The sequence below is a fragment of the Tubulanus polymorphus genome, chromosome 2 (genome assembly GCF_964204645.1).
Source record: "Tubulanus polymorphus chromosome 2, tnTubPoly1.2, whole genome shotgun sequence".
In the NCBI taxonomy this organism is placed as follows: Eukaryota; Metazoa; Nemertea; class Palaeonemertea; order Tubulaniformes; family Tubulanidae; genus Tubulanus; species Tubulanus polymorphus.
The window spans coordinates 13,050,862-13,339,219 of NC_134026.1; the positions used below are offsets into that span (position 1 = coordinate 13,050,862).

Genomic DNA, 288,358 nt, shown 5'->3' on the forward strand with positions numbered 1-288,358 from the left:
TCCTATGCGTTCTGTATATGTGAATGTTGATTTCTAACTGCCAACGTGGCGCACGTTCGACCAAACTGATTATTTCTGTACGTTAACCTGGATGGTAACAGGCGTTCTTTTATGATGAAGTTAACTAATTCCTTACAAATGAAAACAATCATGCGACAGATGTTTTTGTAATCAACTATATACATACAGGGCTCAAATAGAGTTGCCGGTTTTCTAACCACTGATTAAAACCTCAGAATGCGGTTGATTCTGCGAACTACTATTCCATAATTCAACAAATGTCTTTGCTTTATCTAATTGCTCCAAATATAACTGTAAATATAGTTCGTTTTTTTCCTAATATTTTCTACTTTTTCTAAAGGTCTTAAATTTCTCCAATTCCAGATTAGCTTCTGATTGTGTTCATCATTCATGTTGAATTTCGATATTGGTAAAACATGGTCTATTTGAAAGTATTCGCCATAATTGTTGATATTCATTTCATCATTAAACTGATATACAATCCATGATTTTAAGAATTCATCTGAACAACCCAACAAATTAGATAGTGTTGCTGAATGCGTTTCTTTGTTGAATAATTGTGTTAATGTAGACCGTAAACATTGTTTCATTTTAAAATTAAGATCTGTTTTATATCTTTCTCTCATATATTCTGTCATATAATCATTATAATGTTTTCTATTATCTGCCCGATATTGCTTAGTATATAGTTTAATACAAGTTTTGCAGCAATATTGAAAACTATCTTTGCTAATCTTACGCATACTAAATTCTGTTATAGCTAATTTATCTAATTCACATTTAGAACATTTCTTGTAGTATATATTTATAACACCAGTGTTATTTGTAATATTGATAGTTTGTGATTGTTCTGGCTCCATTTTAATATCAAATATTTGTTACTAAATTGATTTTAGAAGTTATTCATTTATATGTTATTCATATATATGAACATTATTAGGAGTAATAGGGAATATGTTGTTTCATACCAAAGGTTGAAGGGGCGAGTGAGTAAAAAATGAAAAATAAATTCGAGCGTGCGAGAATTTATTTTTCATTTTTTATGAGCTCGACCCTTCGACCTTTGGTATGAAACAACATATTCCCTATTACTTCAAATAAAAAGACAGTTTGTGGACCAATTTTTATAGTTGATTTTTGTATCAAATATCTACCGACATTATCTACAACATAATGATTACCATGACCGGTTACTTCTATATCAGCTGATAAATAAATACTATTTGGCACATGAAAAGTATTTTGTGTTAATCTCGGAATTCTAACATATAAAGTTTCATTTAGATTAATATTACTCGGGTTATGAGTAATTATATGATGGGATGTGTCTGCATTAGATATTCTAGAATTCTTAGAAGGATTTATATAACATCCACTCATTTAAGAAAAAAAAGTAATTATTTATTTTACTAGTCCAAATATAATTGCACTTACAACTGTAATTAAAAATGATATTACATGTTATGCAGCAAAACTAATAATATTACCAGCAGATATAAATATAAAACTAACAATTGATGCTATAAACTCCAGGTAAAGCTGCAGCAGATTTTATAGATAGCTCCTATAAATATTTTGTTAATTTTGTTAATACATCTTTAACTTTATCTTGTATAAAATTATCATAATTTGGTGGTTAATCTGGTTTATTAGGACTTGGTGTAGATTTTAATGAATTTGATATAGCTAAACCAATTGGAGTAAATATCATAGTTACAGCAGTTAAAATTAAAAGAATTGTTATACCTTCTAATTTAAATAATATTCTTATCCTATATTTGAATGATATTTCAGAATTTGGTTATATTAATAAATCTTTATGATTTTTAAAAAGATTTAAAGTTTTTCTTAATCATATGATTTTAATAATAAATCTTCTTCTTTCTGTAAATCTTATCTTAAATCATCAATTTCTTTTTCTAAACGTTTTTTGTATATATTCCATTTCATCAATTACTTCACAAGATTTTAATTGTTCTAATCCTTTATTTGATTTAGATGATTCATCTTCTAAATTTTTTGATTTCTAATAATTTTATTGTGTGCAATTTTATCAGCTAATTATTGTATACCTTTAATTTCTCTACGTTCTTTTTCAGGAAATATTTCTAAATCGTCATCATTAAAATCAATTAATCCTTTTTTCTTATAAAAGTTGCCTTTGATTTGTTCCAGTTTCAGTATTATCTAAAACACTATGTATCTCTTCTTCAAATGAAGTAACTGTTTATATCATTCTATTTTCTGTTAATTCTATTTGTTGAATACCTTTTTTTCGATTTTTCTAGTGTTGAAGATCTTAATTTATCTAATCTATCTGCAATCTCTTTTTCATTTTCTAGATAAACAAAAGTAGGATTTAAATGGTGAATATTCAATACTCTGTTTTTCATTATCAATTGGTCTATATTCTTTTTTTTTCGATTTTATCAACTGCAATAATTCTGATAAATTCTGCACCACCTCTTGATTTTTCAACTGTAGATCTTGCTAAAATCCCAGGTTTATACAAATTTTCTCTTCCCATTTTAGATATTTCTAATGATACTTTTTTATTATTCAATTCAATTTTATAATACCATGCATCTTTTTTTATTCTAAATTATCCATTAAAATGGATCATCTCTTTGAATTTGGTTTTGCATATTTCCTGATCAATTGAAAATAATGAATTTTTTGGTAGAATTTCTTCAATAGATTCATGTAATGCAATATCTTTCAAATGATTTATGATGTTTCTTAATCTTGTTCATAATCACTATCATTATCGCCATCACTAAAAGCAACTTCATCATCACAATCGTCATCACTGAAATTAGAATTATATGATGTTTCATTATCATTATTAAAATCGGTTTCAATAAATCGGGTTGTTGTTCATCAGTTATACCAGTATCCATACCGATATCCTCTCCACCTTCTGCATCCATTTATAGAATATAATTGTCCACCTATTTAATTCCAATACGTTAAAGCTAATTTAATATTTTCATGTGATTTATTATCACTATTATCTTTAATTATTTCATGTTGAATATTATCAGTTTTATATTTTCTGTTGTATTATAATCTTTCAATTCAGAATTATCATATAATTTAATATTTTAGTTTTAATATCTGTTTATTGCATATGTTTTTTTATTTTTATCACCTTCCAATTATTTTGGAGCAGTAATAATCTTTTTATTAATATCATTAAAACCAAATGAATTATTTATTCCAGCAGTTTAATAGGATTATTAAAGCCAATTAAATGTCCCATTTTTGATATTGAGTCATTAGAAATAATTAAAAAATTTGGTCCAATACAATAATTTAATACAAGAGATCTACGGATCTTAATATCTCCGGCGCAGAATGTTATCTTTGTAATGTATAGGCGCCATCTGATTGATGCATCTTAAGGGTTTTCCTTGAACACTTCATGGATGTGTAAAATCTGATGATTTCAGTGAACAACATCATCGAAATCTAATCAGCAATCATCGCGAGGTTTGGGCCTATTCGATTGTGCGTGCATAATCTTCCGTGAAGTAGCTTATCGATTGAATCTTCGGTTATTTGCATAATGAAATAGATATGGGGAGACAAAATCGATACTACGGCTATCAAATTAAAAATAAACATATAAGACTCTCCCATGACTGGGAAATGAGAAACTAGAACCGAGCAGATTAATAGATGAGAAGATTAAAAGACCGGTTTGTCTGCATCAATCGAATATGCCCGTTTACATTGATTGACAGCGGGAGCTCAGCCAACCGCAGGGTGCAGTTATTTAACTTCAATGTAACGTTGTACATCGGCCTTCTAGCCGTTTTATGAAACAAAATGCTCCTTGAAATTTCTTTAAAAATCGCCACAAATTCGTCGATTTCTCTTAAATGAACGCAATATTCAAAATTCCATTTCCAACAGATTTTAGCCGCATGATGAAGCTACATTTTGCACATAAACATAGTAGATTGCATGACTTCGTGTCAAAGTTATAACCTCATTTGTTAGCAAATATTCGATTTTTGGACCCATTACAACATCTCGGGCAAATAACGTGAGATTTATCTAAATACTTTTGATATCTTAAGATATTTTCTGGAATTGATCTATTTTTATCATTAAGAATTGAATCTTCAAATAAAACTTTAAATTTTTTTTGTGCATCAAATTATGTATTTAAATTTCCAATTATTGGTGATCTTGTTTCAACTTGTGCGCCTAAAATACAAATTAAATAAACTCTAATAGATTGATTTATTCTTTGTATACCAGATTTTGTAAAACGTCCGCTATTTTCTAAAATAGATAAATCAATCCATTATTATTTTCTTGTTGTACATTATTATAATATTTTGGTAATTCATTCCAATTAAATGTTCTTAAATCTGTATTTTCTATTATCTTACCAAATTCTTTAGTATATAATATTCCATCAGGTTCGAGGGACTAGAAAATGTCAACAAAACGAACTAACTGTAAGATATAAGAGCAATGAGCTGGATGTCAAGCTGAAGTCTATATTTTAACTGAATAGCATTTATAAAATTACATGGGCTTATATAGTAAGATAGGTTGAAAAGAATAAGGTTTACTATAGAAAAATAGTGCCAGACACTGATTTTGCACAACACCTTGGACCTCGGTGAACTAATTACAAATACTTGTGGAGTACATGCAACCATAAACTTACTGGGAATAAATACGGTGGACAGATTGAAAGATCAATATAAAATAAATGACCATAAAACAGGCATAATAATGTGATAAATCTGAAACACCTGTCTTATCTTCAAGGTCAAATGCCCTCTATTTCGTACTTTTTGAGATCTATTTTCTAAATGGTACTTTGATATGTAAATGACGACCTGGGATCGACCTTATGGAAAAAGATTTACTTATTTGTCTTAAATCAGTAAAATTAGATAACTGGTTCATTGACCTATATATCCTATGCAGCTGAATGCGAGCGCTGCGAACATGAGTCATCTTTGCCAAACAGACATACGTATATGAACTCATGTATAGCCTTTATATAAAATATATAGAACAACATCACTCCTTCGCTATATTCACAGCTCTACTGTTAACTGGCTATCCATTGTATGTTTATTGTGTCATGTATAACGGTAGCACACTATAAACCAGAAAGAATTGAGGAATCTCAAACAACTCCTAAAAGGATTAAATACGCTATGGACGTTGGTTGCGATGCAAGATTACAGACAGTAACTCATTAGATTACCGGTATTTCAGACTTTCAGTGCTTATTTCAGTGCTTTCAAGAAAATGTACTAAAATCAAAATTAGTAACAAACTTTCAAACCCAGTAATAACCATTTATACACGTATCACATTCAAAAATTAGATTTTACACAATGTTCTATTTAGAGGGCATTTGACCATTAATAAATCGTAATGTACAAATGTTAACGATAGGTGGCATATCTATCGCTCTCTTGGAAAGAATCCTTTGTTCTGGTGAGTTGTAACGTATCCTTTCATCGGTTCAAGACTTCTATAATCCCCTATTCAAGCGGCAACTCGCACTGATTTTAGATAATCATACATTCAAACGTCAATTGTTACAGTTGGTTCCAAGGTTGGAACATGGTTCCATGGCAGCTTGTTACAGGAAACTATAAATCGTTATTCAGGGGTATAGTTGTGGGGTTGGCACGTGAGTTCCCACCTCATTCTCCTGACCTAACACACCTTTATTTCTTTCATGGGATATGTTAAATCTCTTGTGTATGTTCCATATGGAGGTCGTCTGAAGGATAAATCCAAATTCAATCTTGGGTACGTTCAGTCAAAAATCCATAGTAGCAAGAACAGTACAAATCAAATTTTCTAATGAGTACATATATTTATTGTAGAGAACTTTTTCGTGAATTATATAATCCCCTTTTTCAGGCATAGTGCAAGTGACATTTTTAAGTGTCATACTGGTATTTATACAGAATAAGACAAGAGACAATTACAAACAATATTAAACTAGTATGTGACTATGCCACGTATGTCTTCCAGGGTTAAGCAAACAGTAAAATGGAAAGAAATTAGAAAATTCAAAATGGTCGATGACCACCATTCTTTGACATAACTATTAAGTGATACATAACGAGAATAAAGAGTAATTAGTTTTCATACAATCCAAATTACGGAGTGACCTGAGTGACTTTTAACTACATGAAAATAAAACCTGATCCATGTTCATATGATTGTTGATCGAGGGAGGGCTGTTGTTTTTTTAAATTGTTAATCCAAGCGTTAGCAGAAAACGACTACCAATTTAAGTAGTGTTGATGTCACATAAACGAACATATTTGTAGACAATAGCTTTGAAGGATTTTGGGGTGGGGTATTTCAGCGAGAATAAATTATTGATTTTAGTGGTTGCAAACGAGCATTGCAGGTCTATTTGGAAATTGATTTGAATAGATTTGTGAACTTTTGAGAATAGAAGGGAAACCCATATCCGGTAGAGACATGAATAGAAATACTATCTAGGGATATTTTATTACATTCCTTAACTATAGATGGCACCTGTGGCTGGTAGTTGGCGACGTAAGTTGGCTAAGGAAATTGTCAAACAAAAACAATAAGTTTGATCAAATTGTTTCTGGAAAGCATGTGTTTGTTGCAAAAACTATTGCAATGAATAGTTCTTTGCGGTTTTAGTGATATCATTGTAATTATCATCCAAACTGTAACATTTATTGTAAATGAATGGAAGCATTTCAAATAAAACGATAGAAAATTTACCAAACCACCATGGCCATTCCCCCACTCGATCCTGCCCCATAGGCTGTGAAGACTGCAGACCCGAAAATTGCAGTCATATTCATGTTAGAATATCATAATCTTCGATAATAAATTGCCCATGGACAAAGTGTGGTTTACCTTGAAAATAGAGGTTGTTTGGAGTAAGGGCATTGCTTGAAAAATCTTTTTAATTCGTGACTTCAAAATTTCTAGAAGTTTATATTGTATTTCATCTTTCTTAAAGAATTATTTTGTAGTCAAATAAGACCAAAGATAAACATTTGTTTATGGTCTACGTCCAAAAATTCGTAGGGTACAGGTAGGCGCGGCGGGGAAACTATTTTATATTTTCAAAAAAATATTTTTCACAATATGAAAAAAATATTCAAATAAAATTCATATGATGTCACATGTCACAGGGTGGCTGAATATGAGTCTTGGGAAAGAAACCTATTCCAATGTATGGCTAAAACACCGGGCATAGTATTAGATCGTTTTAAATCCTGGAAGCTACCGCTACAATATTCAGACCTCGACCTATACCTATAGTCTGCTGCTTAGTATTTTCAGGTCACAAGAAATTACAATTTATTACAAATTCTATCAAACAGAAAACACAGCGCTCATCCTCTGCTACGACAATTATTCAGCCTGTTATCATACCAAATGTGCACGCGCCAAGCAGCGTTACAACATCACCAAATAGTAGTCTAGTAAGACCGTCTGTTTGTGTGTACAACAGTCTATTGTTTAGCACTCCAGTCCCGTGCACGTGGAGGCCTTGTGAAGTAAACATTCGCTTCACTTCAATCTCAATCAACACAATCACCGGGTATTAAAATGAAACAATACCTATGGCGATATGTGAAATAATTATATTCTCACCAGCAATGAGCATTTAAAATTCGCACACACCTAGTCCAATGAAACGTTCGCCATAAATGGCTTCCCCCATAATTATTTTAGTACCTCCGGAATTCCCCGTATATCCCGAAAAACAGCCAATCACATTCGCTCGTAGAGACGACGCCCCCAATTGAGGTCATTGCAATTTTATACGCAAGAGCTAAGAATTTTCCCGCCAAAAACAGTTTTTCGTCAAATTTAAAAAAAGTTGACCATGTCATCGACGGAGGGTCGTCATGTCTTCAATCGCATCGATTATACATCGTTTAACCCAAAAACCAATGAAAAAAATGCTCACATAAAAGACATACCGCGATTTTACAAGAATTGGCTCAATGCCAACCTCATACTGCTGACAAAGGTAAACCAAAAATGTAAATAGTCACACTTCAAAACAATTAGAAAACTATTGATCTCTTTTGGAAAATACGGTACGCACGGGGTGCTGCAATCGCAGTGAAAGGGTTTAAGAAGAATCAAGTCAAATTGTCAGCGCACCTCTAAATTGGAATAACATGAACATGCATTAAAAATAACATGATACATTATACATATTTTAAAATATAAATCTCACTTTTTTCTCTACGCTTCAAGACGTTGAGTTTCCCACTTGTTGCATCATTCTACCATATGAATCATCATGCGTAGATATCATCCGATGATAATGTAATTGTCCAAAGCTTTTTCACTAGTCAGATTTCATGCCTGAAAAGAAAACGCCATGAATAAAATATCGGTGGTTCTAAATACCGACCAAAACCGTCCAATACTGACTAAAACCGTCTGATACTGACCAAAAGCCGTCAAATACCGACCAAAAGTAAAATTACCGACCAAAATTGAAACAACCACAAAAATACTATGATGCCGACCAAAAGTAACTTTATTACCGACCAAAAGTAAAATAATACCAACCACCAAGAGTAAAATTAGATACCGACCTAAAACTGGCCAGCACCCTCGCCTTATGAAAATGGTACACGTGTAATTGTAAATGAAAATAAACGTGTATTTCAAGTACACGTGTAAAATTGGCCCAATTTTACACGTGTACTTTATCCCAATTACACGTGTACTTCATCCAAATTACACGTGTACTTCATCCAAATTACACGTGTACTTCATCCAAATTATACGTGTATTACACGTGTACTTCATCCTTATTACACGTGTTTTTCATCATGTATTACACGTGTACTTTATCCTAATTACATGTGTATTTCATCCAATATTACACGTGTCTTACACGTGTACTTCATGCTAAATACATGTGTCTTCAATTGCCATTTTTTGTTGAATTCAAATCAAACCACCATGTGAGGACCATCTCCTTAATCCATGTGCTGTTTAGAATGAACGTACTCAAGAGATTCACATTTTCCATACTAACTGATTTATTCATCTTCATAAATTTTATAAATCTTTGAGTAATGGCATGTCTTATGTTGGCCTCTTTCGCACCCTTCTCCTTTCGACATTGTTCTGAAATGATAACCATTTGAAAAAAATTAAGCAAAAGTATAAACTGATTTCTTTACCCGGATAAATAATTCAACTTCAGCTGCTTGGGATGATGATTGAATTCTGTAGCTTTTTCTAAGAGTCTTCTGCATTTAACAGTTAACAGTTTTTGCACTCTTCAATGACTTGATTTTAAGCCATATGGTGAAATGCTTGACAATCTGGAAATTTCAATGTTCAACGCCACCTGATGAAAAACAAGGGGTCTAGGGACACCATGCCCATATGGTTTCGAATGCAAACCAATCAACATAATAAAATAGAAACAGGACATTGAAACTCACCACTATCATAGAACATGTCACAAGCTACAATTTTATAATTGATCGAGGTTATAAAGTATTCATAGGTACCAAAATAAATTAGACAAATTGTATATAATTCAATATTCAACTCCCCCTGGTGGTGAGAACAAAAACCTGGGTAACCCCAATTCCACATCGAGATGAATACCACAACAGTGGTAACAATTATCAAATATCAAGACTATAAGTCAAAACCTGTCGATATTTTCCTTCAAAAACCTTTTTCTATCTACAATAAGAACTGATGACACTAAGATGGCTGCCAAATGTGTCACGCTTGACTGATCGAAAAATCTGTCTCGTATGTTTTAGATTGTTAAGAATGTACACCCATTACAAATTTCAAAGAAAAATTGCAAACCATTAGGCAGCTACAAGGCAAAAATGACCTTTTTGGGTACAAAAAAGGTCACATGATGGCCATCTTGTGTCAAGATTGAAGCATCTTCAAAATTCCCCTTGAAAACTTCAAAAAATTGCGTAAGTGATGATTTTGGGGAACGAAAATGGCCATTGCAGTTGGCCATCTTGATTCGGACCAGTTTTGGGCTGGAGACATGGCTAGGATAGATATATGTATAACTTAAATATCAAGAGTATTAAAACTTCCTAAAATACTGGATTCCAACAACAGACGAACGAAGGGTGAATGCAATAGCCCGCTTGGACTAAAGTCTCAAATGGACTAAAGCTGGGGACACATTAGGCAATTTCGTCGAGCACTTATGTTGTGCAACGAAATCGTCGGTAAAATCACCTTATTTGTCAGGGTCTGCGCCAACTGAATCGCCCGAATCCAACACGTCCTACGACAGAATCACCCAACGCATCAGGACACGGTGATTGTTCGCCTCGAGCGCCATATTAAACGTTAAACCCTCCCCTTTTCTGACCAAGTGCCCTTTTGAATCACAGGTGAAAAATTCCACCCTATGATCGAAGTGCACAAACCCCATACTACCATTTCACACCGTGAGACCTGTATTGACTAGTGCCCTTTTCATAAGAGCTGAACCCTCGTTCTTCCAGCTTGGATCCGCCCCTGTAAATCAACAACAAATGAACGCTAGCCATTATATATTGAATTCATGTACTTACGTATTATTTAGCTGACCCGGTTTGGGTCCAACTTTTTTCCTCATGGAAGACTTTCATTGCGTCGCATCCAGTCCAATGCCTTGACAATTAGTTCTTCTTTTAAATGAGTGGACGACAGCATGCATGCACCCAACAGTATTAGGTTTTCCCACTAATCAGCGTATTGCAGCAGCTGTTGTATCATCCAATAGTGAGTAGGCATCCTAAAATGAGAAGAATTTACAATGCTCACGCTGTAATCTATACTAAAACCATTTCGACGCTCATATAATCTATTATGTAAATACCTGATTTTCATCACACTGTCATTGTTGAGAAATCAGTGGAGAATTGAAGGCTCTCTCGCACCAACATCGTTTTCCAACAATCCCCTGGTGGACACATTTTTAAGCCAAAAAATGGGAATTCCAATTTTATAGTGTCGGTCTGGATCAATTATTATTGGTGTAGACCCTATAAAGTTTGAAAAAAAATGGTCAAGAATTGATTGCACTAACGTCGTTTTTGCCGACAATCGAAACTCCGACATCGACCTAATTTCATGTCCTGCATACAAATTTAATGGCGATGATGGGCGCACAACAAAATCAAAATGATCCTGCGGTTTTTAGATTGGATGAATAAACACCAAAGAAACTCCATTTTTATCCCTCACGATTGGAATGATCACTCACAATTTTTTCACTGGACATTCAATCATTTAAGGCCTACTAATAACTATAACTAATTCAAATTCAATTCAATACTAAAAATAAAGATTCTAGGCCTACAATATTTACTTAGTCATGTTAGTTTTCATTCCAATAAGCATATTCTTTTAGTGACCTTGTGGTGGCCTGAAGCCCAACACAATAAACGTTTACTTTACTACATGTACATAACAATAATCATACCTGAACAATCCACAACACGTCCTAAATGCGGGATAATAAATGGCCTTCGACTTTTTCTGTTCCACTTCCATTCGAATCCACTCTTCTAATGAATCTAATCTGATTAAATCCAGGTCCGATCTGGTACGTTATGCATGTTCTTTGCAACAAAAGGCTACGAAATCGCTAGCTGGAAACCAACCTACGTATAGGCTTACTGTAGCCTTAAGTTCTATATGCTTGGGAATAATTTATTCTCAAATTACTTCTTGTTTTGTAGATTGTAATATGTTGCTAAATGATGGACATTTCGATTTTTCAAGAAGTCGATTTTGAGAATCTGGAAGATTTAAGGATTGAAAATGGCCACACCAATAATGCAGACAATGGTTGTGACGACGTAAGTTAGTAATACAGTGCCTTATGTCTAAAGTGAATGCAATCTTAAATGCCAATCTACTCATCCGATATGAACTTGACCAATCACCAAAATGTTTAATCTGTTTTGCAGCCACAGCTCATTGATGGAAATAGATGATCCTCTCCACACAAATGCTGAGGTGACCCTTCGTGGGGCTGTTACTACTATTATGACGTTCTCCCTCAAAGCTGGATCCACATCAACTGTTTTGACTGGATTGTTGGATCGGTTGAATTTACTGTTACTGAGAAGCGGTTCTACGCAGTTCTAAATGCCTATTTTGAAAAGATTTTCTCTATGTGTGGAGGTGAACAAATATTACTGCGCTGTATATAAGACATTATTCAAAAAACTTCAGGTATGATACAAATGTTCATTATGTGATATACAGTATGATAAGGCAACATTAGAGGAAAAAGGACATTTTTTGTGTATGGGCTTACAAGGAAAGCAGAACACTTGGAGCTGGTGACAGCAATATATTCAACATTTTTCATAAATAACATTGTAATTCGGGGCTTGGGCAGTCCCCTAAGCCTCTAGTTATCTTGATAATAAATGAAATATCCAAAATTTTTTGTTCAGATCATGATTTTTGTGAAACAGTTTTTGGATTTATTCAGAGGGCAACAAAGACATGTGCTTCATTCATACAGGATCCAATCTAGTCAATACAGGACAAACAACATGATTTTTTTGACACGGCATCCTAGAAAAAACTACTAAATGAGGATCAAACAATTAAAAAGCCAGGAGATTCCTTCAATTCTCCGAACATTACATGCAAAATCTTACTTTTTATGAAATCATGTGAAGCTAAATGATGTAATTACAAATTTTATTGCAGTTTACAAAAGTGACCAATTATGAGAAACAAGGTACATGTATAATTTTTTAGCCTAGTACATGCATCCAGATTGCACATGTATTTCAGAAGCCACACATGAATTTACACGTGTTTTTAAAATACACGTCCTAAGTTACACGTGTATTTCAAAATACACATCTTCAGTACATGTGTAATTCAAAATACATGTCCAAACTACACGTGTATTTTAGAAATACACGTGTTTTACGCATGTACTTCAAAATACACGTCAAAAGTACACGTGTAATATTCATATTACACGTGTATTTAGCTAAATACACGTGTACCATTTTCATCTGATACCGACCAAAAGTAAAATTAATACCGACCAAAATTGTAACAACCACAAAAATACTATGATGCCGACCAAAAGTAACTTTATTACCGACCAAAAGTAAAATAATACCAACCACCAAGAGTAAAATTAGATACCGACCTAAAACTGGCAGGCACGCTCGGGGTCTGACTGACGAAATGTAATATAATCCCACAGATAATATCAAATAATTTCCCATCTCTCTTCGATCGATCGACGAAGGATCGATCAATTTTATTTGTGAGAGAATTGACAATATTCTCAAAACAATCCCCGGCCCCAATTGCCGTACCAGTGTAAGTATTCGACTCACTTTGATCAGCGACCATCAGTTCAAATTTGAGGTAATTTCAGCTTTATTAGCCTAAAGTAATTATTTGAAATCTTTCACTAATTGAAAACTGTAACTTGATCATAATTGGAAGGAATCACTCACACCCGTAATTGGGCATGAGCAAAAACGCAACTGAGACTAATTTTTCATTTTGAATAACAGAGTTAAAGGTCCAATGACCTCTGATTTGGAATTTCTCATTTTTTGGTTTCGATAAACTAATTAGATACCTCTTTACAACTCAGTGTCACTATTTTTTGGTTTTCGCGAACATATTCGGAAAAGTCGGGTCTTAAAATACTTCATCGAACATATCCATGAAAGGTAGTTAATTTTTTGGCCACAACTAACGGTGTGGCGCTTTTATTTTGTGACGTAGTTTCCGACAAACTTGATTCAGACTTTCGCGGATGGGAATGAATCGCCTCTACCTGGAAGTGTTTATAGTCGGTTCTCCCGCATTTTACGGATTTAGGTCTGCCTGCAGAGTTTCCAGAACCTGTCATGTCAGGGCCCAAGACCTGACAGGTTGATTCCCTAAAATGAAAATCGTTATGAGTGAACCGATGATAGGCGATTAGAAGACATGATAGGCGCGGATTTAGAACACATGATAGCAGATGAGAACACAAAGAACATATTGTAGTACTTTCTGAATATATTCAAAAACAAAAAACAAACTATGATGTGTTATGAATTAATTAGGGTTTCTGCTGCTTTCGCAGAAACCCTCTTGTAATTCTGTTGATTATTATTATTATTATTATTATTATTATTATTATTAATTTTCCCCTTTCCAGCCAAAAATTTTTCATAAAATGTAACTCCTCTCAGATTCGACTACTAGCAGCTTATAAACCTAATTTTCAATTATGAAAGAAATATAACTCAGCGCCTGACCATTTCCAATTTGCGTATTATAATTGATTATGAATTAATCCCGCGTAATTATTTGGTCTAAACAGGAAATAAGAATGTCGCAAGAATCATCATCCATTGATAAATGTACATCGTGAAAAGCCTGCAAATTACCCGACGACCTTGAGCTTCAAAATAAATCACGGATTCGGATTTATAAATCGGGGTTCGACCTACGACATCCATTCAATGTTTTCAGATTTCGTGCGCATGCGTCAATTTAGCTCGGACGCCATTTTCTTTATTTTACAACGTGCGACGCCACTCTACGTTACTTGCATTTTTACGACTTTGTTGTGTGTTTCTGTGACCAATCTTCAGAGAGGTATGTATATATAACGGTTAGGCCTAATATGATGTATTTTTCCACGTAATCTGACGACTGGTATTAAAAGCCGACCGGAATTCGTCTTGATCCGCGCGTTGTGGTAGCAGTCGGGTCTGGTTGGTGTGAGATCGATATCGAATCCCGCATGACTTACGCATAGAAGTAGCTTTTAAAAGGCCAAATTTGGGCTAGGTGTTAAGGTTGACCCAATGCGTATGATTTAATAATAGTGTTTGTGGTATGGGTAGAAAATATTTAGGCCTATATAGACAGCAGCTTAAATATTGAATAATGGGATTTGAACTGCACTAGTGTGTGTGTGTCTGTGTGCGAGAGCAGGGAGCACTCCATCTCCCTGACCCTGTGACTTATGATTAAGCCACCCGATTCTGCTGAATGCGAACAAGTCATCAGGTTTTCGTGAATGTGAATAAATACTATAAGAAGGGACTGCCAATTTTAATGAACACAGAAATATCTTAATTGAAATCGTATGTCAGCTAATTTCAAATTGAAGGCCTATTATACATAAATTACAGTACACTCCGCCCACTCATGTCAGACCATTTGGGAGTGTAAAAATGTATCCTGCTTTCTGGATCTGATTCAAGCTTAAGTCTACTGTTTGTATATTCAATCTACCTAGGCCCATAGGCCTAATTGTGCCTGCCTAATTATTGGGGAAATCGACAATGTCAGGTTCTTGAATTTCTCGACTGATGGCGCTAGTTAGAACTGGATATTGGTACCTAAATCTGCCATGTTCTAGTTTATTTGCAATAAAAATCTGGCCTCTCAATTTTTTAGTAGGCAGTAGTTATTTTACTGGATCTGGTCACTGACTTCTGAACGCTATTTTGCAAAATATTGTCTCTAAATTGGCTGATTTACTACGCACATGCGCAAAGAGGTGCGCGGCTTAGATAATTGGAAGGAAGTGTGGAGAACAGAGTTTACCCGGACCAGTGAATTACTAGCCTAGTGTCTTCCTATTAGATCACAGAGCTCATTGAAAACCATCCGAATGTTTTAGCTACATTTAGCCTCACCTAACCCTAACCCTATCCCTACTTGTGAAATCGAACCCTGTGGACCCTCTTCTCACCCTCTTGACACTAACCCTATCCAAACCCTTACCCTAAACCCAATAAAATGATTTAATTGTTACATAATAAATGGATTTGGCAAAATAGCGTTCAGAAGTCGGTGACCGGATCCAGGTTAAATATGCACTTCCTTTTTAGTAAGTGTATTTTACGTACATACATCATCACGTTTAATCCTTTAAGTATGATATCCTGGAAATCTGTTAGATTGGACAAAACGTCAAAAATTTTCCAAAAATCACAAATTTAGTGAAAAAAAATGCTCATTAAAAACTTGAAGCGAGAGATCTTTATTGCAAATCAACAAAACAAGGTGGATTTAGGTTCCAATTTCCGGTTCTGACTAGTGCCATCATACGAGTAATTCCAGAACTTGAATTTGTTGATATTTGTATTGGCATCATTCCTTTTCTAAAACGGAACCTGACGACCAATTATTCAATTTCCTATTTATTTATTTTTTTAAACAAGACTCATCATGCAGGTATTCCCCGCAACAACAGGTTTCAGAGGGAAGACCACCCTTTTATTTTTGTTTCAACCCATCTTAAAATGAGCCACCAATCGGTAATCGGGCGAACCATAATAGTGTTCACTGCCTGTTTTAATACTCGTCGTTGCACATTTGTTCAGGATACTACGTCTAGCCTATGTGGGTTATAGGGTTTATTCCAAAAGTTTGCAAACAAAATCCAGTTAATTTGTTTAGTTTTGGAGACATTTTTGATGCATTGTTTTCAACACATTTTATTCAATTTTCTTCCAATCTTGCCATCAACCAAACCCAGCGGAGCTATCACAGCTGACAGGCTGCTTGTTCAACACACCATACCTATTTGTAGCAGGTGTCACCTATTGTTTCGAAATTTTAGAGAAAGTTCCTACAGGCTGATTAATAATGCTGTGATAATGTTTCTTTTGTGATAGGTCACATACTTGATACTTGTTGATACTTGAAATAGGATATTGATCAGTACATTACTCATCATGCCTAAAAGGAAAAGAAGAGCTGGTAGCTTTCAGCCGAAGAAGGTAAGACCCTCTTTTCATAGGCAAATGTTAATCTTCTAGTAAGAAGTATGTAGGCCTTTTTTCCGAGTAAAAAATTCATTAAGCTGTTCATCACATGTGTTAGCTGCGCAATATTTTGGTGCCTGATTTTGGTATTTTATCAGAAAAAACCATATCAGTAAATCATAAACCAGTTGCTTAGAGGGTGTGTAACTGACCAGTGTCGTATCATCCCTGGTTCTTGTTGAGATAATTATAAGCTATTGAATTGAATTGAACTCATTAGAAAATTCTACGAACGTATAGTGAATGAATTTTTTTTCTATTTTCAGAAGGTGGAGGTGGTTGGAGTTCCCTCAGCCCTAACTGGACAAAACAGAGAGATGAAAAAAGGATCAATGGAAAAAAATTATGAAAAATCTCAAGATGAAGACTACAGAAGAGTTGAAAATGAAATCTTAAATGAAAACCTAAAAAACGCTCAAAATGAAAACTTTAACGAAACGCAAAAAGAAAACTCTGATAACAATCAAAACAAGAAGTATGAAGTGAAAATCAATGAAAACTTTGAACCAAAAACTAATGAGAACTATGAATTGAATGCAAATGAAAAAGATGAAATGAAAATGACTGAAAAACATGGAATGAAAATGAATGAAAAATATGAAATGCATATGAATGGAAACTATGATTTGAAAACAAATGAAAAAGATGAAATGAAAATGACTGAAAAACATGAAATGAATATTAATGAGATCTATGATCAGACTATGAATCAAAATTGTGGAACTAATTCGAATGAAGATATGACAAAAAACAAAGTTGAGACAATTGAAGTGAAATCAGTTTTTTGTGACTTCAATCATGACAACTGTGATACGATTATGCATGACAACTATGATAAGACTAAACAAGGCAACTATGATAAGGCTATATATGGAATCTGTGAAAAGATTACACTTGACAACTGTGATAAGATTCAACATGATAACGCTGGTCACAATATACATGAAACCTCATCGAAAATGAAAGCTGACTCATCTATTCAACCAATTTCGAGTATGATTTCGTGTAGAGATTGTGATGGCAATTTTGGTAACAGTGAGTCATGTTTAAGTGCTGAGAATATGAGATGTTCATCAATTCATGGAAATTTCCACCAGGGTCATCCAAAATACGATATTCATTCAGGTAAGCAATGTAACAAATGCATTAGCTGCAATGATTCATGCATCAAATAAAGCTGTAATAAACTGGATGCCTCATGATATTGATTCAGTATTGAATATTGGAAATGATTTATACGCAACATTGACTAATATGAATACAATAACAAATATGTATTTATTGATCAGTGAGCTACCAACTGCTGTTGAGATTGGAAATTCCATTTATAATGTGACTGTTGGATCCCCTCAAGTTGCTATATCTGAATTATCTGATGAAATGAGAGCTGGAAATTTTGGAATTATCAGTGAACTACATGAATGTTTGCACAATAATCTGCTTAATTACGACACATGCTTTATAACATTTGCTGGAAATACATTTTGTGTTTTAAAACAGGATGACATGTACTGGGTATTTGATTCACATTCGAGAGATGCATCAGGAATGATGACCGCTGATGGACATGCTGTATTAGTAAGGTACTCTTGTGTTAATTGTATTGTCAAACATTGTCAGAATCTTGCAGCTTCAATGAATCAGAGGCAACCAATACAGTATGAAATTACAGTGGCTTCTATCAACCATGAAATTGAAACTACTGTAGAGAATAGCATTATCGAAACAACGACTACATACTCTCCAAACTACCAACAAACAAGTAGTGAAGATGAACTGCCCTATACAAACCCAAAAGTAGATGAATGCGATGTAATTGTTACTAGTGAATCCGTGCAGCATGATGATTTAATTTACAACCCACTAGAAAAAGGTCAGTGCAAAACATTATGCTCTATTCTAGGTATTCATTGTCGACCCTCAACTCTCGGATATGAATGTATGCCCAAATATGATGGACAACTCTACTCTCCATGTAATACGCAGAAAATTAAAGGCGATGGAAGCTGTTTTTTTCGGGCAATTTCATATTCAATCTGTGGAACTGAGCAATATCATCGGGCTATACGCACCGAAGTTTTAAAGCACATGCGGCAGAATTCCGACAAATTCCAACCACATCTGAGAAATCCACAACTTACTATAAATGAGTATATTGATGAATCCCGTATGAAATATACAGGTACTTGGGTGACAGAGGTTGAAATTCTTGCAACAGCTGATTTACTGCATGCTGATATATATACATTTGTAGGCAATGGTTGGTTACGATTCGCTGGTTCTACTTTCAGTGCACCAAATCGTGTGTGTGAATTAATTGGCAACATTTATTTGAAAAATTGCAGAGGTGTACACTATGAAGTTGTGTCATGTGTGAAACAATCTGAGGAATGTATTTGCTCTTGGTGTGGCAAGCGACAAAATACTGAAAAAACTAATGAGTAAATACAGTTTATAAACTGTATTTACTCATTAGAAAATGAGGTTTTTAATGTTATCGCTTTTATGGTTATTCAGGCAGATTTGTTTATAGGGGAGTTGTGTGCTGGTGCAAATGTAGTAAATGTTTCGATTATCAGAGTCTCCTATTTGGATGGGTTTTGTAATGTTATAATATGATAATGTCACAAGTTGGTAATAGGTTTATGTTGTTTAATTCTGTCCACTTGTACACATTTGAATTTCGATGTTGTTTGCTTATCATGACACATGTGTAGGAGGTTATGGTACTGGGTTGTGTAAATGTGTATGGGAGGTTATAATATTTCGTTCTGTAGAGTCTCCTCTGCGAATATATGTCAGAGGGTGACGCGTATTAATGAAGCAGGGTGTTGTGAAGTGGTGTGTATGAAGTGTATGTTTTGATTTCGATATGTGGAAACATCTATGTGGATGTATATAGGAGGGTCAGGTGTGTTACAATAGTGGGGTTTTGTATATACAGGCATGTGTAGTTATGATTTTAATTTTATGTGACCTTTATGTGAATTCATTTATGAGTGACAGGGTTTATATTTTAGTGTTTTTGAAGATTGTGTGACAATAGTAAATGGGTAAATTGATGTACCTAGTTTCTAGGGAATGAAACAGTGTGTATTTGGAATTGATATGTTGTTAAGTAACAGTGGTATAAGCTGGGGAAAGTATGTAGATAGTTGTAATGGGGCATGAATGATATTTGACATTGTGATTGATATGTAGCAATGTAACAGTAAGATATGGTGGTGGATGTATATATCTAGCTGTCATGGGGATGAAGCAGTCACTGTGTGGAATGGATGTGTTGGAATGTAACAGCTATGTACAGTGTACAAAATGAGTATTATTTCATGCTGGGGGATATTGATGCGTTGTTGCCATAGGTTTTGATGTGATAACACTGTACATATATTACCACCATTAATATTACTAAACACATATGTACAGTCTTATGAATGATTATGTATGGAACTGTATGAAGGATTGTATTGAATATATAGGAAATGGTAATTGATCATGTAGCAATCATTTGTGGCGATGTATGTATTTTGTATTGTGCAGTGAGATAGTATTCAGAAATGTTTGTAATCAATGTTGTGGGATGAAATATAAATAAAAGGTGGATGGTATGATGATATGTGTTGTGTATAATTATTGTTTCCAAATTTGGTGCTTATCCCCATATGCTTGGCCAAGTTCTGATGTCATTTACTACATTGTCCCTGGCAAGGATTTGAGCTTGATGGCATGGCGACTGCCACAGTACAATGGGGTTCCTGCAGTGCTGCTGTGGCAATTGAGGATTCCACTCATAGCTAGTGACAATCCGCCAGGTTGCTAGTAAGTAGTTCGTCATTCGCCAGTGCGACATATGAAAGTTAGGCAGAAACCCGTTATCGCTGCTATGCAGCTATATTTTAAGAATTTATATTTGTCCGTTTATAAAAAGTTGTTGAACTATATCGCCTTGTATATATAATAATAAAGATGCAATGATTGTGACTTATGTGAGAACATTGAAAGAATTCTTTACAATTAATATATTTTTACGTAACAACACATAAAAATATCAAGATCAGGCAATGATACCAGTAGTGCCTTACGTAATTATAATCAGTATTAATAACAATCATTATACTCATTATGATTAGGCCCTATATAATTATATATTATTATTAATTACTCGCAATATAATTAATTCACCAAGTGCACATACAATTTAAAAACATTTCAGTCCAAGCTTATAAGTGGACATAGATAAATTAGACATATCGTAGTTGCGATAACACATTAGTGAGACCTCACACGGCGGCTCGCGCCATTTTGCAGAGCTTCTCGGGACCTGTGGTGACAGGTCTGCATTAAAACTGATGAAATGAAGGAAAACTTTAATTTTTATGGTCTCTTCATAGTAATGAGTATAATATCAATTGATAACCATGAATAGAGTTAATGTTAAGTTACTATAAAACAATGAAGCGAGACCTCACACTGCAACGCGTGCCATTTTGCAGAGCTTCTCAGGACCTGTGGTGACAGGTCTGCATCAAAACTGATGGAATGAAGAAAAACTTTAATTTTTTATGGTCTCTATATAGTAATGAGTATAATATCAATTGCCGACCATAGGTAGATTAAATCTTAAGTTACTATAAAACAATAATTATGATGCGAGACCTCACACGGCAGCTCGCGCCATTTTGCAGAGCTTCTCAGGACCTGTGGTGATAGGTCTGCATTAAAACTGGTGAAATGGAAAAAACTTCACTTTTTATGGTATCTTTATAGTAATGAATATAATATAGATTGGGGAAAAATGGTGTACTGCTCAGCTTTTAACTGCAATAGCGGAACGTCAAACGGGACTGTGTTAGGACCAAATTGTTTTCACAAGTTTCCGTTAAGGAAAAAAGCTGTGCCAGCAATGGGTAAACGCGTGAGGGAAAAAAATATTTTCGACCGACAGTGCACTCAAATTTAGGCCGTGCTCACTTTACCGAAGATTGTTTCGTGATACCACCATCAGTTGCCCTGTCAATTGGCTATTCCCCGGCACGATTCTACTTGAAAAAAGGTGCAATATACCAACAATTTTTGATTTGCCAACAAGAAAACAGTCCGAAAAGCGGAACAGCTCAGCAGTTCAAACTAGGGGTCCAGGGACACCATGCCCACTTGGGAAGTGATTTCCAATGCTCAACAATCTAACAATTTCGATATTCAATGCCCCCTGGTGACCATATACAAAAACCAATGACCTTGAAACTCACTACAATCATAGAACATGTCAGCAGCTACAATTTTGTAATTGATCGTGATAACAAAATATGCCTTGTTACCAATTTGATAAGGAAATACTAAGTAATTCTACTATTCAATGCCCCCTGGTGACCATATGCAAAACCCAATGACCTTGAAACTCACCGCAATCATAGAACATGTCATAAACTACTACTTTGCAATTGATCATGGTAACAAAATATGCCTAGGTACCAATCTAATAAGGAAATACCAAGTTATTTTACTAATGTCCTTAAAACTCACCACTATCATAGACAATGTCATGAGCTACAACTTTGCAATTGATTGTGGTAACAAAATATGCTTAGGTATCAATATAATGTCGAAATAGCTTTTTCCCACCTACAAATGAGTACTGATGATACCAAAATGGCCGCCAATTGCGTCATAATTGGCCGATCATAAATACCTGGCTCAGGTATAAAACATCCCTTTCCAAAGAATACCCTTCACAAATTGCAATGAGAAATGGCAAACCAGTAGGAAGCTACAGGACTCAGAATTTGGGCCAAAATTGACATTTTTGGGCACTAAAAAGGACGGCCATCTTGAGTCCGATCGACCCAATTTTTCTTATGGTGATGGGCCCTTGGGAGATTCAATTATAAACGAAAGATCAAGGTAATTGATTTAAGCGTCTTCAAAATTTCCCTCAAAAAGTGTAAAAAGTGCTGATTTTGACGAACAACAATGGCTGCCAGTCGGCTATCTTGATTCTGACAGGGCCAGTTTTTGGGCTGAAGATGTGTCTAGGGTAGATACATGTATAAACCAATATCAAGACATTACCTTGAAGCGTCTTCAAAACTTCCCAAAATAACTGGATTCCATCTACGGACGGACAGATGGACGGACGAATAGTGAACGGAATAGCCCGCTGGGACTTAAGTCCCAAGTGGGCTAAAAAGAGATCATATAAAGGTAAGCTTATAATAATTTGTCAGGCTAAAAATGATACCTTGTTTCTCGTAATAGGCCCGGCCACTTTAGTGAACTCCAATAAAATTTGTTGTCAGTTCATTTCTATGGCCTGTTTGGTCTGTTATTGTTAGCCTGATTATAACTTTCAAAAAATACGTACAGGGGCTGGCCGGGTCAACTTTTAAGCTCAGCAGAAATGAGAAACAAGGAATCAATTTTCTAAACATTATGTGTTATAGGTAAATGAGGTGGAAACACACTTTATGGCTACGAGGCCTATCCTATCTCGATTCATTGATTTAATTTTTCATTACGGATAATGAAAGAATTGTTTCCAACTACACAGAGCACAATTACGTTAACTATGGAGGAACAGGACACCGGGTCTCGTGTTGATGACAATGACGATATATTAATACCATTCTCAAGTCCTGTTACACCACCTGCTATCACCAAACCTAAAGCAATCTTCAACCCTGACGATTATGCCCTACCAATCCATGCTGTTGGAACACAGACACACATTGTAAGTTTTTATCAAGTTTTTGTAACAGTCGTAGAAATTCAGTTTTCCTTTCATTTAAAATCAATGAAAAATAATCTTTATAGGAACGTCGTCATACTGGAGTACAGTATGATGCGAGTTATTTTAGAGCTGAAGATGCTACCCAAACAGAGAGTAAGCCTACCAGTACAACATCTGCTATCCAGTGCAAGCTCCTATGTGATCATAATGTATCGGAGGAATCGGACATAGAATGTGAGGATGATGAGGAAGAATATTTGGGTCTAACCTGGAATCCTCATGATTTTAAGTAAGTATACGAGGCTATCCTATCTCGATTCATTGATTTAACTTTTCATTACAGATAATGAAAGAATTGTTTCCAACTATGCAGAGCATTACTATGGGGGAAAAGGACACCGTGTCCTTAATTAGTTAAGATTAAATCTTAATAAAGTAAGATTAAGATTAAAATTAATTGAGACAAAGCTATCATAGACAAATATGTTAGCAAAAGATGCAAAGGACGTCTGTACTGCTGCTTTGTGGACTTAAAGGCTGCATTCGACTCAGTCCACCGGAAAGCCCTTCTATATAAACTACTGAGGCTTGGAGTCTGCGGCAACTTTCTATCAGTACTTGAAAAGCTATACTCTAATGTCTACTATTCCATAAAAAATAGCAATCTCTTCCAAAGTCGGTGTTAAACAAGGCTGCGTTCTCAGTCTCCTTCTTTTCAACCTCTTTATACATGATCTACCAGAAGCTTTAGCAAATTGTGACCCAATATCTCTATTTGATGTCGATATCAATTGCCTTTTATATGCTGATGACCTCAGCATAATTTTGAAATCTGCCTCGGGCCTCCAGGCGGCCACCTCAAAACTTCACTCCTACTGCCTCGAATGGGGTCTTGCTATCAATTTAAACAAGACCATATTCAACAAAAGCGGCCGTCTTTTAAAAAACCAAACATTTCACCTCAATAACGTACCTATTGAAAATGTGAACTCGTATTGGTATTGTATTTAGTATATCTGGCAAGTTCAAGAACGCCTGCGACAGACTTGTCGAGCTCGCAATTAAGGCCCTATTCAGTGTCAAATCCTTAAAGACTTGTGATAATATCACAACTTCTCTCAAGCTCTTCAACATGTTGGTATTACCTATCCTCACCTATGGTTGCAAAGTGAAGTATGGGGTCATTCTTTCTTTCTAAAATTGACAAAAATAACTTTCTCGCTATATGTCACTCTTTTCCTGCAGAAAAAACAGCCCTGAACTTCTACAAATTCATTCTAGGTGTAAACAGAAAAACCTCAAACCCGGCAACCAGGGGGGACTTGGCCGGTTTCCCATTCTCCTCTGTCTATCATCCCCCAGCTTATTAATTATTGGTTCCGTATATGTAATCTCAGCCCCTCCACTCTTATTAGGAAAGCCTATATTGACTGCCTCAGTAACCCAAATGTCACCGGGTGCTCGGGCATCAAGACTATATACTTGACTGCCTCAATCTTGGTAGTGCCTGGTTGAACCAAGGTTTCAGCCTCCGGCCTAGCACTATAAGAGCTCAATGGCTCCAATTCATCAACGATCCCTCCAATTCTAAAGTTATAAACCTTTCAAAACCGCTTTCTACACAGAGAATTACATCATGTGTCCCAACCCCTTAACATTAGACGACATTTCACAAAACTTAGAGTTTCCAACCACTCACTTCACATAGAAACTGGTCGCCACATCCGTCCAATTACCCCCATTGAGAACTGGACCTGTAAGCTCTGCATTTTAAATCAAATTGAGGACGAAAAGCACTTCCTTCTGGGTTGCACTACACTCTCAATAATCCGCACTGAACATCTCGCCAACATCACTAATACAATCCCTTCTTTCCCAACACTTAATCCTGATTAATCCAATTCGCTCTCCTCTTTTCTAATTGTAATAACGATTCTGAAATAGGCAAAGTCATATGCAACCTGGTAAATGATCTAGCTAGCCTCCGTCAAAACTTTAATTAAACTAGATACGGATACCGCTTTATTCTGGGTTGAGTAGATTACTCTCTGTACATTTTTTCCATATGTATAAGTGCATATACATGTATGTATGTATATACGTGTTTATATTCATTGTAAGTTCATATATAGGCTGTAATTAATCAAAATTTCTGTTTTGAGTCAGCAGTGTTATCTCTGCTGACCATCTGTACGACCTGCCTGTCACCATGTCAAGTAACCAAACGTTAAGTATCTGGATCAGCCATGAAGTACCAGGCTGTCTGTAGTGGACCGGATTCGCATGTTAGGGAATGGTCTTCACAGCCAGAACATCAACGGATGGCACTAGGAAATTTACTTGCTGGGTCAGGTGTGTTCTTCAGTGCGCTGAGCTCAAGTAAGTTCTTCACCATGTGCCAGAGTCTCAACATCAAGATGATAGACTTGCGCCATTTCTTCAGACTGCAACGGAGTTACCCGAGTTTGGCTATCTAAAATGTTTGGACTCAGAATCAGAAAGTAATAGTGATGGAACTACAAAAGTGAATCAAAAAGACGAAAAACAAGCTATCGCTTGGTAGAGATGGGCGCTGCTGTTCACCGGGCCATACAGCTAAGTATGGTTCATGCTAAATCATTGATATAGAGACCCAAAAGATTCTGGACTTTCAACTCACACAGGTAAGTCATTAGGTTTTCTCAGCTATGTGAAACTCTAAGAAGATGTACAGGTAATTTTTAAAAATTCGAAAGGTTATACCTGATTTTTATTCATTGTTTATTTTGCAGAGCAACGAAGTAAAAAGTTCAAATTCAATTGAGTTGGAGGGATTCAAACGATGTATGGCATTTATGAAAGCAAATAAACTGGATGTGAAAGACATTACCACCGATCGTCATGGTCAAATCAACAAGTTTTTACGGCAGAAGATGAAAAATTTTATCCACTTCATTGATCCATGGCAAATATCAAAAGATATTCAATTTGCAGATATAATAATTATTAATGAGTCGAGAAGATTCACAATATCCGTGTAAGATGAATAACGATAATTAGCCATCATCAGTACACCCGATGATGGCTAATAGTTATTAGGGATCATTCATTCATCACGTACGCAAAAAATTTGAATTTTTCAACCCCCCTCCCCCATGTATGCAAAAGAGGCCGTTTTTTTCATATACATTAAGCATTACAGTACGCATGTCATGACTGATATGCTCTATTCCACATTTCAATACATTATAAGTTTACTGTCTATGGTTTTGTATACAGTATTCTCAAAGTTGGTATCCAGTCATATCACAATCTATTCTCAATAAACTGTTAAATGTTAAGCGACCATATAATATAATATATATACATGTACGCTATATATATACAGTCACCTAAATAAAGCGGTTAGGCATTCGAGTTCACATTACTACACCGTGTTGGTCGTTTCTTACTTTGGGTCTGCCGCATTCCTGACATTTGGTCCCTCGGGCCTCTGCTAGTGATTTAGAAATTGAGAAATGGAGAAACTCAAAGCGTCTTGTGCAGCCAGCCGAGGATAATTTACTAAGCTGAAGGAAAAATCGAGTAGAAGGTACGTCATTTTTTAAAAATATGAATTCAAAATTGGAACTCATTGAAAGTTTGGACTGTCGAATTGTAGAAGCTGATATGTCTACACATCTTATACAGACTTAGTTATCGAATTTGACGAGTACATTTGTGAACGGAAGCTTGAGGTGGACACATTAGAAATGGCTTTCAGTGAGCTGGCATTAGGATGAAAGCTTCGACCACCAATTCACAAATTTTGAGGAACGCTAATACTAAATAGTCAGTCGATTAACTTACCGAGTCTAAGAATTCCTGTATTAAGTGGTCAGTTGTTGGAGTGGCAATCCTTCTGGGATCTGTTTATCGTGACAGTGGATAATCAGACCAGATTATCAGATATTGAAAAATTCAGCCACCGTTTGCGTTATTTAAACGGTCAGGCAAAGACTACAGTAATAGGGTTATCGTTATCGGCAGCGAATTATGAGTCGGCAAAGAAATTACTTCTTGCACGTTATGGTCAACCGCACAAAATTGCGGAGGCGCACTTGTTAGCGTTAACAGATTTGCACCGTCTGTCATCTGATAAGAAGTCACTTCGTTCGTTTCATGACAGTATAATCATGTTCGCTCGTTAGAATCGTTAGGGCGACATAAAAATTCTTACGAGACATTACTAGTACCATTGATCTAATTGAAATTGCCAAATGTTATCAAAGCCAATCTGACTCGAATGAATGTAAAAAATGAATAATTATTGGATGATTTATTGCAAGCATTGTCAACTGAATTTCGTTTTTAGGACGTTCGATAGACGAACGTCCTTATGTGATCGGTTTGCCGGTTGATGACGCACTTCCGATTTGGTTGACAGACGTTTAAGGTCGTTTTAAAGCCAGTTAGTTAGAGATTTCCTCAAATTCCGCATCAGAAATGGTGTTTTCAAGTTGGGATTGAATTTGGTTAAAAATAGTTGGTTAGTTTTTGCTGTGCCTTCTTGAAAAAATGCTCTTCACGCCGTTTATGTGACATCACACATCACGTGTTGCTTATGACGTAGTGATCGACAGAAGTGCCATTTTTAAAATCGTTGTATCGTGGATGTTAACTTTAGAGGACCTTACGAAGTCTCTTTAAAGATGAGTGTCAAAATATAGGCCCTATGGTGACTTAACTTAATTCCTTGTGAGCGCACAGAGGCCCTGTGAGAATCTAGAGACGTTCGCAGCATTGAAAATTACGCAATGGTCTGCTCGACACACACACATGCTGACAGTTTGACCTACGTGACTAAATACAGCCGCCATGAATCAGAAGCAATCCACTTCAAATTTTATGAAGTGAATATCATAATTATTATTTATCCGATATACACCAAAAAACCTTTAAGAGAAAGGTATTTGGCGTCGGATTCTGTACCGAAAATCCCGGATTGTTACACTGCATAGTTTTTTTAGTAGGGCTCTTTTAACATTTTGCCTATAAGCCATTTGATTGACACGTGGGGCGGGGCTTGCAATCTGCCGATGACGTCAGATGTAAACAATTATATAACCACGTGCATCGCGCACATGTGTAAACAAACCTGGCAACAAATTAGATTTTTTGGCGCCAAAACTTTTTTGATTTTTTCTTTTGTCCAATGATTTTTCAACTGGAGCCAACTGCTATGCCATTAGATTGTACAATCAAGTATTCACGTTTTATAGACTCTCTCTGAAATAATTCTTGTCCAGGGGACATGTATTGAAATATCTATTGTCGTTGTTTTTGTTTTTTTTTTATTTTTAGGATATAAACAGCCTAGAAGAAACATCATCTGGCAGACACACATTTGACTACAGATCATATCCTGTTATAAAATGTGTTTAATAAATATTTTACTCAAGTTTTCTTGCCATTAATACTTCCTGACTACTTTTATTTTATGGTTATCTATGTGCAAGGCAGACATTGGTGGGGTTCCTTTGGCCCTCCGTATATGTAGGACCGAAAGGGGTATCTTATGCCATTTGGATTTATTTTTGCTTAGAAAATTTATTCAAATACTTCTTGGCGGACACATTCAAATTCTGAAGGGTAGGACTAGTCCAACCCCTAAATCCACTTGCATTCAGTCTCAACGTTAAAACCTTCACCGGCCTCCTACTCAATTTTTTGAATAAATGTAAAACTTATGGCAGAATTTATGGTTGATTCCTTGATTTTTGAATCCCAAAGAATAATTTTTGAATTACGCAGTAGGATGACACTTGAATAGCCGGTATTCAAATTTTCCAATCAATGTGGGAGGTGTCAAGGTCTATATGCGTTTCACAAACGAACGTCCACTTTTAAAGTTTCTTTCTAGTTGGAGTCTTGCAGCGATTCACCCGTTCCAGAAGAACGTGGGCACTACACTTCTACACTTCACACCGATACAACTCGAGATGGTAGGAGATACAGCTGTCTATACTGTGGTGGTAACCATACCCCCACTCTCAGTGATAAGGTCATGGATGTCCACAAAAGATTTGAAAAGTTTGTGAATCTAATTTGTGTTTTAATAAAGAAGTTTCCAGTTTCTAGGCGCCGCCATTTTGTGGCGGTCCCTCGACATTTAACACATATCCCTCTCTGGTAATCCCTCATTCAGGGATCATACGATGAATTTACTGAATCTCAACCTTCTTGCTGGAAAACTTCGACCCCTTTTGCGCGTAATCTCAAACTCAAGCAGGTACAGATCAGTCGTCAGGAAAGATATTCAAAAGATTTCAACGCAGGCTTAAACTGCAAATAACCCACTTTAACCTCTCTGAAAAAAGGAAATATAGCTTCAAGGGATACTTAGATATTTCAAAATTTATAAATATATCGATTTGTTTTACGCACGGTTAAGATATGCGGTCCTTGGTTTCACATCGTCACTGTTCTCAATTGTTGCGTTCAAAGATTCCAAGAATCGCCAGCAAACATCTGCATTTCATTTCCTTTAAAATGCTGTATAGCTTAAGTTCATCGAGCAAGGGGCTGCAGAACTATATGATATTCAATCTAAACTTATGTTTTAAAAATGAATGCAAATCATTGCAACAATGGGGACAAATGTATTTTTTGACATTAGCGAGTTTTAACAAGATAACTTGAAAAGTTTTCATCCAATTCGTCTCAAATTTTGCAGGCATACGGCAGGAATGCGTGTTTAGCCCTATTACTTTTATCCAACTTCATTTGAAGTTGACAAATTTATGCAGCTTCCAAGAATTAATAAATTTTCAAAATATTTAAAAAATCACAAAATCAAGGATAAAATATTTGAATTTTGGGTTACATCTCCAAAAGTGGTAGGCTCCTGCGCATTAGTATTCTAAACATTATGAAAAAAGCTCCATCTTATTATTATGAACCATTCATGAGATATCCTGTAAATAAAAACCCCTAAAAATGGTAAAAATTGGGTTGCCATGTGGCAACGACAAATACTATTTTTTTTCATAATTTTTTTTTCAACTGCTTTGGGTATTTTAAGACGAGGGCTTACATGTATTAGAAAAGTATGAGCCTCAATCAAAAAATAAAGAAAACAGTTGAGTTACCTCGAAGCCCCCTATTAAAGCACTTAACTATAACTTTACTTAACTACTACGTATCCGTTCTAAGGCCACAGCTTTAGCCTTTCTCATTGGCCAATTAATTTGTTGTTCGTTACAATAATTTGATCTTTCTTGCCTATTATCATCAAACACTCCCAATGGATACAATTTCGATACTGGTCTATTCGTGTAACCGTTTGCCGTTTTGAGAGAAACTGATCGTACAATGTTATCATTCCCTTCATGAAGTTCAGTAATTTTACCTAATTTCCATTTAAGACTAGGTTTTGATTCTCCTTGCTCTTTTTCTAATTCAATTTGTTTTAGAATTAGAATATAAATGCGATTCCCTTAAATTCACTAGGTATTCATGTTTCCACCTTGACCAAAATCAGTTTACCAAGATGAACAAATCGTCTGATTCAGATTGTGAAGAGTTGGAATCTGGATCAGTTTCCTCCATAGGATATGGCAACTCAGTAACACGTCTACCATATATTAAATGGGAAAGGGTTAACGCTGTTAGAATTGACATACATCAACGGGCGATCATTTAGTACCGATTCAATTTCTGTAATAATTACACATAACTCATCAAAGGTGACAGCTGAATTACCAAGTGTTTTCTTCAGGGCATTCTTTGTTAAACCAATTAACCTTTTGTAGAACCCCCTTCTCAGGGGGCCCGTTTAGTTATAAATTTCCATTCAAGGTTGCAATTAGAAATATGATTTTTAACGTTAGGCGACTCAAATAAACTCTTCAATTCAGAATTAGCACCTCAAAAAGTTGAAGCATTATCTGAAATCAAGAGCCCTGGCAAGGAACGTCTGGCACAAAATTTTGTATAAGCCCGAAGAAGATTCTCAGTAGTATTACTACCAACCAATTCTAAATGTAGGGCACGAGTGACGCAACATGTGAACAAAGCAATGTAACATTTCTTGCCATATTAAGTCAACGAGGTGCCCATGGGCATGGTTAGATTCAGCGCAGATGTTAGTGAATTGAAGGAGTTAATCATATCCACCATACTAGACCATACATTGGTTTAGTAAGGTGCTCTATCAGCTTATACTTGACACAAAAGAAGGTGCATGTTATAAAAGTATAAGGTAATTAAATTTTAAATGACAAACAGTTGTTTATACAAGGAAAGAAGGTAAATACATAACACATTTAAAGTAGGCCTAAAATATATTGAAATGAAATACGTACATAAAAATCATTATAGATTATAAGCCTCCTAATGAATTATAAGGTTTCGTTAAATCAAAAGAATCTCAGATGTCACATTTATATTTTAGTTGCTGAAGCTGAAATCAAATCTAGCTGTATCGGGAGAGGAGGTATTCTTTAACGAACTCTGTCCGGATTTTCAGGATTCAAAGCAAAGACCTAAGGCTAAAAATTGATACCTTGTCCCTCCACTCATTGCTGATCTTAAAAGTTGACACAGCTGGCCACCCATCTAACCTGTACATTTCATTTTAAACCATGAACTGATAAATATTATAACATTTTACAACTAAACAGATTATTTCTGTGTGTTCGGGTAAGTAACAAGTTCAACATTCTAATAAATTGTTTATCTTATCTCACACCAGTGGGACATGAGCTGTGTACGTGTGAGCGGTATCTATTCGCCGGATAGAGACGACAGTCGACGTTCCCTCGTAGTATCATTCTACAGGAGATGCACCGTAAACAACGCCATATGAGTAAGCGCGCGAATCGCGACTACCCTACTAAAGTCTGTGTCAGCCCAGTTTGCCACGGCATTTGTTAGGCAAAGGATATCAAATGTACACATTTTAATTGGTACTGACAGCTGAAGTGGTTGGACCTCGCGCAAAGATTCAATGAGTCAGCAAAATCAGCGGACTGTTGCTATAGTAACGGCAAAGAGTGGGTAACAGGAGCAAGTCTCCAAACGAATCCAGTTATGCTTTACTACCTTGTTGCATGTCAGCTATATTTTAGAATGACTTTATGAATTTTTAATTCTTGGAGTATCCAAGAGTGCATAACTTTTATACACAGTTTTCATGTTTGTTTTGAAGTTGTCAGGAGTGTTTTGATGGACCAATTTCCTGGAATCTGTTAAGATTTAGAACATACAACACAGCTGGAGAGGCAAATAAATGAGTAAAATATAAAAATATCACTCCTGGAGACACACGATATTTGTTATTTATTCAATACAAATAAATTAATCCACCAGAGATCCAATTCCAAGCGCATTGATGTCATAATCATAGTCCATCTCCCAGGATTCACCCTAATCACTGTCGTATGATTTCGATTGATCTGAGTAATCACTATCGTCTCCAAGGTTGATAACAATTTGTTCGATGACATAGTCCATGATGCCCTCTATCTCGATCATTTTATCCTCCACTTTTATGACATGGGCTATATAGTTATTCCAATGATCGGCGGTGACACGAGGCGTGGCATCAATTAAAAGTAAGTTTACATCATCCAGCTTAAAGGTTTTATTGTTCGCAGCTGCGTATCCTTTGATGTTGGCCCATACATCTCAATCGGATTCAGTTCACAATGGTATGGGGGCAACCTCAAAACTGAATGGCCATTTTCTTCCGCCAAAACATCCACTTTGTACGAAAGATAACGCGGTTTGTGCTGAAGAATTAAACTATATAGCACCGGTTTCGGCATGTCAGGTGACCAAAATATGCTTTTCTGGCTCAACCAGACCTGCATATCCTATTTCAGTGAATTTGAAGTTGGAATGCTTTCCATTCTCACGGAGTGGTAACTCGCATTGTCCATGAAGATCACTGAATTAGGTGGCAACTTAGTTAAAAGTGTCTCTTTGAACGACTTTTCAAAGTTTTCTGCGTTAATATCATCGTGGTAATCGGCATTTTTCCCTCCTGATTAAAAAACGAGTTCGCCACCTTCCAAAAGGGTTAGTTCTAAACCCGGCATGTCATGGCATTTGGCATATGGCATGGCATTTGGAATTTTTTCTTTGTTTTTCAGAATCAACTTATTATACAGAGTTATAGATAACCAGTGTATTGATAAGTTAGATAACCATTTCGAAAATGAAATAAAGAATTTGAATTGAATTGAATCAGAGGCGCCACAACTACAGGTGGCGCTACAAGACGAATTCTCTAGTTTGCCTGGCCACGTGCTTCATCAACGACATTGTCGGTTGTAGACTACAAAAACTTGATAATATCATGGTAAGTGTACGACCGGCGTGGGCATAAGTAGCTTGGATTTATCACATCCCCCGTCACAGTCCAGGCCCTTTCTTGAGATTAGAAGTAAATCCAAAAACATGCAACCCCCCAAAAAACTAGCCTGCTGGGTGCTGTGCTGAGCCCTGGCCAGTGGCAGAGCCTTGTAAGTGTAGCTATGTCTGGACCTGGCTTTGCAAGGCCTCAATTTAAAATAGACTGAATTATCAAAGAAATTAAATTGATTTAAGATTTAAACCTACATACAGGTCCAGCCCGGTTTCACAAAAAAGTTGAACTCTTAAATCGATTTAATTTCTTTTTTGATAATTCAGTTTATCTTAAATCGATTTAAGCCTTCCTTTCGTGAAACTGTGTGAGAGGGCATTAGAGAATGAAGTGAGAAATTATAAATCATTCACACTCCTTGCCCTTAGGCTATAATTCTTCGAATTGCTGGTTACTTTCACTTGCAGATTTTTCATAAACCACAAACCCATCAAACCACATTGATTTACATTAGAAAACCTATGATTAGGAAACAAACTAGGCGTATGATCGAACAAAAATGTTGAAGGAGTCTTTGTTGATTAAGCATGCCTGCCTTGTTGTTAGGACAGGCTTAGCGTATCAAAGGCCTAAAGAATGCTCTAAATTAAGGCCTCTTCATAAGTTGCACTCGGACAAACAATTTTCAAATTTCTCACTTCCAGCTTTTTTCTTCACAATTTAAGTGAATAAATATGAAGAAATTCCAACTACAAAAATGGAGAAACAAAGAAGATGAGAGGTATCTTCCAAATTCCATGATCTAAATGAAATATTTCAAGCTTACCGGTACCCCTCTGTAGTTCAGTAGGCATTAGGCCTATTGAAATGTAACTCAACTCAAGTAAACCTAGTTTAAACTCAATAAATTAATTAAGGTTCATTGGCTTTGATGAATTATTAAAGCTAGTTATAATTACCATAATTGTATTGAATTCGCTTAGCTTTTCTGCTAACTTTTACAGGAATATGGAGGGTGACAGCTATCAAACTGTTGATCATGTGAGTATAGATTGCTTTCTGATTTTCTTTCCCCCTTCCCCATAGATCCCCTCACTAAAACTGAATTGAGGCAACAACAACTGTACATACCAGTCTCAGATACACAATTCTCTGCCAACTTTCCAATTTAAAGACTCTCACTGACTTTCCCGGCATAAAAAAGGAATTTAAGACCGCTAAGGTATTAACCCTTGGTGCAAGGTGCCCATTCAAGCCAAGTGATGTAGTCATCCGTACACTAATTCACTTTGTAAAATAGATTTATCTGAACGAATTAGCGTATTTAACCCCATTTATCAGATCTTGCGTTATTTAAATGACTGAAAAATTGGTGCGCTTTGGTTCTCGGTAAACACGTCCTTAATAGCTCTCTCACTCGTTGAGAGCTAAAAATATGCAGGATATCGAATCGTTTTCGTGAAAATCTAGTGAGAATCATGCGTTCGAAAACTAGAAATGCTTGACAGAGTTCCGTGTTGATACGTGAAAACACCTGTTTCTACAATTGTTGGAACAAGTGAAATTTCCGTGTTTTGTTGTTCTGTTTTCAGCGTGTTGAGGACAAAGTAAAAACTCAGAAAAACACGTTTAAAACCACCTAAAATACCAAACGTTTTTTAGCTAATTTTTACTTTTTCGAGCTAATCTCTTTCAATTTCAGAAGTTCTAAGTCTATTTAGGGGATGAAGACAGAGGTCCAGACTAATCATTACTATAGGTCCAGGGATAATAATCACTTGAGCGTATCATTAGTCTCAATGATCATTAACTAATCCTTATATTGTAGTCCACACAATCATTATTCAATCAATCTTCGCCTTTGCAGCGATTCTCAATAGAAATGATACTTACATAAGTGCATAAGTGTAAGGATACTTCAAACGAAGCATTTCAGTTACACGACCATTCTTTAGTTCCTGTTCAATTCTTCTGGTCAGTTTTGGACTAACTGGACGATAGTTTAATCGCCGAAGATATGTTGGATCTTGAGTTTTCAGTGTTAATGGTGGGATGTAAATATCTAATTCCGAACCTTGAAAGAGAATTTTTTTTGTATAAGATTCATATTTTCTACCAAGTACTCACCTCTAATATGCTTTCAGCGGAAGACCTAATCCACCAGATACTTGATCATACATTTTTTCTAAACAGCCATAAACTGTGAGCTAGGCCCGGCGTTCTTGTATTATTTGATTCTGAAGCACATGATGAAGTTTTCTGCGTTTTGACGTTGTTACAGTTGACGAGATCGTACTTTTTTGTTTTTCACGTTTCTTACAAGGAACTATATTAGCGTTGCGCACTTGGCGAGGCATTCTCAATCAATGATCTTGAAGCGAGCGCGACAGTGGCGGCGCGAACCGAATACGGACCGGAGCAAATTCAATTATATTTTATTTTGTGAACCGATCGGGCGGCACCCACAGACATTTTTGAACTAATTGTTTGCTCGAACTACTGATATCTTGGCCGAGTGTGACTGCAGAATTTAATAAGTCACTCGGCAGAGTAGATTGGTGAATTCTATCGTTTACTCGGCCGAGTAAAGAACTTAACTTTTACTGAGCTCGGCCGAGTGGATTGTCGAATTCGAACAATCACTCGGCCGAGTAAACAACTTTCTGACATAATGCTCGGCCGAGCAAATGCCCGAGTAACTTGGATAAATTCAAGAATAGGGGACTAGTGGTTAGGTTTGGGGTTAGGGTTAGGTTTAGTTCCCTAATCTTCATTAATTACTATATATATTACTATCATTATATATCATCATTATCAATTACTATTATTATCACTAATTTGATTACTATCACTACATGTATAGTGCTATAGTCCCCTATTCTTGAATCGCTCCGTAACTTGTCAATTGGGACCGTATTTTATAGCTCATTCAATAGGAAAATCCCTACCATTCCTGTCCATATTACGTTGATTTGAGCCAGAAATCTTCACGAAATGTAGCCAACGTAAATTTATTCACTAATAGAATTAATCAATATACTCATTTTAGGGATCATAGTTCATTAAAGTCCTAAAACTCGCCATAAATTTGTGATAAATTTAAGCTGAAAATGATTTCAACCATCCACCATGTTGGCTGCATATTGTTCGCAGTAAATGACGGATCCTAGACTGGTTACCGGTCTCTATCTTCAATTAGAGACCGGTTGTGCCCATCCTCCATTTTACATTTTCGATGCATGTCAAATAAGGTCAAACATGTAAAGTAGAAAGTTACTTCCTGGTTAAGATGGCGTCATTTTGAATCTGCTTAGCTTCGAGCGATATCAAAATTGCCCTTTACAATGGATGGAAAGACATTAATTGCTGTAACTATCTGATAAATCCGCTGATAATTTACCTGGTACTCGGAATACAAACTAACAAGGATTGAAATCTAATGCGAGGTGAGCTCTGCCGCGACCGTCACTGACTACAGAACATTCTGAAGGAACAGGGGACATCCTTTCTATATCTACCTTTCTATATCTATCGTTCGTGAGATGTATTTAGTGAATTGATGTTTTAATATAGTGTTGTAAAATGACTATATTTAGTATCTGAATAAGTTTACAATTGTTGAAGTCCTTAGTGCTTTGTGAGATCAGCTATTTGGATCCACCTCAGCCAACTGATTTCTTGATACAGACAGCAAGTTGGGACAGTCAAATTAAGAGACTTGGTCAAGACATGTTAATCAGACCACACTGGAAATTTGCAATATCCTCTCTCCTCATGGACCACACAATGTCAATGTTGACTTTGCTAGAAATCGATTACAAAATTCATCACGACCAATTCTTCTTCACTGAATTCAATATCTATTTTTCACTTCTGGTACAAAATCTTGTTCAGCCCCTGATAAGCAATGACACTACGTATTTCATGACATAGAACAGCATTTCTTTTTTTCATCGACAAATTGGGCCGATCCTGATATCCCTGATTTGAATGATAGTGTCTTTAGAATCATAAAGACCATGTCTTGACCAGACAGATAATCCAATCACAATTCAAATTGAAGGCTCGCTAGTGCAGTTATTCACTCTTGCTCTTTAAACCTCATCAGTTTATCAGATTGTGAGCAGTGGAGAAATAAAGTACACAACATCTTGGCGCAGTGGCGCTTGCTGATGTAACTGATGATGATGGTGAGTTTATCAGAATCAAGGAATTTCACCGCCTGTTATTTGGAATCTCATTTCATGACAGCTAGTGCTGATTCTTTATTCTCTTTGATTACTCCATGATGTTATCATTCTGAAATTAAAATATATATCACACTTACAATTAAACCTGGATTGAATTTACAATTAATGGTTCAGAATCCATTTTTCATACTTACCTTGATGCATTGCAATCTATTCTTTTCATGTTGAGCTAATTTGATACGCATTATTTCAATTTCTTAAAACATCCTCCGAGTTGTGACTCACATAATCATCACTAATACCCAATGAATACCCATATTTTCGGTACCACACGCTTAACAAGTGCCTGCAGAAGCGTAACCTAGCAGTTTTAATGGAATTTCCTTCTTCATTGATATGAAAAATGACTTTAAAGAGGTCCATGGAACGTAAATCGAGACACTGTGTAGGCGGCCATGTTACATTGTTCACGTGATGAAATACTAAAATCTGATTGGATCCGTAAATTCCGCGGAAGATAGCGGACAGGCAAAACCTGTCCCATATCGAATGGGACAGGCGGCTAGTCTATGACGGATCCGGACTAATAGTAAGTCTGAATTCGCGATTTACGGTTGAGTTTGACGCCCGAGGTCGTCCGGTAATTTGTAGGCTTTTCGGGATGTACTTTTATCAATGGATGACAATGCTTTGTGTTATTCTAGTCGCTGTTTAGACCCGGTAATTATGCGGGATTAATTCATAATAGATTACTATACGCAAATTCAAAACGGTCAGGCGCTGAGTTATATTTCTGACAGAATTTAAAATTACGTTTATAAGCTGTTGGTAGTCGAATCTGAGAGGAGTTACATTTTATGAAAAATTTTTGGCTGGAAAGTGGACAATTTATAATAATAATAATAATAATAATCAACAGAAATACAAGAGGGTTTCTGCGAAAGCAGCAGAAACCCTAATAATCAGTACAATTACTATAGGGTTTCTGCAAAGGCAGCAGAAACCCTAATAATAATAATAATCGGCACAATTACAATAGGGTTTCTGCGAAAGCAGCAGAAATCCTAATAATAATCATCATCAACAGAATAACAATAGGGTTTCTAATGTGAAGCGTCGGGGGCCCGGCTTCTACTACACATTTCGATCCATTTTACTAGCATTGGTATGACATCACAGAGGTCAACCAATGTAAACACATAGATATATAAGATATAGATAAGCAAACTATGAGAAAAATGAATGGCTAGGAAACATAGTAATACATCTCATCGATATGTGAATAGTACTTTGTAATCAATCAAGGTTTAGCCAAGATTATTTTAGGAGTTTTCCATTTTAGGAGTCAGTTCAAAGAATTATCATTGGTGGTTAGACGATGCAAAATAAGTCAACCAAGTGATAACCACTGGGAAACTCGAGTAAAGCGCAAAAAGATTTATTAAATAAATCAAATGTTGCTACGTGAAATGATTGATAATCAATGATCAGTGTTGTGACGATAATATAACGAGATTCCACGATAATGATGAAAAAGTCCGAAAATGTTTCCTTGAGCTGTAGAGGTTTATTCCAAAGTTTCAACTCTATACTATTAGCCATATTCAGCAATAATGAGTTACATCAGAAAATCATAAAATATCGACCCAGAAGGTGTGATCAGTCATGAAATGTATCTACCAAATGTTTCTTTAACCCTTACAATACCACTACCGTATGGCATATGGTACAAACTGAAGCTAGCATACCCGCACCGTGATACGGTATCGCTTAACCCTTCTTCTAGAAAGGCATATCTATCAGTATCAGCTGTTGCTGCCATCTGCATAAAATCCAATATGGCAACAGCCAGGAAAATACAATTTGGCTGGATGAAACGGTTCAGCAGCTCGTATAAGATGCTGACAGTGATGCTGGTGACCTGGAATTTGGTAGTGAACAAATTGAGAGTGACAACGAATATGACAGCAGCAGTTCAGATGATGAGACTTAGTCAGAAAATAGGTTTATAGTGCCGGCAATGATTTTGATGATGAAAATGAAATCAGTGACAATTTTTTAGACCCTGTTGATACGATTGTCATGGCAACAGACACCAATAACAATTATGAAGAACAAGAAACCGTCCCTCCTCAAGGTCACATATATCCAAATTATTTGTCTTATTTGTAAGCCCAAAGGTTATCAACACCATGGTTTACAATGTATCAGTGTCAAATACATAGGTATCAATTTTCTGAGGCCTGAAATTATACCCCAATGAAACCCCTTACATCCTGCCTTCCGTCATATCGGTGGAAAAGGGGTAAATCAGTGGAAAAATAAATCTTTTAGTTGTGCTATTGCTTTGAAATTTTTACTACATAAAGTAAGGATATATGGCATACAATTTCAGTTGGAATTGAAAAGATCAGTGCATTTTGCTGGGAGACAGAGCAGTTTATCTGAAACTTTTTAGTGAATTTTTTTCATGGCGGCCATCTTGGAGTATGTGACCTTGACCTCAAGTTCACTTATACCCACATTATTTATGTCTACTTTGTTGGCCCAAAAGTTATCAACAACATGCTATATAATTTTTCTGTGTCAGATACCTTGGTAATTTGGTTTCCATAGACAAGTGGCAGTCCAATATCAATAGTCGACAAAAACCCACGATAAAAAATAAAAAAAAATAAATATGAGTCAGCTTTTATTCTAAAAAACTCTGACTTCAAAGACAATTCCAATTTAGGTTTCTGCCCCCCAAAATAAACTCCTTAGTCTCTATATACTAACAGCTATAGGGATCACTTAGTTACCTTGTTGCTAAATTTTATATTGTTATAACTGTACAATAAATCAGTTTTTGAAAATGGCTCATAGATTAGAGTCGAAACGTCAAACTACCAGATAGTTTTTCTTTTTATTGTGGGTTTTTGTCGACCTTGGTACTTATTCCATGAAGCCTCAAATATACCCCTATAAACCCCTAAATTTCCTCCGGTACAGCAGCGGAGACACTATGTGGTATTGAAAGGGTTAAAGCTGTTCATATCCTAAAATAAAGAAAAATCTAATATCAATATTATGAGCAGAATGTCAAAGGTCGGCAGAAATTGCTTGAGACGTTGTTGAATAAAATGTGGAGACTATTGAATTATTCCATCCACTAGCTGGCTTAAGTTAAAAATACTCAATCAAAAGTCAAAGGAATCTCTGTTACGCCTATTCAAATACATGTATGTATTAAGATATTTTTTTTCTTGTTTGTCTGCTTGCATTGCGGACGTATACGTCTAATCACACAATTTAGAGGCATTCATGAGGATTAAACTATACACACCAATCGCTGACACTCACCTTAGACCATACAGATACAATAACGAAGAGTAATGCACGTCACTAACGATCGACGCAGTACAACATGGCGCGGCTTACTTGTCATTAAGAAACTTCTTTTGTACATTTATTCAACAGAATGATAGATTTTAACTGGTATCATTGATGTATATAGCTGATGAATTGCAGAACTATTCAACCGAATCACAACTTAATGTTTTGTTTTCTCCGATGCCATTTTGAACGAACCTCTTTCGTCGATACGATAACTATGGTTCGAAGTTGTTTTACAACTTCAAACCAAAAACTAGAAAATCAGGTGGTATTAACATAAAAGGTTCCCCGACCTTTTTGCCACGTATGAGAAGCTGGCTCATCATAAATATGTCGCTTAATGTAAGTATTGATACAATACTCATTGCTTATCGTTATTACCTACGACCGCATAGCAGACAACTCAGTTGAGATTCTTTCTGAAAGACACTTTTGCCAGTTGGTTTGAGTCATTGGACATTTGGTGATGGGCACAGGATGGGCATTATGCAGACTCAATTTGGTTATGGTAGGAATTTATGAATTATATCTCCAACTATATTTGTAGACAAAACATCATAATCAAAAACGGCCAATTAAAAGGAAATGATTTTTGGAATGTTTTATTTGTTTTGATATTTTGGCTTGAGGGCCCAGCACACAAGTCCAATTACATTTGCAGTGAAAAGGGTTGCTTAATAATGACGATAATATATTAAATTCTGTTGATTTGAATTTTTCTTAAATTCAGTTTTTAAATGTTTAGTATTTACACATTTTCTTTTTGATATAGAACTTACCATCTGAAATATTTACTATTTTTGGTTGAAAATCTTCTGTTGTTTTACGAAAAACCTATAAATATAAATAGACCTACTTGAAAAACATTGTTGAATAGGTAACAATTACTTCAGAGCTGTCTTTATACAAGGACAAAATTAGGGAAACAAACAAGAGGCCCATGGGCCTCGAAGCATTGGTAGATTATATTGTGGTAAGGTATTAAGTGGTAAATGTATTATTACATCTGCCGGCAAATGTTCTATGACGATGTTGATTGGGAGGACCTAACTTAAGGTCAATTTGAGTTTTTGTTGATACTGAAAATGAATTTCATTTTTCTGCCGAACAATGTAGCCTAGGCTATTTGTATTGTTAAACCTCATTAATGCTATTCTGTGAAAAAGACAAAACTAGTTTATTCTGATGTTTTCCATCATGCCCCAGCTAAAAAATTAGCATCAATCAAGATTTGGATACAAAAACCCATCTAAAACAACATTTTGGCACTTTCGTCTGTACAGCCTGCAGTTTTCCCATGTCCCTGAGAAAATTGTTGCTAGGTATGAGAATTGAACATAAGCTCAATGATAATTCTAGACATTGTGTCAATAGATAGGTAGGCTAATATTCCTCAGTGCCGTATGTAGATTATAAATACCCGTAAATTTTTTCACTATCATGCATGATTTTTAACCAATTTTTTAGTCAAAATCTCGAACTGTCAGCAAATAAACTAAGATATTGTATCAATTGTGGCATTTATTATCATAGTTCCACTAGCTTCATGCACACCATTAAGCAGAGTTTTGATTAAAATATTTTTCAATTTATTAATTAATTCTTGGTTGAAATTTTAATGGAATCAATGACCCTTTGAATCATATACCACTGTAAATTTGTCATAAACTGCATACCAAGTCCTCTGAAAATATAAAACAGATATCTCATAAAGTTATGATAATAAGACTAAGAATTGCCTTTCATTCACAGAAAGGGAAGCAGATATGTACAGGCACGTATAAGTGGGAATCGTGAGACAATTACAATCATGGCTTGCGGTAATGCGGCAGGGCAGATGTTAGCGCCGAATGTCATCTTCAAAGGGAAAACTGCAGCATCCCTGCAGTGTGTTGATTCCAACCGAGCACCTCCCGGAACCACAGTGTCTGTATCTGAAAGTGGATGGACAAAGCAGGTTACAAATAATAGGCCTATACATAACCAGGAATCAACAACTTACTTTTAATCTATCTGACTGTTCATAATTTGTATCATAATAGGGAATCGCAACACTGTGGTTTAAAAAGAGCTTTTTGCCAGCAATTGGCCGAGTTCGTCCGCAAGTTCTGATTTCAGATGGCCACAACAGCCATAATTTCTTAGAATTGGTGGAACTGGCTCGCGAAAATAACATCAAATTAGTTGAATTACCAGAGCACACATCACACTGGCTACAGCCTCTAGATCGGTAGGTCTTCTTGCCCTTATTGATGTATACAATGTTATTTGATGTTTAAGTGTTCTTTTTTTTTAGAATGTGTTTTAAAATGTTGAAGTCCTTATGGAATGGCCTCTGTCAAAACTTCTCAAATCAAGATCCAGGACAAATCATCAATAAGAGTTGCTTTTTTGAGATTTTTACACCAACCTGACAAAGCATCTCACCTGAGTACTTGATTAATGGATTCAGGTCGTATGGAATTTATCCATTCGATCCATCGATAATTCCACCAGAGGCATTTCTACCATCCACCACTACAGTTGCAACAGTCATCGCTGATGTAGTGAGTTATTTTCTATCCGTGTCATATGATCTTACCAAGTTGAATGAGAATACAATGATGCGTATTGGTATTTTAGATCGCCGATCGTACACCATCTAGTGATGTTCTGTTGTTGGGATCAAATAAGGTATGACTTTTTACACTAAAACATATAAAACATAAATATAGTCAAAAATCATTTAAAATATTTTGCAATGACCTGTAACCTTAATTACTATATAGAATCAATTAACGAGTGAAAATCCATCTCAGGTGTGAAACAAAAAAATCTTTATCAATTAGGTTCATTGTTTGTTAATTAGTTGAAAAACCATTTCATGAGGTGTGAATAGTGATTTAATTTCACTTCAACTTTTTTATGATTTATTTAATTTGTTAGACTAATGACCTGTTCGAGTATTGTTCGAGTATTGCCTTAAAGGCAATGGAATCAGCCATTTCATCGGAAATGAAGAAAAAATTTGAAGAACGTTACACCGAAGGCTGTGACTTTACTAATGATGCACTGTATTGAGCATGGAAAATTTTGAAAACTAAATCATCAGCTGAAGTTATCGGTAGCTTCCCGATCGAAAAAAACTCATTCCCACGTAAGAGTTAAGATCATTTTTAAAACAATGATAATACTTATTCGCCATGTAAATATGCAGTATGAATAATATATAATTACAAACAAGTTGCATATACTTACTGATTAATTTTTATGTACTTAGCTGATCCGGACTATGATGTGCTGGATTATCCCGTACTGCGATGCCAACTGAAAAGAAAAGAAAACGCGATGATAAGCGTTATTTCATTCTAACTGCGGATGATGCATACACAAGTGCGGTTTCAAAACAGAAGTTGAAAGAACAAAAAGAAAAGGAAAAAGTGGAAAGAAGGAAAAAGAAATGTTTCACAACAGTAAGTTAAAGAACAGTTCTACGATTCATATCAAACGGTGAAAAACACACATCATAAAGAAATTAATTCAATAATTAATAAAAACTCTTGCAGGCTTCAACAAGACCAGAAAATAGAACTTGCTCCATTAATCCTGTAAGTTGAAAAAGATCTCTTGAAATGAGCTAATTTAATGAAAATTATATTCATACTTTGTATTCCTTTATTGTACAGGCTCTATCAAGACCAGACGAGGAACCATCATTCGTAGCTCACGTAAGTAAAAGAAGATCCAAAATCATACGCTCAGGGCTGTAGTTAACACTTTTCACATAAAAAAGGGTAGGCTAAAAAGATAAAAAAAAGTTTATCAAACAGTGATTAGGCACGACGATTTTACGTGAAATCAAGAATGGGTATAATGTGTAATTTTGAATATCTTTCAGGATCCTGAGTCAGAGACGAGTGGTTTGAATATGGTTCATGAGATCAACATAAGATAAATTGCTTGCTGGGCTTGGAGATATAAAATATAGATAAATGGTCAATAGTAATAAGTAATTCATCTGTACCAGGGTACTTTGTTTGTAGTGAAGGTTCATATGTTGCTCTGTATCAGGAAGGTCAGAAGGGAAGGAAACACCTTTACTTCGGAGTGGTATGTATAAATCGGCTGAATTTTATCTGAAAGGAAAAATACAATTCATTTGATTGTTAAATTTTACTACTTGCAGATTCTAGAAATAGTGGATTATGGAGAATCGATGTCAGTTCAATTTCTCGAACAATATTGCCAAAAGAATCTATTCGTTTGGCCTAATGTGGAACTAATTGAAGAGCATCCAGTTATGAAAGTCTTGAATAACTTGGAACCACCAGAGGTTGTCAACACGAGGATGCAGATGGCGTTCAAAGCTGCAGAATTTTCGAAAACTTGCGATTTGTTTGTGTGTATCTAATTCTATATTTTGTTACGATAGGCCTTCAGTTGTTTTGTTATTATTATATAGGTATCTATGTGTAAGTATGTAGATGTTATATGTATACATTAATGTTAAAATATTTGTATGTATGTGATAATGTTTGTATGTATAATGTATGTTGTATATATGTATGTATGTTAATATGTATGTATGTATTTATGTTAGTATGTATGTTTATATGTATGTATGTATGATATTCAGCCTATGTTACAAGTATCTATGTTGTTTGTTACTCTTATTGTTACTCTCTAGTCTGTTTAATATTTTTAAATATTTGTGCAATAAAAATTTATGACTTTCTGTCAGGCCTTTTAGGCCCACATGTTATAGTTATTTAGTTTATTTACGTGTACCTTCTTGACGGCTTGCTGCACTTTCAAAGGTCTTCCTTTTATCCTGATGAACACTAACGGACAAAATTTTTTCATAATATATCAACCATCTAGTAAGTTGTAGAGATTTTTCCGCTCCATTGAAAAATAATTATTTATGGGATTCGAACCCAAATGATGTGTTTATCCATAGAAGTATCCGATCTAACCAGTTATTACTCAATAATGCTACCACCCCCGTAGAAGCGATAAGTATAACCCAACTACGTTCTTATAGCCTAGTTTCATAGAGTACAGGCACAAAAGTAACAAATATTTGAATTTCCGAATTTATGTTGTGTCTGTAAATGTCTCCAACTGGTAAGTAATTTTATTAAATATGTTTCAAATCGATTCTGGAGTAATAAATAGAAGTAGAAATATCTGGCTGTTAAAATATCCGCCTCTCGGCGCATTTGCTCATGCCGAAAAATCATCCGTCAAAACAGCGCATCCGAAAATTACGTGGACTTACCCTAGGTAAACCAAACTAGGGGTCCAGGGACACCATGCCCACTTGGGAAGTGGTTTCAAATGCTCAACAATCTAACAATTTCAATATTCGACGCCCCCGGGTGACCATATACAAAAACCAATGACCTTGAAACTCACCACAATCATAGAACATGTCAGCAGCTACGATTTTGTAATTGATTGTGATAACAAAATATGCGTCGTTACCAATTTAATATGGAAATACTAAGTTATTCTACTATTCAACGCCCCCTGGTGACCATATTCAAAACCCAATAACCTTGTCACTCACCACAATCCTAGAACATGTCATGAACTTTGCAATTGATCATGGTAACAAAATATGCCTAGGTACCAATATGATAAGGAAATACAAGGTTATTCTACTATTCAACGCCCCCTGGTGACCATATCGAAAACTTATTTCCTTAAAACTCACCACAATCATAGACGATGTCATGAGCTACAACTTTGCAATTTATTGTGGTGACAAAATATGTATTGGTACAAATATAATATAGAAATACTAAGATATTATTCAATGCCCCTGGTGGCAATATACAAAAACCAATGAACTTGAAACTCACCACAATCATAGAACACGTTATATGCTACAACTTTCTAATTGTTCCATTGTCGTAACAAAATATGCTTAGGTATCAATATAATGTCGAAAAACTTTTTCCCACATACGATGAGTACTGGTGACACCAAGATGGCCGCCAATTGCGTCGTAATTGGCTGATCAAAAATACAGGTCTCAGGTATAAAACATCCCTTTCCAAAGAATACCCATCACAAATCGCAATGAGAAATGGCAAACCAGTAGCAAGCTACAGGACTCAGAATTCGGGCCAAAATTGACATTTTTGGGCACTTAAAAGATCCTAGGACGACCATCTTGAGTCCGATCAACCCGATTTTTCTTATGCTGATGGGTCCTGGGAGAGTTCAAACGTACAAAAAAGATCAAAGTAATTGATCGAGTCTTCTTCAATATTTCCCTCAAAAAATTCAAAAACGTGTAAAAAGTGATGATTTTGGCGAACAACAATGGCTGCCAGTTGACCATCTTAATTCTGACAGGGCCAGTTGAAGATGTGTCTAGGGTAGATACATGTATAACCCAAATATCAAGACAAGAAGCGTCTTCAAAACTTCCCAAAATAACTGGATTCCGTCTACGGACGGACTGACGGACGAAAAATGAACGCAATAGCCTGCTGGGACTAAAGTCCCCAAGTGGGCAAAAAATTACGGAAAATATTATTTATATTTAGCAGTGGCATATTAATTGGGTGCTCTTCGATTAACGGAAATATTCACCCGCATATTCTTTATTGCGACAAGTCTGGGGCACAAACACGGCACTTTACTATGAATTACAGAAACATGAAAAAGGGCAAGCAAGAAGTCTATACGGGGTACCAGTAGGATATTAAGCGTGAAGCCGTCTAAACCCTTTAATAGTGTCAGTGGTGATAGTTTGAGGCCTCTGTTAATATTCTCGCTATATAAGAATTCTTTTTTTGTCAATATATCGTCTAGTACTAAATTCTCGCCACAGTTATGATATAGATCTTTTGCACTGGTAATAACCATGCCTCCCGCTATTGCCCGCAGTTCCATTCCCCTTGTGTTAAGGGAATCGTTTAACGTATTCAGATGTGTTAGCTGCATGATAATCATGTTTAGGCCCTTTTTTATAATAAGTTGGATTACAGATTTGACGGGGAAAAAAATGAAAACAAAGAAAATATTGTTTTCTCAAAACATTGAATTTATTACTAATTTAGTGATTGGGGGCGGGATTTGCAAAAAAAACAAGAAATTCTAAAAATGGGCTTGCTGACATGTTCGTACTAAGAGCTTGGTGGTTTTGTATTTCTGTTGTAGAATTAATCGAACTGATAACTTTTTAAAGAGCTAAGAAATCGGTGTTGTCTTACATTCATGTTACATGAAATATCATACACCCGCACACCGGGAATCGGAATGGTTTTATTGTAGACATGGACCAAGTTAGTGCAAGCTTTTAGATGGTTGTTATATGATGGTTGCCGAATATTGCGGTTTCTTTTCGGAATGTATCATATGTTGATAATTGCTAGAATACTAACGAGGACTGCGCTGAAATAATTTTGCATGCTGCATAGACAAATTTACAGCTCAAAGAGAAAAGGGGACTAACTCGAGTGACTTCAGGTGAAGAAGCGAACACGAAAACAGACAGGAGCCACAATTATTTTTTCTTATTAAATGATAAAGACATAAAGCAAGAATAAGTTGCATTTCCTTCAAATGAAAATCCACTATGATCATCCGATAAAGTTAAAAGCCACCACAAACTATCGCCCCCTGGCTCTGTGGGACTAGGAATTCTGGCCAAAATTGACATTTTTGGGTACAAAAAGGTCATAGGACGGCCACCTTGAGTCTGATCGACCCAATTTTCCTAAAGGCTCATGTATCCTTGTGGGATTCAAATATATAGGAAAGACCAAGGTAATTGATCAAAGTATCTTCAAAATTTCCCTCAAAAACTTCAAAAATGTGTAAAAAGAACTGATTTTGGCGAACAACAATGGCTGCAAGTCGGCCATCTTGATTCTGACAGGGCCAGTTTTTCAGCTTGAAGATGTGTCTAGGGTAGATACATGTATAACCCAAACATCAAGAAATAACATTGAAGCGTCTTTAAGACTTCCCAAATAACTGGATTCCATCTACAGACCGACAAACGGACGGACGAAGGACGAAAAGTGAACACAATAGCCCACTGGGACTTAAGTCCCAAGTGGGCTAAAAAGGCATAAAAAAGGTCACATTGAGGGCCATCTTGTGTCTCGATGGCACAATTTTTCTCATGCTGATGCATCATGGGGGAAAAATTCTGAAAGATCAAGATAATTGATCAAAGTGTGCTCAAAATTTCCAAAATTTAAAATCTTCAAAATTTCATAAATATGCAAAAGTGCTTATTTTGACAAAAAACAATGGCAGCCATCTTAATTCTGATCGGGCAAGTTTTCAGTCAGCAGATGTATCGAGGGTAGATACATGTATAAACCAAAGAGAATAATCTATTGAAGCAACTCCTAAGTTTCCCAATATAACTGGATTCCGTCTCAGACAAACAGATGGACTAACGGACAGACGAAAAGTGAACGCAATAGCCAGATGGGACAAAACGTCCTAAGTGGCCTAAAAATGTGATAGGACCTAAGTTAAAACATATGGCCAGAATGATCTACAACCGATCTGACCCTTAAGCGACCAACTGTTTTGTTTCGACCTTTCATTTATCCTGTGTATTTCTCCCTGAATTTTAGTTGGACCCATTTCAATACCGCTATTAAATCAAACATGCTGGATTACCTGTGGAAAATAGGTCTTGTGACATTTATCAGAATGTGGAAGGCAGCTGTCATTTCTATAAACACCATACAAACCAGCTGTAATAAAAGATATATACGCTTGAAATTAAAGTATAATACTAGACCTAGTACAATATTAACCATTTTCTACAACTAAAGGTTCGATCAGGGGCCTCGCTTAGTTATTAGCGCATTTTAGTCACAATAATCAATGAGGCCTCATGATAATATTTGAAAACAGCATCCAAAAATTTTTCGCCTTTTCAGCATTTCGAGGATAACCAATTACTTATTTTTCTAATAAATAAATGTGCTTTCCTTTCAAATAGAAATACATTAAGTAGTCCTTATAAGAATGAAACCACAAAAAGGCTAGGTGAATTGCCAGTGAATTGTTCCAAAGTTTAAGTTGACACTGACTTAGGCTAGATAAAAATGTCATCTCATTCTGGTGAGTTGATGCACTAAACAAATATACAAATGAACGAGATAACAAGGTAGGTAGAGAGAGGTATCGTTGAAAAATGCGAGCGCACCCCGGCTTCGATCCAGAAACCTACTACACCACACACGAGCACATCATCATACTTGTTCGATAAGCAATTAGACGTAGCTTAAATATCAAAATCACCCCTACATACATTCTTGTTCACTCATCTGACGCGGTAAAGTTCTTTTACGTGAGATTAATTCATGATACATGACTACATGCACAGTTGGAATGGGGCAATGGGAGATTACATATCTGTCTGAATTTAACAATACCTTTGCTGTTACTTATTGAATCTGAGGCTGCTAATATCACTTAGCAGCGTATTCAGACTTGAGTAAATCTATATACTAATCTCATCATAAGTTAACCTGGGGGTGGGGGCATGGGCATTCATGTCCAGAAATTACACAGAACAGAAAGTAATAACTTCCCGAGGATTTTTCTCCGGAATTGTGCCCGAAATTATCGGATGATTTATTTCCAGAATATTTCTGGCCAGAGGTCAGATTTCCGGAGGATTTTTTTCCGGCATATTTCTGGCCGGGATGAGGGGTGGGCAGAATTCCGGAGGATTTCTTTCCAGAGGGGTTTTGATGTTTAGAAGTGTGAGGGTGTAGGGGTTAGGGTTTCGATGTGTTAGGGTTTAGGGAGTCTGCATTTGATGCGTTAGGGTTTACTGGGTTAGGGTTAAGGTAGGAGCACACGAGCGTTTTTGTTTCACCTGATCGCGGCAAATTTAAATCGCCCGAAAAATTCGCTCATGCTGCCACTCATGGCGACGATTTTGTCAGCCGACTCGATTGCCTGGCGAATCTCCCGTATCAAACATGTTTGATATTTTCAGCTGATTATTTATGCCCGCTCGTATCGGGCGTACGAATTCGCAGGCGAATTTAATCGTCGCAATCAGGCGAAAAAAGGAACTTTCCGGAATTTTGCGGAAAATTCTGTTATGTGTAATTTCTGAACTTAACTGGGCACGGCAATCTAACAGGGCATGAAATAGGTGCAAGATTGCATTAAGCATACCCTGGACTGTGAAAATTGATGCAATCGGATAAAAGAAACTATAAGATATATTTAAAATACCTCTCATGATTCTGTCTTGGGATGGACTTATTGAATGCGATGAAGCATTCACACTGCAAGAACGTTTGTTCTTTTTTTTCCTACATCTTCTTTGTTTGGGAGCAGGCATACCAGATACTCGACCAATAAGACTTTCATCAACCTGTAGGAAAAAGGGCTCAAATTCATATAATCTGACCTTGCGAACACATGCATATCCCAGCTCCCAAACTCAGGTCCAGCATCAACCTTGCATTTTATTGAAAATTGCAATGTAGTTATTTGGCATGTAATCCGTTATTCCCCAAAAAATTATTAATTGATAAGATACCATTGCCATATATGACATCAATTAACAGATATAGGACAAAATGTAAATCTGTGGAATCAAAAATCGCTTGCAATCTTGGATGACACAATGACCTAGAATCATGTTATGGTAGTCATCTAACATTCTTGAGTGAAATATCAATGCTCTACATGAGGCCAAGTAAAAAAGATGCCTTCCTTTTCAGCAACATGTAGATATCAGACGAGAGCAGGAGTCTTTTATCTTTATTTTAGCCTGGATTAGGGTATCAACTAAGTCACAGATATCGTCCATGTAGGTATTACTTAACAGCACCTCTGCAGCTATCGGATATTGCTCTTTGGCTTCTATGGCCATTTTACGGAACGTGGTCTTGGGCATCGCTACGGCTGGTTTGTCTCCGAATGGGACGACTGACATCACATAAACGTCTTGCTCCTTTTCCGCGTCAAACTGTCCCCATCAGAAGCGATGAACATGTTGATCTACCTCGAGTATCAACACTCCATTATACATCTTCGATATATCAGCCACAAGCGCAATTAACTTCTCGCAAAATCTCAAAACTATTCCCAACAGGTTGTTGAGCAAATCAGGGCCCTTCATCCAATAGTCATTCAACAAACCTTGAAATGACACAGATGTATTGAAAACAATTCTCAGTACTAGATTTGTCCGGTCTCATAACTTCTCGATGACATATGTAATGATTAGGACCCGTGTATTTAAAAACCGCCGAATCGGTCAGCTTTCTAGCGAATTTTTCTTTTACCATCATTTCCATTTGGTCATTGTAGGGGCGAGCATGTTCTAGAGTTCTTAAGAGCCTTTCTTCTGGGGACTTAAGTTTCCGTTCAACTTGTTTTCTATTATTCTGTAAGGACGACGGATCTCTAAGCCAAAGCATCAGGATCATCCACTGATTTCCGACCTTCTGACAAGACTGTTCGATCAGTTTAGCCTCTTCTCGTTTGACAGGGCTATTTTTATCAGGTTTCCATGTACAATTCTTCATGGTGACTCCCATCGATTCGGTGGTCGAGAAGTTCCGCAAATCAACTGGTCTATCAGCGTTTAAGTCTACGTGGAGTATTCCCATCGGACGAGCTTCCCTACTTAGCGGGTTTCTCCTCCGTGCATTTTGGCATGGTCGATCCCGATAAGGATGTTAACGGATCCAGTTCCACGGTATAAACAATTGCGTTTTGATTTAAAACATCCCTCTAAATCTGGGAGATTGACCCTTGACACTTCTTCGGTAATACAAGGAATGCCAATTACTGGTACAGCGTGAACATAATCGCTCCCTGTTGAAGGCACATGCCTCGTTGACCATGGGCAGTGTCATTCACGGTCCTGATCACCGTGATCTGATTTTACAATAAGTTTGTACCTGCTGCCCTTAAGGCTTTCAGTGCCTGTCCAGTAATCCGGCACTATTTAAACAATAGAAACTTGTATGTGTAACCTGAACCTGGCTATATAAACCCTGTATACTATGTCACCTCACTTCACTTATTTGGTAGCAATACATAATGCTAGATGTACATTAAAAGTTTGGTTGTTTTTTGCTCATGTTTGTTCCTGGCTGATGCTGCATTCTACTTCGTCAATATTCGCTGTTTGCTGTCTACAATCGCAAAAGTGTGGCTTGACCGCCAACATTTATTGGTCCCTCGAGCCGGATGTCCGTACCTACTGATTTGAACCAAAGGCAGCAACAACCACGATTTCCACGATGGCAGAAGGCGGAAGCAGCAAGCCCATAGATGTTCTAAAAGCCTTGGAACGAGAGCGAGGATCCCACAAATCTGTTTTCACGAGAAGATGCAACACTGCTGATGATATCGTTCATGTGAAAGGAAGCCGACGTGAGCTGCGTGAGTTACTGTTGCAGATTGATAAGAATGAAGAAAAAATCCACGCAATCAATGAGAGATATGTCGCGATGTTGACTACTGACCAGGAGGTTGCTGAAGCAGATAGTTATATGGCTGAAGTTGAAACCCGTCATTGTCTTGTTTCTAAAACCATCAAAACTTCAAAGCTTCAAAACTGAATGATGGTACATCAAGTATCTCAAAGGCAAATTCTACAACCTCCACGTGCTCTAAGACCGTTGATGTTAAAGCCAAGCTGAAAGTTCTGCAGCTTACTCAACTGAAAAACAGATTGGAACAGGAGAAAAAAGAGCAAGAACTCCGTCGACGTCGCCTGCTCCAAGAAGCCGAAGATGCAGCTGAAGTTGCAGCACTTGAAGCAAGTTTGATGAGAAGTGGAATTACTCTGCTAGAGGAAGAGCGTATGCATGACTGTGATGATGTTGAAGAAGCTGATTCCACTCATGACCCGCCGCTAGCTACTGAAACTATGAGACTGCTCCAGCCTCGAGATGTTGACAACAGCTCCAGAAATTGCCATGGAAATGACCGAAACGTTGATGATACCCGAAATCGAGACGACCAAGACTTTTGACGCCATCAAAGCGATGACCGAAATAATGATGACACCCGCAACCGCCTACTAGACTACCGAGATGATGACGATGACCGCCGTTTTGCTCGACGAAATCTGCCGTAGAGAGCAGTACAAACATCGCCATTTTCAAAGTCGCTGCCGATTCAGCTGAATGGCTACGATGGAATTTTCTCTTCCGAGCCTTGATTCATGACCAGCCAAAACTGACGGATGTTGAAAAGATGACCCACTTACAATCAAGTGTTGGTGGTACTGCCCTTCAACTGATCTCTGGTATGCTTTATGATGGACGACAGTACAACGATGCGATAAGAGCACTTCAAGACGGATTCGGGAAGGAAGAAGACATCGTTCATGCCTGCTTACGAAACGTGTTTGACCATCCACCAGTCAAGTTTCATGACACGACGTCCCTAGAGAGATTTCAAGGCATGGTGCACGCAGCTGTAACGACGTTAGATACGCTTGGATACATTGGTGACATGACGAGTGCCGAAAATCTGAGAAGAATGATTCAGAAATTACCAATAGAATTGAAGAGAGATTGGGGTAAAGAAGCTGTGGCGTTAGAGGTCAACGGAGGACGTCCAAACCTCCGACGGCTGGATGAATGGCTGTCGCTACAAGTATGCATAAGTCTCAGCTATGCAGAAACAATTCCTGTGAAAACACTTGATGTCACTTCGAAGTTACCTCGGCAGAAATATGGTTTTTCTAGAACAGTGAACCTCACTGGTGTGGAGCAAGAGCCATCCAACACTGAAAAAAAATCCGATGTCTGCCCCTGTTGGAGGACTGCCCAAGTTTCAAGAGGAAGACTGCGAATGAGAGAGCCATTTACAACGGTGAAAATGGTCGATGCTTTGCTTGTCTCCGACAAGGTCACAGATCAAGACGATGCAAGTACCGGAAGCCATGTGGTATCACAGATTGCAAGTACAGACACCATCCATTACCACTACACCACTGGAAATGATAAAATCCAACAGTAAACCTGTAACTTCGTCGGCACCTGGAAATACAGCGGTCGGTGATAGTCATGCTGTCTCAACTCAGTCCGGTGGTGTAACCTTGTTACAGATCGTTCCTGTAAGAATTCATGGTAATGATGTTTCCTGTGATACATTTGCTCTCCTCGACCCTGGTTCGCAGACGTCGTTATGTACCGACAACCTCACAGAAAGGCTTAAATTAACTGGTGAAAGAAAACTCCTACGTCTTGGTATACTGAATCAAGTGGTAATCCGAAATATACGCTGAAGCTGAAGCTCTACCCGACTCCGCTGGCAGATGGTGCAGCTGATTAGAAGATTCAAGTAGACGAAGTATGGTCAATCCCGCGTCTGAACATTTCCATGCCACAGGTTCGAGGCAAGAACAAGCCAAGATGGCTCCACCTAGAAGATATTTCCATTCCTGATGTCGATCATGGCCAAGTGGAGGTTTTACTTGGGGCCAATGTGATCGAAGCTGTGATACAACATTACATCCGAATTGGTAGCCCTGGTCAGCCTATTGCCATTAAGACTGATTTTGGTTGGGCTATAACGGGTCCTACAAGAATGGTTACAGAAGCTAATCGAAATGTCCAGTATCTAAAGTCCATGTCCCTGAAGTCGATGTCCGACGAATATGAATTTGACGAGATAATCCAGGAATGGTGCACTACCGAAGCCTTTGGTACAAAATACAACAAGCCGATAGCTGCATCCAAAGAAGACACCCGTGCATTGAGTATCCTGAAGTCTAGGCCAAAAAAGATTGATGGTCAAGACCGCTACGAGACAGCTTTACTCATGAAGAAAGATGATACGTCACTGCCAAACAATAGATTGATGGCTATGAAGCGCTTGGTATCTACAGAGCAAAACTTGCATCGACATCCTGACAGAATTGAAGCATACGACAACACTTTCAAAGATTATGTCGCCAGAGGGTTTGCACGAAAGCTGAGTCCAGAAGAAGCTGCCAAACCTAACCCGAAACGCTGGTTTTTGCCTCACCGTGCAGTTGTGAATCCGAATAAAGTCAAGCTCAGAGTTGTGTTTGATGCTGGAGCCACGTGCCAAGGGAAGTCGCTGAATAGTGAATGTTAAACGGTCCGGATTTGCTTCAGAATCTGAGCGGTGTGTTGATACGTTTCCTAAAGGCCCTGTAGCGATTATGGCTGATGTAGAGAAAATGTATCACCAGGTGAAAGTTGTGGAAGAAGATCAAGTCACACTGAGTTTTCTTTGGTGTAATATGAACACTGACCGTGAACCTGACGCCTACCAAATGCTGGTCACTATTTTTGGCGCAAAGTGCTCCTCGGCGATGGAAAACTATGCTCTGGGAAAAGCTGCTGAAGAAAACTGCAAAGAAGATGATCCCCTATCCGTAGCTGTGGCCAATGCTGTGATGTCCAATTTCTACATGTATGATTTTCCGATCTGAGTTTGACATTCACCAAGGCAAACAGATGCAAGCCATGGTTACAGAACTGGTGGCCAGAGGTGGTTTTCGTCTGACGGAACGGCAGAGGTGGTTTTCGTCTGACGGAATGGCAAAGTAATTCCAGGGAACTGTCAACGAAAGTCGACGTTTACATTCGTTCATTGCTAATAGAGTTGCTGAAATTTGTGATGAATCAACTCCAGACCAATTGTCCCATGTTCCAGGTGTACTGAACCCTGCTGATGTCTGCTCTCGAGGTGTGTCTACCTCTGAACTGGCTACTGATAAAAGATGGCTGAGCGGTCCAGAATTTTTGTTGGATCCAAAGGATTGGCTAGACCAAGACGAAGATGCGACTCCACTCCGATGCTCGATGATGATGGTCTACTCCGTGCAAGAGGGTGCTTAACCAATGCTCCGGTGAATTTTGATGTTAAACATCCGATAATCCTGCACACAAAACACGATGTCACTAGGTTGGTCCCTTTGAATCAGCACTACAAACTATCTCACACCGGTGTTGAGCATACGCTTAATGAGATACAACAGCTGTATTGGATACCCAAGGCCGGATCAAGAATCTGGAAGCTGATTTATGACTGCAAGCTGTGCAAGAAAAGACGAATAAAGCCAAATCCGCCGTTGATGGCTGATCTTCCGGCCACAAGAAGTCATCCCTTCTGTTGTACTGGTATCGACTACTTCGGACCTTTCAGTGTCAGAAAGTTCCGTACGGTGTCTTGATAACTTGTTTGACCACCAGGGCTGTCCACCTAGAAGTTGCTGATACCCTTGATACTGACAGTTTCCTGTTAGCGCTCAGACGTTTTATTGCAAGAAGAGGAAATCCGATTATCATCTACTCAGACAATGGTACAAACTTCAGAGGAGGCGAGCGAGAGCTTCGAGATTCCTTAACCGAATGGAACCAAGAGCAGTTCACCGATGAGTTAATTCAACGTGGTGTCCAGTGGCGTTTCAAGACAGGTCTAGAGAACAGGACCCTGACTGGAACCAGCCAAGAGTTGATGAGAACAAACTTCAAAATAAAGGTTAATCATCCGATTCATGGATTTGCTTCAGTGACTAAAGCTCAGAGCAAAAGGCTCCAGATCTATTAAGTACTCTGTTGTTGGCGACGAAACAGAAAATGACGCCGAGTTAATTCCAACTGATTTTGAAGGTAAACACTGATTTTTCAGAGAACGCTTCATGGCTGGTTTTTGGATAATACCAAAAAAGGGCCGTAATCAATATGAAATATTCAACATTTCAGACCAGCGTTAAAGGCCCTTCTTAAGGTCGCGTTGTAATCATGTTCAGAAAAGGCACGGATGATCATTTCCAGATTTGAACAACTCAATTATTCTTCCTGGGACGGAAGATGGAGAGCCCAGCCAAAAGCGATGAAAATGAGAGAAAAACAAAACAAGAAGATTACAAGGAAAACAATCAGAAGCCGGGTCAGAGATGCTGATGGCAAAAATATCATGAAGCCTCCATGCCTCATTGGTCCAAGATGTACATCTCAACTTTGCAAGAAAAGGAAGAATAGTCGCTTTTGTGATTCGTTCTCGAAGGAAAATTTGTTGGCAATGTTTCATCACTTTTGGACAAAACTTAATTGGGATGGTCGAAAGGCCTATTTACGTGGTCTCGTGGATAAGATTATCGATAGCTTACTACCCTACACACAGTTGACAAAAAGTGTTAGGCCTGTGCCGGTTGGTGCGTACTACTGAGACTAATATATACTGGTTGAGTTGGTTCAGTTGTGAAGTGTGGAAGCTAAGAAAGCCTACCGGTATTTATAGGTCTAGGCCTATTGTAGTAGCCAATATCATTTTAAGTACGAAGTTGTTACCCGAAAGTGACGGTACGGTGATCTCCACAGGTTAACCGTACGTGAGTTCCCTACAAAAGCCGTACGTGAGTTCCTATAATCTAAGTACGCGCATGTGTGAAAGAATAGGGTTCGGGTTAGGTGAGGCTATACGTAAATCAACTTTTATCAACCCTGCAGCTATGTTGTGGCTCACTGGACTACTACTGGAATTTTTTTTTCATTTGGTTTCGAATCCCAATATTGCAAGTCAGAGCGTCAACGTACTCACATACGGCTAACCTGTGGAATTCACCATACAGTCATGTATGGGTAACAACAGCGTTTCAAGTATTAGGTGAGTAAGATAAGCCTACGATGCCTACGTACTACAAACACAGGTTTTTCCCTCTCGTCGGCCCTGCACTAATGTTACTATACTGGTGCCATTATCACATCGATAGGATTTGGTCAGGACTAGCCTTAAGTCTAATTCAGTTTATGCACTATTTACACAATATTATTAAAACAATACGGTGAAGTATTCACACGCAGAAAGGCTAGGCCTAATTGATTAGAGCCATGCGATTAAATTTTTCGCTGGCCTTGTCTGACCTGATGACATTTAGTCAAACCTAGATCCAAAACGTTCATGTGGTCACGGTTTGTATACCAGAAATCATTATGTAGGCCTGTACATTTTGCTGTACGTAGGTTTGGTATACCGATTTCTCCAGTCTCGACTGATAAGTGTATGGCACAGCTGTACGCAGTATACCAATGGTAATAGGGCCTATTGATTGGGCTTATTGTTGGAAAGGGGGTAGAACCATGGAATGAGACGAAAGACAGAGTACTCTATATGATGTATAACTAGCAACTAAAGTTTATTATGGACCATCTGCCATTAGTGTAATGAATTTCTATAACCAAATGAACATTATTTTTCTAATGACTAGGAGTGACTGAAATGGTTTGATATTTACACACATGTTGCACGTATAAATTGTTTATCAGTATAGAATTTGTTATCCATGAAAGCCGGAATCAACATCGGCCTGATCACCCACACCAAATCAATTCATAATGAATTGGTTGCATTTACACTACAGTATATGTATTTTATTCAAATATTTCAATAAAAAGATAAATTCCTTAAATCTATTCCAAATCCTAATACGTTCTTATCTGTAAATTTACTCAACCTATCGACTCAGCAGATTATTAAGATGAGTTCTTAATAAAACAGATCCATTTTTTAAGCGTGGTGATAATACAGTATCATTAAGTTTGAATGTCATAATAAATGCCTGTTCAAATCAATTCATTTTTATTGATTGAACATCCGCTTAAGTTTGGTTTCCAAGCTGAATCACATTGGACGTTAACACAGAACATTAACACTTTGCAGAAAACCCGTTATCGCTGCTTTGCAGCTATATTTTCATTAGTTACTGTATCATATTATAAACATACATTTGATAATCTATAACCCATATGTTTAATTACCCTCAATGAAACTATTTCTTTACAGGTGCAAAAGTTATTTCGAATATTAAAATATCGAATATCGGCCAACATTATCTACAACATAATTATTATTATCACCAGATAATTCTATATCAGCTGATAAATAAATACTATTCGGAACATTAAAAGTATTTAGTGTTAATCTCAGAATTCTAACATATAAAGTTTTATTTGGATTAACATTACTAGGATCACGAGTAATTATATGATGACATCTTTCTGCTTTAATTGCACAACATATTCTAGAATTTTTTGAAGGATCTATATATTTTCCATCCACCATTTATTAAGAAAAAAAATTACTGATTTTTTTACTATGTTTACTAATCCAAAATTGATAGCACTTACAACTGAGATTAAAAATAAAATTATATGTTCAACAGTGAATCTAGTACAGTATCCCAATCACATAAATATGCCTTTCAGTTATCTGTCTTTTCAGGTAAAATCTTGATTCAGCACCTAACACAGTAAAAGCTAATGGAAGTTATTGCCTTACGAGCAAGTTATCATTCCCTTTGATGGCAAGATGGGCTTGCAAGTTTATCAAAATACAATACATGTAATAGGTCATGAAGGCGTTCTTCATTCTCTTCACTCTACCTACTCCTTACCCAACTTACCAGTTTACCTACTACCCTACCTATATTGCAGGATGCATTAGATGCAAGTACATGTACCTTTTTAATGACAAATGGAGGTCTTAGGCCATCTACATCAGGTGAAAATTTAGAGGCAAGGTCACTATCACTTGTAGAAAGGTCACTGAGGTAGATGATCGGTGACTGTGACCTGAGGATGAAACTCCATGTTAATGATTATGACACATAAAGTATCTAAGTAATAGCTTTGAATATTGACTCACTGAGTTCAAAATGTTTTCAATTACAATCCAATTACAGTAATATATACCTAGTTCGATCCTTCATCCTCCTAAAACATGACATTCGCACATGTACATCATCCTTTAAGTAAAATAATTCACAAAGATTAAGACTTACACTTGATCAAAATTTCAATATGCAATCCCTCAAAACATGACCATTACCTCACAATAAAATGTCTGGAAATTTTTCTTTCAATGACATAATATACTGTAGGGTTTGCCATTTATGCATGAACACGTGAAGTCTGAAGGGAACACCCCCTGCTGCAAGTGCGGTCCTTTTTCAAATTTAGCTCTGCTCTAAGGTTCTTTTTAACAAAACTAGAGGACCAAAGGTCCCGAGGCTCGAGATATGTAAGCTCGATCAACAAAATCGTTGTTGGTATGGATTTATATTTGCCTTAGATACGATAACAGGGGTGGAGAAATGAAGGTATCGTTTTAACCATGGAGCATGTTTAATCCATATACTATCAAGTTATACTTACTACCATGACCACAGGATACAGTTTGCTTTCGGCACAATCGCCAAGAACCCATGACATAGGTCAATGACCATCCAGTCCATGGGGTACAAGCTTAACGTCCATGTGTTAACATGGTTGTTTTGAAGCTGTTCACTGACTAAACCAAAGGCCAACTACTAGTTGTACCCTTAGGGCCAGGAGCTAGTCTAACGATCGACCAAGTGGAACAGAATGAATATTTCACCAGCAGTCTCATTAGAATTCTTGAATGATATCTAATCCGAACGTGAAACTAAACAGGCCACAGTCGAGGTTAAAACTACTTAATGGCGAAATTAAGTCTACACACCTTTTTTGTTTTTAATGGTTTCACAATAGAATAATTTAGTAAAAGTAGTAAAAATCGTGAATAATATTTCTTCACTGACTCAAGACCTTTTTGACAAAACGAGCATGTGGATTGTAGCCTATGCGGGACCCGCACTGTAACGCGCATTATCATTATTGATACATACACGGTGAATGCCCTGTGTATAAGGCAATATTGCTGATGGGACATCCTCCCTTGGCAGGGATTCAAGCCTGATGGCATCGCTACACTCAGCCACAGCACGTCCAGTGGCAATCTTGATGCCATCAGGTGTGAAATGTTATGCCATCAATGTTATATATGCGCACTCTCATCATCACTGTGCCGCAAACTAAATACACATGGCATATTTCATTATATGATGTATCGATTCCGTCACGCATGTCTATGGTGAAAAATGTACATATAATGTATAATATATTCTCAATGCATGTCTTATAGATTGTTATATACCGGTATGTCATTTTCATGAATGAATTTTATTTAAAATTCGTGCGGACGCAATTTTTTGACGGAAAATTTTACTGCACTATGTGGACTTGCATTGTTTTTGATAAAATCACCCATGTTTGACATACAATTACTCCATTGAGAACGTTCTTTAAAAACAATATAAAAAAAAACTAATCAAATTTGGTAACAAGGAGCCTATCGGCTTATATAGCTCCGCTGTGTGATTTGAAGAAATGCAAGCGACAAGACACTACTCATCCCTGTGTGTTCTATTAACGACTTCATGGGAGCACCACATCCAAACGCCATAGCATCAGCGTAATTTCTTCAGATACAAATCATGATTTTCATGCTGTAAATTATTATTTCCACTAAGCTTATGCCTTCTTGACCGCAACTACCGAATTTGAATTCGAAAAGATTTTGATTTTTTCGGATGGCTGTTCATCCCAGTTTAAAGGTAAAGATGCCTTTGGTGACCTAGCTCTTTCTGGTCTCTTATCAGACGCCATTATTACATGTCTTAACATGGAAAAGGAGAAGGTGACAGTGAAATTGGTGTCATGAATAATTGCTTAGATCGAGCTATCGCGTTAGTAATAGGAAATGTGTTGTTTCATACCGGAGGTCGAAGGTCGAGACACCACTCATCACCAAGTAATTTTTTCCCTAATAAATGGGAGATAGAAAAGCATTCTTAGCAACAATAAATAACAGAATAAAACCAGCAAAAAAACAATTTGAAATAAAAAAGTTAATTGATGTTACAAAAGAAATTGAACATAAAATATTAAAATTAGAAAAGATAAAAACTAAATATGGAGAGAAAGTATCAGCGAATTTAAGCTACTGTAATGTTAGTACATCGCGAGAATTTACAGTGTGTTTACCTGATAAATGGGTTTCATTGAGTACAGAGGAATTAAAAGATTTAGAAGGATTTAAAATAATGAAGACGGAAAAAATGAAGACGGTCATCATGATTTAGAAATTGTTGATTAAATAAAAAATAAAAATAATGAATATCTAGAATCCAAAATGACCTTAGTCGTTTTACGAACAACTATAATCATGCTAGCCAAACATCTGTTACATGTTATTATAAGAGAGTACTTCATTTGAATATTGATCGATCAAACAGGTGTTGCAATTCAACGTTGTTGTTATATTGGATAGCTAGCAGTTATATAATAAGCGCGCAGTACATACAACACACACAGGATACATTCTCTCTCTTGTGATTAAAAGGAATATTTCAGTGTTTTTAAGGTAAGTTTTAGCAAAATTGCCCTATCCTCGACCTACAGAGTTTTCAGGGGATAAGCATCCCATTATTGAAAGGCGCCACGGGACGCTTATCCCCAGTCATTTCTACACCCCCGCGACCCACGTCATCCGGGATCTCCTTCAATGATCAGCAGAAATCACATTAAAGGCGCCTAATGTAATTTCTACCAATCTCGAAATTCGAAACCGACGGAGAAACCCGGAGAGTGGACGAAGGTGCATTTTCAAAATGCCTCTGCTGGCCAGAGCTACTCCAGTGCTCGAATGAATTGCCTTATATACTTAGCTAAAACACCTAAGTAAATGTTGTTGGTGTTTACTAAAGAAATATATGAAATTTGAAATTATAAATTATTCCGAATGAAAAGAATATAGGAATGAAAACTGATAAATGAATTATGGATTTTTAACTTAATTAAGATATAATTTTTAATCAAATTAGTAATCAATTATCCATGTTAATTGATTAACAAATTCAAATTCAAATATTCATTTTAGCATCACACCCAGTGCTGCCATCTTTCAATTTAAGAATAAACTAATAATAAGAAACGACTGTAATACAATATTCAAGTAAAAACTTCAAATTAAAATTAAAATAAATTAATAAAAATAAAGAATATAGGAATGAAAACTGATAAATGAATTATGGATTTTTAACTCAATTAAGATATAATTTTTAATCAAATAAGTAATCAATTATCCATGTTAATTGATTAACAAATTCAAATTCAAATATTCATTTTAGCATCACACCCAGTGCTGCCATCTTTCAATTTAAGAATAAACTAATAATAAGAAACGACTGTAATACAATATTCAAGTAAAAACTTCAAATTAAAATTAAAATAAATTAATAAAAATAATGAATATCTAGAATCCGAAATGACTTATCTGGACAATTTAATTGCTCCGCATAGATAGACAAAAGTAGTGTCAATTAAATTTAAAAAATTATTTTTTTGCTTTTTTTCTAAAATATTAATCCATTTTTTTATTATCAATTTTGGAATTTCAGAAGTATTTTCATTTTTGATAGCAGTTGTTTCAGAATTATAAATATCATGAATTTTATTTGATTTCTTATACCAATTACACCCAATAAAAATGAATACAATTACAAATCCAACCGTAAAATATAGACATTTATCAAATATTCTATCATTAGAAGGAGTAGAAATAACAATATTTTCACTATTTTTATTAACATTTTTATTACTTATTTTTTCTTTTACAGCTTTTTTATATTCTTGTGATTTAATTCCTAATTGCCGAGACCATTCAATTTGTTTCTGTGATCTCGGTTTTTTCTTTACAGTTAATTCCTTCACTTCTTCCACCTTGTTCATTTATTATAGAAATATTTTTACTTTCAATATTTGAAAATGTTATAACTCCAGTTGATAATAATGTCATAAATCCACCTAATTGAAATGATAAATATCCAATCCATTTATTTAATTCAGTCATGACTAAATAATCATTTTTTAAATCAGCATATAATCTATTTTCATCTTGAATTGGTAGTATTTAATTACATAATTTACTATAACCTTTTACTACATTTTCTGATATCGCGTCATTAATTCTAGCTGTTCTCGCGGCTTCATAAATCTTAAATAATCTAATAATTTCATCTGAGTTCATTGTATCTAATTCATTATGTTAAATTTTTACCGATAAAATTTTTACATTTTCCAGATGCTATTAATATTTCTAATTGATGTTTACAAAAAAGATAATATTCATAATTATTATTTGTTGTAACATTATTTAAAGCACCATCATCTGGAGTTAATTTTGTTTCTGTTATTCCTAAATCATCTAAAGTTTTTTCAATTGGAACATCACTTTTTTTAGATTTTATTTTCTTTTCACCTCCCATTTATATAACAAACAAATTAGTTGTGTTGTTGCAACTAGAATTCAACTAGAATGTAACTAGAATTCAACTAAATTAACAAGCTAGTTGAAATATTGATGTTTTTATTTATTTCTTGTTAAATCTAGTTGATTTTTGTTCCAACTACTAATAACTAGAATTCAACTAGAATGTAACTAAAAATATACTAGATTAACAAGCTAGTTGAATTTAAATAAATTCATATTTAAATGGGTGTTGTAATCTAAATAGTAATTTTGATCTTTTAATATTTTTCAACTTATGCATATATTCATTATGTAAATCATGTGGAATAATATCATTTTCTTCAAGCGCATTTTTCATCGATTTTCTGTCTTTATTGTAGAATAAAACTAGAAATCTAATGTTTTCTCTAAAGTCTTTAACAATTGAATCATATTTTTGATTTAAAACACAAGTTGTTATCCTAAAATGTCTGCCAGAAAAAGCTAAATAACATAACTCACTCTCTCTAATTTTTGAATCATGTAAATTTGCACAATCATCTATAATGAATAATGTATTTGATCCTTTATAAATATCTATTGCTATTTTAATACAATTATCTAAATTTTCTTTTACTGTTTTAGGATCTAATATAATAAATTTATTATTTCTAGTAATATTTCTATCATAAGGTTGATTAAATTCATATGTTGGACAAAATAATACTATATTATCAAAATAGTTTTTATAAACAGTTTCTAATAAATTTAATATAAAATAAGTTTTTCCACAATTTGTAACGCCAGAAATTAACATATTATGAGGCTCAAATATAAATAATTCCTTATTCATTTATAAATTTTTAATTTTACTTGATAATATCCATTCATTGAATTATCTGGCCATCCAACCCATTTTACTAAAGAATATTTTTTTCTTTTAATAGTTTTTGTTTTTAATACTTTTTCAATTTTATATTCTTGTTCTAGATTTTCAGTAGTTAAACTCAATTCTTCTTCATAAAAATACCCATCAACTTCTTCACTATCTAAATCTTCTAATTTATAGACATATGGTTTTGTTGTTATTACCTTTTTTATTTTATATATTTCTCTAGTAAAATTTCGATCGTATCCTTTATCAAATATCTTTTTATACTTAGAAATTCTAACATTTTGACCAACTTTAGATTTAGGTTCACCAAAATCATCTACAAGAAATGCTCCATATAAATTATTCCAAACAATTTCAGCATTTTCAGGTTTTCTAGCATCAATAGGTTTCATTCCAATAGAAGAATGATAAGAATTATTATAACCTTCTATCAATTTTGGTAAAACATCAATCCATTTAAAAGTATTATTTGCTGTAAAATATTTCCACATTCTTGTTCTTAATGTTCTATTAAATCGTTCAACAACTGCTGCTTTTTTGTCCGATTTTGTTGAAAAATATTTAATATTATGATTGTCTAAGAGTTCATGAACAAGTGAATTATCAAATTCTTTTCCATCATCAAATTGTATTTTTTTCTGGTTTTAGTTTATCATCCGAAAGAAATTTTCTTAAAACATTTGATGTTTGTACAGCATCTTTTCTATAAAGTGGGAAGCTCCATACATAACGACTAAAAATATCAATTATATTCAATATCCACCAATAATCATCATTATCTTTCTTAACATTTTTCATATCAATTAAATCTCCTTGCCACTGTTGATCTACATAACTTACCATAGTTTTACGAATTTTATATTTTCTAACAATTTTTTTATGTGTTGTATATGTTGGTTGTTCTAACATAAATTCATTTATATCTTTATATCTAACTAAATTTTGTGGGATTATCTTATCTAATTTATCTTGTTTTACATGACGCCATATATTTTTGTTAGAAGAATAAGCAACCGAACTCTCAGGGTTGTAATATAAATTTCTTAAATATTGTTCTTTAGTATTAGAAGTTTTTTTTACCGTCCATTTATATATCCTTAATTTTAACTTTATATTTCTAATATTGAATACTATCTAATTGTGAATTTACAATATTTAATTGTGCGTCAGATATAATATAAATGTGCATTTTAAAATTTAAGCTTCCTTTTTTCTTTTTCATGAATAATTGTATTCCATCTTTAGTGTTCTGTAATTTTTTCCCAGAACCATGTAATGAATTATCCTCTGTTGTTCTAAAATCTAACCATAATGCATATCTATTACCGGTATAATAATCAATTTGATTAATATCACAATTTTCAGATGATTTCACTTTTTCATTCATAAAATGTTTTCTAATTTCTTGCCATTGATCTATCATTCTCATTCCTTGACAAAATATTTTATTTGCTATTCCTTCGATAGCTATTTCTACTTTTGTTATTTCAGGATTATAATAATTATCTACCTTTATTGCACCATTAGAATATGTTGCAATGGTAAAAAATATTAATATACCTTTAATAGATCTTCTTGGGAAGTTAATATTCTCATTAATTATTTCATCATTTGCATTAATAGTTACACTTTTAAATTTATCAATATAATCATATAATAATGAAAATCCTTGATTGTATTGTGTTTGAATTGTGTTAGCAATATTTTCATTAGTTACTGTATTATATTCTAAACATATATTCGATAATTTATAACCCATATCTTTAGCAACGCTAGATAATACAATTTCATTTACAGGAGCAAATGTTATCTCAAATATAATATCTTCTTGAATTACATATTTATATAAAGGTGCATTATTATTTGTCAATTCAAAATCTAATGGAATTTTATATTTGCTTCCATAAATCTTTTTAATCAAATTATCTACGTCATTAGTTACTACTGCATTATTGGCTTCAGATCTTAATTTATTTTGGTTTTCTTATTGGATACCTTGAAATATCATATTATTTCTATTTTCTTTAGTTAACCATAAATCTTTATAACGCGCAAATAAATTATAATCATCTAATGAGAAAACTGTTTCTGGTCCAATCTTTATAGTTAATTTTTTAATCAAATATCTTCCAACATTACCGACAACATAATTATTATTATTACCAGTTACTTTTATATCGGCTGATAAATAAATACTATTTGGAACATAAAAAGTATTTTGTGTTAATCTAGGAATTCTAACATATAAAGTTTCATCGGGATTAATATTTGAAGGATTATGAGTAATTATATTATGTGATCATTCTGCTTTAATAGCATTAGATATTCTAGAAATCTTAGAAGGACTTATATAACTCGCACTCATTCATTTGACAAAAAAATTAATTATTTATTTTTTATTATTTTTTCTTGATATCTTTTTGATATCATATTCACTAACCCAAAAATAATAGCACTTACAACTGTAATTAAAAATAAAATAATATGTTCAGCAGCAAAGTTAATAATGTTTCCTGCAGATTTCAATATAAAACCAACAATTGATGCAATAACTCCGGGCAATGCTGCAGCAGATTTTTTAGATATTTGCCATAAATATTTTGCAAATTTCTTTAAACCATCCTTAACTTTATCTTGTATAGAATTATTATCATTCGGGGATTTATCCGGTTTATTGGGAGTAGGAGTAGATAACAAAGAATTTGATATTGCTAAACCAATTGTTGTAAATAACATAGTTACAGCTGTTAGAATTGAAAGAATTGTGATTCCTTCTAATTTACATAATAATTTTATTCTATCTTTCAATGATATTTCAGAATTTGGTTTTATCAACAAATCTTTAAAAATAACTTTTAATCTATTAATATTATAATCATATGATTTTAATAATGATTTAATTTCTTCTTTTTGTAATTCTAAACTATCTTTTAAATTATTAATTTCTTTTTCTAAACGTAATTCTTTTTGCCTATATTCCATTTCATCAATTACTTGACGATCAAGATCAGACTTTAATTGTTCTATTTCTTTATTTTTATCGGTTAATTCATTTTTCTAAAGTTCTAATTTTAATATCTCTTATACTTTTATTATGTGCAATTTTATCAGCTTCATTTCTTATACTAATAATTTCTCTAATTGCTTCATCAGAAAATATATTTAAATCTTCTAATTGTTGATCTGTTGCATCAATTAATCCATTCGGTAAAAGTTTTTCAATTGGAACCTTATTTGATTCAAGTTTACTAGTTTTGGAAGTTATATTCTGTTCAGAAGTAGTTTCTGTTTCTGTTTTCTTTTTGATTATTTCAAATAATTCATTCTTTGTTTAAATACGTCTATATCATTATCAGTTAATTCTTGTTTTATAACATCAGTTATTACATTACTATTACTAATTCTTTTAATTCTATCTGGATCTAAAATACTCAAAGTTGATTTTGTTAATATTTTATTTTTATTATTTTTATAAGTGATATCAATATAATAATCACCTTTCAAATGATAATACCATTTACCATTATTTAAAAATTTTAATTGATCTGCTAAAGGTCCAAAGTCTTCATCATTTATATTAAGTTTAGAATTTTCAATTAAATGTTCTAATTTAGGTATTTTGTTTAAATTATCTAAACCTTGTTTTACTAAATCTGGGTCTAAATTTTCAGGATTTAATTGTGATTCTGCATTTTTAATATAATCAGGTATATTTAAATTATTATTATGTCCTGGCTCATTACTGTCATAAAAACTTTTTTCACTAAAATCAGATTGTTGTTCATCAGTTATGCCAGGTTCATCAAAATTATCCATTCCAATATCTTCACCTTCTACATCCATTTATATAATAAAAAAATTAAAATTAAAAATATAATATTCCTCCTATAACAATTCCTATACAAGTTAAAGCTAATTTAGTATTTTCATGGAATTTATTATCATTATCAGTTTTAATTATTTCATGTTGAATATTATCAGTTTCAATATTTTCTGATGTATTATAATCCGGTTTAGAATCATTATTTAATTTAATATTCTTAGTTTTAGTTTCTGTTGATTGAATGATATTAAATGAAAAAAAAATTAATCCAAATGAATTATTTATTGTTGCAGTTTTAATTAGATTATTATAACCAATTCTAATTCCCATCTTTAATACTAAATCATTAGAAATAATTAATAGATTAGGGCCTATACAATAATTTAGTCTTACATGAGATTTATCTAAATAATTTTGATATCTTACAATGTTTTCTAGAATAGATCTATTTTTATCATTATGAATTGAATCTTCAAATAATACTTTGAACTGTTTCTGCGCATCGAATGAAGTGTTATCATTTCCAACTATTGGTGATCTTGTTTCAACTTGCGCACCTAAAATACATATCAAATAAGTTCTAATAGATTGATTTATTCTTTGTACACCTGATTTTGTAAAACCTTCACTATTTTCTAAAATGAAATTAACCCAACCATAATTGTTTTGTTGTTGTATATTATTATAATATTTTGGTAATTCATTCCAATTTAGTGTTCTTATATCTGAATTTGTTATTATTTTTCCAAATTCTTTAGTATATAATATTCCTAATCCGCCCATTGTACCAATTTTTGCTCTAAAATCTTTATTTGAATTAATATTAAATTCATTACATATTTTATAAAACTTAGAAAAATTAATATTATTATTCAATTCTTTAAAATATTTTGAACCTGGAAAAGGACATTCTAATTCATCTAATATTAATTTGATTTGAAAGTATGTATGAAATCTAAAAAGTGATAACATCAATGGTAAACTTGGTTTATTCAAATGATCATTCGAACTTATTCCACATCCTGTTGTTGCGCAATAAACAGCAAAATTTAATTGGTTCTGCCAATACTTCATATTAGATTTTAATAACCATTGTTTTGCCTCATTTAAATTTTTAAAATTAATTGTATACACATGAAATATATTTTCCATCTTAACATGAAAATTATTACTTTCAGTAACATAAATAAATAAATCAATTAATGAATTTAAAACTTCATTTCTATATGTAATATCTTTATTAAAATCTATTGCTGGAATATTATATTTAATTGATTTATTATATTGGAAAGCTTTTGGAAAACTATCTACCATTTATATAATAAAAAAATTAATAATCTATTAATTCTTTTAATAATTTATCTTGTTCTTCAACTGTTATACGGCCATTTAAACTTATTATATAATCTAGTGTATTCTTTAATTTATTAATTTCTTTTATATTAGTTTTAATTTTTTCTTTATTACTTTTTATATTTAATTTTGAACTTATACCGGTTAATACACTTGATGATAATCCTAATACGCCAATTGATATAGCTAAAGGTGTTAATGGACTGAATATTGCTAGAAATGTTATTACATAACTAATTGTAACCGAACCACTTATAATCAAATAATATATAATTTTAGATTTTAAATATTATTTCTTTTTAACTTTTAAATCATTTTCAAATTCTAAATATATTGTTAATTTAGCTTTATTTATATCATGAGGAATGATATCAATATTATCAACTTTATCTTCCATTTATTTAGCAAAAAAATTACTAATTAGTAAATTTATAAGCAACAAATATAACAATAACTGTTCCGCCTAAAATCCAAATTATTTCATATTTCTGTTGTTCTTTACTTGGGGTATAATAATCTGATAATTTAGGTTTGTATAGATGTAATTTTTCTTTATTGGTTACTGCGTTATATAAACTCATTGCATCATCAACTGATTGAAAATCTATATGTGAAATTTTCTGATCATATAATTCCTTGTTAATATAATCCATATAGTTTTGTCTTTTTTCTCTATATCCTTCTGCTGCTTTATTGTATTTCTCTAATGCTAAGTTATGTCTTTTTTGTTCTGTTAATGATCGATTTTTATCAATATGCTTAAATAAATAACCGCCGCCTGTATATGCTAAAGCGTTAACAATTGCCGATCCTATAATAGTTATAACTGCAGAAGCCATTTATTTAGCAAAATAATTATGTATATGGGAGGAATATATTTTTGTTTTTCTAAATAATCAATTGTTAAATTAGATAAAGTTACTGCTAATGTTAATTTTAAAATATCATTTATATCAAATCTATCAACATTAACACTTCCCCTTTTGAATACTTTTTTTAATACCATTGAATAACCAACCGTTCCAACTGATAGCAATGCTCCATTATATAATCCAGTTTTTATCCACTTATTATCACTCATTTATTTATCAACCAGAAATTAACTTTAAAATGTAGAATTTCTGGGATAAGCTAATGTGGAATCGAAGTTTTAAGAAATTTGGGGAATTATGAGACTTGGCGATTGGGTAGATGATACAGTCTTCGACTGGTCTAATTTAAAAAAAAATTGTCAACTTGTGACCGACTTCGATTTACTTTTGCCTCTAAGCTGGTCTGCAACTTCATTGCCTCCATGGTTGAAGAAAGAGCTCTTCTGATGTCTGCTTCATCATGACTTCGAGCATATCGTGTAGCCAGCCGGCCCGGTCACGGGGCCCGGTTTGGCTGTCACTCGATATCCTAGACTTGAGTCTGTGTTGAAGTAGACATTGTCATTTAAAGAACTTATTAATGTTATTCTGTATGAATTACCCGTGTGTCTTGTATTTTGTATTTTCTTAGTTTAAAATTTGTAACTTAATTGAATTTGGGAATTTTATCCCGGAATTTCAATGTAATAAGGATCAATAAAGTATTGAATTGAATTGTCACCTTATACACATGCCATCAGTGGACGCGGAGCCGTATATGACAGCTATGCTATTATAAATTGCTAATCTCATGAAACCTGCATACCCCTAATGTCAAACATATTTTCTAAAACATTTGAATATTGAAATTATATGTTAACACGTTTTTATATAGACCGCTTGTAGCCGCCGATGAAATTCACGCCGGCCCAACTCAGATCGTAGATAGCTTCGTCATTCCACCAGCATCCCCATGACAGGGTCTGACTTTTATATCAGACTTCCAAATCGTGTATACATCCGCCATTTAACCGAATAATCTGATTTACTTATCATTTCTATTTATGCCTGCCGCTCCTGATATAATCATGCATCATTTACTATTACAATACGTCTTCTCATGATATTCAATGCAATATAACATTCCGACGTTCAAATAGAGGTCATTATATAATCACAGGGAGCCATTCTACATCTTTATCAATAATATTTTGCCTAATGGCTTGTATGTGTACACATAAACCTGTGACGTTTTGCACATCGATTTGCGGTTGTCGTTTGTAAAATGACGCTGAATGGTTAGCATTGTTAAGGTTTCATTATGGTAACGTTTTATAAGGCGTCAAAAAAAATTACTATCTTCAAAATATTTAGTTAACTTATTTATGATTAAATCAACATTTATTTCATTACTACTTTTATGATTATCATATATTTTGGTTTATATGTTTTTAATATCATCAATAATTCCATCTTCATTTAATTCATAATATTCTAAAGATTAAATCCATTAATTTTTCTATATTACAATTTTCTTTATTAATCATTGATGCATTGTTAAATGATTTACTTTTTATATCAGTAATTACATCATTTAGTTTAATTCTCATTTCTTTACCATGTTTAAAATCAAACCCAAAACATATACTCGGCCCAACAGTTATATTCATTTATATAGTGAAAAAAATTACTCTCTACATCTTATAACTAATTCATAAATTACAGGGAAATTATTTAAATCAATTAAGTATCCATTGTGATTTCTAATTTCTAATTTAAAATTATTAAATTTAGGAATGCATGGTTTGAAATCACATTCTGTTAAATTATAATTTATTTGCGTTCCAAATTCTTTAACATTCTTCAATGGTAAACTGTTTAGTAAACCAGAATTACAAGTTATATCTTTAGTTGCTTCGAATGTTTTTGTATGATCGATTAAATTGAAATAAATATAAAAGTGTGTAAAAGGTATTAAGTTTGGTGTAGCATCAATATTTGTAAAAGATTTATCTGGAGGAATTCCTAACAGTTTAGCTATAGGTTTTTTACCATAAATGCATGTTTTTCAATATCAGACAACCTTATCTTTATTTTGTTAGAACTCTCACCTTTAAAAAATCTAATATTAAACCCGGAATTATTACCTGACTTGTGCCAGGCTTTTCTATTAATTTCTTGTGCCAATGTATCTAAATTATAAAACCCCGGTTTTAAATATATATAGGCCCATTCATTTTTGTTTTTATTAAAAATTAAAAAGGCTCTATGTTCAACAGTTTTATCCGTTATATTATAAAAAGAATAACATAAACTTATATTTACTAATCTTAAATCTACACAATTTTTATATTCCCAATCTAATTGAACTAGTAAATTATGAGATTTAGAATTTGTAAGTCTTCTAGAATCAACAAATATTCTGTATTCTTTTAATTCACCCATTATTTATAACATAAAAAAATTACCGCTCATCACTAAAAATTAATTTTAATAAAATTTTTCGTAAATAAATGGATGAGAAGATACCATGCGAAATTTGTGGTGAACTTCTAAGAAAAAGTAATATGGCTCGACATATGAAAAAACATGATGAAAATTATAAACCCCCTAAAATAAACTGCCCAAAATGTAATAAATTATTCTCAAGAAATTATGTTAAAAAACATTCAGAGAAGTGTAAAATTAATGGCGCAACGGCTAATGTTGATAGTAACGAAAGTAATAGTAATTCTGTTGAAGTTAAACCTGAAATTATTTGGAAAAGACCTTTCTTATTCTATGACAAGGATAATATAAAAGATCATATCTGCGAGCCTTGTCGAAAAAAATATAACCCTGAAAATATAGAAGATTGGGAGAATCATCAATTCCGTAAAGTACATATAGATAAAATTTCTAATAAATTTGAAGCAGAATTCAATGAAAGAAAAAATAGTTTATTAGAAAAAATAAAATATGAGAAAACGTAACCAGATAATAAAGAAACAGTTGAAAAGTTAGAAAAACAATATAATGAATTAACAAGAAAAACATATCATTGTAAATATTGTAAATTGATTATTACAACAAGTAATTCAAATCTGAATAATAGAACAATAAAACATAAAGAAAACGTAAGAAAATACCAGGAGCTTAATGAAGATCTATTACCAATAAATTATAAACAAAAATGCCCACAATGTAATTATGCGACCTTAAGGCAAGAAGGTACTGTGTTATTTTGTAATGAATGTGGATGGCAAATAAATTTATGGGGTGAAGAAAAAACTAGAGATTTTCTCATAGAACCAAAATTAAATTATCTAGATGAAATTTTTAAAATATTTCCTGTAGAAGATCATACACCAGAATATATGCAATGGCTTGAAAAAATGAAAATGATAGAAAATAAAAATGGTGAAATAACTAAAAAAGATATTATAAAAACAAATATTCCATCAACATTGAACACAAAACAAAAGAAAATGTATTTATATTTATTATTTAACGATTATTATGAAAAACCTAAATCAACAGAAGAAGATATGGAAAATATAAAAAAAAACATTCAAACAAATATTAATGTATCATTTGGAAAATAGAATAACAGATTCAATTAATTATGAATTCTTTTTAAATAAGATTGTAAATTATCTAAACATCGATATTATAATTCCATTTGACGAATTAACAAACAAAAAGAAACAAAGAGAGCGAGATGAAATGTGCAGGGTTCAAAGCTTCCATGACCTATCTGATTCAATGACTTTCCATGACCTTTTCAATCCCAATTCAATGACCTCTCCAACCCTAATTTCATATCTGAAACCCCGAGGAATGACCATGAAACGACAAACTTAACTATAAAAGAACAAACGTTAAAAAGACAAATTATTAATTTGTTAGAATATTAATTTTATTTCATAATTATATACTCATATACTTCATGGTGCAGACAAATGATTAATCTTTTATTTACATAAACCTAAACCGGTAAAGCATTGATATATCAAAGTAACATCTTAAAGTCCTTTTAGTGCTTCTTGTTTTTTATCAATAAGTTCTGAAATGTCATTAATTTCTGCACGTTTATCATTGGCCGATTTGCGGAATGACACTGATTTCGTAATCAGTGGACGAACATCTTTTAAAGCTGTTGCCTGTTCTGCTTGCTCAATAAACTTATTTGCGGAGGTGGTGAGCGACTCGATGTCAATTTCAAGCAATTTCTTTTTTCGTTTTAATTTCTCCAATTCTTCACATTCGGCTTTACGCTTAATACCCCTAGCACTTTTTTCTGAATCAGCCTTACATTTCTCCAGATAGGCCTTGTACTTCGAATATGCCTGAGATGCGGAAAGAAGTAACTCCTTGGTAATTTGTACTTTCAGCACACCACCTACGGATCGAATGTGGTCTACAATCATTCTTTGAGCTTCATACGATTCATTAGCTAGGTTTTCAACCTCGATCTGCTTATTTACCGAAAACCCTCTCTCTACAGAAGCCTGCCCATGAGATAATAACAGCAGGTTGCTTATAACTGACCATAATTTATCAAATGATGAATTGCATTGCATATGTTTATGATAGAAAGTATCTAATCTATCTGTTTTTTTGTTGAAGCTCACAAAATCCGATTTAGTTTTTACGACTACGCTATTGATGAATTCGTCCATTTGGTTTAACACGGTATCACAATCCGAATCATCTATATGATTCGAGCTCGACAATGAACTTATTATTCTCTGGAACTGAGCGCGACTTTGGTCACAATTAGCGGCAAGCTCGTTCGGATTTAAACATACCATATTTCTAACCAAAGAATATTGGATCGGCGCTTTGGCTATTATTTTATCCACTAAACTGATAAGAAATTTTCGAGTGTTCATTCTCAGATCGAGAAACTGGCGCTGACTTGCTTTTCCAACTGCAATAAGTTCCTTAACTTTTGCCTCCGCGATAAATCCGATGTCGATTTTAGAATGAACGCAATAATTCGATTCCTTTTTTGTATCTATCTTGATCAACTTAGTGAGAGTATCTGCTTCCCGAATTATATCACTTTTGATGAATCGCTTCATCAGTAATCGGAGAACATTATGTATGTCTTCCGCCAAAAATGGCAGCATTGGCCTGTCCGTCTGGTAGATGGTTAAGAACGGTGTAACTGTTTTTGCAATAGATACATACGCACGCAGTCTCGGCAATACCATATCAGATGACGCTAAGTCTTTTATGTATAAATATGGTTTCGATGTCGGTATGTTAGCCTTTTTCAAAGTTTGAACGTGCTCCACAAATTTTATGATATACGGCCATAGTTCAATCGCACGTTCTGCAGCTGGCAGGTTATCCAGCCATCTAAAACAAAAATAGAAATGTTGAGTTTAACTGCTAACATACGGCAAGGAGATAAAACAATAATTGATAACCAGGGTAATTTGGATTGCCTAATTAAGTACATGTATTTTAATAACAACTAAAATCCAATTCACTTACCTAGTAGAGCAAAATTTATATGGAAACTTCTGACTACCAGTGACCTCAGTAAACATTTCTCTTCTGACAGGAGCATCTTTGAACAAATAACGCAGGTTGATAAGAAGTGACTCCAAATCCCAGTCAGTAGCATGGTCGCCGGCTTTAAAGGCATTATGCATGACATGTAAGCCACAGCTGCCTATGTTCAGAATAGACTTTCGAGTATTACACATACTTGAAATTTCTTGTTGCAACAATTCATAAAATTTCCAATTCACATTTGGACCATCCATGGACAGTTGATAAAGATTGGAGTAATTGAGATCTCCAAATGTGTCCATAAATGAATGCAGCATATCGTCTGCAGTCGCTCGTCCAATGAAGTCTGAACCGTAATACGAAGACCTTACTACATCATGGTCCCAGAACCTAATTAACACATCCAACTGTTTAGTTTGCGTACGCTGATTCAATGATTCGTCGAATAGTAACACGTATTGTTGGTCTTTGATTTTCCGTCTCATCAGATCCTTTACATGTGGCATAATACCAAAACGAACTAGATATGCTGCTTTCTGTTGACTAAGTGAAAACATCTCGGCTATTTGACTGTCTGGAAAGCATGCCTTAAGTATGTCATTCATTCCAGAACAGGAATTGTAACTGTGGTGATTGTTTATCATATTCCAAGCATAAATTATCTCGGATTTCAGGACAGTATCTTTTGCAATATATGAGTCCATTATTGGCCTGCAAAATAAAAATAATAATTGTAATAACTAACATAGTTGTAATAAATTCAATTGTAAAATATTAACAATTCTGTATATTAATGATTAACTTACCTTGATGTTTGACGATTACTTGCTGTCAAAATACTGCTTGTTGTATTACTCGAAAACATGTTAGGAATACCTCTTGTTGAATTAGCCAAGGTCATCGATGACACATGGAGTTTACTTTTAATGTGACTTTTCAAAGCAGCCTCTCCCATATTTGCGATGCTGAAGTTCCGAAGACATTTTATACATCTGGCTTCATATTCTGATTTTGTTTTTCCTATCCAAGGACTATAATCCTCATGATTAAGCCAGGAATCTTTAAATCTACACTTTGCGGGCATACTGAATATTTCTTTAAGGACTGAACTCTGATGGATGTTTCCTCATGCAGATGCAATACATATCTAATGAAAGGCCCAGTTTTGCTAGGCCTATTATTTAGTTTCAGAGCTATTGTAAGATTAATAATTAGGAAAAAATTTTGAATGAAATATTTAATAAATTAACCATGTGAAATGCATTGTTCTAACAGACCCAGTTTATGTCATTTAGAAATTAATCACAGTTATATATGTTATAGGTAGGCATAAGTAGAGTCTGAACACTGAAACGCTACTGATTTAACTGCTAATTACCAATTTCATTACAATTGTTATTACTGGAGATCTCGTATATTTTTTCTGTCCATCTGCTGCGTAGAATCCAATGAAGAACCATTTTCTAAAATTATATTTTGCATTTAATACATAATCTGGTACTATCTTTTCTTTAGTTGAAGTATTACTTTTCACTATTGCATGAATATAGAATTCATCACTATATTTTATAGCAAAATCTTTAGGATTATTTACATGTATTCTATAAACTGCTGATGATTTCATAACATCCATGATTCTAAATTTTTTATGTGAATAAACTTCTTCGCAGAATTTCTTAATTCTTTCTAATAATTTTAAGTCTTGATTGCATAAAAACCAACAATATTTATTACCCCAAACATAATTATACACACCTGCTGAACCATCGCCCATGAAAAATCCTTTGATAAAATATTATAAATATATTATCAATAAATTTTTATAATTTCTATATTATAAATATTATCAATAATTTCATCGAATGACATATGATTCATTCAAATTTTGATGGTGTTTTTGTGATTCGAGATGTCTATTATAATTCCTTTTTACTATAAATTCATTACAAACTTCACATTTTATTTCATCCACATTCATATCATCTAATCGTTCTATTCTTTCATTTGTATTATCTAGTTTTCAAAATCTATTACATTTTTTATAAGATTTGCAGTTTTTTCATGTCGTGATTTTTGGGATTTATCGATGTATTTTTTACAATATTGGCAATAATATTGATTTTTATTAACATTATTATTTTCTGGCTGGTGTTCATTCTCCCCCATTAATTAGGAAAAAAAATTACTTGTGGTGATGAGTGGTGTCTCGACCTTCGACCTCTGGTATGAAACAACACATTTCCTATTACTCGCGTTTGGTAAAGTCATTATCAAACATGCTCAAGACATGTACGATTATTGTAATAACTGCCTTGTACTCAATGATGATTTGACCAAAAGATCTTACATTTACGTGGGTGTCAATGACGGCGATCGTGATAGGCCTCTGGCAAGTTCAGTTAAAACAGTAAACGGCAGCAGAAGATTGCATGCATTTCGTAAATGTGGTGATTGGACGCTGTAAGTTCGAGACTTCAGCTGTTTTTGTGATTTCTGTGTAGGTGTTTCGCAGATTGCGCAACACTGTGTAAATTCCGAGAACGTTGGGGATTTCGCCAAGTGAAAACTAAAACGTCACAATGTATGTTTATAATATATCCTTAATTCATTCAAGTATCCCTGAGAAAGTCCATTCTTTGTAGGAAAAAAAATTACTTTTTTGATGCCTTATAAAACGTTACCATTATGAAACCTAAACAATGTTAACCATTCAGCGTCATTTTACAAACGACAACCGTAAATCGATGTGCAAAACGTCACAGGTTTATGTGTACACATACAAGCTATTTGGCAAAATATTATTGATAAAGATGTAGAATGGCTCCCTGTGATTATATAATGACGTCTATTTGAACGTCGAAATGTTATATTGCATTGAATATCATGAGAAGACGTATTGTAATAGTAAAGGATGTATGATTATATCAGTAGCGGCAGGCATAAATAGAAATGATAAGTAAATCGGACTATTCGGTTAAATGGCGGATGTATACACGATTTGGAAGTCCGATATAAAAGTCAGACCCTGACATGGGGATGCTAGTGGAATGACGAAGCTATCTACGATCTGAGTAGGGCCGGCGTGAATTTCATCGGTGGCTACAAGCGGTCTATATAAAAACGTGTTAACATATAATTTCAATATTCAAATGTTTTAGAAAATATGTTCGATATAAGGGGTATGCACGTTTCATGAGATTAGCAATTTATAATAGCATAGCTGTCATATACGGCTCCGCGTCCATTGATGGCATGTGTATAAGGTGACAATTCAATTCAATACTTTATTGATCCTTATTACATTGAAATTCCGGGATAAAATTTAAAAAACTTACAAATCTTAAAATAAGAAAATACAAAATACAAGACACACGGTTAATTCATTTAGAATAACATGAATAAGTTCTTTAAATGACAATGTCTACTTCAACCCAGACTCAAGTCTAGGATATCGAGTGACAGCCAAACCGGGCCCCAGGACCGGGCCGGCTGGCTACACGATATGCTCAACGTCATGATGAAGCAAACATCCAAAGAACTCTTTCTTCAACCATGGAGGCAATGAAGTTGCAGACCAGCTTAGAGGCAAAAGTGAATCGAAGTCGGTCACAAGTTGACAATTTTTTTAAAATTAGACCAGTTGAAGACTGTATCATCTACCCAATCGCCAAATCTCATAATTCCCTAATTTCTTAAAACTTCGATTTCAAATTTGCAATTCCACATTAGCTTCTCACAGAAATTCTACATTTCTTCGCAGGCGTCAAATAATTGATTAAAGTTAATTTTCTTGTTTCTTTTCAGACTTCAGTTGAACCTTTGCAGGTCGAAAGCACTGAGTTGAGGTATCTGTGGTCGTCGAAATCCATGTGTCGGCAGCGGAGGAGATATTGCAGTAATATTGTAACTATTCATTGTATACATTGTATATGAAATCAATCTCAAATAAAGTATACATTTTTCAGGTTGGCGAATATCATGCGGCGTTTTATGATAAAAAGTTTTATGTCGGTGGGATTCTTGCTGTTGAAGATAAAACTTCAAACTTCTGATGTAAAATTTTTGCACAGAATGGGCTCTCATTTTGACTGGCCGAAGAGACCAGATGTTGAGACCATAAACAGGCGTCTCTTGTTAACTCTTTCCTGCCCGCTCCCAGTATGTACCGGGTTCAGGGAACCCGTCCATATTGTCCGGTATATACCGGGTTGACGTCAGCACTCATTCATTAGCGGCTGTGAGCCATACCAGGCACCGTGCTAGCTAATAATCGTCAGAAAACCATCACACTAGGACGTGCTGCCATCTGCAGAATTGTTACAACACTAATTCAAGAGTTTTAGGTGACGTTTTATAAATATAATTGTCGATTGTGGAGCCGTTTTGTGGAGCTGTTATTTCATGTATTTCCTGGTTTCTACATCGACACGGACAGCTGTACAGCTATCTTTTTGGTATGTATCGCTAATATACCTTACTGAGTATGCTTGTTTGATGCTTGACAGTATTTTTTTATGATAATAGCATGATTATTCGGGTGTTCTACGTCCATTTGTGGGCAAAAAATAGGGGTACTTAGTCATATATTTTATTCACAGAGCCTGACAGAGGCCTGTGGGAACTGGTGGAATCATGTAGCTTTGGATGTTGCCATTATACCCTGAAAATATCATATACATATTCCAAGTAATAATGTTTTTATAACAATTTAGCTGAAAAAGGTTATTTATTTAAATATTGTGAAAAAGTATGTGGGCACAGGATACTGGATATAAATAAAGTATCCGAGCACGAAAGGGTTAAAGGGCCCTCTGGAGATATGCGGACACTGTCCTGAATTGTGTTTGGCTTATGTGTATGTGGTAATAACTCTGGATTTGGCCTTTATTTCTGTAAGCCTCCTTCATGCCTGACCAGGCATTATATTGTGTATGTTAAGTCGTTGAATAAAGTTGAGTCAGTGTTGTACAGAAAATCATATGGGTTAGTTCGTTCCTATCTATATATATTCCTGCAGAATTTAGGAAATTGGTCCCTCGAGCCTCGAGAACGATGTCAGAGAATAGAAAGCGTGGTGCCCAACTGGGCCATGTTAAAAGGCTTACTGATCAAGCAGACGTTCTGGTTAACAGTCAAACCTCGCAAAAACCAGATTTGGAGAAACTACAGAGATTATGCTCTCAGATCAGTGAGAAATTGGCCATCGTCAGTGACTTAGGCGATGATATTCTGTCAAGTATAGCAGATGACACAACTTACTATTCGAAGGCAACCGAATACGAGATCAAGCTGGAACAATATCGCGATCGGATTTTATATTATAATCAGTACCTGAAACGAACTGATCCCGTGTCAGCATCTACCAAGGCTGAACGTCCATCATCAAATCTACCAAAACTTTCATTACCAAGATTCAGTGGCAATATCATGGATTGGCAGAATTTCTACGATTCTTTCTGCGCAGCAGTACACAATGTTAAATCTGTTCCGGTTATTCAGAGATTCCAATATTTGAAGTCGTTATAGGACGATGAAGCAGAATTAAGCATCAGTGGGTTGTCGTTGACGGAATCAAATTATCACACTGCTATGGACATTTTGCATTCACGATTTGCTCAACCGCATAAGATCATAGACGCCCATATGCAGGCCATCGTTGCATTGAACATTCCGAGTTACTCTGCCTTCGAGTCTTCGTCAATTTCGCAGGGTCGAATCACATATTCGATCTTTGATAGCTGCCGGTCGCGATGAATCGTGTTTAGGAGATATGCTCATGTCAGTTTTACAGAGTAAACTCCCATCCAAAATCCGAAAGAATATGTTCGTGAACATGGTAATACATTTTTCACGTTAAAGCAAATTCGTAAATTTATAGCCAAGGAGGTAAATGTCTTAGAAGCAGGTGTGGGAAGTGAAGATAATTTACACTCCACAATTCTGTTCGCGAGTACAACTGGTCAAGATCGTCATATCGGTTATCGTAAATCGAGCGCATCACAGAAAGCGAATACAGCAAGGCAGAAATCATGTGTTTTTTGGAAGAGTAATGACCATTTTTCGAGCGACTGTAGAACAGTGTCCACTTATGGCGACCGAATAGCGTTCATTAAAGCCGAAAATCTGTGTTTCAACTGTTTTGGTCATCATCGTATTGAAGATTGTAGATCCCGTTATTCATGCAAAAAATGTAAGTGCCGACATCATATTAGCATATGTCCACCGACTAAACCCGAGAAGACCACCGTGGTAGCACTTTCAGAATGTGATAAGGCGAAGACAATCGCAGCTCAGCTAACGGATGGAAATACAGCTTAAAGAGGTCTTTGGTGGCTTGACCCCTACGTCACAACGAGATTAAGTCTAGCTAATAAACCGCGATCGTGCCTATTTCTGGTGGAAATGCTTCAAGGGACTCTACCGTTTTGCAAGAAGATGGTGCGCAGCGGACCTTTATTTGTCAGTCGGTTGTTGCTGAACTCGGATTAGAGCCAGTTAGTAAGGAAAAGATTAGTTTGTCTAATATGGGACTAGTGAGAAAAAAGTTACTACATTAGATAAAGTGAAGATCGAAATTCGTTGTACCGATAACAGCGTTATATCGTTGGAAGCACTCGTGATCCCGAATATTTCAGTGCCTATTCGTGTTTCCGCGAGGAAAAAATTAGAACACTATGACTATTTGCGAGGATTGAAATTAGCTCACCCCTTAAACCGCGACGACTTGTTGCGAGGATTGAAATTAGCTCACTTCTTAAACCGCGACGACTTGTTTGACATTACGTTACTGATCGGATCGGACTACTATTATGAATTTGTTATGGGTGACCAGATTCGCGATCCGAATAATGAAGGCCCGACCGCCGTTGCAACTAAACTTGGTTACGTAGTTTCTGGTCCGGTCACCTCTACGGAACGTGAAGATGCGTCGATATTCAACACGTTAGTCGATCAGCGCGTAGATCTTGATCTTCGTAGATTTTGGGACTTAGAGACAATAGGAATTAAAGCGCCAATGGATCGACGGGCAGATGAAACTGGATTATTGTGAATCATCTGTGAACTTTGACCTTGTCGAAAATCGCTATGTGGTGCACTTGCCGTGGAAAGCGGAGCACTCATTGTTGGACAATAACTTCGTGTGTAAGCGTAGAACTATATTGACTATTCATCGGTTGGTAAAAAGCGATACTTTGTCGGATTACAATCGACTTATTGCCGAACAAGAAAATCGGGGCTTCATCGAACGAGTTACAGATGCAAAAGTGTCGGACATAAATTCACACTATTTACCACACCACCCCGTCTATCGTCCGTCGAAGAACACACCTTTACGAATCGTCTATGATTGTAGCTGTAAGTCGCCATAGAATTCTGTTAGTTTAAACGATTGTCTGGACCAGGGTCCTCGTATGCAAAACGACATCACAGCGATATTGATGCGTTTTCGTCTACACAGTATAGCTATAACATCAGACATTGAGAAAGCGTTCTTGCAAATTTTGTTGCCAGAAGCAGACAGGAATTTTACGTGTTTTCTGTGGCTCAAAGATTCGAATGATCCTACTAGCGAGTTGATTACGTATAGATTCAGAGTAGTTTTGTTCGGAGCCAGCAGTTCGCCGTTTATATTAAATGCAACTATCTATAAACCTTTGATGCTACACTCATCACGTATATCTGATATCATCATGAAGAATATTTACGTGGATAACGTTATAGTTTCGGTCTGGGATCGATCTATGGCCGAAAAGTTTTACGTCAAGTCTCGTTCAGTAATGAGTGAAGGAGGATTCAACCTACGGTGCTGGAACAGCAATGATGGGCACATTAAAGAACTAGCGTCTGATGACGGACTGGCAGAATCCGTTACAAAAACGAATGTGTTAGGTCTACATTGGAACACTGAAACGGATTTTCTCGCATTAAAACCAGTTCACCAAAATTCCGGAATTTAGAAAGGGGGTCCGGAGGCCCTCCCCCAGAAAAAATTTTGCGTTTTTGCACCGCCAGAGATGCGTTCTAGAGCGATCTGGGTGGTCTCGGTAACTGTTACTACATTTTCAATATGCGGAGCAGCACCATACGGGACGGATACTTTTCCTTGTGTCGATGTACTAGCGGCAGTATCACGATCGGCATCTTCCATCTGAAAATACGACGGCAGGCATTCGTTGTGCTTCACACCCCTCGCTGCCTTCTTATGCCGCGCGCTATGCGGGTGACGAAGAATATCTTTTTTCTCGCCACTACCATATTTGACCTGGTCTTTACAAACGACGCAGTACGCCACGCCAGCTAAGTTTAACTTACGAATGTAGTTCGATAAGTAGTCCCCGTTACTGTCCTTACACTCTAGCCAGTGCCAGTTAAATCTATTTTTTATACCGCTGTCAATTGCCTTTATATCGGCCGACTCCCGACTGACAATCTTTCCGTGCGTGCCTATTTTGCAGACCGTCCCGCTTGACAGCTGCAGGTAAAAAGAAAGTTACAACGCTGCGTGCCTCAGGACATAGCACGCACGTGCTAATAATTGAGATGATATTTATTAAATATAATCTTAATTACCACGTGCATCTTCACATTGTTGGCCGTCAGCGGGACGATGTACAACGGCGCGTAAAGATTTGACTTTTAATTGGAAATGGCGTCACAACAGTGGCGCTCCGCCTACGCACGCACAGATACCACAACAAGCACACGTATATACATTGTAGCAGAACGTCCAGAGACCAAGATAAAATAACACAGAAGCGACGACGAGTACAAGCAAACGAACGCTTTTACGGTCCGTGCCATTACTGGTCGCCGCGAGGAATTCTCACCCAATTTCCGGAATTGACATCGGCGATCCTAAATTTCCGGAATTCCGGATATTTCCGGAAAAACTAGCATCTCTGAACCGTGGAATTAGATAATGACGTTACCAAGCGTATTGTATTACGGCAAGCATCTAAGTTATTCGATCCGTTGGGTTTCACGACCCCGGTAGTAATCAGGGCGAAACTCTTCATTCAGAAGCTTTGGAAGTTAGATCTAGACTGGGACAATGTTTTGGCGCCGGACTTATGTCGTGAATGGAGTTTCATCGCGCGCGATATACAGGAGATTTCCGGTTTATCCGTACCGCGTCAATACTTCTCACATTCTGTGTCAGAGCCGTTCGAACTACATTTATTCGGTGACGCAAGTATATCATGCTATGGAGCAGTGGCTGATTTGGTCAATGGAAATAGTTCCGCGTTTATGATAGCTAAAACTCGCGTAGCACCCGTAGCGAAACGACTTACAATTCCACAGCTGGAATTGTTGGCGGCTCTTGTTGCGGCTAGTCTCAGTCGTCACGTGGTGGCTGAATTAGGAATTCCTGATCTGAACGTTTGCTTATGGAGTGACAGTAGAGTTGTACTAGCCTGGTTGATTTCAGCGAAATCGCTACCTAGATTCGTATCCAATCGCGTTGTCGAAATTCGGAAATTAACGAATATCGCGAATTGGAATTACTGTTGTTCGGGTTCCAATCCTGCAGACATATTAACTAGAGGTACAACAGCGTCTAAATTGATGAGCAGTAAAGACTGGTTAAACGGTCCTAGTTGGATTAGCGAGAACAAACTACACGCAGTGAATTTAAATGAAGGGAACAACGAAATCGTAAATGAGAGCGAAACGTGTTTAGTCAACACCTCTGCAGCAGAACTACATGAAGTTGAATCTCGTTTACCGGACATAAGCGATTCGATATATATACATTTCTCTACCCTGAAAAGGTTAATGCATATTACAGCCTTAGTATTACGATTTATTAACAATTGCAGAAGTAACGTCAAAAATCGAAAATTAGATGTTCTTGGTTCGTGCGAGTTAAAGACTGCGGAATTATATTGGATTAAATTGGTTCAGAGGCAGCATTACAATGAGCTTATATCGGATATTCGAAACAGCAAGAAAAATCAAACCGTTTCACATTTGAGAATGTACATTGATGAACAAGGTGTCATCAGAAGTGCCGGTCGTATTCATAATTCAGCGTTAGATACCGAAGCAAAGAACCCAGTATTGATTCCTAAATGTGAGTTTGCAGCTTTGATCGTCAAGGAATCACATAGAGCGTGTTTTCATCTGGGAACAAACAATACTATAGCCTTCACATGGACCTATTTCCGCCTTATCACAGGTGCACTCTGCCGCAGTGATTCACCCATTCATAGATAATAGCTTTCCCACGGTCTTACTATCGGCATTTTCTAATAATTTAGGGAAATTTTTAAAAAGCGAAATTTCACACTCTGCATTGATAAGATTAAAGTATTTATTCGTTTGACCATGGACGTATAAACTAGAAGGACGAAGCACCAGCCTAGTTCAAAGGAATCAACTGTATTTCTGACACACGTTACCAGCGCTGAGTTAACACTTCACACATCTTGCCTATTGCGTAATTACATCTGGGGAACAATGATATCGACAGCTTTGGCTGTGATTCAGATATATTCGGCTAGTTCCGACAGAAGATAGTTTTTTTTAACAAGCTAGAAACAACAATTTAATCAATCTATAAAATCAAATATTATATGATTTAAAAGATATTTTGTGTTAAATTCTAAATTTCATTGTCTCCAATTTTAAGCTTTACTTAGACCGCAAAAATACCCACACTCAAGAAAGGTATCTGAACGAACAAATATTTTTCTTTATAACATCGTTTATTAATTATACAATATGAAAATAAGAAATACAATCAGTAATGTGAATACAATGACTATTAATTTGTTGTTTGTAAATTTGTTATAACATGTGATACTACGTGAGAAATTTTAAGAATGACCCTCCGTCAACAACCATTGTTTGAAATTTCCCGAACCTCATCTGAAAATATAAAATGATTAAACAAAACCATGATTTATGATTTTAAAGTTTGTTCATAAAATAGTCTTTTAGCTTGGTATGCATATTATACGTATGTGCAGATTATTCTTATGACTGAAAACTTCAGAACGTTACTCCTAGAAAATCCGAAAAATGGAAGGCAGAATTATTAAAACACTTCGATCTTCTAGTCAGAATTTCGACAATTTGGCATCATTTGGCGTTCAAACCATGTGGACTAGCTTAAAGATGAGCTCTTTCTTCATTTAAATGCATAATTCAAAAATGGAGGAAAAGAGTGTGACTATGAGAAATTTGGCTTTATATTTACCTTAACTTATTTACCTTAAAAATGTTACGATGTGCATCGGTCACTTGATGTGCCGTAGATTCGCTAAAAATTGACGTATTTTCGAGAAATTTTCACTAAAATGCCAAGCACATGGCCATCTTTATTATTGCAACGACTGCGCATGTCTATTACGCATATAAATAGCATCAATTACGCTTGCCCATTCCTGTAACTCTGTTCCTGGAAACGAGACGCTAGCCAGTTGCCCGTAATAACGGGCACCTGTTCAGCGCGCACTAGCAAATACAGTGCGAACGGCTGTTATCAGCGGGGCCTTCGATTTTATAGCTGGTGCGCCGTCCTTCTAGTTTATGTCCATGGTTTGACAAATTTTCCTCTGAACTCCCACCAACAAGTTATAAATGGCGACACGAAAATGACGTCATCGACTCACTACCATCTTATAACCTTCATGACTACGTCATGAAGGTAAAAATAGTGCCGGTTAAAGAATTATAACAGTAGCCTCGCACTCTGTGACTGAATGCCACTGTATGACAAAATAGCGCTCCCATACCCCTCCCAAATGACTAGCTGAGGGAGGGTTAAAGAACCACTGGATCTGCGACTGAGTGAAAACTCAGCGATGCAGTGTTTATTGAACTCTCTGAGGCATCGTCATAATTCAGCTTCACCGGACATTAGATTTCTACCAATGTCGGAGTATACAGTTGATGGTCGACCTCTGCAACTGATGAATCTGCAAAATGCCATCAGAAAATTGTCTGTATCAAAGGAGTAGCTGACCTCTAGGTGTATGGCACGTGTACTTAGACAGGTAATCAGTAAACCATATCTGGTACAAACTCCGTAAAAATCGCAAAAGTCAAAGCCGCCCTCGGAAGGAGAAAGATCACCAATACTCGACATACAGAACCCAAGAAAAAACGAACACGACGAAACTGAAATGGATGATACGAGTGAAGGTGCTGCAAAAACAAGAGGCCCATGGGCCTTGAAACATTGGTATATCATACTATGGTAAGGTAGCTTTATATCTGCCAGAAATTGTTCTATGACAATATTGATTGGGAGGACCACAGACTTAAGAATTGAACGAATTTCATTATTCTGCTGACCGATTTAGCCTACGTTATTTGTATTGTTCAACCTCATTAATGCGATTCTGTTAAAGACGAAACTAGTTTATTCTGATGTTTTCCATCATGGCCCAGCCAAGAGATTCCATCGATTTAGAAATGTGTTACATATCAAGACTATGCTTGCTTTTTTATTTCAATTACATGTATATAAGAATATGTGCAATCATTTTTTAATTCCAATGATCTAAGAATATGTTGTATCTCAATATCATCTTGTGCGAATAAGAATAGACATTACAGACGCGCGCTGCATTCAATCAGTGTATACGCAATTCATTCAAAACACAATTCATTTTACCATACACCATCGCATTTCAAAGATGGATGTGCCCACGGATAAGAAAAGGACGAAAGTGTCCTTAGAATTTCTATGGAATCAAACATCAGAAATAAAACGTTTCGCTGCATCGATCATCGACGATTTACTTACTGAGTGTGTGTGGAAATTGTATATTCCTGAATAATATTTGTTGTATAAATTTTGTTTCTGTTGGTCTTGTGTATATTGATGTATTTGTGTTTATGTATTTTCAATCTAAAATATGTCCACATAATCATGTGTACTACATATTTTTGATTGAAATTCACCTCACAATGGTGTGATAAGGATTTTTAATCTTGCTTGTCCAGGAAATTTGAATGACACTTTCAGTGCCAAACGACGTAGATCTACATTTTTACTAAAAATGCGTTGAGTACCGAACGACGTAGATCTATGTTTAAATCTGAAATAGCCACAGGGTTTTACCCGCTGGTCTATTTCTATCACAGTTAGTACACAGTCGTTTCTACGCGCCTTACATAGACATACTAATAGTACATAGACACACTAATCATAGTAGGCGATCAATATAACACAAAATGGCGCAGCGCTAAAGGCTTACAGCGGGTGCCGTGGAACTTTTGTTGGATTCTGACTCCGATTTGGAATTGAATGAGGACCCTGATACACGTCATCGAACACAGACGATCAAGAACCCGATGAAGGGGATATTAACGACGGAACCGTGAGTTATAGCGCTGATATGTCGTCAAGTAGTGATAGCGATAACGGCCGCGCCGGCGCGCTATCCCACAATGTTGTTCCTTGAGCTCGTGGTCGTGGCAGCGGTCGTGGCAGGCCAGGCCTACCTTAAGCCCGGCGCACACGAGGCAATTTTCAGTCGCCGGTTGCTGCGACCGATTTTTGAGCAAACGTTGAGCAATCGTGTCGCCCGAGTTCTACCACTGGAGACGGAGAGGCAAAGCAAGAAAGCACAAGAAAGTGTTTTTCTACTTATTAGAAATCCCAATACACAATGCATACATTGTTCATAAGCTGAAGAATAATTATCTAGAAAAGACACTTCTGTCCTTTCAAATGAAAATCATCAGAAAGTTGTGTCACGCCGATGACCCAGGAGACATAAACTCGTCTTCCGAAGATGAAGACCCTGCTCCACCCCCTGCTAGGATCCAAAAAACATGATCCTATAACTAGGTTACATTGGGATACAACAGACACCACATGGAAATATTTCCAGCTACAGAAAAAAGGAAATAACCCCAAAGAGCTTGTCGTGTTTGTAAAAAACGTGGAATTCGCCAGGACACAAGATACTACTGTTCCACCTGTGGAGTCCCCCTGTGTACAAAGAAGTGCTTTGTGGATTATCATTCAAAGAAGCAGATCTAACATGTAGAAGATACAAAAAACAACAATGAAAATTTCATGTAAGTACCTTTATTCTTTCTACTTTTTCTAGGCCCATGAAAATAGGTAAAATTGGGGAAATGTCTGGCCCCGGGGGGACAATCACACATATTGGCCCGGCACTGAAAGTGTTAAGGTACACCTTCAGTTTTCATCAAAGGATTGTGTACACCCTTATGAAAAAAATTATATGTAGCACTGATAAGCATATCAGTCATTATGTTAACCCTTTAACCGGCAATCGGTCGCTAGCGACCGATTTGAATAGACAAGCTATAGTGAATAGAATAGTCAAGTATTGATTTCAGTGAAGCATTATAACTCATTTTCCTATTGGTAGATGGCAACACCAGACGGCCTTCAATGTCTAACAAGGTTGGAAAGTGATATATCATACATTTGGCATGTAGAAGGGGGTATGGAAACCATGTGTCACGTGGGTCAGATTTCCAAAATTGAGAATATCGTTAGTAGTAATGGCCAATGCACTCAAGACGTTCTCTAGTGAGTTTGGCTGATATTTTGGACATAGTAATGAAAGATTCTGATGATAATTCATATTGGGATGAATCTCATGACAGTTTTTTATTATTGGTGGCCCAAAAATCTGGATGACCTTGGGATCTGTGACCTTGGGATCAGACCCTGAATGTAACCCCCAAAGTTCGCAAACATGGTATCATTTGAAAGCTTGTGAAAAGAGCTTTCATAAAAAACATACAGTATGGGGTTATCCCTCATATCAACTGAGTTATTAAGTTTTCCCCTTGCAAGGTCCAAAATCACTCACAGGCCGAAAAATACTTGCCGGTTAAAGGGTTAATATCAACCCTAATGAGCATACAATAATAGCTGGAGACTTTAATTGTATAGAAAGTCCCATAGATCATGATTCAACATCTGTCATTTCATCAATACGAAGTGGTTCAGAACAATTAGCCAATTTATGTCAACAAAACAGATTAGCAGACACTTACAGACTTAAAAACCCAGACACACCAGCTTTCTCTCGAGTAGCAAAATGCAATTACAATGTCATTAAAACAAGAATAAAAATCCACAAACCCTGGCATGTAACTGGCTAGGTAAATGCAAAGACCATGGTACCCCAAGACCTTTAAGTGCGATTCTTAGCACCACCACAGAAAAAGAAAGAATTTTGCAGGCCTTCTTTAAATTAAGTAAACACAAAGATTGTGAACTTAAGAGCATAGGAATAACGCCGAATTGGACGCAGGGACAAAGGCGGCAACACAAACAACAAAAAATTGTTAAAGAAGCATGTCATATCATCAACAAAAGTCTGAGAGATGAAGAAGGTAGCACTAACGAACAAAGAATTGGAGAAAAAGCCAGGAATAAATATATTAAGACACGTTGTCAGGTATCAACCAGACGTTGCATCAGATGATGAATAGATTGACATTAACAAAAGTGAAACAACGAGCAGCTCTTCAGCCGAGGAGTCTGAATATACAGCTATAACTTTGCCATCCACACCACAGAACAATCAGCGAAACTTAAATGATATGATATACGATATACGATATGATAATATCAACAAATTATCTATGTGTAAGTGCCTTGAAATTAAAAATACAGTTTCAGGTGACCTTGGCATTTGATCTAGAGCACCCAAAATCTAATCAGTCCCTAAACTCAGCTAGTACAACACAATTTTTGAATTACAGGAAAGGGTTAAGGTGCAAGGGCATGAAAACCACTGCAGACAGACGGACGAATGGATGAGAAAGTGAATACAGTATGCCCCAAGGCCTTGTGAGGGCACAAAAGAACAAAAGCTGCTGTATCACAACTCCAATAAACAGACTATCAGTCAAGTAGACGAAAAAACTTGACTCTGCCTCTGGTTTACCCCTAACTCTATAACGGGAGCATTATAACCCCAAAAATTGGTACATGTTAATTAGCAGATCATGTTATGCCGAGAAAAATAAATATCAAACAAGCGACTTACAATTCCTCTAAGTGATGATTCGAACATGTCAGTGTATGGAGAATCAGTCTCAGAAATTGTTGTTTTAGTTGAGAATTCAAGTCTTGGTGAAATTCCAAACTGAAATGCAAATGGAAATGAAAACTTAACATTATACTTATACATGTTCACCTTACCCAGCTAGCACACAAAAAGCTTGTATACGCGTCATTTGCCCTCGTCTATATGGTGGCCATCACAGCTAGTTGTATTTGTTTGGTGAACACGCAAGTGTTGTAGAGGTACAACATTTGCGATGGCCAATAATAATCGCAAATGAACGCTACCAGTGAATTTGTATTCATAGAACTCCTCATGAGGTCTGTTGTATAATCAATCGTTTGCGCCTCAGTTGCATCTGATGGTTGCGCGAACACGAATCATACATGCGCTAGACAGCAGGCTGGTGAATAGTGCTGCGCGTGTAGTTAGCCTCTATTATGCAGTGTAGTGTATTGAAAAATTAATGTATGCAGGGCTTTCAAAATATGTCGTCGGCCGTCGCATACGACTGTTGGTAAGAATCCTGCGACTGCTATGAAATATCCCGTCTGAAATCAATGATAGTATAAAAGCTGTGATCAGTGGTTATATTTAAATGTACTGTAATCTGTAATCCGTAGTAATACGTCACAGTATCGGATATCAACGGGTAGGGGAGAGCGCAAGTTAGGTTAATTTTTGCTGAGCTGGGCGTCAAACTGCTCAGTTGTACCAGAGCAGATGATATTTACTGTAGTCAGAGTGCATCGTGTGAAAAAGTGCCTCAGACGCGTGGCCTAGTTTAAGTTTCCAGGAAATAGGCTGCCTTCCAAACTACTGCCAATCATTCTAGCGACTGCCAGTGTTTAAGGAGTAGTGTATATTCGATGAATTATTTCCTTTCAACAAATCGTTGATGCTCCGAATCTTGTTATCCAGGAAGAAAGACACTCTAAATATTTGGATGGATATATGAAAGCTGTGGGTACTGGAGTGTGTAATGAGTAGTGTAGTGTGATCTGTGTGCATTTGTGGCCAGCACACAGATCACATAGTTCAATGGGGTTTGGGGTTATTTCAACAACACAGAAGTAACGTGTAATAAATGATGACTTGAATTGCATGACTACCTACCACCCCTCATTATTGTTGGAAAACTAAACGTTCGGCACTGACTAAAAATTAGTAATAACATTTTAGAAATGGCCAGAATTTTAACTTAGGTTCTATCTCATTTTTATTTTACAATTTCGATTGGTATAATTTTTTTCTAAACGGCCGTTAAGGCTTCATGTTTCGTCTGCAATTCACTGCAAATAGTTACGCAACTACGCACATTTCCGTGTTTTTGGCAGCTGTACACTCAATCGGCACCGTTCGTGACTAGCTTCACTGAGGAATTATCATTACCGTATTTTCCGGTGTATAAGTCGAGTTTTTGAGACCAAAAATCATGTCCAAAAAACGTAGGTCGACTTATACACCGGCTACACTTTCGATATCGTTTTAAACTGACGATCTTTAGAGTTCAAGGTCGCCATGATGAAATGGAATATTAATTTATGTTAGGCTACACTCATATACCAATTAGAATTTAGGATGTTGATAACAATAGTTTCTTATAGTTTGGAAATGTTTCAGAATTAACTAATGTTTAAAATCAAAAGATAAAGAAAACTGCGTATATTCATTGTACAGTGTTTATACGCGATGCTGTGGCAGCGTGCCAATAATCAATACACAGTCAGTCTAATACTAGACTACAGGCGCGCGGCATTCAACGTATACACTAGACATTCAACACGTGGATACAAACAATGAGCACTAATCCGGTAATTTAATATTAGAAACAACAGATCCCAATGATTTAATAATGCAAACAGTGGTAAAGACTCTCAACTACTATGAGAATGACATTGGCACTGTTTTCAATTTGACATATGTAAACACATGAAGAAGCGACTCGACTTATACACCGACTATAGACCTAGCACAACTTTTTAAACTGAAAATTTGACCTCGACTTATACACCGGGTCGACTTGTACACCGGAAAATACGGTAATTAACATCGCCATATCACATCATCAACTTATATTGTGCCTTAAAACCCTAACAGCCGAAATAATTGAAATGCCCACACAATTTCTATCATTGAAAATTCAGAGAGTGGCCATTTTTGTGTTTGCTGCTTCGCGTAATCCCGCGCGGTGGCGCAACCGCGGGGAATGGGGCCGATACGTCTAGACTATTAGACAAATTTCATATGGCAAAAGGTGACAAATTTGTTTGGTGAACACGCTGAGACAATTAGTTTGGGTAGCCTTACAGCAATAGCAGGTGTTCTTGAGCTGGCTGCTTGACCAATCAACAGTTACACATTGCCATTACTGCAGTTACTTACACTAGCAAATCAATAAATTAGATATTTCCAAAAATGAAAATATGCAATTTCATGTATACACTATTCCTGGCTTTTTTCACTATTATTGTACTTTTTTTAGATATAGAATCTGATTTAAGCATGTCCATGAAATTTTCAAGAAATAAGCTTTCGTAACCTCGAGATAACTAAATATAAGATAACTAAATATTTCTGTGATAACAAGCACTGTGTCAGTGGTGGGGGAAGATTTTGCAACTGCTAGACTTGCAACTGGTGTTTCAAATCATTTTGAAAGCCCTGTGCATCTGGTTGCTAGGCATTGAGACTTGAACATGTACATGCGATGTTGTTAGAACAGGCCTATATTGTGTTGGATGGGTACCAACTCCTGAATCGCTGGCATTGGTGAAACCACTTGGATTTTGTTTATGATTTGGAATATCAATATACATTTTAGGCTTTTCTTTAGCAAAGTTAATGATTCCACACTGGAATATATGCCATCTTGAGGATGAATTATTGTTCTTATTTCTGATACAAGCCTATACGTGTGATTTTTCGCAGGGATCCATGTCACAATTGATATTGAATGAATAAAACCAGTATCAATGACCGACCCTAGTCAGTAACCTGTCTGTGGTTTAGTTTCACTATCAAATAATTTTTACAAACCACTGTTAGGAAAGGTAACGTCATTTTTCAATGAAATTTTCGGGAGTATAATTTACTCCCAAAATATTTTCCTGTCATTTTGTTGTGTTTTGAAACCAGAAAATTTTCTTTTTCTGTAGAGTCTAGAATAGGTTAAGTTCTTGGGATAATTCGGTTTTGAGTCCTCAGTAGTTGAGCCGGTTTTATTTCTCCTTCATTTTCTGGAACTCTTGCAGGTTCTTGTGTCATAGGGACAATGGTATGGTTATCATCTTCCTTACTTCTGCTGCAGCACCTTCACAGTAGTTAGGTTTATCGTTGTTCTCGTGAACTTCCATAACATAAGTTTTGATGCTTGTTTGTGATGTCATAACTCAATGAAGTATATGTATGAAATACATCATTATTATATTATTATCGTTATTATTATCGTTATTATATTATTATCGTTTTCTGACTTTCGTCGAAAACCATCTTGTAATTCTGTTGATTATTACTATTTACATATTTTCCACTTTTTTTCATCGCATAAAATTCATCTCTCGGATTCCACAACTAACAGCTACTGAACGGAATGTTGAATTCTGATAGAAATAAAACAGACTTTCTCTCCGCGTAGATTCTATCAATGCACTGTCCATCCTATTTTAACCCTAAAATTACTTTCAGACAGCTAACACCGGCGGAAATATACTACGCCGGTGATCGGCTATCAGTATGTCCCTTCAGGTGTTCCGTACTCCAGCATACAGTATACCTGAATGTGTCGATGAAACAATTCAATGAAACGATAATACATCGATGAAACGATAATACGTCCAAGGAATGCTACGATATCGGGTCCAAGTCCATGAGTTTACAAGGCCGGCGCTCGTGAGTCGGACAGGTTTACAGGCATTTATTTGTTGTTACCTCTTCTATATTATTGATTTCCTGTTATTCCGGTTATTTCATTTAAATATATTCCTGATCTGTTCATGTAAAGAAAAGCACCAATAAATACATTTTGAATTGATCAAGTTTAAATCAAGGTCGTTGAGTTCCGGGTGGCTACTAGAATTACGTCCGACTACATTCAGAGAGAAAAGAAACAACAGAAAAGTATCACGTGATAATCGATAGGCTACTACTACGGAACACACAGTTGACAAACAGTGTTAGGCCTGTGTCGGTTGGTGCATACTGGGACTAAAATATACTGGTTGGTCAGAGTTGGTTCGGTTGTGAGAAGTGTGGAAACTAAAAGAAACCTACCGGTATTTATTTGTCTATAGGCCTATTATAGTAGCCAATACCATTTTAAGTAGGAAGTTGTTACCCGTACGTGATTGTACGGTGATCTCCACAGGTTAGCCGTACGTGAGTTCCCTCTGCGCATGCGTCAATAATCTACGTGTACGCGCTTGCGTCAAAGAATAGGGATAGGGTAGGGTTAGGCGAGGATATATGTAAATAAATTTATCAACCCTGCAGTTGATAAATGTGGCTCAGTGGGTAAATCACTGGACTAGCGCCAGATTTTTTTTTCATTTGGTTTCGAATCCCAATATTACAAGTCAGAATTCTACTGCATTGCGCATGCGTCAACGTGCTTATATAGGCTAATCTGTGGAAATTACTGTAGATTCATGTATGGGTAACAACAGCGTTTTAAGTTTTGTTTAAGCTACCATGCCTACGTACTAGAAACACAACTTATTCGCTCTCGTTGGCCCTACACTGATGTTACTATACAGGTGTCATTATAACATGGATAGGATTGGGTCAGGACTAGCCTAAATTCAAATTCAGTATATTGACTTTTCTCTCGATATTATTACAACAATGCAATAGGCCTAAAGGTAGGGACACAGGTAGGGATTTTTTTGCCCGATCGCGGCAAATTTATAAATCGGATGAAAAATTCGCTCGGCGACGACGTGTGGCGACGACGACGTTTTCGTCAGCCAACTCGATCGCCCGTATCATACATGTCTAATATTTTCAGCCGATTATTTACGCCGGCGATCGGATCGCCCGCAAATTCGCTCGTCTGCCCGCACGCGGCGAATTTCACTGAGCGATCCATTTTCATCAACCAATAGGATGCATTGTTGATATCATGTGATTTGTTAACTCTCTTCCACTAAGTGCCTGTCACTGACCGAATTTCGGTTTCATCGCTACATGTGCCCACTCGTATCGGGCGTATAAATTCAGCGACAAATTAAATCGTCGCGATTGGGCGAAAAAATACGCTTGTGTGTCCCTACCTTAAAGTATTCACAGACAGAAAGGCTAATTGAGCCATGTGATTAAATTTTGCTCAGGCCTTGTCTGCTGACCTGACATTTATAGTCAAACCTAGATCCAAAACGTTCATGTGATGACGGCTTGTATACAAGAAAACAAGAAATCATGTAGGCCTGTACATTTTGCTGTACGGTACGTGGGTTTGGTATACCGATTTCTCCAATCTCGACAGATGAGTGTACGGTACAGCTGAACGAATTGTACCAATGGGAATAGGGCCTATTGATTGGGCTTATTATTTCCTGCTTTAGAATATTGAAATAAGGCAATTTTCATTCAAATATCCAACATCGGTGGAAGTTTGAATACTGTATACATGAATATAGGTTTTCATGTTCAATGAATATTTTGCACTTCATGGGTATATGCCAATTCCAATGTCAAACGCATGAAGATAAATGGTCAAGGGCAGTCAGTCAACACTAACTTTCTTCGACCGATGTTGCATCATACCATATACGGTCTGATTCTTTCAACTCAAGCAAAGCGATCAACACAATCGACATAACACTGGAATAGTTTGCAGTGACTAACAGTTTACTAACTAGTGGAATAGGTTTGATATTTACGCACGTGTTGCAAGGTTGAAATTGTTTATCAGTATAGAATTAGTAATCCATAAAAGCCAAAATCAACATCAGGCCAATACCCAGACCAAAGCTATTCATAATCTATCGATTGAATCTACAATACAATATATGTATTTATTCAAATATTTCAATAAAAATATTAATTCCTTGAAATCTATTCTAAATCCTAATACGTTCTAATATCAGTAAATGTATGCAACACCTATTGACTCAGCAGATTCTTAAGATGAGTTTCTTAATAGAACCGATCCATTTTTTTAGCGTGGTGATACAAAATAAATGCTTGGTCTAATCAATTCATATATATTGATTTTACGTCCACGTAAGTTTGGTTTCAAAGCTGAATCACATTAGACATTTACAGAGTGGTTGTATATTAGGTTAGAATCTGTCAATACATTATATTTTATGTATCAGCATTTAAATTTTCAATAATTCAACCTGAATGGCATGGTGCGGATATGCAGAAAACCCGTTATCGCTGCCTTGCAGCTATATTTATTATTATTATTACCTTTACTTATGTATCTATCACCCCATATCTCCTAGGTCTGTGGACCCTTGGACTCGTGGAACCTCCACCCAGCATTATTTATGTACTTGTATATCTATTAAACGTAACTTTATATATCCTAGACCTGTCGACCATTGGACTCGTGGATCCGCCGGTATTTGTGTATCTATTTAATCTAATATCTGTTAGACCCGTGGACCCTTGGTTTCGTGGATCTATTGGCCCAGTTATGAAGTTTTAGGTGAATGGAATAAGGACAGTTAATACAAATGTATACAGCTGTATCCTATCAACATCTGACAGTCTTATACAGGTGCTATTGTACATACTACAATCATACTATGATTTTTTTCTCTGAAGGTTATCCAAAAACCTTAGCTAGGCCTGCTCCCTTTCCGCTGAAAATATATTTGTGATCGACTTATGATGCATCTATAACATCAAAATAATGATGTTCATATAGCTCTATTGTTCATTCTATAGTTCAAATAGCCCCAGAGACTTCGAAATGCAATCTTCATAAAAAAATATCTCCGGGAAAAAACAGGCACAAATTTTTTCCCGTGTTATAGGACCCTAATTACTCGTCACTCAGATATTAGTACCAATTTAAATAATGGCTTTTCTCCCAACAATTCCATTACTCCATGCCTTGCCAAACACTAATTAGTTACTCACTCACCAATTTACTCAATTAACCTGTTCTCCTCTTTATATATACCCCTGTTTTTAGTCAATATCTCACACCTGACGATGATCTCTAGTGTGAGATTGAACGTCGTGTTCTTAAATTTTAGATTGTTTCAATAAATAATTCTCGATTTTAGATTTCTTTGAATTTTTGAATAGTGGGTTTTTATCTTACGTCTGATAATATCATCATTTTTTATGCATGTTGCTTGCTAAAAGTCACGAATTATGTCATCTTATATGTACGCAGCTTAGTAAAAGTCACAGATTATTCAAGATGAATGTTGGGAAAAACAACACCGAAAATTTGAAATTTTGAAATGATTTAAGCTTTTCAAAATCAGGATATTGAAGTATTTTATTAAATTTATTTAGGAGGGACATTTGCCTAGAGGAGATTTTTACCGGTGGGGGAGGGGGGGGGGTGGGTATTTACTGGGGGATTTTTCCGAATATAAACCATTTTAGTGGCAAAAATAATCAAAAATAATGTTGACCTATACATGAAAAAGCTGCATTTCTTCCAATTAAATTTTCATTAAATTATTGCCATGAAATAAAGGCAATTTCGATTAATCTTAAAACTTTAAAACTTATCACATCATACAAACAGATTTAGCTCGATGGTTATCGGTTAGAGTTTTATCGCTCATATATTTCACATTGTCAGAAAAGTGGATGAGGGCCTGGCCCCATGTCTATGTATTGTTCTCTGAATCCAAGAACATGTCTATCGCACATTTGAGCCTAAACGTCTACTTTTATTTAGTAGCCACTTAAGATTTGCGGTGATATGTGAAAACATAACACACTGAGAACTAGTGGAAAATTCTATTCTCACGCTATAGTTTGGGGTATAGTTGTATTTTGAGTGACTCAGTTAAGCTCTGAAGATAGTCTAACCACTAAAAATCGAGATTGGAGTAAATTAGTTTACAAATTGTCATTGGTTATGGAGTTTTACGATGAATCGAAATTTCCTTCTTTTTATGGCGATATTAGTTTAATGAAGAATTCGATTTCAACAAATGCAGCTATTTTCAAGCATGTCTGCATTCATATTTTGATTTAATTTTTAAATTAGAAGCGTAATCATAAATTCAGGCTAACCTCTCATTATTGGAATGGTGGTTTATTTTCAACGGGGGTCTGGATGTCTTTGCATCATAAATTAAGAAGTGCATTTTGGAGTGTTCGAACCTCCCATGATTTTATATTAATTTCGCTGAATCGTTGATTTAAAAAAATAAAATATGCTGTATCTATAATGGATTTATGTGGATCTATCAATGCATTCTAAAGAAATCTTCAGAACTGAGGCCGAATTTAATAGAAATAAGAAATTTCGTATAGTATTCAAGATTTCATTTGGATAACGGTAACGGCCTTTGGTGATCTTCACCGTGGGGTCATGAATGAAGAAATACCGTAATAGAACTCTTAATATGATAACATGTGTTGAGATGAAACCGCAACGTTTTGACTGTTGACTAACAGCCATCATCAGGTGGAATGTAGACATTCCAGTGATTTGAGCTTTAAGTCAGATGGCAGTCACTGAAAATCCGAACGTTGTTGTGGTTTAATTTTGATAATTAAATGTCATCGTATAAAATTTTATTGCGGAATTTCTTCATTTATCGGATTAGTGTTCTATTCGACTACTTCGGGTCATGTAGTCGTTTAGATAGACAATTATTTACTTGTCGCCACGGAAGGTATATGCAACCGTGTCAGTCGCTATGGGAGAGATTCTCTGTATATCGGCATCTTAAATCGGCACCTTTGTTAGTCCTAGCCTGCATTCACTTCCAATTTAACGTATTGGTAACTTTATTCTTACTATGAATGCACTTCTGTCGTAGAATATGGTGCCACTGATATAAAAGTAGTTTTTATTTTACGATAATTTGAGAAATTGAGTTATATTGGAAAAAAACTGATAAAGTACCTTAAAATTCAGCGATTCATTGGCATTTTATTTCATTGGCATCTTCAAATAGAGTTTTGAGGTGCTAAGTTAAATACTATTAAAAGGTTATTATTTTTGGTGGTCAGTGCAGTTTGTTTATTCGTTCATCAATCACTGTCTAGTTAGCCAGTGTAATTCACCTGTTGACTGATAGCTGCTGCTGGGCTTTTGATAACCTATACAAACAATTTACTCAACAAAGTAGGAAAGCATGTGAAACTGAAATTTCAGCCTTGCATTCTTTTTCTTAGACCAGAAGAGGTATTTTTATCAAATTGGAATTATAATAACTGATTTCAAAACTACGTGAACATCTCAACTGAATTTATTTCAGTATTTATTCAATCAATAATGATAATTGTTAGGCTTATTCTCACTAGCATACGCTCAGTAAGTAATGGGTATTAGATTATAATATAATGCACTATTATTTTGATCTTATATTAGAAGTTGTAATATCATTTCAACCAAACTGTATAACTATGAAATGAAATTTCCGTTAAGGTATATCAATTCTAACAAGTGATAAAAGGGTTCAATATTCATAAACGAACAAGCAGAGAACAGCGTGACAAAGTGAACATCACATGGATTACTTAAAAATTGATCGTATCGAAATAAACAATAATTGTAGGTTAATTGTAGGTTAATTCTAAGTATTTTAGATACATTTTTTGGGAAAATTTGTTGTAGTCTTTCATCCAAGTAAAGAGATCTAAAGACATAATCCATTTCATGAACATATGATTTTATTTGTATTTTCGTCTCTCATATATCCTTGAAGACAAATTCATTTCTACAGAATCAAAGATTTATGACAGTATGAATGCACCAGCATGTTTTATAATCGCAAATATAAAACAAAAATCATAAAATTCCAAATTAGATCTAGCACAACACTTGTTTTAACGGATTTAATCCATAATGATGTTATATAAATCAATAGTTTTCCTATTGGTTATTCCCATTTTGTTGAGCTTGATATAATTTAGGGGGTTCTTAGCAACTCAGAAACTAGGATTTCTATTGACAGAACTGTATTCAAAGCATACAGAGTTCTGTATACAAAGCATATGGGGTTTAACAGTACCTTTGCCCCTGTCACGTATCACTGCAAATCTTTAACAGATGTGGCTATTTTGACCAGGAAATTACCGTGCCATCTCAAAATGGTCATTTTTCACTAGTTGACTTTTAGAAATGATGTGTTTTGAGAGTAGCTATTGTGGTAGGAGTTACTATCACTAAGTCGCTGTTTACAATCGGTTGGTTACAGTCACATCTACTGCCAGTGTGCACTATCAAAATGCTAGCACACTAGCACATCAGATGTTTTACAACAGTCACTTTTCAGCAGTAGACTCTTTCAAACAGCTACTGTGGAAAACCAACTGAATTGAAACGTAGACTATTTCGGCGTCAGTTTATTTGTTATTTGTGATTACATCCAGCAGTCAAATGATTTCATTTCAATCGTTGCCTCAACTTACAATCGTCACGATTTTTTATATATTTTTCTGTCATATCTGAAACTCGGGTCCCAAGGGCGAATCCCTATTAAAGCCGCAAGACTACATCGAAGTACCGATGACGTAAGCCGAAAGCCGTTACCGCTCTCCGCAAAATAGATTCGTTACCGTAATCCAACTGAATTTGTATAGAATATATGTAACGAAATTTATCAATGAATCGGTCAAATAAAACATTTTCTTTAGAATATGTAAAATGTGCATGGATTCAACAAGTAAACCCTCCCATCCACATTATACTTATTTTAGGCCAGGCTTCAAGTCAACAACTCGGAGAACATGCTCATGGAACACAATGAATCGAGCCCATAAACTGATCAAGTTTCTTCCATTCAGAGAAAGAGAAATCTACGTCTTTCTCTCATGGCCAAGACCCAGTAAAACCCAGATTTTCGACCCTCTCCTCAACATAGCCCCACGAAATAAGTTTATTCATTATGTATGTAATACCATGGTTGATGAGAGTTGAATTATTTCCTCACTGCATGATGTGTGTGAATGCATGACCGTTTAACCAAACTATTTAGTATACAGTGCGTAACATAAAAAAACAGAATATATTTTGCCTGCAAATGTTGCATACGGTAAAAAAGGACATATTATGGTAATTATTAAACCTTCTGAAGTACATTTATAATTTAAGGATGGAATGTTTTCTATTTAAAGGGGAGGTCCCAGCAATGGGGTCGAAAAATTTTTATGTCACAGATTTTAATTTTCTTTGCGTTTGAAATAAAGCTTATTGAATATAGAGTGGATTCTGAAATTGTCAGACACCTGCAGTTCCCTTAAGTATTTCTAACTGATAAACAAGTTTTAGGGATTCCCGCTTAATTGAGATACTTAGATTATCTCTAGACAGCTGAAACTCATTTAAAACCAAGAAAATACAAATCCATGATATATGACCAAATTCTACCCTGATGCTTGGTCACCTTCATATACTCTTTAACTTTCTTAAGGTCATAGGACAACACATGGCAGGGGCAGGACTAGAAGACTAATGGACAAAGTCTGGATTATTTGCCAGTCACAGTGTCACTGCAATGTTAGAGGGGAAGGCATATTATAGAGCAGTGAGAGGCCATCAACTTGTCTTTGAAGCTGTGAATAAAATTAGGTTGGAAACGTTCGTTACCTGGATTAAAGACAAAGGAAACCCATGCGATATAATATGTGCTGTTCAAGGTCTCATTGAATCTATCAAGATTAAAGACTCACCGTATGGTAAGTGTAATTTAGTATGAAGACCTTATCATCTTATATTTTATTATTCAATTATTGTTATTCCACAGTGAGCAAGCAAATTCGAACATATTACTAATTATAGTCTAAGCTAATTACCCAGGCTTGAATAGCTCCAATGTAAAGACTTGGCAATATATATCACTGGTCGGCATTGATCAGTGTATATTTAATTGGGAATTTATTTTATTCTGATATTTACAGCTCAATTCCACTACACTATTTTATCTTTTAGACAAAATGAAGTTACCCGCAGATCGATTGAGGGATGCAAAGTTCAGCCATCTACTGCAAATATTCGATGATGTCCAAAGTGAACACTCAAATAATTACAAGTTATGGCTTGATTATATAAATATGGTTGGAGTGATGCTTGATTTCATCAGAGCGACGAGAGACGGGAACTGGTCACTTCATTTAGGAAGTTTTGCTAAAATGCTACCATGGATGGTTAGGTACGACCATGTCCACTATAGTCGTTGGGGACCAGTGTACTTGGCACAGATGACTGACTTGGAGAACACTGCACCTGATATCTTGAGGTACAATGCCGTTTGAAAAAAATATTTTTGTAATTTAGAAAGTTCATCAATATTCAGCTCTATTTGGCTGGTAAATTGAAATTACCGTACTGTACTAATGCAAAATGATTTGACACGGGTTTATTTTTATTTTTTGAATATCTGCTAATATGTAACAGATAGTGTCATGATTATCATAAAATCTTACCATGTTATCCATTTGAATTACAGGGAATTTATCAATAACTTTGTTGCTAAAAGAACGAGCAACAAGTTTAATCAAGTCAATTTTGACCAGGCAACGGAATGGATCAATAGAACGTGTAAGATGGCTAATGGTATCATTGGTATTTCCCTTGACGAGAAAACCAGAAACAGATTCTGTATAACATGGGCAGCAGCTGCTAATGCCATGCAGCAGACCAGAGTTCTACTGGGCATCGAAGATACTGAAGTTGAAGGTCCTGTCATATCAGGACAAAAAGACATGCTTCCCAGCAGAATTAATACTGATGTTACAGCAATTCAAAATCTGATTACACTTCTGATAAATCACAATGGAAGTCACTAAAATAACAAAAATGTCATCATTATTTTAATTGATCATTCCTCAAGGTTTTCTGAAATTGTATTGATAAAAAAATCCATTTTGTTATTTTCAGGTTTTTCAAAGTGCTCCTGGTGGATTAATTCGATCTGTGATAAGCAATGATGTAGCGACAAGGCCAATTACGAATGACTTGGTTAATGCTCACCAGAAAGGCGAAAATAAGTTGGACGGTATAATCCAAAGTAGATTTCTGGACAAATCCAACAGTTTCTTTGTTCCGATCACCAAAGAGAAAGCAAAGAGATTTCCCGATGTTTACATAGATGAAGTCGTTCAGTCAAAGAAAGTAAAACCAGCCGCTAATGACAGCACTGCTAAATTCTTCCAAAAGGTTCTAGTAGCTACGCAGGGTGGAGGACGTGATATAGACATGAATTTTATATTAAATCATGAGTTGGCAGAATACCCACCAGCCATAGTGACTACAACAGGAGAGATGCGTCAAACAGCCAAAAGCAAAATTCTCGAAATTCTTGGCAGAAATGCTGGTATTGATGTATCTGATAGAAGTAAACTGGAGAGTACAAAATCAGAGAAATCGATCATCATTGTAGACGGTGTTGCACTTATACAAAAACTTGGGAGTCCAGCAAATTCATCATGCAAATCCTTCGATGACTATGGAAGAATATTCTTTGAGAAGGTAATAATGATAAATTACCCACAGACTCAATTTCCGATTTCTTGTAACCTTTAATTTTGGATTTGCATTGTTATTTTATTATGATATTGATTCTTGGTTGTTATATCAATTTTTCAGGCATGTTCCAACAAACTTGATGACACATCCAGAATAGACGTTGTCTTTGACTGTTACAATGGAAGTAATTCAATTAAACTTCAAACTCGCTAAAAAAGATCGAAAAAACCTGGAGTGAGGAAACTAATCAACCACGACACGCCTTTCCCAAAGGTTTGTTAAGTTATTTTTCAGAAATTCTTATCATAAAAACGGAATAATATGTTTAAACATCAGTTTAAACAGTGGCAGTTATTAATAACATGATAGATGTTGATAATTCAAATGTAATTTCAGGACTGGAAAGCATTCATCACACTAGAAGAAAACAAATCAGACCTCGTAACATTTCTCAGCAACTTTGAGGTGAAAGTACACAGTGGTATAGAGATATTAGTCAGTGGTGGTCGGACTGTTCCTACTTCAACTACATCTGGGATTTTGCCGCATCTGGGATGCCATCACGAGGAGGCTGACACCCGCATAATTTATCACATGCAGCATGCAGTAGATGCAGGTAAGCATTATAATCCATTTTGCTGTTTCAAAATCCACAAAAGTATTGGCAAAACACTTTATTATTGTAATCTAATTACAATTTTTGTTAACTTTTCAGGTGCAACTCGAGAAGTCATTGTTGCTGACGACACAGACGTGCTGCTGCTGCTGTTGTATTTCAAAGCAGACATCGATGCTACCGTTTTGTTGATTAGTGGTAAAAAGGTGTACGACATCAGTAAAATCAGGGACAGTCGAAGCGAAAACATTTTAAACAATATTTTAGGATGGCATGCGATAACTGGATATGACACAACTAGTTCTTTCTCGGGCATTGGCAAAAAAACTGCTTTGGATATTTACGTTAAGCATCCAGAACTGCTTTCTGGAATTGGCCGTGGTACAAGTTTTGAAAAAGTTGAAGAGTTTGTCTGTAAAATGTATGACACACAATTTTCAGCTGTAGAGGAAGCTCGTGTTTCATTATATGAAAATAAGGCCAAAAACCTTTGCTCGCTACCACCAACCAGAGACGCATTGCATTATCATTATATCAGAGTGAACTACCAATGTAAAATTTGGTTGAATGCAAATCGTATCTACATGGCGGAAAATCCTGAGGAGACTGGAGCCTGGGTAGATAAAAATGGTAAACTTGTACCACATTACAAGGACAAAACAGATTTTCCCGATTATGATGAACTGAATTCATGCAAGTGCATTAAAGGCTGCAAAGCAGGGTGCAGGTGTAAGAAACGTGGGAGGTGCATGAAATCTTGTTTCTGTAAAGGAGAATGCTGCCATGCGCATACAGACTAATGGGATAGTTCTATAATGCCTGTAATAGTTCTGAAGAATATTGTTGTAATAATAGTTTTTGTGATAGTTCAAATAGTGTATAACAATTATGATATGTAAGTAGTGATACTATTGTAATAGTTATAGTAATGATGTATGGTAGTAATTATAGCGATGCAATGTTTCTAATGTGTGATAGTTCTGTAAAACTTCCGAAATAGGTCAAAATAGTGTTAATTGAACAATAAGTGTAATACAGTACATGTATTTATGATACTATTGTATTCATAGTTGAATAATATCTGTTTAGCGTATTGTAATAGTTGACAGTTTATATGTAGGCTTTATGTGACTGAATAATTAGTACAAGTGAGAATATGTTAGTGGTACAAACTTTCAGTGTCTAAACTATAAAATGTACATAATTTATAAAGATATTTTATATAGCTTCGTGAAAAGTGCTGATATATTATATTTAACAATGTTGTGACCTTAATAAATACAAATACGTATGTAGTTAAATTCATTTCAAGTATTAAAAGCTGAATTTATGTAAAGTGATTAATGGGCTCTTTTGTCAAAATACTATCAGAATTTCGTTCAATCTTTATTTAAATGGATTTATCTCATCGGAAATGGATTCCTGGTCTATGGAAACCTAGGAAATGACACCAATATCAGCTTTTTATCTGTACTAGAACCAGAGTTATGGCAAATTTCGAAATATCCACAATACAGTAATAACGGGAGCATGTTGCTATGGAAACACAACAATGACAATTTAATTTCATTATCAGGGGATTCTAAAATCCATAGCAACCATAATTTATTGTAGACATGTTGTTTACTTACCTTTAGAGTAAGATAACGTAAATGCAAAGATTATCAGATAAATTCATAGATATTGGGTACTGTTTTCCTATAACCATAGCAACGGCGTGGCAACAATGAATTAGCCGATGATTGAGGAAAGCAAACTACCAATGGTCAAGTATTATCAGTAAAAATTGTTTAAAAAAATATAATGTCAAAGTATTACTTTTAGAGCTTAAAAGTTTTTTTCAGTATATTTTCAAGTAAATGAAGGCACCAGATTTATGTTGCTAGGCAACACACAACAATGAAAAAAGTGATTGTATTCGCATTCATATTTGTGCATGACTATGATATGTCATCACTAGTACATGTTTCAGCACCATTCACTTGACCTCCAGGTAATAAAATGAATTCACTTTTGCGTTATTTTTTGTTAAATTTAGCTTAAATTTGGGATAAACAGAGGGTACAGACTTTAGCGCCCTCTAGTGGCAAAAAAATGAAGTTGCCAGAGTGGCAATAACCTGATTCTGGATGCTGACATTATGGTCTATCCATCGATGTATGTTGCCAAGCTCTACCCAAAAATGCCTAAAGATCGATCTTGGATGGCGGAATATGTTGAATTAAAAAATAACAACACTTATACTTCAGATAGAATGAATAATATTAAAAGATGTGAAATTTGTAATAAGAAATATAAAAAAGAAAAGGGATTTAGAAATCATAAATTTGCACATGAATGAGATTGATTGAATGAAAAATTAAAATGAAAAATATCAATATTAATTTTTTTTAAACTTATATTTATTGAGTTAAATTGAAATAATTTGAAATACAACTAAAATTCCACCTATATAGACTAGAAATAATTGAAATTCTTGAATAATTAAAATTAATTCGAATCATATAATTATTTAATTAATTGTTCAATATATGACCCCTTTAATATCTATTAAAGGGGTCATTAAGCGGTTTTTGAGATATGGCTTAAAGTATTTTTTATCATCAATTATAACTTATTTATTGATTTAGCGGTCAAGAAATTAATTTTTAATTCTTCAATTAGTGTTAAAACGAGACTTTTGATCGGCCGCGCTGATTCCTTCCCAACCCGGAAGTGTGATGTCATTCTGAGAACCCAAACCAAAACAACATGGTGTAGTGTATAGAAACAAACAGCGATTAAAGTGCAAAATAGTGACTCAAATACATCAGATTCCAATCAAACGTCTGGAGTTTAGGAAGCCAACAGTTGTTATTAATAGACAGTCGAAATCATTCCATTTAATTTGGACCTGATGCCTCAGAACGAAGCAATTTGTGACTATAGTACAGCATATTTCTACTTTGTGGAGCAGCAAGCATTCATCATCATATAAGTCATTCCCTCTTTGTAAAAACCATGAGGAGGGGATGACTGATATAGACATCGCAGATATTTCTGTGGGTAGAGATATTTTTATCCAGTACTGGACCATAAAAGCGTCCTGAAACCGTAAACTTGTTCGTGAATCCAAGCCCAGCCAGCGCCATCCCGGCCATGCAATAGTAATGTGTGCTGCATACATACAGTCAGTATGTTGTACATACTACAGCGATGTGGGTCACTGGGGAAAGCCAGTACTATATCGTTGCTGTTTTCACTAAGCGACGTATCTCCAAAAAATTGATTTTTGAGTTTATCCATTAGAAAGATGGGGGACGTACATACTTTATCCATACCAAAAATAGGATTGTACCTCTTTTGGTTTCTGACCAATATAGAACCCTGGATGACGTATCTCATATTTATGGCAAAATCATTTTTTCACTAACCGACGTTAGTTTAGATACGACAATTAGTGAAACAAAAATATATGAAATCACGATCTTAATCATTTTTCACTTAGAGATGTATCTTATCTAATCGTAATTGCCACAGTGGAAAAATTTCCAAATAAGTTCAAATGGAGTTATTTAACATGGAGCACGCCCGAGGAACATGATTTATTGTGTAGCCATTCCTAAGTTGTAATTCTTGTAGTTAACCTCATCATTGCTAAACAGGGTTAACAATAGTAAGTTAAAGATTGTTAATATATGTGAACAATTGCTATCAAATTGAAATATTGTTTACTCATTGAGTTATAATTTGCTAAAAAATTCGAAGTATGAGTCATTATTCATATCTAAATGCATATATTGTGTGTTTGATAGAGAGACGTATCTACAAAAACAGGCAGTTTTATTTTTCACTTACCGGCGTATCTAACAGGATAAGGTGTCGTATCTGGTGAAAATCAGAAATTTGGCCCCATAATTTTGGAAAATTGAAAAACAATAACACCATATGATAATTAAGGTAAACCTCTCGATTTTGGCCAAATATAAGGTTGAGATGACATGAATGTCTATACCCATCGAGCTACCAAACTTTTCCCGATTTTCAAAGGCCATTTGTGAACTAGGGGTCCAGGGACACCATGCCCACTTGGGAAGTGGTTTCAAATGCTCAACAATCTAACATAACGCCCCCTAGTGACCATATACAAAAACCAATGACCTTGAAACCCACCAAAATCATGGAACATGTCAGCAGCTATGATTTTGTAATTGATTGTGATAACAAAATATGCCTCGTTACCAATTTAATATCGAAATACTAAGTTATTCTACTATTCAACGCCCCCTGGTGACCATATGCAAATCACCACAATCGTAGTACATGTCATGAACTTCATGGTAACAAAATATGCCTAGGTACAAATCTAATAAGGAAATACTAAGTTATTTTACTATTCAAGCCCACTGGTGACCATATAGAATAACTAATGTCCTTAAAACTCACCAAAATCATGGAAGATGTCATGAGCTTCAACCTTGCAATTGATTGTGGTAACAAAATATGCATAGGTACAAATATAATATAGAAATACTAAGTTATTGTATTATTCAACGCCCCCTGGTGGCCACATACAAAAACCAATGACCTTGAAACTCACCCAAAACATAGAACACGTTATGGGCTACAACTTTCCAATTGAATAGAGCAACACAATATGCTTAGGCATCAATTTAATGTGGAAAAACTTTTCCCACCTACGAATGAGTACTGATGACACCAAGATGACCGCCAATTGCGTCATAATTGGCTGATCAAAAATACCATTTCTCAGGTATAAAACATCCTTTTCAAAGAATACCCATCACAAATTGCAATGAGAAATGGCAAACCAGTAGGAAGCTACAGGACCTACAATTCTGGCCAAAATTGACATTTTAGGGCACTAAAAAGGTCATAGGATGGCCATCTTCAGTCAGATCGACCCAATTTTTTTTATGCTGATGGGCCCTTGGTAGATTCAAATATAAACGAAAGATCAAGGTAATTGATCAAAGCGTCTTCAAAATTTCCCTCGAAAACTTCGAAAATGTGTAAAAAGTGCTGATTTTGGCAAACAACAATGGCTGCCAGTCAGCCATCTTGAATCTGACTGAGCCAGTTTTTGGGCTGAAGATGTATCTAGGGTAGATACATGTATAAACCAAATATCAAGACATTACCTTGAAGCGTCTTCAGAACTTCCCAAAATAACTGGATTCCCTCTACGGACGGACGAACGGACAGACGACGGATGAAAAGTGAACGCAATAGCTTGCTGGGACTAAAGTCCCAAGTGGGCTAAAAATCAATTTTTTGGAGATACGTCGGTTATTGAAAACAGCGACGATATGCAGTGGAAAGCGCGTATCTCTTTCGTCTTACTAGGTATTAAATTCACAGACATAGCGTCACTTGGCAGAATAAAAGTCTCTCAGATAATAACTAGAATGTCGCTGGTGACGACTGACGCCCCCACATCAGGTGAAACGCCTGAGAGTAAAGTACACCATGAGGATATATTGAATTGTATATGAAGCAGCTTAGGTATTCAATAGTGAACAAATACATCATCAGCAAAAATAGAGTAAAGTAACTCAATAGGAATAGTCGAATAGTGAACGAATATTTGATCATCAAAAATAGAGTAAAGTAACTCAACAGGAATAGTTTGAATAAGGAAATACTCCATGAGTTAATGTATAGAGCATTCGTTGTGTGACAATTCTGGAAATATGCAACCATTAAAATTATTGAAGGCATATCATATAGTCACTAACATTAATGCTAGCCTGTAAACTCGATCAGGACTTATATCAGTTACTCACTTCTTCGAGCTGTGACATTGAACTTTCACCTACACTACTCAAAATTGAATCAGTTAGGCCTACTTATAGTCACAAGATTAATTCATTAATTATTTTACGTAGTAATCGTAAACAATCAATGAATTAGAGCCCGGAAATGAAAATTCCAAAACAACTTCTGGTGACCTTGACCTTTGACCTACAGGACCCAACATCTAATCAGTTATCTATTTACTCTAGGACAATCCATCAATTTAATTTCACCAAGTTATCTTAAACCATTTATGAGTAATAGCCTGGAAATGAAAATAGCAAAATAACTTCTGGTGACCTTGACCTTAGACCTACACGACCCGATATCTAAGCAGTCACTGTAGGTCTCTAGGGTAACCCATCCATAAAATTTCAGCAAGTTATCTTAAATCGTTCATGAGTTAGAGCCCGGAAATTAAAAATACAAAACGGCACCTGGTGACCTTGACCTTAAACCTACAGGTTCCAAAATCTAATCAGTTAGCACACGGTCTCTGGGATAACCCATCCATAGAATTTCACTGAGTTATATCAAATCGTTTAAGAGTTAGAGCCCGGAAATTAAATTTACAAAATGGCATCCTGTGACCTTGACCTTGGACCTACAGGTCCCAAAATCTAATCAGTTACCCACAGTGTCTAGCATAACTCATCCATTAAATTTCACCTAGTTATCTTAAACCGTTTATGAGTTTGAGCCCAGAAATGAAATTTACAAAATGACTTCCTGTGACCTTGACCTTGGACCTACAGGATCCAAAATCTAATCAGTTACTAACCTCATCTAGTACAACACAGTTGTTAAATTTCAGGAAAATTTGTCAAAGGGTTTGGGTGCTAGGGCACGGAAACCACTGCGGACAGACGGACGGACGACGTAGTGAATATAGTATGCCCCCCACAAGTTTTGTGTATCCAAGTTTGTGTGCCGTAATATTTGTGAGAATCCTTTTCTTAAAGTGTGAAGCTAGTGGGTGCTCTCGCCCAGTTTTCGTCGATAGATATATTGTGATATTTGGCATCCAGCATTAAAACCATATATGTGACTTTTCACGAATTCCAGTGTGGTTTTCTGTCTCAGACACTCTGAGGAGGCGTTAAATTAAAAAATTTTCTTGGGAGAGGACCCCCAAACCACCCGCAATGGCTTCGCACCTTCGGCACTTGCATCGTCGTTGCAGAATAAGTTTAATATTTCTTACTGCGCTCTGCCATAAATTTGACCCCTGGAGAACAGTTTCCCAGTGTGTCGACTACAGTCGCCTATGGCAAGTTAAGGGTTAAAGGGTAAAGCTAGTTTCATCTAGGACAATTTGGCAATTTTTAAGTTATTGGAAAAGTCATGCAATAAAGATTATAGGTCATGTTTGTTAATGAAATAATTCATGAAATAAAGCTGCAAATGGTCTGTGAGTATTTAGATTTTCTTACTCTATCTAAATTTTTGGCTTCTGGTAATTTTGGGAGATTTCAATGGAGGTGGCCTCCCTAATAAGGGCCTGTATATATCTGTTCACTTACTTAGTAATAAATTATTAGGCCTATGTCACTCATTAATTTATTTGTAAACATAAACTTATGCCCATGCTCACTCAGTTCTCTCTAATTAGTGTTAGTCTGCCTGTTGTTTTTCCTTTGATTATACATGTACTCATTCACCTGATGAGTACACACTAAGTAGCGAAAGAGGAGAGAATCCCACAATGATAATAAAAAGTCCGAAAATGAAACTTCGAGATAGTAGTTTATTCAACGTTTCGACTATATCCTAATAGTCATCTTCAGGAATAATGAGATACTACAGAAATTATGAGATATATATACAATCCAGGGACAAAGAGACTAATTCAAGTAATCAGAGATGATACAAACTAAAGGAAAATTAACGTAGAAACAGTTACACGCTAAAATAGATTAAAGGGAAGCAAACTAAGGGGTGATTATAAACAACAATAGTGAGTATAAATATAAATGAAACTTAAAGTCAGTAGTAAAAAGAAAGACAAACTAGGGGGCACTTAAATTAAAACAAAGGTGAATACAAGTTAAGTCAGAGACGAAATTGATGAGAGAACAAATAACAAATAATCAAAGGGGAAATCAAGTGTTGAGTTTAACCAGTTTACAGAGGAATTTTGATATAAGTTTATTATGGGGTGAAAAACCATTGTTAAGGTTTACAACGTTGTTCGAATTTTCAATAATTAATGCAGATTCCAAAATATGTCTTCTAGTTTTATCGCTGCAAGGGTAAACTAATTCAGCATTAGCAAAATCAAAATTGTGTGAAGTCTGAAAAACATGACTAGCAACTCCGCTTTCAGGTTTAAAGTTTTTTACATCTAATTTATGCTCTTTTATGCGTTGATTAAGATTCCGACCTGTTTCTCCTATATATACTTTGTCGCAAACTTTACAAGGTATTTTATAAATTCCACAGTTTAGGGATTCGGTTTTCGGTTTGTTGTTAATCAATATGTTACTAAGTTTATTATTGTATTTAATTTCACTATTGTTGTTTATAATCACCCCTTAGTTTGCTTCCCTTTAATCTATTTTAGCGTGTAACTGTTTCTACGTTAATTTTCCTTTAGTTTGTATCATCTCTGATTACTTGAATTAGTCTCTTTGTCCCTGGATTGTATATATATCTCATAATTTCTGTAGTATCTCATTATTCCGACCTGTTTCTCCTATATATACTTTGTCGCAAACTTTACAAGGTATTTTATAAATTCCACAGTTTAGGGATTCGGTTTTCGGTTTGTTGTTAATCAATATGTTACTAAGTTTATTATTGTATTTAATTTCACTATTGTTGTTTATAATCACCCCTTAGTTTGCTTCCCTTTAATCTATTTTAGCGTGTAACTGTTTCTACGTTAATTTTCCTTTAGTTTGTATCATCTCTGATTACTTGAATTAGTCTCTTTGTCCCTGGATTGTATATATATCTCATAATTTCTGTAGTATCTCATTATTCCTGAAGATGACTATTAGGATATAGTCGAAACGTTGAATAAACTACTATCTCGAAGTTTCATTTTCGGACTTTTTATTATCATTGTGGGATTCTCTCCTCATCGCGTCAACACGGATATTGTGTTTTACCTATCGTGATCATGCTACCCACGGATCGAAATATCGTATTAAAATTCTTCTTCTTCACGTTCCCGTACCTCGTCGCTAGCTTCCGAAATTATGAGAAATGCTATATCAAATCCAGGACTGCTAAAAGTAAAGTCAAGTTCCTTCAGGAGTGTTATGCCGAAAAAGTGGTTCCGCGATCACTTTCTTGGATTTGGAAATACGACTCCAGCTCTGCGTTTCCACCCGAAGCTAACAAGCAACTCAAATTCGCTATAGATCGTGCTAAGGAAGACTGTAACTATCAGTTCTATAAATTCCGTCAATCTCAAAATTATTTGAAGTCACACGTACCGGACCTATTCCTCTGGAAATCGCTCTCCACTATTGTTCAAGGCTCTGGAAAATATCATCAGCACAGAAAGTCCGTGGATCTTACCAACCAACTGAATAAACTCATTGATTCCAGCCCTTGGACTAGATTTAGCAACACCGAAAACATAGTAAATTTGTCTTCAACCACGTTATCTTCTACTCAGTGTCAACTTCTCGGCTACGGTTTGAATTTTTCTCTTCCTCATCAAGATAAACATGTTTTAGACTTTGTCACCCAATTGGAATATCGCAAATCATCTCCGAACAGTTTGGACTATAACTTTATATTCATGAATCTACAGGCTATATGCGATCAACTCAACAGGAACCTTTTTGAATATCTACCTCGTCGATTTCGGCTCGCCCTCCAAGAACTACGGAAGTTAAAGACTATTAAAATATCTAAGGCTGATAAAGGTGGCAAGATTGTGATTTTAGATCTGGATAATTATAATGTTAAAATGCAATCTCTCTTGGATAATCCTGGTGTTTATAAGAAACTTAAATCGAATCCTCTTCCTCGTATGCAAGCTAATTTCAACAGAAGTCTTTCGGATATTATTAAACGTTTCCCCTCCGCTAAAGAAACTCTGAATAAGTTCCATTCACGTCTTCCCTCTTTACCATATATCTATGGATTGCCTAAAATTCATAAAGATAATGTTCCACTGCGCCCTATAGTCTCCAATTGTAATTCTCCTACATACCGGTTATCTAAATTTCTCGCGAAACAGTTATCTCCGGTGCTCGGTTCGTTCTCTCCGTCGCACCTTCGCCATAATCAACACTTACTTGAACGTATTAAGAATATTATCCCTGGCAACGACAAATTTATATCATTTGATGTTACTTCCCTTTTTACCAATGTTCCTCTTGGACCTACTCTTGATTTCTTAAAACGCAGATTACCATCACTTAACATTAACTTCGGCATTCCTACGGATTGTATCATCGACCTTATCTCTATTTGTACGACGGACTCCTTTTTTGAATTCAACAATTGTTTTTACGAGCAGACATTCGGTATCGCTATGGGAAATCCTCTAAGTCCTATTCTAGCTAATTTATTCCTAGAACATGTTGAATCTGAAATATTGCCTCTTTACACTGATATTCACCCTAAAATCTGGCTCAGATATGTTGACGATGTTCTGGCTTTGGTTCCCTTTGACTTCAATGTTGATAACTTTCTTATATATTTAAACTCCCTTTACCCGTCTCTGGCTTTTACGTATGAATGGGAATCTAATAGTAAAATACCTTTTCTGGATGTTTTGATTTTTAACTGTGGATCCTTTTTGAAATTCGCGGTTTATAGGAAACCTACCAACGCTGAATCCTACCTCCATTACTTCTCTTTTACTTCTCCGGATATTAAACTCGGTTTAGCTCAAGGATTATTTCTTCGCGCTTTGAGAATTTGCGACCCCTCATTTCTACCCGATGAAATTCACCATATTAACCAATCTCTCAAAAAACTTGCCTACCCCGATTTCCTATTGAAAAAAGCTCTACTTAAAGCTCGTACTACGCATTTTAGAAATAACAACCTTAGAACTCCTACGTTGGCTACCGATAAACAGCCTATCATTGTACCGTATGTACCTTTCCTCGAGAATTCTAAAGTTTCTCTTCGGTCACTAAATAAACAACTCATCTTTAAATACAATAATAAACTTAGTAACATATTGATTAACAACAAACCGAAAACCGAATCCCTAAACTGTGGAATTTATAAAATACCTTGTAAAGTTTGCGACAAAGTATATATAGGAGAAACAGGTCGGAATCTTAATCAACGCATAAAAGAGCATAAATTAGATGTAAAAAACTTTAAACCTGAAAGCGGAGTTGCTAGTCATGTTTTTCAGACTTCACACAATTTTGATTTTGCTAATGCTGAATTAGTTTACCCTTGCAGCGATAAAACTAGAAGACATATTTTGGAATCTGCATTAATTATTGAAAATTCGAACAACGTTGTAAACCTTAACAATGGTTTTTCACCCCATAATAAACTTATATCAAAATTCCTCTGTAAACTGGTTAAACTCAACACTTGATTTCCCCTTTGATTATTTGTTATTTGTTCTCTCATCAATTTCGTCTCTGACTTAACTTGTATTCACCTTTGTTTTAATTTAAGTGCCCCCTAGTTTGTCTTTCTTTTTACTACTGACTTTAAGTTTCATTTATATTTATACTCACTATTGTTGTTTATAATCACCCCTTAGTTTGCTTCCCTTTAATCTATTTTAGCGTGTAACTGTTTCTACGTTAATTTTCCTTTAGTTTGTATCATCTCTGATTACTTGAATTAGTCTCTTTGTCCCTGGATTGTATATATATCTCATAATTTCTGTAGTATCTCATTATTCCTGAAGATGACTATTAGGATATAGTCGAAACGTTGAATAAACTACTATCTCGAAGTTTCATTTTCGGACTTTTTATTATCATTGTGGGATTCTCTCCTCATCGCGTCAACACGGATATTGTGTTTTACCTATCGTAAGTAGCGAAAGCTTGTGTGTCAAATAAAATAGTCAACCTTTAAAGTACTACTTGTCTTGTTGTATTCATTCTACCACAGGCATTTGAATATGGGCTTTGATAATGGATAAATAATTAATAATGCACCAGCGATATGTTATTCCTACTTCAATAATCCACCATGCTTCATAATGAATTTACCCATGATGCAACGCGCCCCCATACAGCTGTCCCGATATTTGTTGGCAGATTTAAGCATTACGAAGATAGGAGTGTTTCCTGCCTTTCTGTATGGTATAGACGATCATGAGTAAAACAGATGCATCATGGATAATTGAGATGGCGACCCTGGTGGTTTATGTCGTAGATAAGGCCAAACAAAAAATGTATTCTGGTTCTGGTAAGCGCGCGCGTCGATCTAACCCCCGCGTCAAAATTTTTTCTGAAACAAAAATCGGCTCCGAAATTCACACACCGCGCGCTAGCCCCAACTAGTCACCGATGGCGTCAAACGCGGAAGTAAAATGCGAAAGTTTAGTCCATCTATAAATTCATTGCTATTGTCTGATTGTGAATGAAAACCAAAAGCATGTTGATATCGATATCAATTTTGAAAGGGCCGGCTACATCCGTTCGGACGTGTTCCTGTCGACTAATCCATCACACTCGATATTCAAATGTAGGAATATTTTTTTTAAAAAAGAAAAAAAACCGCATCACCGCATCATTTTGTGCAGAAGGGCCTGACCAGAAACAGACTATTTTTTTTTTGGCCTAATGGTAAATTTCATCACTTTTAACTCAACAACGAGGTCAAAGCCCATATTCGATTTTACACCAGGTTAACACAGCTGCTCCTCTACGAAGCCTGCTAGATGACATCAAGCCACTAAAAACAATCATTTCCGATTCATTATAACAGCTAGATGAAATGGTTGCATAATTGTATAAAAAGTTAGGGCCTACCGGAAAGTCATCAGTTTTCTGCATGAGTGCATTCCTATCTTGAGACAAACCAGGAGCAAGGTGAGGGAATGGATATAAAAAGTCCCTCGCATTCACCTCATATGTGGCTAAAACTGTACCAGTCGCTGGGAGGTCTACCTGAATCAACTCAAAATAGACAGGGTCCCCTAAAATTCAGAGAGAGAAACAATATAAAATTTACAAGAATTAATTACCAGGAAACATTTAACATCATGTTTCACTAAGATTTTGCAAGGTGAGGGTATCTGTAAAAGATTTTAACAAGCGTGACCTGTACAGCAGCCCTCGAGGTCGAATTAATTTGGAAAACGGCTCAGGCAGGATTCGAAAAAATTCAATAGTAAATATAGTGGAAGAACAGCAAAAATAGAGTGAAAATATTGTATCATTTTAGAATGATGCCAAGTGAAAATCAGAGCAATTCAGTATGATTGGAGGCATAATGCTACTAGCCAAACCGATTTTGTGTCCTCTCCACTGTCTCTCATCATGCCATCCAATGTGGAGTATGACTGTATTGAGTAGGTTCCACACAAGTGAATACCAGTGCAGCTTATGGTTATGGTCCTGCACATGGTTGAGATGCACAGGTATCGGGTGTGGTCACCTTGGCCTAGCAAAGCCTCTCACAATAAAGTCACACAACCACATGAAAAGAAACAAAATGTAAGATGCTAAATACAAGACATATGATATGCCTGTAAAAGCAAGTAAGTGTTACATCAGAAGCAGATTTGGAACTGTTTTTTGAGATTTGTGCCCGCCCAAAAAAGAATATAGTAAATATAGTACAAATTTGCAACAAGAGCCCCAAGGGGCACTATGGCCAGCCTGTCAGCTTTTCATAAAATGGCAAATGATGCATTGTGGGTAAACTTTGTCCAAATACACTCCCAGCACATACAAGTCAATCCCAGGCAAATAATTTACACAATTCAATCGTGTTTTGCACAGACAGCGACTGGAGCTGGCAGGAACAAATACCTCAGATAAATCTTTTCCCTTTGGTCTTAATGATTTGAATGCTGAATACAATTGAATTTTCTGAAATTTGCTCAATTAAACAAAATTGAATTGGTTTTGCTGTTTTTCCTTGTTCAATAAAGTAAAATTGAATTGGATATATTTTTTGCAGAATAAAATTTGATTGAATTTGCAGTTTGAGCACATGGCTAATTAGCATATCAAGGTCATCCATCCGATTTGAGAAAAAGCTACTTTTCCCGGCTTTTGCACATTTGTCAATGATATTTTCTGTAGTTCAAATAAAAATATTCCTCCCAAAAACCAAATCAACTAAAGATTTCAAAGAAATCGATATTGAAATACAATTTTACATCTTAAAATGAAGCCCGGGAGTAAAACGGTATACGATACCGCGGGTTCACGTGAGCACCTGCTGATCTCTGAGGCTAAGCCAATCATAGAGGAGTCTTTGCTTTCTGATTGGCTTTTTAAAACAGATGTTTTGGCCATCAGATTTTCACAAAAAAGCTCATATAAATTCTAACGAAGCCCTATTCCAAAATTCAGCTTCATAGGGGTTGGAGAATGGATAATGCTTTAATGAATGATTTGTATGAATATATGCTCAGTTGCAGTCAAAGAGCCTTTACTCTGGAAACCAGTCTCAAATTTGCTCCATTTGTATAGTAATAGGCCAACGGCTTGCCTAAAAATATAGAAAATATAGTGATATAGTAAAATTAGTGATGGGTCGAAGAAAATGTAGTATATATAGTAAATATAGTGTCGCTGTGAGGCCTGAAGGGCTATATAAATTCAAGGCCTTTAGCCCATAATATCTAAATAACGAATTTTGTAATTTTGTCATTGGATAATAATTGTAAAACAAGTAGCGATTTAAAGGTTTTACAAGCAGTACAGCACCTCCTAGAGGTCAAATTAGGAAAATGGCCCCATAAACTAAATTTAATCAAGATCAGATTATAATTTTAGGACAATTTAAGCAATTTAACGATTTTAAAAGCGCCACCTGTACAGGGCCCCTAGAGATTGAATGAGGAGAACGGCTTAATAACTTTCTAGCTCTTGGCCCATAGTATCTACCAAGTTTCGTCAAGATTGGATAATGATTGTAGGACTAGTAGCAATTTACAGATTTTACAACCCTTACAAAAAATTCATATATGTTATGCGAGTGAATAACACACATTACATGTGTGAAAGGTGTGAAAGACACAAAAAACACATGTGATTCCTGCCATCACACGTGTGATCTGTGTGAGCCTATGACATGTGTGAATAACACATGATCACACGTGTGATGTGAAATACATGTGTGATTGAGAAATACATGTTTGATTCACACATGTGATTGGCTCAACAACACAGAAGACATGTGTAACCGCTGGGATCAAACATGTCATAGAATAACACATGTGATTAACATCAGTTATTCCAATCTGCAACACGTGTGATTGTACATGTGATCACTTCGGATATGAACCATTCCAATGTTGATTCCAAATTCTGAACATCTGCATTTTTGTCAGTCCATTTTGGAATAAAAATATTTCCATAACTGTACTCATTATTTCAACATTTTCAACACGTACGTTTAGATTTTATGCTGCGCCTACTGTGCAAAAAACCTAGTACGTCCATTCCTAGTTTGTATTTTCATTAGGCTAAATTAATAAAATAAGGTTATTATATATTTTCGCATTTGCTGTTGAGTTTTTTAAAAAATATATTCATTCAAAACAGACTTCGAAAAATTATCAGGTATTTACGGGATTCAAACCATTCACGACAGCTAGCAAAGGACAGGGAATGAGAATGCAGGCATGCACGGCGCCATTTGCAATTATTTCAAGGATGTTTTTGCTGTTTTTAGTCAATTTTCATGTTTAATTTCTTAGTTCGAACAGTCCAGTGTTTGAATTCAAGCTCCAAGGCAAGTATAATTGTGTTTCATCAAATATTTATAGTCGACAATGATGATTGAATTTACTGTAATCGGTAAAATCTGTGGCGTGTGCTGAATCAATTAAATCAAATTCATTCAAACTTTATTTGATGCATGGCAAAGTACAACATGCCCATGCCTAGCTTTTTCAAGTAGGCCTAGATTACACCATGAACTCTTATCAAATCACAATCCGTCCAGTCATGAAAAAGATCCATGTTTGCATACTACACTAATGATTGAGTTCAGATGATGGGAGAAAATTGACTTTTTACGGACAATTACATCGAAAATAATGACAGAAAATATCAAGAAAAAATGTCTTTTCTCAAATTATGAATGGAAATGCATACCTAACTTCGGCATGAAGTTTTTGGCAGATTTTCAGAAAATCTGAGCGCCGAGTAATCAAAACAGCCTTAGATATCCCCTTGATTGAATTCAGAAGTTTTCATGAAAATCTGTCTATTGATATGATCTCCATCACACACAAATACATGATGATTCATCATGAAAATACATGGTAGTGGGTTTTCCCCCAATGACTCAAATAGACACTCTCCACGTTCCTGGTATGACGATTTCTATGCACTGTGTACGACGTTTATTAAACAATTTATTTTTGTAATTTGAACAATTTCCAAGCTTCACTCCCCTCTTTCCCAATTTTACTGCCCTTCTATAAACTTCACTGCTTTTCACAGCCGGCTGCGACGAACCTAGGGCCACCTTCAGTTATCGACTTTAGTCGAACTAAACGAAACCGAATGTCCGTTAGTCGGAACAATATTCCGGAAATAGTTCGAAAATCAAGGGCATTCGGTTATCAGTATCGACAACTAGTCAACTAGCTACAAAAACTGAATTTGGCCCTGGTAGTTAAATCATTTGCAGTTTCCAAGAAAACTTTAACTAGGCCACACGCGAGGTGTGCTTTTCATATACATGCACAGATCAAGACACCACACTGCAGCGAGTATATGTGTCACGCACGTGTGTTGATCACGAATATACGTAAAAGGGAATGTGTTCTACCGAAACAAATGTAATTCCAACAACAAATAAATAACTAAATCGATAAATAAGCAACGGGTTCTGATGAAATTGAATAGGGTTAGAGCTTTTATCACTGCAATGAATGTTTTAAAAGTTCCGAAGAAAAAATAAGCCTCGTTTGGGTGTCATTTTGTACCAAAGGAAGAAAGTTTCATATGCGATAACAAAATGGACTTCGCTAAAGCAAAAGTCGATAAAAAATGATAACATGATTTGCACTTGCTAGCCATATAACTTTCTGTTATATTAGAGATCTATTTATCAATAAAGTTATTAACCTCTTCGCTACCATGCGTGATGTATATTTACGTCGCAAATATATTCATTTACTACAATTGCTGGTGTGGTGAGTCACTACGCCGCTGGTGTATAGATGTACCAAATGATCGTCTGCTTCAATTTAATTACACTATTTACTCATAGATGGCGAATCAGTGCCTCAAATACTGAACTCAATCAAATTGAATTCATGCTTGAGTGACAACATGCACCACTTCGCGCGCGAAACAAGAAGGCACGTGCATATTTTTTAGCTGTTTCTTTTATAGAATGTCATCCTGGTCCAAATTTAGTAGACAGTCAATCCCTACTGGAAATGGATCATTACAAGTTATTCGATCAAAATCCATTGATCGATCCACAAATCGATCAAAAAATCGATCAATAATTATTGGTGATCAATTTCTGATTTAATCGATTTGATTCTAAACAATACCATCTGATAGCTGAGGACCTTAGCTTCACAAATATATATGGTTTGTAGGGGTGATTATTAGTATTTTCTGAGATCTAAATACAAACACGAAAATATGTCTAAATATGGGAAAATGCTCTGGTGAGGGGCGTTACATTACCTATGGTAGCGAAGAGGTTAATGAAAGCCATTTAAGCGAAGAGGTTAATGAAAGCCATTTACCAGGCTATATGTATTGCTTCCTTAGATTAAAGAATAACTCATGAATTAATGAATTAGTTCTTTTTAATGCAGCCTCTTTCAACAATAACCTTACATGTGAACTGAAATCATTAGTACTCATTGGCCTATTCATATGTATTGTTTCATTAGATTAAAGAATAACTCATTAATCAATGAATTAGTTCCCTTTAATCTAGACTCATTTATCAATAACCCAGAATGATTGAGAACTGATACTATTAGTTCTAGCTAGCTTTTCAAATTCTGCATCTATCGTTGTCCTCAGATACATTTTTGGTAACAAGAAAATTGTGAAGAAAATTTAGCCATATGATCAGCATTTTAAGATAATGATGCTAAACCCAAGGTTCCAGGCTTCCACATATACTGTACCTCCCAATGTCCCAGTTCGGAAGACTAATTGTCAAAAGACTAATTGGACGGGTACTAAATGTACAAAGACTAAATGTCGGAAGACTAAATGTACCAAATTCGGCTATAGTCGGTGTACAAGTCAAGTTCAGTCCATTCTTCTCATGTTAACATAAGTCACTTTTGAAAACAGTGCTATGGTAATTCTCTTAAGCCGCGATCACACAAGCATTTTTGGCCTGGGCCAAATTTGGCCCGGAGCAACTGTTCACATGGGTGCCAAATGGGCCCGAGCCTGTTTGGCCCAAAATTGGCCTGACCAAAAACGTCGGACCAGGCCCTAGCCAAATTTTAGCACCAGAAAAATGATTGCGTTTGAATTGCAACTGACACCGGAAATGATCCACTTTGCTTTGTTTGAGCATTGTTTAGTATCGAGTGAATGGTTTCTGTGTGAACGCGCTCTCTAATTACGCACGGGCCAAATTTGGCCCGAACCTGAACCGTGTCAATTTGGCCCGGGCCAAATCGTGTCCGTGTGATCGCGGCTATTGTAGTTGAGAGTCTTTACCACTGTTGGTAATTAATCATTAGAATCTGTTGTTTCTGATAGTGAATTACCGGATTAGTGCTCATTGATTGTATCCACGTGTTGAATGTAATGTGTATATGTTGAATGCCCAATACATACGATCCGGACAAAACGTTTATAGTGACAATCTCAAGCGTTTATCTTTAAGCAAGTAGCGTGATGAAGCTTAATATGTATGCTTGTGTGAAGAAAATCTAACCGACATTTTCGTTAAATTTCTAAAATTTAACCTCTTCGAATCGGAGCTTTTATCTAATATGAAATGAATAAATGTGGTTAAACTCAGGTACTGCCATGAAGCACTTGGTAATTTGCTTCTCTGTAATGTAATTCGTTTATTTCCCGTCGCAGTTGTTTTTATGTTATACCATGTCAAACATGCATTATCAATTCGTGACAAAACGTAGTGACATCTTTAAATGACTACCGTTAAACGGACATTCACCTCCAGCCATAAGTGGTCCTATTTTCCCCAAATCCTGAAAAATTCTTTGAGGAATTGTGAATATAAATTGATTATTTGAACATTAGAGTGTTCTTATTTTAGGTTATTTCAATGTAACGATTTGTTTCAATAATAAAATGCGTGGCTGATGGCTGATAGCGCATGGGCCATATCTACCTTCCCTACAAAGCATAGTGTAACCACCCAGACAGATCCTTACCACCCTATTTTCCATAATGGTATAGTTCACACGTTAGCCACTGAAACTGTGTTCTGTGTGTGTGTGATGCTTCAATGAATGAATGAAGTTCATATGACAGGCACTACTATTAAGTGGTAGTTTTGATTACGGCAAAGACCACTTGATAACATAACAATGCACTTAAAATTACTCCAAAAATCCTCAGTACATCCCCCTTCACAATTTTGGGAACACGACTTTGAGAAGTACAACAGGCTATGGTAGTCATAGCTAAGATCATGGATAGAGGGTCATTTGCCTCTATCGATGATCCTAGCTATGACTACCATAGTATCAGTCTAAAGGTAGCAATCATAGCTGATTACATATCAAAATAACCAACTAAGCAACTTACCTGCAATTTTATCCATCACATCAGCTGGATCTATTGCTGTCCAAAATACCTTTTCAAATTTCATGTCAGTGTAGAATGGCATGGGAAAGGTGGAGTCTTCTAGTGGGGTACGTTTATGTTGTCCAAAGATGCACACCCTTAAGTAACATTCATCCTTGTTTGCAAGCCACGTCCCAGGACAAGATACCTGTAATTTGAAAGGTGTTGATAAAACCTCGAATAGATCAGAAAATGCACAAAAAAGAATTTTGGTCTAAAATGTGCATTAGGTTCATTTTGTGCAACATGAATTCCCAATATGAGTTCCCATTTTGATATTAAAGTTGATTTTTGCAAATTCACAACATTCCTATCTCTGTAGTGCATAAATCTACCTGCAAATACTTGGACAGCCGAACACTGCCGACGTTTGCCGAAGTAAGTTCCGAGGTATTAAATCTTATCCTGAAATATGAGGAGCATCCAAATTCCAATTTTAGATGATTTTTAGACAACATTGATACTGTTTTTGCACCTCATTAGCGAACCTATGGTTCACTTTTGCTTCCACTAGCTGATGATGTGATGCATCCAATTCATTTGCCTATCGCGAAAAATTTCAGTAAAATGGTAGGCACACTTTCATCTACATGGTCCTGAGATCTGATTTTTCATCAGAGGTGTCATATAGTATCTACTTTACGTTCTGAAAATTTCATATAATTCCGGACGCATGTTTTTGTGAAATAATCGAAAATATGCCAAAATTGAAGCAAATTGCCATTCTTTTTGTATAGGCCTACATGCGTTTCTGTGAAATCAAAATATACCCAGACCGCTAGTACTATAAAGTTTTGGGTGTTGTTCAAACATTTTCCCAAATTTTTGCTGAAAAAAACATCTAGATTTATTCACAGGCCTGTCTAAACGCAGGGGTTCCACTCGCACCTAACTCTCTAATAACGTGGTTTGACCTTTAACTATTGTAAAATATGGTAGCCTATTAGGAACATTTTAAAAATTCAAGTGTGGACAGAATGCGCCGAATGGTGGATTCGAATTAATCGAGATCGAGGTTTTAACTTATTTCATAATATTTCAGTCGCAATGTTGATATTTTGTTTCAACAGATCGATAGTTTAGAGTTTCTTTGATTACATTTGTGAATGACCCCGATGCGTCTCCATACACTAGAGACATCGCACACTACCGCGCATTTCCTGGTTTATTCACACGTGTTTACACGGCATTTCTGCTCAACAAAGGTAAGATATTCTATGAATAAAGATTGTCATTGGTCCTAAATGCCCTGAAAATCTACTACAGCAAGATGTTAGTACGGGATGAACAGAATATCAAATCCTCTGTCTATTACGATGTGATTGCTGTAATTCAATGGAATTTAATTTTCACTTTATCGATCTAAAGCATTGTTTTACAGATACTGGTACCCGAAGAATGAATCACCACCTCGACTCATCAAAGCAGGAAGTTTCAACTAATATTGTAATACAAACCTTCCAATATGATTAGGCCTAGCTCCTGCGTTATCTTTTGATATGAATATTATCATCGAAAAACATATGTGACTATTGAAACAGAGTTGCCATTAATATTGTGATTTTTATGGCTCCTTTGAAGGTTTGAAATGAAGGCAATGTGTATATAGACCTACTGCCTATTAGTCGATGGTCAGGTGAGCTACAAGACCATTGGTCTTTTATAGTTTATATCTGGCAAAAAAATTGATTTTTCAGGCACGTTGGAAGCAAATTCCTAATCTTACGGCCAATTGGTGGCTTTTGACAGGTTCTGATTTTGCCACGGCGAATTTGCTTTGAATTTCTTTAAACTAGAGGTCCAGGGACACCATGCCCACTTGGGAAGTGGTTTCAAATGCTCAAAAATCTAACAATTTCAATATTCAATGCCCCCTAGTGACCATATACAAAAACCAATGACCTTGAAACTCACCGCAATCATAGAATATGTCAGCAGCTATGATTTTGTAAATGATTGAGATAACGAAATATGCTTCGTTACCAAATTAATAAGGAAATACTCAGAATTTGGGCCAAAATTTACATTTTTGGCCACTAAAAAGGTCATAGGACGGCCATCTTGAGTCCGATCGACCCAATTTTTCTTATGTTGATGGGTCCTTGGGGAGTACAAATATACACAAACAATCAAGGTTATTGATAAAGCGTCTTCAAAATTTCCCTCGAAAAACTTGTGTAAAAAGTGCTGATTTTGGCGAACAATGGCTGCCAGTCAGCCATCTTGAATCTGACAGGGCCAGTTTTTGGCCTGAAGATGTGTCTAGGATAGATACATGTATAAACCAAATATCAAGACATTACCTTGAAGCACCTTCAAAACTTCCCAAAATAACTGGATTCCGTCTACGGACGGACGGACGGACGGACGAAAAGTGAACGCAATGGCCGGCTGGGACTAAAGTCCCAAGTGGGCTGGAAACATGGTGTAGAAAAAAATCTTTCAGATAATCATCGCTCTCGCCGCTGCAGTCAGAACGGTTCCAAAGCCAGTTTTTATACATTCGCCGAAGTACGACCACAGGATTGCTTGGCATGAATGCTCTGTCGGAAATAACAGAATGCCTCTTGGAGATTGCTGAGATGTCAGCTCTACAAGTATATGCTGGAAGATTTAAGCATTACCGTATTTTTCAGCTAATAAGCCGAGGTTATATTTACTACCAATAATCTATTTAGAACTATTTTGTTACTTAGTTTCATCACCTCACAGAGGCAAAATACCGCAGTGCTAGTACATAAACGCGCGTCAACAGTATGCCGTGTGTGTGCGAATATAGGTGACAATATATATATATGGCTCTGTGTATAAGTAATCACCTGAGCAAAATAAGGCCAAAAAAAAGTTTCAGACTGAGCCTGTCAAAATGGTGCCGACCGAAAGAAATTTTTGGGCTTACTGGAAAATAAAATAACGAAGAACGACTTCCGACTACTGCTAAACTACTGGTTTAGCAGTAGTGTGAGTGATACAGTACATACATGCTGTTCATATATAAAGCTGCTAACTAGCACGCTTGTATGATTGCAGCAAAGTGGTGTTAAAATGAAAGTTTTTTTTTATCAAACAATTTTATCATGAATAAAAACTATTATAGCAGTGAGATGAGACTTTATTTTCTAAATTCTACTTCATCATAGAATTTGTAATGAAACTTTATTTGTTAATTGGAAGATTTTTGATTGGCCTATGGAATTAAGCTACATGTATCAGTTTATCACTAGCCCTTCTGGATGGCTGCGTCCTGCATGAAAATTTTCGTTATTTCACTATTTAAGGTTTCTGCTGCTTCGCAGAAACCGTATTGTAATTCTCGTGATTCCACTTTTCAGACAAATGTTTTTCATAAAATGTATCTCCTCTCAGGTTCCACTACTAACAGCTTATAAACGTCATTTTTAATTCTGACAGAATATAACTCAGCGTCTGACCATTTCGAATTTGTGCACATAGTAATTTATTATGAATTAATTCCATGTAATTACCGGGTCTAAACAGCGACAAGAATAACACAAAGCATTGTCATCCATTTTATAAAAGTACGTCCCGAAAATCCTACAAATTACGGGACGACCTTGAGCGTCAAACTCAACCACAGATTTAGACTTACAATGAGTCCGCATCCGTCATTTACCGTGAACAATATACAGCCGGTGCACAACAAGTGTCTTATTAATGAAACAACATGGCGGATGGTTGAAATCATTATCGGCTTAAATTCATCGCAAATTTGTGGTGAGTTTTAGGACTTTAACGAACTATTATCCCTAAAATGAGTCAATTGATTAATTCTATTCGTAAATCAATTTACATTGGCTACATTTCCTGGAGATTCCTGGCTCAAATAAATGTAATACGGACAGAAATGGTAGGGATTTTCATATGGAATTTTACTTCCACCTTCACTTGATGACCCAGATCGATGACAATGACAGCAGAGTTTATGTAATTTAAGGTGAGAATCCATTAATCAGGGAATGTTAGACATGATTACTTGCTCTAACTGCAGTTAAGGTCACTTTTCCACTGGGTGGTGCTATGATATAAGTACATATGGTAGCAAATGAGTACTCCGCGAAGCAATGATCATTGTTGGCTACCTACTTAATGCCTAGCTTTTTTGGGGGATACGCCAAGAATAGATTTAGTCCCTTAATGTAGTGTACAGAGCCAGTGGAAAGCCTAAGTAGTTAGTAAGGGGCTGGTTTACACTCATGTATATGACTATCTATTTCGATTACTTCCTTTCCAGCAGTTACTCGCGGAATGAACTGGTCACTACGGTCTTCATTTCCTTTGCTGATTCTTGCAGCTGGTGGGAATATATTTAAACCACAGTGTACAAGTGTTTGTTTCAAATCAAGCTTTTTTGTTATCGGCAGTCAAAGTCGTAACTTACGCGCAAAAAAATTTGGATTAAAAATATTTGGATTAGTAATCAGTCGTGCTAACGTACATGCAGAATCGGATTCATTGTTATTATGGGATGATAATTCATGGGCATCATGAGTCCTACGACATACCCTAGATATGAAGCTTTTTAAAGTTTATCAGAGGCTTGTTTTGGAGTAAACTGAATAGCCCTCATAATACCAATTCCACATGGCTTAACGGTCCGTGTTTATGCGCTACGAAACAGGAATGATAGATGTTTCACGAAAAACGCAAGATTTAAATTGGTCTCCTAAGAAACCTATTATACTTTCTTTCACTCCTCTATTACGTATATTACATAACTGTGTAATTCTTACATTTGATTGCTCAATAAGAGGTGGAAAGAGGTCAGATGGCATGAAAATCTACCGTGGCTGACTAATTGGCGCGAGTTGAGGTTTCAAAAGGAGTAGCCAAAATGCTTGTATCATCAGGGGTAGACAAATTATCCGAAGATAAATGAAAACTTCACCTTGTTGATCGTCAGTTGATTTTGCTGTAATTATTTCGCCTGGATAAATCAACAAACACATCATTCATTTCAAAATCTGTGTTCAGTAGAATTTCTTTCAATAAAATGAAAATTTATTTGACTAATTTTGATGTATTCAAGATTGAATTTGAATTGATCTTAAAACCAGAGCAGAAAGCATTCAGCAATTTAGACAAGAGGACTTCAAAGTCCTGGGGTTCGAAGAAGCAAAGTCTGATGTACAAATTATCAATCACATAAAGGAAAGGCAAATTATGAAAAGAAATTGATATTCCATTAGAGAACTTTGTTTAAAACTAGGGGTCCAGGGACACCATGCCCACTTGGGGAGTGGTTTCAAGTGCTCAACAATCTAACAATTTCAATATTCAATACCCCTGGTGACCATATACAAAAACCAATGACCTTGAAACTCACCACAATAATAGAACATGTCATATGCTACGATTTTGTAATTGATTGTGATAACAAAATACGCCTCGTTACCAATTTAATATGGAAATATTAAGTAGAAATAGGGGTCCAGGGACACCATGCCCACTTGGGAAGTGGTTCCAAATGCTCAACAATCTAACAATTTCAATATTCAACGCCCCCTGGTGACCATATACACTAGGGGTCCAGGGACACCATGCCCACTTGGGAAGTGGTTTCAAATGCTCAACAATCTAACAATTTTAATATTCAACGCCCCCTGGTGACCATTTACAAAAACCAACGACCTTGAAACTCACCACAATCATAGAACACGTCAGCAGCTACGATTTTGTAATTGATTGTGATAACAAAATATGCCTCGTTACCAATTTAATATGGAAATACTAAGTCATTCTACTATTCAACGCCCCCTGGTGACCATATTCAAAACCCAATGACCTCGAAACTCACCACAATCATAGAACATGTCATGAACTACAACTTTGCAATTGATCATGGTAACAAAATATGCCTAGGTACCAATATAATAAGGAAATACTAAGTTATTCTACTATTCAACGCCCCTGGTGACCATATAGAAAAACTAATGTCCTAAAAACTTGCAACAATCATAGGTGATGTCATGAGCTACAACTTTCCAATTGATTGTGGTTACAAAATATGCATAGGTACGAATATAATAAAGAAATGCTAAGATATTGTATTATTCAACGCCCCCTGGTGGCCATATACGAAATCCAATTACCTTGAAACTCACCACAATCATAGAACACGTTATTAGCTACAACTTTCTAATTGATTGTGGTAGCAAAATACGCTTAGGTATCAATATAATGTGGAAAAACTTTTTCCCACTTACGAATGAGTACTGGTGACACAAAGATGACCGCCAATTGCGTCATAATTGGCTGATGAAAAATACCTGTCTCAGGTATAAAACATCCCTTTCCATAAAATACCCATCACAAATTGCAATGAGAAATGGCAAACCAGTAGGAAGCTACAGGACTCAGAATTCGGGCCAAAATTAACATTTTTGGGCACTAAAAAGGTCATAGGACGGCCATCTTGAGTCCGACCGACCCAATTTTTGTTATGTTAAAGGGCCCTGGGGGGGATTCACATATATCCGAAAGACCAAGGTAATTGATCAAAGCGTCTTCAAAATTTCCCTCAAAAACTTCAAAAATGTGTAAAAAGTGCTGATTTTGGCGAACAACAATGGCTGCCAGCCGGCCATCTTGAATCTGACAGGGCCAGTTTTTGGGCTGAAGATGTGTCTAGGGTAGATACATGTAAAAACCAAATATCAAGACATTAACTTGAAGCATCTTCAAAACTTCCCAAAATAACTGGATTCCGTCTACGGACGGACGGACGGACGACGGACCGGACGAAAAGTGAACGCAATAGCCCGCTGGGACTAAAGTCCCAAGTGGGCTAAAAAACTAATGACCTTGAAACTCACCACAATCATAGGACATGTCAGCAGCTACGATTTTGTAATTGATTGTGATAACAAAATATGCCTCGTTACCAATTTAATATGGAAATACTAAGTTATTCTACTATTCAACGCCCCCTGGTGACCATATTCAAAACCCAATGACCTCGAAACTCACCACAATCATAGAACATGCCATGAACTACAACTTTGCAATTGATCATGGTAACAAAATATGCCTAGGTACCAATATAATAAGGAAATACTAAGTTATTCTACTATTCAACGCCCCCTGGTGACCATATAGAAAAACTAATGTCCTTACGAAATCCAATTACCTCGAAACTCACCACAATCATAGAACACATTATGAGCTACAAGTTTCTAATTGATTGTGGTAGCAAAATACGCTTAGGTATCAATATAATGTGGAAAAATTTTTTTCCACTTACAAATGAGTACTGGTGACACCAAGACGGCCGCCAATTGCGTCCTAATTGGCTGATGAAAAATACCTGTCTTAGGTATAAAACATCCCTTTCCAAAGAATACCCATCACAAATTGCAATGAGAAATGGCAAACCAGTAGGAAGCTACAGGACTCGGAATTCGGGCCAAAATTAACATTTTTGGGCACTAAAAAGGTCATAGGACGGCCATCTTGAGTCTGATCGACCTAATTTTTGTTATGCTGATGGGCCCTGGGGGGATTCACATATATCCGAAAGATCGAGGTAATTGATCGAAGCGTCTTCAAAATTTCCCTCAAAAAGTTCAAAAATGTGTAAAAAGTGCTGATTTTGGCGAACAACAATGGCTGCCAGTCGGCCATCTTGATTCTGACAGGGCCAGTTTTTGGGCTGAAGATTTGTCTAGTTAGTTACATGTGTAACCCAAATATCAAGACGTTACCTTGAAGCGTCTTCAAAACTTCCCAAAATAACTGGATTCCGTCTACGGACGGACAGACGAACGGACGAAAAGTGAACGCAATAGCCCGCTGGGACAAAAGTCCCAAGTGGGCTAAAAATTCAGTTTGTTTTCCGTTTGCATTGCGCACGTGGTAATGTTATTGTTTACATCTGACGTCATCGATAAAATGAGGCGCGCAGCTATGCCTGCCTGTCAATCAACATAATTGGTTTACACTAAAAATGCGCTTACTTGAAAAACTATGTAGTGTATCAATCTAGAATTTTCGGCACAATATCCGATGCTAAATACCTTACTTTAAAGGTTTATTTGGTGTAAATCGGATCACAAATATTTCTAATATTTTGTTCTTAACTTTTGAAGTGGAAGCCGGTGTCGGCATCAATGTGTGTATGGCTGTACGTACGGGTACTGGCGTTTTAACAGACTCAGCATTGATGGTGTATTTATGCGCAAGTAGATGTAATGATTAGTTTGAACCAACCGCTACATCGGCATTCATTACGCATGATTTTAGAAAATTATATTATTCAGAGTATTTGAATATATCTATCATGATAATTATAATATTCTTAAGACAAGCGAATTACGTATGTGGACCTATTTCATTGAGGCGTATCACTCAATCTGAAAAAAAAAAATCTTCCGATCCTGTCACGTGACTGCAACTTGACAATAGCTTAGGTTCTCATTCTTCGAACCAAAAATCCTGTTGAGTCCCGAGTGGACCAAATCCATGGATAACACTGGTTTAGAAATAGGCTAACTGAAACTGCTTTATTCAACCAAAAGGCAACATGACTTCGTTGCACGAGTTACACACCATTTCCGGTCATACTTATTACACAAAGATACCGTATAACAACTACAAACACTACAACTCCTCCCTTCTCAGAATTAAACCAATGTTTAACAAGGCAATTCGATACTACGTATCTATGTCCCCCGCGATAGCCAGTAGGGAATGAATGCCCCCCGAAGACACTAATCTTTGGTATAGAAAAATAATGAGTGTATCCAGGGATAACCATACTATGAAATATCATTTTCCCGCTATGAATGGTTATTTAAGAATTGAGTTTACAGGGTTTTAGGCAAAAGACGTCTACCAACCTTGACCTTTGACCCTAGAACTCCAAAATCACTAATCCACATCCTCTCCCCAGGGGTAATCATACTATGAAATAGCGTTGTTCTGTTATCAATGGTTCTTCTTGGATCGTGTTTACAAGGTTTCATATGAATGATATCTAGTGACCTTGACCTTTTTCCCCAAAATCTATAGGGCACATCCTCTCCCTAGGGGTAATCATGCGATGTAATATCATTGTATTGCTATCAACAGTTCTTTCTGAATCACATTCACGACACAAGGTTTCACATGAATGACCTGAAGTGACCTTGACCTTTGATCCTTGGAGCCCAGAATCAATAGGGCACATCCTCTCCCTAGATGTAATCATACTACGTAATATCATGGTCCTGCTATCAACGGTTCTTCTGGAATGACTTTCAAAAGGTTTCACATGAATGACCTGTAGTGACCTTGAACTTTCGTACTTGGACCCCAAAATCAATAGGGCACATCCTCTCCCTAGGGCAAATCATACTACATAATATCATCGTCCTGCTATCGACGGTTCTTCTTGAATCACATTCACAAGGTTTTACATGAATGACCTGTAGTGACCTTGACCTTTGATCCTTGGACCCCAGAATCAATAGGGCACATCCTCTCCCTAGGGGTAATCATACTACGTATTATCATGGTCCTGCTATCAACGGTTCTTCTTGAATGATGTTCACAAGGTTTCACATGAATGACCTGTAGTGACCTTGACCTTTGGTACTTGGACCCAAAAATCAATAGGGCACATCCTCTCCCTAGGGCAAATCATACTACGTAATATCATCGTCCTGCTATCGACGGTTCTTCTTGAATCACATTCACAAGGTTTTACATGAATGACCTGTAGTCACCTTGACCTTTGATCCTTGGACCCCAGAATCAATAGGGCACATCCTCTCCCTAGGGGTAATCATACTACGTAATATCATGGTCCTGCTATCAACGGTTCTTCTTGAATCACATTCACAAGGTTTTACATGAATGACCTGTAGTGACCTTGACCTTTGATCCTTGGACCCCAGAATCAATAGGGCACATCCTCTCCCTAGGGGTAATCATACTACGTAATATCATGGTCCTGCTATCAACGGTTCTTCTTGAATGACTTTGACAAGGTTTCACATGAATGACCTGTAGTGACCTTGACCTTTGGTCCTTGGACCCCAAAATCAATAGGGCACATCCTCTCCCTCGGCATAATCATACTACGTAATATCATGGTCCTGCTATCAACGGTTCGTCTTGAATGGCGTTCACAAGCTTTCACATGAATGACTTGTAGTGACCTTGACCTTTGGTACTTGAACCCAAAAATCAATAGGTCACATCCTCTCCCTAGGGGTAATCATACTACGTAATATCACGGTCCTGCTATCGACGGTTCTTCTTGAATCACGTTCACAAGGTTTTACATGAATGACCTGAAGTGACCTTGACCTTTGGTCCTTGGACCCCAACATGATTCCTAAGGTATGTTTTACCAGCCTCATTCTGGACAGTTAAATCAATGGCAAACGAGGCATCCGTCACTTAGATTTCATCTATTACATATTATTATAAAACACGTTTTCTAAGTCAACAAGGTAACTAATTTATTTATTTTAGTACAAAGGTTTGATTTGACACTAAAATCAGTTGTTGCATTGGAATTAACAGGAGTTAACCTCTATATGATACTTAAGCATCAGACATTGTAGGGAACGGGTATCGACTTGTATTCAGACTATAAACGACTGTGAAAGTTTCAAAACTGAGTGATCCATAAACGGCTGATTATGCCATTATTGGCAGAAAACGCCGAAATTGGCAGAATAAGCCGTTTTTGGAAAGTGTTCCTGACTGTCTATATGATACTTTAGCGTCAGACGTTAGGGAACCAATAACAATTACGACTGGTATTCAGACTAAGTAGGCTATGGCCCGAATCAGCCACCATACATTCCTTAACCTTATAGACAGCAAGCCCGTAGCCAGGGGGGTTCCTCCGTTTGAACAAACGCCCCTTTTTAGAAAGTGCCCTTAATGATTTTTTTTAGCCTATATAAAAGGTTCAGAGGCACCACTTGAGATGTTCAAGCCACATCCTACCAGCAACTCTCAGCTCCGTTGTTTATAATGTTTGTGGCTGACCCTGTCACTAGGCTCATACAGTAACACAGTTGCAGATTAAAAAACTCTTTTCATTCATAATTCTTTAATAATAGTATTCTTTTAAATTACATTTCACTGATTCTATAGATATTTCTTCAATGAAAATTGCTCCAGTAATACAGATTCATATAAAAAATCATCATTTTCAAATTCACCAGTCACCTTACGTCGGCGAAACAACTACATGCAATGTTCAATGACGGAGGATAGGTTAACCTCGTCTTGGCCCTCATGCACATACATTACGTTGAGGTGTATAGATACCAAAGCTGAGACGCTGAAACATCCAGAGTAACTTACAGGCCCGTGCCCAGGGGGTGCATAGGTTGGTGCACCCCTCCCACAGAATCTTGAGTTCCACTATTTTTTTCAAAGAAAATTACTTAGACTTGATTTCACGTCTTTCTTCTCTCGCACTTGCTCACATTCATATAACTATGATATAGATAAAGACTGATATAAACAAGAAAATTAATTCTAATAAATTATTTGACGCCTGCAAAAAAATGTAGAATTTCTGGGATAAGCTAATGTGGAATTGCAAATTTGAAATCGAAGTTTTAAGAAATTTGGGGAATTATGAGGTTTGGCGATTGGGTAGATGATACAGGTCTTCGACTGGTCTAATTTAAAAAAAAAAATTGTCAACTCTCGACCGACTTCGATTCACTTCTAAGCTCTAAGCTCTACGCCTCTAAGCTGGTCTGCAACTTCATTACCTCCATGGTTGAAGAAAGAGCTCTTCTGATGTCTGCTTCATCATGATTTCGAGCATATTGTGTAGCCAGCCAGCCCGGTCCCCGGTTTTGTTGTCACTCGATATCCTAGTCTTGAGTCTGGGTTGAAGTAGACATTGTCATTTAAATAACTTATGTTATTCTGTATGAATTACCCGTGTATCTTGTATTTTGTATTTTCTTATTATAAAATTTGTAACTTTATTGAATTTGGGAATTCTATCCCGGAATTTCAATGTAATAAGGATCAATAAAGAATGGAATTGAATTGTCAGCTAATACACATGCCATCAGTGGACGCGGAGCCGTATATGACAGCTATGCTATTATAAATTGCTAATCTCATGAAACCTGCATACCCCTAATATCGAAAATATCTCTAAAACATTTGAATATTGAAATTATATGTTTACACGTTTTTACATTGACCGCTTGTAGCCGCCGATGAACTTCACGCCGGCCCTACACAGATCGTAGATAGCTTCGTCATTCCACCAGCATCCCCATGTCAGGGTCTGACTTTTATATCAGACTTCCAAATCATGTATACATCCGCCATTTAAACGAATAATCTGATTTACTTATCATTTCTATACATGCCTGCCGCTTCCGACATAATCACACATCCTTTACTATTACAATACGTCTTCTCGTGATATTCAATGCAATATAACATTTTGATGTTCAAATAGAGGTCATTATATAATCATAGGAAGCCATTCTACATCTTTGTCAATAATATTTTGCCAAATAGCTTGTATGTGTACACATAGACCTGTGACGTTTTGCACATCGATTTACGGTTGTCGTTTGTAAAATAACGCTGAATGGTCTACATTGTTTAGGTTTCATAATGGTAACGTTTTATAAGGCGTCAAAAAAATTTGCCAGTCTCCATAAACGAAGGATGAGAATCTAGTACATGTTGTTGGATTAATAGACCTAATAAAAACTTATTCTGAAAATGTTTCGAGGATTAATTACATTATTTCAGTGACATTTTTATATGAAATATTCACTAAAATTTGGCCAGTAATGCATTTAAAACATTTCCATTTTCAAAATTTTCTTGGCGCTCGCGATCATTACGACACAATCAAATGAGTTACACACCCTCTCTAAATTCGCACCCAGCCAAGAGAGGCTGCGTACGGGCGAGTCTGAATACCAGTCGTTGTTACCGGTTCCCTACAACGTCTGACGCTAAAGTATCATATAGGGGTTAACTCCTGTTAATTGCAATGCAACAACTGATTTTCGGTTCCTGAACTTCGCTGAAAAAGCTGAAACACTGAAATAAAAACGCTGAAATTTCAGGGAATATCCGAAAAACGCTGAAATTTCAGGGAATTCCCGAAAAACCCTGAAATCGTGCTAGGTACCGACAATACACGTTTTGAAATATTTTCTGGGCCGGTGTCCGCTGCCGAGTCCTGTACTGTGTTTTAGTCTCTACCTTCGGTTACAGAGACATGCATGGACGGTATGTGTGGAGTATACTTCTAGAGGGCCACTCGTTGGACAAATTAATTTGCTTTAAATCCGGATTTTTAATGCGTACAGGCAGCATAATGAGGAAAACCCATTCACAAACCGTGCAAGCCAACTTAAACACTATGCTCAATATTCCAAGAATATGGTTTACTTCTGCAAGATGCAACAAGAAAATTAATTTTAATAGATTATTTGACGCCTGCGAAAAAAATGTAGAATTTCTGGGATAAGCTAGTGTGGAATTGCAAATTTGCAATCGAAGTTTTAAGAAATTTGAGGAATTATGGGGTTTGACGATTGGGTAGATGATACAGGTCTTCGACTGGTCTAAATAAAAAAAATTGTCAACTTGCGACTGACTTCGATTCATTTTTGCCTCTAAGCTGGTCTGCAACTTCATTGCCTCCATGGTTGAAGAAAGAGCTCTTCTGATGTCTGCTTCATCATGAGTTTGAGCATGATCGTGTAGCCAGCCGGCCCGGTCCCCGGGCCCGGTTTGGCTGTCACTCGATATCCTAGTCTTGAGTCTGGGTTGAAGTAGACATTGTCATTTAAATAACTTATTCATGTTATTCTAAATGAATTACCCATGTGTCTTGTATTTTGTATTTTCTTATTTTAGAATTTGTAAATTTATTGAATTTGGGAAATTTATCCGGGAATTTCAATTTAATAAGGATCAATAAAGAATTGAATTGAATTGTTACCTAATACACATGCCATCAGTGGATGCGGAGCCGTATAAGACAGCTATGCTTTTATAAATTGCTAATCCCTTGAAACCTGCATACCCCTAATATCGAACATATTTTCTAAAATATTTGAATATTGAAATTACATGTTTACACGTTTTCATATTGACCGCTAGTAGCCGCCGATGAAATTCACACCGGCCCTACACAGATCGTAGATAGCTTCGTCATTCCACCAGCATCCCCATGTCAGGGTCTGACTTCTATATCAGACTTCCAAATCGTGTATACATCCGCCATTTAACCGAATAATCCGATTTACTTATCATTTCTATATATGCCTGCCGCATCTGATATAATCATACATCCATTTCTATTACAATACGTCCTCTCAAGATATTCAATGCAATATAACATTTCGACGTTCAAATAGAGGTCATTATATAATCACAGGAAGCCATTCTACATCTTTGTCAATAACATTTTGCCAAATAGCTTGTAAGTGTACACATAGACCTGTGACGTTTTGCACATCGATTTACGGTAGTCGTTTGTAAAATGACGCTGAATGGTTAACGTTGTTTAGGTTTCATAACGGTAACGTTTTATAAGGCGTCAAAAAAATCTTATTTGACTGTTCATGTATAAAACATGATTATGAGCAACTTTTCTTTTGTCAACACGTTGATGAGCGATGGACTATGGTATTCTCTGAAGGAGGTAAATCAAATTTGACAGCTAGTTATATAAATGATGCAGCTCTAACTAAATTTCTTTTCAATTCACCGTGGAATGGAATGGAATGGATTGACGCCAATGGCATGCAGTAGGCCCCTACGTATGGGGCATACTAATTAGCGTCAACCAATTAATCTAAATCGGGCAAACCATTCAACAACTGTGAATAATTCATTTGCTGTGGTGTGAAAATAATTAGTTTTTTTGAAGAAATGACATACCAACTGTTAGAAAAATGTACCGATTCTTATTTCTAGACTACTACTGTATCTATAAAAGGAGGAGTCATAGACAAAGTTGATTTGCTTAGCTGGACACACTTCTTGTCAAGTACATCATCTCAAGTACTGGGTGTTTTGTAAGTTTAATTTCAATATTTATTTACATAGTGCTGTTCCCTCGGACCTCAGTGCTTTCAAACTAGGCCCACCCCGTAGGCTATATAGTCCAGGGTGTATTAGCCACTATTCTTTTATTTCCTACTTAAAGGCACCTTTTTCTATTTTTAGACTCGGGCTAAGAATGTGCAAATTTTTTGAGATATTGAGAAATCAGATGGCACCAGTAAACTTCAACTGCGAAATTTGCAGGATAGCTGAACGACACGATTTTTAAAAATAAAATGGCTATTTGAATGCTATTTGAGTAATAACTTGATTCAACCAGAGAAAAATAAGTCAATTGCGGATGTACAGTACACCCACTTTACTTCCCTGTTTTCCTGCTACCAAATTTTTAGTCTTAAGCTAAGCGATATTCTAAGGTATGCTAGTGGATTTCATTAGAATATGAAGCAATGGAACCAGAATTCAAGCCCGAGTTTTAAGCGAACTATTGATTCTGATATAATGTAAGAACTGATTTCCTGTGTACTCTTGCAGAATGTGTTATGTATTATTTTAAGCTGTTAAATAATATAGTTAGACAAACGTCAAATTATTGGATCTTTCTTGTTGACTCGTTTAATTTTGTGAGTTTAGAGTTCCAGTCAATCCACAATGTGCAGTGCCTAGCCTTCATCTACAATAAAACCAAGCCTGTGTATGGGAAAATGTCGTTCGACTCGTATAAGCCAGACAAATCAAAGCATGCAAAACATTGCAGATAGTAGTCTCCAGCAAGTTGAAAGAGAAAGTAAACCAGGTTTTACCCCGTACCCTACCCGGGAATGAAAGACACTTCAAGACTCCTTCCTCCTTGTAGAAATTGTAGAAATACGGCACCCAATCGTAGCAATGCTAAGTACAGTATACTATGACGGTTGAACCTTTATTAACGAATTTCAATGACACCGAAAATAGAATCATTATAATCATAAGTTCCATGCTAGCACTTAATTTGGGTTATCAGGTTCAGCCTAACTGTACTTTCATTCAGCTACTACTTGTATGAGGCTTGGCAATAATAAGTTGCAAGAAATCACCAAACATAAGAAAAAATATTGAGAATTAATATTACTGTAATTAAGAATTTATTCAAATGAAGTGATAACTTCATTGTTAGATCGTACCGGTATATGCACATAAAACAAAAAACACATCTAACAATCCACGCAATCCGGAATCGATCAAGTCAAACATGACGACGACCTTAAGGCATGTCTCTGTAACCGAAGGTAGAGACTAAAACACGGTTCAGGACTCGGCAGCGGACACCGGCCCGGAAAATATTTCAAAACGTGTATTGTCGGTACCTAGCACGATTTCAGCGTTTTTCGGGAATTCCCTGAAATGTCAGCGTTTTTTGGAAATTCCCTGAAATTTCAGCGTTTTTATTTCCGCGTTTCAGTGTTTCAGCTGTTTCAGCGAAGTTCAGGAACCGACTGATTTTAGTGTCAAATCAAACCTTTGTACTAAAACAAATTAATAAGTTACCTCGTTGACTTTGAAAACGTGTTTTATAATATAATTTTTGATGATTTAAATCGCGAACCGGAGAATCTATTGATTTGATTTGAATTGATTGCCACAATCGGGATATCCAATACGGACCAAATTACTAAATGTCATAATTCAATATGTCTCTCTAAAATTACTCTTAATGTTATTTTTTGTTGATAAAACGCATAAATTTTGGTCAATTTTACCATAAGTAGGTATGTTCATATCGCGCCACTATCGATTCTGACGACCATTATTGATTCGGAAAATTGTGATGCGCGTTTTTACTACGTGTTTTGACATCACATAGTAACATCATTCATAAAAACCGTCTATCAATGCAAATGAGCTAAAATCTTTTGGGATCAACCAATAAGATCGATCTTTATCACTTGGGGGTTGGTTTAGTGTATAAATCCGCATTTTAGTCGAAGAAAATAGAAATCGAAAAATACCCCATTTCAAAAGCAAAATTTGTCTGCTTAGGACCTGGAATAAGCGACAAATCATCAGGAATCGGTAGGTTTAGGATCTTAGAATTCAAATACTGAAGACCGCATGATTTTATTTGCGTCGGGGCTGAGCAACCGCTGCCAAAAATGTCGATGTCTATGTTTTGCGTTGAAGCTAGTGATACAAAATGGCGCCCCGCACTTGTTATTATTGAATGATGACGCGCCGCGTTGCTTGCGATGAGATCAATATTCAACAATTATTCATCGGTCTAGCGGTGAATTATTGTATTTATTTTCCGATTCATAATTGTTTATCACTATATTTCTGAATATTAGGACAGATTTGGCGAAATGATCGGTAAAATTTTTTTTTGCGCACGCGGACCGCCACTAAGCTCCTGTCAGTAAAGCGGCTGTGGAAAGAGGGAGACATCTAATGGGATGAATTGTGGCTTGTGATGGGCAAATATAGAGGCGCGTGATGCATGGATGAGAACGCCGACCTGTAAAATCCGCGGGTTATTTTTCTTGAGTGACATACGCGAACCAGCATGACGGCGCAGCCGTCAGCACTAGCGAGCGCCGAAGGCGCGAAGCAATTTTGGGGGGGTTTGGGGGCCCTCCCCCAAGAAAATTTTAGAAATTAAATACGTTTTCCGAGCACTTAGAGCGATCTCGAACCCATGAACGACTATTATATTTTGGAAGGTAATGGCTAGTTCCAATGTGGTACATCCTCATTTGATGACATTCAGCATCTCATGCATTACGGGTCGAGCCCTGAATTATTGCAGTAAAAATGCGCCGATGAATGCTCACTAAAAATCATCACCAAGTAGTGTATAATATCCGAAAGCGTTCGCCACACACACGCAGCAACAGTAAGTAGACCTATATACGTTACTACTGTTGCTGTGCGTGCGTGTCTGCAACCGATCGATAAAATACATACAAACTCATCGTAGTACAAATGTACATACAAAATCACTGTGTTGCAATGAATATGCATTGAAATGCGATACTTTTACGTGACGATAAGTAAAACAGGCACTGAACGCTTTTACGGTTCACCTGATTACCGATCGCGCCGGACCAATTGAGTGAGATCATCACCCCCCCCCATACTTTTACATCATTTTTGGACTATTTGGAAAATTGATATTTTTCAATAGTGAAACCGCGGATCCGCGGGGAATTCTCATCTCTGGTGATGGGACAGTGAGGCTCCCGAGGGGATTTTCCCGAAGCAGCAAAATTGATTTATATATAAAATTTTGTTGAAATCTAGCAGAAAACAAAACAAATGGATTATTATTAGTTATTATTAGTACTATTACTATTGCTTGGTTTAGGTTTCTAAACTGATTGATTTTATAATGATATCATGAATATAGGATTTCCGATTTCAGAGTTTTGAGCTAGGCCAAGCCTGATTTTCTGATATTCTTTACTAAAATTAGTCATTTAGCGAATGATAATATTTATAATTGGTATATTTTAATCAATTTGCAATAGACCTGACTGATAGGCCTTGACAATCATGTTTGATTCATTTCAATAATTATGTAGTGAAAAAAATAATTTCTTCTGAAATCATATCAATATTTTTCTTGTCATTACCATGGAAACTAAATAATATCAGATAAAAATTTTTCGGTCTTTCAACTTCACCTGAAAGTGCTATGAATGTATTTCTCTTTGAATTTTTAGTCCATCTCTTTTAGTTTAGGCTAAGAGATAATGAAGTTTGCTTACATGAAATATTGCCTTCTTAGAACAGTTTTAGTGTATTGAAACATGAAGACACTTTTTGCTTAAATTTTCAAACTTCAATTTGCGTTAGGCCTATCTCAAAAACTACTGAAGATAATTCAAAAATTTAAAAAGCATATTGTTATTTGAGCCCTCCCCATTCCATCAAGCTTTCTTTCAGTAAGATTGAAGCTATTTGAATTTTTTATGGATAAAGCTACCATAAGAATTTGAAACAAGAATAATATCTGCATTGGCATCAATGTCAGTCAAAAAAAAGTTTCCGCATTTTACAGTCTCATCATGCAACACCGCCATGTTTGTTAGGTATGTTGCTGCACTTCAACTGTTTTTTGAGGCGACTAGTCAAAAGTTTTGAGGTACTACGATCGTCAAAAGCTACTTAGGATTACAAATTCATGCACAAAAAATAGGCCTAGTTAACTTCCATCTGATTACAGAACAGTTCGAGGTAAGTTGATGGTGTTTTCAGGGGTGAAATAGACGCTCAAAGCTTTGTCCCTCAAAATGAGGGACGAAAATTTACCTTATATGAGCACTTTCCCCCTAGACGTTGTTTGAGGAACGACGGCTAGGTACTAAAGTCTATCTATTTTTGATTGTCCACGATCTTTTTGGGATATTTCGCTTAGTTTTGGGTGTGCATACCTCAAATAGGTCTTAATCAAATCAGTAGGGTTGTGCAGTCCAGATATAGGCCTATCATCGTTCTAATAGGCCTATCCATTTTACACTGTTTTGAAGCATTGATGAATATTCTCGAAAATTGAGCGAGAAAGACCGCCATTTTGTTTGTATTTGTTTATTTCTTTATGCAAATGAGCCATTGCACACATGCGCAATAAGGCGAGGATGGGTCAAATTATATCATGGATGAAGCAGCTTTTTGTCGCCAAGAGACCAATCAACAACTCACAATATTACCCTAGAAAGCTGTTTTAGTAAACAAACATGGCTTTGTCAGAGCAATCAAAAAAAATGCGGTTTGAAAATGATTTAGGCCTATGATAGCGCAACCATCGCGGCGGTGCCCGCGTAGTAAAACATGTGCGAGCAATGTACTCACCCCATAAATAATAAACTTACCCAGATCACGTGGAACACACTGCTCATTTGCATAAAGAAGTAAACAAACTGGAACAAAATGGCGGTTCTTCGTGCCGATTTAAAGCTCAATTTTCGAGAATATTCATCAATTCTTCAACTCGGGATATAAAAACGATAATTTATCTGGACTGCACAACCCTATTGATTCGATTAAGACCTGTTTGAGGTATGCACGCCCAAAACTAAGCGAAATATCCCAAAAATATCGTGGACAATCAAAAGTAAATAGCCATTAGACTACATACGGGCCTGACTTACAAAATTCAGTGGTGAATAAATTTCATTTTTACATTTCCAATGATTATAGGCGTACTGAAATGCAATTGTTGTGTTTTTATTGTATGTGGAAAAGCTACAGAATTCTGTTTTTAAGCATACGATGCTTGCTTTCGCCCTACAAAACATGCAAAGTGCCCTTTTTATAATTCAAGAACGCCCCTTTCAAAATCCTGGTTACGGGCTTGGACAGACAGGTTACGGACTAGGTAGTCAGTAACCTGTCTGTGGTTTAGTTTCACTATCGTATATTTTCACATACCACAGTCAGGAATGGGAAGGTCATTTTTCAATGAAATCTTCGTCAGCCAATTTGACTGACGAGTAATTTGCCTGGCATTTCAATGTCTCTTAAGATATCCATCTAATTTGTGTTGTAATCAACGCACAACAGATTCGTAGTTTGTTTGATACCTATAACACCTCACCTGACGATCTTAATCCATGTGCAAATCGGCCGTAAAGTGAGAGTAAATTTCCGTCGATTCGACGGCGGCCATTTTGAAAACTTGTGGAGGGAGCTGGCACCTATTGACTGAGGCCAGGACAACAACACAAACTAGGCTAACAAAACGAAACGACGAAAATGAAAAAATTAAGAAATCAACACTAATTCATATTTTTCTTCAACCATAATTTATTATTTCATTATTTATTATGGAAAACACGAAGATTTGAAATATTGTGTTGGAAAACCATCAAAAATAAAAATAGTCGTTTCGTCTTGGAAGTTTTATATAAATCCTTGTAGGTCACCTTGTCTATCATGCCACATGTATGCAATACACAGAAATGGCGGCCAATGGCGAAATTTGTGGAGAAATTAATTAATTTCTCAAAATAATCTTGATTAATCGCTTGAAACATACATAAAATTGGATTATTTCGAAAGGTACCTGTTAGTTTGTGAATTAAGCCATTAATTGTGGACCAGTCGTTGTTACGGTTCCGTACAACGTCTGACGCTAAAGTATCATATAGAGGTTAACTCCTGTTAATTGCAATGCAACAACTGATTTTAATGTCACATCAAACCTTTGTACTAAAATAAATCAATTAGTTACCTTGTTGACTTTGAAAACGTGTTTCATAATAATATTTTTGATGATTTATCGCGAACTGGAGAATTTATTGATTTGATTTGAATTGATTGCCACAATCGGGATTTCCAATACGGACTAAATTAATAAAATGTGAAAATTCAAAATGACTCTCTAAATTACTCTAATTGTTAATTTTTGTTGATAAAAGGCATAAATTAAGGTCAATTTTAGCCTTAAGAATTTGAAACAAAAATAATATCTGCATTGGCATCAATGTCAGTCCAAGTTCAAGTCCGAATCCGTAATTTGCACTCCCCTCATGCACCACGAAAAGCCGCCATAATTGTTATGTTGCTCACTTCAACTATTTTCTGAGGCGACTAGTCAAAAGTTTTGAGCTACTACGATCATCAAAAGCTACTTAGGATTACAAATTTATGCACAAACAATAGTTAACTTCCATCTGATTACAGAACAGTCAGTTTGAGGTAAGTTGATGGTATTTTAAGGGGTGAAATAGACGCTCAAAGCCTCGTCCCTAGGAAAATTAACCTTATATGAGCACTTTCACCCTAGACGTTGTTTCAGGAACAACGGCTAGGTACTAATGTCTATTCCAACCTGACCTAAAGGTTTTAACAGGACCAGAAAGGACAGGCAGTCGACCTTAAACATCGTTTTTTAATCCACTTTAAACTGTATTGAAGGATATCCAAAAAGTCTTTATTGAAAGGGGATCATGAGAGAAAAGAGACTCCATACCTGATAAAGGTCTTAATAGGACCAGAAAGGACTGGCAGTCGACCTAAATCATCATTTTTTAATCCATTTGAAACTGTATTGATAGGATATCCAAAAAGTCTTCACTGAAAGGGGTTAAATTAAAGAAATAGACTCCATGATTTGAAAGTTTAACAATATGTTTCCATGCCTACGTACCAAACTTCAGTTGGTAGGCATGGAGACATATTGTTAAACTTTCTAATCATGGAGTCACTTCTCTTCATTTAACCCCTTTCAGTGAAGACTTTTTGCATATCCTTCAATAGTTTCAAATGGATTAAAAAATGGTGACTTAGGTCGACTGCCTGTCCTTTCTGGTCCTAATAAGACATTTATCAGGTAGGCCTATGTACTATCAAAAATGAGCGAGCTAGGCCACCCAGAATGCTCTCAAATCAAAAAGTCAGGTTGAAATAGACATTTAGTATAAGCCCATCCGATAGGGATTTCAGGTCACGTGACCAAAATGTGTCATAATTAGCGTTTTCCTCGCTTCAAATTTTTATTCAATCACAAAGAACGCATTTTATATCCGATTGAAACCAAACTTGCTCAGTATGCTCAATTTACCGGTTATTTGTTGTGGTTCATGAGTGTATCTTGCGTAGTTACAGAGAAATTAATCGTAGTTCAGCGCGCATTGCCGGATTTCTAGGAAACAAAATGGCGGCCATGTTTGAACATGCATTTATCAATCACGTGAAAACCACATGCAATTTTTTAGGTCAAATCCGCAAGCCCGCTGTTGATTGGCTGATTATTTGACCTCGGAACATTTTAAAAACATTTCTCGGCTATAACGTAGTGGTGCGTATAATGTTAGGATTATTTTCACTGATCGGCTAGGCCCTAAATTGTGAAATGATAGATGTGAATACATATGTCCTAATGTTCATGATTGTGCATCTTATCTTCTGGGATCAATATTTACAGACTCATACTTTATCTTATACATTCAATTGAGCTAGTTTGTCATCATTCTTATCCAATTGAAGAAACTTCCTGGAAAAAGACCTTTCATTAGATACCAAACATGACATACTTTGTTGAAATCGATCACTTCCGATGAAATATCAACATAAAACAAGATGGCCGCCTTCTTGAGAGCCAAAATCTGAGATATCATGATATAGATATTTTTTTCGCGATGGCTTTTAAGGATATCTCTGAAAGAATAACAAGGGTTTTCACATTCATTTTAATACATTCATTTTTCTGAACTTGATAAATCTCTTCAAATGCTTGTCTAATTCTTCTGCAGCAAGTGAGGATCTGAAAATATAATGATTATTATTAGTATCTGAGCATCTCAAAATGCAGGAATATGATCTTAGGAACATTGAGATATTCTAGAAGAGGAATTATTGCTAACAATATAGGCCATATCGAATGAGTTATTTACAATTAAGTGGAAGTTAATTAGATTCAAGATGGCCGCCTCAATACTCACCTTATGGTTACCACGGTAACCGGTATAATCTAGATGTTCGATGTCTTCATTGTATTTACCTCAAAATTGATATTGGATGTATTCCAGTATCATTTATCTTGAAAAAGAAACTCTCATATAGGCCTAATGTCTATTTATTAATGGAATGGAGTTGAATGAGAGAAAATCCTCCATTTTGTGAAATTTCTGAGTCTCTTTTCTCTCAGGAACCCCTCTCAATGCTGACTTTTTGGATATCCTTCTATACAGTTTTAAGTGGATTAAAAAACAATATTTTAGGTCAGCTGCCAATGCATTCTGGCCCTAATAAGACTTTTATCGGGTATGTACTACCAAAACTGACTGAGCTAGGCCACCCGGAATGCTCTCAAGTCAGGTTGAAATAGACATTAGTGTGTAGTGTATTGCGCAATCGAATGACAAATATACCCCAAATTTCCACCCTTTAATTGCTTATAACTTTTGAACCGCTTGAACGATTTTGATTCTGTAAATTGCTGTATCCTTATGCTATCCAATTCTTCATTTTAACCTATTAAAAAGACACATAGGACACATAGAAATTTTCGACCTGAAATCCCTACATCCGATTATAAAAAGCTTACCACCAACGATTAGGTAACTAACTACGGACTAGTCTGAATACCAGTCGTTGTTACGGTTCCTGAAACAACGTTGTTTCAGGAACAACGGCTAGGTACTAGACTAGTTAGTTACCTAATCGTTGGTGGTAAGCTTTTTATAATCGGATGGGCTTATACCAACGTTAGGGATGACAAGAGCCAAAACACGGTTGAAAAAAGTAACACTTCAAAAATATACTTTCTATCCACTTCAGTCCACAATTAATGGCTTAATTCACAAACTAACACAGGTACCTTTCGAAATAATCCAATTTTATGCTTGTTTCGAGTGATTAATCAACATTATTTTGAGAAATTAATTAATTTCTCCACAAATTTCGCCATTGGCCGCCATTTCTCTGTATTGCACATGTGGCATGATAAGACAAGGGGACCTACAAGTAGGGATTTCAGGTTGAAAATTTCTATGTGTCCTATGTGTCTTTTTAATAGGTTAAAATGAAGAAGGGGATAGTATAAAGATATAGCACTTTACAGAATCAAAATCGGTCAAGCGATTCAAAAGTTATAAGCAATTAAAGGGTGGAAATTTGGGGTATATTTGTCATTCGATTGCGCAATACACTCTAGTTCATTTTCAATTAAAGAGTCAGACAGGAAGTGTCTAGGTTTTACTGCTTTTTAGCCTGATTAAAGTAGTAAATTCAACATTAAAACTACTATATCTCCCAAAATTTCTATCCGATTGAAACCGAACTTGCTCAGTACGTCGTTGGTAAAAAGAGTATTGAGATTCTAGAAGTATTTATGCAAATATGTAAATTAGGCTAATTTGCATACTCATTTACTAATTAATACATACTACAATACCATTAATACACTATATGAGAGTTTCTTTTTCAAGATAAATGATACTGGAATACATCCAATATCAATTTTGAGGTAAATACAATGGAGACATCGAACATCTAGGTTATACTGGTTACCGTGGTAACCATAAGGTGAGTATTGAGGCGGCCATCTTGAATCTAATTAACTTCCACTTAATTGTAAATAGCTCATTTGATATGGACTTTAGGCCTATATTGTTAACAATAATTCCTCTTCTAGAATATCTCAATATTCCTAAGATCATATTTCTGCATTTTGAGATGCTTAGATACTAATAATAATCATGTCGAGAACAGGATGTTTATGTAAATATGTCAGTAACCATATAGTGTTCACTCCCCCTTAGCCTATGTAGCGAATCATCATATATTTTAGCATGCGCATGTGCAGTCGGGACAGGTGGTTAGCCTGTGTGTGACCGAAATAAACGAGTATCTTATGATCTGTAGACTGAACCCGTCGTGTTTTTAGTCTTTCTCTTCTTTTATCTCCGAACCTGGTCTTCTTTGTGACTCGCAACGCCACATTGGTGCCGTGACCAGGATCAGCCGAATGGAGGATACTCAACTGAACCGGTCGACAATCACACGAACTGCAATCAGGCAGAAAGTTGATGATCTCGTCGTGAAATCGTCAACAATCGTCGAAGATTTTCGAATGACCGAAGACGATGTAGATTTACTAAATATCTACATCAAGCAGATCACAGAAAAGTTAAGTCGACTAGAGAAGCTAGACTCGACGATCGAGGACCTAACTCCTTTAACGCATCTTTCAGACACGATTCAAGAAGCAGAGGACTTCAGATCTAGCGTCATCGAAAAACGCGGCCGAATAATCCGATTTGTAGAAAAGGCGAAGCACACAACGCAACCTCATAATTCTTCGATGAACAATTCCGGTGCTTCTGCGACGCCATTTCGCCCGAACAAGGTAAATCTACCTAAACTTACGCTCGCCAAATTCGACGGCGATTTACTCAAATGGCAGGAATTCATAGACGGATTCTATTCAGCGGTCAACGACGACCCGAATCTCGACGACGTCGTTAAGTTCCAATACTTACGCGCACAACTTAACGGCGAAGCTTACAGAACGATCGAGGGTCTGGCCCTCACCGCGTCGAATTATGTGAACGCACTTCAAGTACTGATAAAAAGGTATGGGCAACCGCAAATCCTTATCAGTGCATATATGCGAGCGTTATGGGAACTTTCGCGACCGACAGAAGACATGCAGAGTCTGATGGAATTTTCGGACAAACTGGAAACATATATCCGAGGACTAAGTGCGCTCGGAAAAAACGAAGATAGCTACGGAGATTTGTTGACTCCGATTATCTTAGATAAACTGCCTGGGATGATACGACGACAGATAACGAGGGATAATAACGGCGCGAATTGGAATCTCCAGTCGTTGCGAGATGCCCTTTCGAGAGAGATAACAGCGTTCCAGGCAGGAGTTTCAGTGTACCCAGAAACTGCTCACCTGGGTACCACGTCAGCGTTCCACGTGGGCAATGCGATCAAGAGAAAACCATTAAAATGTACATTTTGTAAAGGGACACATTTCGCGTCAGATTGTGTTCTTGTAACCGAACCAGAGAAACGCCTGGATATCGTTAAACGAGATAAACTTTGTTTTAATTGCATGGGCACTCATCGTTCTCGGGACTGTAAATCCAAGAACACATGTAAAAAGTGCAGAGGGAAACATCACACGTTACTATGTGGTTCCTCCCTTACAGAAACGCGCGAGATTTCTACGAAAGATCGACCACAAAACGGAAGCAGAAGCGATTCTCACGATATAAAAACTGTTCATCAAACGTATGCCGGCGCCCAACAACCACGACCAGATGGGCCCATACTTCTTAAAACAGCTGTGGCGGAGATTTTTTCGCCATCAACTTCCGCTAATAACCGCTCGAATGGTCGTAAGATAAACATTTTACTGGACGAAGGCAGCCATAGATCGTTTATCACGACGCGAATTTCTGTCAGCTTAAATCTCCCACATCTGGGCCAAGAGGAAATCAATCTAGCGACATTCGGAGAACAACTGGCCGGTCGGCGATTACTTCAAAGAACGAACTTTAACATCGCGTCATCAGAGGGTTCACCGATACTAATTGAAGCCCTCGTGATACCGACCATCTCCACGCCAATCAGCAATCTTGTAAACAATAAAGTTTTGGATCTTCCGCATCTGCGAAACCTAACTCTAGCGGAACAGCCATCATCAATAACCGGCGACTTTGATATCGATGTATTAATTGGCGCCGATTACTACTGGTCTATAGTCGGCGATAATACCGTGAAGGGCTACGGCCCGACTGCCGTTTCATCACGTAGCCTATAGGGTATCTCTTATCAGGGCCCATACCGAGCCACACCTTACTCACCGGAGTAAGGAATTCAACCGTTCTCAACGTATCTTGTGTGAGAAATATGGATCTCAATTCGCACCGCGGAGAGGAAGTCTCATTACAATCGTTTTGGGACTTAGAAACGATCGGCATCAAAGATGACGCTTCTTTGATAAAAAACCGTGGACTTGCTTATTCGGACTATATTAAAACCCATCTAACTGTTGACAGCGATGGACGCTATACTGCGAAACTACCTTGGAAAGAAAGCCACGCCCCCTTGCCGGACAACAGACACGTGGCCGAAGCACGGACTCGCAGTATGATACGCCGTTTATCCGCAGAAATGAGAACCGTATACGATGCAATAATTGAAGAACAACTGTCGCGTGATTTCATAGAGGATGTAACACATGACATCTCTAGTATCGGACACTATTTACCCCACCGAGGAGTAAAAAAGGACTCTACTACCACGCCTCTCAGAATCGTTTTCGACTGCAGTTGTAGAGTCGGAAGCGAACCGTCGTTGAATGATTGCTTGGAAACTGGACCCCCGCTCCTTAACGATTTGGTATCTATATTGTTGCGATTTCGATTGTACTCTACGGGAATATCCACCGATATCGAAAAGGCATTTTTAAAAATAAGACTCCACGAACACGATCGGAAGTATACCAAATTCTTGTGGTTAACCGACCCAAATGATCCGGAAAGCGATTTCAAAGTACTTCAGTTTAAAAGTATCCTGTTCGGAGCGGTCTCGAGCCCGTTTGTCCTTAATGCCACTGTCAAATCCCACTTAGCCAATTACGATTGCGAAACCGCGGGGAAATTGGCCGAAAACATATACGTGGATAATATCGTCACTGGAGTAACATCTGAGGACAAAGCGATAAACTTTTATGCACAATCAAACGAAATAATGAATTCTGCAGGCTTGGCCCTCAGAGCGTGGGCAACTAATTGCCAGAGACTGTGTAATTTGGCGAGCTCGGATGGAGTAGCCGAGTCGAAACCCATCGCGAACGTCCTCGGGATCCGATGGGACACTCATAACGACACCCTTAGCATCAAGGTAGATGACGGAACGTCCGATCTGGTGACAAAACGTGAGGTAGTTAGCGCGGCGTCGAAGTTATATGATCCGCTTGGTTTTCTGGCCCCCGTACAGGTCAGGGCTAAGATGTACATCCAGGAACTCTGGAAACTTAATCTAGGCTGGGACGACCCAGTACAGGACGAATCAATGCGAGAAAAATGGTTCTCGATTCGGAATGATTTGTCAAGTGCGTCAGAAATTGTGTTATCAAGGAAATACTTAAGTCAACCGCAAACCCAGAATTATGAAATACATGTGTTTGCTGATAGTAGCAAAGCAGCATTTGGAGCTGTGGTTTATTTACGAAACCAGCATGATACATCGTTTGTTATGTCTAAGACACGTGTCGCACCAGTGAAGGAATTAACTATTCCACGACTGGAATTACTTGCTGCTTTGACCGGTTCGAAGCTTATCGATTATGTAACTGAATCGCTCGGTTCCGAAATCGCTATAACCAAAAAAGTGCTTTGGAGCGATAGTCAGATTGTGCTTTGTTGGTTGAACTCCGATCGAAAGTTACCAGTATTCGTCAGCAACCGCGTGGAACAGATTAAATCTATCAAAATTGACGAGTACCGTTACTGCCCGACGTCTGATAATCCGGCAGACATACTATCGCGTGGAATCGACTCCGAGAAACTACGGCATTCTAATTTGTGGTGGTTTGGCCCCGAATGGCTGAAACATGGTGACTGGCCCGTGGATAAATTATACGCTGACACTAGCACAGTTAATATCCTCCACATCAACGATCCTAAACCCGGGCAGGTTGAAGACACGGAGGACGAACGGATTGGTTTGGTAGAAATAATCGACATTGAACGATTCATCGAGTTGGGATCATTATTACGTGTCACCGCTTACGTTTTCTTGTTTGTCGCGAAACTTCAACGCCAGACAGATCGGTCCGCCGCGGATCTGACGCCGAATGATATAGCCCGAGCTAGAACGGCGTGGGTTAAAGCTGTGCAAAATGCTAATTATTCGAATGAAATTTTCGTGCTGCAGGGTAATCATGCAAAATCGCGAGCGCCCCTGACAAAGCAGCTACGGTTGTTTATTGGCGATGATAGTTTGTTGAGAGTTGGAGGGAGACTCCATAACGCCCCGATTGATTATGGCGCGAAATTCCCAATATTACTTCCCCCGAAAGGGCGATTTACCGAGTTAACTGTGATTGATGCTCACGCGAGAGCACTTCATTTGGGTACAGAATCAACGATTAACCGTATTCGACAAACTTATTGGATTCAAAGTATCAGGAAAGTCGTTAAATCTCTGTTGCGAAAATGTTACAATTGCAAAATCATTAGTGGTCAGCCATACCCACTACCGGACCCTGCACCGTTGCAGAAGAGCAGGCTGACAGATGCCCCTCCCTTTACCGTAACGGGAGTGGATTTCACCGGACATTTGTTCGTGAGAGATAACAACAGAGAAGCGAAAGCGTATATAGTCTTGTTTACATGTGCGAACACACGTGCCGTTCATCTCGAGGTTGTTTCTGATATGTCGTGTGCCACATTTCTTCTCGCCTTCCGACGTTTCGCCGCACGTCGATCCTTACCTCAAAAGTTGATAAGTGATAACGGATCGGCATTCGTGGCCGCGGTGGGAGAAATAAAGAAGCTTCTCGATATTCATTCGGTTCGAAAATACATGCTCGAGAAAAATGTTGAATGGGTATTTATACCAAAGGCCGCCCCATGGCATGGTGGCTTTTGGGAACGTTTAGTTGGACTTACGAAACAAGTTCTGAAACGTGTTTTAGTCCGCGCATACATATCGATGTCTGAACTTATTACGCTCATCGCGGAAATCGAAATGGTGATCAACAACCGCCCGCTTACGTATTTGTCCGATGACGTAACTGATCCAGAACCGCTGACACCATCGCACCTCCTTCACGGACGAGTTATGTCGAATCTACCGCACCTATCTGATACCGATGCTATCAGTGATCCGGAGTATGGTGTTTCGATAAACACACAAAACCTCCAGAAACGCGCACAAAGAGTGATGGAACTCTTCGAACATTTTCGGTCTCGTTGGACCAACGAATACGTTATTGCGCTACGTGAACGACATCTGTCCATGCGAAATAATGGCAGAACAAGCAAGATTCGATCAGGAGACGTTGTACTCGTACACGACGACCAAAAACGTAGAATTAACTGGAAGCTTGCGATCGTAACGAAACTGAACTACGGGAACGACGGCGCAGTTCGTTCAGCAGAAATTAGAATGGGCACTACAAATACTAGCCGACCTATAAATGAACTGTTCCCGCTTGAAATTAACACCGATATGAACTTTAAAGAGCCTGGCTCCGTTATAGCCTCCGATCCGCGACCCGTGCGAAACGCAGCGCGAAAGGCTCGTGCAAAAATCGTCGAATGTTTGAAATAGTTGCATAATAGTTACTATCAATGCCTGAATTTACTATTTAATCGTATTTTGAATTAACGTTTAGTTGTTTATTGATTTCCATAAGCTTTATTTACCTAATCCATTGTAATAATTAGTCATATATCTCTCCGTTCTTACTCTTTATTTGTTTTCCTTTGTCGCCCCGGAGAAATGTCGAGAACAGGATGTTTATGTAAATATGTCAGTAACCATATAGTGTTCACTCCCCCTTAGCCTATGTAGCGAATCATCATATATTTTAGCATGCGCATGCGCTGTCGGGACAGGTGGTTAGCCTGTGTGTGACCGAAATAAACGAGTATCTTATGATCTGTAGACTGAACCCGTCGTGTTTTTTTGTCTTTCTCTTCTTTTATCTCCGAACCTGGTCTTCTTTGTGACTCGCAACGCCACAAATCATTATATTTTCAGATCCTCACTTGCCGCAGAAGAATCAGACAAGCATTTGAAGAGATTTATCAAGTTCAGAAAAAATGAATGTATTAAAATGAATGTGTAAACCCTTGTTATTCTTTCAGAGATCCTTTAAAGATATCTCGAAAAAATATCTATATCATGATATCTCAGATTGTGGCTCGCAAGGAGGCGGCCATCTTGTTTTATGTCGATATTTCATCGGAAGTGACCAATTTCAACAAAGTATGTCATGTTTGGTATCTAATGAAAGGTCTTTTTCCAGGAAGTTTCTTCTGTTGAATAAGAATGATGACAAACTAGCTCAATTGAATGTATTAGGCAAAGTATTAGTCTGTAAATATTGATCCCAGAAGATGAGATGCACAATCATGAACGTTAGGACATCCGTATTCACATCTATCATTTCACAACATAGGGCCTAGCCGATCAGTGAAAATAAACCTAACATAAAATGTTTCACTCATCAGTATGGCCACCCATGAAACATTAGTACCTCATAGTCATCATAGTCAAAGCTGTAGGCCTATTGGTTTGCCTATTGATGGAGGTTTCGGGAGCCAAAAGTCTTTTTTACTAAAACGCGATATCTCAAGGCCTTAGTTATATAGTTTTTTTTCTGATTTTGAGTATATTCAACAACATCAAGAGGATAGACCTACGTAGGCCTATGAGAGGTTAGATTTAGGTGACCAACATCATTTGGCTCGAAAAACCATTGATTGGGTGTTTTAGGCCTACTGCACTAGGCGGCAGTTACATTGCAGTGGTAGGCCTAGGGCTAGGAGGCCTTGAGTCAAAAAAGGTCAAATATTCATTTCAGGAGGTATCCTAGCATTTCCTTTGAAGATGAATATTTCAACTTATTAGGCAAAGGAGATTGGGAAAAGAAAATTTTTGGTTGGGAAAAAATTTGAGCAAGACAAGGTCTGGATTCTGGTGGAAAATACTAAAGAATTTGCCATTCGATAGCCATTATTTTACTTATACTTGGCCGATTTCTTAATAAAGAATGAATTTATTGAGTAACATTGTCGTTTTAGTTGCTAAATTGCCATTTAGAGTAGCAAAAACGAACCAGGAAGTGTTTTAATTGATCAGCTGGCAGCCGGCGTGTAGCCGGAAGTGACCCGGATGTAAACAATTTTAAGCACCTCGCCAACTTTAGGTCAAAATCCGCGAAAGACTACTAAATCAATCATAAAAGTAATTACAGAAAATGATTAATAAAGTATTCAATTTTGAAACGTATGGGTGTACTTTTTGTCAATCATTATAATTTTCGCATATTGAAGCTTTGAAATACGTTCATCGCTTGAAAATAGCAAATACACGGCCGGGCAAAAAAGTACGCACCACTACGTTATAGCCGAGAAATGTTTTTAAAATGTTCCGAGGTCAAATAATCAGCCAATCAACAGCGGGCTTGCGGATTTGACCTAAAAAAGTGCATGCGGTTTTCACGTGATTGAAAAATGCATGTTCAAACATGGCCGCCATTTTGTTTCCTAGAAATCCGGCGATGCGCGCTGAACTACGATTTATTTCTCTGTAACTACGCAAGATACACTCATGAAATTTACACCACAACAAATAACCGGTAAATTGAGCATACTGAGCAAGTTTGGTTTCAATCGGATGTAAAATGCATTTTTTGTGAGTGAATAAAAATTTGAAGCGAGGAAAACGCTAATTATGACACATTTTGATCACGTGACCTGAAATCCCTACTACAAGGATTTATATAAAACTTCCAAGACGAAACGACAATTTTTATTTTTGATGGTTTTCCAACCTATATTTCAAATCTTCGTGTTTTCCTTAATAAATAATTAAATAATAACTTCTGGTAAAAGAAAAATGTGAATAAGTGTTGATTTCTTAATATTTTTTAATTTCGTCGTTTCGCTTCGTTAGTTTGTGCTGTTGTCCTGGCCTCAGTCCACAGGTGCCAGCACCTCCAGTAATTTTCAAAATGGTAGCTGTTGACTCAACGGAAATTTACTCTCACTTTACGGCCGATTTGCACATGGATTAAGATCGTCAGGTGAGGTGTTATAGGTATCAGACAAACTACGAATCTGTTGTGCGTCGATTACAACAAAAATTAGACGGATATCTTAAGAGACAATGAAATGCCAGGCAAATTACTCGTCAGTCAAATTGGCTGACGAAGATTTCATACAAAAATGACCTTCCCATTCCTGACTGTGGTTTGTGAAAATATCCGGTCGTGAAACTAAACCACAGACAGGTTACTGACTAATGTCTATTTATAAATGAATGAGACCTGTTTTTCTGGGATATTTTGCTTACTTTTTGGGATACGTACCTCATTTATGTCTTAACAGAATGCCAAAAGTCGCGGACAACAACTGAATATCCGACATATTTCCAGTTCTGTACCAATTAGATGGATTGGCAAAAAGACTCCTTAAGTCCAGTTGAATGAGAGAGAAAATCCTCCATTCTGTGAAATTTCTTGAATTTTTACATTGTCACCATGCCTACAACATGAAGTTATTTTTCTTGTGGGGTCTCAACAACTAAATCAGGGTGGCGTAGGCATGGTAACAATGTTCAAATCCAAGAAATTTCACAAAATGGAGGATTTTCTCTCTCATTCAACTGGACTTAAGGAGTCTTTTTGCCAATCCATCTAATCGGTACAGAACTGGAATAATATCGGATATTCAGTTGTTGTCCGCGATTTTTGGCATTCTGTTAGGCCTAAGACATAAATGAGGTATGTACCCCAAAAAGTAAGCAAAATATCCCAGAAAAACAGGTCTCATCCATTAATAAATAGACATTAGTACTAGACTAACTACGGACTAATTTTTATTAGGTAGGTAGTTGAAATACAGATTGGTAGGCCTATAATAGAAAATTACCGCATGTATCCTTAAGTTCACAGAACACTTGAAAGCTCGACGCGGCATAGTGTAGCGCAATACGACACGATTGTCTATGCCTAGCAACGAACATACACTGCATGTTCATTCCAAATTCAAATTGACAAGACCTTATTGATTCAAAATGTACCTAGACTGGTTGCCGCTCACTATCTTTAGTTTAGACTGGTTGCCTGTCCCATTCAATACAGAGGCGCATTTGTTTGAAAGCGGTTTGCACAAACTGGTTTATTTCGGTTTATTACGTCACAAACCGGTTTGCCGTAGTGTGAACAAATGCGACGGTTTACTGTGTGGGGTATTCAAAATGGCCGATGATAGCGAGAAGAAAATCATCTGCGTTTGTCGATAGCTGAATTGTCTTCCTCTGTTCGTTCTGTGAACAATAGCAGTATTCGTTCAAACCGTTATCAAAATACGCTTCTAAAACGTTCGTCATCGACCCCAGCTTGTGTTCTGATAAATGTTTTTGAGAGTGTTAAACACAAAAAGAGGAGAACTGTAAATCGGATTACAAATTACTGTGACGTTACAGTAAGTAGATATCTGCCAGAGGACTTTAGGCTACGTTTTAGAATGACTCGTGAAACATTTGATAGGGTTTTGGAGTATGTTGGACCGTACATCATCGAAAGTGGTACACGAAATATACCCGTGGAAAAACAACTACTTGTTTACTTATATTATGCAGGAACACAGGCAACACTCATGCATATTGCTGACATGTTTGGCGTGTGTGAAGCATCCGTGCATAAAATTATCGGTGAGTCGTTTGAAACTAGTTTCGATGGAAAATTTCTAATTGTAATGTAATAATCATTTGTTGTATTTTTTTTCAGGTAAGGTATCTGCCTGTGTGGTTAGACATGTCATGCCAAAGGTTATAAAGTGGCCATCATTGGAACATGCGAAAGAAATATTTGCGTGTTTCGAAGGAATTCAAGGATTCCCGAAAGTTTTAGGCTCTGTGGACGGCACGCACATACCAATAAAGGCACCAGTCAAGAGTCCAGAAGCATACATCAATCGAAAAAAAATTTATTCCATAAACGTATGTGCTATCTGTGATAGTGACTATCAATTTATTGACGTTTATACTGGTTGGCCTGGATCAACCCATGATTCTCGTGTTTTTCGAAATTCTCCCTTATGGCATGCAATCGAAAGTACTGATAACCAAGAAAGTATATTTCCTCTTAACAGTCATTTACTTGGAGATTCTGCGTATTCTCTGAGCAGTGTCCTTACCCCCTTCAAAGATACTGGCAATCTAACCAGAATACAGAAAAATTTCAATTTCAAACATAGCTCAACACGCATGAGGGTTGAACATACTTTTGGTATTTCAAAAGGCCGATTCCGACGTTTGAAATATAAAGATATGAGCGACATGGAACGGATGATGAACTTCATTAGTAGTTGTTTTGTACTTCACAACATTTGCATGTTAACTGACGGAGAATTTGAGGATTATATGCAAGAGGGCTTGCATAACATGCAGGAGAATAATGTACCAGTGTTATGTGAAATGGAAGGAGAATCTGTAAATGGGCGACAGAAAAGAGATATTATATCTGTACTACTTAATACTGGTTTGTAATGACATACTAAAAATGAAGATTTTCCCAATGGAAATTAAAATTGTTTTGATTCAATTTGTAAATTTGTACTTAAATATTGATGCAGACATTTCCATAGAACCAGTCACTCAACATGTGGTTTTGTTATTAGATTTGTCCCAGAAATTGGTTTAATAAATCTCTTAGAAATAAAATTTAATGGTTAGTTTTTATTCTATGATGCATTCTATTTTCAACCAGAGATTCCTATTTGATTTGACTTGAGGACAAGAGGAATGATAAATTGGTGAACAAGAGCGCGGCCTTGGTAGCTGACTTGAATAAGGCGTAATGCTGGTGTACTATAAGTGCCGAGTGACAAGTGGGTTCGAGTCCTGCTGGGGCTGCTTACAGTGTGCGGGTGACTCTTCAAAGGCTGTGGTCCCGTCGTGAGGTTAAATGAACAATCCAATAGGGTTAATCTTGGGAAAAAAAGGTCCGTACAATGTTAAGATAGACAAAATATTTCAATTTGATGTCTACATCCAACACATGAAGCTCTCCTTACAGAAAAACACAAAATGTTGAAGGAAATAATAAAAACATCTGATATAAAACTTGAATAAAATCGTTTATTATAAACAAAAACTTAAAAATTATAGATGTCTTATACCGCCATCTTGACAGTGATTAACAGAACAACAAAACTTGTTAATTTCCTGAGATCTTCATTATACAATATCATGTATGCATTAGTAAAATCTACTAGATACTATATCACTTGAGCTTCTAGGTAAGATTTGACCAATTACTGAACACTCGTAGAAAAATGTAAAAGAAATCACTTCAAAACTAAATACACCAATCCTAGGCTAAAGAATTTGATACATTGTTTCTCCTCTTTGCTGAGCTAAAAAGTTGACCCAGCCAGCTGCCTATCTACCCTGTACAATACTATTATTAAACCATGATCGGACCCGGCAGTTATAAAAATGAAAAATGATTACAAATTTTATTGCAATATAAAAAATGACCCGGCTGATTAGGAGAAACAAGGTATCATTTTCTTTAGCCTTAACTCGACGGTTTATCCTACAACTTTTTTAATAATTCTTTGAGCACCTGGACTTTTTCCTTCTCGATTTCAGTTCTATCATTTTCTAGTTTCAAAAACTGTTCATGTTCCTTTTTCATCTCAGTCATAATTTCTTGGTGTTCTTCTCGCCTTACTTTTTCATAATCCGCCAAAATATCATGTAACTCCTGCGTCCGTTTATTTGGCCTTTTGCGCTTTGGGGGGTTCTGGGGGAATAAATCTGAAGGATCATCACTAGTACTAATGTCACACTCTTCAATATCATTATTGTTGAGATTTTCAAATGCTGAGACAGAGAAATCAGGACGGGTGTTGGGCTTGGACCCTAGGATATTGTCCAACTCATCGAAAAATTTACACGTTGCAGGGGAGTTCCCAGTTTGATTGTTTTTATCACAGGTTTGTTTGTACATATGAACCAAATTGTTCCATTTAGCTTTAATCTGCTCCCAAGTATATATATAACCTTCTTCTTTCAATTTTTCAGCAATTTTTTCCCAAAGTGGACGCTTCTTCTTCCCCATTTTACTAAAGTCCTCATCCATTTCTGTACGAAGGTGAATGATAAGCTTAACAGCATTATCAGGCATTTGTTGTTTGTCAGAAAATAAAAAAATTTAATATGATATTGTTCAGAAAAAACTAACAAATTTAGGCATATTCTGTTTTTCTTAGCAAGACAAATAATGGGCTAAAAATATTGATAAAGCACGGATGACCAATGAAAGATGTCCCCTATAACAAAAATCATAAAACATAGCTATAATATTCAAAGATCAATAAACATGACTTAGTAAAGGAAAGGATACTAACTGTAGCCTATTTGATATATTAAAGACTTACCACTATCAATACTTTTCACAGTTGTTTTACGGTTTACTGTTTGCCTGTTACCAGTAATTTCATCCGTATTAGATACACGTACATTATTTTCTGTTTGAATTTGTGGTCTCTTGTGAACTGGAAAAAAAGGAAACAAATTAACAAAGGATCTATGACTATGTCGAGCATTCATATCTATTTTCATCACATATGTCCTATGTAACATAAAACGCAATGCTTTATACATAATATTTCAAACTTCTCATTTTCACGACGATTAAACATATGATACCGGTATTCATATGGCAATCAATAGCATTAGCACCAGGACTGGGAGTAAAGTAGTCTACTGACTGGGTACTATTTTATTCACATCATAGATAGGCCTACTCTACTACATCTTAAAGAACTCTAAACATACTTAACACTTACCATTACCAGGCAAAATATCGTCAGGAACCCTTATGTGAATTTTTTCGTCAGGAGGTAATGCAGCTAAGTCATAATCAGATTTAATTTGTTCAATGACAGCAGGTGAATCTGAAATAAGGATGTTTAATGAGCATTATCAATAAATTAACTTTGAATTTAGAAAGAATTGCATGCAATGGAGTTAATTACAGCACATACAATCGCTATTAGAAATAATTTTACGAATTATATATAGTCCGTGCATCTATTTAATCTTACTGTCTCTGATCCATTTATAAGCGTCCATAGAGTCAGCTATGGCGGATATTGTCTTATCAGCGATTACCAAATCAAAGGGGACCGCCATGTTGGAAAAGTCGGTTTGGTCTTGCAAACCGCTCGGCGAACGGTTTGGTCGGTTTACGCAAACCGTTTAGGTTTACGCGTGAACAAAGACGACGGTTTATGAAAACCGGTTTGCAAACCGTTATGAACAAATGCGATTTTCCTACAAAGCGAAACGGTTTGTGCAAACCGGTTTCAAACAAATGCGCCTCAGGTTTTGCCCGTCCGCCATCTTCCGCGGAATTTACGGATCTGTCACAACCCAAGTGGCAATCTTAGTATTCAAACTATTATAAATTGAAGATTTCAGAGGTGGCATGATGATTTGTTTGCGGGCCGCCTACGGCCAGGAAAAGAAGAAAAATAATTCATATGAAGTAGAAGATTAAGAAATTATATAAACGGAAGCCTAATCATTCATAACGAGCGGGTGGATCCGATTGTTTTTTGAATTTTTGCCACGCTGGGCGGCACCGCAACCGCCAATTCGTTCGTTGGAATTAATACAATTCATATCTCCCAGTTATGATGTGATTGGGATTTTGAAAAATCAATCTTGTGAGAATAGAATGGTACCGGTATTAGTAGTACGTATTTATAGTTTAGTATGACGTAGTAATAGACTGCTTAGCGGGTGGATGATATCCTCGTTAGTAAGCCTGAGTAATAGGGGTAATGGGCTTTCAGATCAAAGGTCGAACGGTCGAGCTCATAAAAATGAAAAACATGAAAATAATAACAATTTCTACTTGAATTAGTCGCGAAACTCATAAAAAATGAAAAATAATTCTCACACACTCGAATTTATTTTTCATTTTTACTCGCTAGAAAAAAGTGTGAGTAAAGTGTGAGTGAAATAAATTCGAGCGCGCGAGAATTATTTTTCATTTTTTATGAGTTTCACTCCTAATTCAAGTAGAAATTGTTATTATTTTCATGTTTTTCATTTTTTATGAACTCGACCATTCAACCTTTAACCTGAAAGCCCATTACCCCTATTACTCTTAAAATATTCATATACATGAATAAAATATATATGAATAACATATAAATTGATAGATTATTCAATATAAAAGTGTGAGTGAAATGATTCATATTTAAAACATTGAATATTTATATTTGAATGAGTTTTAATAAAAATTTTGTTATAAAAATGAAGAAAGAAGAAGAAGAACCCAACTTTAAAATCGAAATCAATGAAACCAATAAATCATTTTCACAGTTTTACATTAAAAATTATATTTCAGCAACAAATTTAGTGTCCGCAAGGTATTATAGAATTGAAAATATTACTGTAATTAATCAAATATTATCAAATGAAACATATTTGATTACTGAACTAGTAGATACTTTTGATAATGGTGTTAAAAATCCTAAAGTATTCAATACAGTTTTAAATTTTAAAGGAACTTTAGATGAAAACATAATTAATATTCTTAAAACTCCTTTCAATGAAAGAAATGATGATATAATACTTTCAAAAGATTACAATGATTTGATTAACTTAAGAATTGAAAAAAGACAATTATATTATTTCAATTTTGATAATAAAAAAATTATCTATAATGAAAATTCATCAAATATTGGAATTCAATGTGAATTAGATAATGAAAAATCATTTAAAGATATTGCAGTTCAATGCAATTTAGATGATGAATTTAGAAAATTCAATCCTAATGAAAAAGTGCATTGTTATTGCGGAGGTAAATACTTAAAATCACATAAATCAAAGCATTATGAAACAATTAAACATAAAAACTGGCGTAAAGAGTAACAATTCTACATTATAATTATTGAATTGAGTTAAATGATTTAAATATCTAAATAGACTGTTAAAATGATAAATTGTTTGACAGTTGAAATGATAAATTGTTTGACAGTTGAAATGATAAATTGTTTGACAGTTGAAATGATAAGACAGTTGAAATGTTAAATTGTTTGACTGTTGAAATGATGAATTGTTTGACAGTTGAAATGATACATTGTTTGACAGTTGAAATGATAAATTGTTTGACAGTTGAAATGATAAATTGTTTGACAGTTGAAATGATAAATTGTTTGACAGTTGAAATGATAAATTGTTTGACAGTTTAAATGATAAATTGTTTGACAGTCGAAATGATAAATTGTTTGACAGTCGAAATGATAAATTGTTTGACAGTTGAAATGATAAATTGTTTGACAGTTGAAATGATAAATTGTTTGACAGTTGAAATGATAAATTGTTTGACTGTTGAAATGTTAAATTGTTTGACTGTTGAAATGATAAATTGTTTGACAGTTGAAATGATAAATTGTTTGACAGTTGAAATGATAAATTGTTTGACAGCTGAAATGATAAATTGTTTGACTGTTGAAATGTTGAATTGTTTGACTGTTGAAATGATAAATTGTTTGACAGTTGAAATGATAAATTGTTTGACAGTTGAAATGATAAATTGTTTGGCAGTTGAAATGATAAGACAGCTGAAATGATAAATTGTTTGACAGTTGAAATGATAAATTGTTTGACAGTTGAAATGATAAGACAGTTGAAATGTTAAATTGTTTGACTGTTGAAATGATAAATTGTTTGACAGTTGAAATGATAAATTGTTTGACAGTTGAAATGATAAATTGTTTGACAGTTTAAATGATAAATTGTTTGACAGTTTAAATGATAAATTGTTTGACAGTTTAAATGATAAATTGTTTGACAGTTGAAATGATAAATTGTTTGACAGTTGAAATGATAAATTGTTTGACAGTTGAAATGATAAATTGTTTGACAGTTGAAATGATAAATTGTTTGACGGTTTAAATGATAAATTGTTTGACAGTTGAAATGATAAATTGTTTGACAGTTGAAATGATAAGACAGTTGAAATGTTAAATTGTTTGACTGTTGAAATGATAAATTGTTTGACAGTTGAAATGATAAATTGTTTGACAGTTGAAATGATAAATTGTTTGACAGTTGAAATGATAAATTGTTTGACAGTTTAAATGATAAATTGTTTGACAGTTTAAATGATAAATTGTTTGACAGTTGAAATGATAAATTGTTTGACAGTTGAAATGATAAATTGTTTGGCAGTTGAAATGATAAGACAGCTGAAATGATAAATTGTTTGACAGTTGAAATGATAAATTGTTTGACAGTTGAAATGATAAGACAGCTGAAATGATAAATTGTTTGACTGTTGAAATGTTAAATTGTTTGACTGTTGAAATGATAAATTGTTTGACAGTTGAAATGATAAATTGTTTGACAGTCGAAATGATAAATTGTTTGACAGTTGAAATGATAAATTGTTTGACTGTTGAAATGTTAAATTGTTTGACTGTTGAAATGATAAATTGTTTGACAGTTGAAATGATAAATTGTTTGACAGTTGAAATGATAAATTGTTTGACAGCTGAAATGATAAATTGTTTGACTGTTGAAATGTTGAATTGTTTGACTGTTGAAATGATAAATTGTTTGACAGTTGAAATGATAAATTGTTTGACAGTTGAAATGATAAATTGTTTGACAGTCGAAATGATAAATTGTTTGACGGTTTAAATGATAAATTGTTTGACAGTTGAAATGATAAATTGTTTGACAGTTGAAATGATAAGACAGTTGAAATGTTAAATTGTTTGACTGTTGAAATGATAAATTGTTTGACAGTTGAAATGATAAATTGTTTGACAGTTGAAATGATAAATTGTTTGACAGTTTAAATGATAAATTGTTTGACAGTTTAAATGATAAATTGTTTGACAGTTGAAATGATAAATTGTTTGACAGTTGAAATGATAAATTGTTTGGCAGTTGAAATGATAAGACAGCTGAAATGATAAATTGTTTGACAGTTGAAATGATAAATTGTTTGACAGTTGAAATGATAAGACAGCTGAAATGATAAATTGTTTGACTGTTGAAATGTTAAATTGTTTGACTGTTGAAATGATAAATTGTTTGACAGTTGAAATGATAAATTGTTTGACAGGTGAAATGATAAATTGTTTGACAGCTGAAATGATAAATTGTTTGACTGTTGAAATGTTAAATTGTTTGACTGTTGAAATGATAAATTGTTTGACAGTTGAAATGATAAATTGTTTGACAGTTGAAATGATAAATTGTTTGACAGTCGAAATGATAAATTGTTTGACAGTTTAAATGATAAATTGTTTGACAGTTGAAATGATAAATTGTTTGAAAGTTGAAATGATAAATTGTTTGACAGTTGAAATGATAAATTGTTTGGCAGTTGAAATGATAAGACAGCTGAAATGATAAATTGTTTGACAGTTGAAATGATAAATTGTTTGACAGTTGAAATGATAAATTGTTTGGCAGTTGAAATGATAAGACAGCTGAAATGATAAATTGTTTGACAGTTGAAATGATAAATTGTTTGACAGTTGAAATGATAAATTGTTTGACAGCTGAAATGATAAATTGTTTGACTGTTGAAATGTTAAATTGTTTGTTGAAATGATAAATTGTTTGACAGTTGAAATGATAAATTGTTTGACAGTTGAAATGATAAATTGTTTGACAGCTGAAATGATAAATTGTTTGACTGTTGAAATGTTAAATTGTTTGACTGTTGAAATGATAAATTGTATGACAGTTGAAATGATAAATTGTTTGACAGTTGAAATGATAAATGGTTTGACAATAGAAATCAAAAAGATTTAAATAAAAAAACAATAAGTTACTTTATCTAATACTAACTTATTTAACTTATTGTTTTTTTATTTAAATCTTTTTGATTTCTATTCGCACTATTGGTTAACAAGAATTGACTAGAATTCAAATAGATTTAACAAGAAATTCAATAACTTAGTTAGTATCACTCTTGTATTATTTCATTGTTTCTCTTATTGAATAAGCCAACTAACTAATATCACTCTTGTATTATCCTAGTCAAATGTAAAGAATTTACAATATCATACTTGAATGAATTAAAACATAAATTACTTCTGTTACTTCATTTTCAGAAATAAAGCATAATATGTATTTAATACCATTAATACGTATTTGATACCATCAATAGGTATTTGATACGTATTTAATACGTATTTAATACATTGATACCTCAACCCTCCTTTTTTAACGTAAATATAATTTACTCATTTTCATACATTTCAACCAATATATTTTATATTTTCAGCTAATTAAACAGTTTATTTCTTATTTTGATTCATATAATTCTTCATAAAGTTCGTGAAGATACATGTGATTCCTTAATGATTTTTTATTTTTATATCTTTTATTGCATATTTCACAGCATTTAATATTATTCAATCTATCTGAAATATAATTCATATTTTCTATTAATTCAGTGTATCTAATTTTACAGCAATCATAGAATTCTAACAACTGTTTTATAGTATAAACTGAGAATGAAAATAAACCTGAAATCATAATAATTGATTTAATATTGTGTTGATTTTTATATATTAGATGTAATATTTCTAATACCTTATTTTCACTCATTTTATAGTCAAAATATATAGAATAAATTAAATTACAAGATGCTGTTTTAATCCTCCAAATCATTTAAATCATTAACTTTTTTATTGTTATACTTTCTGTGATTGTTTCCATTTAACTTCTTTAATTTCTTGCTCAATTTTATATTTTCATTAATCAAATCCTTACTGACATTTTCATAATAAAAGAAAAGCGCAGCCAATAAAAATCCACCTGCTACTAAATAATGTTTCAAATCACTTTTCCCAGTTGGGATGAAACCATCCATTTATTTAAGAGAAAAATTAAACAGTTTATAAAATATTTGCTAGTTTTTCATTAAATATTTTATCATCATTTTTAAAATATTAAACTTTTAAATGATTAAATCAAATAACAATTAAATTTACGGCCAAACAATTTATCATTTCAACTGTCAAACAATTTATCATTTCAACTGTCAAACAATTTATCATTTCAACTGTCAAACAATTTATCATTTCAACTGTCAAACAATTTATCATTTCAGCTGTCTTATCATTTCAACTGCCAAACAATTTATCATTTCAACTGTCAAACAATTTATCATTTCAACTGTCAAACAATTTATCATTTCAACTGTCAAACAATTTATCATTCATACTGCCAAACAATTTATCATTTATACTGCCAAACAATTTATCATTTCGACTGTCAAACAATTTATCATTTCAACTGTCAAACAATTTATCATTTCAACTGTCAAACAATTTATCATTTCAACTGTCAAACAATTTATCATTTCAACTGTCAAACAATTTATCATTTCAACTGTCAAACAATTTATCATTTCAACTGTCAAACAATTTATCATTTCAACAGTCAAACAATTTAACATTTCAACAGTCAAACAATTTATCATTTCAGCTGTCTTATCATTTCAACTGTCAAACAATTTATCATTTCAACTGTCAAACAATTTATCATTTCAACTGTCAAACAATTTAACATTTCAACAGTCAAACAATTTATCATTTCAGCTGTCTTATCATTTCAACTGTCAAACAATTTATCATTTCAACTGTCAAACAATTTATCATTTCAACTGTCAAACAATTTATCATTTCAACTGTCAAACAATTTATCATTTAAACTGTCAAACAGTTTATCATTTCGACTGTCAAACAATTTATCATTTCAACTGTCAAACAATTTATCATTTCAACAGTCAAACAATTTAACATTTCAACAGTCAAACAATTTAACATTTCAACAGTCAAACAATTTATCATTTCAGCTGTCTTATCATTTCAACTGTCAAACAATTTATCATTTCAACTGTCAAACAATTTATCATTTCAGCTGTCTTATCATTTCAACTGCCAAACAATTTATCATTTCAACTGTCAAACAATTTATCATTTCAACTGTCAAACAATTTATCATTTCAACTGTCAAACAATTTATCATTTAAACTGTCAAACAATTTATCATTTCGACTGTCAAACAATTTATCATTTAAACTGTCAAGCAATTTATCATTTCAACTGTCAAACAATTTATCATTTCAACTGTCAAACAATTTATCATTTCAACTGTCAAACAATTTATCATTTCAACTGTCAAACAATTTATCATTTCAACTGTCAAACAATTTATCATTTCAACAGTCAAACAATTTAACATTTCAACTGTCTTATCATTTCAACTGTCAAACAATTTATCATTTCAACTGTCAAACAATTTATCATTTCAGCTGTCTTATCATTTCAACTGCCAAACAATTTATCATTTCAACTGTCAAACAATTTATCATTTCAACTGTCAAACAATTTATCATTTCAACTGTCAAACAATTTATCATTTATACTGCCAAACAATTTATCATTTCGACTGTCAAACAATTTATCATTTCGACTGTCAAACAATTTATCATTTAAACTGTCAAACAATTTATCATTTCAACTGTCAAACAATTTATCATTTCAACTGTCAAACAATTTATCATTTCAACTGTCAAACAATTTATCATTTCAACTGTCAAACAATTTATCATTTCAACTGTCAAACAATTTATCATTTCAACTGTCAAACAATTTATCATTTCAACTGTCAAACAATTTATCATTTCAACAGTCAAACAATTTAACATTTCAACTGTCTTATCATTTCAACTGTCAAACAATTTATCATTTCAACTGTCAAACAATTTATCATTTCAACTGTCAAACAATTTATCATTTTAACAGTCTATTAGATATTTAAATCATTTAACTCAATTCAATAATTATAATGTAGAATTGTTACGCTTTACGCCAGTTTTTATGTTTAATTGTTTCATAATGCTTTGATTTATGTGATTATAAGTATCTGGACAATTTAATTGCTCCGCATAGATAGACAAAAGTAGTGAGATATTCAATTAATTAAAAAAAATTATTTTTTTGCTTTTTTCTAAAATATTAGTCCATTTTTTTATTATCAATTTTGGAATTTCAGAAGTATTTTCATTTTTGATAGCAGTTGTTTCAGAATTATAAATATCATGAATTTTATTTGATTTCTTATACCAATTACGCCCTATCAAAATGAATACCATTACAAATCCAACTGTAAAATATAAATATTTATCAAATATTCTATTACCAGAAGGAGTAGAAATAACAATATTTTCACTATTATTAAAATTTTCATTATTTATTCCTTCTTTTTTAGCTTTTTTAAATTCTTGTGATTTAATTCCTAATTGTCGAGACCATTCATTTTGTTTCGGACTTCTCAGGCTTTTCTTCACAGTTAATTCCTTCACTTCTTCCACTTCGCTCATTTATTGTAGAAAAATTTTTACTTTCAATATTTGAAAATGTTATAACTCCAGTTGATAATAACGTCATAAATCCACCTAATTGAAATGATAAATATCCAATCCATTTATTTAATTCAGTCATGACTAAATAATCATTTTTTAAATCGGAATATAATCTTTTTTCATCTTGAATTGGCAGCATATAATTACATAATTTACTATAACCTTTTACTACATTTTCTGATATCGCGTCATTATTCTAGCTGTTCTCGCGGTTTCATAAATCTTAAATAATCTAATAATTTCATCTGATTTCATTGTATCTAATTCATTATAAGTTAAATTTTTACCGATAAAATTTTTACATTTTCCAGATGCTATTAATATTTCTAATTGATGTTTACAATAAAGATAATATTCATAATTATTATTTGTTGTAACATTATTTAAAGCACCATCATCTGGAGTTAATTTTGTTTCTGTTATTCCAAAATCATCTAAAGATTTTTCAATTGGAACATCACCATTTTTAGATTTTATTTTCTTTTCACCTCCCATTTATATAACAAAAAAATTAGTTGTGATGTTGCAACTAGAATTTAACTAGAATGTAAATAGAATTCAACTAGATTAACAAGCTAGTTGAAATATTGTTGTTTTTATTTATTTATTGTTAGATCTAGTTGATTTTTGTTCCAACTACCAATAACTAGAATTCAACTAGAATGGAGCTAAAATATACTAAAATAAATTGAATTACTAAAATTATTATTAATTCTTCGTTCATAAAATGTTTTCTAATATCTGGCCATTGATCTATCATTCTCATTCCTTGACAAAATATTTTATTTGCTATTCCTTCGATAGTTATTTCTACTTTTGCTATTTCAGGATTATAATAATTATCAACCTTTATTGCGCCATTAGAATATGTTGCAATGGTAAAAAATATTAATATACCTTTAATAGATCTTCTTGGGAAGTTAATATTCTCATTAATTATTTCATCATTTGCATTAATAGTTACAGTTTTAAATTTATCAATATAATCATATAATAATGAAAATCCTTGATTGTATTGAGTTTGAATTGTGCTAGCAATATTTTCATTAGTTACTGTGTAATATTCTAAACATATATTCGATAATTTATAACCCATATCTTTAACAACGCTAGATAATACAATTTCATTTACAGGAGCAAATGTTACCTCAAATATAATATCTTCTTGAATTACATATTTATATAAAGGTGCATTATTATTTATCAATTCAAAGTCTAATGGAATTTTATATTTGCTTCCATAAATCTTTTTAATCAAATTATCTGCGGCACGAGTTACTATTGCGTCATTAGCTCCTGATCTTAATTTATTATGGTTTTCCGATTGAATGCCTTGAAATATCATATTATTTCTATTTTCTTTAGTTAACCATAAATCTTTATAATGCATAAATAAATTATAATCATCTAATGACAAAACTGTTTCTGGACCAATCTTTATTGTTAATTTTTTAATCAAATATCTTCCAACATTATCAACAACATAATTATTATTATTACCGATTACTTTTATATCGGCTGATAAATGAATACTATTTGGAACATAAAAAGTATTTTGTGTTAATCTAGGAATTCTAACATATAAAGTTTCATCAGGATTAATATTAGAAGGGTTATGAGTGATTATATGATGTGATCTTTCTGCTTTAATAGCATTAGATATTCTATGATTCTTAGAAGGATTGATATAACTCCCACTCATTTATTTAACAAAAAAATTAATCATTTATTTTTGTTGGTAAACATTTTCATGTTTACCAACCCAAAAATAATAGCACTTACAACTGTAATTAAAAATAAAATAATATGTTCAGCAGCAAAGTTAATAATATTTCCTGCTGATTTCAATATAAAACCAACAATTGATGCAATAACTCCGGGCAATGCTGCAGCAGATTTTTTAGATAGTTCCCATAAATATTTTGCTAATTTCTTTAAACCATCTTTAACTTTATCTTGTATAGAATCTGGGGGTTTATCTGGTTTATTGGGAGTAGGAGTAGATTTCAGTGAATTTGATATAGCTAAACCGATTGTTGTGAATACCATAGTTACAGATGTTAGAATTGAAATAATTGTTATACCTTCTAATTTAAATAATAATTTTATTCTATCTTAATGATATTTCAGAATTTGGTTTCATTTGATATCTTTTAAAAACATCTTTTAATCTTTTAAAATTATTACCATATTCTTTTAATAATATATCTCTTTCTTTTTTCTGTAATTCTAAATTATCTTTTAAATTATTAATTTCTTTTTCTAAACGTAATTCTTTTTGCCTATATTCTATTTCATCAATTACTTGTCGTTCTAAATCAGACTTTAATTGTTCTATTTCCTAATTTTTATCAGTTAATTCTTTTTCTAAAGTTCTAATTTTAAAATCTCATACTTTTATCGTGCGCAAATTTATCAGCTTTATTTCTTATATTAATAATTTCTCTAATTGCTTTATCAGAAAATATATTTAAATCTTCTAATTGTTGATCTGTTGCATCAAGTAATCCATTCGGTAAAAGTTTTTCAGTTTGAACTTCGTTTGATTTAATTTTACTAGTTTTGGAAGTTTTATTCTGTTCAGAAGTTGTTTCTGTTTTTGAATTATTTTTGATTGTTTCAAATAATTCATTAATTCTTTGTTTAAATACTCTTTCATTTTTAATACTTTCTTCTTGTGTTACATTTTCTATTTCATTACTATTTCTTATTCTTTTAATTCTAGATAGGTCTAACTTAAGCAAAGTTGATTCTTTTAATATTTTGTTTTGTTTTTTATAAGAGATATCAATATAATAATCACCGGTCAAATGATAATAATATTCACCATCTAAAAATTCTAAATTTTGTGCTAAAATTCTGGCGTCTCTAAAATTTATATTATATTCAGATCTTTCAAATATATGTTGTAATCTACGCGCTTGGTTTATATTTTCTAAATCTTGTCTTATTAAATATGGATTTTCATTTTCAGGATTTATTCTCGATCTAGATCTTCTATCAAATGCATCTGTTGATGGGGCTTTATAACCACTATCTGTTAAATTAGAATTATATGCTGTTTCATCATTATTATCAATATTAGTTTCAGCATCATTATAATCATCTTCATTCTTCTTCCATTTATATAATAAAAAAAACTAAAATTTAAAATATAATATTCCTCCTATTACAGGGCCTATTATAGATTTACCGTCATTAAAACTTGTTTAAAATCAGGCGGTTGTTCTTCAGTTATGCCGTGTTCATCAAAAGTATCCATTCCAATATCTTCTCCATCTTCTACATCCATTTACATAATAAAAAAATTAAAATCTAAAATATAATATTCCTCCGATTACAATTCCTATACAAGTTATAGCTAATTTAGTATTTTCATGGGATTTATTTATCATCATCTAGTTTAATTATTTCATGTTGAATATTATCAGTTTTTATATCTTCTGATGTATTGTAATCTTTTATTTTAGAATCATTATTAGGGTTTTCTGACTTTCGTCGAAAACCCTCTTGAAATTCTGTTCATTATTATTATTATTTATTTTCCGCCGATTTCGTCAAATAAAATTCATCTTCATTCAGATTCGGCAACTGACAGCTTCGAAACGAAATGTATAAATTGATACTGTAATAACGGTCTCTCTGAACCAACAGATTGTCTGAATGTACTTTCCATCCTATTTGAAACTTAAAATTACTTATTAGGTTACTGTAAATAAAGAATTGAATTGAATTGTTAGACAACAAGCACCGGCGAAATAACAGTTTGTGACGTCATTTAGTAAGTAAATAAAGGAGGGCTCCGAGAATTTCCAAATCACGGGGACTATACTGGGGTTAGACCATTCAACCAAAAAGAGGATTGCTCCGATAATATCCAAATCATCTCATTTTATTTTTTCCATCGAATACCCGGTAATTAATTTTTCCTTTCGATCACATGCATCCAGAAAACCCGTTATCGCTGCTTCTTAGTTTTACTTTCTGTCGATTGAATATGTTTTTTATTTTTTTCACCTTCCATTAATTTTGGAGCAGTGATAATCTTTTTATTTATATCATTTAATCCAAATGGATTATTTATTGTTGCAGTTTTAATTAGATTATTATAACCAATTATATTTCCCATCTTTAATACTAAATCATTAGAAATAATTAATAGATTAGGGCCTATACAATAATTTAATCTAATATGTGATTTATCTAAATAATTTTGATATCTTAAAATGTTTTCTGGAATCGATCTATTTTTATCATTATGAATTGAATCTTCAAATAATACTTTGAATTGTTTCTGTGTATCAAATGATGTATTTAAATTTCCTAGAATACATATCAAATAAGTTCTAATAGATTGATTTATTCTTTGTATACCTGATTTTGTAAAACCTTCATTATTTTCTAAAATGAAATAAACCCAACCATTATTGTTTTCTTGTTTTAAATGATCATAAAATTTCGGTAATTTATTGAAATCTAATGTTTCTAAATCCTTAGTTTCTATTTTACCATAACCTAATTTATTACTATAGATATTATACAAACTATTAGATGGTATGGGAAGTGCACAATATTCTGCAATCTTTTTAGGGCAAGGAAGTGATCTTATTGTTCCAATTTTTGTTCTAAAATCAGAATTATTTATATCTATATTAAATTCATTGCAAATTTTATAAAACTTTGATAAATTAATATTATTATCTAATTCTTTAAAATATCTAGATCCTGGTAAAGCACACTCTAATTCATTTAATATTATTCTGATTTGAAAGTATGTATGATATCTAAATAAACTTTGAATTAATTTATATTTAGAATTATTCAAATGATCATTCCAACTAATTCCACAACCTGTTGTTGCACAATAAACGGCAAAATTTAATTGGTTCTGCCAATACGTCATATTAGATTTTAATAACCATTGTTTTTCATCTTTCAATTTTTTGAAATCAATTAAATATACATGAAATATATTTTCCATCTTTGCATTACAATTATTAGTTTCAGTAACATAAATTTCTAAATTAGTTAATGAATCTAAAACTTCATTTCTATATGTAATATCTTTATTAAAATCTATTGCAGGAATATTATATTTAATTGATTTATTATATTGGAAATCTTTTGGAAAAATATCTACCATTTATATAATTAAAAAAATAATAATTTATTAATTCTTTTAATAATTTATCTTGTTCTTCAACTGTTATATGGCCATTTAAACTTATAATATAATCTAGTGTATTCTTTAATTTATTAATGTCTTTTATATTAGTTTTAATTTTTTCTTTATTACTTTTTATATTTAATTTTGAACTTATACCAGTTAAAACACTTGAACTTAAACCTAATACACCAATTGATATAGTTAAAGGTGTTAATGGGCTGAATATTGCTAAAAATGTTATTACAAAACTAATTGTAACCGAACCACTTATAATCAAATAATATATAATTTTACTTTTTAAATATTTTTTCTTTTTAACTTTTAAATCACTTTCAAATTCTAATATTTGTTTTTCTAAATATATTTTTAATTCAGTTTTACTTATATCATGAGGAATAATATCAATATCAACTTTATCATCCATTTATTTAGAAAAAAAATTACTAATTAGTAAATTTATATGCTACAAATATAACAATAACTAATCCGCCTTAAATCCAAATTATTTCATATTTCTGTTGTTCTTTACCTGGGGTATAATAATCTGATATTGTAGGTTTATGTAGATGCAATTTTTCTTTATTGGTTACCGCGTTATATAAACTCATTGCATCATCAACTGATTGAAAATCTCTATGTGAAATCTTCTGATCATATAATTCCTTGTTAATATGATCCATATAGTTTTGTCTTTTTTCTCTATATTCTTCTGCTGCTTTATTGTATTTTTCTAATGCTAAGTTATGTCTTCTTTGTTCTCCTAATGAACTATTTTTATCAATATTATCAACCACATGTTTTGTTATTCCTTTTATCTTTTTAGCTTCATGATCTTTTGTTCTGTAACCATACATTTTACTTCTTATCCCAACAAATTCAATCATTTCATCACCCCCTAATTCATCTTTAAATTTACCAGGAATCTTTTTATCATCATTGCTAAATAGTTCATGATCTTTGGGATAATTGCTAAAATCAAAATGATGTTTTAATGTTTTTAAGTCTTTTGTTATGTCATTTGTCTTGATTTTTAGTATGTAGGCGTCCGTATTTTTGGCAATTAATGGAAATCCACAGTTGAATGTACCATCTTCAGTTGATTAATCATATACATAATCTGATGAGTTACATATTTCAAATAAATCTTTAACTTCTTCTGTTAACTCATTTTCTACATGGTTTAAATTAAAGCAATTTGGTTTAGATTTAATCAATCCAATATTCATATTAAAACCTAATGAATTGCATAATATATTAACTTTTCCTTTTTGTGCAAAGGTTATCTTTTTATACTTAATAAATTTTTTAGTACCATCTGCTGCGTAGAATCCAATGAAGAACCATTTTCTTAAATTATCTTTTGCATTTAATACATAATCTGGAACTATCTTTTCTTTTGTTGAAGTATTACTTTTCACTATTGCATGAATATAGAATTCATCATTATATTTTATAGCAAAATCTTTAGGATTATTTACAAGTATTCTATAAACTGCTGATGATTTCATAACATCCATGATTCTAAATGTTTTATGTGAATAAACTTCTTCACAGAATTTCTTAATTCTTTCTAATAATTTCAAGTCTTGATTGCATAAATACCAACAATATTTATTACCCCAAACATAATTATACACACCTGCTGAACCATCACCCATGAAAAATCCTTTGATAAAATATTCTTTTTCTTCTAATGTTTCAGGTTCTATATTATAAATATTATCAATTATTTCATCAAATGACATATGATTTATTCTTTGGAAAAATCTTTTATGTAATAATTCATCTCCAATTTTTATATCAGTTGGTTTTATTTCATCGCCATTTCGTTCAATTGAACTATGATCTTCTGTAACATCTACAAACCCTAATTTAGTTCTAACTCTATAGATTTTCTTATTTGTTTTATGCCTAATAATATTCTTCAATTTTTTCCATCCATTTCTTGTCCAAACATCCATTAAACCATTTATTTGTATTAATTCTTTTTCACCATATGAAATATAACATTCATTTTGTTTTGGAATTATTTCTGAAATTCTTCTGATCAATATTTTATCATTACATTTTAATAATATTGGGGTGACAGCTGTTACAGAATCAAAATATAATATTTCAATATGCTTTTCCCCAAAAAGTGGTTGTAAAACATTATAATAAAAATCATACATTAATAATTTTGATACTTCTAAAACAGTTGAACCAATGAATATAGGTTTATTAGATTTCATTGACGTTCTTTTTAATTTAACTACTGTTAAATAATCTTCAAATCTTTTTATTTCCTAAATGTCTAGGACTTGATTGTAAATGTCTTAATCGTTCAGAATTAATTACTAATTCAATATCATTTCTATTTCTAATATTTTCACATGTGTTACCATAAAAACTATTATTAATTAATTTGAAGAAATCTTTTTCAAAATCTGTTTTTGATATGGTTCTCTGTTGAGTATTGAAATCTATATATTTTTCTAACCACTTCGATTGATTAAATTCAATATATCTATGTACTTTCTTTAATTTCATTCCTTGTTTTAGATAAAATTTTAACATTCTATAATGAACAATATAATTATATTTATTATTTTGAGTAAGTATTAATTTTTCTGTAAAAACATGATCTTTCTGTTTTATTTTCTTCTGGTATTCATTTGAATAACTATCATCTACAGTTAAATGTTCTGGGCAATAAGGTAAGTTTCTTGTTTTAAACTTTATATTTTCAGGATATTCTAAATCAACTACAAAGAAATAACCAATTGGTGCTTCATCTTTTAAACTCGCAATTGCGCTTTCCCAATCAGTTTTATCATCATTTTCAACTTCTGTTAATATAAAATTTTTATATGGTTGAGGTTGCATCATCGCCCAACCATATTAATTATTGGCGTCACTATATAATAATTTATATTCATCATTTGCTTTAAAATACCTATCTCCCATAACACCACTAATTCCACCTCTAATTGATCTTTCAAATAATAAAACCATGTCTGGTTCTTTTAATAAATCTAATTCTACATTTGTGTATTTTAAACCACATTGCCAGGTTAAACCAGGACTAGAGTAGCAATAACAAGGATCAACATTAAAATGATTCAAATTAACTTCTCTAAATTTTTCAAATATGTCAGCCAATATCATAACATCTGATTTTAAATGTAAATCAACTAATTCGCCATGATTTTTCATCTTAAAATGGTTCCAAATATTTAATGTTCTATTAAACACTTCGTCTTTCACATACTCCTCTTTTAATTGATCATAAAATTGATCTTTTAATAATTCTGTTACATTAAAATCATTGTGTGTTTTATAAAATGAATAAGGAATTGCACCTTTATATCTCAATAATTTAAAATCTTGTTCATTTGGATAATAATATCGAGTTATAACAAAATCATTATCAACTAAACACTAGAACAAAAGACCATGAAGCTAAAAAATTAAAAGGAATAACAAAGCATGTGGTTGATAAACACATAAAATTTCAAGATTATATAAAGTGTTTATATAACTCAATTGTAATGAAACATAAAATGAATTGTTTAAGATCAGAAGATCACGCGATGTACATTAACGCTGGGGATATATTTCTTCATTATCCATTCAATGTGGGGGAATTAAATTTGGCCTTTATTGTCTTATGATTTCTATGTAAAGTTAGATACATTTCCAGTGTAGAGACCCTCCTAAAACCAGTATCTGTTATGAAGCTAATAGGTATCTCTACCAGAAAATGTTAGTTACAAAAAGTTTGGACCTACGGGTGCAAGGTAGGACCCCCCAAAACCTGAGGTCAAGTTGAGGTCACGCAACCAAAAAAGTCGACGACAACCAGTACATACTGCCTGTGTGTGTAGAGTATATACAATCGCTTGTGAGCTCTCTATAGAGCATGCTGACTCAGTGTCAGCAGCCAGGCTCGACTACTTTGCCATCTATCGGGGCTAATAGGAACCGTCACTTGAGGCGTGACCACGACCTAGTCTCTTTGTTTAAGCTGTCACGTGAGGCGTGACGACGCCAACTGAAGAGTTGAAAGAGAAGAAACAAAAGAGAACGAGATAATGAAAAGAATTCTAACGTGTTAATCAAATTTTAATAAAAATATGTTATTAAAATGGAGAGTAAACAAACACACAGGGAGAACAACAAATTATTTCTAGATAGAATAAAAGTTATCACAAATGTAAAATCTGTAGATTATAAATTCAAAAAGTTAACAGAATTAACAATTCATGAGAAATATCTAATTACAAATATTGATACTAATAACTATGGAGATGAATTAGTTATACACTTAGAATATGAAGGATTAAAAGGAAATACATATAAATTCAGAACCAGATAGATTTCATAGATTATCAAGTGAAGATTTAGAAGAATTATGTTCTGGAGATTTCTATTTCGTATACAAAGGTAAGAAAAGGGGCACCATGAAATAGATTTCGAATAAGAAAATATGTAAAATAAATGGTAGAATTAAAAGAATACAGAATATTTGTTGATTCAAGAAAACTTACAAATTATAAATCTCATAATTTACTAGTACAATTAGATGGGGAATATAAAAATTGTGTTGATTTAAAATTAGTTAATATAAGTTTATGTAATTCTTTTCATAATATATCGAATAAAAGTCTTGATCATTAAGCTTTTAAAATTCATGTTAGAAATTTGGATAAATGGTTTCATCTTTATCTAAAACCAGGATTATATAATTTAGAAACATTAGCGCAAGAAATTAATAGAAGAGCTCGTTTAAAAATGGGCGCAGCTGCTAGATTTGAAATTAAATTTATCAAAAGTGATAGTTCGAATAAAATAAGAATGAAGTTAACTAATGAACAACATAGATTTCTAGTAAGAAAACCTTTAGCTAAACTGTTTGGAATTCTCCCAGATAGAGATTATTCAAGTATCGAAACTTATACAAATTTAATGACTTTTACACATTTTTATATTTATTGCAATTTAATTGATCCTACAAAAACATTTGAAGCAACTAAAGAAACAATTTGTAGTTCTAGTATACTAGATATTTTACCGCTAAAAATGTTAAACAATTTGTAACTCAAATAAATTATAATTTAACAGAATGTGATTTCAAACCATGCATTCCTAAATTTAATAATTTTAAATTAGAAATAAGAAATCATAATGGTTATTTAATTGATTTGAATAATTTCCCTGTAATTTATGAATTAGTTATAAGATGTAGAGAGTAATTTTTTTCACTATACAAATGAATATAACTGTTGGGCCGAGCATATGTTTTGGATTTGATTTTAAACGTGAGAAAGAAATGAAATTTAACGTTAATGATGTAATTACACATATTAAAAATATTGCATTTTCAAATGAAACAACATTTGAGTATGAAACAACAATAGATAAAGAAACTTTAAATGTAGAAAAGATTACTAATTTAATTAGAGAATCTTTAAGATTTTATGAATTAGATGAAGATTTTATCATCGATGATATTAAAAAAATAATAATTGAAATATATACAAATGAAACTAGTAATGAAATAAATGTTGAATAAATAATCATAAATAAGATAACTAAATATTTTGATGATAGTAATTTTTTTGATAAATAAATGAGTGATAATAAGTGGATAATAACTGGATTATATAATGGAGCATTACTATCAGTTGGAACTGTTGGTTATTCAATGTATTTAAAATGGGAAGTGTTAATGTTGATAGATTTGATATAAATGATATTTTAAAATTAACGTTAGCAGTTACTTTATCTAATTTAACTATTGATTATTTAGAAAAACAAAAATATATTCCTCCCATATAAATGCATAATTATTTTACTAAATAAATGGCTTCTGCAGTTATAACTATTATAGGATCGGCAATTGTTAACGCTTTAGCATTTACTGGTGGTGGATATTTATTTAAGCATATTGATAAAAATGGATCATTAACAGAACAAAAAAGACATAACTTAGCGTTAGAGAAATACAATGAAGCTGCAGAAGAATATAGAGAAAAGAGACAAAACTATATGGATTACATCAATAAAGAATTATATGATCAGAAGATTTCACACAGAGATTTCCAATCAGTTGATGATGCAATGAGTTTATATAACGCGGTAACCAATAAAGAAAAATTACATCTACATAAACCTACGATATCAGATTATTATACCCCAAGTAATGAACAGAAGAAATATGAAATAATATGGATTTTAGGTGGAACTGTTATTGTTATATTTGTTGCTTATAAGTTTATTAATTGGTAATTTTTTTGCTAAATAAATGGAAGATAAAGTTGATAATATTGATATTATTCCTCACGATATAAATAAAACTAAATTAAAAATATATTTAGAAAAACAAATATTAGAATTTGAAAGTGACTTAAAAGTTAAAAAGAAAAAATATTTAAAATCTAAAATTATATATTATTTGATTATAAGTGGTTCGGTTACAATTAGTTCTGTAATAACATTTCTAGCAATATTCAGTCCATTAACACCTTTAGCTATATCAATTGGTGTATTAGGATTAAGTTCAAGTGTTTTAACTGGTATAAGTTCAAAATTAAATATAAAAAGTAATAAAGAAAAAATTAAAACTAATATAAAAGAGATTAATAAATTAAAGAATACACTAGATTATATAATAAGTTTAAATGGCCATATAACAGTTGAAGAACAAGATAAATTATTAAAAGAATTAGTTAATTATTAATTTTTTAATTATATAAATGGGGTTTCCAAAAGCTTTTCAATATAATAAATCAATTAAATATAATATTCCTGCAATAGATTTTAAAAAATATATTACATATAAAAATGTAGTTTTAAATTCATTAACTAATTTAAAAATTTATGTTACTGAATCACAGTTTTTTATTTCTAAAATGGAAAATATATTTAATACATATGAAGTTACTTTTACTCGAGATGAATACCATATATATAAAGTAAAATCTAATATGAAATATTGGCAGAATCAATTAAATTTTGCTGTTTATTGTGCAACAACAGGATGTGGAATAAGTTGGAATGATCATTTAAATAACTTAGATAAAAATTTGAAGTATTCTGATTTAAAATTAATTCACACAATATTTAGATTTCACACATATTTTCAAATCAGAATAATATTAAATGAATTAGAATGTCCTTTACCCGGGTCTAAATATTTTAAAGAATTGGATAATAATATTAATCTATCTAAGTTTTATAAAATATGTTATGAATTTAATATAAATATTAATTCCGATTTTAGAGCGCATGGTAAATTGCAAGGTGTTGGTGAAGAGTATGAAATAAAAAGAATTGATTATATGCATAGAATTTCAGCTTATCATAATTATAAAATTGATAATAATAATGGTTGGGTTAATTTCATTTTAGAAAATGGTGAAGGTTTTACAAAATCAGGTATACAAAGAATAAATCAATCTATTAGAACTTATTTGATATGTATTTTAGGTGCGCAAGTTGAAACAAGATCACCAATAGTTGGAAATGATAACACTTCATTCGATGCGCAGAAACAACTCAAAGTATTATTTGAAGATTCAATTCATAATGATAAAAATAGATAGATTCCAGAAAACATAGTAAGATATCAAAATTATTTAGATAAATCACATATTAGATTAAATTATTGTATAGGCCCTAATCTATTAATTATTTCTAATGATTTAGTATTAAAGATGGGAATTATAATTGGTTATAATAATCTAATTAAAACTGCAACAATAAATAATTCATTTGGATTAAATGATATAAATAAAAAGATTATTACTGCTCCAAAATTAATGGAAGGTGAAAAAAATAAAAAACACATTCAATCAACAGAAACTAAAACTAATAATATTAAATTAAATAATGATTCCAAAATAAAAGATTACAATACATCAGAAAATATAAAAACTGATAATATTCAACATGATATAATTAAACTAAATGATGATAATAAATCCCATGAAAATACTAAATTAGCTTTAACTTGTATAGGAATTGTAATCGGAGGAATATTATATTTTAAATTTTAATTTTTTATTATGTAAATGGCAGAAGGTGGAGAAGATTATGAAATGGAAGGCATGGGAAATAATAATGAAGGATATATTGATGATGATTATAATGATGCAGAAACTAATATTGATGATGGTAATGAATCAGCATATAATTCTAATTTAGCAGATAGTGGTTCTAAAGCCCCATCAACAGATGAACATGATAGAAGAACTAGATCGAGAATACCTACTGAAAATGAAAATCCAGGTTTATTAAAGGAAAATTTAGAATATAAATTCTTTATACATAAACTCCAACCTGTATTTGAAAGATCTGGATATAATATAAATGATAGAGGCACCAGACTTTTAGTAAAAGAATTAAAGTTTTTAGATGGTGAATATTATTATAGGTTGAAAGATGATTCGGATTATTATATTAATTTATAAAGAGGAAAAAATAATAGCAAAATCAACTTTGCTTAAGTTTGACTCATCTAGAATCAAGAGAATAAGAAATAGTAATGAAATAGAAGATGTAACACAAGAAGAAATAAATCAAATTAAAAGAGTATTTAAACAAAGAATTAATGAATTATTTGAAACAATCAAAAATAATTTAGAAACAGAAACAACTTCTGAACAGAATATAACTTCCAAAACTAGTAAACTTAAATCAAATAAAGTTCCAATTGAAAAACTTTTACCAAATGGATTACTTGATGCAACAGATCAAGAATTAGAAGATTTAGATATATTTTCTGATAAAGCAATAAGAGAAATTATTAGTATAAGAAATGAAGCTGATAAAATTGCGCATGATAAAAGTATAAGAGATTTTAAAATTAGAACTTTGGAAAAAGACAGAACTGATAAAATTAAAGAAATAGAACAATTAAAATTAGATAGAGATAATAAAGTTATTGAAGAAATTGAATTTAAAAAAAGAAATGCATCTTTAGGAAAAGAAAAAGATGATTTAGAATATAACATAGAATTACAAAAAGAAGAAATTAAATTATTATTAAAATCATATGATTATAATATTAATAGATTAAAAGTTATTTTTAAAGATTTGTTGATTAAACCAAATTCTGAAATATCATTGAAAGATAGAATAAAATTGTTATTTAAATTAGAAGGAATAACAATTCTTTCAATTCTAACAGCTGTAACTATGTTATTTACAACAATTGGTTTAGCAATATCAAATTCACTGAAATCTACTCCTACTCCCAATAAACCAGATAAACCCCCGAATGATAATAATTCTATACAAGATAAAGTTAAGGATGGTTTGAAAAAATTAGCAAAATATTTATGGGAACTATCTAAAAAATCTGCTGCAGCATTGCCTGGAGTTATTGCATCAATTGTTGGTTTTATATTGAAATCTGCAGGAAACATTATTAACTTTGCTGCAGAACATATTATTTTATTTTTTACAGTTATATACAGTTGTAAGTGCTATATTTATTACAGTTGTAAGTGCTATTATTTTTGGGTTAGTACACATGATTAAAAATAAATAATTAATTTTTTTGCTAAATAAATGAGTGGGAGTTATATCAATCCTTCTAAGAATCATAGAATATCTAATGCTATTAAAGCAGAAAGATCACATCATATAATTACTCATAACCCTTCTAATATTAATCCCGATGAAACTTTATATGTTAGAATCCCTCGATTAACACAAAATACTTTTTATGTTCCAAATAGTATTTATTTATCAGCCGATATAAAAGTACTCGGTAATAATAATAATAATGTTGTTGATAATGTTGGAAGATATTTGATTAAAAAGTTAACTATAAAGATTGGTCCAGAAACAGTTTTCTCATTAGATGATTATAATTTATTTATGCATTATAAAGATTTATGGTTAACTAAAGAAAACAGAAATAATATGATATTTCAAGGAATCCAATCAGAAAACCAAAATAAATTAAGATCAGAAGCTAATAGCGCAATATTAACTAATGCTATAGATAAATTGATAAAAAGTATATATGGAAGCAAATATAAAATTCCATTACATTTTGAATTGATAAATGATAATGCACCTTTATATAAATACGCAATTCAAGAAGATGTTATATTCGAAATAACATTTGCTCCTGTAAATGAAATTGTAATATCTAGCGTTAATAAAGATATGAGTTATAAATAATCGAATATATGTTTAGAATATGACACAGTAACTGATGAAAATATTTCAAGTATAATTCAAACTAAATACAATCAAGGATTTTCATTATTATATGATTATATTGATAAATTTAAAACCGTAACTATTAATGCAAATGATGAAATTATTAATGAGAATATTAACTTCCCAAGAAGATCTATTAAAGGTATATTAATATTTTTTACCATTGCAACATATACTAATGGCGCAATAAATGTTGATAATTATTATAATCCTGAAATAACAAAAGTAGAAACAACTATCGAAGGAATAGCAAATAAAATATTTTGTCAAGGAATGAGAATGATAGATCAATGGCCAGAAATTAGAAAACATCTTATGAATGAAAAAGGAAAATCATCTGAAAATTGTAACATTAAACAAATTGATTATTATACCGGTAATAAATATGCATTATGGTTAGATTTAAGAACAACAGAGGATAATTCATTACATGGTTCTGGAAAAAAGCTGCAGAATACTAAAGATGAAATACAATTATTCATGACAGAGAATAAAGGAATCAAAAATTTTAAAATGCACATTTATATTATATCTGACGCGCAATTAAATATTGTAAATTCACAATTAGATAGTGTTATGTATTAAAATTTTAACTTTAATAAAAAATCTTATATTAAATGGAAGGAGGTAAAGTATATAAACATATTCCATACATCGATACACATGAAAATAATGATGGTTTATATTATGTAATACCTTGTAATATAGCTTTTGATATTTGATCCTATTTTCAAAATTTATAAAACTAAACTAATAGAAATCAATAATGATGAAAGTGAAGTTGTTGATAATTTAAGTAATGTAATTGATAATAATGAAATACCTTCTACATCTAATAATGTAATACCTTCTACATCTAATAATGTAATACTTACTACATCTAATAATGTAATACCTACTACATCTAATAATGTAATACCTTCTACATCTAATAATGTAATACCTTCTACATCTAATAATGCAATAATATTAAATGTTAGTGAAAATAGAAATTATTGTGATTATTGTAATGGTGAATTTTCAAACGCTCCATCAAATTGGAATAATCATATGAATACAAATTCATATATTCATATATCACCGTGTGCGTGCCGTACGGCACCATTTTCATTATCAGATTTAATTTTATTCCATAATTCTGAAACGTTAGAATATGATACTTCACTCTCTGGGTTATAATATAAATCTCTTAGATATTGTTCTTTTTTCATCTTATTTTAATCCATTAATAATAATCTTGGTTTATTTTCAATGACTTTATCATTTGACTTATTTTCTGGTATGATAGGTTTATTATCATTGGAATCATCTTTATCATCAGATTTGAATTTTGATTTATATATTACACCAGATAATATAATAACTGTTACTAATCCAATTGTAATATATAATATACAATTACTTCCAGCATTAGAAGAATCAGATGGATTATTATTTGAATCAATATCAGATAAAGTCTGTGATTCATTTATATCAGTTAATTTCTTTTTCTTAGCTTTTTTTAATTCTGAAGATCTTTTACCTAATTCTCTTGCCCATTTAATTTGTTTCTCGGATCTAGCCTTTTTCATAACTCCATCACTCATTTATTTTAGTTAATTTTTGTTCTGATTCATTTTCTGTTTCGACGTTTGGTTGTAGTACATTTGTTTCGTTCTTACCTGATTTATATTCCATAGGCTTGATGTTCGAAAATGTTATGACACCAGTAGAAATTAATGTCATAACCGATCCTATTTGAAATGAAGCATAACCAACCCATTTTTGTAATTCAGACATAACTAAGTAGTCATTTTTCAAATCATTATATAATTATTTTCATCATCAATTGGCATTAACTGGTTACATAACTTAGAATAACATTTGACAATACCATCTGAAATAGAATCATTTATTCTAGCTAATCTTGACTCTTCATAAATCTTAAAATATTTTATTACTTTATCTGGTTTCATAACATCTAATTCTTGAAAAGTAATAGTCTTAGTTAAAAACTCTTTAGTTTTTCCACCGGCAATCAATAGTTCTAGATGATGCTTACAATATAAATAGTATTCATAATCTATATTACAATTAACTTGAGCACAATTAGTTACAACTGTATCTTTATTATCACTTATACCCAAATCATCTAATGTTTTTTCAATATCAATACTTTTCTTATTAGATTTCTTTGAAATTCATATTAGAGAAAAAAAGCAAAGAAAATATTATAAGTATTCTTCAAATGATACTAGTATCTCTTTGGGTTAATACTAGTTAGTTAAAGGTAAAGAATTTTAGTATTAGTTATTGTTTTTTTAGTATTTTTTATTTGTGATATAAAGTATTCTTTTTTTGAAAAGAAAATATTAAAAATATAATAGAATTCACTAGCAGTTAAAGTTATGTAATTGTTAATATTTTTTATTTGAGATATATTAATCTTTAACCACGCATTAAAGACTCAACGTATTGTTCATTATTTGGATCATTGTTCCATTGATCAATAAATTTCTTTGCCTTTGTTAACTGTTCTAAATATAACTGTAAATCTAGTTTATTAGATTTAATTATGTTTTCCTTCTTTTCTAAAGGTCTTAAATTCTTCCAATTCCAAATAAGTTTTTTATTGTATTCATCATTCATGTGAAATTTAGAAATCGGTAAGACGTGATCAATATGGTAATAATCCCCATAATTATCTATATTCATTTTATCATCGAATTGAAATATAATCCATGATTTGAGAAATTCATCTGAACAACCCAATAGATTAGATAGTGTTTCTGAATGTGTTTCTTTGTTGAATAATTGTGTTAATCTAGATCTTAAACATTGTTTCAATCTAAAATTAAGATCTGTTTGATATCTTTCTCTCATATATTCTGTCATATAATCATTATAAGCTTCTCTATTATCTTCCCGATATTGTTTGGTATATAGTTTAAAACAAGTTTTACAGCAATATTGAAAACCATCTTTGCTAATCTTACGCTTACTAAATTCTGTTAAAGCTAATTTATCTAATTCACACTTAGAACACTTCTTGTAATATATATTTATAACACCAGTGTTATTTGTAATATTGATAATTTGTGGTTGTTCTGGTTCCATTTATTATACGTATTTTTTTACTAAATTGGTTAATATTTTAGAATCCTCTTCCATTTCTTCGACCAACGTCATCCTTTTTCATTCCTCGTTGCTTTTGATAAGTTGTTTCGATTCCCTGATATCTAAATAATACCACTGGGCGAAACCGCTCTTATAGGAGCGTTTTTGCTTAATGCGCATGCGTTAATCATAATTATATATTCATTCTATAAATTCTGTAAAATAGAAACAACACATGCGTTACATGCGTCACATGCGGCCATTGATGTCCGGTTTTGCTTAATGCACATGTGTTAATCATAATAGAAACAACCGACATGAAATATCTAAATAATACCACTGGGCAAACCGCTCTTATAGGAGCGTTTTTACTTAATGCGCATGCGTTAATCATAATTATATATTCATTCTGTAAATTCTGTAAAATAGAAACGACCGACATAAAATATCAAAACGTGTTCGCATTAGGCAAAACCGCTCTTATAGGAGCGTTTTTGCTTAATGCGCATGCGTTAATCATAATTATATATTTATTCTGTAAAATAGAAACAACTGAACATAGAAAATTCAAACGCATGTGCACTAGGCAAAACCGCTCTTATAGGAGCGTTTTTGCTTAATGCACATGCGCTAATCCTAATTATATATTCATTCTGAATAGAAACGACCGAACATAAAAAAATTCAAACGCATGTGCACTAGGCAAAACCGCTCTAATAGGAGCGTTTTTGATCAATGCGCATGCGCTAATCCTAATTATATATTCATTCTGAATAGAAACGACCGAACATAAAAATTCACCAATCAGATTTACACAATACATTATACAAATATGTTCGATCGTTGTATTGACAAAATTTATAGTTTCAACTAATACATTATTTTATTTATAATTCCAACCAGAACTTTTCAATTTCTGGATCATTGTCAAACATTTTTTCAATATCGTTTAAATATTTTACTATATCAGAAAATGACAAACTTAAAAATTGGAATCTGTTATATGTAATTAATCTCCCTACACTTCTTAATTTTCTTTCATACCCAGCACTAATACCTATATATTTTTTAACCCAAGAAGTCCAAGAAATCCCCGCAGTTTGTTTATTAAACTCATTTCCGCTCATTTTCTTTTTAGTTTTTGTTCCTTTTAGTCTTAACAATATTTCTACATTGGTTGTTGGTCTTTTCGGTAATGATGTTACGCTTGATTGCTTGTTTTCTATTATTTTTTCTAAAATTAATGTCATTTCTTGATGGTAATATAAATGTTTTTTAACTTCTTCTAACGTTTCATCTTCTATATCGAAAGATTCTTTTACTTCAGTACCCATTTCGGTTGGTTCATCTTCCATTTCGGTTGGTTCATCTTCCATTTCGGTTGGTTCATCTTCCATTTCGGTTGTCCTCTGAGAATCAAGAGTACTTCTTGATACACACGACATTTTATTCAACTAAAAGGTATCAGCGGTAGAACAGGAACCGCGATATTAAATGATATAAATATTTTCAAGTCTATCGTTTCTAATTATTATAACTTATTATAGTTCAAGTTATTATCTATCTAACGTAAAATAGAATTAACTGTATGAAGTTGTAGTTGTCAAAAGCACTTAAAGGTTTCATATTTAATAGCCCCAATAACTACAAAAGAACAGTACTTACATTTAGATTTATAATTGTAAACTATAAACTCCTAATTTCGTTTCGATAGATAGAATATCCTATGCACAATGTTACAGCGTCTGTTCATTTTCGGGGCGATTTCTAGAATGACACGTCGTTGATTATTACACGTCATCTGGTTCCGGTACACCTTTCTAGAATATTCTACACGTTTCTGATTATGACATGTCATCTCTATTCAGAGTTCCAGCACACCTTTCTAGAATTTTCTCTACACGTTTGAAATATTATGACTCATATGTCTCGGCGTCATAGTAACAGCTGTAACAGCTGTGAATTTATAGATTTATTCAATAGTTCATTACATGAAATGTATATAGGTTCAAATAGAATCATGTTCTAGTATAAACAGCTATGCATTATTTCAATCACACTTTACTAACACTTTTAATGTTTAAAAATCTAACTCACACAAATATGAATATTGAAATAATGTTGTAAATATATACTTTTATATTGAATAATCTGTCAATTTAAATGTTATTCATTTACATGAATATTTTAAGAGTAATAGGGGTAATGGGCTTTCATATCAAAGGTTGAAAGGTCGAGTTCATTAAAAACAAATATTAAAAGTAATTTAAAACTATAATATATTTTCATAACCGTGTGTATTTCAGTTGAATAATAGAATAATTATTATTATTTGAATATATTTGATTATATGAATTTGTGTATTGTAAATAAATCAATTGGTCGCGGAGCGGAGCGGTAGCGAAGTGGAGCGACCAATTGATTTAATACAATATGCTTTTAAAATTTAAATTATTGATATCTTAGAATAAATATTTAGTTATAATATAAAATGCACACGGTTATGAAAATATATTATAGTTTTAAATTACTTTTAATGTTTTGTTTTTAATGAGCTCGACCTTTCGACCTTTTGTATGAAAGCCCATTACCCCTATTACTATGACACTTTTTAGGCTCGAAAAGAGCCTTAACAAGAAGTGCCGAAGTGTAGGGAGCGACTAGTATTATTCGCACAATCAACCGTTCAGTTCGACAAGTTGAGTCGCTTTATCGCTTTTCTAGCAATCAATAAATGCTCCCTATTGTGCGTACTGATCACGCCGCTTAAAGCGTATGTATGTTTCAATGCGCGAAATTAAATAGTTCCAATTGTCACCTAATTTTACTTTGCTGTCCGGAAGAAATTCAAATGTGTCGCGTTACTTTTACGCGAAGAGTGAAACAAATTAATTATTGGAAACAATACGATAGTTTTGTGCTTGAAGATAAGATACTGCCCGCGCGCATCAATCGACCGCGCTTTACTACAAGTATCCAAGTAGGCCTACAACTGATGTGTCGAATCGATGATGAGTGTTGCATTATATTTATCTCTCTCTAAATCGCAAATCTTTCTCTGGCTTTGCGCATAGGTTATTTCAAGTAGTGAGAAAAAATTGTACGGTTAGCTTTGGTGCTACTGATGTCGATTTCTATTCTTCATCTCATCATTCCAGATAGCAGTGGAAATGTGTAGAGATTTAGGGGGATGAGGGTTATTGAGGCTTGGGTCACATAATTTTTCCGAGATCGGTAGATCACATTTTGCGGCCGTAAAAGCGCTGCGAACCGTAAAAGCGTTCATTGTTTGTGTTTTCCCGATCTCCGTTTACTTTACGTTGTACATGTATATATAAGTGTCACACGGAAAAAACCAATGCCAGTTATTGATGTGCAGTCGCGGTCATGGCCATGTTTCAGAAGGTACCGGTATAATACCACGGAATATAAATGTTCTAAACTCGAAAGGGGGACACCTTCGAATTTCTGATATTTTTCGAGCCTCAGGATCTTTGGTCCTCTAGTTGCTTTTTTTGTAGTATCCGGTGAGCGTGGTTCACGTGTGTTCCAGGCACGGGGCAAATTTTTTTGGCTGTAGCCTGTTCCACGGCCAATTTGGTCCGTGCCCAATTGGCCTCTGTGTGATGACGGCTGATGTGATTTACAATTAACTGATAATCTGTAGTTCTAATCCAACCACTTGGACTTCACTTAAACAATTGATCCAACACTATGGTTGCAGGTGACCTCTCATTACCCCTCAAAAGCCTTGTTACCTATTGAAATGTCTGATTTCTTGTTACTTATTCGCTAGGTGGCGCTCTCCTCTATCTGATAAAACGGTTAGCCAAACATTAAACATTGAAACATTGAACATTAAACATCAACAACGTTGACCTCGACCGCGGTCAATCGAATACATGGACACAAAAAATCGCCAGGTGTTGGCGCAAGCAAATCATGACGTCTAAACACGATTGCGTAAGCATGTCTACTGACCGCGACTGGTTACTACACGTAACGAAGATGCGTCTATTAATATCTAGCTATGGAAATAGGTTATTTTATAAAATATACTACAAGTGTGAACCTCATAGATATATACATATACATCTTCTTGTATTCATTGAATCATTTGTGAAATAAGCGAAATTAACGTAAATTTCATCCTTAATGTATACAGTGCAACAATGTTATCAAGTTTTTAGCATTCTATCTAACTGGATCGTGAAGATAGTTGATCACAATCAATTAAGAAATATTGTAAATAATAGTTTATCAGCAAGTCGTTGACAATTCAATGTTTTCAATGTTTAAAGACATGAGAATTTTAAACATAACATAGTGGATATACGGTAACGAAGGGCTAAATTATGAAGCAAATAAAGTCAAAATACAAAATGAGAATAAAGATTATAAGAGAGATGGAAAAAGATATATACATTCATCTACGAAGTCAATTAATTGCGGCGTATTACTACATCACTTGGTGTAAACGCGTCGCTGTGCTGAGAGGTGCGAAAACAGCAACATCGTTTCCAATCGAATATGAAATCATGGAATGATGTGGCAGAGCACTGATTCATTTCTTGAGGATTGACAAATTCGATGTTCACATTTTTGAATGTTTGGGGCTACAAGAACCAAGGTATCATTACCATAATAAGCTTTGTCCATTATCTATGAGAAATACACGGTCCGACCGATTAGTTTGGAATTGATTGGAACGCATTTGATTTGGGTCAGATACCAGGCCTACACCCACCTCACATATCAATAACTGTAACCTTCCCAAAACTAAGCCGCCAGATAACGCTGCTCAATGGGAAGTATTACTGCTAAACTTGTCAAATCAAGTCTAGTTTAGATGTATATGAATCCATCGGGTAATATGTAAATAGTATGTTCTGTAAATGACGTTTGTTATGTTTTAAGATACGTTTTCATTTACCTCCTAAATGAATGCTTTTTTTCCTCCTCCATATGCCATAGAAGTGGTTGGAGTGTAATGGATATTCGTATTCGTATTAAAAGTATTGAGAGCAATCTGATCGAATAGTATTAAAACATTTGTGTAACTGAAGCTTTTATATGTATATACGTATTTATGTGCGCTCTCATTTCCAGCAACTTTCGGTTTAGGGATGAGAAAAATGTTCTTTTATGTTTTCTATGGAATTTCATAGATAGGAAAATATTAAGTTTTATAGAATATTGAAGTGATTGTTTTTTCATCTTTGACAATGGATTTACCCTGCGTAAAGGGTGATTTATACGGCGGGCAGAAAGCATATGTTTATTTTATATCTTTCAACTTCATGGGCTTGCAGATATTGATTTCTTGGTGAGGGGATTCGATAACTTTCGTTAGAAACTTTCTCTCTTGTTAAGGGCTCGGGAACAATCTATGGTTTATTGATTAAATGGTTAAAGAGGCGAATAACATATGAAGAAGTCGATTCGGTGACGAGAAAAACGACCGAGCAATACACACGTTCTTAAACCAAGTTATTAATAGACGCAACTTACTGACGTATAGCTACAGCTGACCGCTCTCGCGGTCGCATACGCAATCGTGTTTAGCCGTCTGGATTGGCTCGCGCCATCACCTAGCGATTTGTTGTCAAGGTCGAGGTCGAGTTTGTTTATCAGTAGAGTAGACATAGTTACGTAAAATGTCTGGACTACGGCACAGTGTATACCAGCGCCACCTGGCGAATAAGTAACAGCGAGAAAATCTGACTTGTTCCTTATTGGGAGAAGAATTCTCAATAAGTAACGAAAATTGAACCGGTGAAAACGAAAATCTGAATAAGTCACAAGTAACAAGTTACTTGTTCCTTATTGGGCGATGAATTCTCAATAAGTAACAAGAAAATCTGAATAAGTAACAAGTAACAAGTTACTTGTTCCTTATTGGGAGATGAATTCTCAATAAGTAACGAAAATCTGAACCGGTAAAGACGAAAATTTGAATAAGTAACAAGTAACAAGTTACTTGTTCCTTATTGGGAGATGAATTCTGAATAAGTAACGGAATAAGGAATAAGAAACAAGTAATGAACTTCACTGGGGATCTCCCAATAAGGAACAAGTCAAGGTCGAGGTAACCGCTCGCCAGCATCTGAAACAGTTATGCAACCGCGTTAGAGACATCTGAATTGAATACGAATTTATTCGCAATTCAAACGATTTCAGTAATTGGAAGATGTGGGTTTCAGATCAGAGGGCGAGAGGGCGAGACACCTCTCATCACCACAAGTAATTTTTTTTCCTAATAAATGGGAGATAGAAAAGCATTCTTAGCAACAATGAATAACAGAATAAAACAAGCAAAAAAACAATTTGAAATAAAAAAGTTAATTGATGTTACAAAAGAAATTGAACATAAAATATTAAAATTAGAAAAGATAAAAACTAAATATGGAGAGAAAGTATCAGCGAATTTAAGCTACTGTAATGTTAGTACATCGCGAGAATTTACAGTGTGTTTACCTGATAAATGGGTTTCATTGAGTACAGAGGAATTAAAAGATTTAGAAGGATTTAAAATAATCTATCATGGGAAAAATGAAGACGGTCATCATGATTTAGAAATTGTTGATTAGATAAAAAATAAAAATAATGAATATCTAGAATCCAAAATAACCTTAGTCGTTTTACAAACAACTACAATCATACAGTCAAACATCTGTTACATGTTATTATAAGAGAGTGCTTCATGTGAATATTGATCGATCAAACAGGTGTTGCAATTCAACGTTGTTGTTATAGCAGTTATATAACGCAGTACATACAACACACACAGGACAGGAGGATAGTCATTCTCTCTCGTGATTAAAAGGAATATTTCAATGTTTTTACGGTAAGTTTTAGCAAAATTGCCCTATCCTCGACCTACAGAGTTTTCAGGGGATAAGCATCCCATTATTGAAAGGCACCACGGGACGCTTATCCCCCGTCATTTCTACTTACACCCCCGCGACCCACGTCAACCGGGATCTCCTTCAATGATTGGCAGAAATTACATTATATTAAAGGCGCCTAATGTAATTTCTACCAATCTCGAAATTCGAAACCTAAGGAGAAACCCGGAGAGTGGACGAAGGTGCATTTTCAAAATGCCTCTGCTGGCCAGAGCTACTCCAGCGTCAGAATGAATTGCGTTATATACTTAGCTAAAACACCTAAGTAAATGTTGTTGGTGTTTACTAAAGAAATATGTGAAATTTGAAATTATAAATTATTCCGAATGAAAAGAATATAGGAATGAAAACTGATAAATGAATTACGGATTTTTAACTTAATTATGATATAATTTTTAATCAAATTAGTAATCAATTACCATGTTAATTGATTAACAAATTCAAATTCAAATATTCATTTTAGCATCACGCCCAGTGCTGCCATCTTTCAATTTAAGAAAAAACTAATAATAAGAAACGACTGTAATACAATGTTCAAGTAAAAACAAAATAAATTAATAAAAATAATGAATATCTAGACTCCGAAATGACTTATCTGGACAATTTAATTGCTCCGCATAGATAGACAAAAGTAGTGAGATATTCAATTATTTTTTTTGCTTTTTTTCTAAAATATTAATCCATTTTTTTTATTATCAATTTGGAATTTCAGAAGTATTTTCATTTTTGATAGCAGTTGTTTCAGAATTATAAATATCATGAATTTTATGTGATTTCTTATACCAATTACACCCAATCAAAATGAATACAATTACAAATCCAACCGTAAAATATAGACATTTATCAAATATTCTATCATTAGAAGGAGTAGAAATAACAATATTTTCACCATTTTTATTAACGTTTTTATTACTTATTTTTTCTTTTACAGCTTTTTTATATTCTTGTGATTTAATTCCTAATTGCCGAGACCATTCAATTTGTTTCTGTGATCTCGGTTTTTTCTTTACAGTTAATTCCTTCACTTCTTCCACCTTGTTCATTTATTATAGAAATATTTTTACTTTCAATATTTGAAAATGTTATAACTCCAGTTGATAATAATGTCATAAATCCACCTAATTGAAATGATAAATATCCAATCCATTTATTTAATTCGGTCATAACTAAATAATCATTTTTTAAATCAGCATATAATCTATTTTCATCTTGAATTGGCAGCATATAATTACATAATTTACTATAACCTTTTACTACATTTTCTGATATCGCGTCATTAATTCTAGCTGTTCTCGCGGTTTCATAAATCTTAAATAATCTAATAATTTCATCTGATTTCATTGTATCTAATTCATTATAAGTTAAATTTTTACCGATAAAATTTTTACATTTTCCAGATGCTATTAATATTTCTAATTGATGTTTACAATAAAGATAATATTCATAATTATTATTTGTTGTAACATTATTTAAAGCACCATCATCTGGAATTAATTTGTTTTCTGTTATTCCTAAATCATCTAAAGTTTTTTCAATTGGAACATCACCATTTTTAGATTTTATTTTCTTTTCACCTACCATTTATATAACAAAAAAATTAGTTGTGATGTTGCAACTAGAATTCAACTAGAATGTAACTAGAATTCAACTAGATTAACAAGCTAGTTGAAATATTGTTGTTTTTGTTTATTTCTTGTTAAATCTAGTTGATTTTTGTTCCAACTACTAACAACTAGAATTCAACTAGAATGTAACTAGAATTAAACTAGATTAACAAGCTAGTTAAAATATTGTTAAATCTAGTTGATTTTTGTTACAACTACCAATAACTAGAATTCAACTAGAATGTAACTAGAATTCAACTAGATTAACAAGCTAGTTGAATTTAAATAAATTCATATTTAAATGGGTGTTGTAATCTAAATAGTAATTTTGATCTTTTAATATTTTTCAACTTATCCATATATTCATTATGTAAATATGTGGAATAATATCATTTTCCTCAAGTGCATTTTTCATCGATTTTCTATCTTTATTGTAGAATAAAACTAGAAATCTAATGTTTTCTCTAAAGTCTTTAACAATTGAATTATATTTTTGGTTTAAAACCCAAGTTGTTATCCCAAAATGTCTGCCAGAAAAAGCTAAATAGCATAACTCACTCTCTCTAACTTTTGAATCATGTAGATTAGCACAATCATCTATAATGAATAATGTATTTGATCCTTTATAAATATCAATTGCTATTTTAATACAATTATCTAAATTTTCTTTTACTGTTTTAGGATCTAATATAATAAATTTATTATTTCTAGTAATATTTCTATCATAAGTTTGATTAAATTCATATGTTGGGCAAAATAATACTATATTATCAAAATAGTTTTTATAAACAGTTTCTAATAAATTTAATATAAAATAAGTTTTTCCACAATTTGTTACACCAGAAATTAACATATTATGAGGCTCAAATATAAATAATTCCTTATTCATTTATATATTTTTAATTTTACTTGATAATATCCATTCATTGAATTTATCTGGCCATCTAACCCATTTTACTAAAGAATATTTTTTTCTTTTAATAATTTTTGTTTTTAATACTTTTTCAATTTTATATTCTTGTTCTAGATTTTCAGTAGTTAAACTCAATTCTTCTTCGTAAAAGTAGCCATCAACTTCTTCACTATCTAAATCTTCTAATTTATAGACATATGGTTTTGTTGTTATAACCTTTTTTATTTTATATATTTCTCTAGTAAAATTTCGATCGTATCCTTTGTCAAATATCTTTTTATACTTAGAAATTCTAACATTTTGACCAACTTTAAATCTAGGTTCACCAAAATCATCTACAAGAAATGCTCCATATAAATTATTCCAAACAATTTCAGCATTTTCAGGTTTTCCAGCATCAATAGGTTTCATTCCAATAGAAGAATGATAAGAATTATTACATCCTTCTATCAATTTTGGTAAAACATCAATCCATTTAAAAGTATTATTTGCTGTAAAATATTTCCACATTCTTGTTCTTAATGTTCTATTAAATCGTTCAACAACTGCTGCTTTTTTATCCGATTTTGTTGAAAAATATTTAATATTATGATTATCTAAGAGTTCATGAACAAGTGAATTATCAAACTCTTTTCCATCATCAAATTGTATTTTTTCTGGTTTTAGTTTATCATCCGAAAGAAATTTTCTTAAAACATTTGATGTTTGTACATCATCTTTTCTATAAAGTGGGAAGCTCCATACATAACGACTAAAAATATCAATTATATTCAATAACCACCAATAATCATCATTATCTTTCTTAACATTTTTTATATCAATTAAATCTCCTTGCCATTGTTGATCTACATAACTTACCATAGTTTTACGAGTTTTATATTTTCTAACAATTCTTTTATGTGTTGTGTATGTTGGTTGTTCTAACTTAAATTCATTTATATCTTTATATTTAACTAAATTTTGTGGGATTATCTTATCTAATTTATCTTGTTTTACTTGACGCCATATATTTTTAGTAGAAGAATAAGCAACCGAACTCTCAGGGTTGTAATATAAATTTCTTAAATATTGTTCTTTAGTATTAGGAGTTTTTTTACCACCCATTTATATATCCTTAATTTTAACTTTATATTTCTAATATTGAATTCTATCTAATTGTGAATTTACAATATTTAATTGTGCGTCAGATATAATATAAATGTGCATTTTAAAATTTAAGCTTCCTTTTTTCTTTTTCATAAATAATTGTATTCCATCTTTAGTGTTCTGTAGTCTTTTCCCAGAACCATGTAATGAATTATCCTCTGTTGTTCTAAAATCTAACCATAATGCATATTTATTGCCGGTATAATAATCAATTTGATTAATATTACAATTTTCAAATGATTTTACTTTTTCATTCATAAAATGTTTTCTAATTTCTGGCCACTGATCTATCATTCTCATTCCTTGGCAAAATATTTTATTTGCTATTCCTTCGATAGTTATTTCTACTTTTGTTATTTCAGGATTATGATAATTATCTACCTTTATTGCACCATTAGAATATGTTGCAATGGTAAAAAATATTAATATACCTTTAATAGATCTTGGGAAGTTAATATTCTCATTAATTATTTCATCATTTGCATTAATAGTTACAGTTTTAAATTTATCAATATAATCATATAATAATGAAAATCCTTAATTGTATTGAGTTTGAATTGTGCTAGCAATATTTTCATTAGTTAATGTGTCATATTCTAAACATATATTTGATAATTTATAACCCATATCTTTAACAACGCTACATAATACAATTTCATTTACAGGAGCAAATGTTATCTCAAATATAAAATCTTCTTGAATTACATATTTATATAAAGGTGCATTATTATTTATCAATTCAAAGTCCAATGGAATTTTATATTTGCTTCCATAAATCTTTTTAATCAAATTATCTGTGGCACGAGTTACTATTGCGTCATTAGCTCCTGATCTTAATTTATTTAGCTTTCCGATTGAATACCTTGAAATATCATATTATTTCTATTTTCTTTAGTTAACCATAAATCTTTATAATGCATAAATAAATTATAATCATCTAATGAGAAAACTGTTTCTGGACCAATCTTTATAGTTAATTTTTTAATCAAATATCTCCCAACATTATCAACAACATAATTATTATCATGATCAATTACTTTTATATCAGCTGATAAATAAATACTATTTGGAACATAAAAAGTATTTTGTGTTAATCTAGGAATTCTAACATATAAAGTTTCATCGGGATTAATATTTGAAGGATTATGTGTAATTATGTGATGTGATCTTTCTGCTTTAATAGCATTAGATATTCTAGAAATCTTAGAAGGACTTACATAACTCCCACTCATTTATTTAACAAAAAAATTATTTATTTTTTATTATTTTTTTCTTGATATCTTTTTGATATCATATTCACTAACCCAAAAATAATAGCACTTACAACTGTAATTAAAAATAAAATAATATGTTCAGCAGCAAAGTTAAGAATATTCCCAGCAGATTTCAATATAAAACCAACAATTGATGCAATAATTCCTGGTAAAGCTGCAGCAGATTTTTTAGATAGTTCCCATAAATATTTTGCTAATTTCTTTAAACCATCTTTAACTTTATCTTGTATAGAATTATTATCATTCGGGGGTTTATCCGGTTTATTGGGAGTAGGAGTAGATTTCAAAGCATTTGATATTGCTAAACCAATTGTTGTAAATAACAAAGTTACAGCTGTTAGAATTGAAAGAATTGTTATTCCTTCTAATTTAAATAATAACTTTATGCTATCTTTCAATGATATTTCAGAATTTGGTTTTATCAATAAATCTTTGAAAATAACTTTTAATCTATTAATATTATAATCATATGATTTTAATAATAATTTAATTTCTTCTTTTTGTAATTCTATGTTATATCCTAAATCATCTTTTTCTTTTTCTAAACGTAATTCTTTTTGCCTATATTCTATTTCATCAATTACTTGATGATCTAAATCAGACTTTATTGTTCTATTTCTTTATTTTTATCAGTTAATTCTTTTTCTAAACTTCTAATTTTAAAATCTCATACTTTTATCATGCGCAATTTTATCAGATGCAAGTCTTATACATTTAATTTCTCTAATTGCTTCAACAGAAAATATATCATTTCAATCTTCTAATTGTTGAACTGTTGCATCAATTAATCCATTCGGTAAAAGTTTTTCAATTGGAACTTTATTTGATTTAAGTTTACTAGTTTTGGAAGTTATATTCTGTTCAGAAGTTGTTTCTGTTTCTGATTTCTTTTTGATTATTTCAAATAATTCATTAATTCTTTGTTTAAATACGTCTATATTATCATCTCTTTCTTTTTGTGTAACATCAGTTATTTCATTACTATTACTTATTCTCTTAATTCTAAATGTTTCTAAATTTTTCAAAGTTGATTCCGCTAATATTTTTAGTTTTGTCCTTTGATTAGTGATATCAATATAATAATCACCTTTTAAACGATAATAACATTTACCATTATCTAAAAATTTTAATTTATATGCTAAAGGTCCAACGTTTTTATCATTTATGTTAAATTCAGAATTTTCAAATATATGTTTTAATTTAGGTATTTTGGTTAAATTATCTAAATCTTGTTTTACTAAATGTGGGTCTAAATTTTCAGGATTTAATTGTGATTCTGCATTTTTAATATAATCAGGCATATTTAAATTATTATTATATTCTGGCTCATTACCATCATTAAAACTTGTTTCACTAAAATCAGGTTGTTGTTCATCAGTTATGCCAGGTTCATCAAAATTATCCATTCCAATATCTTCTCCACCTTCTACATCCATTTATATAATAAAAAAATTAAAATTTAAAATATAATATTCCTCCTATAACAATTCCTATACAAGTTAAAGCTAATTTAGTATTTTCATGGGATTTATTATCATCATTTTGTTTAATTATATCATGTTGAATATTATCAGTTTTAATATTTTCTGTAGTATTGTAATCTTTTATTTTAGAATCATTATTTAATTTAATATTCTTAGTTTTAGTTTCTGTTGATTGAATGTGTTTTTTATTTTTTCACCTTCCATTAATTTTGGAGCAGTAATTATCTTTTTATTTATATCATTTAATCCAAATGAATTATTTATTGTTGCAGTTTTAATTTGATTATTGTAACCAATTATGTTTCCCATCTTTTATACTAAATCATAAGAAATAATTAATAGATTAGGGCCTATACAATAATTCAATCTAATATGTGATTTATCTAAATAATTTTGATATCTTACAATGTTTTCTGGAATCGATCTATTTTTATCATTATGAATGGAATCTTCAAGTAATACTTTGAATTGATTTTGTGTATCAAATGATGTATTTAAATTTCCAATTATTGGGGATCTTGTTTCAACCTGTGATCCTAGAATACATATCAAATAAGTTCTAAATAGATTGATTTATTCTTTGTATACCTGATTTTGTAAAACCTTCATTATTTTCTAAAATGAAACCCAACCATTATTGTTTTCTTGTTTTAAATTATCATAAAATTTCGGTAATTTATTGAAATTTAATGTTTCTAAATCCTATAGATTCTATAGATATTATAAGGCTATTAGATGGTAAGGGAAGTGCACAGTATTCTGCAATCTTTTTAGGGCAAGGAAGTGATCTTATTGTTCCAATTTTTGTTCTAAAATCAGAATCATTTATATCTGTATTAAATTCATTACAAATTTTATAAAACTTTGATAAATTAATATTATTATCTAATTCTTTAAAATATCTAGATCCTGGTAAAGCGCACTCTAATTCATTTAATATTATTCTGATTTGAAAGTATGTATGAAATCTAAATAAACTTTGAATTAATTTATATTTAGAATTATTCAAATGATCATTCCAACTAATTCCACAACCTGTTGTTGCACAATAAACGGTAAAATTTGATTGGTTCTGCCAATACTTCATATTAGATTTTAATAACCATTGTTTTTCATCTTTCAATTTTTTAAAATTAATTAAATATACATGAAATATATTTTCCATCTTTGCATTAAAATTATTAGTTTCAGTAACATAAATTTCTAAATTAGTTAATGAATCTAAAACTTCATTTCTATATGTAATATCTTTATTAAAATCTATTGCTGGAATATTATATTTAATTGATTTATTATATTGGAAAGCTTTTGGAAAACTATCTACCATTTATATAATAAATAAATTAATAATTTATTAATTCTTTTAATAATTTATCTTGTTCTTCAACTGTTATATGGCCATTTAAACTTATTATATAATCGAGTGTATTCTTTAATTTATTGATTTCTTTTATATTAGTTTTAATTTTTTCTTTATTACTTTTTATATTTAATTTTGAACTTATACCAGTTAAAACACTTGAACTTAATCCTAATACACCAATTGATATAGCTAAAGGTGTTAATGGACTGAATATTGCTAGAAATGTTATTACAGAACTAATTGTAACCGAACCATTAATAATAAGATAATATATAATTTTACTTTTTAGATATTTTTTCTTTTTAACTTTTAAATCACTTTCAAATTCTAATATTTGTTTTTCTTAATATATTTTTAATTTTGTTTTATTTATATCATGAGGAATAATATCAATATTATCAACTTTATCTTCCATTTATCGAAAAAAAATTACTAATTAGTAAATTTATATGCTAAAAATATAACAATAACAGTTTCGCCTAAAATCCAAATTATTTCATATTTCTGTTGTTCTTTACTTGGGGTATAATAATCTGATATTGTATAGGAGGAATATATTTTTGTTTTTCCAAATAATCAATAGTTAAATTAGATAAAGTAACTGCTAATGTTAATTTTAAAATATCAAATCTATCAACATTAACACTTCCCATTTTGAATACTTTTTTAATACCATTGAATAACCAACAGTTCCAACTGATAGTAAGGCGCCATTATATAATCCAGTTATTATCCACTTATTATCACTCATTAATTAATCAAAAAAATTATCATCAAAATAATCATCAAAATATTTAGTTATCTTAGTTCTGTAACCGGCTGGTTGTTGTATCGGCAGGCTGGCTGGGGAACTAGCATTTACACCAGCGGTACATGATTCCATCCATCAGGAACAACAAGGCAGTTAAACCTTATATGTACAATCTTTATTGCATCCCGGAATGAGAATGATTATCATAGCTTTACATAGTCTTTATATACAGAATCATGAGTATAATGTGAGAACTAGGTGTCAGACAAGTTGTAGACATCAGGACGCACAAACAAACACCTAGTGACATGTTTGAGAGACATTAATTAATTATCGATGAGCACTGACTATAGCTAATCATCGTGAAAACATGTTGAATAATGTCACATGTTGATTACGACCTTACGAAGCACATATTGACACTATAGTCATAAGTTATATTATATTATTATTATTATTATTATTATTATTATTATTATTATTATTATTATTAATAATATGTAGTAGAGCTATGAAATGTTATGAACTGTTCGATATGACATTGTAGATCTATATGATTATGAAATATGCAAATTATATCAGGGTGACAGATGCCCCCTTGTCCAATTAAATTTTGTCCTCAAAATTTGCGGAAAACGCAGATACTATAAGTTCATCAAAACTCCTTCCATCGCGAAAACATGAAAGATTGACTTTCACCGCGCAAAAATGTGCAAACGCTGGACAGTAACATCCGGATTATCAGTCATTCACGAAAGAGTCACATGTTGTTGTCGTTATATACGGACGATGCGATGATACGTTAACTGTAATTTTGAATGATCTGCAAACGATCCCCGAATTCTGGTTGGTTCTGCGACGAACCGAAGTAGCGACGTGTTGTGTAGTTATAGCGTCCCGAAGATCAGTTGGTGATGCAAGTTGCAAGTAGTACGCATTTCTCTGTTTTGAAGATCTTTCGATTACTGACTGGAAATAACTTCGTGACACAATGATAGTAACATGCAACATTTGACATCAGAGCAGAGTTCAGGCAATGACACAACACAAATACAGTTACCATTGTCAACCAAAAGGAAAAAATTATCATCATCCAAAATAAGTGGTCAGAAGTAAATAAAGAATAACCATAGTAATTGAGCAAAGATGACACCACCAGCATAACTGAACTGTTTTAACACCTATCATCGCAGTCTCAATTAATCCACGTTATATTATATCATTGATAAATTCATACCGTACCGTACACTGTTATGTCTCGTATTAGATTTACAATGACGTTATTTGCGTGTTTTCTACGAAAGATTTCATGCACTCTACTTAAAATGACTAGTATATATTAATTGAACGTATGAACTATCCGATCTTTGAACCGTTCAGGGCGTTAATAAACTGAAAATATACGTACGAGTAATAAGCTGATCAATTCATCGCTGATATCCATATGATATCCTGGAAAGCTTAAGAAAACCTACTGTAGCTACTACTGAGTTTCGAAGAAATAGATTTTAAACGAGAAGCGTACTGACTTTGTGTGCCAGGAGGTGTTTCATACCAAGGCCATGCAGGGGGAGCGAACCGCCCAAATAAAACATAGTATTCTAAGACTCCCTGGTCGTTGAAACGTGTTGATACGGCTCGAGCGGCAGTAGGTATAATTTTTTAGAGCTCGGTTTCGGTGGGAGGCCTTTCATTTTCCAAGATGACATGATATATACCCCATACATGTTCAAGACTTTCTCCGTAATCACTTACTTCAAACCAATCTCGTTTTGATGCCCGGTACCATGGACTGTCATGGTAATATTTTACGAATAGCACATTATTTTGAAATTTGGTAGCAACAACCGTTTTTCCTGTAGGGCATGGACATAATGCTCGACGATTTCCCGTCCGAATAGCCTCTTCGATAGCGACATTACTTGAATCTGAACTACTCTTAACGCTATCCTGATTCGTATGATCTTGGTGAGTTTTCGATCGAGCTGAACAATATACACTATTTACATTCTCATTATTTGATGAGTCTTCATTAGACATCTGATTATCAAATTCCTATGGCTGACAACAAGTTACCATAATGTGTTGTATCAACCAAAACAGCAGCGATTTCGGCGATCAGCACGGTCTTGTCACAAGTGTAGTTGAATGCGATCTTCTATTTTGTGGTATGTTTCAGTCACAATCCGTATATCAGCAGCTTCATCTGTACTTGTGTAAGTCACGAGGACTTAAATTTGGGTTCTCCACTATCTGTAACCGGCTGGTTGTTGTATCGGCAGGCTGGCTGGGGAACTAGCATTTACACCAGCGGTACAGGATTCCATCCATCAGGAACAACAAGGCAGTTAAACCTTATATGTACAATGTTTATTGCATCCCGGAATGAGAATGATTATCATAGCTTTACATAGTCTTTATATACAGAATCATGAGTATAATGTGAGAACTAGGTGTCAGACAAGTTGTAGACATCAGGACGCACAAACAAACACCTAGTGACATGTTTGAGAGACATTAATTAATTATCGATGAGCACTGACTATAGCTAATTATCGTGAAAACATGTTGAATAATGTCACATGTTGATTACGACCTTACGAAGCACATATTGACACTATAGTCATAAGTTATATTATATTATTATTATTATTATTATTATTATTATTATTATTATTATTATTATTATTAATAATATGTAGTAGAGCTATGAAATGTTATGAAATATGCAAATTATATCAGGGTGACAGATTAATTCAACATTTATTTCATTAATAGTTTCATTTGTATATATTTCAATTATTATTTTTTTAATATCATCGATGATAAAATCTTTATCTAATTCATAAAATCTTAAAGATTCTCTAATTAAATTAGTAATATTTTCTACATTTAAAGTTTCTTTATCTATTGTTTTTTCATACTCAAATGTTGTTTCATTAGAAAATGCAATATTTTTGATATGTGTAATTACATCATCAATGTTAAATTTCATTTCTTTCTCACGTTTAAAATCAAACCCAAAACATATACTCGGTCCAACAGTTATATTCATTTATATAGTGAAAAAATTACTCTTTACGTCTTATAACTAGTTCATAAATTACAGGAAAGTTATTCAAATCAATTAAATAACCATTATGATTTCTTATTTCTAATTTAAAATTATTGAAATGTGGAATACAAGGTTTAAAATCACATTCAGCTAAATTATAATTTATTTGCGTTCCAAATTGTTTAACATTTTTTAATGGTAAAATATTTGATATACTAGAATTATAAATTGTATCTTTAGTTGCTTCAAATGTTTTTGTTGGGTCAATTAAATTGCAATAAATATAAAAATGTGTAAAAGGTATTAAGTTTGATCTACCTTCTGCGTATGCTGTAACAATATCTGGGTTAATTCCTAACAGTTTACCTAAAGGTTTTCTTACTGTAAATTTAAATTGGCTAATTCATTAGCTAACCTAATCTTTATTTTATTAGAACTATCACTTTTTAAAATTCTAATACTAAATCCGGAATCACTTCCTAATTTAGCTCGAGCTTTTCTATTAATTTCTTGTGCTAATGTATCTAAATTATATAATCCTGGTTTTAAATATATAAAAAACCATTTATTCCTTTTTTTGCAAAAGATTGAAAAAATTAAATGTTCTAGACTTTTATCCGATATATTGTAAAATGAGTTACATAAACTTATATTTACTAATTTTAAATCAACACAATTCTTAAATTCTCTATCTAATTGTATTAGTAAATTATGTGATTTATAATTTGTTAGTTTTCTAGAATCAACAAATATTCTGTATTCTTTTAATTCTACCATTATTTATAACATAAAAAAATTAATTTTAATAAAATTTTTCGTAAATAAATGGATGAGAAGATACCATGCAAAATTTGTGGTGAACTTCTAAGAAAAAGTAATATGGCTCGACATATGAAAAAACATGATGAAAATTATAAACCCCCTAAACTAAACTGTCCAAAATGTAATAAATTATTCTCAAGAAATTATGTTAAAAAACATTCAGAGAAGTGTAAAATTAATGGCGCAACGGCTAATGTTGATAGTATTGAAAGTAATAGTAATTCTGTTGAAGTTGAACCTGAAATTATTTGGAAAAGACCTTTCTTATTCTATGATAAGGATAATATAAAAGATCATTTCTGTAAGCCTTGTCGAATAAAATATAGCCCTGAAAATATAGAAGATTGGGAGAATCATCAATTTCGTAAAGCACATATAGATAAAATTTCTAATAAATTTGAAGCAGAATTCAATGAAAGAAAAAATAGTTTATTAGAAAAAAATAAAATATGAGAAAACGTTACCAGATAATAAAGAAACAGTTGAAAAGTTAGAAAAACAATATAATGAATTAACAAGAAAAACATATTATTGTAAATATTGTAAATTGATTATTACAACAAGTAATTCAAATCTACATAATAGAACAATAAAACATAAAGAAAACGTAAGAAAATACCAAGAGCTTAATGAAGATCTATTACAAAGAAATTATAAACAAAAATGCCCACAATGTCATTATGCGACCTTAAGACAAGAGGGAACTATGTTATTCTGTAATGAATGTGGATGGCAAAAGAATTTATGGGGTGAAGAAAAAACTAGAGATTTTCTCATAGAACCAAAATTAAATTATCTAGATGAAATTTTTAAAATATTTACTATAGAAGATCATACACCAGAATATATGCAATGGCTTGAAAAAATGAAAATAATAGAAAATAAAAATGGTGAAATAACTAAAAAAGATATTATAAAAACAATTATTCCATCAACATTTAACACAAAACAAAAGAAAATGTATCTATATTTATTATTTAACGATTATTATGAAAAACCTAAATTAACAGAAGAAGATATGGAAAATATAAAAAAAAATATTTAAACAAATATTAATGTATCATTTGGAAAATAGAATAACAGATTCAATTAATTATGAATTCTTTTTAAATAAGATTGTAAATTATTTAAACATCGATATTATAATTCCATTTGACGAATTAACAAACAAAAAGAAACAAAGAGAGCGATATGAAATGTGGTACAAGATAGAACTTTATTTAAATGAGAAAAATGAAATGGAAGAACCTAAACAAATTATACAAGAACAATTAAATGAAAATGAAGAAGCCAATAGTGATTTCGAGTATGATGATATTGATTTTATGTTTTAATGGCCATAAGGTAATGTTTTTATACCATCATCTAAAATATGCCTTTTATCATCAAATGGATTCAAACTAGTTTTTTCAACTTCATTAATGTACATCTCGTGATCTTCTGATCTTAAACAATTCAAGTAATAGGGGTAATGGGCTTTCAGATCAAAGGTCGAAAGGTCGAGCTCATTAAAAAACATATATTAAAAGTAATTAAAAACTATAATATATTTTCATAACCGTGTGTATTTTATATTAAAACTAAATATTTATTCTAAGATATCAATAATCTAAAAAGCATATTGTATTAAATCAATTGGTCGCTCCGCTTCGCTACCGCTCCGCTCCGCGACCAATTGATTTATTTACAATACACAAATTCATATAATCAAATATATTCAAATGATAATAATTATTCTATTGTTCAACTGAAATACACACGGTTATGAAAATATATTATAGTTTTTAATTACTTTTAATATATGTTTTTTAATGAACTCGACCATTCAACCTTTAACCCGAAAGCCCATTACCCCTATTACTCTTAGAATATTCATATAAATGAATAACATTTAAATCATTGAACTTCTAAAATCAATTTTAATAGAAAATTTGATATTAAAATGGAAGCAAATAAATACTACTGCCCAACATGTAATATCGATATAGATAAGTCTCAAAAAGCAAGACACAATAAAACTATAACACATTTAGAGAATAAATTGAAACTAGAATATGAAGATGATATATTAGAAACTAAATTAGAAGAATTAAAGAATGAAAAAGAAACATACAAATGTGATACATGTAATCAATCATTCAGTGATAAAAGATATTATAATGAGCATTTAAAATCTATAAGTCATATTAAAAATAAGAATAATGATATTTTAGGTGAAGATTATTTTGATAATGATAACGATAAGAAACAGAAGACAATTAAAAGCATAAAAAATAAATTAAACAATAAAAGACCATACATGGAAGATGTAAGAAATTATATTAATTCATTAGATAATAAAAAAGATATAGAGATAACCGAAGCATTTAAAAGTGATATTGGTCCAGCAGCTATCGAGTTTAAATTTCATAAAGGAAAAACATTAGAAGAAAATAAAAAACATTTAGAAAATATGAAAAATATTATAAAAATAATTACTGATGTTGAATATCCTAAAATTAGTATATCAGTTAAAGTAAAGTTTATAAAATCTGAAGATAAACCAATATATAATATAAATTCTCATTCACAACATATTATATCTAAACAACATATAGATGATAAATTAGATAAATGTTATAATGAAGTAAAAACTAAAATAGAAGAGAAATATTTTGAAGGATCTGGTTTAATATTTGATGAGATAATATTTATAACTTTACATGTTTATAACACAAAATATAATAAGTTAACTAAATCAAAACCAATTGATGAAAATAATTTATCATATTATAAAGATGATAGTATAAATGGAACAAGTTATATTAAACTACCATTTAAAACTAATGCTGTAATAAATGTACAAAATTTTGATAATAAATGTTTTCTATGGGCTATAATAAGTTGTTTACATCCTGCAACTTATAATATTTGTAGATTAACTCATTATAAACCATTTAAAAATAATTATAAGATAGATAAGTATCCTGTTAGAATTAAAAATATTCCAAAAATAGAAAGAGATAATAATCTTAAAATAAATGATTTAATCAAATTACCAAATAAAAAAGGTAACAATATAAAACATTATACATTAGAACCTTTATACCTATCAAAAGATTATGATTCAAATAATGTTATAGATATACTATATTATGAAAATCATTATATGTGGATTAAACAAATCGATTTATTTTTCAAATCAGAAAATGATCACCATAAAATATATCTTTGTAGAAAATGTTTACATAGATTCAGTAATGAAAGTACGTTATTAAATCATAAACAATTATGTGAAAATCATGATTATTGTAAATTAGTTTTACCAAATGAAAAAGATAAAATATTAGAATTCAAAAAATATGATTACAAAAATAAAGTACCATTTGTAATATATGGAGATTTTGAATCATTAAATAAAGAATTAACAGATAAAGATAGAAAAGAAATATATTATAAAAGAAAGAAATTAAATTCTAATGAAAGTGATTATTCAGAAGAACCACTAAAAACAAATACTATTAAAAAGATTCATCAATCAGCTGCAGCTTTCGGGTTATATATTAAATCTAATTATCCAGAACTAATTAAAAGTGAATATTATAATTATAGAAATGAAAATGTTATTAATCATTTTTGTGACTTATTAATTGAATATGAAATAAGATTTAGTAAATTATTGAATACAAATATAGAAATTATAATGACAGAAGAAGATAAAGAAGAATTTGAGTTTGCAGATAAATGTTATTATTGTAATCAAGTATTCTATTCATCTGATAAAAAGGTAAGAGATCATGATCATTTGAATGGAAAGTTTAGAGGCGCGGCGCATGAGAATTGTAACTTACAAGCTAAGAAAATCAATTTTGTTCCAGTAATATTTCATAATTTATCAGGATATGATGCACATTTATTTATCAAACAGTTATGCTATAAAATAGAAGAAATCAATAATGAAATAGAAATATTAAATTCAAATAGATCAAAAGATAAAATACCAACTTATAAATTTAGAATGTTAGCTAGAACATCTGAGAATTATATATCATTCCAATTTGGTTGTCTAAGATTTATAGATTCATATAGATTTTTAAATAGTTCATTAAATAACTTATCAAAATCATTAGTTGATGATGAATTAAAGATATTAAAAGAATGTTACCCAAATAATGATGATTTTAAATTAATGAGATATAAAGGAGCAATTCCATATTCTTTCTATAAAATTCATAATGATTTTAACATAACTGAATTATTGAAAGAACAATTTTATGATGAATTAAAAAATGAATATGTTAAAGATGAAGTCTATAATAGAACATTGAATATTTGGAATCATTTCAAAATAGAAAATCATGGGCAATTAGTAGATTTATATTTAAAATCAGATGTATTATTATTAACCGATATATTCGAAAGGTTTAGAGATGTAAACCTAAAATATTTCAATATTGATCCTTGTCATTGTTATTCATCGCCAGGATTAACATGGGATTGTGGATTAAAATTTACAGATATAAAAATGGATTTGTTAATCTTTATGGTTGGGCAATGATGGAACCACAACCTTATGGGATGTTTGAAATAACTGAAGTTTTACAAATTGATAAATTTGATTGGAAGAAAAGAATCCTAGATATTGCAGATGATTCAGATATTGGTTACTTCTTCGTTGTAGATTTAGAATACCCTGAAAATATTAAATTCAAATCTAGAAATCTAGCATATTGTCCCGAACATAAAATTGTTAAACATGAAGAATTATCAAATTATCAAAAAAGAATTAAACCCGATAATCATATTCATACAGAAAAGTTAATGGTAACTCAAGAAGATAAATATAATTACGTTGTGCATTATAGAATGTTAAAATTCTATTTGAATCAAGGAATGATATTAAAAAAAGTACATAGATATATTTCATTCAGTCAATCTAAATGGTTAGAAAAATATATAGATTTTAATACTACACAGAGAACTAAATCTAAAACTGATTTTGAAAAAGATTATTTTAAATTAATGAACAATGCGTTCTATGGTAAGACTTGTGAAAATATTAGAAATAGAAATGATATTGAGTTAGTTAGTAATGGTAAAAGGATAAGGCATTTACAATCATATCCTAAGTTTATAGGTAACAGAATATTTGATGACAATTTAGCAGCAGTTAAGATGAGAAGAACTTCAATGAAATTTAATAAACCGATTTACGTTGGTGCTTCAGTTTTAGAATTATTAAAGTTATTAATGTATCAATTTTACTATAACGTATTACAACCTCATTTTGGAGAAAAGCATATAGAAATTTATAGAAACTATACTTTGATACCGACAGTTACATATTAAAGATAAAAACTAATAATATAACTGATGATTTAAAAACATTAAAACATCATTTTGATTTCAGTAACTATCCAAAAAATCATGAATTGTTTACCAATGATAATAAAAAAGTTCCTGGGAAGTTTAAGGATGAATTAGGTGGTGAAGAAATGATAGAGTTCATTGGTATTAGATCTAAAATGTATAGTTATAAAACTAAAACTCATGAAGCTAAAAAGTTAAAAGGAATTACCAAAAGCGTTGTTGAAAAGAATATTCATTTCAAAGATTACATCAATTGTATATTCAAAGAAGAAGTTAGAAAACAGAAGATGAGATGTTTAAGATCTGAAGATCATGAAATGTATATTGAAGAGATAGAGAAGATAAGTCTAAACCCATTTGATGATAAAAGATATATTTTAGATGATGGAATCCACACAGTCGCCTATGGTTGCAATTTAGATGAATATTTAAAATTCAAAAGAGAAGAAACAAAAGAAAATGAGATTATGAAAAGGATTCTAACGTGTTAATCAATTTCAATAAAAATTTGTATAATAAATGGAGAGTAAACAAGTACACAGTGAATTCTTAGATAACATTAAAGATACTTCAAGCGTCAAATCTGTAGATTATAAATTTAAAAAACTAACTGAGTTAACAATTCACAAGAAGTATTTAATTACTAACATTGAAACAATTACTAATAAATATGGAGATAAATTAGTAATTCATTTAGAATATGAAGGATTAAAAGGAAATAAATATAAATTCAGAACTTATTTACCAGATAGATTTCATAGATTATCAAGTGAAGATCTAGAAGAATTATATTCTGGTGATTTCTATTTCATATATAAAGGTAAGAATGAAAAAGGGCACCATGAAATAGATTTCGAATAAGAAAATATGTAAAATAAATGGCGGAATTAAAAGAATACAGAATATTTATAGATTCTAGAAAACTTACAAATTATAAATCACATAATTTACTAGTACAATTAGATAGAGAATTCAAGAATTGTGTAGATTTAAAATTAGTTAATATAGGTTTATGTAATTCTTTTTACAATATATCGAATAAAACTATTGAACATAGAGCTTTTTTAATTTTTAATAAAAATAAAAATGAATGGGTCTATATATATTTAAAACCGGGGTTATATAATTTAGATACATTAGCACAAGAAATTAATAGAAAAGCCTGGCACAAATTAGGTAGTAGTTCTGGGTTTAGTATTAGATTTTTAAAAAGTGAGAGTTCTGATAGAATAAAGATAAGGTTGTCTTATAGTGAAAAACATAAATTTATGGTAAAAAAACCTATAGCTAAACTGTTAGGAATTCTTCCAGATAGATATTTTACAAATATTGACGCTACTACACCAAACTTAATACCTTACACACATTTTTATATTTATTGCAATTTAATCGATCCTACAAAAACATTCGAAGCAACTAAAGATATAACTTGTAATTCTGGTTTACTAAACATTTTACCATTGAAGAATGTTAAAGAATTTGGAACGCAAATAAATTATAATTTAACAGAATGTGATTTCAAACCATGCATTCCTCGTTTTAATAATTTTAGATTAGAAATTAGAAATCATAATGGATACTTAATTGATTTAAATAATTTCCCCGTAATTTATGAATTAGTTATAAGATGTAAAGAGTAATTTTTCACTTATATAAATGAATATAACTGTTGGACCGAGTATATGTTTTGGGTTTGATTTTAAACATGGTAAAGAAATGAGAATTAAACTAAATGATGTAATTACTGATATAAAAAGTAAATCATTTAACAATGCATCAATGATTGATAAAGAAAATTATAATATAGAAAAAGTAATTGATTTAATTAAATCACCTTTAGAATATTATGAATTAAATGAAGATGGAATTATTGATGATATTAAAAACATATTAACCAAAATATATGATAATCATATAAGTAGTAATGAAATAAATGTTGAATTAATCATAAATAAGATAACTAAATATTTTGATGATAGTAATTTTTTTGATAAATAAATGAGTGATAATAAGTGGATAATAACTGGATTATATAATGGCGCATTACTATCAGTTGGAACGGTTGGTTATTCAATGGTATTAAAAAAAGTATTCAAAATGGGAAGTGTTAATGTTGATAGATTTGATATCAATGATATCTTAAAATTAACATTAGCACTTACTTTATCTAATTTAACTATTGATTATTTGGAAAAACAAAAATATATTCCTCCCATATAAATGCTTAATTTTTTTGCTAAATAAATGGCTTCTGCAATTATAACTATTATAGGATCGGCAATTGTTAACGCTTTAGCATTTACTGGTGGCGGTTATTTATTTAAACATATTGATAAAAATAGTTCATTAGGAGAACAAAGAAGACATAATTTAGCGTTAGAGAAATATAATAAAGCTGCAGAAGAATATAGAGAAAAGAGACAAAACTATATGGATTACATCAATAAAGAATTATATGATCAGAAGATTTCACACAGAGATTTTCAATCAGTTGATGATGCAATGAGTTTATATAACGCAGTAACAAATAAAGAAAAATTACATCTATACAAACCTAAATTATCAGATTATTATACCCCAAGTAAAGAACAACAGAAATATGAAATAATATGGATTTTAGGTGGAACAGTTATTGTTATATTTGTTGCTTATAAATTTACTAATTAGTAATTTTTTTTCTAAATAAATGGAAGATAAAGTTGATAGTATTGATATTATTCCTCATGATATAAATAAAACTAAATTAAAAACATATTTAGAAAAACAAATATTAGAATTTGAAAGTGACTTAAAGATAAAAAAGAAAAAATATTTAAAAAGTAAAATTATATATTATTTGATTATAAGTGGTTCGGTTACAATTAGTTCTGTAATAACATTTCTAGCAATATTCAGCCCATTAACACCTTTAGCTATATCAATTGGTGTATTAGGATTAAGTTCAAGTGTTTTAACTGGTATAAAGTCAAAATTAAATATAAAAAGTAATAAAGAAAAAATTAAAACTAATATAAAAGAAATTAATAAATTAAAGAACACACTAGATTATATAATAAGTTTAAATGGTCATATAACAGTTGAAGAACAAGATATATTATTAAAAGAATTAATAAATTATTAATTTTTTAATTATATAAATGGTAGATAGTTTTCCAAAAGCTTTCCAATATAATAAATCAATTAAATATTATATTCCAACAATAGATTTTAATAAAGATATTACATATAGAAATGAAGTTTTAGATTCATTAACTAATTTAGAAATTTATGTTACTGAAACTAATAATTTTAATGCAAAGATGGAAAATATATTTCATGTATATTTAATTAATTTTAAAAAATTGAAAGATGAAAAACAATGGTTATTAAAATCTAATATGAAGTATTGGCAGAATCAATTAAATTTTGCTGTTTATTGTGCAACAACAGGTTGTGGAATTAGTTGGAATGATCATTTGAATAATTCTAAATATAAATTAATTCAAAGTTTATTTAGATTTCATACATACTTTCAAATCAGAATAATATTAAATGAATTAGAGTGCGCTTTACCAGGATCTAGGTATTTCAAAGAATTAGATAATAATATTAATTTATCAAAGTTTTATAAAATTTGTAATGAATTTAATATAGATATAAATAATTCTGATTTTAGAACAAAAATTGGAACAATAAGATCACTTCCTTGCCCTAAAAAGATTGCAGAATATTGTGCACTTCCCATACCATCTAATAGTTTTTATAATATCTATAATAATAAATTAGGTTATGGTAAAATAGAAACAAAGGATTTAGAAACATTAAATTTCAATAAATTATTATGTAAATGGATGTAGAAGGTGGAGAAGATTATGAAATGGGAGAAATGGGAAATAATAATGAAGGATATATTGATAATGAACCACAACCTAATTTTAATGAAACTAATATTGATAATGATGATGAATCAGCATATAATTCTAATTTAGCAGATAGTGGTTCTAAAGCCCCATCAACAGATGAATTTGATAGAAGAACTAGATCGAGAATAAATCCTGAAAATTTAAATCAAGGTTTATCAAGACAAGATTTAGAATATAATAAAATAATTTATAAATTCAAACCTGTATTTGAAGAATCTGGATATAATATAAATGACAGAGGCGCCAGATTTTTAGTAGAAAATTTAAAACTTTTTAAAGGTAAATATTATTATCATTTGGATGGTGATTATTATATTGATATCACTAATCAAAGGACAAGACTAACTAAAATATTAGCGGAATCAACTTTGCTTAAGTTAGAACTAGATAGAATAAAGAGAATAAGTAATAGTAATGAAATAACTGATGTTACACAAGAAGAAAGAGATGATAATATAAGAGTATTTAGTCAAAGAATTGATGACTTATTTGAAATAATCAATGATAATTTAGAAACAGAAACAACTTCTGAACAGAATATAACTTCCAAAACTAGTAAACTTAAATCGAATAAAGTTCCAATTGAAAAACTTTTACCGAATGGGTTACTTGATGCAACAGATCAACAATTAGAAGATTTAAATATATTTTCTGACAAAGCAATTAGAGAAATTATTAGTATAAGACTTGCATCTGATAAAATTACACATGATAAAAGTATAAGAGATTTTAAAATTAGAACTTTAGAAAAAGAATTAACTGATAAAAATAAAGAAATAGAACAATTAAAGTCTGATTTAGATCATCAAGTAATTGATGAAATAGAATATAGGCAAAAAGAATTACGTTTAGAAAAAGAAAAAGATGATTTAGAATATAACATAGAATTACAAAAAGAAGAAATTAAATTATTGTTAAAATCATATGATTATAATATTAATAGATTAAAAGTTATTTTTAAAGATTTGTTGATTAAACCAAATTCTGAAATATCATTAAAAGACAGAATAAGATTATTATTTAAATTAGAAGGAATAACAATTCTTTCAATTCTAACAGCTGTAACTATGTTATTTACAACAATTGGTTTAGCAATATCAAATGCTTTGAAATCTACTCCTACTCCCAATAAACCGGATAAACCTCCAGGCAATAATTCTATACAAGATAAAGTTAAGGATGGTTTAAAGAAATTGGCAAAATATTTATGGGAACTATCTAAAAAATCTGCTGCAGCATTACCAGGAGTTATTGCATCAATTGTTGGTTTTATATTGAAATCTGCAGGTAATATTCTTAACTTTGCTGCCGAACATATTATTTTATTTTTAATTACAGTTGTAAGTGCTATTATTTTTGGGTTAGTAAATATGATATCAAAAAATATCAAGTAAACATGATAAAAAATAAATAATTAATTTTTTGTTAAATAAATGAGTGGGAGTTATATCAATCCTTCTAAGAATCATAGAATATCTAATGCTATTAAAGCAGAAAGATCACATCATATAATTACTCATAACCCTTCAAATATTAATCCCGATGAAACTTTATATGTGAGGATTCCTCGATTAACACAAAATACTTTTTATGTTCCAAATAGTATTTATTTATCAGCTGATATAAAAGTATCTGGCAATAATAATAATTATGTTGTTGATAATGTTGGAAGATATTTGATTAAAAAGTTAACAATAAAGATTGGTCCAGAAACAGTTTTCTCATTAGATGATTATAATTTATTTTCACATTATAAAGATTTATGGTTAACTAAAGAAAATAGAAATAATATGATATTTCAAGGAATTCAATCAGAAAACCAAAATAAATTAAGATCAGAAGCTAATAGCGCAATATTAACTAATGATGTAGATAAATTGATAAAAAGTATATATGGAAGCAAATATAAAATTCCATTAGACTTTGAATTGATAAATAATAATGCACCTTTATATAAATACGCAATTCAAGAAGATATTATATTTGAGATAACATTTGCTCCTGTAAATGAAATTGTATTATCTAGCGTTAATAAAGATATGAGTTATAAATTATCGAATATATGTTTAGAATATGATACAGTAACTGATGAAAATATTTCAAGTATAATTCAAACTAAATATAATCAAGGGTTTTCATTATTATATGATTATATTGATAAATTTAAAACTGTAACTATTAATGCAAATGATGAAATAATTAATGAGAATATTAACTTTCCTAGAAGATCTATTAAAGGTATATTAATATTTTTTACCATTGGAACGTATACTAATGGCGCAATAAATGTTGACAATTATTATAATCCTGAAATATCAAAAGTAGAAATAACTATCGAAGGAATAGCAAATAAAATATTTTGTCAAGGAATGAGAATGATAGATCAATGGCCAGAAATTAGAAAACATTTTATGAATGAAAAAGTAAAATCATCTGAAAATTGTAACATTAATCAAATTGATTATTATACCGGTAATAAATATGCATTATGGTTAGATTTTAGAACAACTGAAGATAATTCATTACATGGTTCTGGGAAAAAACTACAAAATACAAAAGATGGAATACAATTATTCATGAAAAAGAATAAAGGAATCAAAAAATTTAAAATGCATATTTATATTATATCTGACGCGCAATTAAATATTGTAAATTCACAATTAGATAGTGTTATGTATTAAAACAACAATCAAGCATTATTGTTTTAATACGTATTTAATACATATTTAATATGTATTAAATTGAAATATTTCAAATTTTAACTTTGATAAAAATTTATATAATAAATGGAAGGAGGTAAAGTATATAAACATATTCCATACATCGATACACATGAAAATAATGATGGTTTATATTATGTAATACCTTGTAATATAGCTTTGATATTTGATCCTATTTTTAAAAATTATAAAACTAAACTAATAGAAATCGATAATAATAAAAGTGATGTTGTTGATAATTTAATTAATGAAATTGATAATAATGTAATACCTACTACATCTGTAATACCTACTACCTCTGTAATACCTTCTACATCTAATAATGCAATAATATTGAATGTTGGTGAAAATAGAAATTATTGTGGATATTGTAATGGTGAATTTCAAACGCTCCATCAAATTGGAATAATCATATGAATACAAGTTCACATATTAATAATGTTATAAAAAGTGTTGGTATGAGAGAATTTATAGAACACCCATTTAATTATGTTACAAAGTTTGTTTTAAATAAAAAAGTAGATGGTAAAGATTTATATAAAGATTTATTAGGTGAATTTTTATCTAAGGAACCTAGTAATGATGAATTAGATTTATCTGCTGCTAAAAAAATATTAGAATCAAGCGTTGTAAATATAATATTAAGGTTAAACACTAAGAAAGGTGATAATGAAAATGGCGCCATATGGCACCCACATGGTGATAATAAAGATTCTATGAAACTGAAATCAGAAAATGAAGATATAGTTGAGATGACTAATAATTATATCAATAAACCAATTATTGCGAATAAAGTGTTAGAGTCTGATGACGAAATAGAGTCTGATGATGAAAGTGATTCAGAAAGTAATTATCTAACACTCTAAAGTAATAAAGGTTGAAAATTGTATAAAATAATAGTAAATAAAAAAGGGGGTTTTAAGTATTTATACATCTAATACGTATTTAATACATATTTAATACGTATCTAATACATAGGTATACAAATAGTTATTTTATAAATTTATATTCATATGGAAATTGTAGTCTCAGAAGTAATTTGGAACCTTTATTATTTTTTAATTTATTCATATATTCATCATGTAATTCAGGAGGTATAATTTGATTTTCTTCCAATGATTGTTGCATAGATTTTCTATCTTTGTTGTAGAATAAAACTAGAAATCTTATATTCTCTCTAAAATCTTTCACAATTGAATTATATTTTTGATTTAAAACCCATGTTGTTATCCCAAAATGTCTACCAGAGAAAGCTAAATAACATAACTCACTTTCTCTAATTTTAGAATCATGTAAATTTGCGCAATCATCGATAATAAATAATGTATTAGATCCTTTATAAATATCTAATGCAATTTTTATACAATTATCTAAATTATCTTTCACTGTTTTAGAATTTAATATAATAAACTTTTTATCTTTAAAAACTATATCTCTACTATACGTTTCATTCATTTCATAAGTTGGGCAGAATAATATTATATTATCGAAATGATTTTTATAAATAGTTTCTAATAAATATAATATGAAGTGTGTTTTACCACAATTTGTAACTCCAGTAACTAACATATTATGTGGTTCAAATATAAACAAATCTTTATTCATTTATTCTTTTAATTTTACTAGATAAAATCCATTCATTAAATTTATCATCATATCCTTTATATTTCACCAGAGAATATTTCTTACCGCGTAATGTTTTAGTTTTCAATACCTTTTCTATTTTGTATTCTATTTCATCTGGATTTGGTACTAATGAAAATTCTTGTTCATAAAAATAACCTAATATTTCTTCATCTTTTAAATCAAACAATTTATAAACAAATGGTTTAGTTAATATTATCTTTTTAATTTTAAATATTTCTTCAGTAAAATTAGGGGTATAACCTTTATAAAATGTTTTTCGATATTTAGAAATTCTAACATGTTGTCCTATTTTAAATTTAGGTTCTCCAAAATCATGTGTAACAAATGCTCCATATAAATTATTCCAAACTATTTCTGAATTTTCTTCTTTTCTAGCTTGTATAGGTTTCATATTTATAGAACTATGTTTAGAATTATTATAACCTTTAACTAAATCATCTAATATATTTTTAGACTCATCGATATATTTATATGTTTCATTAGCGGTGAAATATTTCCACATTCTAGTTTTCAATGTTTTATTAAATCTTTCTATAACAGATGCTTTTTTATCTGAATGTGTTGAAAAATATTCTACATCGTTATCAGTTAATAGTTTTTTAAAATGTTTGTTATAAAATTCTTTACCTTCATCAAATTGTATTTTATCTGGGATAGCTTCTTTAAATATTAATTTGAAAGAATTTGTAACTTCTATACCAGTTTTATTTTTAATCGGGATACTCCATGCGTATCTACTGAATATATCTATAACATTTAGTATCCAAAAATATCCTTTGTTATATTCTTCTAAGTTTTTCACATCAATTAAATCAGCTTGCCATTGTTGGTCAATATATGAAACCATTACTTTTCTTGTTAAATATTTTTTATCCATCTTTTTATGAATTTGATATGTGGGTTGATTTTGTAACCATGATTTTAATTCACTATATTTTATTTTTTCTTTATCAGATTTAATTTTATCCCATAATTCCGAAACACTTGAATATGAAACTTCACTTTCTGGGTTATAATGTAAATCTCTTAAATATTGTTCTTTTTTCATCATATTTTAATCCATTAATAATAATTTAGATTTAGTTTCAATGGCCTTATGATTTGACTTATTTTCTGGTATGATAGGTTTACTGTCCGGATAACTAAGTTTCCGATTGTCATCTTTATCATTAGATTTGAATTTTGATTTATATATTACACCGGATAATATAATAACTGTTACTAATCCAATTGTAATATATAATTTATAATTACTTCCAGCATTAGAAGAATCAGATGGATTATTATTTGAATCAATATCAGATAAAGTCTGTGATTCATTTATATCAGTTAATTTCTTTTTCTTAGCTTTTTTTAATTCTGAAGATCTTTTTCCTAATTCTCTTGCCCATCTAATTTGTTTCTCGGATCTAGCCTTTTTCTTAACTCCATCACTCATTTATTTTAGTTAATTTTTGTTCTGATTCATTTTCTGTTTCACTGTTTGGTTGTAGTACAGCGTCATCTGTTTCGTTCTTACCTAATTTATATTCCATAGGCTTGATATTCGAAAATGTTATAACTCCAGTAGAAATCAATGTCATAACCGATCCTAATTGAAATGAAGCATATCCAACCCATTCTTGTAATTCAGTCATAACTAAGTAGTCATTTTTCAAATCACTATATAATTTATTTTCATCATCAATTGGTATTAACTGGTTACATAACTTAGAATAACATTTGACAATACCATTCGAAATAGAATCATTTATTTTAGATAATCTTGCCTCTTCATAAATCTTAAAATATTTGATTACTTTGTCTTTGTTCATATTATCTAATTCTTGAAAAGTTATTGTTTTACCAATAAACTCTTTAGATTTGCCACTCGCAATCAATAGTTCGAGTTGATGCTTAGAATATAAATAGTACTCGTAATCGATATTACTATCAATTTTATTATCACATTTAGTTGCCACATTATCATTATCATCTGTTAGACCTAAATCTTCCAAAGTTTTTTCAACTTTAACATTATTCTTATTCGATTTCTTAGACATTTATTTCAGAGAAATTTAATAAGAATAGTATTATAAGTATTCTTCAAATGATACTAGATAGTTAAAGTTAAAGAATTCTAGTATTGACTACTGATACTAGCTATTTGAATTTAAAGAATTTCTATTTGAATCTATTCAAAATATAAAGTATTCTTTTTTGAAAAGAAAATATTAAAAATATAATAGAAATAATAGATAGTTGAAGGTGTGTAATTTTTATTATATTTTATCTAAAATCTATTATTCTTTAACCACTCATTAAAGACTCAACGTATTGTTCATTATGTGTTGAATTCCATAATTCAATAATTTTTTTTGCTTTTTCCAGTTGATTCAAATATAACTGTAAATCTAGTTTATTAAATTTTATTTTATTTTCTTTCTTTTCAAGAGGTCTTAGATTCTTCCAATTCCATATTAACTTCTGATTGTATTCATCATTCATGTCAAATTTAGATATTGGTAACACATGATCAATATGAAAATAATTGCCATAATTATTTATATTCATTTTATCATCGAATTGAAATATTATCCATGATTTGAAGAATTCATCCGAACAATCTAGTAAATTAGATAATGTGTATGAGTGACTGTCTTTACTGAATAATTGTGTTAATCTAGTCCTTAAGCATTGTTTCAATCTAAAATTAAGATCTGTTTGATATTTTTCATTTTGATAATTGTTAATATTCTCTCTATTATTTTCCCTCCATTCTCTCATATATTCTGGGTGATTTTCTCTCCATTGTTTATTATAAACTTTCCATTTTTCTGGATTATTTTCTCTCCATTGTTTATCTTTTTCTTTATATTTTTCTGGATTATTTGCTCGATATTGTTTATTATATAGTTTATAACAAGTTTTGCAATAACAACTTTTACCATCTTTAGTTTTTTTATGATTATGAAATTCTGTTAATGATTTATTCAATTCACACTTATTACATTTCTTATAGCATATATTTATTACACCATTATTGTTTATATTTATAGTTTGTGTACTTTCCATTTAAAATATATATTTTTATTAAATTGGTTAATAATTTTAGAATCCTCTTCCATTTCTTCGACCAACATCATCCTTTTTCATTCCTCGCTGCTTTTGATAAGTCAGTTTCAATTCCTTGATATCTAAATAATACCACTGGGCAAAAACGCTCGGGTGAGAGCGAGTTGGCTTCTGCGCATGCGCTAATCATAATTATATATTCATTCCATAAATTCTGTAAAATAGAAACGACCGACATAAAATATCAAAACGTGTTCGCACTAGGCAAAACCGCTCTATTAGGAGCGTTTTTGCTTAATGCGCATGCGCTAATTATAATTATATATTTATTATTGAAACGACCGAACATAAAAATTCAAACACATGTGCACTAGGTAAAACCGCTCTTATAGTAGCGTTTTTGCTTAATGCGCATGCGCTAATCATTATTGAAACGACTGAACATAAAAATTCACAAATCAGATTTACACAATACATTATACAAGTTATTCAGTCATTTCTTCTAATACATCATTTGATTTCTATAAATACAATTTATAATTACAAACATTTTTTCAATTGCTGGTAAATATTTAACTATATCAATAAATGTTAAACTTAATCATTGGAGTTTTAATGTTTTTGAAATTCTTGTATTTCTTCTTCGATCTTTTGGTGATTCTATTGGTTTGATATCCATTGCTGTTGATTCCTCAGTCAGAAAGAGTATCTTGAGTTTCTCTATCGCTTCTTGATGCGTATGACTTTTTATTAATCTAAAAGATATTAGCGGCAACTCTAGCCATCTAAAAGATATACTAAATACACTTAAATATATCTAAAGGTTTCATATTTAATAGCCTTAATAACTACAACAAACAGTACTTACATATTTAGATTTATAATTGTAAACTATAAACTCCTAATTTCGTTTCGAAAGATAGAATATCCTGAGCACAATATTACAGCGTATATTCATTTCCGGGGCGATTTCTAGAATGACACGTCGTTAATTATGCCACGTCATCTAGTTCCGGTTCTAGAGTGTTCTCTCTCTCTCTCTGCATGTTTGTAATAATGAGTCATAATGTCTCGGCGTCATAGTAACAGCTGTAACAGCTGTGAATTTATAGATTTATTCCATAGCTCTGTACATTGAATGTATATAGGCTCAAATATAATCATGTTCTAGTATAAACATCAGATCCTTGATATCAAATTCCTCAACGTATTGTTGATTATTTGGATCATTATTCCATAATTCAATAAATGTCTTTGCTTTTGTTAACTGTTCTGAATATAACTGTAAATATTCTAGTTTCAATTTATTCTCTAAATGTGTTATAGTTTAATTGTGTCTTGCTTTTTGAGACTTATCTATATCGATATTACATGTTGGGCAGTAGTACTTATTTGCTTCCATTTTAATATCAAATTTTTTATTAAAATTGATTTTAGAAGTTCAATGATTTAAATGTTATTCATTTATATGAATATTTTAAGAGTAATAGGGGTAATGGGCTTTCGGGTTAAAGGTTGAATGGTCGAGTTCATTAAAAAACATATATTAAAAGTAATTAAAAACTATAATATATTTTCATAACCGTGTGTATTTCAGTTGAACAATAGAATAATTATTATCATTTGAATATATTTGATTATATGAATTTGTGTATTGTAAATAAATCAATTGGTCGCGGAGCGGAGCGGTAGCGAAGCGGAGCGACCAATTGATTTAATACAATATGCTTTTTAGATTATTGATATCTTAGAATAAATATTTAGTTTTAATATAAAATACACACGGTTATGAAAATATATTATAGTTTTTAATTACTTTTAATATATGTTTTTTAATGAGCTCGACCTTTCGACCTTTGATCTGAAAGCCCATTACCCCTATTACTAATTCATTTTGTGTTTCATTACAATTGAGTAATATAAATATATAATATTTTAAAAACATGATCTTTTGGTTTTGTTTTCTTCAGGTATTCACTTAAATAACTATCATGTTAAATGTTCTGGGCAATATGGTAAGTTTCTTGTTTTAAACTTTTTGTTATCAGGATATTCTAAATCAACTACAAAGAAATAACCAATTGGTGCTTCATCTTCTAAACTCATTGCGCTTTCCCAATTAGTTTTATCATCATTTTCAACTTCTGTTAATATAAAATTTGTGTACGGTTGAGGTTGCATCATTGCAAGTATTTAAGTATAAATCAACTTATTCACCATGATTTTTTATCTTAAAGTGATTCCAAATATCTAATTAGGGTCGCGGGGGACAAAACCAAAATAATGAATTGTCGCGGGCGATAAAACCGTTATAAAGAATTGTCACGGGCGATAAAACCAAAATAATGAATTATCGCGGGCGATAAAACCAAAATATTGAATTGTCGCGGGCGACAAATCAAAAAAAAAAATTGTCGTGGACGGCAAAAACAAAATATAAAACCAAAATAATGAATTGTCGCGGGCGATAAAACCGTAATAATGAATTGTCGCGGGCGATAAAACCGTAATAATGAATTGTCGCGGGCGATAAAACCAAAATGATGAATTATCGCGGGCGATAAAACCAAAATATTGAATTGTCGCGGGCGACAAAACCATTTTGGTTTTGTCGCCCGTGACAATTCATTATTTTGGTTTTATCGCCCGTGACAATTCATTATTTTGGTTTTGTCTACCCAACAATTCTTTTTTTGGTTTTGTCGCCCGCGACAATTCATTAGTTTGGTTTTTGTCGCCCGCGACAATTCATTATTTTGGTTTTATCTCCAGCGACAATTCATTATTTTGGTTTTGTCGCCCGCGACAATTCTTCTTTTTGCTTTTGTCGCCCGAGACAATTCATTTTTTTTTTTAAATATTTTGTTTTTGTCGTCCGCGCCAATTTTTTTTTGGTTTTGTTGCCCGCGACAATTCACCATTTTGGTTTTGTCGCCCGCGACAATTCATTAGTTTGGTTTTGTCGCCCGCGACAATTCAATATTTTGTTTTTGTCGCCCGCGACAATTCATTACTTTGGTTTTATCTCCAGCGACAATTCATTATTTTGGTTTTGTCGCCCGCGACAATTTTTTTTTGGTTTTGTTGCCCGCGACAATTCATTATTTTGGTTTAATCACCCGCGACAATTCAATATTTTGGTTTTATCGCCCGTGATAATTCATTATTTTGGTTTTATCGCTCGCGACAATTCATTATTTTGGTTGTGTCGCCCGAGACAATTCATTATTTTGGTTTTATCGCCAGCGACAATTCATTATTTTGGTTTTATCGCCCACGACAATTCATTATTTTGGTTTTGTCGCCCACGACAATTCACCATTTTGGTTTTATCGCCAGCGACAATTCATTATTTTGGTTTTATCGCCCGCGACAATTCATTATTTTGGTTTTGTCGCCCCGAAAATTCTTTTTTGGTTTTGTCGCCCGCGACAATTCATTAGTTTGGTTTTGTCTCCCGCGACAATTCAATATTTTGGTTTTATCGCCCGCGACAATTCATTACTTTGGTTTTATCTCCAGCGACAATTCATTATTTTGGTTTTGTCGCCCGCGACAATTCATTATTTTGGTTTTATATTTTGTTTTTGTCGCCCGCGACAATTCATTATTTTGGTTTTATTTTTTTTTTGTCGCCCGCGATAATTCAATATTTTATATTTTGTTTTTGTCGCCCGCGACAAATCATTATTTTGGTTTTATCGCCCGCAACAATTCATTATTTTGGTTTTGTCGCCCGCGACAATTCATTATTTTGGTTTTGTCGCCCGCGAAAATTCATTATTTTGGTTTTATCGCACGTGACAATAAAATATTATGTTTTTGTCGCCCGAGACAATTCATTACTTTGGTTTTATTGCCCGCGACAATTCATAGTTTGGTTTTATCGCCCGCGAAAATTCATTAGTTTGGTTTTATCGCCCGCGACAATTCAATATTTTGGTTTTATCACCCGCGACAATTCAATATTTTTGTTTTATCGCCCGCGACAATTCAATATTTTCGTTTTATCACCCGCGACAATTCATTAGTTTGGTTTTGTCGCCCGCGACAATTCTTTTTCAGTTTACTTGGGACTTTAGTCCCAGCGGGCTATTGCGTTCACTTTTCGTCCGTCCGTCTGTCCATAGACGGAATCCAGTTATTTCGGGAAGTTTTGAAGACGCTTCAAGGTAATGTCTTGATACTTGGTTTAAACATGTATCTACCCTAGACACATCGTCAGCCCAAAAACTGGCCCTGTCAGATTCAAGATGGTCGACTGGCAGCCATTGTTGTTTGCCATAATCAGCACTTTTTAAACATTTTCGAAGTTTTCGTGGGAAATTTTGAAGACGCTTTGATCAATTACCTTGATCTTTCGGATATATGTGAATCCCCCCAGGCCCAATCTACCAAAGGCCCATCAGCATAAGAAAATTGGGTCGATCTGACTCAAGATGGCCGTCCTATGACCTTTTTAGTGCCCAAAAATGTCAATTTTGGCCAGAATTCTAGGTCCTGTAGCTTCCTACTGGTTTGCCATTTCTCATTGCAATTGCTGATGGGTATTCTTTAGAGAGGGATGTTTTATACCTGGGACAGGTATTTTGATCAGACAATTATGACGCAATTGGCGGCCATCTTGGTGTCATCAGTACTCATTCGTAGGTGGGAAAAAGTTTTTCCACATTAAATTGATACCTAAGCATATTGTGTTACTATATTCAATTGGAAAGTTGTAGCCCATAACGTGTTCTATGATTTTGGTGAGTTTCAAGGTCATTGGTTTTTGTATGTGGCCATCAGGGGGCGTTGAATAATACAATAACTTAATATCGCTATATTATATTTGTACCAAGGCATATTTTGTTACCATGATCAATTGCAAAGTTGTAGTTCATGACATCGTCTATGATTGTGGTGAGTTTTTAAGGACATTAGTTATTCCATATAGTCACCAGGGGGCGTTGAATAGTAGAAAAGCTTAGTTTTTCCTTATTAGATTGGTACCTAGGCATAGTTTGTTACCATGATCCATTGTTAAGATGTAGTTCATGACATCGTCTATGATTGTGGTGAGTTTTTAAGGACATTAGTTATTCCATATAGTCACCAGGGGGCGCTGAATAGTAGAATGGCTTAGTATTTCCTTATTAGATTGGTACCTAGGCATATTTTGTTACTATGATCAATTGCAAAATTGTATTTCATGACATGTACTACGATTCTGGTGAGTTTTAAGGTCATTGGGTTTTGCATCTGGTCACCAGAGGGCGTTGAATAGTAGAATAACTTAGTATTTCCATATTAAATTGGTAACGAGGCATATTTTGTTATCACAATCAATTACAAAATCATAGCTGCTCACATGTTCTATGATTGTGGTGGGTTTCAAGGTCATTGGTTTTTGTATATGGTCACTAGAGGGCGTTATGTATTTAAATTGTTAGATAGTTGAGCATTTGAAACCACTTCCCAAGTGAGCATGGTGTCCCTGGACCCCTAGTTTGGTTTTGTCGCCCGCGACAATTCATTATTTTGGTTTTGTCGCACGCAACAATTCATTATTTTGTTTTTGCCGTCCGCGACAATTCATTATTTTGGTTTTATCGCCCGCGACGATTCAATATTTTGGTTTTAACGCCCGCGACAATTCATTATTGTGGTTTTATCGCCCGCGAAAATTCATTATTTTGGTTTTATCGCCCGCGACAATTCATTATTTTTGTTTTGTCACCCGTGACAATTCAATATTTTGGTTTTGTCACCCGCGACAATTCATAATTTTGGTTTTGTCGCCCGTGGTTTTGTCGGAACATTAAGTTTTTTGGTCGAACAGTGTGTTAAGGTCGTTTTGGAAATTTACTCGGTCTGGTATATTTTGGATTACTGTGTATGTCATTTGTCAGGAGATTAAACAGAAGACGACTTAGGATACTACCTTGCGTGACTCCACTAGTTAGACCGTCTCATTCCAAGATGAGGCGTTCCGTTGATTTCGGTTACAAGTTTCCGTTCAGAGATAACTGCTGAGCCATTTGGGCGACCTATCATTGATACTGTTTCCTAATAGCCTGTTTAGTAATGGCTGATGTTGAGCCTTATCAAATGCTTTGTTGAAATCCACCGTTGAACAGGATTCTAAGACTGTGCAGAAAACCCGTTATCGCTGCTTTGCAGCTATATTGTTCTATTAAAAACTTCATCTTTCACATGCTCCTCTTTTAATTGATCATAAAATTGTTCTGTTAATAATTCTGTTACATTAAAATCACCATAATATTAAATCATTTTTAATAAAATGAATAAGGAATTGCGCCTTTATATCTCAATAATTTAAAATAATCTTGAGTTATTATAAAAATCATTATCAACTAAACTTTTTGCTAAATTATCTAATGAACTTGCTAGAAATCTTTAAGAATCTAAAAATCTAATGCAACCAAGTTGAATTGAAATACAATTTTCAGAGGTCTTAGCTAATAATTTAAAATCATACTTTCTTACATTTGCTTCATTCATAGCATTTAAAATCTTGTTCATTTGGGTAATAATGTCCTGATAATTGTTTTATAAATAGATGGGTATCATAGCCTGATAGATTATGAAATTATATTGGTACGAAATTAACTTCTTTAGCTTGTAAATTGCAATCTTCATGAGCAGCTCCACAATATTTTGAATTTAAATGATCATGATCTCTAACTTTTTTATCAAATGAATAAAAACGTTTTTCACAGTAACAACAATGAGTTGCATAATTAAAATCAATTTCATCTTTTGTCATAAATATTCTTTTATTTTTGTTTAATAATTTTGCAAAATCATTTTCTACTTCAATTATTTTATTACAAAATTCATAAACTACATCTTCACCTCGAAAAGAAATTAATTATTGAAATTATTGACTTTGATATAATTCAGGATAATTTGATTTTATATGAATTCCATAAGCAGCAGCTCTTTGATGAACTTTTTTTATTGTGTTTATAATTGGTGGGTCTTGAATTATATCTTTATTTAGTTCATTTCCTTTACACATTGATTTTAAAAATTGCTTTTGTTATATATTTCTTTTCTATCTTGATCAGTTAATTCTTTATTCAACGATTTATTTTTTGTAATATAACAAACCTATAACATTTTCATCATCATAATATTCTGTTAAATATAAAGCTTCCAATGTATATAATCTTTAATATTTTCACCTTTTGTCTCTGGTAATTGCATTAATTCGAATACATTTATTTTTAAATTATTAACTTTTTCTATTTTAGGAATCATTTTCATAGTTACAGGATATTGATCAATTTTATGTGATGTTTCATATTTCCGGTAATCTGTTATTCTATAAACATGTTCTTCTGTTGGATGTAAGCAACTAATAATTGACCATAGAAAACATTTATTATCTTCATTTTGAACATTTATTACTGCTTTTGTTGTAAATGGTAATTTGATATAACTTGTTGCTTTAATATCCTTTTCTGTTGTAAAGTTTGAATCATTTTTAAACATTGTTTTACTTTTTGATGCTTTATTTCTCTTTGTATTATAAACATTTAAATCTAAAAATATAATTTCATTCAATGTTAAACCAGAACCCTCAAAATATCTTTCCTCAATATGACGTTTAAATTCATTAAATATTTTATCTAACTTCTTTTATTTGTGTTTTTGAAATTATTTCTTCAGAGTGTTTGAATATTATAATCCATTTTTTCTTCTGATTTTCAAAACTTACTTTCCCAGAGATACTAATTTTTGGGTATTCAACATCTGTAATAAAGTCCATTATTTTTTCCATGATTTCAGTAAATTTACGATAATCTTCTATTGTTGCTCCTTTAAAAAATCTAAATATAATAGCCGCAGGTCAAAATTTTACTGCGTAATGTTTCTAAAATTTCAATCTTTTAATTCTAGTGAATCGATATAATTTCTAACATTTTCCATGTAAGGTTTATTTGAAATAGATTTAGTTTTTGAAACTGGTTATTTTACTTGTTCAGGTTTATCATCAAAATAATCTGTTCCTAAAACATTATTACTTAAATTTTGTATGTGTTTTAGCGATTCGAGATGTCTTTTACAATTCCTTTTTGCTATTAATTCATTACAAACTTCACATTTTATTTCATCGACGTTCATATTTTCTAATTGTTCCTTTCTTTCATTGGAATTTTCTGGAGTTTCAAAATCTATAACATTTTTTATATGATTTGCAGTTTTTTCATGCCGAGATTTACTTGATTTTTCAATGTATTTTTTTACAATATGTAAAATATTATTGATATTCATTAACATCATTGTTTCCTGTCTGTAACTCTCTATCTCCAATTTATTTGGAAAAAAAATTACTTGTAGTGATGAGTGATTAAAAAAAGCAAAAAAAAAATTTAATTCGTTAAATGAACCTGGATCATATGAGCGCGGTCACCTTCCCCCTATATATAGCGAACACGTAAATAACCGTTCTCGTCCAAGCCTCGCTGCATTGATCTATCCGAGCACAGCTGGTACACAATCACTGTACTACTATATATAGCAACGTACTGTAGACCGTTCTCGTCAATGCCTCGCCACGTCGATCTATCCAAGCGCAGCTGTTGTTACGCGCACTCACTGTATAGCACAACGCAATCGACTGTTCTCGTCAGTGCCTCGATCAATCAAATTGTCCAGATAAGTCATTTCGGATTCTTGATATTCATTTTTTTATTTTTCTTATTATTTTATTTCTTAATTATTTAGTCAACAACTTCTAAATCATGATGCCCGTCTTCATTTTCCCCATGGTAAATTATTTTAAATCCTTCTAAAACTTTTAATTCCTCTATACTCAATAAAACCCATTTATCAGGTAAAAATACTTTAAATTCTCGCGTTGTACTAACAATTCAGTAACTTGAATTTGCTGTTACTTTACTGTTATATTTAGTTTTTATCTTTTCTAATTTTAATATTTTGTGTTCAATTTCTTTCGTAACATCGACTAACTTTTTTATTTCAAATTGTTTTTTGTTGGTTTTATTTTGTTATTTATTGTTGGTAAGAATGCTTTTCCCATCTGCCATTTATTGTGGGGAAAAATTACTTGTGGTGATGAGTGGTGTGTCGTCCTCTCGTCCTCTGGCCTGAAAACGCCATATTACAATTACTCGTACGATACCTAGTCGAATAAAATGCTCACCATTTTGTTTTGGGTTTCACATTAGGCTTTCCCAATGGGCTTTCCCAATTACATCAGAAACGCCGAAATTCCCGGAATTTCCCCGTATATCCCACAAACAGCCAATCACATTCATTGTAGCTCAGGTTACAAGGTCAACTCAAATAAATAGAAGCGAGGAAATTTAGGGTGTTTATAAAGTGAGGGCCTGTAGGTCGAAAAGTACATTGAGATCAGTCGAACTAAAAACGGCGACACTTCCAGGGAGGATTTAACTTTTATATATTTCAATTCCAAGCATGCAAATTGTCATATGTAAAAACGTGCCATTACTTAGTGCTAAAAAGCGGGGTTTTTTGTGTGTTTTTCAAGAATAAGTCCCCTCAAAATAACTCGATCACTATGAAATTTTTGTGGGCTCGGGGACTCATTAAGCCAAACCATGAAACCAAAAATCAACACTATTGGTTCAACAGCCAAAGTTTTTGCCTTGTTGACACACCGGTACTCTATTCATTTTCAATGAAAACTGCTTCATCAGACCGTTTACATAGGCAAACCTACGGTTCGCCAAAAAGGTTAAGATTTAATATTATATCTCCTTTTTAAATCTGTAAAATTAATTTAAGTTTCACGGAATTCAAATCTAAATATTAATTCATTTAATACTGAAAACATCGAATTAGTGGAAGATATAACAGTTGATCCGTCAGTTTCACTATTTTTTGCTTCAATAATGAACTCTGATTTATCATCATTTTGGTTAATTGTGGTGTATAAACACGGCATATTTTGAAACGTTAACATTAATAAGATTAGTAAAAAAACGATTCTTCAATATTTTGACTTATTCTAGATTTATATCCTTTAAATTTCCTTGCTTATATATCACCGTAAAAACAGAAATAAAAGCATCTTTAAATCAAATCATAAATACACACAGTCTGTTATACCTTATCAAATAACGATTTCAGTTGTATATATGCAGGTAAATATTTGCTTTTTTCAAATATTGTTTTATTTTTTCCATCATTTTTAATCCTCCTTTAAATGATATACTAGTTGTTCGATTATAATTAATCCTATTTCAATTGATTTTTCAAATGATTCGTTCGACCTTTTTTGATAAAAATTTAGGTAACTCATTAAATTTGAACCAAAATTTATATTTACACCAGGAGACAAGCTGTTTTATTATAAATTTTTTTTATCATCCTTATTTAATGCCGAAACAGAACTATTAGAAAATTCCTTTAGAACTTCATATTTTCTAATTTCGAACATTAATTTCATTTCATCTGAATTGAATAATCCTTTAAATTCTTGAGTAACATTGACATGTAATGTATTATATTATAATTAGTTAAAAGTAAGTTATCTAATATAATATTCCCTTGATTAAAACATTCTTTAATTTCATAATGTGTTATCTTTCTCTGATTTACGTTAAGAAAAATTGTTCTATGATCTTTGATAATTTCGTTTTCTAACATGATTTAATATAGCATTATTTTATCGCAAAATACATCCGAAGTTTCAATTAATCCATTATTATCTGATTTATAAACTTATTATTGTTTCCTCCCGAAATATCAGCTAACTTACTCCCCTCATTTATATACTAAATTTCCAAAAAAATTAAAAAATTGAAAGAGTTCGGTTTAGAGTTCCCTGAAACCATTCGCTCTAAAATGTTTTTTTACCCTTATTGGTTATTGTTTACTCTCCATTTATTATACATAATTATTATATTATATTTTGCTAATTGAAAAATATAGATAAATTAATCATTATTGAAAAATATGAATATAATTTTATAATATTGAAATCGTTATGAAATTAAAATAATAATAATATGTTTAAGTTATTCTTATATTTTTCCAAGTACTTTAATATTCTTTATGTACTAAAACTACTAAAACCACTAAGGAGATAAAGATACAGGGGGTATATTATATATTATATCTCTCATATTTATAATTTATACCATTTTTAATATTATAAAAATTATGAAATATAAATATAATAACATTTTAATTGCTACATATCGAATGATACTTATTGATTTAATGAAATATATATTTTTTTTAATTTCATTTATTTTATGTTTTCATATTCTAATATTCATTTCAATATTTTAATATTTATTTCTTTGTATCTTTTTAAAATTATAAAATTAAAATATTTAAAAAAAATATAAAAGTAAGTGTGTAATTATGTTTTCAGATTGAAGATTGAAAGTTTGAGTGAATGAAAAAAAAAATAATTCGAGCCAGCGAGAATTTATTTTTCTTTTTGAGTTCGGCCTTTCGACTTTTGATCTGAAAACATAATTACACTCTCAACTCAATAAACATTTCAAGCGGCCTTGAAATGATCTCCTATCACCCGCGTTATCGAAACACTGAATCCGAATATCAAGCGTGAGTCCAGCTTATTGATAATAATATGTTATATACAGGTATTTAGTTAATATCCCGTGGATTTGGAAAAGAGTATGCACTGTACGAGCAGTAGAATATTGATACATCGTTGAAGTCCACAGCCAAATCACTAGGAATAAATTCATATATTTTGATACCTCATCAACACTACGGCTTTTCTCCGCCGCATCTGTTCAGTGGGTTTAGTTTTGGCGTACGACTCGCCGGAACTTACAGATTTATCATAGTAAATATATAATAATAATCAACAGAATAACAAGAGGAATTCCGTGAAGCAGCAGAAACCCTAATAATAATCAGCAGAACTGCAATAGGGTTTCAGCGGGAGCATCAGAAACCCTAATAAAACTGACTGTGATGTGTGTCCAGTGCGCGTTGTATTATTGACTGTGTGCTTGAATGCCACGAATAGCAAGAGTAGTTCTTCAAACCTACATATTTATTCCTGTCTTGTGCAAATGAATAAGCAAGAATTGTCAATAAAGATAATGGAATTAATGCGACTAACAATTTACTAAGATATAAGATTGACTCGATGTTTGATATAGCTTCCATTTTTATTTTGTCTTTTATGACTAAGTTGGCTTGATTATTGGCTTGATTACGCTTATAATAATACATTGTAACAATAACAATAATCGAAAGTAGATGGAATACAGGCTAGCTACGCACTTGAATACATTTGGAATTGCCGATAAAAGCAGCTACGTATGTATCTTTGCTGATGATACTCTTCTGCAACTTCGATTTGGATGCGATATACTGATATTCTGGTAGCAATAGGGTAGATTCTTAAGCTGTCTTCCTTCATGATTTATGTTAAATCACCATCGCAATCGATGGTTATCGATAGTCTAGTCTGAACCCTTAGTACACGGATAATTCATATACGGTACAGTAGACTCCGCTCCACCTAAACTAGTTAAGTCGGAACCTTAAATTTTTGACTGAATCATGCGGGTGCCAGTTCAAAGAACTGGCAATATCGATGGAAAAATATGGATTTACTGAAATGAAATAAGCTCTTCACTTGTAGTTGAAAGGTAGGTAACTTTTGCTGCCATACCATTTGCCGTATAGCATATTTTTGGGCTTCAGGTGCGTTTAATCGCGATTTTGATTAGTGAAACGTTATCAAATGACATACATGAATTTAGAATATAAAGGATGTTTGAAAAACTTTAAAAAATATTTCATGGAAATCCTTTAGATATTTTAGGAGCTATAGCAGATTTTAATGGAAGTGTCTGAATACGAGGTGTCACCCATTTCTTCTTTTTATATATTTAGTACCAGGGATGATACCTGGGATGATAAGCTACAGTTCACCCCAAACTTCAAATACGAGCTCCTGTGCTTTGTTGAAACTCTGCGACAACTTGTCTCCGTTTCTTTGCGTTATGGTGCACTTGAGTAAAAATGCAAGCACCGGTCAATAAGGTCAATGAGTGAATGCATTCTCAGTATTACACGCGGGATAAAAGATCAATAGTGTTACATTGTTGACGGAAGTTCGTTACGCTATACCAGTTTACAGGCTTCATACACGGAAATGAAGTCAACATTTTACCGAATTCGACGGATTGCCGATTAAAGCGATATCGGACTAGGCAAAATATGTGTATTGCAAAACAGTAACTAATGGAAATTTTATATTAATTTTACTGAATTGAACGGATTACCGGATAAACCGGTTTAGGCGGAGCATAATGTACTACAATACATTAAAGGAAGACATCTTAGTAAAAATGTCAATGATACGTTTTTGGAACATTAAGGATTTCCAGTGAGATAAATATGCATAAGATTTCCTTGTGTTCAAGATCCATAGATATCACTCTAGAAAAAAAAAATCAAATTAGTACAGGTAGATATTTTCATACACACTCAAAGGTACTTAATATATTCTATACCTATTGTGCAAAATCCTATTTGTCGTTGAGCTACGTCAGTATAACACCAGGGACGAATCTCACTGAACTGGACACAGTTATAGTAATTAGCTCCTTTAAAATTGAACGGGAACACGCACACTTTCCCATCAACGGTTTTCCGGTTGATATTTGCCACTAAAAATATAGTCAACTGCGATTGTAAAAATTGAAAAGAAACAAAATAACAAAGAGTGACGATAACTAACTTTTACACTTTTCCATTTTACTGTACTGCAATTTGGCCGTGGTTGAACACCACGGATCAGCATACCCAGCTCGGATGCATTCATAATACTCCTTGCCTTTCCAGTAAAAGGGAAATACACAGGGAATCCCGTTCACAGTCACCTGTGGACCACTTTCGTACCATTTTGCCTCCTTTTTAGCTTAAATATCATAACAAATTATATTTTAGGTTACAATAACCTGATGCATGTAACAAGAAAAATGAATCTGCTTGATTATTCGGTTTCCATAAGTAAAAGTGAATATACGTTTTTCAAATCAAAGGTCGAAGGTCGAGAAAATATGAAACATAACTCTAATCTGAAACATATTGAAAATCAAATTAATTAGTCGCTCGGCCGTTCGCTTCGCTCCCAATACGGGATATCGACAAATTCAAGTTCTTGAATAACTCGTTTGATGGCGGTATTCAGAACCGGAAATTGGAACCTAAATCCTCCGTGCTCTAGTTCATTTGCAATGAAATTCTCTCGCTTCAAGTTTTCAATGAGCGATATTTTACTTACTATATATCGTCAGGTGTAATCCTTTAAATATGTTTTCCTACCGCTAAGTTGGATATGATAACACCTCACTGCAACGGCTAGAAATCACTATTAGTGTCTTAAAATTATCAAAAAATTTTTGCTACAGCGGAAGATGTAAAGACTGGTGGCCATGTATCACATGGTGGCAGCACTTGACGGCCCAATTTCGATTGTTGGTTCGAGTCCTGGTACTTTTCATATTTTTATTATGAATCTACGAGTGTAGGTCTTCTAAAATCAATTTTATTTCTTAATATTATCTCATATTTATCAGAGTAGCCTGCAATGAATTCATCTCAGAGTCTTGAACTCAACAACAAAGCGATGCCACCTGGCACCAGTCATTACTTCCGTTAGCTGCTTCGAGCGTCATCGCTAAATTTGTGATTTTTGGTAGTTTTTTGACATTTCTAGTGATCCTTAGCGTTCAAAGTGAGGTTTTATCGAATTCAACACATTGTCAGGTTATCATACTTAAAGGATTATGCGTGCCTATGTATAGTAAGTAAAATATCGCTAACTAAAAACTTGAAGCGAGAGATTTTATTGCAAATGAACTAGAACATGGCGGATTTAGGTTCCAATATCCGGTTCTGACTAGCGCCATCAAACAAGTAAATCAAGAAATTTGTCGATATCCCGTATAAATTTAATTTTCAATATGTTTCAGATTAAAAATTAGAATTATTTTTTCATATTTTCTATTTTCTCTCCTCCCTTAAACCTTTTATTTGAAAATGTATAATCCCTATTACTCTAATAATTTTATATATATGAATATCATTCACATGAATATCATTTATATGAATATCATACTTATGAAATTTGATATTTCTAAAATCAATTTTAATAAAAAAATGTGTATACTAAAATGGAGAGTAAACAAGTACACAGTGAGAAGTACAAATCGTTTCTAGCTAAATTTAAGATACTACAAGTTAACAGAACTAACAATTCATAAGAAATATCTAATTACAAATATTGAAATAATTACTAATGAATATGGTGATAACTTAGTAATTCATTATATATAAGAATATAAGGATTAAAAGGAAATAAATATAAATTCAGAACGTATTTACTAGACAGATTTCATAGATTAGTGAAGATATTAAAGAATTATATTCTGGTGATTTCTATTTCATACATTTCATGTCATATAAGAATGAAAAAGGATGTCATGATATAGATTTCGAATAAGGAATATGTGAAATAAATGGTAGAATTAAAAAAATATAGAATATATGTTGATTCTACAAAACTTACAAATCATTAATCTCATAATTAACAATAAAAATTAGATAGAGAATTCAAAAACTGTTCGTGATTTAAAATAAGTAAATAAAAGTTTATGTAATCCTTTTAATAATATATCGGATAAAACTATTGAGCATAGACTGTTTATGATTCATGTTAGAAATACGAATAGATGGTATCATCTATTTCTAAAACCATGATTATATTTAGAAACATAAGGGCAAAAAAGAGAAGAGGTCGGACAGAAATGGGTGGACCCACTGGATTTGGAATTACATTTTTAAAATGTGTTATAGATAATTAAGTGAGGATAAAGTAAGCTAATGATGAACAACATAATTTTTTTTAGTAAAAAACATTAGCTAAACTGTAAGGAATTAGTCCAGATAGAAGTTTTTCAAATATTGATGCTACACTAACTTTAATACCTTTTACTCATTTTTATATCTAGAACAACTTGTAATCAAAGTATATTAAATATTTTACCATTTAAAATGTTAAACAATTTGGAACACAAATGAATTATAATTTATCTGAATGTGATTTTAAACCTTGTATTCCACAATTTAATCATTTTAATTTAGAAATCAGAAATCATAATGCATACTTAATTGATTTAGATAATTTTCCTGTAATTTATGAAATAGTTATAAGATGTAATATAAATATGAATATAACTGTTGAACCGATTATATGTTTTGGATTTGATTTTAAACGTGAAAAGAAATGAAATTTGAAATTAATGACGTGATAACTCACATTAAAAATACTACATTTGATTATATAAAAACAAGAAATAAAGTAACATATACTGTAGAAAACATTACTGATTTAATTAGAAAATCTTAAAGATTTTATTATTGATGATATCAGAAACATTATAACTGAAATATATGATACTAAAAATGATAATGTTATAATTGTTATACATGTTGAATTAATTATTACTAAATTATCTAAATAATTTGAAGGTAATTTCTTGATAAATGAATGGATCAAAAGTAGATAATAAATGGATTATATAATGGAGCATTATTATCAGTTGGAACTGTTGGATATACAATGTTATTGAAGAAAGTATTTATAAAATGGGAAATGTTAATGTTGATAGGTTTGATATAAATGATATTTTAAATTAACATTAGCAGTTAATTTGACTATTGATTATTAAAAAAACCAAAAATATATTCCTCCTATTGATGCACAAATTCTTTATATAATAAGTGGCATCTGCAGTTATAATTTGTAGGATCGGAAATTGTTATCGTATTGGTATTTACAGGTAGTGGATATTTATTTAAGCATATTGATAAAAATGGTGCATCATAAGAACAAAAAAGACATAATTTAGCATTAAAAATGCTAATGAAGAATGTAGAGAAAAAAGACAAAATTATATGGATTATATTAAAGAAATATGTTATCAAAATATTTCACACAGCGATTTTAAATCAGTTGATGAAGATATGAATTTACTAATTCAGTATCAAATTCTGAGAAATTACATCTATATGAACCAAAATTATCAGATTATTATACACCAAGTAATGAACAGAAGTAACACGAAATAATTTGGTAATAGGTGGGACAGTTCTTGTATTATTTTTAGCATATAAATTTACAAATTGATTATATATTATTTTTGGTAAAATGAATGGATATTTAAGATAAGATATATAAGATAAAATGGGTGGTATTGATATTATTCCGCATGATATAAATAAATCTAAATTGAAATCATATTTAGAATAAAAGACCGAGAGTCCAGTGGCTCGCCAAACTGGTGTAGTGAGGTTAGAAATTTGTCATGTAGCCTACTGGTACGCAAAAATTCATTTCATTGAAAATTGAAATAGAAAAAAATATATGAAAAGGACTCAATTTTGGTTAGTGTTAATTTTAAATTATATAATTGAAAAATTCATGATGGGCCTTTTGTACAAACAAATTTTCATAATTCTAATACATTCCTTGAATGACGTAAAGAAACTAAATCTATGAGTGACCCGTTACGGTACAAACTTGGAGAGAGCCTGGGTTTCATCGGAGGTTTTTCATTATCATATACGAACCGATCAGGACAGAAGCTCCCATGTTCTTCAAATTTGTTTCGTCAGTAACCGCTCAAAGTTCATCGACTGACATGGTTTTTAATAATTTAATTTCCTAAACGCTAAATAGATGTAATAATGAATTATTCTCGAGAATAAGCTATTAAGCAGCGAGTAAAACGACGTTTCGTCCTCCACGAAACCAAGTTTTCGTTTTACCGCCACCTAACCGCCATCTTTTCTCGCTGCTTTGCGAAATATACACGTGTTTACCGAGTAGAAAATATAAGTACTAATCTAGTACTAACTCCTGTTGATGAAAATATCCTAATATCTCTTCATCTTTTAAATCTTCTAATTTACATACAAAAGGTTTAGTAAATATTATCTTTTTTAATGCGAAAATCTCTTGATAAATTTTGAATATAATCTTTATCGAATACCTTTCTTTATTTAGAAATTCTTACATGTGGTCCTGGTTTGAATATATGTTTACCAAAATCATGCGATACAAATGGTCCATATAGATTATTCCAAACTTGTTCTGAATTTTCTAATTTCCTAGCTTGTATGGGTTCATACCAGAATATTTAGAATAAGTCTAAGTTTTTACTAAATCATCTAATATATCTATATATTTATAAGTTTCATTTTTAGTAAAATATTTCCACATTCTAGACTTCAATGTTCTATTAAATCTTTTAACAATACTAGCTTTCTTATGTGAGTGCGTAGAAAAAAACATTGTACATCGTTATCAGATAACAATTTTTCAAAATGATTGTTATAGAATTCTTTACCTTCATCAAATTGTTTTATCTGGAACAGCTTCTTTATATATAAACTTAAAAGCATTAGTTATTTCTATGCCAGATTTATTTCTAATTGGGATACCCCTTAAATATCTACTCAATATATCAATTAAATTTAATATCCAAAAATTTCCTGTTATATTCTTCTAAATTCTTCATTTCAATTAAATCTGCTTGCCATTGTTGATCTATACACGATACCATAACTTTTCCAGTTAGGTAATTCTTATTTATTTTCTGATGAATTTGATATGTAGGCTGTTCTTGTAACCATAATTTCAAATCATTTTATTCCATATTTCCTTTATCAGATTTTATTTTTTGCCATAATGATATGATATTAGAATATGATATTTCACTTTCAGGATTATAACATATATTCCTCATATATTGTTCTGAAGCCATTTATAGATTTAAACAGAATGAGTATTTTTATATGAATAGATTAATAATAATGTAGAACCATTTCTTATGAAATTATCAATATTAATATCATTTTTGGAAATATTCTTTTTATCATCATGATTATCATCATTATCGTTAAATTTGAATTTATATTTATATATTACACCAGAGAATATAATTACTGTGATTAATCCCAATTGTAATGTATTGTACTTATTACTTCCAGTATTAGAAGAATTAGATAAATTATTATTCGAATTAATATCAGTTAATTTCTGTGATTCATTTATATCAGATAATCTTTTTTCTTAGCTCTTTTCAAATCAGCACATCTTCTTACTAATTTCTTAGCCTACGCAATTCGTTTCTCAGATCTTGACTTTTTCTTAATATCTACTTTTATTGCAACACTGTTTTTTATCATACATCTATACTTAAATGCTTTCCATCAATCTATTATGTGAATAAATATTTATACTTTTCATCACTCATTTAATTTTTGTTATCAAATCTAATATCTGATTCATTTTATATTTCGATATCTGATTCATTATCTATACCTTCGAAAGATTCGATATTTGAAAATGTTATGACACTAGTAGAAATTAATGTCATAACTGATCCTAATTGGAATGAAGCATATCCAACCCATTCTTGTAATTCATAACAAAATACTCATTACTTAAATCAGTATATAATTCATCTTCATCATTAATTGGTATTAACCGGTTACATAACTTGGAATAACATTTGACAATACCATCAAAAATAGAACCATTTATCAGGCCAGCCATACAAATGGAGCGAATTTAAATGACATGGTTTCCAGAGTAAAGGCTCTTTGAGTGTGTAACTGAGCATATATTCATACAAATCATTCATTAGAGCAATATCCATTCTCCAACCCCTATGAAGCAGAACTTTGAAAAAGGTACTCGTTAAAATTTTTATCTTTTTCGCGACAATCTGATCGCAAAAATATCTGTTTTGAAAAGCCAATCAGAAAGCAAAGACTTCTCTGTGATTGGCTTAGCCGCAGAGATCAGCAGGTGTTCAGGTGAACCCGCGGTATCGTCTACCGTTTTACTTCCGGGTTTTATTTTAAGATCTAAAATTGTATTTAAATATCGATTTCTGTGAAATCTTAAATTGATTTGGCTTTTGGGAGGAATATTTTTATTTGAACTACAGAAAATATCATTGAGAATTGTGCAAAGTCCCGGAAAAATAGCTTTTTCTCAAATCGGATGGATGACCTTGATATTCTAATTAGCCATGAGCTCAAACTCCAAATTCAAGTTCAATCACATTTTATTCTGCAAAAAAATATCAAATGCAATTCAATTTTGTTTTATTCGGCAAATTTCAGAAAATTCAATTCCATTCCACATTCAAATCAATAAGACTAAGGGAAAAGATCTATCTTAAAAGGCATCTTCCAGCTGTTTGCCAGCTCCAGTCGCTGTCTGTGACTGTGCTACTTATCAAAACACGATTGGATTGTGTAAATTATTAGCCCGGGATTGACTATAGCTGGTCTATAAGATGGGAGTGTAGGACAAATTTAACCCACAGAATGCATCATTTGCCATTTTATGAAAAGCTGACAGGTTGGTCATAGTGCCCCTTGGGGCTCATGTTCTAGCTAATCTAGCTTCCTCATACAAAATTACAGCTATAAGCAACTGTATGGATTTACATCTAAAATATATCTCTTATCATCATAATGATTTGAACATATCTTTTCAATTTCTTCAAAATACATTTAATGTTCCTCAGATCTCAGACATTTCATCTTATGCTTGCTTGTCTTTTCATTGGATATACAATTGATGTAATCTTGGAAATCAATATCCTTTTCAACAACACTCTTTGAAATACCTTTTAATTTTTCAGATTCATGCTCTTTAGTTCTGTAACTATACATTTTAGATCTAATTCCTATAGACTCTATCATTTCATCGAAACCTAATTTATCTTGAATTTGCCTGGCACTTTTTTATTATCAGTATTATAAAAAGAATGATCTTTAGGATAATTACTAAAATCAAAATGTTGTTTAAATGTAGTTGAATCATTTCTAAGATTATGTAAGAATCAGTATCGATATATAATAGTTCTATATGCTTTTTTCTCCAAAATTCGGTTGTAATACATTATAGTAAAATTGATACATTAATAATTTTGATATTTCTAAAACTGATGCTCCAACATAAATCGGTTTATTACATTTCATAAAAGTTCTCATTTTAACTGCAGCTAGATTTTCATCAAATATTGTTACCCATAAATTTAGGATATGATTGTAAATGTCTAATTCTTTTACCATTACTAGCTAGCTCAGTATCATTTCTTTTCCTAATATTTTACAAGTCTTACCGGAGAACGCATTATTCATTAATTTAAAAATAAATCTTCCTCAAAATCAGTTTAAGATTTAGACTGATGTACTTCATAATTATATTTATATAATTGATATGATTATACACTTTTATAATTAATATATATATATATATATAAATATAATTTTCTCTATATTTGATAATATTTGATATCATAAATCTAAATTATTGTGCTAACACTTTAATCACTCTTTTATAATACCCCTCTGTCTTTCAGTATTTTTGTCTTTAGTTGTTTTAGAAGTTCTAGTACATAAGGAATATAGAAGTAGTTCAGAAATTTAAAAAAAATAATAATAATTTGTAAATATTGTATCTATAAATAACGGATTGTTTTCAATTCGAAATCTATATCATGACATCCTTTTTTATGCTTACCTTTATATACGAAATAGAAATCACCAGAACATAATTCTTCGATATCTTCACTAGATAATCTATGAAATCAATCTGGTAAAAACGTTCTTAATTTATATCTATTTCCTTTTAATCATTCATATTTTTCATCCTTCTTTAATGTATCACTAATTTATTACCATGTCTAATAGTAATTGTTTCATTTTTTTGCAAATTTCAAATTTTTCTTATAAATCGTTAGATCCGTTAACTTTTCTAATTTATAATCTACTGATTTGGCACTGATTTGAGATTCATATATATGAGATGCATATATATGAAATCATTATAGCAATAGGGAGTATACTTTTTCAAATTAAAGGCTGAGGGGAGGGAAAATAAAAAAATATGAACAATAATTCCAATTTTTGATCTGAAACATTAAATAAAATGGGAGCGAAGCGAACAGCGGATCGACTAATCAATCTAATTTTCAATACGTTTCAGATTAGAAATGAGAGTTATTTTGCATGTTTTACTATTTTTCTCGATCCTCGACCTTTGATTTAAAAACGTATATTCCCTATTACTTCCATTCTATAAATAAGACATGGTGGCAGATGGGTAAATTATGCCTACAGACTAAAATGTATCGTTTAACGAGATATTTTATTAAAACGATTCTCAACGATTGAGTATTTTTTTTTTCATTTTTACCACAGAACATCATAGCATTATTAAAATGGTAGTTATAGTTCTTACCTTGGCAGTAACCCCATCTATTGTATCGTGCATACATTTTGTGTGTTGCACACCATGTCTCTCCTTGGCGAGTGGAACTCGGAATACATTTACTGTTGTAACGTCCAAATGCTTTGAATGGAAATACACATGTTTTTCCGTCAATGGTCTTAGTTGTATTAGTCTTCTGAGGCGCTTGATCTGGTAATAAACCAACGTAAAACGACTCGAATAAGAGACATGAGCTATAAACAAAGCAAAGCGAATGCCATATTGACAAAATTTCCTCACACAGACAAAACGCCCAAACCGGATCTATATCGAAATTTGGAACTGTAGCACACCACAATTTATCGAATCCAGTCATTGTGCAGGAACCATACTTTTTACCACCGTAAATGAACGGGAAATAGCAGAAACTTTTTGCTGGTGCCGTTCCGCCCCATGTTTTCCGATTGGCATCGCCTACAAATGACCGTTTATTCTTTGTTATCCTTTTGACAAATCATTTTTGTCAAATAGAAATAAAGTACACAGTGATAGGTTCCATACGTACTCTTCGGTATTGGATATCCAATTTTGTTATTTTTTTTAGTGGCTTCGCAGTAGCAAGAGAAATACTCTATTCCATTCACTTCACAAGTGAAATTCATTTTAGTCCGAGGTAGTACACATTCACCCCACGTCGCCAAGCAATCTAAAAAAAACATAACTATGGTCGCTAAATCGGAATGGTGCATTGAATATGGCGAAGTGACAAAATGCTATCCTTAGAGATTACAAAAGGCCTAGTCCTCCCAGAAAATACATCATTTCGGGTGTACTCTTAGAAAACGCCTAACACCGAATGGAAAAGCCCATTTGTGGCTGTTAGTATGGCTGTTTGATTCGAGGAATCATATTTCCTTTTCCTTTAGCCCATAGTCCTGAAATTCTTCCTTGTTATAGCCCTTTGTTACGATATATAGATTTAGATAAGATAGGTTCTTATCTTTAGGATACTTTGTAAATACATAGGATCATAATATTAGGTATAGTCATAGGGGTTCTTGGTGAGGCTTTAAGGTTCTTCAGCAATATGGAATGCTGATTGGGGTTATTCGAGACATTAGGGTTTTTGACGACAAGAACCCTTAAGTGGTTAAAATTGTCAAATATAGCTGCATAGCAGTGATAACGGGTTTCTGCCTAATTGGTTCATATGTCGAACTGAGAAGCGTACGAAGATTTCTTCGAAAAAATTCTAGCCCATAACATGACTATTGCCAAGAAGCGCAACCTGGGTCAACATAATGCTGGATATGTGGATATTAGGAGTCCATTTGTGAAAGCATCGAAGCAATACAGTCCAACTTGTTAATGCATCAGATGGAGCGCGCGGGGCAGGGTGGTCATTATATTGCTGACTTATCCAAATTACATTGACACAGCGCAACGTTTTTCAGTGTGTAAACTCCGTCGTACTCGGCATTATAGGAAGGTGAGGAATTGAATTTTAGACACCTGGGCCCTTGGCTTGATTCGAGCAAAAGACCTTAAATGACTTCACAGGATCTGATTATGAGTCAAGGATTTTCTATATTTTTGAAGAATGCTTTCTCTGGTTTTGAGATCAATTAAAATTCACTCCTGAATACATTAGTAAAAAATTAGTCAAATAGATTCTTATTTTATTGAAAGAAATTCTACTGAACACAGATTTTGAAATGAATTATGTGTCGATTGATCCAGATGAAATAATAACAGCTAAATCAACTGACGATCAACAAGGTGGAGTTTTCATTTATCTTCGGATAATTCGTCTACCCCTGATGATACAAGCATTTTGGCGACATCTTTTGAAACCTCAACGCTTTATCTGCGCGTCAATTAGTCAGCCACAGTCGATTTTCATGCCATCTGACCTCTTTCCACCTGTAATTAAGTAATCTAATGTAAGAATTACTCAATTATGTAATAACATAATAGAGGAGTGAAAGAAAGTATAATAGATATTCAAATCGTGCGTTTGTCGTGAAACATCTATTACTACTGTCTCGCAGAGCATAGACACCGACCGTTAAGCCATGTGGAATTGGTATTTTAAGGGCTTTATCTCGCTGCGTGGCGTGGCAATTTCAGCGGAAGTAGCCACTTCGTTTTCGGACACCGGTCATAGCGGACGTTTCTTTTTGGTCTTGTCTATACTCGTGTTGGTGAGTATAAGTTTCTTTTGTATAGGAAGACTGTGCATGTAGGTTTTAGTCCTTTAGACTAGCCTGCGGTAGTACAGCCATAGCTATTGCAAGGGCTATGCGTTGGAAGACCGTGTTTGGGACACGGCCATAAGTCTGGGACTTATGCGGAAAGCCTGTGCTTGTAGGCCTTTGTCCTTATGACGGGCCTACGGGAGTACAGCCATGGCTATTGCAAGGGCTATGCGTTGTAAGACCGTGTACGGGATAAGTTTGGGACTTATGCGTAAGACTATGATGTAGGCTTTAGTCCATAAGACGGGCTTACGGGAATACAGCCATGGCTATTTCAGGAGCTATGAGGAAGGCCGTATCTGGGATGCAGCCAAGTCGTTTTACAGCATTTGTATGCGGGTAAGACATGAGCGGGTACTATTTTGTTATATGGCTGGCTTATATTTAGACTGTACTGGTACTTTGTGGTACACTTGCAGGGTCGGTTTTAATCGTTGGTAGCATACATACATGTTTCGCCATGCATGATTTTCCGTGTTGAATGTCCTCGTAAATTTAATGGTGTATTTTCGGCCACCGGTCAGATTTTGTTTGTATTTGTGGCCATGTATACTGGTATCTCTATCGTTCTCCGCTTCGGTGAACATTTGTTGGGACAGATTGTGGGCAATAATGGTAAATAAGTTTTCTGCCGCGCATTGAAGTATGGTTCTCTTTGTAGGGAAAACGTCTCAGGATCTCATGCACGTTCTTGGCTGGGAGGACGAGCCTGCCCGGCTTACGACGTTGGCGATCAATCTCATTGTTCACCATTCCTTGTTATGCTACTCACGGTTGAGCCCAGTAAACCCCGCCTGTGCCACGATGAGCGGTTCCTTAACCTCTGGACTAAAGACTCGCCGTTTAGCCTTGAAACTATCAATATGGTTCCTCGCATATGCGATCACGCGTATTACATGACAACGATCGATGACAAGAGTGGATACGATCACGTCCGGGTATCGGACGAAAGCGAGGCCTATTTAGGCTTTGAATGGGACGGTTACTACCACGCCTACCGTGTTATTCCGTTCGGCTGGAAGGGCTCGGCATATGTATATCAAACCGTTGGCTTAGTGGCGACGGGGTACGCAGGTTCCCTCGGGTTAACGGTCCTACAGTACATAGACGACCGCTTCATAGGTGAATTTAACTGCCGGCTATATCTGGCTACGAAAGGTACGCGCTTGCGGGATATATTGTCTGCCAGATTCTCATCCGTTTGGGTTGGTTCATAAACAAAGAAAAGTCTGTCTTCGAGCCCGGCAATTGGGCAGTTTGGTTGGGCATGATAGTAGATTCCATGGAATCTTGTTTTCGTTTGCCGGAGGTAAAAAAGAGAAAATTTGCTGTGCTGAGGGAATTTATTCTCTCTTCCACTGAGGTGAACATAAAAACGATGCAAAGGTTCACGGGGAAACTCATTTCCTTCTCTCTGGCAATACCCGCCACAATACCCGGTTGTTTTCTAGAGAGGCAAACCGCGCAATCTCTAGAGCAACAAAAAACTCGAGACCAATTCCAATCGCGGGGCCCCTCAGAGATGAGGTAATATATTGGCGTTTCCTAGACGATTGGCACGGACAAATGAAGTGGAGAGGAGAGTGTCATAAGGCCGTCACCCTTCAATCAGACTCTTCAGGGTACAGATGGGGTGGTTTCATGGAGTCGGAATGGGAGAAGATGGAAATCGGGGACTACTGTAATTCGGCCGATATAGGTAAATGCATAACGACAAAAGAAACTCTGGCTTTAGCGCATGTGTTGCAGTCGTTTTCAATAACTTTTTCCGATAGTCGCGTCGATGCATTCGTCGATAATACAACCTTGATGCACGTATGGGAGGGCCAGGGTTCAAAGTCAAAATAACTTAATGACGCAGTCAAGACTCTCTTCTCCGTGGTATCGAACCTCAATATATATTTGAAGCTGCACCACGTATCTTCCACGACAACCTAGCAGACGCCCCGTCCCGCTCCCTTTCAAAGAGGGATGCATCTCTTACGCCACACAGTTGCGACTGGATTCAACGATGGTTCGGAGGCCCAACGGGACACACGGTAGACTTAATGGCCCTCGACTCTAACGCGATGTCAGGTTTGAAGGGTGGTACACTTCCACATTACACACCGTGGTCGACTCCAAACTCGTCGGGGGTGGACATGTTCGCTCAAACGCTTGTAGCGGGGGAAAATTACTACGTTTTCCCTCCTTTCTCACGGGTGGCCGCGGTTATTAGATACCTCATGACACAAAAAGTTCCCGTGTCTGTAGTCGTGCCCGGCTGGACCCATGTCCCTTATTGGTGGCCTTTGCTGTGTGGCCTCACATCAGATATTAGGTTATTAGGGAGGAAGGGTGACAAAGAAATTCTTATGTACCCAGGGAGAGAGGGTTTCCACCCAGATAAAAAAGGGCTGCCATTTGATTAATACGTCGCGAGGCTACTGTGGTGATATACACCATATTGATGCATTTACCCCATCATGTTAAGTTATAGTATGATAATAAACGTATGTCATACATGCAACTTTGTGTTAGTAATATTTTGGTTATTTTGGATTCAGTTCAGCGAAACACGCAATTTAATAGATGATCGAATGACCAAGCAAGACGGGCTCATGTTCTCTTCAAAGTATGGGAAGCAAAAAACCGGTCTAGCAAACGAGTTGGCGTCCTTTCTCCAACTGGAAGATCCAAGGAAAACCCTGTTTAGTGCAACACCCCGTGATATATGCGGTCTTCTAATTCTCACGGACCGTGGCGGTAAAACAATTGTCGACGACATTTTCTGCCCATTCCGGGGCACCAAGGATAAGAAGCCACTTTGCTCGTGCCCCCCGAGGCTAGCCGCGGGCACTGTTGATCCATACATCGGGAAGTTGAAAGCGTTCTTTAATGAATTGGGGCGGGTTGGACAGTGGCAACCTTTCACTGGAATCGGAAACCCTGCTTCATCAGTCCAGATAAACAGGTACCTAGGAGCTATAAAAATGGAGCAATCGCGTGCTGCTATCGTGCCCGCCCAGGCCTCGCCCATGCTACCGGGGAAATTCAGGAGGTTAATCGTCCATCTAAATGAACAGTTCTACATGTCGAATTCCTCCTCACAACAGTTTGTCTGTTTACGAGATATAGCCTTCTTTAAGTGCCTTATTTGGGCCGGCCAACGAGGCTCTGATTTCAGCAACGTGATGTTTAACGACGTCCTAATAAACAGGGAGGGTACTGAAGTGATTATCAACCTAACCTTTGGGAAAACTCTTAGAGGCTCGGTCAAACCAGTGGTGTTGCAGAGGTTAGAAGACCCTATTCTGTGGTTATTCGAATACAGCGGAAACTCAAACACTGGAAACTTGAACACCGGACACCGTTTCTCAAGAATCAGCGGATACCAATTCAATTCGATTCATTATATTGGCACAGTGTATTTCTATTACAGCCGCAATAAACAATTTTGGACGTGCAACACAACATGACTTCAAATCAAGACAAGTTAGACATATTTTTGAATTCATAGATTGCACGCACTTAGGGTACTCAAAACTTTCATCACTTTCATGAGATCGCACTCACTTACAAAAGTGCAGTTCGCCCATTACATTCGTTTGTGCATTTACGATAGAATGAATTTGTTGAACAATATTGATGAAACTAGGGGTCCAGGGACACCATGCCCACTTGGGAAGTGGTTCCAAATGCTCAACAATCTAACAATTTCAATATTCAACGCCCCTGGTGACCATATACAAAAACCAATGACCTTGCAACTCACCACAATCATAGAACATGTCAGCAGCTACGATTTTGTAATTGATTGTGATAACAAAATATGGCTCGTTACCAATTAAATATGGAAATACTAAATTATTCTATTATTCAACGCCCCCTGGTTACCATATTCGAAACCAGATGACCTTGAAACTCACCATAATCAAAGAACATGTCAGGAACTATAACTTTGTAATTGATCATGGTAACAAAATATGCCTAGGTACCAATATAATAAGGAAATACTAAGTTATTCTACTATTCAACGCCCCCTGGTGACCATATAGAATAACTAATGGCCTTAAAACTTGCCACAATCATAGATGATCTCATGAGCTACAACTTTGCAATTTATTGTGGTTACAAAATATGCATTGATAGGAATATAATATAGAAATACTAATATATTGTATTATTCAACGCCCCCTGGTGGCCATATACAAAAACCAATGACCTTGAAACTCACCACGATCATAGAACACTTTATGAGCTACAAGTTTCTAATTGATTGTGGTGACAAAATACGCTTAGGTATCAATATAATGTGGAAAAAATTTTTCCCACCTACGAATGAGAACTGATGACACCGAGATGGCCGCCAATTGCGTCATAATTGTCAGATGAAAAATACCTGTCTCAGGTATAAAACATCCCTTTTCAAAGAATACCCATCACAAATTGCAATGAAAAATGACAAACCAGTAGGGAGCTACAGGATTCAGAATTCGGGCCAAAATTGACATTTTTGGGCACTAAAAAAGGTCATAGGACGGTGATCTTTAGTCCGATAGACCCAATATTTGTTATGCTGATGGGCCCTGGGGGGATTCACATTCATCCAAAAGGTCAGGGTAATTGATCAAAGCGTCTTCAAAACTTCCCTCAAAAAGTTCAAAAATGTAAAAAGTGTTGATTTTGGCGAACAACAATGGCTGCCAGTCGGCCATCTTGATCTGACAGGACCAGTTTTTGGGCTGAAGATGTGTCTAGGGTAGATACATGTGTAACCCAAATATCAAGACATTACATTGAAGCGTCTTCAAAACTTCCCAAAATAACTGGATTCCGTCTACGGACGGACGACGGTCGAAAAGTGAACGCAATAGCCCGCTGGGACTAAAGTCCCAAGTGGGCTAAAAATGAGTTGTTTTTGAGAAGTTACGATAAAATAAACAAATTTTCATACAAAAAGATTGAGTTGGTTACGTTTGATGGTGATTTTTATTTGGTGGTGGTTCTTGTTGAGTGAAGAAAGACGTTTCCCTGTGTAGACTAAAACGGCACTTTAAAATAATTAAACTTGTCCTAGGAAAAACATTTGATGTCTAAATACTCCCAGGAAAAATATGCCAATGTACGGCCGTATCTGCACGTTGTTGAGAAAAGGTGTCAGGTGTTTAAGTTTCTAGTGTTTGAAGTTCCGCTATATTCGAATTGCCCCATTCTGTGTCCTGTCGGAAGTTTAAGGGAATATTTTTTATTTTGTAAGGATGCTGGCATAACCATTAGGAATGGTTTTCCATTTAGGGTTACCGCGAAAGGAGGGAGTATCTTAAACAAACCTTTAACCTCGTCGGCCGGAAACAGTAGGCTTAGATCTTGCCTCACCGCCTGCAATTGCTACGAAGGGGAAACTTTGCATAGTTTCCGAGTCGGAACTTCAGTGATCCTGGCCATGGCTGGCGGCGGCGCACCTGCAATAGCGGATTACATTGGTTGGGCAAAAAACTCAGGTATGCCAAAATATTACACGGCTATGGATAGAGTCATGGCAACCAGAGCGTCGGCCACCAACGTGGCGGAAGCCTTGGGCAACGATTCTTCCCAGAGATACATCGATTCAAACAGCACCCTGGGTTTTGTAAATCTCGATATTCATTAAGTAAAATTATGTGGTCTTTCCATAAAGCAAATGAACGAACAGACAGCTATTCTTATTTATTTCGGAGGATCGACTTGGTTGGTTTTGGGGTGTTGGGTGTTGGGAAAGAATGGTGTTCGTATTCCGCCGGGCATAGAGGAAGTGTACTTCTGGGCTATATCGAGTTTCTTCCCATCACCTATATATCTGGAGCTGAAACCGCATAACAGGAGTGGGAATAGTATACTATATCTCGCTGCGTGGCGTGGCGATTTCAGCGGAAGTAGACACTTCGTTTTCGGAGCACCGGTTGTTAGGCATTTGACTGGGCGAGTCTCTTGGCCGAGTTGGGCCTGTGTAGAGACTAAGAAAAAAAAATGAAACGAAAGGCTCCCGTTTGCGCTTCAAGGGTATATCGTAGGACTCTTAATGCTCATGAATTATCATCCCACAATAACAATGAATCCAATTCTGCATGTACACTAGCACGACTGATTACTGATCCAAATATTTAAACATGACATAAGAAAAAAACAATTACACAAAACGTCAAGGACTTACAGCATCTGTGACGCTTAATTTGAAACGTACGATTGCACACTGTGGTTTGAATATATTCCCACCAGCTGCAAGAATCGGCAAAGGAATTGAAGACCGTAGTGACCAGTTCATTCCACGATTAATAGCTGGAAAGAAAGTAATCGAAATAAACAGTCGTATACATACGTGTAAACCAGTCCCTTACTAACTGCTAAGGCTTTCCAATGGCTCTACGCACTACATTAAGGGCCTAAATCTATTCTAGGGGTAACCCCCAAAAAGCTAGGCATTAGGCAAGTAGGTAGCCAACAATGATCATTGCTTTACCGAGTACTCATTTGATATCATATGTACTCATATCTAGCACCACCCAGTGGAAAGGTAGCCTTAACTGCAGTTAGACCAAGAAATCATGTCTAACATTCCCTGGTTAGTGGATTCTCACCTTGCATAAACTCTGCTGTCGTTGTCATCGATCCGAGTCGTCAAGTGAACGCGGAAGTAAAATTCCATGGGGAAATCCCTTATATTCCAGACCATATTACGTTGATTTGAGCCAGAAATCTTCAGGAAATGTAGCCAACGTAAATTGATTTACTAATAGAATTAATCAATTGACTCATTTAGGGATCATAGTTCATTAAAGTCCTAAAACTCGCCATAAATCTTCGATAAATTTAAGCTGAAAATGATCTCAACCATCCGCCATGTTGGCTGCATATTGTTCGCAGTAAATGACGGATTCGGACTAATTGTAAGTCTGAATTCGTGATATACGGTTGAGTTTGACGCTCGAGGTCGTCCGGTAATTTGTAAGCTTTTCGGGATATACTTTTATCAATGGATGACAATGATTTGCATTATTCTTGTCGCTGTTTAGACCCGGTAATTACACGGGATTAATTCATAATAAATCACTATATGCAAATTCGAAATGGTCAGACGCTGAGTTATATTTCTGACAGAAATGAAAATTACGTTTATAAGCTGTTAGTGGTCGAATCTGAGAGGAGTTTCATTTTTTGAAAAAATTTTGGCTGGAATGTGGAAAATTTATAATAATAATAATAATCAAGAGAACTACAAGAGGGTTTCTGCGAAAGCAGCAGAAACCCTAATTAAGAATTAAATAGACCTACAACAGAGAATGATTAGTATAGCTGATGAATATAGCCGATTTGTTTATGTGGTGTAGGTCAATACAAAACATTTTGACTGGAAATTAGAATTGGGTTAACTTTGAAAACAATTAACTATGTATCATTATCACAATATTCAAAAATTGGTAACCGTGTGCGATAACGATACATTTTTAGATGAACCTTTTTTTGATTCGTCCTTTAAAATTTAAAATGTTGTACGTTTAAAATGTGTGGTGAACCCCTTTAACTTTTGATAATATGTAGAGAGACTGAATAACTTGATTTGCTAGTCTGAGACATCGACTAGGTTTAATGGGGAGACGACAGGGGGGGGGGGGGGAAGAACATTTAATGCTTTAAAAAACAATTAAACTGTTCCAAACTCTATGCGTTTCATGATAGACTGCGCAGTTTAAAAAGAACTAGTAAATTCAAAGTTCTAATACAACTCAAAAAAGAGAATTGTGTGTATTATCGGCTCAATTTTTATCAAAACATTCAGTTGAATTGATTGCAAATTGTTTGTTGGATAAAAACATAGAGTAGTGAACATTCAAAGTAAAGTAATGCTTTGGGCCTAATTATTATCGTGATATTGTAGTTTCGAGCCTATAGGGCCACGTGTACATGATCAGGCAATTATTCCTTTGTTCATGCAACTAACTGTCGTATAATTATCTGCCACCACTACTCATACAAACTTCGCTCAGTGCATGCTGCATAGTATATGGACTCGTTCTTTTCGTTGTTTTGTAAGGTGGAATATTTGGAGCTCGGAAATGTGAATTGACTCTGGTAAGTATCATTCATTGAATGTATATAACATTTGTAATATTTGAAATATATGAAATATAGGACATAAAGCCTGAGTGACTCAGAATCGGATCAGCCATAATTATTGTTTAAAACGTTCCCATTACTTTTGTATTTGTTATAGAAACTGTTCCATGGAAGTTGACCATAATGTGAGCGCAGTGCAAAAGATCTTTTCCAATCTCGGACCTATGGCGGAAAAAATTAAAGAAATGTACAAAGTCTGTACATTTGGCAATCGTGTCGCTTCGAAATAGCGAAATTGCAGAAACAGGTTAGTTGATCTTGACTCATAGCCTTTACTGTGTGACTGTATTTCGATGGAAGATAATCATTTTCAATCTATATATTCACTGGTTTTCAGATATGATGATAACAGCAGAGCCTCACGTATTACCAAGGATTTTGAGAGAGAATGCGAAAGAATTGAAAACCGTTAAAAAGGTTCGTATTTTTTCTGAATCAAATTTCACTGTTAACTTTGTTTGTCTTTTCTGTTGACAAATGTATTTGGAACTTATGCATGTTATATTATATGTATGTAATATTATATAGTGTTTAGATTTACTCGCAGAGTATGCATCATCGCAAAACATAATCGATTTTGTTACACCATTAATTGTTCTCAATATTATTTATATTTCAGGGAAATATACGACCATCATCTGGGTGCTGCGGTTGAAAGGTTGCGAGGGTGGCAGCTTGTTGAAACATTTTATAATATTTTTATATATCATTTTATGATATTGAAAGGGGGTCTTACGAGAATCCATTATATGAAATGGTTCTTCAAAGAACCTCTACTAGGGGTTCTTCAAGGAACCCTACAAAAAAGGTTCTTTGAAGAACCTTTAGGGGTTCTCCCTGGGAGGCAAGCCCAAGAACCCCTAAAGGTTCTAAGGTAGAACCCTTTGTTCTAAGAGAGTATATGAATAACATATATAAATGAAACTCACATTCATGAATAATATATAAATGATCAATTTTAATAAAAAATTTGTTATTAAAATTGAGAGTAAACAAGTACACATTGAGAACAACAAATCATTCTTAAATAGAAGCAAAGATACTACAAATGTCAAATCTGTAGATTGTAAATTCAAAAAAAGTTAACAGAATTAACATTACATAAGAAATATTTAATTACAAATATTGAAACAATTACTAATAGATATGGTAAAAATTAGTTATTCACTTAGAATATGAAGGATTAAAAGGAAATAAATATAAATTCAGAACATATTTACCAGATAGATTTCATAGATTATCTAGTGAAGATATTGAAGAATTACATTCAGGTGATTTCTATTTTATATACAACAAGGTAAGAATGAAAAAGGAGACCATGATATAGATTTCGAATAATGTAAAATCAATTTTAATAAAAAAAATTTGATATTAAAATGGAAGCAAACAAGAAGTTCTACTATCTCAAAAAGCAAGACATAGCGATACTAAATCGCACTTAGAAAATAAATTGAAATTAGAATATAATAATGATATATTAGAAACTAAATTAGATGAATTAAAGAATGAAAAAGAAAATATATAAATGTGATACATGTAATCAATCATTCAGAAACAAAAGATATTATAAAGAACATTTAAAATCTAAAAATCATATTAGAAATATTAATAATGATATTTTAGGTCAAGAATATTTTGATTAAGATATTAATAAGAAACAAAGCACGATTAAAAGAATAAAAAAATAACTTAAACAATAAGAGACTATACATGGAAGATGTAAGAAATTATATTAATTCATTAAATATTAAAAAAAGATATTGAAATTACTGAAGCATTTAAAAATGGTATTGGACCAGCTGCAATTGAATTTAAATTTCATAAAGGCAAAACATTAGGAGAAAATAAAAAACATTTAGAAAATATGAAAAATATTATAAAAGTAATTCCAGACATAGAATATCCTAAAATTAGTATATCTGCTAAAGTTAAATTTATAAAATCTGAAGATAAACCTATATATAATATAAATTCTCATTTACAACATATTAGTTCAAAACAACATATGGATGATAAATTAAATAAATGTTATAATGAAGTAAAAAATAAAATAGAAGAGAAATATTTTGAAGGAACTGGTTTAATATTTGATGTAATAATATTTATGACGATACATGTATACAATACAAAATATAATAAATTAACTAAATCAAAACCAATTGATGAAAATAATTTATCATATTATACAGATGATAATATAAATGCATTAAGTTATATCAAACTACCATTTAAAACTAATGCTGTTATAAATATACAAAATGAAGATGATAAATGTTTTTTATTGTCAATTATTAGTTGCTTACATCTAACAGAGGATTTTATACATAGTTTCAGATTAAAGAATTATATAACATTTGAAAATAATTATAAGATAGACAGTTATCCTGTTAGAATTAAAAATATTCCGAAAATAGAAAGAGATAATAATGTAAAAATAAATGTATTCGATTTGATTAAATTACCAAACACAAAAGGTAATAATATTAAACATTATACATTAGAACCTTTGTATTCATCAAAAGATTATGATTCAAATGGTGTTATAGATATATTATATTATGAGAATCATTATATGTGGATAAAACAAATCGATTTATTTTTTAGATCTGAAAATAATCACAACAAAATATATCTATGTAGAAAATGTGTAACTAAATTCAGTAATGAAAGTGCATTATTAAATCATAAACAATAATGGAATAATCATGATTATTGTAAATTAGTTTTACCAAAAGAAAAAGATAAAATATTAGAATTAAAAAAATATGATTACAAGAATAAAGTACCATTTGTTACATATGGTGATTTTGAATCATTAAATAAAGAATTAACTGATCAAGATAGAAAAGAAATATATTATAAAAGAAACCAATTAAATACTAATGAAAATGAATTTTCAGAAGAACCACCAAAAACAAATACTATTAAAAAGATTCATCAATCAGCTGCAGCCTATGGATTATATATAAAATCAGACTATCCCGAACTAATTAAAAGTTAATATTATTATTATAGAAATGAAAATGTTATCAATCATTTGTGTGACTTATTAATTGAATATGAAATAAAATTTAATGAATTGTTAAATAAAAATATAGAAATTATAATGACAGAACAAGATAAAGCAGAATTTGAGTTTGCAGGTAAATGTTATTGTATTGCAACTTGTATTGTTAATGTATTGTTACTTACAAGCTCAGAAAATCAATTTTATACCAGTTATATTTCATTATTAATCAGGGTATGATGCACATTTATTCATTAAACAACTATGTCTAAAAATAGAAGAAATCAATAATGAAATAGAAAGATTAAATTCAAATAGATCAAAAGTTGTTGCTAAAATACCAACTTATAAATTTAAAATGTTAGCTAAAACTTCTGAAAATTATATATCTTTCCAATTTGGATGTCTAAGATTTATAAAAAATTATCAAAAATGAATTAAACCCTGAAAATCATATTCATACAGAAAAGTTAATGGTGACTCGGGAAGATAAATATAATTATGTAGTACATTATAGAATTTTGAAATTGTGCTGAAGAGAAATCTACGATAGGTATCGACCCTACTTGACCTTAATTTTTCAATAAGGGGTAGACATTTCACCTACCAAAATTCGTACACCTAGTATAATGAAAATGCATCGAGAAAGCAGGCTGATTCGTGCTATATATCAAAATGGCTACCCTGGCAGCAATATTTAAAACCCTCCATATACAATAGGCATAGACAGCTTACCTACCCTGATCCTCATACCAAATTTTGTGAACTGCATCGTGCAAACAAGAAATTCAAGACGGCCACCCCAATGGCAGCCATATTTGATCACCAATGAACTTTTTCACAATAGGGGTGGACATCTCGACAAACCCCGAATCTTCAAGCTAATTTTCGAAAAGATTCAGGCGAATTACTGTGTTGAATTCAATTCAATTCCATAGTGCCTGGCTTAGGCCTGTGCATTAAGGAGTCAATAAAGATTCGACTTTTTGAAAAACCAGCACAGATGCCTATTCAAATCACATGTAATTAAAAAATACAGTGCTTCTTAGTTTGATGTCCCTGTTTTCATCGCGCACGTGGTTTAAATTGTTGTTTACATCGAACGTCTTCAACAGCTGATAAAACCGCACCCGTGTCTGTCAATCATCTTAATTGATTCATATACTAAAATGCTAAACAATGTGTTGGTGCTGTGAAATGTATGCCTATACGGCAGAATTATACGTGCATGTCAATTTCTCTTTGATACAGTCCGTTTATTATAAGGCCTTATCGTTCTATTGTACACGTGTCACGTGGGGGTGCACGTACGAGTAGTTTTTGTCAGTTTAATAAATTTTGGGACGTCTCGTCGTTTATAGTATGGATTTCCTGGGAAGAACCGAATTGTGGAATTCCACGACATTTCTGGTCCCTCGAACCGGATCCAGGACCACGAAAAGACAGCAATGAATAAGCAACAGCGGAGCCGTAATGCTCATAGAGGCCTTGTAAAGGTAAATTTTGATAGTATTCGAACATTTATTGCTGCCCAGGACTTTGCGTCCGCCAACGACAATTTAGAAGAGCTAGAATTCCGCCTTGATCTCATTGCTCAGTTAAACTCAGACATTGCTGACGGTCTAGACGGCGATGAGTTCGTTAAATTTTTTGAGCCGTCGGAGACTGAACTTTCTGCGTGGCGTATAGAAGTCAAGAAAATGAGGCGCCAAATCGGAGATGTTTCTCGTGAATTGCCTAAACCCAACCCACAGGCGGAAGCCAAAGTTCACCTGCCTAAAATAGTTTTGCCGAAATTTTCGGGGGTGATTTTGAAGTGGCAAGGATTTTGGGACTCATTTCATGCTGCTAACGATTCATCAAAAACGTTATCCAACGTACATAAGTTCAATTACTTGAAGTGTCAGTTATCTGGGGAGGCGTTAGAGTGTGTTTCCGGCATTCCTTTGACGGACACGGGATACAAAGAGGCTGTTGAAATTTTACAATCTCGCTATGGGAAGTCGCATAAAGTGATAAGTGCGTACACTAAAGCTATTCTTGATCCCCCGAAGCCGTCATATTCTCGCGGAAGCATGCGTTGCTTCCATGATAAATTATGTATGTATGTCCGTTCCTTATCGACTCTCGGTAAGAACGACGATATTTTTGGTGGAGTTTTGATTCCAGGGATACTGGGTAAGCTCCCTCCGGATGCTAGAAAGAGTTTAGTTCGCATTTATGGTGATCGTGAGTATCAGCTGCGTGAAATTATAATGGGTATAGCTCAGGAAATTGTTGTGCTGGAAGCTGGGGAAGATCCGGGTTCCAAGTTCAAACAGTGTGATGATCCAGGGTCAACCATGGTCGCTGTCAGTCTCACAAAAAATACCGGTAGACCTAGGCCTCCAATGCCCAAACCGAAAACACGCCATTGTGATTCTGGTAGCCACATAGCCTTAAAGTGTGACACATACAAAGATTACGATTCTCGTTAACCCTATGCTAAGAGTTAAGCCTATGTTACAAATGTTTGGCGCGTTCGCACATGATATCACGTTGCGCTAGTACGCGCGGTTGTCGCGAATGCAGTGCTAAGCACCATACTTCGTTATGTAAAAAATTGTTAGAACCTCCAACGGGGGTAAAGTCCGATGATGTTAGTTTTGTAGGTCCCGCTCAACCGCAAATTTCAGCGCCACCTGTGGGTAACGGGCAGAGTACTTCAACTACTTTTATTGAAAACCGCCGTTTCTCAAATAGTAAATCATTCTAAAGATAGTTGTGCTGATTGTGGTATTATGCTGGACGACGGGTCACAGAGGACTTTCATTAAGCAGTCACTTGTTAATGCTCTGGAGTTGGTGCCATTTCGGAAAGAGTCCATTAGACTTTCTTGTTTTGGGTCTCAGTCGTCTGGTATTAGAATTTTGGATGTAGTTAAATTCAAACTGCGTTGTAAGGATGAATCTTTATTCGATATTGAGGCTTTAGTTGTTCCTGAAATCGCGGCACCTATCAAGACGAGCATTGATGTGGCTTCTTATGATTACTTACGCAACTTACGTCTCGCTAATCACGTTACAGATGATCCGTTGCAATTTCTCTTCTCGTAGGCTCAGACTACTATTATGATATAGTTTTAGATAGCATTGTTCGAAGTGCATCAGGTAACAGTCCTGTAGCTGTAGACTTTAGGTTAGGTTATCTTTTATCTGGTCCGGTACTTGAGACTCGAGATAATCGCGATGTAACCATGCTCAGTGTGCTAGTTGGTCGTTCGGATACTTTAGATTCGAACAGTTTATGGGACCTCGAAACGTTAGGTATAGAGCATCCCCAAGATGATGATCCGCTGATTCCTTCGCTTACCGTCGACGAATATTGTGAGAACTATATTCGATTTGAGGACACTCGGTACATTGCCAAGCTTCCTTGGAAGTCCGACCATGTTAGTCTGTCATCCAATTTTGAGACGTGTAAGCAAAGGACGGTTCAGCGTCTTCACAAACTCGGGCATCTTGGTGAATACGCGAAACTTTTAGCAGATCAAGAAAAGTGGAATTTTATAGAGAAGGTTCCGGATGCTTCAACAGCCGATGCGTGTCACTACTTGCCACATCACGCTAATACGTGAAAGTTTTCCCACTTGTAATTTTCACTTGTGGTCTGATAATCAATCGGTTTTGTATCGAATCTTGAATTCTAAATCACTCAAATCCTTCGAACAGAGAAGAGTTTCGGAGATTAGAGATCTGACAGGATCCGATTCTTGGGGTTATTGTCCTTCTGATTCGAACCCAGCCGATTTGTTATCGCGTGCTTGCTCTTACTCTGATATTGTGTCTAGCGATTTATGGTGGAAAGGGCCGCATTGGTTAATTGATGGGGACTGGCCCAAGTGGGATCCTAAATCTATTGTAAATAGTTTACTTGTGAATGTTGATCTATGTACTGATAATTCGGACGAGAGTTCGATTGATTACTGTAAAATCGATTCGGTTGTGAACATCAAAGTTATCAAGATTACTCCGTGTTACCGCTTATGTTTTGCGGTTCGTTGATGTCTGTTTAAAACGGAGAAACCGTGGTGATTTCTTGCATCATCGTGAAATTGAAAACGCAGAGACCGTTTGGGTTAAATGCGTGCAACATGATGTGTTTCAAAATGTTTTTGAAAGTTTATCGAAGGTCAAAGGCAAATCGCCACCTATCGTAACGCAATTGCGTTTGTATATAGATGATAGCGGTGTACTGAGATGTAGAGGAAGACTTGATTTCTCTCAGTTGCCGCAACCGGCTCGTAGTCCGATGTTGAAGTCAGGGTTGACTGATCTCGTTGTTTGGGCTTCGCACGTTGAAGTGAAACATTTGTAAGTTAATCCTACGGTTGCGTCGATTAGAGAGAGATTTTGGATTCCTCAGATTCGCCAATGCGTAAAACGCGTCATTGGTCCTTGTTGTAAATGTCGAAAATTAGACGGAAGGTCGTATGGGTTACCAGAACCACCGCCCTTACCTGCCCTTAGGGTTGCCAAAATTCCCGCTTTCCAGCACACAGGGGTTGATTTTTGCGGTCATTTCAATGTTACCTTGCCTGATGGAGATTTCGTGGTAAAATGTTACATTGCGCTATTCACTTGCGCTGTTAGTCGCACTTTACACCTTGAAGTTGTTGAAAACTTAGGTACGGGTTCTTTCATTCGGGCGTTTCGCCGGTTTGCAGCACGACGCTCATTACCCCATAAAATGCTTTCGGATAATGCGAGTACTTTCTACTCTGCGTCCGATGAGTTGATTTCTATTTTTGAATCTGTCGAAGTGAGAGAATATTTGGTTAACAAGGGAGTAGAGTGGAAATTTATTGTGAAGCACGTATCGGTTCCTCGTTTTGATATCCCGTTTTATTTGGTCGTTTACCCATGGAAAATCCTCATCAGTAAGTACATTTTTTTTTACTGCTCAATGATAGTTTTTAACTGTTCATTGAACGAGACGACTGCTTCGTCGATATTACCATTTCTAATAATCTATTGCCAGTCAGTTTCATTAATTACCACGTTTAAGCAATTTGCATTACATTTGTCATGCATCCGGACCGTTTTTGCCTTTTTAAAATCGGTAGTTCGGGATTTAGATATTTGGCAGGAGATAGAGCAATGATTAGTTACCTAGAGGAGGATGAACTCTATCTGTGATTCTTCCAGGAGAATCTGTTAAAATTAGGTCGATGCATGAAGTCGACGAAGCAGTTATCCTCGTTAGTTGGTTAAAGACTTGATTCAGTGCCGTGTCCATGATGATCTGGTTGAGTTCACGACCTGGTGTACCAGTTGAATCTGATGGACACCATATATAGTTTTTAGAATTGAAATCACCCATTATGATGGAGGTTAACATTTTTCATATTGTTGATTTGAGAGAATTAAGAAAGTGACCTCTTTCAGTTGGATTCTGAGATGGCGATCTGTAAAAGAAACCTGCGATAATTTTTTCGTAATTTTGAAAACCAAAGTCAAGCCAGATCGTGTCAGGTGGTCGTGTTGTGAACGTAAACCAATAATCCGCGGGTTTCAGGTGTATAATAATCTATATTGTAGTTTTTTAAACTGAATTTATGAGTATTATATGTGATGACACCAACTTCACTTGGCTATGACTTTAAACACCTCGGTACTAGCAATATTTCCTAAGAAGTTGAAGCGTAGCCCGCCGTCAGCAGTCAAGCTATCTATGTTGCTGTACAGAATTGAATCGCTGTCAATCGGACCTGCATTGAGTTCAACATCGCTGCTCAGAAGTAATAGAGAATTTTGGAAAATATAAAAGATACAAAGGTGACCAAAGTCTATGTACGATCAATGTAGTTAAACAAAGAAAGCAGTTGAGATATACAGTATTTAGATTTAGCATAACTCGTTTAACGCGATACAGTAAACGAAACCACGAGTAAATAATTATTAGGTACACCATACCAAGGCTATACAAGGCTAATATCGTTACAATTATGAGAATAGAGTACCATAGCCTACCTAAAATATTAAAAGTATATATTGCAGTAAATAGACACAAAACTGTCGGGTGAAGTGACACAATTTCGAAAACGAATGTTCCCTTTGGAAGAGCCCGTTGCTGGTGGGGACTTACGGACAATTTTAACAACGCCGGCCGAAGCCCGGTGGTGAAGATAATCAACTGGCATAACCAACTCCAGCTATATCTTATCCAGAACAGAACATGTAAATGGCGCTACTCAGAAGGAAAGTTGAAATTAAGATGAAATAGTGGGCATAGTACACATTATGTATATACATGGCGGTTGTTTTTGGTTAGAAGAATGAGAACCTAAGCTATCGTCAAGTTGCAGTCATGAAGTCACGTGACAGGAACGGAAGATTTTTTTTTTCAGATTGAGTGATACGCCTCAATGAAATAGGTCCACATACGTAATTCGCTTGTATTAAGAATATTATAAGATAGATATATTCAAATACTGTGAATAATATCATTTTCTAAAATCCTGCGTAATGAATGCCGATTTAGCGGTTGGTTAAAACAAATCATTACATCTACTCGCGCATAAATACACCATCAATGCTGAGCCTGTTAAAGCGCCAGTACCCATACGTACAGCCATATACACGTTGATGCCGACACCGGCTTCCACTTCAAAAGTTAAGAACAAAATATTAGAAATATTTGTGATCCGATTTACACCAAATAAACCTTTAAAGTAAGGTATTTAGCATCGGATATTGTGCCGAAAATTCTATATTGATACACTACATATTTTTTCAAGTAAGCGCATTTTTAGTGTAAACCAATTATGTTGATTGACAGGCAGGCTCAGCAGCGCGCCTCATTTTATCGATGACGTCAGATGTAAACAATAACATTACCACGTGCGCAATGCAAACGGAAAACAAATTGAATTTTTTTAAACAAACTTCTCCGATGGAATATCAATTTCTCATAATTTCATAATTTCGTGATTTATAATTTTTACATCAGACTTTGCTTCTTCGAACCCCAGGACTTTGAAGTCCTCTTGTAGTTTACGCCAACACGTCTAACATACAGGATTTAATCATCGTCGGTCGATGCAGGTGGCGGGATAACTTTCTGAACGACTGACTGAATAACGTTATGTGCATAGATACCAATAATATATGGAAAACCTAATTGATTGTACAATTCAACAGTGCCTGGTGACCATATAAAAAAGCCATTGAAACTCACCAAAATCACAGAAAACGCCATGCGCTACAAGTTTGCAATTGATTGTAGTTACAAAATATAGTTACCATTATAAGTAGACGAATTGTATATTAGTCAATATCTAACTCTAACCTTGTGGCAAGAACAAAGAAGTGATCGAAAATACCATATGAGGAGATTAATCATGTGACTGTGCAAATATTGATCGAATATAAAGGCTATAATTTCACCACTGCTGTTATTTCCATAATCCAATTATCAACATTAACTTGCAGCGTCTTCAAAACTTCTCAAAATAACTGGATTCCGTCCACGGACGGGCGAACGGACAGACGGACGTCGGACGAAAAGTGAACGCAATAGCCAACTGGGACTAACGTCCTAAGTGAGCTAAAATGATTACGATCATTAATGGCACTGGTACTCGTGAGGCTTATATGAACCTTCTCAGATGATAATGAGTACATATGAAAAATTGATACTTTTTCATATATTTGGGGACTTGCTAAGGATATATTTCCATTATGTTTAAACTCTCAAATCAATACAAGACATGTTCTAAAGGTCATATCTTCTGACAAGTAATCCTGGTTAAGCACGTTGACTTCCTATTGATTTCATTAAACGGTGAGTCAATGTAAGATGAGGCAAGTGACGGAATCAGATGTCTTTCTTTAAAGCCACTGTACACAGACATATGCGAAGGAAATTACAATACAGCGGTATCATTTTTAGTAATTAGAAGACCATGCATAGAGATACTATACAAAGAAGCGATAGAGGTACTATGAAATATTCGAATGTTTTTGTGTAGAAATTGAATATCAGTTACTGTGAGGAAAGTAACATCGGAATCAAACTTTACATCTTTTCGACAATGCACCAATTGGTAAGCCTTCAAAAGAAAATTCGTAATCTGTATTGTTTTTTACAAACCTGCTTTTACAATAGCTACGGTGTAAGCGTCCCCTGCCTTTCTGCATTCTAGAGTTGTACAATTGTGCTTGGTTGTCCACCTATCGCCTGCTTTTCGGCAAACCCCTTTATCATCAATGCAGCCTGTGTTAATGAAAAATAAGCATTTAATGAAATATCATCTAAATCATCCTATGGGCGCTATTGATTAATTTACCATTACTAATGAAATTCGGCACATATCCTCTTTTATCCTCGAGACATACAAATACTTGACAGTTCTCCTCCCACGTTGCATTAACATTGACACATGTCTTGTTATTTGTTTCGCATCCTAAACATAAATGCGTGAAATGATGTTCAAGTTATCATGCAATTATATTTTCAATTGGAAAAGTTCCAATGACTAAAATAAAAAAATAAAATAATAATAAAAGAAACTCTAAAAATGGGCTTGCTGACATGATTGTACTGAAAGCTTGCTTGGTGGTTTTGTATTTCTGTCGTATAATTAATCGAAATTTGAACTGATTACTTTTTAACGAGCTAATAGATAGGTGTTCTCTGACATCGTTCCCTTTCATGTACACCAGGGACTGGGAATCGGAATGGTTTTATTGTAGACGTGGCCCAAGTTTTTGGATAGTTGTTATTTGGATATTGTGGTGGCTTAACGGGTTCTATCATATGCTGAAAATTGCTAGATTACTTATCGGATTGTGACTTGTGTTGAAATAAATTTGCTGTAAACCTGACTAACTCAAGTGACTTCAGGTGAGGAGATGCGAACACGAAAGTAGATAGGAGCCACGATTTTTCTTTCCACATAAAGACATTAAGCAAGAATATGCTTCAATGACAATCCACTACGATCATCTGATTAAGTTTAATGCCACCTGTCAGGGACAGAGCCCTCGTGATAACATATAAGTAACTGCAGAAAACGGTTTTAACAGGAATACTTTATTGAACTTCCATTAACTGAAAATACAAATTACATATCTGACAAACAACAAATAGATAACGTTTAATTACTCAGATATCTATCTATGTATTAGGAATTCACGACTTTGGCTATTTCGCCGCGACGCGACGTAAAAAGGGGATTACGTACACTTCGACAACAATAGTGTTACGAGTTAAACCCTTAGTTATCAGATTTTGATAAACGGTTTGTGACGTGGCGCCCCTAGACGCAATCTTAAGTAAATTCGAGTAAACAAACCTTTGACGCTGGTCTCAAATACGAGCCACGCGCATATTCAACCCGAACAGCTCTTACGTTTCCGTCTTTCCCTGGATAAATCTCGCCAATTCTACCAAGGCTCCATTTCCCACGAGGAAGAGTCTACCATGATCACCAAGATCACCAAAAACGCAGTCTCAAATGTTTTGTGACTTTCTTAAAATGTATCAAAAATTTAAGTAATTTTTAGTTCATAAGTCTTCAAATATTCATAAATGAACAGTTAAAAATTGTTGAAACATGTCGACTCAGCCGTAAAATCAACCCATTCACAGTCCCGAATGTGGGATAATGTCGGGCTTTAGAGAACATAATGCCCCCGAGGTCTTCACATTTACAGATAAGATCATGTAAGCGTGTCGCGCGTTACACCGGATAGGCACACAATAGAAATATGAGCCGCACGTTCATTTGATCATCACCAATTAAGAGGACCGCTATTGTGAAAATTGACTGCGGGAGGAATACTCCTCCCAAAGTCAATCGATGGAAACTTGACCAAGGGGTCTGATATTCAAACAATTGACTTTGGGAGGAATATTCCTCCCAAGGTCAAACGAAGAGAATTTGACCTTCAGTTCTGATATTCAAAGTATCGACTTCGGGAGGAACATTCCTCCCAATGTCAATCGATGGAAACTCGACCAAGGGGTCCGATATTCAAACGATTCCTCCAAAAGTCCAACGAAGAGAATTTTACCTTCTGGTCTTATATTTAAAGTTTTGACTTAGGGAGGAATATTCTAAACGTTATAACATGAACTTTTAGAATTATAGGTATTGATGCGTTGGGTGTTATTTGTTTTTCTTTTTAAAAAACAGTACCCAATGAAGCCAGGTAGATTTAGGAATTTCAAATGTTACGATACACAATATCCTAGAGCATGAGATGGTATGACGCTTACATATAATCTTAGAAAACTAACGGATAGATTTAGTATTTTCTTTCTCTAACAGTAAATTGCTGTAACTTTTTCGACAATCTGTTGAAATCAGATCTAATCAGTGCGCTTCTCATTATAGAATAAACACGAAGTTGAGAAATCGTTATTAAATCACGTGTATAATATAGAAATTGAGTTTAGATTTTACAGGGGACTATATAAAGATTGGTTATAAATTTTCACAAGACAACTGCGATAAATCTAAATAGTAATATGGCTCGAGTTTAGCTAATTTCATTTTCAATGGACGTAATTTGATAAATGCATTCTTTAAATGGAAATTTCATTTACCGATCGATACAAATCATTGAAGTTACGCGTACATAATCGTCATTCAATTATAAAGCTGATACATTTAATTCGTCTGAAATTTTCTCTCATTATTAGAGTAATTAGGAGATTCGCGTGTCGCGTGTGATAAAAGAAATTCGAGTCTTTCTTTCATTTTAAGGTGCAAATTAGCCATTGTCCTAGTGTGCATTTTCTCATTTATACAAGTGTATTCGGTATAAGGGTTGATGTTTCACTCTTCACTCTTTTATATATAATTCCGAAAGTTAATTAGGAGGTTTATACTGCTAACCGAACTCAGTTTCAATTCAGTTCAGTTTTAGTTTATATGCATTGTGATTTATGAAATAAGAGAAAATACAATCCAGCCTACTAGCCACTGAACGTTAGCACCCAGAAAACGTCCGGAATTTACGGAGAGAGAGAAGAGAGAAAAACATTGTTATAAAAATATCGGATAAAATTTATTCTAAACATAAGTTACTAAGCCCAGGACTCCGGATATCGGGATGAGATGTCTGAGGCAGATTTCTCCCATTGTCACACATCCAATAATTACTCATGTGACCATTGTGTTTAAACAACTCTCACAATCAAGCTTAGGATTAAGTGACCTGCGGTATACATGCTTTCGTATTGATTCATGTAGCCTTATATAGTCCTTACATTGAAATTAGTGGATAGAATCATGGACTCTAAACGAATCAATCCTTTTAGAGTCCATGATAGAATGCATCTTACTTTTTCTAGACGAAGATCTGTCTTGATTGACATACTATGGGTTCGGAAACTAGTTGACTTAAAAGCACATACACAATAAGTCGCTATCCTAGTAATTAATTCGACTATTGATTATTATTGAAATAAAGAAAGATGAAAAAGAAAATCATCGTTTTTAAGGATAAATGTTTCGTTGTTCGTGATATTCAGCATACACCAATTTCCAGTTGAATTTGAAAATTCAAAGTTATTACAAAAGGAGCAAATTCTAATAATATTCATTTAGCGGCAATTTTTCCCTAGGCCATTTTTTCCGTTCACCCAAAGATTGATATACTTCATTAATACTAAATTAATACTAAAAGTTATTGCACAGGACAAATATATCGCTAGGAAGTTCAAATATATTACACTAGCTTTGATTTAAGCGATTTCAAATTAAAAGTTTTTTTATTTTCAATAATTTTCGCATCGCACAGCGAAATATATTTTTGATTTACGGGTGCCTCATAGGCCTGTCATCGCTACATTGTTCATCATAATGAATTCTCTTTAATTGAGCAATATTTACTTAGGGCTTAATCACTGACTTTCTATAGATAAAGAGCTATACAAAGACTAACCCCATAAAATTCAGTGGCTTGTTATTGTCAGCCTGCTTGTATACCAAGCTTCGCTAACATAAACGATAAAGTTGCCCTTTTTACTGAAATCTTGACGTATCAAACCATAGATAATAATACTAAAAAAATTGCTACAATCATTATTTCGCAATCGGAATTTATCCTGATTTGAAAGGCACTTGTTGACATGTGGGGAAAAATTGAAAATTTTCACAGAAATCAATTTAAAACGATTCCAGTTAGTTTGGACTAAATTTTGCAATACAAACGAAAAAACAGGCCAACAGCAGCAAATCATAACCTCTTCAATGGGATTTCTCGGGGGATTCTTAACGGGGAATTTCGACCATTCCCATGTAAACGAGCCAGTAACAAAAACCCTTTGGAAATATCAATTATTCGCATGTATCAATTTACGCTTCTTCTGATTATACTGCCTAATCAAATATTGCAATGGCAGCTGATGATGTGTGATAGAAATCATGGAGATGACGAGTTGATTGAGCCCGAGGCGCACAGTCAATAGAAGTTGAATAGAAACTACAAACATAATGCATTTTCTTTAAAATTGTTTCATCTATAGAGATTTATTGCAACTTGTCAACAGTTTAATTTCTATAATGTAATGACCTATGTATGGATATATTTTTTTTTGTTTTACGCGTGAAACTGGAGCATAATACCTCCGCCCAAACATTCCACGCCCATGATACCATTTAATGAATCCGAAATATATCCAGGCCCAACATCTAGAGTTCATGCTAAATGATGAAGACTAGGAATATCTTAGCAATATAATTTTCGGAAAGAGTTTAGAATAGCAGGCCAGACTCATTGTTAGGATCCACCATAGTTCTATAGTGAATTGATTACAAGTAGTTAATTCAACAAAACAAAGTAAATTGTTCATAATTAGTGCATTGCCAAGACCATTATTCAAAATTACTAACTACATCTATGGTTAGCGGCAAAAATCATCTCGGTAAAAATCCCCGATTCTTTAGTGTAGGTAGAAATCCCCCTCCTTTTGAATGGATTGTAGATACAATCTTAAGGTCAATTAATTCATATCAGGGAGGTGGCACCTCCCTGTTCATATTATTGATTCATATATCCAATTTATTCATATTTTACTGTGAAACACCATAATGATATCATGAGTATACAAACTATAGTATATACTATTTGAATTAAAACGTACTACAAAATTAACATTGTTCATTACTACTAAATGGGTAAATCAAGTGATCGCACAGCTTAATGAAAGGGTTCATCGCACATTTCAAATATATTACACTAGCTTGAATCTAAAATATTTCAAATCAAAAGAACATTATTTCTAATAATTTTTGGCATCGCACAGCTGAAATATACCACAGTTAAAAGTCCGCAGTTCAAAAATACTCCTGTTCGAATCTTTAGATATTACAAAATAAAAATTTATTATTCTTATCAATTCTAACAATTTATTTTATGCTAAGAGTTTTACTTAAGAATTTATCGCAACGAAAGATTTCATTGCACAGTTCTAACATATTTCAGTCTCATAGCAAATTAATAAAATTGGAGAAACATTTTGCTTTGAAATGTCTTTGAAAATCACCGAGTGGGGATTTTTACCTACTTTGAATATTTTCGGTTTAACACAGGGGATATTTACCTAGGGGATTTTTACCAGGGAGATTTTTACCTACAACCATATTCCTATGGTTTTTTGAATGGTTGAAGGTTTTTTGAGGGAGATATTTTGGTTCAGATATTCTGGATATGGGACTCATTATCATCTCTAGCTACGGTAGATACTTTTCTCATTGATTATTCGCTACGATATTTATTACATATCACGCAAATCCGCATATACGCTTGAATTCATACTGTTAGCAGATATAACAAAGTTTGCTCATTTTGTAATAATTTTGAAATCGTCAAATTTTATTGCAGAGATTCCCCGATATATCACGAGTAATGAAACAGATATCTCATTTAAACGTAGATTTTTCTTTTATTTTGAAATCCATAGCAAACATTTATAGGAACCTAATGTTATTGAGCATAAAGCTTCTGACCCTCCTTGCATTTATACATCGGGAAATCCAACTCTAAACTATAAAAGGCTTTTCATCATGGTGTAATATAGCTTGTGCAACAGGACGCCACTCAGTCATTACGTAAATTGTGAGAGGTGTTTATACATAATAGTTCCCTGTGCAATTCATATATTGGGATCACAATCGGAAAAGATCTGCTTAAAACACTTTATCACCTTAGGGAGTTTGTGCTTCTTGATTACTCGATTAGCAGTGACACCGCAGATAAAATCCCCCCTTCAAAATCGCCCTTTCCAATATTTAATTAAAAGCCATTGAAAGCAAGATATTTTCTCAATTCTTTTTGAATTTATTCATAATTAATAGCTAATTCTTAATAGTAATACATGTAATATCATTAGGAATCTGATTTTATGCACTTCTAGTTGTAAAACGTAGCTGTCAGATCTACGAGCAATTATCTCATTAATGAGATAATTGCTCGTATGTCGGATGGATGGACATATTGGTGTGTACCGGTCAACAGTGTCTGTAATCAAAGATGCCATTTGATATCTGTCGAATTTCTATGAAAGAGTACAAACAGAAATATAAACCGGCCTATACAGGGTACAAATCAGAAGTTAAAACTAGGACAATGGCTAATTTGCAAACAAATTGGCTCGAATCAGGGTCCGACTTTAATTGTTTTCATGGCTTACCAAAGAGCGCGCTGATTTTCATGTTCAAATTTATTTCACATTCAAATGCAAACCCATTCATTCGATACTAAACAATGCTTGAAGAGACTCTAAAACGAGTCCATACTTAAGCAAAGCGAAGTGACTGACTTCCAGAACCAGTTTAAATTAACACGCTCTAATTTGACTCGGCTTAATTTGACTCAGGTCTGGTCGGACTATTTGGTCGGGCAATTAGGCATGGGTCAATTTGGCGCTTGTTGTTTCTTTTCGTCAGATTTCTCCACCCTACCTTCAACTTATTTTTTATTATCCACGTATTTCAAATTCGATTTCTTCAACTTGTGTTAATTTTATACCCATGGAAAGCACACTGGTTACAATTTGCAGCAGTGCGCTATATAATGATGAGTAATATTGATTATTAATATCAATATCAAATTTGAATTCGCAGTTGAAACATAATTGATTTGATCAACAATATAATTTGATGTAGACCTCCCAGCGTGAATCAATCAAGAAAAAATTTTACTAGTCGTCTCAGATCAAAACAAGAAAAAGGAAGATGCATTCTAATAACTGATTGCGATGTGAAGACTATATTAGGCTCATTATTAGAACCTGTACTACGGCTATTTAACTTTCTAAAATTATTTGTCGCAGACCCTCAAATACAGTGTATATTAACAATCAAATTGCCTAAATATGTCTGGTTTCGTCGCTATAGTATACTATTTATTAAAAACAATTACATCAATATCATTTATGTAGACCTATCATTCTAAAAGCTCAGGTTTTTAGCGTTAGAGGTTTGGACGAATATTCAATATTCAAAGTCAATATTTCGAATATCAGACCTAGGTCCATTTTCCTTCGTTTGACAGTCGGAGGAATATTCCTCCCGAAGTCGATACTTTGAATATCAGAACTGAAGGTCAAATTCTCTTAGTTTGACCTTGGGAGGAATATTCCTCCCAAATTCAATTGTTTGAATATCAGACCCCTTGGTCAAGTTTCCATCGATTGACTTTGGGAGGAATATTCCTCCCACAGTCAATTTTCACAATAGCGGTCCTCTTAATTGGTGATGATCAATGAACGTGCGGCTCATATTTCTATTGTGTGCCTATCCGGTGTAACGCGCGACACGCTTACATAATCTTATCTGTAAATGTGAAGACCTCGGGGGCATTATGTTCTCTAAAGCCCGACATTATCCCACATTCGGGACTGTGAATGGGTTGATTTTACGGCTGAGTCGACATGTTTCAACAATTTTTAACTGTTCATTTATGAATATTTGAAGACTTATGAACTAAAAATTACTTAAATTTTTGATACATTTTGAGAAAGTCACAAAACATTTGAGACTGCGTTCAAATCACCACGTTTAAAAATTTACGCCGGTATTTCTTTTCCATTTACACCTCAACGACAATTGAAGCAGGTAATCCCGCAACCACCGATGCCACGTGATCAGCAAGAATTTAGAGGACAACTATTAATTGTTGCTTCAGTTTCAGCCAATACCGTTCTCATTGACCAGTTGCTCTTTCAAATTGCTTTCAAGGCGCGTTGAGTGCTTTTAACGAGCCGCTACCATGCTCCTCCGAAATGAGGGGCAAATGAAGGCAAGAAGCGTCTTTTTCTGTAAAAGGAAGTCATGTATCTGACTGTTGTTCCATCTTTTCCAAGCCAGCGGCTAATTCCCCATCGGCCCTCAGAAAGTTTGTTCCGTTACCGCTATAGATATCGGTAGGTACGCTGCACAAATGAACGTTCGAAGAGTCATAATAAAATCATCAGTTTCGTCCATGAATCTACTAGTTCTAGGTGCACAGCTCTAGTGACAAGTGAACAGACAGCCCCACTTTTTTAAGCCTATGCCAACCCAGTTTGACCCGGAGAGGACCAAAGAAATCAACTCCCACGAATTGAAACGGACGAGAATACGCTGCTAACCTGGACGCAGGTAGGTCAGCCATAATAGGTACATGAGGCTTTACTATACGACGATGACATTTAGGGCAACGACTATTTATTCCTTCAAACGAGCTTAATCGGTCAGTACTGCTGACGACATTCAGCAATAATATGTTCGTAAACCACCGTGGCCCAAAATCACATGAAAGTGAGAAATGATCAATTCACTTAAGTGGTGACAGTTTGGTTTAACTACTTGTTTTGCACTATAAAGTACTGCTGCGTTTTTTATTCTACCTCCAACTCCTAATTAATGTACCGTTTAATGGACCGTCAAAAAACGGATTTAATGAGCTGAGACAACTAGCGCGGGGCATGGATCCACCACACTGCAATTCGTGTAACTCCTCGGCAAATGCATTGTGCCGTGACAAGGAGTTGTCTTTCTGTGGATTTAAGTTCCTCACATGATAGATATTTACCAATACATTAACTTCCAGGATAAAGCTACAAGTGACAGAGATCGACGAACAGCTCTTAATATCCATGCAGTATGGCGCTTGGGCTCATACCACGAGGAAAACCCTTCAATATGGCCACTCTCTCAATTTTCAATGATAGAAATCGTGTGTGCATTTCAATTATTTCGGCTGTTAGGGTTTTAAGGCACAATATAAGTGTCTGATGTGATATGGCGATGTTAATTAATGATAATTCCGCAGTGAAGCTAGTCACGAACGGTGCCGATTGAGTGTACAGCTGCAAAAACACTGAAATGTGCGTAGTTGCGTAACTATTTGCGGTAAATTGCAGACGAAACGTGAAGCCTTAACGGCCGTTTAAAAAAAATTATACCAATCGCAATTGTAAAATAAAAATTAGATAGAACCTAAGTTAAAATTCTGGCCATTTCTAAAAATGTTATTACTAATTTTTAGTCAGTGCGGAACGTTTAGTTTTCCAACAATAATGAGGGGTGGTAGGTAGTCATGCAATTCAAGTCATCATTTATTACACGTTACTTCCGTGTTGTTGAAAATCTCGTGAGTCCTGGACCAAACCCAATGAACAATGTGATCTGTGTGCTGGCCACAAATGCACACAGATCACACTACACTACCCATTTCACACTCCAATACCCACAGCTTTCATATATCCATCCAAATATTTAGTGTCTTTCTTCCTGGATTACTGTCAGCGTTAATCATGAATATATATGTATGCAATGGTTTCTTCTATAGGTTACCGTCCCAATCACCTGACAAACGTAAGGATTTCATTGACCATTTCAAAATTTCAGTTGAGTCTGTCCAATCATCCAGGAACCCTATCTATCGCGCTGTTTTTTGCTTAGGGAATTTTTATGGCAAAAACAATAACTGGTGCATCAATGATATCACTAACACAGCAGATACACAACTAAAGCTAGTTGCTGATGATCTGAATGTCTTACAATTAATTAATGAACCCACCAGAACCACCCCTTACACATCATCGTGTATAGACCTTATTTTCACAGTTTCCCCGGTAATGTAAAAAATGTTAAGGTACTAGAACCAACTGGAAGCTCTGACCTTAATACTTCGTATGAACAATAAGTGCAATGTTAAAAAATTCCTACACTAAACTTATCTGGAATTATGATTTCGTCAATTTGAATCGGTTGCACGATTGCTTTGAAAATGTTAACTGGGATGAAATTTTTAATATTGATAATTTCGCTAATTTGGTTAACAAATGTACTTCCAAATTACCCGACGTATATAAAAATATCCATTCCTCATCGTTTTGTTACAATTAAAAACACTTCCAAACCTTGGTTCAGGGAAAACATTTCAAAGGAAATCAACACAAGAAACCGTTACTATTGTCTGTTTAAAAGATAAAGAAACCGGTACGTGTATGAACTTTTTCACAAGCAATCAAATACCGTTAAAGTCCTCATCAACGGAAATAATATCCTAGACAATCTTGAACCCTCATCGAAATCTTCAAAGGATTACTGGTCAATTGTTAAAAAATTATCTGAAAAAAATTGTATCCAGCATTCCCAACCTGCTTGACCAGGGAACTAATTTTGAACGTGTGTCCAATGAAGGTAAAGCTAACTTATTTATGAATATCATAACAAAGAAATATCATAGTGATACGGAGTGGTTAAATTTACCAGATTTTCTAAATCGATGTCAGAACAATGTTGTATTGCATGAAACGACTCCTGATTTTATAACAAAACTTATTAATGGCTTACCGGGAGATTAAGCCTGCGGTACAGACGGCATAACAAATAAAATGCTCAAAATATCAGTCAGACACGTCCCACCATTCATATGTAACTCATTTAATGTAGTATTAGCAAAGAAATCTTTTCCGGAAATCTGGAAATCAGGAGTTATCTCATGGATCTTTAAAAAGGGTGATAAATCAGATCCGAATAATCATCACCTTAACTTTGCTAAATACTCTATCAAATCTGTATGTATAAATTTTTTTAGAGGCAGCTCTCCCTCATACGTTAACTCTCTATTCAATCGATATTACAATGTTGTCACCAGGGCATTACGTAATATTAAACCTTTCCGCATACCTGCACGTTAATCTCAAAAATTAAGAAACTCTCTCCTTATAACTCTAATGTTGATTTGGAACAACACTTCCCATACGTGAAGAACAATTCGAACTTCTTGTCAGTTCAAATCAGCAATCTATTATAGAAAGTCCCTCCTTAACCAAACATCCACCATATTGTTTATCAATTTAAACCGTAAGGTGGAGATTTGCCTCAATAGGCTACGAGTTGGTTTACTTTTAAAATCTCATTTATTCGACCACAAATTTCAAAATATAAGAAATCCCCTACGTGATTACTGTCTAAAAAGATACGGTACTAAACACTTCCTTCTGACATCCCGCCATCCCACCGACCAAATTAACATCAGAAACCTACTCATGGACCTTGATTCAATATCACCTGGTTTGAAAGATTTTGACTGACCAAACTAAAATATTGCTATTTGGTGACCACTTAGACTTATCCCATAGCATACACTTATTGATTTTGAAAAATACAGCCAAATTCATCAATAGTTTTGCTAGTTAACCTTATGATCTAGGCCCCTTTCGTCACTCGTACTTTGTAGTAATTTCAGTGCAGTAATGATTCTGACGATTATAATTTTCACTGTTGCCATTAGGCTAACTTGCCCCGTTTGTCGTCGTCATCATCATTACTAGCACTATTTATGATCATGTCTATATTTGCTATAATTGACTGTCACCTCCGTTGCTATTATTAGTATTGATAGTGGTATTGATAGTTAGTATTATGTTCCTTGCTATAAATATCTGTTATATCATTCAAATGTAAATTCTTTTAGATTTCTTTGGACTTCAGCAAGCATGATACTTGTTCATTTACTCTGTATGAAATGACGGTTAATATAAAAAAAGTCAACTGGCTGTTGACTATGCTGTATTTGCAGAGATTGAAATTATGTTAAAAATAAGTCTAGCCTATTGTAATTAATCGAAAGTAACAACCGAATCTGAAGCATAAACCAAGGCACAAGATACTCTTACAATCTTATCTAATGTAGTGTTATCTGAACCAGAATTCTTAAGGAGGGAAATCGGAATTAAAGCTTTCAAGAATAATGTATTTTTGTCGCAATGTACCGATCATTCGCTCCACGTGTATACGCGCAGCTGCAATTGTCCTTGTCTTTTCGATATCCACTGCATCCAGTTGGTTCTCATTACGGGTGAATGCTGGTACCTGTAATGTTGTGCCTCGTGATGCGATATTTTCCTCTACTACGAATCCTCTGTCGGCCAAAACCAATTGACCAGACATTAAGAAGTTAAGATACCCACCTGTGCTCAGTGATATATTTCTCTGATGTTCATCCTCCCCAGCCGTTTGAGATGAATGAAATGAATCCTCGCGGCGTGATACTTATGAAGGAATGTTACTGTATTATGGGATTTGTATGATGAATATGTCTGAGCTCTGGCCTTAAGATCACTTGGCCTTTCACAGATGAATGACATTTGGAAAAGGCCAGAAAACAAGCAGCGGTACCAATCGATCATTCATAACGTTAATTGTATCACAGAATATTTGGGAGATATACATTAAAAATATATCCGAGAAACTGATCATTCATTCATTCATTTAAATACTCCAGCACACTCGCATTCGCGAGTATTTTTTGGAGCGTGCGCGTCCGTGTTAGAAGAGAAAGAAAAAGAGTGTGCTTGGAAAATTCAATTAATAATAATAATAAAAGATACAATGTACATTTTAAAAACACTTAATCGGATTTTGGAATAAATCTAGGGATATGTCACAGATACTAGCCTCCTGAAGGATTCAGGTGACTAGGTCAGGACAACTGATGCAGGGAGAGTATTCCAATGGGCTATTGTTTTTGGAAAGAAAGAGTACTTGTAGCAGTCACGTGTTGCTCTTATGGTCATGAAACGGAGGGGATGGCCACGACCTGTGAGGCGCGTGGGTTGGGCCAGATTCGCAGGTAGGGGGACTGCCACAAGGCAGTAAACAATTTTATACATGAGTGTTAGTCGGCCTATAGCTCTGCGCTCATCGAGGGTCGGCCAGCCGAGTATGGCACTTAGGTGTCGAGCATGGCACTAACACTGGCTTGGGGGCTGTAATTGTCAAGGACCCACCGTGCAGCCCTGCGCTGTACTTGTTCAATGGTGCTGATTTGCGACTTGAGATAAGGGTCCCATGCAGCTGCAGCATACTCGAGCTGTGGGCGGGCAAGGGCCTTGTAAGCAGTCCCTCTGATTTTGGGGTTTGGTGTTTTGATATTACGTTTGATGAAACCAAGGGATTTATTTTGAGTTGTGGATATACGTGATACATGATGGTTCCACTTTAGCGAATGGTCGATGTCCACGCCTAGGTATCGTGCATAATACACCGACTGAAGTGTATGGCCATGTAGCATGTAGAATGTAGGGATGGGCTTTCGTGTGGTTTTATGGATTACTTGGCATTTGGTGGGATTAAACTCCATATCCCATAGGTCCTCCCAGGCCTCAAGCCTTGTAAGGTCACTATGTAGTGTGTTCTGGTCTGTGGGTTTTAATATTGTGAGGTAGATGGCAGTGTCATCCGCAAATAGACGGACACTGCTCTTCAGGCTTTTCGGGAGGTCGTTGATGTACATGAGGAAGAGTAACGGGCCCAGAACTGAGCCCTGTGGAACTCCTGATATTACCGGAATAGGAGAGGAATGTTCGCCAGATACAACGACTGTTTGGAAGCGGTGGGAAAGGAAGCATTTGAACCAGTCGACTGTTTTTGGCTCAACACCATGTTTTCTGAGCTTGTGGAGAAGTTTGTTGTGGTTGACTTTGTCAAAGGCTTTACTGAAATCTAGTAGGATCTATCTGTTTGCTGGCCTGGGTGGTACGAGAATGGTCATCGATCAGGGAGATCAGTTGTGATTCACAAGATGATCTCTTCTCTCGGAAACCATGTTGGAGATCGTACAGAATATTGTTTCGGGCAAGGTGCGTGTTGAGATTTGAGACTATGATATGTTCCATCAATTTAGATAGGATGCAGGTAAGAGAGATGGGTCTGTAGTTTGCTGCTTTGGATTTGTCCCCTTTTTTGAAGATTGGGGTGACGAGGGCTGCGGTCCAGTCAGCCGGGAGTTTGCCAGAATCGCATGATGTTTGGAAAATTTTTGTGATAATTTGGGCCAATGCGCTATGGAGTTCTTTTAGTAGTCGAGGATGAATTTGGTCTGGGCCGCAAGCCTTTTCAGGGTTTAGGTTACGCAGGAGGCGATCAACTCCTTTTCGTGTAAATGCTGGTTTGCCTTGGACTTCGGCGTAGACTATGTCGTGGTCTCCTAAGGGGGGTAAGGTGGTTACTTTGTTGACTAGTGTTGGGTTATTTGTTAGGAAAAGGTCAAGGGTATTATTGCCTCTAGTTGGCTGCGTAACTATTTGTGTGAGGCTGAAGTCATATATAAGGGTGATAAATTCCTCATAGATACCTTATTCTGACTATCATGGATTTTTGGTTCACAATCTTGCCATGAAATGTTTGGCAGGTTGAAATCACCAAGGATCCAGATATTATTATCTTTTGGTATTTTCGACAGGGATTCCCTAAGGTTGGCGAGGCTATTGTGGTCATTTTCTTGTGGTTTGTAGTATGCGCCATGAAGATGGGTTTGCTCCTAGTAAGTTGTAGTTTATCCCTTAGTATTTCACACTTAGTCTGCAGTTGGGGTTGGGCTGAACAGACAAGGTTTGGATAGCTACTCCCCCTCCACGTGTGTTGTTACGATCTAGTCTGAATGGGGTATATCCTAGGGAGGGAGGAAAAATTGCGCCATTTGCTTTATCTTCAGATAGCCAGGCTTCTGTGCCTACGACTATGTCCGGTTTAACGGAGTCCAGTAGTTGGTAGAAAGATGGAAGTTTGTTGTTGGTTGACTGAAAGGTTATATTAAGTACTTTCAGGGCTCTAGGTTGGCGCTGTTGATTCAAAGTATTTTTTATACATTTCTTGTGGAGATTTGAGAACTGATGGGGGGTTAGGTTCCGACCCTTTAATGGGGGTGGATGTGAGTGGTCCTTCAGTTTCATCTGCAAGTTCATCATCAGCGAGTAGGGAGAAGGAATTTGGAGAGGAAAAACTGGAAGAGGTAGAGGATGATGCAATTGGTGCATTAAAAATATCTGTAGTGATCGCTTAAGGATGGGGAGGAACAACCATATGGCACGATGTCGATTGGTCAAAGCCATGCAGGCAGGCTAAGGGTTCGAAATGAAATTTGTTTTTAGATAAACATGTCTTATAAGTTGATAGATAAAACTTTACAGTCAATTAAACCCAAGGCCTACCCACCTGATATAAAATGACTGCTGCATAGCCTAGTGTTGTCTTTTGGCACACAATTGTTCCTCTTAATAGCGGCTAGCCACCTGCTTCGACG

At 33.7% G+C, this 288,358-nt stretch overlaps 5 protein-coding genes and 3 long non-coding RNA genes across 24 annotated transcripts; 5 read left to right on the forward strand and 3 right to left on the reverse strand.

Moving 5' to 3' along the window:
- Window positions 1-2,789: 2,789 nt before the first annotated feature.
- LOC141900776 (spermatogenesis-associated protein 6-like) lies at window positions 2,790-162,164 on the reverse strand. 9 transcript variants are annotated; one of them, XR_012618768.1, is made up of 13 exons: window positions 151,130-151,153; window positions 128,260-128,329; window positions 127,886-128,072; window positions 120,956-121,122; window positions 93,982-94,080; window positions 61,158-61,210; window positions 60,926-61,037; window positions 51,691-51,832; window positions 50,110-50,186; window positions 42,252-42,306; window positions 35,801-35,981; window positions 8,261-8,391; window positions 2,790-2,830 (listed from the first exon to the last, which is right to left on the reverse strand). XR_012618768.1 is itself a non-coding variant. In XM_074787806.1 (12 exons), coding segments are annotated over exons 1-12 (1,158 nt in total). In that variant the 5' UTR covers window positions 151,132-151,153; the 3' UTR covers window positions 5,881-8,378. The 9 variants fall into 9 exon arrangements, 6 of the variants coding, with proteins under 6 accessions (XP_074643907.1, XP_074643909.1, XP_074643911.1 ...); XR_012618769.1 differs by lacking the exon at window positions 2,790-2,830 and adding an exon at window positions 5,710-5,788; XR_012618767.1 differs by lacking the exon at window positions 2,790-2,830 and adding an exon at window positions 5,881-8,186.
- Window positions 9,020-11,070, reverse strand: LOC141900780 (uncharacterized). Its single transcript, XR_012618779.1, has 3 exons — window positions 10,898-11,070; window positions 10,611-10,813; window positions 9,020-9,168 (listed from the first exon to the last, which is right to left on the reverse strand). It is a non-coding gene; the product is annotated as an uncharacterized LOC141900780 (long non-coding RNA).
- Window positions 14,569-20,484, forward strand: LOC141900778 (uncharacterized). 9 transcript variants are annotated; one of them, XR_012618777.1, is made up of 6 exons: window positions 14,569-14,664; window positions 16,701-16,805; window positions 17,117-17,975; window positions 18,351-18,662; window positions 18,754-19,032; window positions 19,142-20,484. XR_012618777.1 is itself a non-coding variant. In XM_074787815.1 (4 exons), the coding sequence occupies exons 2-4, from the start codon at window positions 16,761-16,763 to the stop codon at window positions 18,353-18,355; spliced, it is 909 nt and encodes a 302-aa protein (XP_074643916.1). In that variant the 5' UTR covers window positions 14,569-14,664; window positions 16,701-16,760; the 3' UTR covers window positions 18,356-19,089. The 9 variants fall into 9 exon arrangements, 1 of the variants encoding a protein (XP_074643916.1); XR_012618774.1 differs by having other exon boundaries at window positions 18,351-18,433; window positions 18,523-19,032; XR_012618778.1 differs by having other exon boundaries at window positions 18,351-18,433.
- Window positions 43,283-44,532, forward strand: LOC141900814 (uncharacterized). The gene is made up of 6 exons (XM_074787865.1): window positions 43,283-43,429; window positions 43,515-43,702; window positions 43,769-43,854; window positions 43,969-44,018; window positions 44,095-44,145; window positions 44,398-44,532. The coding sequence occupies exons 1-6, from the start codon at window positions 43,283-43,285 to the stop codon at window positions 44,530-44,532; spliced, it is 657 nt and encodes a 218-aa protein (XP_074643966.1).
- On the forward strand, window positions 107,486-108,127 carry LOC141898297 (uncharacterized). Its single transcript, XR_012618544.1, has 3 exons — window positions 107,486-107,623; window positions 107,741-107,893; window positions 108,017-108,127. It is a non-coding gene; the product is annotated as an uncharacterized LOC141898297 (long non-coding RNA).
- LOC141900815 (uncharacterized) lies at window positions 108,187-109,036 on the forward strand. The gene is made up of 2 exons (XM_074787866.1): window positions 108,187-108,236; window positions 108,336-109,036. Exons 1-2 carry the CDS (start codon window positions 108,215-108,217, stop codon window positions 109,034-109,036), a joined length of 723 nt encoding a protein of 240 aa, XP_074643967.1. The 5' UTR covers window positions 108,187-108,214.
- Window positions 162,165-241,312: 79,148 nt separating the features above from the next.
- Window positions 241,313-251,470, reverse strand: LOC141900258 (matrix metalloproteinase-9-like). The gene is made up of 4 exons (XM_074787062.1): window positions 251,418-251,470; window positions 242,826-243,005; window positions 242,599-242,754; window positions 241,313-242,524 (listed from the first exon to the last, which is right to left on the reverse strand). The coding sequence occupies exons 1-4, from the start codon at window positions 251,452-251,454 to the stop codon at window positions 242,520-242,522; spliced, it is 378 nt and encodes a 125-aa protein (XP_074643163.1). The 5' UTR covers window positions 251,455-251,470; the 3' UTR covers window positions 241,313-242,519.
- A 10,167-nt stretch (window positions 251,471-261,637) lies between these two features.
- Window positions 261,638-262,670, forward strand: LOC141900259 (uncharacterized). The gene is made up of 4 exons (XR_012618672.1): window positions 261,638-261,733; window positions 261,876-262,025; window positions 262,116-262,195; window positions 262,398-262,670. It is a non-coding gene; the product is annotated as an uncharacterized LOC141900259 (long non-coding RNA).
- The last annotated feature ends 25,688 nt before the right edge of the window (window positions 262,671-288,358 follow it).

What these genes read in the sequence shown, in the direction of transcription:
- LOC141900778 (XM_074787815.1), top strand. Translation starts at nt 16,761, where the DNA reads ATGCCTAAAAGGAAAAGAAGAGCTGGTAGCTTTCAGCCGAAGAAG. An exon ending in GTAGCTTTCAGCCGAAGAAG is followed by an intron (nt 16,806 to 17,116) that starts GTAAGACCCTCT and finishes TTCTATTTTCAG; the next exon opens with AAGGTGGAGGTGGTTGGAGT.
- LOC141900814 (XM_074787865.1), top strand. Translation starts at nt 43,283, where the DNA reads ATGGCTTGCGGTAATGCGGCAGGGCAGATGTTAGCGCCGAATGTCATC. An exon ending in TGGCTACAGCCTCTAGATCG is followed by an intron (nt 43,703 to 43,768) that starts GTAGGTCTTCTT and finishes CTTTTTTTTTAG; the next exon opens with AATGTGTTTTAAAATGTTGA. An exon ending in CAACAGTCATCGCTGATGTA is followed by an intron (nt 44,019 to 44,094) that starts GTGAGTTATTTT and finishes TTGGTATTTTAG; the next exon opens with ATCGCCGATCGTACACCATC.
- LOC141900815 (XM_074787866.1), top strand. Translation starts at nt 108,215, where the DNA reads ATGCAGCATGCAGTAGATGCAG. An exon ending in GCAGCATGCAGTAGATGCAG is followed by an intron (nt 108,237 to 108,335) that starts GTAAGCATTATA and finishes TTAACTTTTCAG; the next exon opens with GTGCAACTCGAGAAGTCATT.
- LOC141900776 (XM_074787806.1), bottom strand. An exon ending in TGTGATGGATAAAATTGCAG is followed by an intron (nt 121,123 to 127,885) that starts GTAAGTTGCTTA and finishes TCTGAATTTTAG; the next exon opens with GGGACCCTGTCTATTTTGAG. An exon ending in AGAAAACTGATGACTTTCCG is followed by an intron (nt 94,081 to 120,955) that starts GTAGGCCCTAAC and finishes TTTGCATTTCAG; the next exon opens with TTTGGAATTTCACCAAGACT.
- LOC141900258 (XM_074787062.1), bottom strand. Translation starts at nt 251,454, where the DNA reads ATGTATGCACGATACAATAGATGGGGTTACTGCCAAG. An exon ending in TAGATGGGGTTACTGCCAAG is followed by an intron (nt 243,006 to 251,417) that starts GTAAGAACTATA and finishes ATGATATTTAAG; the next exon opens with CTAAAAAGGAGGCAAAATGG. An exon ending in TAAAATGGAAAAGTGTAAAA is followed by an intron (nt 242,755 to 242,825) that starts GTTAGTTATCGT and finishes CTATATTTTTAG; the next exon opens with TGGCAAATATCAACCGGAAA.